Below are 288,358 nucleotides of genomic sequence, written 5' to 3'. Positions count from 1 at the left end.
TATATATAACCCAACTGATTTGGGGTGTTGACTATTTTTTTCTTAGCAGTTGCTCTGATTCACCACAAGATGGTGATGAATTCGTAATTAAGTCTGGAAAAGATAGAAGTATTTATTAATGGTTTCAACTAAAGAGCTTTTTGATATATTTCTCCATTGATGGGAGGACCTCTGTGTTTGTACAATTTAGAACAAATCCTTCCTTTTTTGGAGCAAAAGGGGAGGAAGAAGTTTTTGTAAAGGTATTTCTCCTATTCATTATGGAATCTCTAGGTAGATATAGCTACTCATTTCCTTGATTTCCCAAACACCGATATTGAGAAACAATACTTAGTACATTATCTTATCAGCTAGGTTATGGCAGTTCCTCTGTTCTGTCCCTGATCTCTGATACAGTACTTACTTTAATTATCATATATCGTATATGCATGCAACAGGCAGCAAAATCTGTGGACATTTTTCTTATCATTAACAGATTCCAATTAGTAATTAGTACTGTCACCTGTGAAAAATGAAGGATCTTACCTTATGTTCACAAAATATTAGATCTGGAAACTGGGATGTGCTGGAGCCAGTTTGACCCTGCTCATGAGGGTTGATTGTTAAATTTTTAGTGTCAGCCTTTACACCTCAGAAATCATCAAAGGATATACATCAGGGCTTGATTTATTGTCTTGAGGATGACCTAGTCTTTAAAAAGTAATAGAAAAATGTTAATAATGCAGAATAAATTTAAAGTGCATGTTAAATTACCTTTTTTTTTGGAGAGCCAGTTGCTAAAGATCTAACAGAGCCATTTGCTAAAGATCTAACAAGATTTCTTAGAACAGTTGGAATGAACTCAAGAGCTGGCCTACTTCAAGTTTCTCATTTCAAAGATGAGCAAAGAATATTATGTGGCAAAAATCAGGATTAGACTATAAGTTTTGAAATTGCCAACTTATACTTCTTCCATTCCATTTCTATATTTTCTTCTAGTAGCTTATGATTTATTGGCCCTTGTCTCTTAGATCAATGTTTGCAAGAAAGAAACAGAAATTATGTCCTTTTCTTAATCATCCAACTATGTATTTATAAACAATCTACAATTTGTTGCTAATGTAGAAAGACTCCCACTGTCACTGACAGGTCTGGTCCTAGAGCAAGGTTCTACCTTGTTCCAAGAGAACTTTTATGAGTTATGAATGGTATAGGCTCCAGTTTCTATTCTGGTGATTTTTCCTCTGCAATATAAACCAAAGCTTCTTAAACTGTGTGTTGCAAGACTATATGGGATTGTGTAATTAGATGTGGGGGATCATGAAATTATGATTTATTATCAGTAAATGTTTGACTTGTATAATTATATATCTATATACCTGGGGTCACATAAAAATTCCTTGGATGAAAAGGGGTTGCAAGTGGAAAGTTTAAGAAGTCCTGATATAAGCTACCAATGATTTTTGTTCTAATATCATTTTCAGCCTTTAGAACAAAGGTGGGGAACATCTCACCCATGAGCCATATAAGGCCAGCAAAATCAGTTGGTTCAGCCCTGCCATGGCAACTGCAGGTGGTGATGAGCTGAAAGCTAGACACAACAAATTCCCACTGGAATCCTTAAAAGCTGGAGCTTTTAAGTTGATAATGGTCTATGAATGATGTTACAAATCCAAATGGCCCTTTACAAAAAAAAAAAAATCCTCACCCCTGCTTTAGAAGCTGACAAGGTCTATTTCATCTCCAACACTCATTCACAATAGATAAAAAAGAACAAATAAGAAAAAAAATGAAACAGGAGAGCCACAAATTCACAGGTCATACAGTAACCCAGATCAGGCGAGAAGGGCAACAACCCAGTTGAAGTCTCCCAACATTTGTCTCCAAATAACTTTAAAATTACATCTCAAATCAAATTTGAAGTGGCAAAACCAACAAAACATCAGACTGAGACATTTTTCCCACCTAAGAAAATTTACATACTCTGTTATATATAGAAATCTAAAGACCAATATAGAAATAGGAGCAGAAGAAGATAATATAAAAAGTGAGAGGATCTTATAAAAGGGAAAGCAAATTAAGGGAGCCAGTGGTTAGAAGCAAAATATACTTTTGAGGAGTGGCAGGATAAAAGGAGAAGAGAAGAAAATGGTATGGAGGGAAATACAATCAATAATCATAATGTAATGCTGTAGAAACTGAGGCAAGATAGAGATTAGAGAGTTTTTAATATTTTATTAATTGTAGAATATAAGTGACTGGAAAGACTCTCGTGTCAAAGATGAATGGGAGAATCCCAAGTCTTTATATACCTTTTTTTTCAAACAAAGAAGGGAAAAGAAGCGGGAAATTTCTTTACAGACCCATTTGGTTCTGTCAGGATGGGGGGAGGCTTATAAATTCTTACTAAAAGCCAGAGTCAGGATGTCTGAATAAACAGAAGTAAAGATGTCAATGAGGTATCCCAGATAGTCTTACCTTTTGTAATATTTAGAGGGGTAGGGCCATAAATTCTTGAGGGCAGAAGGAGTTAGGAGTCAGGAAGTCTGATCTCTCCCTTATCGTGAGACTCACATTGACAATTTATAACCTTAGAGCAAATGTTCCTCAGTCTTAATGGACCAGAGTGGGGTTTGACAACTAAGGTGGATTGAGGCAGAACAGTTAAGGAGACTGGCAGAACAATTAAAGAAACTCAGGACAATTAGGGCAGGGAAATTGAGGTAGAACAGTTCAAGGAGACTGTGGCATAACATTAATTGTAAATATGAATGGGTTAAGTTCACTTATCAAACAATAGTGGATAACAGAAGAATTATAAATAAGAATCCAATAATATACTGTTTGTTTACAAGAAGTACACTTGAAAGACTACTGTAATTAAAGGGATATAGCAGAATCTAAAATGCTTCAGATGAATTTTTTAAAAGGCGGTATTAGAAATCAAGCAATCATGATCCCAGACAAAGTAAAAGCAAAAATAGAACTAATTAAATGAGATAATCAGGGAAACTTCATTTTCCTAAACTGTACCATAAACAATGAAGTTAATATCAAAAACTTTCCACAACCAGCTTTTATAAAGGCTCCATTTCTCAAATATAAAGTATAGAACTGATTACCATTTATAAAAATAAGAGACATTTCCCAACTAATAAATGATTCAAGGATATAAACAGGCAGTTTTCAAAAGCAGAAAGCAAAGTTATTTATAAAAATATGAAAAATTGCTCTAAATCATTATTGATTAAAGAAACGCAAATTAAAACAACTCTTGAGGTACCACCTCACACTTCTCAGAAATGACAAATGCTGGAGGGGTTGAAGGGAAAATCAATAACATTTATGAATTGCCTATGGAATAATGAACTGCTCCAAATATTTTGCAGAACAATTCAAAATTAGGCCAAAAGGGTCTAAAATTATGAATATCCTTTGTCTTGGTAATCCTATTACTAGATCTGTACAGAATGTAAGCTCCTTATGGATAAGGACTGGTTTTTGTCTCTTTTGTGACCTCAGAGTTTAACATGGTGCCTGGTATATAGTAGATATTTAATAAGTATTTATTGATTAATTGATTTTACCTCTCTCGGAGTACTGTGATTGCCCATTTTTAGGTTCTCCTCTATCTAGTTCATCTCTCATGACTGCCAAAATAACCTCCCTTAGATAGATTTCTGAATCAGTTATCACCTTGCTTAAAAACTTTCTCTATGATCTATAGGATAAAATGAAAATCCCTTTGCCTAACATTTAAAACCCTCTGAAACTTTACTCCACCTTATGATAATCTGTATCCAATCAGAATGAATTCATGGCCTATTCATCCCACCTACCCTTCACTTAGAAAAAATAAAAAGAACAAAAAAAAAATACCCTGAAAGCATTATCCCAAATAGCTTTCTACTTTTTCTTGACTATAGCAATAGTATGTTATAATATAGAGAGCCTCAGAAAGAATTCTTAAAAACTTGAACCCCTATCGGACTAATATATTTTGAACAACATCTATGAAAAATATTTCAGTAGATATTTTTTAAATGGAAACAATAAAGTGATTGTATCCCAAGCTTCCATTAATTAGTTATATAGTTTCACAAAAGTACTATACTTTCCACTCTTCAGCCCTCTATGTGCAAGAGAGGATGAGAGCAGTAGTGGATATAGATTTAAAGAACCTATTTCAAATCTTACCTTCTCTATTTATACCCTGCATGATTTTAGGCAATTCATTTAAGCTCATTAGACCTCAGTTGTTTTATTTGCAAAATGGGAGATGGAGCAATATGACTTCCCTATTTATGTCTAGTCTCTTCTCTATGGCATTGAAGACATACCTGCTTTTTCTAGATTTGGGGTCTATCTCTTTTTCCCTTTCTCTATCAGGTCGGATTCAGCTTTTAGTAAACAGACCTTTGGAAAGAAACCAGTTCATAGAGAGGTGTGAATGACAGACTCAATTTCAGGAGTATTTGCTTTGCTAATAGGAGGCAAGGCATAAATCCAAAGAAATTAATCTCTAATGGTAGAATTTCAGCTCTGTGACAAAGAATTAAGTAAGAGAAATTAGGTATAGAGAGAATCTTCCCAGAACCACTTCATTCTAGACACTTGCTCAATCTGCCCATAAGAATTTTTCTGCCCAGGGGTAATTTTGGCAAGAACCTACACAGGGAAGGAAAAAGGAGTCTTGAGCCCTAGTTACCTTGAACCAATTATCTGATGCTCTGGCATCCTGAGGCTGTGTCAGTCTTGTCACAAGGTGTTGCTAAAGATAGTAACAGTACTAGGTGGGCAATAAATTCACAGACTTTAATCACTGTTTCCCCTCAAGGGAATTCTCCTGTCTTTTTGCAGTGTCTAGATGTCCTGTTCTCTCTGACGATGTCTGCCAAGATTCTTATCCCTGGTGTAATCACAAACAATATGTTTTGTTCCAGCTTTTTGGATGGAGGCAAAGATGTATGCCAAGTAATCACTCCTCTGTATTTCTATACCTTTCTCACAATAAGACTCTGTCCAAGACAATTTTCAGATGAAGAAATTAAAATGACATTTCTAGTCATATGAGAAGGTGCTCTAAATCACTACTGATCAGAGAAATGCAAATTAAGACAACTCTGTGATATCACTACACACCTCTCAGATTGGCTAAGATGACAAGAAAAGATAATGATGAATGTTAGAGGGGATGTGGGAAAACTGGGACACTGATACATTGTTAGTGGAACTATGGACGGATCCAATCATTCTAGAGAGCGATTTGGAACTATGCCCAAAAGACTATAATATAAAATTGTGCATACCCTTTGACCCAGCAGTGTTTTTACTGGGCTTATATCCCAAAGAGATCTTAAAGGAGGGAAAGGGACCCACATGTGCAAAAATGTTTATGGCAGCCCTCTTTGTAGTGGCCAGAAACTGGAAACTGAGTGGATGCCCATCAACAGGAGAATGGCTGAATAAATTGGGGCATATGAATGTTATGGAATATTATTGTTCTGTGAGAAATGACCAGCAGGATGATTTCAGAGACGCTTGGGGAGATTTACATGAACTGATGCTGAGTGTAATGAGCAGGATCAGGAGATCATTATATTCTTCAACAACAATATCATATGACGATCAATTCTGATGGATGTGGCTACCTTCAACAATGAGTTGATTGATGCCAGTTCCAATGATCTTGTGATGAAGAGAGCCATCTACACCTGTAGAGGACTGTGAGGACTGTGGGGATCACACCATAGCATTCTCACTCTTTTCGTTGTTGTTTGCTTGCATTGTGTTTTCTTACTCATTTACTTTTTTATCTGATTGTGCAGCATAATTATATAAATATGCTTATACATATTGGATTTAACATATATTGTAACATGTATAACGTATATTGGATTGCTTGCCATCTGGGGAAGGGGGTGGGGGGAAGAAGGAGAAAATCCAAAACACAAGGCTATATGCAAGGTCAATGTTGTCAAATTATCCAAACATATGTTTTGACAATAAAAAGCTTTATTAAAAAAATAATAAGACTGTTCACTTGGCAAGAAGATCAAAGATCGGGTTAATGTTCAATAATGAACCAGATGATAAAAGGGCCAGCTGAAGAATACATAGACCCACAATCACTGGTCTGGATGACTTGGCTCAGACTCTACAGAAAAATCACATACTGGCCAGGCAGCTGGCATCAGTCACCATGTGAACCCGGCACAATAGGGCAAGAGCAGAGTTAAACTTAGTCTGAGGGTCATATATAGTATCTACATCTTTTACAGGGCAGTATCAGGCAACACATATTTATTAAGTAACCTTGGTGTGCCAGGCACTAAGGTTCCTGCCTTCAAGGAGAGAAACAACACATAAACAACTATGGAGTAAATGGAAGGTGAACTCAGAAGCGGGACAGCTAGCTGGTACAACAGATACAGCATTGGGCCTGGAATTAAGAAGACTTACTTTGAAATTTAACCTCAGACACTGATAAGGTATATAATCCTGGGCAAGTCCCTTAATCCTTTGCCTCAGTTTCCTCATCTGTAAAATGAGCTGGAGAAGAAAATGGCAAATCACACCATTATCTTTGCCAAGAAAACCCCACATGGGGTCACAGAATCAGACATGACTGAAAAATGACTAAACAACAACAATAATCCCAGAAAGAAGTCATTAACAATGGGGAATCACTATTGACCTTCTGCATAAAGTAGGATTTGATTTGAATCTTGAAAGAAATGAAAGAAAGAGGAAGTCTTTGCCTTTGTAAGGGGGCAGAGCATTTCAGGCATGAAGGTTAGGCAGTACAGAGGGGTGGATGGAGACAGGATATGGACCGTTGCATTTGAGAAATAATTAGGGCAATATAGCTGAATTATAGGCATATAGTAAATAAAAAAATAATATGAAAAAGCTTTTTAAAAAAAGATCAGAACTTGATGGCAAAGAGAGAAATGTATATTTTTGTCCTAAGGATAATAGGGAGTCACTGGAACTTATTGAAGGGGCTTGGGGAAGGTAGGAGTGATATGGTCATACTTGTACTTTATATCAAAGATTTTAAATTGCAGAGCTTTCTTTAGTATGGGAGTGGAAACATCTCAGCCTCCTCTCTTTGTCTTCATCATTGTTACTTGTGTTCCAGTGGTCAGACAAAGGCCCTAATCAAAGAAGTTCTGATATTTTAGAAAAAGCTGATAATTTAGAACTCTTTTGGCTGCTTCAGTTATGTATTTCAAGAAGCTCTGGTCAGAAATTGGAATGATAAGCCTTTGATGAAATGTTCTAATCTGTCCAAATCACCTTCCTTACTCAATAAGTTTGAATGATACTCTCTTTCCTACAGGATAAAATAGAAAATCCTCTCATTGACATTTAAAGTCCTTCATAACCTTTTTACCGTTCTAATTATCTTGCAATTTAGTAATTTTCATACACTCTCTGATTCAGTATACTGACCTACTTTGTGTTCCTCATATGCAACACTCCATTTCCTGACCCCAGGTCTAGAATGCTCTGTCTTCTTACTTTAGCTTCCTAATTTTCTTCAGTTGCTTTAAAATGCAGTTCAAAACTTTGTAGTGAATAGGAGGGATGGTAAGAGAGATGAATGTCTTTGTAAAAAAAGAAAAAAAAAAAAAGAAAGAAAGTTACTCTCCTCCATATAAAACAGTAGGACTTTTCAGCTGGAAAAGATCTTTGAAATCATCTGTTCTAATCCTTTGATTTTATAAATGAGGAAAATAAGGCTCATGAAAATGCCTCATGCCATGAATATGCTTATTACCTGGCTGATGATGGACTAGAATCAGATGAGGGGATTGTGGTGGTGGGAAGGTTCATGTTAATGTGATCTTGATGCCCCGAGAATCCCCCAAAAGAACATTAATCTTTTGAGAAACTATTATAGGCCCTGAGATCATCAGAAACTGGAGGTATCAGGAAATAAATCTAATCACTACTTCTCCTCTTGATAGCAAGATTGTGGTAATCCCATAGTTTGCAATGGGGAACTCCAGGGTGTTGTATCTTAGGGCAATGGCTGTGCCCTGAAGAATTACCCTACAATCTACACCAAGGTTTGCAAATACATAGAATGGATCCATAAGGTCACCAGTGATAACTGAATTACCAGAATCCCCTTTGCTCTTGGAGAACCCAAACCCTCCACTCTTCTCCATCTATATTCTCATCTCTCCCCCATTTCAACTATTATTTTTCCCTAACAATTCCTACCAATTGTCACTAGCACAGGCCAAATCTACTTACTCGGTTTTGCCCTATCTGGAAAGTCTCTCTGAATTTAAAGATTTTTACTCCTTTTATTCCTACATCCCTACATCCTACATCCATAGATCTCCCACACTGCTGGACCATGTCCCAGTTCATGAAGAACTTCAATATAAACTTTGTTGTCATACATTCTCTCTGTGACTGTGACTCTGTATCTGTTAAGAATGTTATCACTTCTCACTTTAACATATTTAACATGTATTGGTCAACCTGCCATCTGGGGGAAGGGATTGGGGGAAGGAGGGGAAAAGTTGGGACAAAAGGATTTGCAACTGTCAATGATGAAAAATTACCCATGCATATATCTTGTAAATAAAAAGCCATAATAATTAAAAAAAAAAGAATGTTACCACTTCTCTTCCATCTCACCCTGGCCCCACTCAAGGAGAATGACCTTTGGGAACCTCAGGGGAAAATGAGGTGGGGAAGTAGAAGAAAAATCTTCTTGGTGGTAAAACTTCTTGGGGAGATGTCATCTCCATCACACAGGTAAATCTCCTGATTTGGAAGCTTTAGTGTGTGTCAGAAAGTCAAGGCAGAGAGGGGAGGTGATTATATATGAAAAAAAAAAACATTGCAAGGTGGGAATATAGTTAGTAATACTAAAGTGGCAATAAGACAAAGGAAAGAACAAAATGGGCTACCTCCAGACAATCAGGCATTTAATTTAATTCAACAAATACTCATTAAGAACCTACTGTGTGCAAGATACTGTGCAGGCACGAGGATTACAAAGATAAAAATTAAACAATCCTCTGTTGAGGATGTTATGCTCTGAATAAATGTTTCATCCTGAATAAAATTTATTTCCTTGTTCTGACAGTCCTGTTTTCTTGTCATCTTTTCTGTCAACTCTTAGATGGATCAGGTTTGCTTCATTTCATTCCAATTTCTGACTCAAACAATTATTAGATCTAAGCTATAACACATGTTTTAGAAATATTATTTTGGTAACTATGTGGAGCAGCTAGAAGTAGGTGTGTCAGTCAGGAAACAGAATAGTTCAGATGAGAGGTTGTGGGTCTGAATGAGGATTATAGCCACATGAGTAGAGAGAAAGACAGATACAAGAAATTTTTCAGAATCTAAAATACCGGGTTTCTGATTAGATATGAAGGGTAAGAGAAAAGAATAAAAAGATTTTAAGATTGTGAACTTAGGTAGAAAGGATGGTGGTACCACCAAGAGAAATCAGGAAGTCTGGAGGGAAAAATGCTTGAAGGAAAATATAATGACCTATTAAAATTTTCTTTGGTCAGTTGGTGATAAAGAATGGGAGGAAACTGAGAGTGGACCACAACATAGCATTCTCACTCTTTCTGTTGTTGTTTGCTTGCATTTTGTTTTCTTTCTCAGTTTTTTTTTTTTCCTTCTTGATCTGATTTTTCTTGTGCAGCAAGATAACTGTATAACTATTTATATGTATATTGGACTTAACATATATATTTAACATATTTAACATGTATTGGGTTACCTGCCATTTAGGGAAGGGGGTGGGGGGGAAGGAGGAGAAAATTTGGAACAGAAGACATTGCAAGGCTCAATGTTGAAAAATTACCCATAAATGTGTTTTGTAAAAAAAAAAAAAAAGCTTTAATTTTAAAAAAAAAGAATGGGAGAGAAAATTTATAACTAGATATATAGATTTATAAATTATATGCACAAAAATAATAATTGCCTCCTTTGGAGCTCATGAGAGGACATGGGGAGGAGGAAAGGACCCAGGCAGAGTTTTGAGGAAGACCAACTTTTAATGAGTAGGAGATAGATAATGATGTAACAAAGGAGACTGAGAAGGGGTAATCAGATAGGTTGAAGGAAATCTAAGACAGAACAGATCAGAGAAGTTAGCATTATAACATCATTAATTTATATCTGGAAGAGATCTTAGAGATCATTAAGCCCAACCTCTTCATTTTACAGATGTGAAAACTGAGGCCTGAAATGATTTATTCATGACTTATCCAAAGTGACACAGTTTATAAGGATCTGAGTTGGCATGCAAATCCAGATCTTTATGATGTCAACATTGAGGCTGGAAAGGGACCCCAAAGTTCATAGACTGGTGTCCTGAGGTGTTTCAGAGGAATTTGCAGGCTTGAACCCATTTCCTAGTCAATGGGTCAAAGTTTATTGTAACTGTAATGTCAATTGAGGCAGTCTAAATGCCAAGAAAATTCAGCAAAGAAACAGAAACAAGGAGCCACATTTATCTAGTTCATGTACAGATATGCTAATTTTATGGTCCAGAGGTAGAACCAAAGAGTGATCTCTGGAATTTGGTTATCTATCTGACAGCAAGGAACTGAGCAGTGGTGATTTGTCGGACTATCCTGAGTCCACAACACTTTAGAAACAGATAGATTGTCAGAACAGAAACTCCCTAAGGTCAGGAGACTTTAAAATCATTGCTGTCTCCCCTAGAAGTTAGACTCTATCACCACCTCCAATGCTCCTTTCACTACATTGAGAAAATATCATTGGATTTAACAGCTAAGATACTGACATTGACCTTAGACAGAACACTTTTTATTGAAAGGTGGATTAACTCTTTCCAACAATGAGATGATGCTAGTTCCAATGATTTTATGATGAAGAGAGCCATCTACACCCAGAGAGAGGATTGTAGGAACTGGATGTGGATCACAACATAACATTCTCACTCTTTTTTGTTGTTGTTCACTCAGATTTTGTTTCTTACTCCTTTGTTTTCTTTTTTGATCTGATTTTTCTTGTGCATCAAGAAAATTGTTTAATTATGTTTACACATATTGGATTTAACATATATTTTAATAACTATAACATATATTGAATTGCTTGCCATCTAGGGGAGAGGGTGGGGGGAAGAAGGGGAAAATCTGAAACATAAGGCTATGCAATGGTCAATATTGAAACATTATCTGTGCATATGTTTTGAAAATAAAAAGCTTTAAAAACAAATTTTTAAAAGTGGGTTAAGAAAGCAGATTGTAAAGGATTGTGAAATATGAATCATAAAGGAGGTAGAAAGTAAAGGAAGGAATGGAGGAAGTGGACATAATTCAATCCATCTAGAAGTTTGGCTGTGAAAAGGAGAAGGATTTGACCTAAAGAAAATGACACAAATGACAGATAACCTGAAGGGGGATATCTGGGATAGAAGATATTAATAGAATCCTGGGACTCTTTACACTAGGATTTAGAAACCTAATGGTATTCCCAGGAAGGTATTTATCTCTAAAAGAGATTGGGGATGGAAGGAATGAAAAATATTACAGGAAGAGAACAGAGTGAGTCAATGTGAGGAAAGTGAAATAACTCTGAGATTGAACTTGGACAATGGATAGGATGGTGGTGCCGCAAGAGGAAAAAAAAAAAAAACTTGGAAGAGGGAGTGTTTAGGGGAAAATATAATGAATTCTATTTGTATATATTGCAAAGACATGCAAGTGGGAAATGGAGAATTACATATGAAGAACAGCAAGTAGACCATTGTAGCTGAAATTATAGTATATAAGGAAAAAAAAGAAAAAGAATACAAGAAGGAACAAAAAAGAAGTGGAAAAGAAAAAGGGACTGCAAAGGAACAAGGAGGAAGAAGAGGGCACACAGGGGACAGAAGATTCTGAGTTACATCATTGTTCTCTACATATCCACAGCTCCTCCTCCCCCTGTATTCATACACCTCCCCCTCTCTACATTTGCTCTTCTCCCTGTGATAATCCTAGCCTCCAAAGGGAGTTGGAGGATCAGGGAGCCTATCTCTCTGTCTTTTTCTCAAGGACTGCCAATCCTTTTCTCCTCTGACTTCCTCCACCTTAATCCCAAACAGAGATTGGGATCAGCATGTCTCCATTTCCTGAACCTCATGTTATCTATCTCTCCTGATAATTCAATTTTTCAAGGTCACTGCTTGCCCAAGGACTGTCTAATTCTAATCTACCTCCTTCTTAAATACTTGATAGGTCTAAGATTGGGACAATAGTCTCTGATTTTGTTGTCCTTTTTTTTTTTTCTCACTCCACATCCAATTCTTTGTGATCCCATTTGGGGTTTTCTTGGCAAAAATACTGGAGTGATTTGATCATTTCCTTCTCCAGATTATTTTTATAGATGAGGAAACTGAGCCAAACAGGGTTACATGACTTACTCAGGATCACACAGCTAGTAAACCTATGAGATCAGATTTGAACTTTGATCGTCCTAACTCTAGATTTCTATCTACTACACCAACTTCCCCAGACTCTAATAACATAATAATTCCAGAGACCAAATCAAAAGGAATTAAATTATTCAATGACACCATTTTTATCATTCTCTTAATAGCATGTCTTAAACAAAGATTTATCAGATTTTATGTATCAGAAAATTTAGAAACAATAATAGCATTTATAATATCATGAATTTAAAGCATGAAACAAGATTCATTATTAATTGGATGACCTTTTGATTTAGTGAAATACATTTTCAAATTATTCCACATTTTAAAAAATTATTCTATCACAAGTGGATTTTAAATTTTCAATATTCATATTTTAGAAATGCATTAGTACAAAACATATTTTATTAAAGACTCCACAGCAAAAGGTAATATATGTATAGGACAAATGAAATATACAGCAAAATTACTAGAAATATATGTGTATATAGGACTTTATCAGTTTAAATTCACCATTATTATTATTAGGTCAAATCAAAATATACTAGATTAAAGAGTAAAAGCTATTATTGTTAAAAATAACTCCTACCATAATTCCAGAGGGAGGGTGGGTAAGACTTAAGAATGTATGCATTTCTCAGATGAAGATATCTTGAAGAGTTTTCTGCCATATCCAAATACATTAAAAACATTATTACTATCTATTGTGCTTCCAAATGAACAGTTTTCAAACATTTATACTTCCCTTTTTAAACAAGTGAATCTATAATTTCAAAAAAATCCAGATTAAAAGAACATATATTTTTCTAACATTTCTAATAGAATAAATTATCAAATCTAAGTTAAGCACTATCTTTATACATTATACAAGTCACAAAGGTAACAAATTTGCTGATCCATGCATTTTCCCAACACTCCGCAGCTCTGCAACAATGCTAAATAATAGAATAGATTCTAAATAAATAGAAAAGAATAAAATAAAATTCTGACATCATAGTTGTCCCAGTAGAAGAATACATACCACTTATAAATGAGACCAGAATAAATGCAATCACCTGCAGTATTATATATACAGAATCACAATTTTTGTTTCATTATTATGTTTCCAAAAGGACCATTTATTCCAAGCATTTCATATTTATAAGGCCTGCTATTTTCAACTAACCCACTGTCAAAAATGTACAAGTGACAGTCTTATTAGGTTCTAATCCACCCCAATCATCCCATTTGGGGAGTACACTTAAAAGTACATTCTGATTTAGTTTGAGGACATGTTTCAATCAAATCTGGATTTTATAATTACTAAAGGCAACATTTAAAATCTCAAAAAGAATTCATTGCTATTGGTTCATCCCTAGCTCCCAAAACTTTTCTCTATTTACTTTTAAATCACTTAAAGAACCTGATCTAACCTTGCCCCCACCCCCTGTAACTTTGCATTCTTCTCTCCCTGCTTTGGAGGCTAGGAATTCAAGCTGAACTTCTTATTACTATAGATCCCAACAAAATCAATATGTAAAGTCTCTCACATCCTTTTTATTTCAACCAAACCAAAACTTCCCTCAAATAATTCTTTCCAACATTCTTAAATGTTCTTCTTTCTTATATATATATATCCTTACCTTTCTCATTTTTTAATATTCTTTTCCTAAACTTTCTTTCCTTACTCAGCCCCAGAATGCCTTTATATTTTAATTGTTTATGTATTTAAATTCCCCTCCCCTTTTCGTTCAGAGCAAGATAATATTTTATTAGTAGGGCAAGAATCTACCAATAAAATGGATATCTAGCTTCCTCAGTTTATACTAATGGCCCAAAATTGAAGATGCAACTCTTTTATAAGCCTAGAATAAAAAGCAGAACAAGATCATATAACTGGTCAGCATCATGGGGTGAGAGACCATGATTGGTTATGTTAAGATACATACATGTGGGATCAGGACCACCCCTAAACTGTCTTAAAGGATGCTTTGTGAATTTTTGGACTCAGCTACATCCCAAAGAAGTAGACCAGAGACTCCCTGGCACTTGGGAATAGGGTAAGACTACTTTTAAATAGGTCTAGGATGGAACATGGCCAACTTAACTCCCAAGGCTAACCCAAAGATGCCATGGCATTTCTCAGGCGCTGGAGAGACAAGAAATAACAAGCAGACAGTGATTTTCAGGTGGTGCTGGGATATCAATTTCTTTAGTTACACTGTTTTTAAGAGTATTGAACCTCCAAACTTAGCTTGGAGTTTTTCTTTCATTTAAAAATGATCCATAGGGGAGTTAGCTTTTGGCTTTCTGAAGCCAAAGACTTCAGAGACTGAGTTTTTAAACTCATGAGCTTCTTCATTCAGAAACAAAGAGGCTGAAGTTATTGTAAAATGAGAGTGAGGTACAAAATAGATTCAATGATAGAATGGAATCAAGTATAAAATATAAAATCAATGCTTGCTTCTTTCATTTCTAACAAAAAAAGTGAACTTGAAAAACTTTTAAATAACTGATGTGAATACACTTTGTAAGACTGTTGGATAAGAGGTTCAAGGTTCTGGGTTCAAATCCCAGCTCTGCTACTTAAATACATCATTTGGGTAAATCACATAACCTCTCTTCTGTAAAATGAGAAAGAAAGAATAAGGCCCTTACCAACACCACATCTATGAAAGAATTGATTGAATAGTCAAAATTTCTGATAGGTACATGATGACCAAATCCCTTAGCTGGAGGAGGTTGGGAGGGAGGAGGCAGTAAAGTTTGGGGGATAAGGGATAGTCAGGGGGTTGACATGTTTCCCACTCCTCTGATCTTAAATTTGTTCTGTCCTCCTTTTTCCCCAGTCCATACACACAAATGTACTGAATGACAGCCCAGCAGCCCTGTCCTGAAAGCTGATTATACTGTAAACCACAGCCCAGGGATTAGCAGGGAAGGATCCATGGGAGATGACAATCAGAGCCTGTCCTCCTCCCCGCAGCTTCTCTTCCTTCTATCGAGTTTATGCTACACTTTGAAACTGGACTCCTAAACTGTTTTTGTGAATTGGCGCTTTCTTCCTTCTTCTTCCTTTTTGCCTCCTTCACCCCACCCAATAGAGAAGCTGCCCGCATCTTAGGGGGAAATGGATTCCACGTATACTGCGATGCCGTGAACACACTCACGAATACCGAAAAGATGCTCCTAACTTGGCCAGAGGGCTGCAAAGCATCATGGCTAGGATGCTGGGGTCCAAATAGGGCAAATGAGGAAGGACCCAGAGATCTAAAAGAAAGGCGTGTTTGTGCATATGTTTGTACCCCCGTGGCTCCTTGCCAACCTCCTCCTCTGGAGTGCAGACCCTTTCTGGTGCCTTGGGTTTAACCCCCAATCTGGGTACTTCTCCTCCTCGGGATTATGTAAACGGCACCTCCCCGAGCCCACAGGATAATCAGATCCCAGGACTACATCCTGTTCCTCCCCTGTGGCACGGTGCCCAAGCATCTCAGACACATATAAGCCAGACCTACCCAGGCAGGGGCTGCCTATTTGCAAGAGAGTTGCCCCGGGCCCCAAAAGGCAATGACTTGTGCCCTGCTCCCCAAGCTACTCCTGCTCTTAACCTTGGCTGCTCCTGCCACAGGAATCCCTCATGGTCCCACCTCCCCCCTTCGCTACTCGAGATTCCTTGGCCCCTCCAACGTCATGTATCTGCGCTGGGACTTTGACATTCAGACCGAGGTCATCACTTTCGATCTGCAGGTCCGGACCACTGGCTGGGTGGGTCTTGGTGTCACTAATCGCTACACCAATGTGGGAGCTGACCTAGTGGTTGGAGGTGTCCTGCCTGATGGAACTGTCTACTTCTCGGTGAGTCTAGGTATAGATTCTCTGCTCTCCTAGGGATGAGAGTAACTTGCTAGAGAGTGACCAGCTCTGGGTCTCCTACAAGATGGAAGGGAGACCTTAAAAACAGCCAGAAACATCACAAGAATATCAGGCTGCTAATCCCCATTGGGCAATGGCCGTCAGTCATTCAGTCACTCAATAAACAGTTATTATGTGCCAGGTCCTATGTATAGTTTTTATTCTGTATCCATAAACACAACCTGGACACAACCTCATCAATCTCAAGGGAGCTTTCCTGAGACCCTTCACTTCCAGTGGCAATGTTTACACCTGGACCTGTCCTAGTGTATCTATGTCAAGAAAGACATACAGAGGATCATAGACCATTAAAAATGGAAGAAACTTCACTATCATTTAGTAACAATCTCTTGGTGAAAAAAATGATATTGAGAGAATTAAAATGTTTGTTTACCCCAGTGGGGACCCGAAGCTACTAAGCAGCAGTACATATAGTCAACCAATGTCCAAAACTATCTATTTATAGCTGAATACAATATATTGGGAAGTGCATTGCTCTGGAAATCAGGAGACATAAATCATTTAATTTCACTATGCCTCTATTTCTTCATCTAGAAAATAGATTTGAAAATCTTTTCTTCTGGTTCTTCTAACTCTAATAGTCAGTGATCTTTGTTCATTTGGAGGCACAGAGATATACAATAGAAGTGACATGCTTTAATAAGAATCACACGATTTGTGTTCAAATTCTATCTCTACCATTTGCTATCTGCTTATCCTTGAACAAATCAAATCTCCATGGCCTCCAGTTTATTCCTGTGTAAAATTAGGGAATTGCACTCTATGACATTCCATTGGCTCCATCCAAACCCAAACGATAAAATGAGAACGTTTGGGTATCATTTCAATGTATTCTCAGTATCCTCTGCCTTTATGAAGGAGAAGAAAAAATACAGGGCATCATTACCACTTAATTCAAAGAATAGAAAATACAGAGAGAGAGAGCTGAAAAGTAATCATTCAATAAATATTTATTAAATGTTTACCACATATAGGGTTTATATTAGCTATGAGTTGTTGTTGTTCAGTCATTTCAATCATGTCTGATTCCTCATGACTCCATTTGTTTTATTGGCAAAGATACTGGAGAGGTTTGGTATTTCCTTCTCCAGCTCATTTTATAAACAGGATTAAACAATTTTGCCTAGAGTCGTTCAGCTAATAAGTGGCATGACATCATCTTCCTGACATCATGGGTTATCTTCAAGAATGAAGTGGAAACTGCTCACTGAGAATGCAATAGAGTTTCTTCCCTCCTTCCTTTCCTTCCTTCCTCCCTCCTTCCTTCCTTCTTTTCTTCCTTCCTCCCTCCTTCCTTCCTTCTTTCTTTTCTTCCTTCCCTCCTTCCTTCCTTCTCATTAATTGCCTCAAAATGAATAAAAATAACAATTGTTGCTATTCTGGCCAGAAATCCTGAAGGTCTTCCCCTCTCAGATCGACTTTTTATTTATATGTTTGTTTGTTTGTTTATCTATTTATTTGGATATTCATTGTTTCATTTCCTACCTAATTTTAATCATTGAATGGGTGTTGCCTCAATCAAACTGAGACCTGGTAAAGACCTTAGCTTAAAAATGCCAAGGTCTTGCATTTCATGGCATCACCTTCAAGACTGAAGGACAAATAACAAGGTCAGATTTGAACTCAGGAGCATTCCTTCCTGACTTCAGGGCTGGCAATCTACTCGCTATGGCACCATCACCTAACAGCCATATTAGCTATAAGTAGAAGAGTCATAATTTCAGGAATCTAGATTTCTTGCATATGGTCCGACAAAGGATGTGTCTTTTACAAAACCTTATAAAAAGGACCTACAATGAAGTAAGCAGAAGCAAGAAAATATTGTGCACAGTAACAGCAAGGATCACTTGTGAATGGCTTAGCTATTCTAAGCAATACAACATCCAAAATAATTCCAAGACTCATGATGAAAAATGTTATTCACCTACAGAGAAAGAACTGATGGAGCCTGAATGCAGATCTTTTCACTTTCTTTACTTTTTTCAAGGACTTTTTTGGGGGTCTGTGTTTTCTTTTACAATATAACTGTTTTGGAAATATGTTTTGCACAATTGTACACATATAATCTATATCAAATTGCTTCCTATCTCAGGGAAGGGAGAAAAGAGAGAAGAAGGAAGAGAATTTGTAACTCAATTTTAAAAATGAATGTTAAAAATTAGCCATGCATGTAACATTTTTATTTTTTTATTTTTTGCATGTAAAATTTTTAAAAGGAATCTATGAGTCATTTCACCAGTCTAAAAGTCAGTTTCCTCATCTGTAAAGTGGGGAAAAGGATGTAGGATTGAAATATTAAGAGCATTTCATCTCTGTTTTTTATTATCTGATTGGTCTTATACAAATAACCAAGCTCTTCTTGACTTCTATTTCTTCATTTATAAAATCAGGGAGCCAGAGTAAATGACATCTGAAGTCCTATGACGTAGTAAACAGGTATACTCAGCTGCTCCAAATCCAATTATTCCATGAGTTCTTGGCTACTTTCTTTGAAATCAAGATTCTAAGTGCAAAATATAGAATACCTGTAGGTATAAGTCATGATTCTCTGCCCTCAAGGAATTTACAATCTACTTTAAGATAAAAACAGGTACCAAGTTTTGGTACCTGTGAAAAATTACCTAATAGTAAAAATCAATTCAGCACTTTAAAAGTATGGTATTAGAAATAATCATTGAGGAGAAATAATGAAAAAGTTGGTGCAAGTGGAAAGAGGTGATTATGAAATCAGAGACTTCAGTTTTCTCATCTGTAATATGAAGGAATTAATTCAATATATATAATTTATATTAATATATAATTTAATATATGTTCCAGCCTTCATGTGCAAATATTCTGAAACTGATGTGTGTGTGTGTGTGTGTGTGTGTGTGTGTGTGTGTGTGTAAGTGAGTGAGTGTTTCTTAGGAAGTGTGTGAATGTAACAGAGTATTTCCTGTAACTAACTTAAGAAGAAAGAGATCTAAACCTTACTCTTAGGGCATTCCCCTTCTGATTCAGAGGCATAATTCTTCTATATATGGCATCTTTTTATTTTCTTTTTCCCACATGGCAGGACCAGCACTTGGTAGATGATGATACTCTGAAGGAGGATGGGAGCCAGGATGCAGAGTTACAATTGCTGAAAGAAGATGCTGTCTACACTACCATGCGCTTCTCCCGACCCTTCCGCACCTGTGACTCCCATGATGGAGACATCACAGTAATAACAGAGGAGGGTAGGGGGTACTGGTGGGTGGGGACCAATTTTCTAAAATTTGAATTCTGAAACATTTTCGTTGAAGTTCTTTCCCCTGAGGGACTTGGAATCACTCCCAAATAAGGTCAGAATCCAAGGCTCTCATTTTTTCTAGGGTTACTTTCCCAATTCCCCTTGTCCTCAGTCAAAGCCTTCCCTCATCCTCTCTATTGAGCCCTTCTACAGGCTGGAGTCCCATATGTGGGAGACAGGTGGTACAATGGAAAGAGAAATAGATTTTGGAGTCGAGGACTTGATTTCAAATCCCATTTCCAACACTTTGTACCTGTGTAAACTTGGGCAAGTTTTCTATATGTATGGGTCTTGGTTTTCTCATCCGTAAAATGAAAGGGTTACACTATATATCCTCTAAGGTCCCTTTCAGCGCTGAAATCTATTTTCCAATTTTCATTCCCTGTCAAACTCTCTCCTTAGAGAAACCTGTACTGAATAGGAGTAGACTCTGAAGAGATTTACCTTTTGATTACATGTATGTACATTAATTTGTATGATGAATAAGGATTATCTCAATGTAGAGCAGCAGCTCTTGGATGAAATCGATAGCTATCATCTGTGATTGGCTTATCTTTGCTAAGAAGAGATCCAAGGGTAGAGTCTTTACCCCACTAAGAGGGTATACTGGTCTTAAAAGCACCATTAAGGCTATACACTCTTTAATCCAGTCTCCAATAGTATTTGGCTTGTCAAGCCATGTTGACAAGAGCTTATGAAGTAAGTGCCAGGAACTGTTATAAGTGCTAGAAATACCCCCCCCCAAAAAAAAAAAAGTCAGAAAAAGCATTCCTGCTATCAAGGAATATACAGTCTAATGGGGTAGTCTGCTACACACAAACAAGCTGTATAGAGGATAAATTGGAATTAATTTTACAGGTAAGGCTCTAGCATTAAGAGGATTAGAAAATCTATTTTACAGAAGGTAGAAATTTAGTTGGATCTTTAAAAAAAAACAGAGAAAACAAAAGGCAGAAATAAAAAGGGAAATGATTCCAGGTATGAGGATCACAAAGTATGTGGAGATAAGGAAACATAAAAAGAGTTATTGGTCCCAAAGGAGTACAAATTGTTACCACCGATGACCATAGGTTTCCTGATACTGATGTCACTGCATTTTGTAAGAGGATGTAGACATGGCTCTAGAATGGATGATCTAAGGTGAAGACCATATTGCTCTCTTATAATAAATGCAATTGCATAATTATGTCCTTCATAATTACAACAAGTGTCTTTGTCCTGGGTGTTGGGAGCCCCAGCCTGCTCTCATTAGAATTCAATACAAATAGTTCTCTGAATGGCTAAAATGCTGGGATTACTGGGGCTCCAAGCTCCAAACTCCAGGAACCAGGTCCCAGTCCTAGCATTCCCAGACCATCATTGCCATCCTTATCCAAATAGAATTATATTTGCCATACCTAAAATATAAGTCTTGTCCAGAGACACAAAATTCAGAACAAAAGTGGCACTAATGAGCACTCTCAAGGGGATTAAGGATTAGTTCTACATTTACTTTGATTAGTTTCGCTCCTTCCCACCAAACACTGATTATATAATAGTTCATCACAATGAATAGTTAGTAAACTCTTTTAAGCAAACAAAGCAGCAAACAAAAATCAGGGACGTGATATAGATTAGAATAAAGCTGAGAAGATCAAGTATGAATGAATTCTTCAGCTGGGATAGTCGTTAAGATCTTAACTCTAATCATGGTACACAATACACAATCTTAACCAAGGAGAAAGAAGTCTTCTTTCCACAGTTTCTAGGAAGGAAAAATGGAGGCATGTTGAGGAGTCAACTACATAGCTACAGCATCTTTCTCCATGGGTTCTTTTCTGAAGAATGTCAATTTTAGGAATCATAACATCTCCTTCTGTATGGAACATACTGCAGAGTTATCTGTCATCCACAACTCTTAGTGGGAGCTAGGTTCAATATATATGGCGGTTATGTTTATCTAAGTATATGATGATTGTTATTGAGAAGACATTCTTCATATCCCTCAACTGATGCTCAGTTTCCTTTCTCAGAGTGACACAATCCGGGTCCTGGCAGCTTATGGACTGGATGACACAGTAAAGCTGGAGAGGGAGCGCACCTTTGTCAAGTCAATCTTTCTGCTGCAGATTATCCATCCTGATGATCTTGATGCCCCTGCAATCTCATACATTCATGACTTGGAGATCACTGATGTGAGAAACATGTCCATTGAAATGCCAAGGCCCTGACTTCCAGTTCCCCATCCCTAATCTTCCCAAGCTTTCTCACACCACCCCTGGACCAGAAAGGAGAGGAGAGGCACATATAGGCAGGGGGAAAAGGGAAATGCAAGACAACTCTTAAGAGATTAGAAATAGTGGTGGGGGAGTAGAAAGGAAGCAGGACATTGAGAATGATGAAAGCGGGAAGGGGACTCTTTTTTATTTTTTCTTATTTATTCCTTATACAAAAACCCTTCAATTTCCAAGAATCAAATCTAGGGTACATAGTCCTTATAGTATTAAGGGAGTTGATATAAATTGAAAATAATTATTTTCAGTTAATGAATGAGTATGCAAAAGCAGTCAGTGAACACTAAAACCTTTTCTCTCATCTCATTATCTCATCTCAGCTATCTAATGAGTAGTATTTTACTGATCTTTCATTAGCTTCTGGATTCTTTCATACAACAGAATCTTCCTCAAGAAGAGACCAAACCAGACCAATCAAGTTTTTTCTATCCCTCTCCCCAAACCACTCCAAATTGTATATACCATATTTCCACATCTCCTTAAGAGTTGACCAAAAATTGAAAGTCTTGGTGAATTGGACCATACATTTCTCCATTCACCTCTAGAAGATCCTGCTAGAAGAGATCTTAGAGACCATCCAATTAAAGGTCCTAATTGTATAGATGAGAAATGGATCCATAGAAAAATTAAATTACTCTTCCAAGTTTACAGCAATAGTATTTAAATACAGACCCTTAGATTCAAATCCTAGGCTCTTATCATGTTTGTTATCCTGTCTTGAGTCTCACTCCTGTTCCCAGCCTCAGATGCATGTCCCTATCTCAGCTAGATGTTTTTGTCTCTCTCCAACCCAGTTTCTCATCCCTGAAGATGACACGACTTATGCCTGCACCTTTCTTCCCCTGCCCATCGTCAAGGAGAAGCATCATATCTATAAGGTAAAGCCAAGGTGGGAAGGGTGAAGGAAAAGCCAAGGGATTGAGGAGAAAGGAGCTACTAGACCAAGGTTATAATGAGAGGGAAGGGAATAGTCTTAGATTAAGAATACTGTAGAGTGAGACCAATCCCTAGATCCATGAATTATAATTTATAGGGGATTGGATACTCCACAGAAACATTCCACGTAACAAGTGATAATAGTTAGGTAAATTCTATGTCATGATTAATCACTGCCAAAGAATGAAGAAGAAAATAAATTTTGATATGCCTTGATCTCAGAACTTGATCCATTACAGAAAGTCCAAAGCCTTCTAAGAGATAAGTAAAACAGCATCCGTGCCCTCAAAGGGTTTACAGTTGAATAGTCCAGGAAGTGAGGAAGCTCCATAGACAAATAATCAGAATGCAAAATAAAATATTATAGTAAATAGAAAGTTGCTAACTCTGGTTAGCTCCAAAGCTAGGAAGGAGGGTTATGGAATCTGTAATGAGGGACAATAAGAAATAAATTTAGTCTTGACCAGACTCTTGCTTCAGGGCAAGGGAAGGAGAACAGACTCCCCCTCATCTCCCTCATAATCCTTTGCCCCAAGTTTGAGCCAAAGCTGATCTACCACAATGAGACGATGGTGCACCACATCCTGGTTTATGCCTGTGGCAATGCCAGTGCCCTCCCGACGGGCATCAGTGACTGCTATGGTGCTGATCCTGCCTTCTCCCTGTGCTCCCAAGTGATCATGGGCTGGGCTGTCGGAGGCACTGTAAGTCCTAATGCTGAGAGAATTATTAGCTTGAAGGAGAGCATGTAGTTGAAAGATCTGGGGGGCTGGACAGATGGAAGAATCGGAGGATGGGTGGGAGCAAGAGAATTTAGGGGCTAAAGTGCTTGGGGGGGCGGATCAGAGCCTGAGATGTCTCTGCTTAGTTCTCACCATTATGTACCCTTCTACCCCAGAGTTACCAGTTTCCAGATGATGTGGGCATTTCCATTGGGACTCCCCTGGACCCCCAGTGGATCCGGCTAGAGATTCACTACAGCAATTTCCACAATCTTCCTGGTGAGAGAGCAGGGGTCGGGTGGCTGGGTAAGGAGCAACTAATGGGGGTGGGCTGATTTCTTAGTGGAGCAGGACAAGTATGGGAGTGGGGGCCCCTGTCAGAGACCTTTAGCTCTTCTCCAGTCCCTGAGCCTCTTCTTCTGACCTCCTTTTCCCCCAACTAAACCTTTCTCTGTCCATTTGGCAACTTCACCCCCACTTTCCAATAAGCATGTTTCCCTTTGGCCAGGCATATATGACTCTTCTGGGATTCGAGTTTACTTCACCCCCATCCTGCGCAAATATGACATGGGAGTCCTCCAGCTTGGATTCTTTACCTTCCCCATCCACTTCATACCACCAGGAGCAGAGTCTTTCACGTCCTATGGGCTCTGTATGACTGAGCAGTTTGATGAGGTGAGGTCAAGAACCTCTCACACTCACTTCTCTCCTTGAGATCCAGAGCTACCCTCTGCCTTCTACATTATCCCTCTCCAGAACCCTACTATCACCTTTGGCCCCAAAACATTAAATAAGATGTGGTTCTGAAAATTAGGTGCTAGGGAATGCCTGGGGAGCAAGAGGAGAATAAGTAAAAAGTACAGGGATAGTAGGGCGTTTTGCAGGAAAAGTAAGAGCCTGGAAAGAACAGGAATGAAGGGAGAATCTGGGAGAGGAAAAGCATCACTGAGAAACCAAGGTTAAATGGGCAAAAGTGTGACCAAAGGCAAATCATTTCCTCAAATAGAGCCTCAGTTTCTTCATTTGTAAAATAAGCTCATGAAAATACAAGCTTATTTTGAGTAGAGTAGATTTTTAAGCCTCAAAGTTCTATGTAAATGTGAGTTGTTATAATTTTACCATAGAATTTTGATAGAGGAACAGCATGGCAAAGTTCATTCAGAGTCCGAATGCCATGGGTTCAAGTCCAGCTTCTGACACATATTAATTATGTGACTTGGGATAAGTCAATTAACTTCTCATTCCAGGTAACTCCCTAAGGATCTAAGCTGTTGGATTTTCTCATTCAGAAAATCTAGACATCAACATCCAGTTATATGTGCCCAGGTCCAGTTCTCTATTCACATAAAATTTTTAAAGCAACCGAGTCCTTATAGATCATACAGTTTAATCCTCTCATTTTATAGATGGGGAAATTAAGGTTAAGAGAAATAATATACTTATTTATAATTATACACAGGAAGTTAGGGTGCAGCCCCTCTGGGTTTGGGTTTGGGGAATCAGATGCCCCTCTCTTTCAATGTCACAGATAAATGGGGTTCCTGTGCCTGACATACAAGTTTATGGTTATCTTCTGCATACTCACCTAGCAGGGAGGTCTTTGCAAGCTGTGCAGTACAGGTAAGGGGAACACATTGCTTTCTGAAGATAGTTGTAGTGGGGGATGGAGATAGGCAGAAGATGGCCTCGGTACTACAGCTGAGTGGGAGGGCTTATATTGGGAATATGAACAGGAAAGGTCTTGGATTGGGACTGAGATTGAGATTCTATTGGTTACTTGTTTTATGGGCAGGAAGTTTCCCTGGAAGTCCACAATACCTCCCTTGCCCTGGTTTCTGGTCTATAGTGTGCTCATTTACTTATTCCATTTCTTCCCCATCCCACTCTCCCTCCCCATAGGAAAGGAAAGCAGGTCGGGATCATCTGCAAGGATGACGCCTATGACTTTAATCTACAAGAGACTCGAGACTTAAAAGAGCGAATAACAATCAAGATGGTGGGAGTCTTGGGAATGGGAAGGGAAGGTGGCAAGTGGTAGAGCTATAGCCCAGGCTATCCATAACTCCCACCTAAAAAAGCCCTAAGACTGCTCTTGGTTTCTTATTGTCCCTTTGTCTGTCTGACTTTCTTCCATGTGTTTCACTCTGGGCAGGGAGATGAATTGTTGGTGGAGTGTCACTACCAGACCCTCGATCGTACCACACTCACCTTTGTAAGTGCCTCCCAGAGCTGTCCCTAGAAATCTGAGCATCTGGGGTGAGCATCGCTAAATGTGCCAGTTAGACAAACTGCTATTGGGGGGGGGGGAATCTTGAAGAGGCAGAGGGGAGGGGGAATTTACAGGATATTCCCTGGGTAGGGGGGGAGATAATGAAACCCTACAGTACTTCAAGGTCACTCTTGAGGATGGGAGCACTTGGTGGGGAAAGAGTTCACCTAGAATGCAGCCACCATGTGATATAATGGAAAAGATCCTGCGAGTCAGAGGACTTGAGGGTGAATTCTGGGTCTGTCATTCTTATCATCCTGTGACTCTGAGCAATCCATTTAACCCTTCTTGTCCTTGGCTTCTTTTTACATTTATATAATGTATATGTATGTGTATTTATACATGTATATATGTATATGTATATATATATCAACATTTATAAAATGTGGGATTTGGACTAGATGTCCCTTTTAGCTCTATGAATCTAGGATTTGATAACTTTTTAATTTAATTAAATATTCTCAATTGTTTCTAACTGTTAAGAGTACTACCAGCCTCTTCCAAATTTCCATACCATAGGACAAAATCCTTGTGACCTTATTCTAGTAACTACATAATGTGTACATGTATGTGTATATGTGTGTACATTTATATATATACAACACATTATATATGTGTGTATGTATTTGTATATGTATGTGTATGCATATATACATATATACAACTAAATAACTCTGATTATTCCCCCAATCCTGCTTTCTACTTCCTTCAATTACCCCTAGTTTAGATTGAGACTAATCATCAGTTATCTTATCTGTAAAATGACGGGGGTTGGACTAAAAGATCTTTGGGGTGCCTTATATAATCCAATAACACTATGATCTTGCCCACTACATCATATGCTTTTTCCCCTGAGGTTTTGCTCCTTAATATATTTAGGGTCAGAAATTGGGAACAGTAAGTCTTGGACTCTGGTCCTATTAACATGGTTCCTAGAAGTCGGAGCCACTGTACAAAGAAACAATCATTGCACTAATATTTGGAGTTAAAATAATAAGGAGTGAGGTGACTCTATCATAGGGAAAGAAGAGAAATTGAACTCTCCTGGAAGTTCCTTACCTCATCCGAGCTCTGTTGTTTTGTGTTTTTGTCTCTTCCTGCCTCTGTCCTCTGTGTTTCTGTCTTTCTTTCTCCTACTCCAGGGTGGCCCAAGTACCATTAATGAGATGTGTCTCATCTTTCTCTTCTACTATCCCCGGAACAACATCTCCAGCTGCATGGGGTACCCAGACATCATCCACGTGGCCCACGAACTTGGAGAAGAAGCATCGGAGTAAGTATGCCTGGAAAAGGAGAAGGAGGAGGAGGAGGAGAAAGAGAAGGAGGAGGAAGATGAAGAGAAGGAAGAGGAAGAGAAGGAAGAGGAAGAGGAAGAAAAGGAGGAGGAGGAGGAAGAAGGGGAGAAGGAGGAAGAGCACAATTAGAGACCTGGAGAACTTCTTTCTGGGCTACTGCTATTCTCCTAACTGCTTTCCCTACCTCTCTTATTCCCAGTATCTTGCAATTCATCACTTGATAAGGATTTTATGTATGGACCTGTCAGCAAGGGTTACTCGGAGAAACAGATTAGAATTATTGGTTCTAGGAACCCTAATTATTATATGTACTTCTACACGAATTATTCATGTCTACATTCTTCTCATATATCATTTTGATTTAATCAAAGTCTTTGTTTTCCTTTAAAAGAGAATTTCCCACCTACCCAATCTCATATCAGTCTGTTTTTATATCTCTTTGTTCTCTCCCCATCAAATTTCCTCTAGGTTTTTCATTGTATTTCAATAGAGGAATTCATGCATAATTTCTACAAATATAAATTGCTAAAAGAATTAGTGAATGGCCATAGTGAAGGAGAATGCTAGTCTTGGAGAAAGAGTATGGATCCCATATCTGATACTTGCTAACTAGCTGTAGTAATCCTCTGGACAAATTAAACCTTTTTGTGCCTCTGATGACTTCCTAGATCTTATACAATGAGTCTTATTGTTCTTCATCCTTCATTCTTGAAGCAGGCCAATGACATCATGAGGGTAATGTGTTGACTTGTGAGTTAATTGAATTCAAGTGAGGCAGAAGTACACAGAAATTCCTCCTCCAGAGTACATGAAAGGAGTTCCCCCAGCCCATACTGGGAGTTTCTCATTATGAGAAGCCACAAATCATGCTGATTGCCCAAAGCATTTCTTGTTGGAGACTGGAATGTTAGGAAGAGAGAGCTCTTACCTTCTTCTTGTTGTTCAATTCATTCAGTTGTCTCTGACTCTTCAAGTTCCCATTTTGGGGTTTCCTTGGTAAAAGTACTAGAGTAATTTGCTGTTTCTTTCTCTAAGTCATTTTACAGATGAGGAAACTGAGGCAAACAGGGAGAAGTGACTTCCCCAGGTTCATACAGCTAGCATGTGTCAGAGACTGGATTTGGACTCATCAGGAAGATGATTTCAACTCTAGTGCTCTATCCACTGTGCTACCTAGCTGTCCCAATTTTTATCTCACCATCTACTAAAAATGTCAGTTACCCCTAAATTAATGTCAGAAACTCGGCTGAATGTAATAATCCCTGTGTTACCTGTCCAGGTTTAATCTTCATGTTAGAATATTCAGCTCAACTTATTGTCTAGTAAATATTATATGCCATAGAGAATAACATTTTAGAGCATTAAAACTGTGTGTCTTTATTAAAATGGTTATTTGTGTCCTTCATGAGTGCCTCTTCATGTGTTCTACTCTCAGTGGCCATCCAGCTTGTCTATCTTGTACTGATCTAATTCCCTTTTCTATTCCTTCCACTTCATGTTTTCTCATATTTTTTTTTATCTCATGTCCATTTTCCTAATGATTCTTATATTTCCCACTTCCCCTTCCCATCCACTCCCTTCTTACAGCTCCATGGAAGGCATGATGGCCATGAATAATGTCGACTGGACCCCAGAAAACATCAAAAAAGCAGAGAAAGCCTGCAAGATGGCTGACCAGGTGGTGATAATAAAGACCATTGATGTGAGTGACCAAGTTGGATTGTCTCTCCTTTAAGATTTGGGGAAAGATGGGAGGCCATGAGGATGAAAAATGAGAGAGGGAAGGAAAGGACTGGAGCGTGGGAGTCTAGAGACTGGAAAAGGTTAAAGAGAGAAAAGGGGATTGAGAAAATAAGGAGGGAGGGCAGCTGAAGAGTAGGATATTGCAGTGATGCTTTGGGAGGATAGGAGGAAAGGGGGAGTAATTCCCTCAATGAGGAGAATGTCATTAGCTAGAGTGTGAGTGATGGTGGAGTTCACCTAATAAAAGGGGAAGGTGCGGACAGAGGAGGAGGCTCTTCCCCCTCCTTCTTCTCCCAGCCTCTACTTCTCTCAAAGTCACTTATCCTTCCTCTTTGTCTTCAGGAGTTGGTGAAGAATCAGACAGGCCACATTCCAGACATAATTCCTACTCCCCGTGGGCCTTGCTTGGAGTCCACAGGGGGCAAAGTAGAACCAGGAGACAAGACCCCTGCAGGATACCGAGCTGCCCCTCTAGTCCAATCTGGCTCCAGTCCTACAGTTCCCTTAACTATTCTCCTACTCCTACAGGGGGTCTTTTCTTGGCTTCTGGATTCCCTCCAAGGTGCAGTCTGAGGCCATCATGAGACTCCCATGCTTAGGGCCATATACATGAGAATTTCCTTCCTGTCCTCACTGACCCTGATTCCTCCTCTATCCCTTCCCCCATAAAAAAAGCCTTCCCTTCATCCCACCCCTGATTCTGACATGGAGTGACAACCCTCTCAAAACTCAATCTCGGCTCTCATCCAATAAAAGTTCTGAAATGATGAAGATTTGTCTAATAAAGCCTGAGGATTCACTAGCTAGGAGCTGGGCGTTTTTTTAATAAATCTCTGAAAAAAGGAGTGAAGTGGAGAAGCTATTTTTGTGATGTGAGGGCATCACAATTTGGGAAAGGAGTTAAACTCTGTCCATATCTCCTCCCCTATTCCCTGATACTTCTTACTGTCTAATCTGGCACTTCCTTGGAGGAGTAAGCAAGGAAAAGAGAAGAAGCTATATCCCTGGGGGTTACCGGTTACATGATCTGAAAAGTAAGAAGATTGGTCAAGGCGTTTTCTTCAAATGGGAAGACTTCTAAAAACACAACAAAACTCTCTTATCCCATATCTCCACCTTCTCTAACTAAAGCTAAAGTGCTGCATGCGCCAAAAGCTATCCAATTGCTTGATAATTCAAAACACATTTAAAGTCATAGATTCCCCCATCAAGAAACTCCCTGGATTTGGGCAACATAAATGCCTTCTCTGTGGCTGATGCTCAAAATATCCCAGACAGGAGCCATATAGGCCCTTATGGTTCAGTCACTCCTGATATAAATGGCTTAAATCCCTCTTATTTCCATCTATCTCCAGGGCACCCAGTTTCACAGTCAGAATTCTGGTGCTCCCTGACTGGACTACATCATTCCTTAAAGAAAGAAACTTTAGCATTAATATTTCTTAATTAGTCATTTGAGTCATATTCCTTGAGTTTGGATGTGGTTATTATATCAGAGATGATGGGACTAAGCATGTGTCTTGGCTCATTCTAATGGGCTGCATACTATGGTTCCTTGTTCAAGGACATTTGGGAAACCAGAGGCTACTGGAGAGTCCTCTGGTAGGTCCTCATAACTGGAAATTGTGTTAAAGAACACGAAAAGCCAAAAGAGAGAAATCCACCATTACCCATCCCCAGGTCCAGTTGAGCACTGTCAGAGCTTGCTTCCAAGAAAAGTACTTAAATTGAGGAAGAGGTAGGCAGGGCTTTCTCCTCTCTTTATGTAGCCTACTGAGTGGCTGACTTTTTCCTAATTCAATCTCCAATCATCCTCAACAAGAGACTGAATCATAAGGATACCTATGGGGACAATCCTAGCTTCCTCTGGTGTCATACACTCTTAAGCAAGGATCCAGAGCAGGCAGACCATTACAAAGATCCAGGGTACATTCTCTATTCCATCACTCTTGTTAACATTAATATTTACATACAGAATGATTATACTGGATATTAAGAAAGTATCTAATTTAATTAAGACTTCATGAGTAATCACAGATGCAAAGAGAATTAAAATACATCCTCTTGTACATAAAGTTCATTAAGTCATGGTCAAAAAAACAGCACTTTACCACAGATTCAAATTGACTAATGCTTTAAGACAAGATCATCAACTATCTTTGCCTAATTCACAGGCAGAACAGAGCTTCTTGGGTCCATTATCTTATTGAGAGACATAGAGGGAAGAAAATACACACATATATGTGTGTATAATACATAATACATGTATGCATGTATATGACAGGAGCATTCTCTGGAGCCTTCTTAGCTCATAGAAATCTTGAAAGTCCATAACAATAGTTGTTAAAATAAGCATCTTTACTTTGAATTCTTAAATGGCACTCATCTTTCTATTCATCTAACCTCCTTGCATCTTTTATTAACACTGAAGAGGTAGAAAGGGTGACTCACCTTTAAAGCACAACCAGAGTTCATTCTAAACACATTGGTTCCAATCCAACAAGTATTTATTAAGCACTTTCTACAGACAGGATATTTGTAGATGAAAAGAAAAATGGACAAAACCACCACCAACCCCTGCCCTCCAGATGTTTACAGTTTTCTGGAGGAATGATATCAGTAGACAAAAGTATATGAGACAATTCATTCAACAGATATTTACTGAGTCTTACAACGAGCAAACTAGCTAGGAACAAAAAGTAACTTGCTCCTTGATATTAGTGGGCTGTGGGGAAAGAAGGTACAACTTGAACCTGGTTTTGTTTTTATGAAATCTGGCATAAAGAGAGTTGAGATTTCTTTTGCAGGATCTGAGGGAAGAAAGGAATTACATGGGTTGCTTAAGTGTAGAACAAACAAATCAGAATTTTTTATAAATCTAACAAAGCTAGGTCTTGGATCACTATAAATTGCTCATCTGTGGTAACTACAATGTGTCACAGAAAATGACATAGTAACCCTAAAAAATGTTACTGATCTCCTCACTACTCCCTGAATTCAGTATCTTCCACCTTCATGTCTTTGCACAGTCTGTCCTCCCCAACTAGAAGGCACTTTGTATCACCTTTGCTTTAAGACTATAAGCTTCCTTCAAGACCTAGCTCGTATCATTTCTTATATGATTTCTTCCCTGATCTCCATAGTGTTAATATTTTCTCCTTCCACAGATTATCATTTATAGTTTTTTGTGGGTTGTTTACTAACAGTAAAGGGGGAAAAAACACAATACTCATTAACATCTCATTTAGTTATTTACATTACATCATATAATTACATCAAGTGGACAGAAAATATTTTTAATCCATTCTATCCCAGGCCATTCCCATACACATTAATTTAAATAAATACACATCTATATGGATCTCCTTTTCTTATTCTCTGAGTTAAAAACATTGTTTCATATGTCACTGAAAAAACTGAGGCCCAATTCCCCCCACAATAAGTCAATGATTCAAATGGTGAGGGGCTCTAAACAACCCCTCATATCTATTTACACTTACATATATATGTATATATATATATATATATACATATATATGTAGCAAAACATGATCTCTTAATTACCAAATCTGATGGCCTTTTCTTAATCCTCATCTTTTATTTCTCTCTGGGATCTTTGACACTCTCAATCACCCTCTTTCCCTTGATACTCATATCTCTCTGGGTTTTTATGACACTATTCCCTCCAAGTTATCCTCCTTCTCAGTGGCTGCTCCTTTTCTTTTGCTGTTCCTGAATCTTTATTCAGGTCCCTTAGATTCTATCCTGGGCCCTCTATTCTTTTTCCTTAGATTTGTGGTTTATCATCAGCACCTATTAATTTATTTATCTTTTCTATGTTGATGATTCTCAGATCTAGTTATCTTGCCCTGATCTCTCTCCTTACCTATAGTCTAGCTTCTCCACTGCCTGTTGGACATCTGAATTATGTGCTTGATAGAATCCTTAAACTTCACATGTCTAAAACTAAATTCATTATTTTCCACCCACCCTAAATCCTCCTTTTCCCCCAACTTTCCTATTATTGTTGAAGGTATTACTATCTTTTCATTCACTCAAGTTCAAAATCTAGGTGTCGAGAATGATACTTCTCCCTTTCTCATATTCATTATTCAATCTACAACTATCAATTCTGTTGGACATTGCTTGTTTCTGCCCTTTTCTGATACTGCCATTACCCTGCTGCAAGCCCTCATCATCTCATTCCTGGATTATTGCAATTTTCTTCTGTCTGGTCTTCCTGCCATAAGTTTCTCCTTTCCAATCCATTCTCCATTAATTGTCAAATTGATCTTTCTAAAACACAGGTCCACCCATGTCACTCTTTTATTTGATAATCTCCAGTGATTCCCTATCACTTTCAATATCAAATATAAAATCCTTTGTCTGACACACACATCCTTCCCTTTCCTACTTTTCCAGTCTTCTTATATCTCGCTCCCCTTTACAAACTCTACATTGCAGGGACACTGGCTTCCTTGTGATTTTTTTAAATTTATTTTTCCCCGAGGCAATGGGGTTAAGTGATTTGCCCAGGTCACACAGCTAGATAGTGTTAAGTATCTGAGGCCAGATTTGAACTCAGGTCCTCCTGACTTCAGGGCTGGCGCTCTATCCACTGCACCACCTAACTGCCCACTCCTTGTGATTCTTAAAACAAGACAACATATTGCCTGATGATGTGTATTTTCACTGGTTGTCTCCCATGTCTGGAATTCTTTCCCTTTTCATTTCTGCTTCCTGGCTTATCAATCTTCAGCTAAAACTCACCTTCCTCAAGAAAACTTTCCAAACTTCCTTTTTCCTAGGGCCTTCTCTCTAAGATTATCTCCAGTTTATCCTATGAATATCTATGTGTATATATATATATATATATATATATATATATATATATATATATTTACATGGTAACTTCTCTATTATTTGACTTCAGTCTCTTGAGAATAGGGTCTGTTTTTGCTCTTGTTTATTTTTGTATTTCTTTGTATTCTGAATACTTAGCATAGTGCCTGGGACTTCTTTCTGGAGAGTTTGAGTGTTGCCCAATTTTCATTATGGGCAACTATCTAGATCTTGTCCTGATATTTATATGCACATACATACACATATACATGTATATTTGTATATGTGTTATATGTATGTGTTGTATATATATGTGCATATGTGTATATATAATACATGCTATGTGTCTGTGTGTATGTGTATATACTGATTGTATTCCTTATCTGTAGCCATGTACCATCATACTCAGTATTGATAGTAGGGGTGTTCAGTCTTTTCAGTCACATTCAACTCCTCATGATTCCATTTGGGTTTTTCTTGGCGAGGATTCTGAAGTGACTGGCCATTTCCTTTTTCAGATAATTTTACACATAAGGAACTGAGGTAAACAAGGTTAAGGGATTTTCCTAGGGTCCCGTTGCTAAATGTCTGAGGTAAGATTTGAACTAGGGAAAATAAGGCTTCCTGACTCCAGGTTTGGCACTCTATCTAGTGCACCACTTAGCTGCCCCATATGTATAATGATTGTATTCCTTATCTGGATTATGTACCATGATACTCAGTATATAAATTTTTTAACTGTTTCAAACTCTCTGGTGAGTAGGTAGACCCTGAAAGATGGAACACAGAAAAGTATGTATCTGGAGTGACTAATCATTATTAGAAAGCAATACTAACAATTTTTTCAGATGGAAGAATACTGGGATGTATAAGGAGTTAGCCTGATGAAATGAGTTTCTAGAGCAACATTAATTTCAAAGACCAAACATTCAAAACTGTGATTCGAAATACCCTAAATCCCCTGGTGCTAAAATAAATTAATGACCATAATCTGTGATAGCTGGAAGAATATTTCTTCTAGAAGGAGGAGGAGATTATACTCATGCTTTATTTCCTTTTAAAATACATTCTAGTTAATCACAGGTTAATCAACATTCCCCTCCAGGGGACAGACGAACAAGACAATTGTTTGTTTGTTATTGTTGAGGCAATTGAGGTTAAGTGAATTGCCCAGGTTCACATAGTTCATACAGGAAGAATTAGGTGTCTGAGGCGAATTTAGAACTCAGATCCTCCAGATTTCAGGGTCAGTACTCTATCCACTGCCCTGTCTAGCTGGTCTGGGGAGAGGGGGGGTGGGAAATATTGCAAGGACACATTCTCAAGGTCTTTTTTAAGAACTTTAGCATTGATTCCACAATGTGGGAGACACTGGCACAGGACCATCCAGTGTAGTGTGCCCTCATCAGAGACAGTGCTGACTGAGCTCTATGAGCAAAGCAGAATTGAATTAGCACAAGGGATGCACAACACAAGATGCACAAAGGTAGAGAATCCACCCCAAATGTTTCTGGGGACTATTTGTGTCTGACATGTGACAGAGCATTCTGAGCTCATATTGGTTTGACCATCCATAGTCAGACACATTGAACTCAATCCTAACATAGTGATGACATCTTGATGCTCTTCAAGAACAAAGGACAACAACCAACCAACCAACCCTAAGACAAATTTTGCACACAGTCTGACCAGTGCAAACTCAGGGTATACAGCAGTAAAAAGGTCTTCTTCCAATTCAGATGCAGAACAAACATCATCACAAATGATTTTTAGACAAATATGAATTCTGGGAAATGCTAGTTTCCATGGTTGTTTATTATTTAAATAAACAGGGTTGTTTAATCTTATTTCAAGACTGGTGAATGAAGTCTGTATAATATATCTATCCATATATGTCTATATCCTTATATATTTCTGATTAAAATTCAATTTTCTGCATAGACCCAGATCTCTAGATACAAAATGAATGGGTTACTTAAGCACAAAAAACCTTCTTCTGATGAGTTTTCATCTTCTAATGAGAGACTTCTCTCTCAGGAATGAGTGTTGTTCATTTCTCATAATGGGAAATATCTAGATCTCCTCCTGGATCTTTTGATTTCTCAATATTTGTTCCCAACAGAGAAGAAAGTAAGTGAATAAGGGGGTCAGAATAAGATTAAAGATTGAGAGGGCCACAAGTCAGATGCAATAAAAACAAATGGGAGAAATATTTAATTCAATTCAATTAATATTTATTAAGTACTTTTATATATAATGCACAATGCTATATTGATGATACAAAGACAAAAATGGATTTTAAGTTTATTTTCTTCTTGGAGTATATAGCATTTATACAGATAAGTACATATAAATCTTGCACAGTTTAATATTAAATAATGTCAAGAAATTGAGAGCATTAAAAAGGATAATGAAGAAAGGCTTTAAATGGCATTCCAACTGTGCTTTAAAAGAAAGGCATCCTAAGGAGGAGAGATAAGAAACAAAATATTACAGACATAGATCACATATTGGTCATCATGGTGAGAAATGAAGGTATGTAGAGAACTGGTAATCTGATTTTATGGAATGGAGAATACCTGAAAGTAAATAATATGAAATGTACCTTCTTTTGAAGGTGGAATTGTAGAATTGTGACAAACCATAATATACTATATATGGTAACAATTATTATTATTATTATTAAACTCAATAGTTTAGAACCGTCTATGGAGAAAAAATTAAATTATTAGTGGATTCACTTAGAAATGTCAACTTCTTTCAAGTATCTCTGCTGAAGAAAAGTTGGAACATTATGAGTCATCCCTTAAAGCCCAAAGCCAAAAGACATAGTGTCTCTCAAATTCCCAAGGTCTTCCCAAACCAGCTTCTCACACAGTTTAGGGCATGAAGTGATCATTCTCTACCAATGTGGATAAAGTTGTACAAATGAGTTTGAGTCTCAGATTTCAGAAATAAGAAAGGTATGTAGGAATCAGACTGTATAGACCTTTAAATGTTAGGCTAAGAAGTTAGTTTTTCTTCTAGAAGGAATAGGGAAGCACTGAAGATTTTTTGAGTAATTTCATGACCATTTATGTGTTTTGGAGATGGGAATTTGGCAAGTATGTGGAAATGGATTAGACAGGGAAAGAATAGAAGTAGAGAGACAACATAAAGACTATTGCTACAGTTCAAGAGAGAGATGATGAGGAATTGCATTTTGTATAATAGATATGTGTTTAGAGAGAAGGGATTGGATATAAAAGAGACTAAAGTTAGAATTAACAAAACTTGGTAACTGGTTATATATGAAGGAGAGAGAAAGAATCAAGAATATCTCCAAGACTAAATACTAGGCAGATGATAACCACTACAACAAAAATAGGGAAATTTGGAAGAAAGATTATAGGAGGAAGGACAGAAGGGGAAAAATAATGATTTTCATTTTGGACATGTGGAATTGTGACAAACCATAATATACTATATAAGATAACAATTATTATTATTATCCAACTCAATAGTTTAGAAATATCTATGGAGAAAAAATTAAATTATCAGTGGATTCACTTAGAAAACAGTATTGCTTTCCTCGGTAAAAGAATATCAGGAATGGTAAAAAAAAAAAAAAAAAAAAAATGCTCAAAAAATTACCTAGCTGAAAGAGTGCCTAGAAGGTTTTACAAAGAGAAATAATGGATCAAGAGCTCAGAAATTAGACATGTTTGGGGATGGCATAAAAGAAAATCACAAGTATAGAGAGGTGGGGGTAGGGTGTGATCCTGAAGCTCATATCTCACCAAGGAAACCACTGAGGATGCCAACCAAAGTTGATGTTACCACAAGTACGGAAGAGAAGAACTGGTGAATGGGGCTGGAAGGACTAGAGTCTGAAGGAATTTTGGAGATACTTCGGAAACTTAAATTGTCCTGGGACTCCACTTTGCCTCCTGAAGATTCCAAACAAGGACCCCGAGGTGGAGATATGATGGTGAGAATCCAGCCAGTTTCATTTCTCACCACTTCCTGTGAACAAAGGGTAGCAAGGGGCTCAGCTTCCCCTTCTTTAATATGCCCACTTTTATTTACTAACCTTGACAATCATCATATATAGCTAGAAAGTAAAATATTAGGGTTAGGAAGACCTAAGTTCAAATTCCACTTCAAACATTTACTAGTTGCATGACCCAAATCCCTTCACTTTAAGCATTGATCTCTTTATCTGGAAAGAGACAAGCATTTTGTAAACCTCAGAAGTCTAAATAATACTCACTGGGGATTTTGAGATTGCAATGTGTTATTTCTATATCTCCCATTCCACCAAAAACCAACCCACTCTCCACCTCCTATCAGCTTATCTTTAAAAAAAGTCACAATCTATGAGTTAGAGGGGCCTACACTATCTATGGACAGTGACAATTCAGTCTCTTCAAAAAGAAAGAAGTTGAACAAAATAAGCCATGTGGCATTTCTGGCCCAAAATTCTCCCATGGATTCCTATGAGACCATTTCCCCACCCTATGTTCCATCCAAGGTTTACCCCAAATCTTAGAGCAGAGAATCATATTCCCAATGTTTAAGGAAAGAAGGATCAAGTTGGATAGAGTGAATATGGTACTTAAGAAAGGCAGGCTAAAGAATGAAAAGATACCCTCTCAAATCCCCTAGAAATCCCAGAGAAACATTACATTTGAGAAATGTTCTGGCTTGTGGTATATGTAAGTATTAGAACCCTATGGCCCTCTTCCATTCTTTCCAAATTTCAATGTGATCAGCCCCCCTCAACCTCCATCCCCACCTTCACACACACACACACACACACACACACATCCTTCTGAGGAGGGATTGCATCTACTTACATTCACACTCTTTATAATCACCACCTGTTCTGAATCTCTTCAGACTTCTTCTGCCTTCTGGATACTCTCATTGTTCCACTCAATATCATTCAACATCACCATTGCTTCCATGTTACTGTAGAAATGAAAAAGGATGGAAAAAGAATCAAAAGAAATAGGAGAGAGGGACAGACAGACACAGACAACAAGACAGAAGAAGAGTGTAGAGGAAAAGGGAAAGAAGGAGGGGAAATATTAAGATAAATGAAAAATAAATTAGTGGAAAAAAAAGTGCAAGGGAAAGAGAAGGGGATCCAGAGAACATAAAAGAAAAGAAATGAACAATTAAAAAGGATCATGCTTTGCATCCCCTTGCTCCCAGCGCCTCCATTTTCCTCTCACTCTCCATTCAACAGATCTGAGGCTGCCCCCAACTCATTCTGCAGGGTCCTGACCCAACTCCCGTACAACATGCATAATATCTGGCATGCCCATGCAGCTGGAAATGTTGTTTCAGGGATAATAGAAAAGGAAGATCAAACACATTTCATTCAAGGTGCTTAGGCCACCCTAGGAAGGAAAAGAGAGCAAGCAATGGGAGAAAGGTCTACAGTTTCCCTGTGAAATAAGGACAGTGGCCAGTCTTCTTCACTCCCCATTGACTCTTAGGATGTCAGGTTCTCAAGGCTACAATAACCATAGAACACTTTAATGACAACTTTGGGTTCATACCTGTATTGAATACAGATTTGGGATCATTTGAGGACTCACTTCAACTTGTGGATGGAAAACAAAGATACATTCAATCCTCAATTATGCATGAGAGAGCTAGAAATAATGGTAAGGATAATCTAAACCCATCATATAATTCAAATACTGTGTCTACAATCTTTTAAAATACATTAAATCCCAAACCTTAAGAAGAAGATTCAGCTTCTGATTTCATTCATTTCACAATGATATTGAAATGACCTTCTAATGGAAGGGGGAGAGGAATAAACATTTATTAAGAACCTATTATTCTATCAGCATTATGCTAAGTACTTTACAAATAGTATATCATTGATTCCCCCAACAACCTGGTTAGGTAAATGCTATTTTTATCTCCATTTTACAAATAAGGAAACTTAAGACAAAACAGAGGTAAAGTGATTTACCTTTACCAGAGTTATCATAGTATATGTCTGAGGCCAAATTTAAACTCATGTTTTCCTGCCCTCGGGCCTTTTTGTTGTTCTTGTGGTTGTTTTCATTGTCTTTGACTATTTTATAGTGTACTGAGTTGAGAGCTATCTGGATTTAACATGGAAGTTGATCTTTTTTTTTCTGGAATGACTATGAACTCCACTAGAGTTCATGTACCAAGTGAAGGGAGGAATAATAGGGAAAAGGAGACAGAACCTAAATACTTACAAAAGTCAGCATGGTACGATCCAGGGTCTGGTAGTCACATTCCACCAGCAGCTCATCTCCCTAACCAAAAGCAAAGCATCAATATCAACTTAAAATCAGGTCAAAAAATCATAGGGCAATAAGGGATTCTGAGAGGTCATCTTGCCCATCATCGACCACTCAAGGACACAGTCACATAAAGCCCTGGAGAAATGAGACTATGAAGAGGTCATGAATTTATCAGAACCTGAACTTGAGACATCATGGATTTGTGTGTGTGTGTGTGTGTGTGTGTGTGTGTACACATAGGTAAGAACAGAGTGATCACCCATCCATGTCCCCTTTGCCTTACCCACATGGGAGGATGGTTCTTCCTGATGCCTAGAATGTCTTACTTCCTCAATGCTGCCTCTTAGAATCTCTACTTTTCTTCAACTCCACTTCAAAACTTAAAACAAGAACCTACCTTCATTATCTCTCTTGATTCATCCCAACTGCAAGTGTTCTCTCCCCCATCACAATGAAAGTAAATGAATGAATACACACACAAATGAGAAAGAGAGAGAGAGAGAGATACACAGACAAATAGATGGATGGAAAGAAAAAGACTGAATCTATAATTTCTTTAATATGGGAATTTCCAGGTTAGAAAATTCTCCTCCTACCAATACAGACAAGTACCTTCTTTATTTCTCTTAAAAATGAAACACTGAAAGGTTAAATATTTTCTCCAGGGTCTCAGAGCTAGATCTCTATCCAGTATGACACAAATTTGATCAATATTTGTAAATACCTAAACATATTGTTACTGTTCATCCATTCATTAGTGTCTGACTCTTTGTGATTCCATGAACCATTCTGTGCATAAGATTTTCTTGGCAAAGATACTGGAGTGGTTTAGCATTTCCTTCTCCAATGAATTAAGGTAAATAGAGTGTAAGTGACTTGCTCAGGGTCATGCAACTAATTAGTGTCTGAGGTCAGATTTCAACTCAGATCTTTCTGATTCTAGCCTCAGTATTCTACCCACTGAACCATCTACTCACCATTTTGTCTCTTTCTCTCCCTTCCTCCATCTCTCTCTCTCTCTCTCTCTCTCTCTCTCTCTCTCTCCCTCTCTCTTTCTCTCTCTCTCTCTCTCTCTCTCTCTCTCTATATATATATATATATATATATATATATGTATATACATATATATATATATAAGATCTGAATATATAACCCAAGTCTCCTAATCTCTAATTCCAGCACTGTCTATACTATGTCATTAATGTTGTTCAACTAAGACAAAATGAGATGGTTATAGATTTAACCAACTGTGAAAGCAGAAGCCTTCCAGTTGGGGTATACCTGACATTCTGTTTGTCTATTCCAAAGAGTGAGAAGAAAAGGTAAGAAGGAATAAAAAACAAACAAACAATAAAAAAAACCTCACTGAAACTTGAGGCAAAGAGTCTCAGGTTGATTTTAACAACTACTAATTATAAGCCATTTCTTCTGTAGGCTTTAGTTTTCTCATCCGTAAAATGAAGATAGAACAAGATAGCCCCAGTGGTCCCTTCGAGTTCCAAAGTAAAAGTTATGACTGTAACTATAGCTATGGTCTATTTCTCCATCCTTCCCTAGATCCACATAAAACCCCTCATCATGACTTTGCTTCTTAAATACATAACCTGTATCCCAATTCATCCAACCCTATCCTCTTACCTGTCAGACCATTGAAATTGCTATAGTGAACCTCTAGCCGGATCCACTGAGGGTCCAAAGCAGTCCCCAAGGAGAAACCCACATCATCAGGGAACTGATATATCTTTAATGTAGGACAATAGTTAGATAAAAAAGAGAAAAAAAAATGTCAAATGATTCTTTGGTTTTGCCTCCAGAGGTGATTGTATTAAACATGGCTGAGCATTTTTAATCCCTCAAAGTTTTGACCTTATCCGGTAGACTAGGGCAAAGATAGGAAGATCCTCTATCCAGTTCTTTAAACCCCAAATAGATATGTAGACACATGGAATAGGCTAGGGAACATCATAAAGGAGTCCTCAGAACTTAATGATTTGACTGGTTATCAAGTCATTTGGTTCCTCAATTCTTTGGGCATCCAATCCCTCCATTCCTCTGTCTACCAATGTGACACCATCACTTGCCCATCCCTAGGTCTTACACCTTTATATCCCAGCCTGTAAACCCTCATGTCCTGTTCTATAGACATTTATCAAGTCATTCCTCCCAATCACGAGGCCTTCAGCTACCAATCTGTTAGCCCATGCCTTTTCCAAAGCTCAGTTTTCTTGCTATTGGCCCTCCAAATCCCAAACTAATAACCTCCCATGACTTGTTTGCTCTATGCCCTGTCTCTGGACTTACATTGCCACCAACAGCCCAGCCTATGATGACCTGGAAGCAGAGGGAGAAGGCAGGGTCACCACCATAGCAATCATTTAGACCCGTGGGAAGGGAACTGGCATTGCCACAAGCGTAAACCAGAATGTGATGCACCATTGTCTCATTGTGGGGGGTTATTTTCCCCTCAAACTAGAACCAGTGAAGAAAGAAGAAATAAAGAAAGAGTTGATGTATGTTAGCTCTTCTCTTTACCACCTTTCCAAACCAAGTCACCAAAAAATAAAATAAAATAAAGGAGCTAGGAGGAAGTATTTTCCCATTCCTCCTCTCAGACCTTTGAAATGAAAAAAGATCCCACCTAATACCCTTATCCCCAAATAATACCATTTCATTGGACATTGCCTCTTTGCATGGGTTAGGGCCCAAACTGCCCCCTCCCTGGCCATAGTTCTGACCCTCAGCCACACCTTGTAGATGTGATGCTTCTTCTTGACAATGGGCAGAAGAAGAAAGGTGCAGATATAGGTTGTGTCATCTTCTGGGATAAGAAAGTGTAAGGAAGGCATAGAGAAGGCAGAGGAGCCTTTTGCTTGATAGCAAATTTGGAAGTCAGTAACAGGAATTAGTGGAGCAAGTCAACTGGGATAAGGTAAAAAAAGAAATGGCATTTGAGGATGGAGGAGAGCCAGTTTCTCCAAGCCGTCTCATCTCTGCCTGAGCCTCTTAAAGACAGAGAGAATCTCTGGAATACAATACCTGACCCTCCTATTCCATATGCTCTCATACCTACTCCACATTTAGGTTTTAGAAAAATGGTCTTGTGAGGTCCAGAGAACCAAGGATAAAGGAGGGCATTATAGTTTTGTAGGGCATTGAGCAAACATCCAGGATAATTTTTTAATTTGGGCATTGGAGGCCCAATGGTAAGAAAGCTGAGGATTAGAAAAAGAAGGGACTATGAGACAAATGGACTGAAAGACCAGTAGCTAAAGACCTAATGGTTGGGAGAAACTAGGTGATAAATAACTAGAAAACAAGAGGGAGAGGGGTCTCACATCACGGATCTCTAAATCATGTATGATGGTACTTCCTGGAGTTGTAAGATCATCAGGGTGAATAATTTGTAGCAGATAGATAGATTTGACAAAGGTCCTATTCCTTTCTAGACGTATTGTGTCATCCAAGCCATAGGCTGCCAGGACCCAATTAGTTTCATCCTAGGAGTAGAGGAGATCAAGAAGGATTAAATTAACTTACTCCCATGTATACATATATTTATATTCACCTTTATACACCTTCAAATACACACACACACACACACACATCATATAAAGTATATATAACCATATCCGACTTCTAGACTCCATTTGGGGTTTTCTTGTCAAAGACCTGAAGTAGTCTTCCATTTCCCTCTCCAGCTTATTTTTATAGATGAAAAATTTGAGTCAAAAAGGGTTGAGTATATTTGCCAGGGTCACACAGGCCAGATTTGAACTTAGTTCTTCCTGACTCCAGGCCTAGCATTCTATCTACTGCATCACTTAGCTACCGCTATACATGTATATATACATACATACATATATACATACATAAGTAGTGTGTGTGTATATATGTGTTATGTATATATGGACACACTCAAACATACTCTCCCCATGTACGTAGAACCTAACTCCAGCCATACAGAATTAAACAGATAAAGTTATGTATCCATCCCAATATACAGACACAGTCACAGTTACTCATGTGCACTTATACAAACACACACAATGTATAAATCTAAAAACACAAGACTCTAAGATGTGCACATATTCACATATACATACTACTGCCCTACATATAAAGGCATAGCTATATTTGCATTCACTTATGCACGTCTACAAGTTGGTGGCATACTAGGTCTCGCACAGAAAGACTCCCCTTTCTGAATTCAAATTTGGCCTCAGACTTGCTGTGTGACCCTGAGCAAGTCACTTAATCCTGTTTGTCTCATTTTCCTCATTTGTAAAATGAGCAGGAGAAGGAAATGGCAAATCCCTCCAGTCTCCTTGCCAAGAAAATGTCAGGTGGAGTTATGAAGAGTTGCAAGAAACTGAAAAATGACTCCACAGATACAAAACAAGCCTATAGACATTCTCACTCAAACACACCCAAAGGAAACTCCAGGCTCAGGAAAACTTCTGAACCCACACTCTCTAGAGGTCTCCCAGTTTGGGAACTGGTAGAGTGTGGAGTAAATGAATTAACTTAATGTGGATTTATCCTTCCCCCACCCCCACCTCCCTCACCATTCTTCCCTTCCTATTCCTCTCCGTTACCAAAATGTCCTGGTCATGAGGGTCACAAGAGCGGAAGGGCCGGGAGAAGCACATGGTGGTGTAGACAGCATCCTGAGTCAGAGAAAGCAGCTTGGCGTCCTGGCTCCCATCTTCCTCCAAGGTGTCATCATCCACAACATGGTGGTCCTACAGTGGGGAGAGCCAGGAAGAGGAAGAAAGGGGGTTCCACTTCAGCTGGGCTCATGACTCTTTCCAGTCCAGGACTTTGTCTCTTATGGTGAGACCAAGAGAAAGTATGGGAGTTGGGATCTTTAAATCAAGGAAGGGAGATGCTATAAGAAGACAACAAAAAAGAAAGTATGAAAAAGGAAGTGAGACAGACAGTGAAAGTGTAAATGTCAAAGGGAGTGGAATTAGGATAGAGAAAAGCAGCTAAAAGGGGAGGAGAGAGGGATGGGATTGAAAGATACATACATATCCATAGAGATGACATACACCGTGAAATGCAAAGAAAAGGAAAGAGGGGTCAGAGGGGAAAGAATTTGTGTGGGATTGTGCAGAGCATTGTATTTAAACTCGGGAGGCCTGAGAACATCTGCATACTCACGGAAAAGTATATGTTGCCTTCAGGTAAGACTCCCCCGACTACTAGATCAGCCCCCACATTGGTGTAGCGGTTAGTGATACCGAGACCCACCCAGCCAGTTGTCTGTACCCGTAACTCAAAAGTGATCATTTCAGCCTTAATGTCAAAGTCCCAGAGTAGGTACATCAGATTGGAAGGATCCAAGAATCTGGAGAAACGCAGAGAGGCTTTAGGGCCAGAGATGACACTGAAAGCTGGGGTAGCCAAGACCAAGAACATTAATAACCTTGAGAAAAAGGCACATCTCATGTCTCCAGAGACTGGAGCATCTGTCATCAGCCTTAGGGGTGAGCAGAGGTTACTTTTTGTAAGGATCAGAGATAAGCATCAAGTCACCAAGAGACAAAAATAGGCAAGAAAAGTGCCGTATCTTTCATCTGAGCAGAGAAGGATAAAGGGATTTAGAAGAGAAAGAACAGTAGAGATAATCTAGTCCAACCCCATCATTTTGCAGATGAGGAATCTGAGATTGAGATCGGGGTGCTTTACCTCCCATTTGACAACCCACAGCTCGCCTGCTTCATTCACTGCCAGGAAGGACAGAAAGGAGACATTAACATCCCCTTTTTTGTACCTGAATTCAGTTCTAGGGAAGCACCCCTAGCTTTTAGTACTTTGATTTTACTCCCAGGAGAAAGTGATTTGTCCAAAGTCCCAAAGGTACCCTCAATAGAATTAAAATCCAAGTTTTTTGACTCTAAGAGCTCAAGTTGTGCTGTCCAAGGGACAATCTTCTTGTCTCCACTCATTCAACCACCTCCCTATTTAATCCTTACAATACACCATGTGATATGAGGCATAATTAAAGAAACTCTAGATATTTACCCTGAAAGAGAGAAGACTTAAAAGATAACATTTGTCATCAAATATTTAAAGGACTGATGTGGGAGAGGATTAGATTCAGATGACCTCTGAAGTCCTTTCAAATTTTCTAAAATATTGTGGAGTGTCAGAAGGCAGCTAAGATTCATGAGTTGGAAGAAGCAGGGAGACAAATTTCAGTTCAGTAGTAGGAAAAACTTCCTGAGTATTCCTTGAAAAATAGTTCCCCATTACTGGAAATGTTTGAACAGAACTAATGCAACCTTTTATCAGACATATCTAAGAGGAGATTAAATTTTCTATACTGAGCATGAACTTGTATTAGATTATTTCTAATGATCCCTTTTAATCCTAAAATTTTTTGATTCTCTCTAGAGAGATAATGTGAAACAGTGGAGAAGGAACCAGCCCCAAAGTCAAGAAGCCTTAACCTTCAAGCATTAGTTAGGTGACCCTGAGCACCTTGTTTAACTTGTCCATGTTCTAGGTAGCTCATTAAAACCCTAAGCTAATATTTTCACCTTTTTGGGGTTAACTTTTTCTTTCTCATGATTCTCCCCTTTTATTTGGATTTTTCTTTCATAACAAGACTAATATAGAGATATGTTTAAAAGGATTGTATATGTATTACCTTCATCAGATTGCGGGGGAGTAAAGAGGAAGGAAGAAAAAAATTTGGAAATTTTTCAATTTCAAATTTCTTTCACATTTCAAAATCTTACAAACATAAATGTTGAAAATGATCTTTACATGTAAATCGAAAAAATAAAATACTATTGAATTAAAAATAAAACTCTAAGTTAAGATTACAATTTTGGCAGGACACCAAAGAATTCCCCATACCATTTAAACCTTGCTTCAGTCCCTAGCCTTTTTCCCAAGCTTTAAACAAGCAGATACTCACAATGGAATAGAAGAGTTTAATATTTTAACAACAGAAAGTGTCTACTATCTAATTCACCAAAGATATGAGATCATGAATCTAAAGCTTCAAAGAACTTCAGGGACTATCTAGTCTCATTTTACAGAAGAATAAACTGAGATCAAGGAGTATGAGTATATTACTTGTTCAATATCACAGAGTAAGCATCAAAGGTTCTTATAGAACATAGGTTAGAAGCAAAAATCTTTTTTGCTGGGCTACATTCTCCTCTGCCATCCTCCTAAGAAGTTTTGGGATTATTCTCCATAATTTCCCTCTCTGCTCAGGTTTCTGCCCAGATCTTTTCTAAGGTTTTCTATGAGACTAATAATAGAGAATAATAATTGTGATCATCCCAGCTTAGTTAAAACTCTAACCAAGACTTGCTCCTCCTTGTTATCTCATAGACAATACTCACATTTGAAGTTGATCCACACCACCAATCACAAAAGAAAGTCCCCATATCTTCTATAAACAGGGATTCAAGTACTTGCCTTAGAACAAGATAGAATTCCAGAAATGCTCTTAGAGGAAATAAAGCCCCCCCCCCCAAAAAAAAAAAAATAGGAGAGATTTAAAAAAAAAAAAAAAAAAGGTTGTATCTAAATAGCTCTTGGTGTTCAACTCATCTTTATTAAAAGAACACTAAATTCTTTCAGCTCCTTTTCAGCAAAATTAGAAATATTTTCACCAGTCATAAATGCTTAGAAATGGATGTTTCTCCATCTGCACTCAGAGAGAGGACTGTGGTGACTGAGTGTAGATCACAACATATTTTCACTTTTTTGTTGTTTGCTTGCATTTTGTTTTCTTATTTTTTCCTTTTTGATCGGATTTTTTCTTGTGCAGCATGATAATTGTGGAAATATGTATAGAAGAATTGTACATGTTTAACATATATTGGATTACTTGCCCTCTAGGGGAGAAGGTGGGAGGGAAATATTAGAATGCAAGGTTTTACAAAAGTGAATGTTGAAAATATCAATGTATATGTTTTGAAAATAAAAAGCCTTAATTTAAAAAAAAAAGAAAGAAAAGAAATGGGTCCCCCAAAGTTCCACATGTTAGAATGGAGAGAATAAATGGATAAATACAGTATAACACATAGGAAAAGGCAAAAGCCTCCAATTGTATTTCACCATTTTCTCTTTTTAATCCTATGTATTTTATGCATTTAAATTCTGAAAAGGGGTTCATAGGTCTTATCAGACTACCAAAGAGTCTACAAGGTAGAAAAAGTTTTAAGAACTTCTCATCTAAAGAGATATTCACTTCTAGAATTGATATCTTATTCTGCGGATTCTCTTTTGGAGCAAGGCACTCAGAGGAGGGAGGAAATTTGGACCCTAACCTATCCTAATTTAGGGGAGTTTCCAATCTAATGAGAAAATCAAAGTCCTGGCCTTTCAGACCCTGACCCCATCAGTCTTGAAAAGAAGGTATTATCTGGATACTATTAAGAATGACCAGGGAAAGAACAGTAGGCTGGGACAGTTGTGACCTTGACAAGCCGTAAAGCAGAGAAGAAAGATAACAGGTATTGAGAGGGGAGGAGAAGCCAGACTAGAAGGCACTGTGATTAAAATCTCTACCTGAGATTAAGAAGGAAACAAAGAAATTCCTCCTTAAATAAAACCCACCCACTTGTTCTCCAAAGCACTCCTCTCTTATGATATTATTTCAATCTCCCTATTCCTCAATAAAAATATTAACCCTCAAGTCCTAAAATATGGCATACAACAATCTAGAACATGATTCCTAAAATGAGGTGTTTGGATTACTACTCTGCCAGACCTCTAGGGTATTCAGATTTATAGATTGTTATTTTTTTCCCAAGGATTCAGATTTATAGGTTGTTATTTTTCTCCCTCTTCCTTCCCTTCCTCCAAAAGAAGTAAATCATTTAGGTTATCTTTCTGTCTCCTCTTAAGCCTATCAGAGCCACTTTGCTAAATGCAGAATAGCATAAGAAAAAAAGTGTTGAGTGATGAGACACTCTTACAGCATTTGGGGGTCCTCAGGTTAGTGTCATAGGTATTGTGAAAGTATTCACAGTCCCAGTCTCCAAATTATATTGGCAAAAAAATGAGTTTATTGACTCTGAGAATTCTTAGCCAGGTAGATTCCTGATTGGAAATAGCAAAGCACTGAAAGACAGAGAACAGCTTTATCCAGTCTTTTATAGACTAAGGCTAAGAAGTCCATGTTGGTTCTATGATCGGAGGCTAAGAAGTAATCTCCAGATGAATTAAGAGTGGTGGGATAGGGAGTAATTTTCAGATGTATTAAGTATGGAAGGTAGTGGGCTAAGAAGTGGTCAGAATCAGTAGAGTTTCCTGAGACAGACTTCAAGCCAGAAAATTTAGGGTTTCCTGAACCAGGCCTGATCCCTAAAAATCAGGAACCAAAGAATTCTATTACATCAAAAGGATGATGTAATGAGAAACACTTTGGAGCTCTAATTGGAGGACTTGGATTCAAATTCTAACTCTCCCTCTGTACTTTGTACTAGTACTATTTTGTACTAGAAAATAATTTCTACGCTGACACAATAAAAGAAGTGAATTCAGATTGATATTAGGCAAAACTTTCTAACAAGCAGAACTATCCAAAGGTTTTCCATAAAACTTGGCAATCTCAAGTACATACTAGAGAACCATTGTTTGGCTATATTGTAGGTGGATAAATGGATGAAATTAGCCTGATGCTAAGGTCTATTTCAACTGTGAAATCCTGAGATTCTACAATCATAAAAATATCTTTTAACTTCAAATTTTAGATTCATCTTGGAACCCACCTATAAAAGGGGGAAAGGGGCAATGATACTTGCCTCATAAGGCTCTTGTGGGGAAAGTGATTGATAATTCCAAAACACTATATAAATCAGTTTTTATTACAATTTTAACATTAACAAATTTCAGTGAACTAATGAGGATAGGCAGGGAAATATGAAAATGGTATTAAAAAAAAAGTAAGATATGAATATGGGGTGAGAAATGAGCTACAGAACATGAGTCCATTCCCTTACTATGTGAATGAATTCTGTTCTTTGTAATTAGACAAGTAGATAAAGAAATGGATAGAGTTTTCACCAGGAGTCAGGAAATCCTGAGTTCAAATTTGGCCTCAAATACCTACCAGCTGTGTGATCCTAGGCAAATAACCCTGTTTGCCTCAATTTCTTTATCTATAAAATGAACTGGGGAAGGAAAAGTTAAACCACTCCAGTATCTTTGCCAAGAAAACCCCAAATGGGGTCAGAAAGACTGAAAATGATGAATAACAAAAAGTGAGTAGGAGTTATGTCTGAGGAGGGACACTATTACCACAGCTATTACAGAACTGTTTCTACAGTAGATCTATCTTGGTAGATAGAAGCTGGTTTAGTGATAGAAGCACTGGGCTTGCGATTAGAACATCTGGACTCAAATCCAAACTCTGTCAAATATCCACCCGTCTGTGTGACGTCCGACAAATCTCTGGGCTTCAGTTTCTTCACTGGCAAAATGAAATTTAGATTAGATGTTTTCTAACACATCTTCCAAGTCTACATCTCTGATCCTATGACCTTTCTCAAGACCAACCAAAATTGTGAAAGAGCTCTAATTTTTCTTTCCATCACTGGGCTGTTTTTCTCTGTATATCTCCATCTCTGTCTCTATTTCTATCTCTGTCTCTTTGTGTCACTACACCTCTGTCTCTGTATTTCTGTCTGTGTGTGTATATGTGTGTCTGTCGTTTCTCCATGTCTGTCTCTGTCTTTGTCTGTCTGTCTCTCTCTCTCTCATACTTCTGTGCACACACACACACACACACACACACATACACACACATGGTAAATAAATATCTACCAAATCCAGGCACATATCATATGTCCCCTATCAAAAACCAATGGCTGAGAAAGTATCTGATACCTGTAATTTACACCTTAGAGTGGATTTAAGACATTGTTTCCCTTCCCCAAGAGGATTTGCATTTCAAGTTTTATCTCTATTTTCAGAATGACTGGGTTTGTCCTCCCTAAAGAGATTTCATGGATCAGTGAGCAGTTAGGAAAGAGAACTAACAAGAGAAACTACAAGGTCTTATTATACACCCCTCCCACAACTATATACAACTCTCTGTCTCTATCTCTCTGTTTCTCTGTCTCTCTTTCTTTGTGACTCTGTGTGTGTCTCTCTGTCTCTTGTCGGTCCCTCTCTTTCAATATCTCCATCTTTGTCTCTGTCTTTATCTCTCTATTTCTCTCCTGTATCTCTTCACCCTATCCTCCTTCCTCCCTCCTTCTCTGTCTCTATCTCCATTTATCTCCATTTTGTCTGCTCTTCCCCCTAAGAGAAATATTGCTTTAGAATTAATAGTCCTATATAGTTAAAGAAAAGAGGAAAGGGGGCAGCTAGGTGGTACAGTGGATAGAGCACCAGCCCTGAAGTCAGGAGGGCCTGAGTTCAAATCTGGTCTCAGATACAAAATACTTCCTAGCGGTGTGACCCTGGGCAAGTCACTTAACCCCAATTGCCTCAGAGAAAGAAAGGAAAGAAGGAAAAAAAGAAAGTGATAGAGAAAATTTTAATAATGCAGATTAAATTTTTGAAAGTATCATTAGTGTTGGAGAATCTCTTGTTAAATACTTAAAAGCACATAGCTGCTTCTGCTCAACCAGGGTCCTTGCCTAAAAATACTACCACAGTCAGTCAATATTCATTTATTAAGCACTTATTATGTACCAAATCAGGGTAGTTAGGTAGTACAATGGACAGAGCACTGCATTTGGAGTCAGAAAGATTTGAATTTACATCAGACTTCAGATATTACTAGGTGTATAACCCTGGGCAAATCACTTAATCTCTATTTGCTTCAGCTCCTCATCTTAAAATGGGAACATACTGAAGAAGGAAATGGCCAACCCATCCAGTATCTTTGCCAAGAAAATCCTATGAACAAATTCTATGGAGTCATATAGAGTCAGATGTGGAATGAATGACAAATGTATGAGGCATTGTGCTAAGTAAGTACTGGGGATAAAAGGAGAGGAAAAAGATAATCTCTATCCTCAAAGAGCTCAGTCTAATAAGGGATATAATAAATAAACAAATGTGTACAGCCAAGCTATAAACAAGATAAATAAGAAATAATTTACAGAGGGAAGATACTAAAATCAAGAGAAATTGAGAAAAGCTTTCTGGAGAAGATGGGATTTTAGCTTAGACTTGAAGGAAGATAGACCACCATTCTGTAGCCAGAGAAGCCATCCCAAAAGTATAGTCCAATTTACGAATAAATAAGAGAACAAAATGAGGTATAAATGCATAATGTTGATTACATTAAATTTAAAAGTTTTGTATAAATAAGACAAAAGATCAGAAGGAAAGCATAAAACTGGGAAGGGAGATATTTATATACAGTTTCTCAAATAAAGGTATTGTACATCAAAAACAAAAAAGAATTTTGTCAAATCTATAGGAATACAAGTCATTCTCCAATTGATAAATGGTTAAAGGATATGAACAGGCAATTTTCTGATAAAAAAATCAAAACAATATGATTGTTACATGAAAAAAAAGTGTTCTAAATAATTATAGATTAGAGAAAATAGCAAATTAAAACAATCTTAAGATATAATTTTACACCTATCAAATTGACTAAGATGATTTAAGGGGAAAATAACAAATGTTAAAGGGATGTGTAACAATTGGGACACTACTTCATTGTTGGTGGATTGTCAACTGATCCAACCAGTTTGAAGAGCAATCTGGAATTTTGCCCAGAGAGATATTAAATTACTTATATCCTTTGACCCAGCAATAGCACAACTAGATCTGTTTCAAAAGATGAGTAGGGGAAAAGAAAAAGAACCTATACATTCTAAAATAATTATAGCAGTTCTCTTTGTGGTGGCAAAGAAGCAGAAATTTCAGGGATGCTTGTAAATTGAGAAATGGGTGAACAAATTGTGTTATATTATTTGATGAAATACTACTGTGCTATAAAAATGATGAGCCTGATGACCTTAGAAAAACAGTCATAGACTTGCATGAAATAATGAAAAGTCAAAATGATAAAGCTCAGATAACATTGTATACAGTAACAGTAATATTGTTTTAAAAGTAAAAGAGAATAAGCAATTTTGACCATTATAAATACCAAAATTAGCTACAAAGTATATATGAAGGAAAACATCTGCATTCAGAGAAAGAACTGATAAATAGAAGCATATAGAGATTGATGCATTCCCTATATACAAAAGATGTATATTTGTGTCTAATGACAGACATCTCTATGACAGGGAAAGGGAGGAGGAAAGAAAAGAAAGAATTTACATGATTTTATTATATATTTAAAAGGAATAGGAAGTTGAACTTAATAGATCTGCAGTCTTTTGTGCAATCTTTTTTCTATTATATTAGGTTATGGAAATGCTTATTTTATTCCATGTTTGGGACAAAAAGACCTACCCAATTTGACTACTCAGAGATCACTCATAGAAAGCAGAATTATTTATTAGAATCTCGAGAAGCGGACCCCATCCTGGTCTGCAAGCCAAATTTCACAGCAGGATAGGGCCAGAGCCTCGAAAATGCTTACAACTTGTATATATTTCAGACAAAGAACCTCCAAAATCCCACCCTCTATATGTTGTGATTGGTCACATAAGTGTACTGTTCCCTAGTTGGTCAGTGGAATGTAGTAGACAAGATGATATACAGCTTCTTCGGCCATGCTGGACAATGGAATGTCGTCTAGGCCTTATCTAAAATCATGTGATGCCGGAGAAGCCAAAACTGAGGCCTATAGCCTTGATCTACTTTAGCTAACAGTCTCTGATCAATATGTGCTTAATCTATAAGTTCTTCATCTTTTCTCACACATTCCATAAATTAAAAATTAAATATTTTTTAAAAGTATAATAGTCCAGGAAATTTCTTCCAATGAACTAAAATAAATGCTTGCTTAGCCCACAAACATCATGGAAATCAAGAATTAGAAACAATCAGCATTGAAAATCTGTTACTACCCCAAATAAACCCTCCATTCAAAACATGACAGTTTCTTTAAAATTCCCACACATGTTGTTTGTCTTTCATTTTTTAAGAACAATGACATCATAGGATCTGATGTCTTGAGTTATGCATGAACTTTATTTAAGTGAGTCAGAGTTGTACAAAGCTGTCAAGCTCACTCTTTCTGAGGCAAAAAAAAAAAAAAAAAAAAAAAAAAAATCCAGTGGTCTTTTGCAGTGGATGATCTTGGCATCTTTAATATTAAACCATGTTTGAAGTTTGAAGACTCCATAGCATCTACTTCTGTCACCTTTATGGCTTTGGGAATAAATGTTTCTCCTCCACACATTCTTATGGGAGAAGTCTTTTTATGTTTTGTGTATATACACCCCTAACTCACTGACAGGTTTGAGACTCTCGGTTACCTTCAAACTAATTTAGCTTATCTGATGAGATAATTTATGGGATTGTGGCTACATGCTACTACTTCTTGGAGCCACTGGGGAGAGCTGGCTGAATCAGATGGACACCAAAAGTGAAAGAAGATCCCTGAAAAGGACTTGGCAAGCTTTCATACCACAGGTGCTATTCTCCTTGAATATCCCATACACCTTTCCCATATACCATATTTGTAATGACTAGGGTATTAGTCTGAGGGATGGGGAAAATACACAGGTAGCAGGTGCTCAAGCTACACTACAGCACCCAGGATAGTGCATTTACACTGAAATGTTCTCTTGAAGGTTTTCTCAAATGATGGCACTAAGACATTATCACACTAGGATACAAACTTCAGAGTGAGAGACTATTCAAGTTCATGCTGAAAGTCAAACAGCTATCCCAAGGTGTCTGGGAGATACAGCTAGGTTCCAATTATTAAGAATAATGAATCCTTTCAAGTAGTATCATTATTTAAACTTCAGACTACATATTTCCATTGGGCTGAAAACTGACCACATTTATATAATTCATACAGTATGAATTGGATACAAGCAACCATTTCAAGAGATTCATTATTCTGCTAATCAGGACCTAGCTGAACTTTCAGATCTAAGTAAACAAGGATCCAAAACCAGAAAGTCATTAAGCATAGAGAGAACCAAGTGTCATTAAGTCTAGGCAAGCAAATGCAAAAGAAATGGAGATCTGGTACAGAAACAAGAATAGAGTGCACCCTGTTAAAAAATAAAAGGAGGGGGTAGAAAGGGGTTGAGATCACTGGTTCTAGGCAGATAGATTTTGCTCTCGGTAATTCTGGCTCACTTGGGATTTATTGAAATCAGAAGTTCAGTAAAGTAGAAATGATACCAGATTCTGATTGAGACTGTGGTTATCTTATATAACTTGTGAAATGTGAGATTTTGCCTAAAGTAGCAGTAAACTCCTTGATGTCCTTGAAGAGCTATCTTTCTTTTTGGTTTCATTTCTATCTCCAATGTTTAACACAATATCTGGAATATAGTAGGTACTTAATACTTTCTTCCATCCTACTTCTTTCATTCCTTCTTTCCTCTTTTTTCTTCTCTATTTCCTTCCTTCCCTCTTTTTTCCCTTACTTCTTCCTTTCTCTCTTTCCTCCTCCCTCTATTTTCTTCCCTCCTTTCCTCCCTCCCTCACCCCATTCCTACATACTTCCTTCATTTTTTATGTTCCTCTCTCCCTCCCTTCCTTCTTTCCTCCTTTCCTTCTTTCCCTTCCTCCCTTCTTCCCTTTTTTCCTTCCTATAGGAGAAAAAACATACCTTGAGTATCTACAATAACTGCTGCCATAGTTAGTAGTCTTAGTTGTGCTATTTACAGGAAAAGGAGTTCCTGTACTTTAAATAGTGGTGGCAATTCAAGTACAATTCTTGGCAGTAACTATAGTTTCAGGAATAAGAATATCTCTAGAACTAAAGGCCATGATTATACTCTTTGCAGTGAGTGGTAATAGTTTTGAAATCTGGAGTAGTAATAGTTGTATTTCTAGCCATTATATTTGTAGCAATAGTATTTATAATAGTAAGACCATAGTATACTATCCACGGTCCCCAGAATAGAAACATTGTAGACTCTTTTTGTATGTGGGGGGAGGAGTGGTTGACTACTGGGATTAAATGATTTACTAAGGATTATACTATTGATAATTATCAGGTGGTATCAAAGGCTGGATTTGAATCTAGTTCCTCCTAACTCCAGGGTTGGTGCTCTATCCACAATGCTACCCAGCCGTGTCTTAGATTCTTCCTGTAGTAATAATAGTAATAGTTGCAGTTGTTATTGTTGCTGTTGCCGTTGGTACAGTAGTAGTGGTAATAGCAAATATGTAGAGTTTTAAAGTTTGCAAAGCACTTTATAGAAATGATTTCATCTTCATTTTATAGAGGAGGAAACTAAAACAGGCAGTGGTTAAGGATTTGTCCAAGTTCACACAATTTATAAGTGTAACTCAGGACTTCCTCTTTCCAGGTCCAGTGCTATATCCACTTTGCCACCCATCTACCTCAGTTATACTTAAGAGTATCCTCAGTGGTATTTTGGATATATGATAGAAATACAGAATGTCCCAAAAGTCTTAGTGTTTGCCTTCTGTGTGAGTCAATTAACTTCCCTGGGCCTCAGTATGCTCATCTGTAAAATGAAGGGGATGAACTAGGTAAGCTCTGAGACCCCATTAGCTCAAGATCTATGACCCTATGTTGCCATGATCCTAAGTAATCATAGTATCTGTGGTGGGAATAGGAACCAAATTTATAGTAGCCATATTTAAAGAGCTTGTGAGTATTTACAATATAAGTTACAAGCACCATCACTCAAGTAGTGCCTATATCTGTTGTTTTTTGTACTTTCAGAAGAGGATATTTTGGAATGATATCTTGATTGTACATGAATTGGACTTAATAGAAGCCAAGTTGTGCAAAGTCATCAGCTTCACTCTTTTCCAGAATCATCAAAGTCCAGTGGCAAGACAAAAGTCAAGATGGATGACCATGGCTGGGATGCAGTAGATGATTTTTGCATCTTCAAAATTTGACCAAGTTTTAGCCACCTTTGTGACCCATTATAACAAATTGCTCTCATCTGCCCATTTTATCTATAGCAGGGATATCTCATTTTATTTTACTTCCCTTTATTGAGCTTTGCAATTTTACATTTTTTATAATTTGAAGGTTTGTGGCAACATTATATCAAACAAGATTATAGGTACCATTTTTCCAACAACATGTGCTCATATCATATCTTTGTAATTCTCACAATATTTCAAATATTTTATTATTATTATATTGGTTATGATGTTCTATGATCAATAATCTTTGATGCTATTCTTAAAATTGTTTTGGGGCTCCACAAGCCATGCCCATGTAATCCAGTAATCCAATGAACTTAATTGATAAATATTATGTGTGTACTGACTGATCATCCAATCAGCCCTTTCCCCATCTCTCTCTCTCTCTTTGAGTCTCTGTATTTCTAAGACACAAAAATAATGAAATTAGATTAATAACTCTACAGTGACCTTTAAGAATTTAAAAGGAAAAAATTCAACTGACATGCTATACATTATTTTCTTATTAAGAAACTGTCACAGCTACCACCCCAAATTTCAGCCATTACCACTCTCATCAGCAACCATCAGTATCAAGGCAAGACCCTCCATCAAGAAAAGATTATGACTCACTAAAGGTTCAGATGACAGTTGTCATTATTAGCAATGAAGTATTAAGTTATGTACATTGGCTTTTGATACATAATACTATTGCACATTTCATAGACTACAGCATAGTATAAACATAACTTTTTATATACCAGGGAGCCAAAAAATTCATATGGCTTGCTTTAAATCAATATTCACTTTATTGTGGTGGTCTGGAACCAAATCCACAAGATTTCCAAGGTATCCCTGTATTTGTAATGGTGATATCTATAGTGTCAAGCTTTCAACAATATTAGTTGTAGTATTTTTTTAAAATTTGGTATTATTTGGAGCAGCTGGATCTATACCTAAAGCTATAACATGAATAGACTTACTGTAGTTGTTTTTAAAGTAGCCACCATATTTGTTGTTATATTTTTTTAGTTATGCCTGTGATTCTAGGAATATCTGTGTAAGAAGAAGTATGTATAAAGTGAGGACTTATGTTTTCTGTAGTAGTATTAGTAATGGAAGTGTATATATTTAGAATATCAAGATTAATATTTGAAATGATCATAGATGGAATACCAATGATAATTCATCTTCACTGTCATCAGTGTCATTAGGAAATGTGGCTGGAGTATAATAAGTAGTATTTTCAGTGGTAAATGAAATATTTTTTAGAAAAGTACATAGAGTAGTAGTATAATTACTAGTACAAGTATTGCCAAAACTACTAATATCACCAGTACTAGAGCAGCACTAGGACTAATGATTGTTAAGTAGGAAGAACAGCACTGGTACTAAAAATAATACTGTTAGGCTTCAGTGTAATGAGTAATTATATAAATAGATTAAGTATTGTTGCAAAGATGCTGAAGGCAATAGCAGTACTAGTGTTAGTAGTAGAAATAGCACTAAGGGGAGGAAAAGCATTGGCACTATTAGTAATAGTGGTTGGAATATTGGCTATACTGAAATAAGTAACATTTTCAGTAGTAGAAACATATTTATTGAAAAGGTATTTAGAATATTAGTATAATATAACTAATACTAGCATTAGTATTACCAATACTAGTAGTACTAGCAGTGCTTATACTAGTATTATTCATAGTAATTGGACTAGGAGGAGGGTCAACACTAGTATTTCTAGTGTTGTTTAGAATTTGTTTAGAATTGTAGTGTTTGGTAGTGTTTAGAGTAGTGTTTAGAATTGTATCTATAGTGTAATGAGTAATTATATCAGTGGGAGATAAAATATTTATTGAAAAGATACTTGGAATAGGAATATTACTGCTACTAGTATTATCCATTAGTATCAACAGTACTAGTATTATTAGTATTAATACTACTATTACTCATGGTAACTGGACTAGCAGGGGGAAAGGCACTAGTACTACTAGTAGTAGTATTTACTAGTGTATCTATAGTGTAATAAGTAATTAAATCAGTGGTGGATGAAATACTTATTGGAAAAGTACTTGGATTAATAGTACCACTAGTACTAGCATCACTAGTTCTATTAGCATCAGTAGTACTAATACTACTATTGCTCATGGTAACTGGACTAGGAGGGGGAACAGCACTAGTACCACTAGTAGTGGTGCTTAGAATTGTGTCTGTAGTGAAATGAGTATTTGCATCAGTGGTGGATGAAATATTCATTGGAAAAGTACTTGGAGCAGTAGTACTATTACTGCTAGTACTACTATTCTCATGGTAACTGGACTAGAGGGGGAACAGCACTAGTACCACTGTAGTGGTGCTTAGAATTGTGTCTGTAGTGAAATGAGTATTTGCATCAGTGGTGGATGAAATATTCATTGGAAAAGTACTTGGAGCAGTAGTACTATTAGTGCTATACATCAGTAGTACTAATACTACTATTGCTCATGGTAACTGGACTAGGAGGGGGAACAGCACTAGTACCACTAGTAGTGGTGCTTAGAATTGTGTCTGTAGTGAAATGAGTATTTGCATCAGTGGTGGATGAAATATTCATTGGAAAAGTACTTGGAGCAGTAGTACTATTAGTGCTAGTACCATTAGTACTAGCAGTACTAATACTACTATTGCTCATGGTAACTGGACTAGGAGGGGGAACAGCACTAGTACCACTGGTAGTGGTGCTTAGAATTGTGTCTGTAGTGAAATGAGTATTTGCATCAGTGGTGGATGAAATATTCATTGGAAAAGTACTTGGAGCAGTAGTACTATTAGTGCTAATACCATTAGTACTAGCAGTACTAATACTACTATTGCTCATGGTGACTGGATTAGGAGGGAGAGCAGCACTAGTTCCACTAGTAGTGGTACTTAGAATTGTGTCTGTAGTGTAATGAGTAATTGCATCAGTGGTGGATGAAACATTTGTTTGAAAGGAACTTGGAGTACTACTAGTAATATCACCAGCAATATCAGTACTAATACTAGTATTGCTCATGGTAACTGGATTAGAAGAAGGGGGAGCAGCACTAGTACCACTAGTAGTGGTACTTAGAATTGTATCTGTAATATTATGAGTAATTGCATCAGTGGGGAATGAAATACTTGTTGGGAAAGTGCTTGGAATTATAGCAGTATTAGTACTAAAAGCAGCAGTAGTAATAGGAGGAGCAGACATAGTACTAATATCCATGGTGTTTGAAGTTATTTCTGTTGGGTAATGAGTGGTAGATGAAATACTTGTCGGGAAAATATCTGGTGCACTAGTAGTAAATACACCAGCAATACTAGTAGCAAGTGAAGTAGTAAATATAGTATGACTTCTGGTAGAAGTAGTCAGAGAAAAATCAGTAGTAGTTGTTGGGATGTCACTTGAAGTAGTAGTCACATGACTATTACCCCTCCAAGTAACTTGAGATAGTTCTTCCAGGCTGATCATCTTGTTAGTCAAGTGAATGGTTAGTATCTGCAAGGAACAGAAAGATGTTGTCAGTGTCTTTTTTTAATAGTTTCTGATATAACAAAGTGAACTCATATATAATTCCTAATTATATCCTGAAAATCACTCATGCAGCTGTCAAACTGAACTGACATGAAATGTCTAACAGATAGTGCATGCTGTGAATATGCACATGAAAGCACACACACATACCTTCAATAAACTCCAATGGCTCCCTATTACCACTAGCAAAGCTTCTTAAACTATAGTTCTCAACTCCATATGGGATCATGTAACTGAATGTGAGAATCACGAAATTAGGATTTATTATCAGTAAATGTTTTATCTGTATACTCATTTTATATATGGGGGTCATGTAAAAATTTATTGGGTGAAAAGGGGTTGTGAGTGGAAAAAGTTTAAGAAGTCTTGATCTATACTATCAAAATCTTTTGAATTTCTTCATTACCTGAAATCTTCTTATCTTTCCAGTCATCTTATTCCTTACTTACTTCCACATATTCTGCTATCTAGTCTTTGCTCTTTCTCATACATGATACTTATCTCCTGACTAAACATTTTCATTGGCTCTTTCTCATACCTAAAATGCTTTGCCTTCTCACTTCTTCTTCCTGGCTTCCTTCAAATCTCGGCTAAAATCTTATTTCCTTATTTGTTCTTCTTCCCAGGTTATTTATACCTTCTAAACCCAATTCTCCCTGAGCAACAAGAAAACTGTTTGGTTCTGCACACATATATTGTATCCAAGATCTACTGTAATCTATTTAACATGTATAGGACTGCTTGCCATCTTGGGGAGAGGGTGGAGGGAGGGAGGGGAAAAATCAGAACAGAAGTGAGTGCAAGGGATAATGTTGTAAAAAATTACCCTGGCATGGGTTCTGCCAATAAAAAGTTATTTAATAAAAAATAAATAAATAAAAAAATAAAATAAAATCTTATTTTCTGTAAAATAAAAATGCCCTCAGAGGTTAATTTCAGTCATTCTGTTTACAACTTATTTGTAGAGTCATTTACAGGTAGTCTGCTTCCATCACAGGATGTTTATTAACCTTTCTATGTATCCTAATCACTTAGCACAATGCCAGCCATATAACAGAAGTTTAAGAAATGCTTGTTAACTAACTGATAAAACAGGTAAGAAGAGAATCAGGAAAGACCAATGTCACAGAAGCCAAGGGAGGAGATTTCATTAAGGAAGAGAAGATGGTCAAAAAAGTCAAAAATTGATATCAGATCCAACTCTCTCAGCTGTGGCCACAATGTAGACTCAATCAATCAACAAGCTTTCCAATAATGTATCTTTTTGATTTAGATGATGACAATTGAAGGTAAATTCAAGAGACACTAATAAGATCATATGGGGATGGGACAGGAATAGTATTAAGTTCTTGTGTAGTGTAGGATGGATTTCAAAAGAAAGAAACACTATATAATGCTGGTGTGTGTGTGTGTATATATATATATATATATTTTTTTTTAAGATACTGTGACGAACATTTGCCAGTAGTCTCTATTTTATTATATTTTCATCTTCAAGCAGATTTTAAAATAATTTTAAAAGTAAATTAAATTTTACTGTTTAAAAAAACATACAACTTTCATAAAATTATAGGATCATTCAGTAAAACAAAAAAAGTATTTATTCTGCCTCTACAAGGCTCCAAAATATACAAGAAAAATGATGGGTTTAATAATTAGCTTCCTTTAGCAATGAGTTCTCAAAATATTATGGTGGGAGATAATAAAGGGAGGTTAATGCTTAGAGGAAAAGAGCTTTTAATATGACAACAGTGATACAGGTCATAATTGAAGTAGGGATCCATTTACAAAGTTATTTATACATTGTCATAAATAGGGAGGCCCCTAGCCACAAAGAGGTTGTGCTCCAAAAGTTTGAGTCAGAATTGGGAATTTAGCATGTTTCTTTTTTTTCCTTTATTAGAAATAATGTCATAAGGTATGGTTACGATCCAATTCCACTCTCATAAAGCTTAATAGCCTTTAATGTATGTGGATACAAAGTTCAATTATTCACACAATTTAACAGGATCAAATTCAATGGACATTTTGAGTATCTACATGTATACTACACAATGCTATTCTATCATTGTTTCAAGTATGATCTTTGTAACTTTTTTCCAGTGGGAAAATGTTTTCTTAATTCCAGCTTGGAATAAAGGAAACATTTGCCCCTAACTAGCAGGAGGAATGGGTATTACCTTTTGTAGAGCATGGCTCCTATAAAGGTGGAATGAGTGGGAAAGCTCCTTGGGAGCAGGTACTGGCTTATGCCTTTTTTTGTATCCTTAGCACTTAGTACAGTGCCTAGAATATAATAAGTGCTTAATAAATGTTATTTACTGATTGAGAGCTCCAGATTATCCAGTCATAAGTATGAGTCATGTGTAAATTGACAATTTTCTCTCCTTCCCAAAAAAAGACCACTGGAAAATGATGAGACCTATTGACAATATATTGAACATTGCAAAATATGATTGCACATATATGAATTGTCTATTCACAACTTTCCAAGAATTGATCTTGAATGCAGAATGGAAAAATAATTCTAAATAACTTTAACAAAAATGAGGCAATAATACAATTATAGAAGGATAATAAAAATCCACTTCTGAAGATACATTTACCTGTTTTGATGGGTCACTGCTAAAGTTAGTTTCCACAGAAGTCCCATTGGAATAGGTAATGTTGACCTGAGTTATAATGTCATAATTTATTCCCCAAATTTCAATCTTTCCAACTTTTAGAGTATTTGTTTCATTCAAGTAAAAGTTGTGACTAATGATGATTTTCAAGACATCCTATTAAATTGAGAGACAGAGAAGTAAATATTCCATCTGTAAATCATTTGACTTTGCTCAATTTTGCTGTGGGACAGACTGTCTTACAACAAACTCATGTCTTTCTTTGTTTTACCTGAGGCAACTAGGAATCTCAGTGAATAATGCACCTAGAGTCAGAAAGACAAGAATTTAAATCTTTTTTCAAACACTTGCTAGTTGTGTAATCTTAGACAAGTCATGAACTTCTGTCAGTTTTAGTTTACTTAACCCTGAAATTGATATAATATTAACAACACCTTGCAGGATCATTGTGAAGATCAAATGAGATATTTGTGATGTATTTAACAGAGTACCTGACACATAGTAAATTTTATATAAATGCTTATTCTTTTCCTTTCCCAAATTCTGTTAAATGAATCAACAAGTACATACTAAATGCCTAGTAAGCATAGAATACAAAGGAAAACTTAGACAAGGAAAAATTTAGACAAAATGCTGTCTCTGCCCTCATGGAGTTTATAATCTAGAAGAGAATTAAAATGTATATATGTGTGTGTGTGTGTGTGTGTGTGTGTGTGTGTGTACATAGATGTATATATGCATGTATAATTTACAGTGTTAATATATTTGCTTTATATAAGTAGGTGTTATAATTATCCCCATGTTTTAATCAAGAAGAGGCAGGTAAGTAGGTAGGTATATATACATAAATATAAACATATAACATCAGATGTCATCAGGAGAATATCTTGCAAGGTGGGGAGGGGCTCTCCTTCACCACTACCCTTTTCATTTCCTGCACTACTTATGTTGAACAAAATGTTTCTGATCTGTGCGCACACATAGTGGAATTTCTAAGGATTTTGCAATGTTTGCTTAAAGAGAAAAGAGGGCATATCTGAGTCTTCTGCCTGACCACTATTCCATCCCTACACCAAAGACTTACTTGCCCTGGGTGAAAAGAGCTAGGATGGTTGGGAGGAGCCAAGATGGCAGAGTAAAGACAGAAATTCCCCTAATTTCTCTTCAACAATTCCAAAGTCCTTTAAATAAAGACTCTAAAAAATTTTAGTGTCATAACTCCCTAAAAGACAGAGTAGAACATTTTTCAGCCGAAGGCAACTTAGACGCTCAGCAGAAAAAGTTTGCACCACCAGTTAGAAGGACAGTGTGCAGTCCCTGTGATGTCAGGACCTCTGAAGCAGTGGCAGTCCGGGTGGCTTCCAGACCTCTCAGCCCAGAGATCCCACAGAGGATGGAAGATCAGCAGAAAAGGTCTGGAGCCCAGCATGCAGTCCCAGCACAGGCTGCACCTGCAGCACATCCCCACTCCTGGCCAAGCTTGGACCCAGTCTGGGTAGAAACTCTGAATCAGCAGCAGTGCTGGAGACTTTAGGGTTTCTCGGCCAGAGAGAAACCAGGGAGGACGAGATGGTCTGTGGCACCAGGGTAGAAGTCCGGAATACAGTCCCAGCACAGGCCACGCCACAGCAGCCCCAGCCCCAGTATCAGCAAAGCAGGACTCTGTCGCTTTAGCACATAGATTTTTTTTTTCTTTTGGCAGAGCAATTGGAGTAAAATGGCTTGCCCAAGGTCATCAGGGTCACCCAGCTAGGGGGTGTTAAGGGTCTGAGACCAGATTTGAACTCAGATCCTCCTGGCTCACGGGCCAATGCTCTATCCACTGTCCCATCTAGCTGCCCCAAGCTACAGTGGGGTTGGGACACCTAACAATTCCAGGGCAGAAAAGAGGGCTTGTAGATATCAAGGTTCCTTCTAGCTACAAATCCATGATTATATTACCTCAATAAGCCTCAAAATTGCAATGGGATAAATCTTTATAGGGAAATCAAGTCATAGGCTTCCTGTTTATACACTCTGTAGTTTCTTTTTTTAATCAATTAAATTTTAATTTTAAAAAATCCAAAATGAATCCTCAAAATAGGAAGAGACAAATAAGAAAAAAAAAGTCCCATAACATCAACAATTTATTGTCACTTTAGAAGGCACAGATTGCCACCCTCAGCCATGTGATGATCAGTGAAAGGACAGAGAAATGAAGTCTGCATCCAGTGTATTTGAGTGTATTTGAGTCAGAATCTGTTTGCACACTCATGTGATTGATTTTGTGATATATGATATTGTGATTATGTGATACTGATTTTTCATCAGTTTTATATTTGTCTATGTAAAGGGCTGAATCTCTGAGCAGATGCATTTGGATAACCCAGCACTTAAATTGCTCGGTTACAATTGGACAATACTCCATTAGCATTTGCTTGTTGGCCTATAGAGATCTGGAGGAGGGAAAAAAGGGTGGAGTAGGACAGCAACGTGACTCCAGGCGGGAGAAGAAAGAGGAGATTCCTGTATCCACAAGCTTTCCTTTCCCTTCGATAAAGAATAAAAATCAAGGACTTTTGCTTATCCTGACTCCGGCTGATTTTAAAGTATCCAGGATGCTAACGCGGTCATCACATGTCTATATTCTTCTCCACATTTGTATTTGTTGTTTTTTGCAGCCATGCCTCAAAAGACTTGACCAATTATGGCAATAAAATCCAGCCTCCAGCAGTTGGGAAAAAAATAATCTGCCTTTTCATTTTCCATCCACTCCCAGCTAGCTGGAAGATTCCCCAGCAGGTAGGAAAGTCCACTATCTCACTTCCATTGATTTTTACGTAGCTTTCTTCATTCTTGAGTTTGTATTTTATAAATTTTCTCTCTTATATTAACCTGAAATTTTCCTGAAACAGAACCCAGGTCCAACATGGGACTCTTTACTGGAGTGGGTTTAAAATGTTAATGTAGGTGAGAAAAAATTCAGTGGCATTAACAGTTAATCAAAGTACTTGGATTGGGCTGGAATTCTAATCAATGATTCCAATGAATCCATGTTCTTCAAACATGGATTGAAAAGTCCTTGAAAAGGACTGTCCTTGAAAGCTGTCCTTGAAAGCTTCTGACTTATATTGACTGTGTGACCCTGGGCAAGGAACTCCTCAATGCTCTGTTGTTGTTTAGTAATGTCCAATTTGGGATTTTCTTGGTAAAAATACTGGGGTGATTTGCCATTTCCTTCTCCAGCTCTTTTTACAGATGAGGAAACTGAGGTAAACAAGTAAGATAACTCACATGGATAGTAAGTGTCTGAGGCTGGATTTGAATCAGATCTTCCTGATTCTAAGTCCAGGATTCTATCCATTGTATTTTCTACATATCACAGTTGCTTTAGAAAGCTCTAGATCTATAAATTGCAAAGAAGCTGTTAACCTTTGTTAGTACAGAGAGTTTTCTCCCTCTAAGGAAATCACAAATCTATTTCCTACAATCTAATAAGTTTTATCATTACCTTCACTCTCCTCAGTAGACCTTAGCTTCAGGCTTACTAAATGGATTGGCTCATGGTTGTAGTAGCCTAGTTCTTTAGTAGGCACTTAATAAATATTTGTTTATGAGTGGATGCCCATCAGTTGGAGAATGGCTGAATAAGCTACAGTATATGTATGTAATGGAATATTATTGTTCTATAAGAAATGATCAGCAGAAAAGCCTGGAGAGACTTACATGAACTGGTGCTAAGTGAAGTGAGTAGAACCAAGAAAACATTGCACACAACAAGAAGATCATGTGATAATCAATTCTAATAGACTTGCTCTTTTCAACAATGAGGTGATTCAACAATTCCAGTAAACTTGTGACGGAGAGAACCATCTGCATCCACAAAGAGGACTAGGGAACTGAATATGGATCACAGCATATTATTTTTACCTTTTTTGTTCTCACTTGCCTGATTTTTTTTCTTTCTCATATTTTTCCTTTTTGATCTTATTGATATTTCTTATTCAGCATGATGAATGTGAAAATATGTATAGAAGAATTGCACAGGTTTAACAAATATTGGATTGTTTGCTGTCTAAGGGAAGGGGTGGGAGGAAAGGGAGGGAAAACAATTTGGAATACAATGTTTTGCAAGGGTGAATACTGAAAACTATCTTTGCATGTACTTTGAAAATAAAAAGCAATTGTAATTAATGAATAAGTAAATATTTGTTGAATGAATGAATTATGAGACTGATAGGAAAAGGAGAAAATCTGCGCAATGAGATAATATTAGTTAAGTGCTTAGCACAGTAGCAAGTACACAATAGACCCTATATAACTGCTATTCCCTTTCCTTTCTCTCCAATGTAAATTAAGTCATGAATAAATAGCATCATGCTCACAAAAATATCTTATCATCCTTAAAATAATGTTATTTTTGTTGTTTTCTGGCCAAAGTCATGCAATGGAAAGAACACTAAATTAGGAACCAGAAGACCTGGATTTGAATCTTAGCTCTGCTACTTATTACCTGCTACACATTAGGCAAGTCATTTAAGATGTTTTGGGCTCAGTTTCTTCGATGGTTAAACTAGATATTTACTAAAGTCACTCTCTAAATCTTATGATTCTATGGTTCTAAGCCCAACAATTTAGTCAAGGAAGTAACAGCTACTTATACCTAGTTGACAGTACTATAGAGCAGAGTCAGAAATGATGGAGACAAGTAGATTAAGACTATGTCACAGAGTACTCAGGAACTCCAAGGCCCACTGAAATAGTCTGTAGTCTTGTAGACAACTAAGAAAAGAATATTTGAAAAATGACATAAGGTGCCTTACCTGAATCACATTAAACTTTGCAAAAAAAAATTGTTCTTTCTCCTTATATTCTGCAAGAGAAAAAAAAAAATATATATATATATATGATATATACATATGCATCTATATATACACACATATCAGAGCAAAATTATATTTATTTATTACGCCTGGAAAAAAAGAATATACTAGATTAAATCAGAAACTTCCAACAACTTTAGGATACTGGCAGCTCTTAATGAAGATAAAAGTTAATAAATATGACACCTAAACCACTACTTGATTCAGCCTGTGGAGGGTGTGGGGGAATTAATTACAGTATTTTGTATCATTTAGATAAAATGATTCATAAGAGTTTTTTACTCTAGGCTAGTTGTTGATATATTAAAGCGTCAGCTTTAGTTTTTGTAAAAAATTTAGGAAAATCTCTCAAGTCTCAAGTTTGACCTGCTTCTCCACTCACACTAAGCAATGTCAGAGTGAAACAATTAAAAACCAACTATAGTACATGCTTCCAAAAGAATCAGGGATGGGAATTACATTTTTCATTTTCATTACAATTCTTAATTTGCTAAAAGTCTTATTCTTTTAAATCTTGTTCAATTTATTCCACTCCACAAACTTTGGACTAACCAATTTTTGTACTTATTTTTTGTACTTAATTTTATGATAGCAAAAATACCTAATTATTATGTAAGACATCATCTTATAGTTCACAAAAATATTTAATAGGAGGATGACAGAATCATACTTATACAAAGCAATATGCACACCAGGTTTATGATTTTATTGGGCCTAAGGACTAGACAAAATTTATAATTGAAGAGACCTTCTGGTTTAATTGCTTGTGCATATACCTTATGTTTCCTATTCAAGGACAAGTATATTCTCTTAAAATTTCTCTGTAAATATCATAAGCCATGCCACAGAGCTTGAATATAATAAGTACTCAGCAAATATAATTTTTGAATAAATGAAATTAAACTGATCTTATCTAGAATTCTGTCATAATCATGAACTATGATAGGTTTACAAGAGAAGTATATGAAATATTACTACTAAATGTGCAAATATATGGTGTAAATTCTCTTTCTTTCAGGTAAAACCAAGGACTATTTTTCATAGCTCACCAACAAAAGGTACTAAGTAGCACTAAAATGTTTTTGTTTTGTTTTGTTTTGTTTTCCTATACTGGACCAATAATTTCATTGAAATAGGTTGGGGAACTCTTAGTGATATGATCTAATAATATAAGTCATCATAGGCTACTCAGGGCTGCTAGGTGGCGGCATAGTGCATAGAGTTCTGGGCCTAGAATCAGGAAGACTCATTTTCCCGAGTTCAAATCTGGCCTCAGACACTTCCTGGCTGTGTGACCCCGAGCAAGTCAATTAACCCTGTTGCCTCAGTTTCTTCATCTATAAAATGAGCTGGAGTATCTTTGCCATAAAAACCCCAAAAGGGGTCACAAAGAATAAATGAAACATCTGAACAATATCTATTCTTCAGAGTATGGCCCCCCAGAGTTCTTAGGTCACTGAAAATTGGGGTGATTTGCCATGGGCCATGGAGTCAGTAAATGTCAGAAGTGAAATTTAAATCTAGGTTCTCCTGACTATGTCACACTGCTTCTAAATGTTCTCTTGGCAAATGGATTGATGTATTTACTAATTAGATAGAAATCTTTTATAACTGGGAATTTAATCTAGTTTTGGCAACAATTGATAATTCTGATGTCTGTCCCTATAATATACCAATACATTTTGCCATATCATAAGATCCATTTAGCAATAGAGTCTTTGGATCTATAAAAATATATCATCAATGAGGATTTGACAGTAAATTATCCCATAGGAGTTTTCTGTGTATTGTAATGCTCCTACCCAAATAATCTATGAATAATTTTGAAGGAAAAGGATCGGAGATGACAACTAAAAAATCAGACATAAATTTACCCATTGTTTCACCATCATCCCAAAACAGCTCTCCCTTTGCTTCTTTTTTGTCATCCAGGGCAATGATGAATCCCAAAGGATTTTTACGACTATAAAAAATAGAAATAATTAGTCTTACAGAAAGATATAGATCAGATTGCTAGAATAAGGATACTAGGCCAGATGCTCCTGAGAATCCCCCTAAGAATGCATTTTAGATGAAAACCATTTTATAGACCAGGAAATTAAGGTTCATGACTGGACTATGATAGAACTTAACGTAACCACTAGATGCCAAGGATGGGCAAGACATGGGTATTAAGTGTCCAGGTCTTCTGACTATTATTCAGTATTAATTCCATTACAAACCATGCTAATAATTAACATGGCAAAATTCTATGTTTAAGTTAAATCCTGGATGTGAATAAATGAGAAAATATAGTTTGAAATGGAGAGAGATTTGGCCTCTTCTGAATGAGGACAAGGATATCACATGCAAATTGACTTTCCCTGGAAAAATGAGGGTGGTGAGTTTTGTAGACAGACATATCTTGGATGAAAAAATTTAAATGTCAGAGATATTAGTATGAGTCTTTCTGTTCCTATCTTCCCATATCCTAAATCCCAGCATGTTCTTCTCCATGATATCTTACTTGACCAACATTCTCTGAAAACAAAACAAATAACAAGATTGAACTCTCAATCTCATAGCATACCTGGCTTCTGTGGTCTCAGCTGGCTCCTGTGTGGGGAAGATGTAGCCCCCTCGAAGGTGTAGTCCTATCTTGTCCCCAGGAAGAAGCATCTCCATCCATTTCTTTCTCTCTGGAATAGCTACATTCTAAGTAAAAAGAAAAAAATAGTTGCTCTTGAAAGCAAGCAAGTTGACTGAGCTACTGGTTAGTAGTAAATGGCTCTTCAGAATCACAGACTCTTAGAACTGGAAATCATTTCAGACATTGTCTGATCTGATTGTATCTCTCTTGATTTAAGTAACAGATCATAGAAACATAAATTTATGGAATGCTGTATCTGAAATAGACATTAGAAGTCGTGCACTTCTGTGTTCCACTTCCCAATTGTGTATTCTAGCTAGATTGGCTACAAAGAATATTTATATGAAAATCATTTCACATTCCAAATGATTTTCAAAATAAAACAGAAATACATTCCTCATAAAAAGAATTACCTAATCAATAAAAGAACAATGATAATGATCAATCAAATTAATTTTTTTTCTTTTTCAGGAAAAAATAATAACTCACACTATCCCAACCCCTTCAGATCCCAGAATGCAAATGCAGTGTACAGCATAGGGATACTCAGGGATCTTCAGCTTCTCCCTCCCTAGATATAGCCCATATAACAGTATGTTTAGCAGTAAGGGAATCTCCTTACTTACTGTCTCATAGTTATACCAGATGGCATCAGGGATGTATGCCTTCACTCGGTCCACACCCTAGGACAATGGGAGAAAAATAACATCTTACATCCACATTGCCTACTTCATGCTGATAGATAGCAGGCACAGAGACATAAGAGAGCATCCTTAGGCATCTGGCTGACATCTCAATGTAACTGAAGCAGTAATACCAAGTAAAATATGACAGTATTATTTAGACTATCATTTGCATTCCAAATATACAGTGGATCATTGGCAGAAAAATTTTCACCCTAGGCTGTATTTCTACATCTGCCCTTATCACTCCTAGGCCCACTCCCTCCCCATTAAGCACAGAGATCATACTCCTGTCTCTTCTCTTGCAAACAATTAGATTCAGTCTCTTTCTCCATTTACTACCAACTTTCCACATTCTCTGCTACAACTCCTTATCATAGTTTTACATCCTAGAATGATAGAATATTAGATATTAGAGCTAAAAATTAGCAAGGAACTTTTCTTTTCCACTGTGGACACAAGAGAATCCATTACTGTCATCACAAAAAGACAGTCAAAGCCACTACTAATATCATATCCATAATAATCAGTATTTACTGAAGTTCATCATGAAGAAATAAATGGGCTGAGGGACAATGTGAGTTCCCTGTCTGTAAAATGTGTGTGACATTTGGTATGTGACCTAATATCACATAGCATGCAAAGAAATTTACTGAATGTAGAACTGGTGTGATGAGCAAGCCAGGACCCCAAAGGAATTGCTGATGTATGCTCCATGTCTCTGCGTCCTGGTAGAACCTGTGGATATGGAAATAAACATGATTTTAGCCTTCAATCAGAATTATCCCATGATATTAACTAGGTCATAGGTTTTTTAAATTGTTATTTGAAAGGCAGTAGTCAGAGAGATGAAGAAATTTACTCATGGACAAGAGGCCGGGCCACAGTGTTTCCTTGGTTATGAGCTTTATAGAAAAGGGTGTACAGGTAAGGCAAAAGTCTGTAGCGGATATTCAAGTAGTATCTGGAAGAATCCAAAAGCATGGAGTTTATTCCAAAAGCAGCAGGATCTTGGTCCTGGAGAGAAGAGAGAAAAAAACATACAAAATAACTGCTTAACCAATTACATTATAGTTAAAGGCCAAATTTGGTCCAAGGACTTTTCCTAGATTAATAAAACTACCTTTTTTTTTTTCCCTGCAAGTAAAATACTTCGTTCATCCACTTCTCCCTCAATGTACTTATATAAATTTGTAAGTCTCTACTTCTCTTGACTTTTTTTTGATCTCATCCTTCTTTTTAGATTGCAAGCTTGTCCAAGGGCAGCAATCCTTTTTTGTTTTGTTTTGTTTTGTTTTACTGTATTTTCTCTCTGCCAAGTACATAAAATATAGAGCATGCACACCTGAGTTAAGACAGTGGAGGTTTCTTTATTTGTTACTTGTACAAGAATAATAACTCTCTGTAGAGAGATATATTGGCTTCCCTAATGTTCCAATTCTAAAATGCTAGCAATTCCTCAGTCAAGGCCGAATGACAACTTTGATCTCTCTTCCTTTCTTGTGAGAGCTATCACTCACTTTTCCCAAAGTCTTGCTCCTTCACTTTGAATTGAGTTAAAGAATAGTACCTTTCCCCTCTTCTCCATTCTCAAAGAATTTACTTCTTCATGTCAACCCTGACTACAAGAGGGTTAGTGGCTAAATACCCCCCACCAAAAAAAAAAGTGTCCATGCCCTGAAAGCCATTATTCTCTCTTCAAGTATTCCTAAAGTCTTTTACCTGGATCTCTCCTTTGCCCCTCTTCTTTGTATCACAGTTATTTGTTTATAGATAATATTTTCCCACTACCACTCTTTCCTTTAATCAAATCATAAACTCTGTGAGGGAAGGACATGTGCTATTCTTCATTTCTGCATTCCTAAGAGTTTAACAAGTGAAATAATGAAGTACTTACTATGTGACAAGCATTATTCTAGGTCCTGGGAATACAAAAACAAATGTGAAAGTCTCTGTCCTCAAAGAGCTTACATTCTGACAGAGGAGATAACATGTAGATCTATAAGGATATCTGAAAAAAATATATATGGAAGGGAGGAAGGAAGGAAGGAAAGGAGAGGCAGGTTGGAAAGAGAGAGAAAGAGAGAAGAGAAAGGGAGGGGGAAAGAAGAAAAGAGAGAGGGGAGAGAGAAAGGGAGAAAAGGAGGGACAGAAGAAAGAGAAGAAAGGAAGGGAGGGAGAGAGAAAAAGAAAGGAAGGAAGGAAGAAAAAAGAGAGAAGGAAGGAAGGAAGGAAGGAAAGAAAGAAAGAAGGGAGGGAGAGAGGGAGGGAGGAGGGAGGAAGGAAGGAAGGAAGGAAGGAAGGAAGGAAGGAAGGAAGGAAAGAAAGAAAGAAAAGAAAGAAAGAAAGAAAGAAAGAAAGAAAGAAAGAAAGAAAGAAAGAAAGGAAGGAAGGAAAGAAAGAGAAAGAAGGCAGGAAGGCAGGAAGGCAGGAAGGAAGGAAGGAAGGAAGGAAGGAAGGAAGGAAGAAGGAAGGAAAGAAGGAAGGAAGGAAAGAAGGAAGGAAGGAAAGAAGGAAAGAAAGAAAGAAAGAAAGAAAGAAAGAAAGAAAGAAAGAAAGAAAGAAAGAAAGAAAGAAAAGGAAGAGAAGGAAGGAAGGAAGGAAGGAAGGAAGGAAGGAAGGAAGGAAGGAAGGAAGGAAGGAAGGAAGGAAGGAAGGAAGGAAGGAGGGGAGGAAAGAGAAAAGGAGGAAGGATGGAAGCAAGGAAGGAAGGAAAGGAAAAAGGAAGGAAAAGAAAACAAAAGAGGGAAGGAAAGAAAGAAGAAAGTAGTGGGAAAGATTAGCAAATATGGTTAGGAAAATAAGGAGAAAGTGGTATGAGCTTTCAGCCGGAGTATTTCCATCAGCTAAGCTTCCCACGAATTCCTGACTTTATTCTTTATGTCTCTATTATCAATGCCCCACGCCTGTAAGTTAACCTCTTTGTTTCACTCAGAGGAGAGAGAGTAGAAACCTTTATTATTTTCTAAGTTTGCGATGCCCGTAAGAGCAGAGCCAGAGCCACTAAGATCAGTGCCCTCAAACTTTGGTTAGTGACTCTTCAGACGCTAGCAGAGGCCCGGGCTGGGCGCCGGCCGGGCGGGCCTGGGCCTGGCGGGCCCGGCTCGGCGGGGCCTGGGCTCGGGGCGGGCCGGCCTCGGGCGGGCCTGGGCTCGGGGCGGCCCGGCTCGGGCGGGCCCGGCTCGGGCGGGGCCTGGGCTCGGGCGGCCCGGCTCGGGCGGGCCGGGCTCGGGCGGGCCTGGCCGGGCGGGCCCGGGCTCGGGCGGGCCCGCCTCGGGCGGGGCGCCAGATGTGCACCCCCTAGCCCGTCCCGCAGTCCATCTGTTTTGAAGTTTGGCGGGGGCCGTGGGAGCCGGGCGCTGGAGAGGGCCCTCAGGTTCGAGACTACCAAAGAGTCGGGAGGAGCTGTGACTCCCCACGCGCCGCGGCAGCCACACGGAAGCCCGGCCCGGCCGCCCCCCACACGCAATGCGCCTCGCGTTAGAGCGCGCGGCTGGAGCAAGGAGCGAGCTTGTCCCAGGGTAGGCCGGGAGTGAGCGGGACCACGGAGCGGGGAGCGGGCTCCACGTGGCGGGGGCAACGCGGCTCCGGCTCACGCTCCTCCTGAAGAGGCCGCACGTGGGCGCGGGACGCCCCCTTCACGCGCCCGCCGGGAGTCTCCTGCCGGCCGGTTGGAGCCCCTGGGTGCTGATCCCGGGGAGGGAGGGGGGACGCGGCGGGGGGAAGGGAGCGCTCGTGCCCCTGCTGCCGCCTCAGCCCCGCCCCGGCACTTCCCATGCGCACGTAGCTCCCGCCCTGCCGCCGCCACCGCCCGATGCCGGCCGGACGCTGAGCGAGCCCGCTGCGGAGGATGGGCGTGGCGCGGCCCCCTCCGGCCCCCGCGTGGCTGAGGCGGAGCGCCTCTTGGGCGGGCCTGGCTGCGCTGCCGCGCCCGTCCTCCCTCGCTGGCCCGACCTACCCCGCAGCGCCGTGTCCGCCTGCACGAGCCCGGCGCTTGGCGTCCCTCTCCCCACCCGCAGAGGACACCTCCCCGTGGGCCGCAAGGTGCAGACTTACCGTGAAACCGGCGCCGTTGTGATTTCTGGAAAACGGATAGAAGGCTCCCAGCTGCATCCAGCGCCTGCACAGCTCCTCCGTGGCGTTGGAGGCGAAGCCACAGATGTTTGCGCCCACCTGGAAAAAAGCGACACCGGCCTTTGGCTGCGCCTCCGATAGGGGGCACTTCCAGGAAGAGATCCTGAGGAACAAGTGGAAAGCTCCCGGGCTGATGAATAGAGACGGGGCTACCTAAGAAGCAGTCAGAACCGGGACTCGTCCTGTGGCGCCATTTACCTAGGGGTCTCCGGGATGAAGTCACCACCTCTACCAAAGCAGGAGGGGGCTTTAGAGTCACCGAGGCTCAGAGGCCTGGGAAGTTAAACCTGAAGCTCTCACACAGTCAACTTAGCTCGAGCCTTCCTGGCTGCGGGACCAGTTTCTGATTCTCCCTTCCACGCCGTGCTGGTATTGAACATTATGTATACATAAGAGAAGTGATGTTGATACAGGACGAAGAGAAGTAATAATGGAATGAAAATCGTCAGTCTTTCAACTTCCGTCCCTAATGCTTTTCTTTCCAAGGCCTTCCTGATGGAGATTTTAAAAATATTTACAGATCTTGCTCCTACAGCCTTTTCCCTTTGCAGAGTTACAAAGAAGAACAAACCGAGGCTCTAGATTTATTATTTTATCTTTGAAAGGGGACTGAGCAGAAGGATGTGATTTTTTTTTCTCCATCAGGACAAATTTGTAATGAAGCCTTTGCTTTTTACGTCCAGAATTGTTAAGCACAATTGTTAAGAGACTGAATCTCCATCTAGGAAGGTATATTTTTTTTATTCGGTTTGGTTTTGTCTGCTTTTTCTATCTTTCTTTTTAGTTTTTTTTTTTTTTTTTCTAGAAGGAAATTGGATCTTACCATGGGGATACCAAAAAGGTTGAACTCAAGAATGCTGGGAATGGACCATTGGAGATCCTTCCAAGTGGCTTCATTATCCCCTAGCCAGTGAGCTGCAAATTTGCCTGACCCAGCAAAGGTTGATCGAGTCAAGATGAAACTTCTTTTATTAGAAAAAATTTTCTTCATGGCACTGGAAAAGAAAGGCATCTGGGTTACCGAATAGCTGTGTATTCAGAATTTTCTTATTGGGTAGGAAGTGTCAGAGAAGCAGCATGTCTTGCACTTTCTAACATCAAGTTCAAAGAAAACTAGATTTCTGAGTCTCCCCAGAATGGGGAAGAATTAGAGGGATGTCTTAATGCTTCCCTAGGATAAGTAAGTAAGGCTATTAGAGTAAATATGTATATATTTATCCTAGTATAAGTATCAGGGGTGAGGCAGCTAAGTTATGCAATCCATCAAGGGTAAGGCCTGACTCTAAATCTGACTTCAGACACTTACTATCTGTGTTACCTGACTCTAGTCACTTCACCCTGTTTGCCTCAGTTTCCTCATCTATAAAATAAGCTGGAGAAAGAAATGGCAAATCATTTCAGTATCTTTGCCAAGAAAATCCCAAATGATCACAGAAGCAAAAACGACTAAAAAGCAAAGTGATATTACCCCAGAAGTGAATGAACTCAGTGAGAAACCCAAAGGCAATTAGAAAGAGGGCCACTAGAAAAGTCAGCGCTAATGCAGTCTAACAAAATAACCTTTCAATATAACCAGAGAAGTGCCAGATATACATGTAACTGTAAGGCTCAGTTTTCTGAGGCGGCAAAAAAGGATGGTTCTCATGAAAAAAGTCTCAGAGTGACTGGAAACCTAAGTGAAAACCATATGAAACTACTGAAAATATTCATGTCAGAATGAATTAATAATTCAAACTGGGATACTCTAGATCGAGAGGCTTCAGAATCCTGACCCATTTCTGGAATTAATGCTGGAAATGTAAACTACAATATTCTCTCTAAGATGTAATATTCTTTTTTGGGGTTTTCTTGAGGTCTCTGGAGGCAGCCTTCGTTTCAATTCCGTAATCACCACACGAATAGCCAGGGGTTAAAGGCCAAATCCTTTATTGTTCCTTTCCAAGTCTTTTCTCCTTTCCTGTAGCCCGGTTAGCTTTCTTAAAGGCCTAACTTTCTCCTTGGTTCTGAGAGTTTAAACTTTTGCCACCAGTCCTTTGTCTTCTGTGCTTCTGCCAGCTTCTTGAGGTCCTTCCTGAATGTGTCTTGGTTTCTGTGGGGGAGGCAGGAGGACTGCCACCACTTCTCTGGTCTTCCCTAGATCTGATTCTGGCTGAGCTTGTCCAAGCTTATATGGTCTCTTATCAAAGGTGTGAATCTCAGTAGAACTATAGTAAGTACTAAGTACATGTACTGAACTAGAGAACTGTTAGGCACCATGCTAAATTTAGATAACTATTGCCTTTATCAATTCCACTGACTTAACACCTTGTTTCAAGTTCTGGCCCATAACTGTAAACAAATTGCAGACAATTGCTAAGCAATATAATAGATTCAGAGATCATTTTTTAAATCCAGTTTAGAAGGAAAGAATAAATGCATAAAACTGCTAGTAGAGTCAAAGAAAAAAAACATTTCCACAAGAAACATACAAATACCTAGGAAAAATAAAGAGATAAAAATAAAATAAAAGTTCTAGAGGGAAGAATTGAGAGAATGAATAGTTTAGAATAGAAGGTGTTAAAATTCATGCAAGAAATAAATAAAATATATTTTTTAAAAGAAGGAAATAAAGATGTCATCCTTCAATTGATGATGCAGGGATGGGAAGGGGAAGGAACATCTTACTTTGCTGTTGCAATTGTCATAGAGTAGCCATATAAACTGTGAACATCATAGTGCAGACCCCAGTAATGCTCTGCATCCATGCAGAGAGTCTGTGCAAACAGTTGTCTATCCAAGATTCCTGTAGGAGAAGATGCCAATAATTTAACTCCCAAGACATATTCTTCCTAAATCAACTCTCTTCCAACATTCACTTTGCTTGTTTTTGACTCCAGTTCACTTTTGGGAAACTCAGCAAGAACAAGGTTAACAATAGTGAGGCCAAATAAAACAAAAAACAAAAAAAAATGAACTAATGTAATTATTTTATCAAAGAGAAAAAAAAACAGGAGGTTCAAAAAGGAAGCACAAACTAGAAAAAACAGATTTTGTAATCTTGTCATAGGCTGCTTCATAAGAGGTGCTGAAAGTAAAGTTTGAATTTTTATATATTCATATATTAAATGCTGTATAAAATGCAGATTCACAATTTTATATTCAGCACAATCATCTTTCTGTGTTCTATTTATATGAAAAACTTTTTTCGTATTTAAATTCAAAATAAAAGTAAAGAAAAAAAAAGGAAAAAATGGTAGTCTCCATTAAGAAAAGAATACAGAAAGAGAAACAAGATATATTCTTCTAGAAGGAGCTGGCTAATAGCCTTCTGAGAAAAGCTTTAGCTTTTAATTAAAATTTTAAATTATTAATTAATTAATTAATTTTAGAGGTTTAGAGGAGATTAAAAATAATTAGAGAGGAGATAGGAGAATGTGTGTGTTCATATACATATATTTATATGTGTATATACTTATGTGTGTATGTGTATATACATATATCTCTATGGACATATTGTGTATACACACACAGACACATTTGTCTTTCTGTATTCTTTTTAAATAATGAACGTTCTTAGAGGCAGAGCCCTTGGGAACATGAGCTAAACAGTTGAGGTAGATAGTTACTGAAATTGAGTTTACATCAGAAGCTTATAGGAGTATAAGTAGGTTTAGCAGTGAAAATAGTAACAGGAGACCTAGTGAAAGGAAGGAGTGCCTAAACTGAGCTATCTTCTGCCACTTAAGGAAAGCCGTAGTCATCAATGAAACATTGTGCTCAAATTCCATCACACTGAACTTTCTAATGGTTTTTCTTTTCTTTTCTTTTCTTTTTTTTTTTTTTTTTTTTTTTTTTTTTTTTTTTTTTTAGCATTTTACATATTCACAGCAATCATATTAGCACTTACCGGGAATAAATTCTGGCTTATTCAAGTAATTATTTTCACATTGTAATTTATCATTTAAAAAGTTGGACACTTCATTCATATCCTTCAGGAATACAAAACAGAAAGGAAGAAGATTTTTAATGGAAATTCAGTGTGGTATAAAGATCATTAACTTAAGAATTTAAACACTTTGTTGAAAGCTTTTTATTTTTAGTTACTACAAAACCCATGTGGCCCCTTTACTACAGAGATCATAAAAAGAGCAGCATGGAAATTGCTTATTAACAAAATGCATTTTTAAAACAAAACTTGAGAAACTTTTTAGGTTGGGCTATCCTGATTTGATGAATAAAGATCTGATATTTCTTCAAAAGGAAAATTATAAGCTATGAGATCAGGTTCCCGATTTCCCCTCCCTTTCCTCACTGGCAAATAATTCCCAGAATATGGGTGTAATATAACAATTCTGAAAGGTATAGAACAGGCTGACTCAGCTTTTATCAGCCCAGCCCATGTATTGAAAACACATATCTCAGGGTTAGTAAAAAATATGTCTTTGTTTAAATATGAATTTTATGTGTTGCTTCCCCATTCTTTGTAGCTTTCGTGCTTAGAATGTAAGGTCATATTCTCAGTCAAAGAAGATGAGCCAGTAGGGAGGGGGTTAATGTTGCATCACGGAACATATATATTACCCATGCCCTATGTTTGGGGCTTCACTTTCGCCCCTTATATGGTGGGAGTGACACCCACTTCTCATGAGAAATGAATATACCTTTCTCCTTACACCTTGAGAGATCTCTGAGATTTACTGGGTGGGTTCCATACCACACATCTATAAACAAGATACATGGCTTTAGACCTGTCATTTAACATTTCTGCACCTCAATTTCACCATCTGCAAAATGTTGGAGTTTAACTAGAATATCCTGAATATCTCTTTATAATCTATTATTTCAAACCTATTTTATTCATGAATTGATTTTTAAATAATATATCTTGAGAAATGCTAAAGATCATATAACTGCATTAGTTTTGCATAGATTAGTTTTAAGAGAGGCAGCTAGGTGGTACAGAGGATAAAGGACTAGGACTAGAGTCAGAAAAAATCATCTTCATTACTTCAAATCTGGCTTCAGACACTTACTAGCATATAATTTTTTTGTCCTCTTTTACTCAGTGACTTCCTTCTAAGGAAGAAAAATTTAAACCATTAGACTCAAAATAATTTGAAAAGATTCTATTTTTCATTTCTCTGGAAGTAGAATAGCCCCTAGGCCAACCCACATGGACATATGTCTTTAAAATTTTTAATTTTCATCTAGGAAGTAGATCATACTCACTACCTTTCTTGGTTTTAGTCATTAACAAAAAATCTTTTCATGCTACTTTAAGTATCACAAGTAATGAGTACAGTAGCTGTGAGTTATAGACTGCTAGAGCTGAAGGGTATATTTCACATCATCCCAGCCCATCCAACATCCTTACTTTTCAGTTAAGGAAACAAAAGGCAAGAGGAGTAAAGTAATACTTTACCCAAGATTACCCAGAGAATTAATCCAGAAATAGCATTTGGATTCAGTTTTGAGTTCAAAAACTGATTGCAGCTAAGCTCAGCTTTAAGTAAATATATGGCTCATCAATCACTGTTGAATGAGAACATCATCATCTCCAAAAAGAAACCTAGATGATTCTCAAAAGATAAAATATTGTTCCTTTCCAAAGAGAGCTCAGACATTGGTAAATTGACTTACAATCCAGACGCCATCAAAATTCAGTTTTTTATGAAACAATTCCAACTCATCAATCCACCACTCAATGCCTTGTGGGTTGGTGTAATCAGGGAAAACAGTAGGTTCTTGCCATACCTAGACAACCAGGAAGAAATAATTATATCAATATGGAAATGAGTTCCTTGATTTATGTCAAGTGCGACCTAATTGGCCCCTTTTCACAGAGATCCAAGTATAGAAGAACAGTGACTTTAAAACAGAGATCCTTAATCTGGGGTCTGTGAAATTATTTTCCTCCTAATATTTTGGTAACTTTTTCAATGTAATTGATATTCTTTATAATCTTATGTATTTTATTTCATGCAATTAAGAGTATTATTTGGAAAAGATTTCATCATAGAGTTCATCACGCTCCCAAAGGGATCCATAACACAAAAAAGTAAAGAATGCTTACTTTAGAGACCATCAATATTTAAACAAAATGGAGGAAAGGGACCTGAATGATCTTTCAAATATGTATAAAACAACAATAGTATGCTTTTCTTTGTTGGGAATATAAAATCTTTCCAAATTGAGTAAACACTCAAACTGTTCAGATCATTTGGGGTAAAAAAAAAAAAAAAAAGTCTAACATACTAACAGTCTAAAAGTGCCACAGTGCTTTTATTCTAATTTTTATCTGTTTGTGTACCATTACAAGTAGTTAATTGAGTACAAGGTGACAAAATATGTTAATAAGGACATAAGTAACCAGAAGAGAACTTGGCCAATAAGTGAAAAAAAGAAAAGGTTACTTCCAAGCAAAATCCCCAAAATGCTTACAGAACAAGAAAGCCTCCATTACATTGGGTACATCATTTGTGGAGGATTCATGGCACAGCATAGATGAGAGTCTCATTTGCTGAGAAAGTATAGACAGATGGTATGACAGGATAGTACTTCTCCTTTCTTCCTTTCTTTCTCTTTCTTCCTTCTTTTCTTCCTTCCTTCCTTCCTTTCTTTTTTCTTTTCTTTTCTTTTCTTTTTTTTTTTTTTTTTTTTTGCTTTCTAAGTGACATCCTTCTTAGGAAGATAAAATTGTAAAATATTGACCTCAATAACTCAGAGAGATCCTTTATTCCATTTTCCTGGAAGCAGAACAGCCCCTAGCAAAGCCACATTGAACCAAAGTATTTACTGATTTTAAAAAATTAAGAATTTTGCATACAAGATCTAGGCTCCTTCCCTCCTCTCTAAAGCCTGAACTCCAAATCAGTATCATGATAATACGCTAATTTTCCATAGCAGTTTGTTACCTCCCCAACGACGGGCCCAGTAGTTCCAGCAACCCAGATGTTCATTTTGCTTCCATTCTCATAGGGACCATACGAAAGGGTTTTGGAGATGCCAGGAATCTAATAAACACAGAAATGCATCTATGACTGAAAGGTCTTTCCAAGCTTTGGAAGGAATAGCAGGAAAAATATTTGTCCATACCAGAATAATGACATATTTCTGCCCCTTTTCATGCAATTCTTTAGTAAAGTTGTCAAGGCCTTTGAAATTATCTTTATCATAAGTAAAGACCTTCTTCTTATCCATGTAGTCTATGTCAGAGTACTGGACATCCTAGAAATACAATAACAACTTCATGAACAATATCATTGAGCCAAGGGGAAACATTGAGTGAGATCATACTGAAGACAATGTATTCAATTGTCTTGCTTTTCTCAGGACTTCAGTTATTCTGTCTCTCAAGCTTCAAGGATCACACAATGATGAAATTAGAGCAAGAAGGGACTTTTGAAATCTATAAATCTAATCTCCCATTTTATAAATGAGGAAACTGAGAAGATAAGTGACCTGCCCAGTATCACACACTAGTAGGTATCTGTAGTGGGCAGCTGGTTTGTATGATAGAGCTCTGAGCTCAGAATCAGGAAGAGCTGAGAGTTCAAATCTGGCCTTAGTCATTTAATCTCTGTGCCTCAGTGCCTCAACTGTAAAATGGGGACACACTTGAGAAGTAAATGGTAAGCCATTCCAGTATTTTTGTCAAGAAAACTCCATGGATTTGGGATCATAAAGAGTTGGACATGACTGAATAACAAGCATACTCTCCTTGATACACATATAGAGAGAGCATTTTCATCAAATACCTACCCTTTAGCTTTCCACTTAGTACCAGGAGCTGGGCCCCAGAAGTATTAAGCTCCAAAAGTAATTAAATGTAATTTAGCCAGCCCAAATAAATGTTAATTTGGAGAGAGCAATACTTAGTAGCTTCCACAAGGACTTGGTTTCCTTATTCACTCAGTAGCTTATTAGTCTGAAATTAAGACTTTCCTCTTATTATACTCACACCTCAGGAAAGAATTTTTCCTCCTAAGTTTCAATCTGTTTTTTTCTAGGATCATAGAGAACTAGAAGAAAAGTACCATGGTATAGTTGAAAGAGGGCCAGAAGACATAGATTCAAACCCAGCCTGTGTCACCAAGCCTGTCATTTCATAACCATGATTAGGTGTCATCATCTGTAAAATGAAGGAGTTCATCCAGAGTGTAACCCAGATGTATATTTTTACTCCCCAAAAGGGGGAAAAACCTTGAATTGCCTTCCCTCATTGTTTCTCAGCTGAGAAAACTGTGATCATATACTAAATGCAAAGTTATCTCCTTTGTTAATGTTTTCCCACTGATTGTAAATAAATATATGTCTGTACATGTCTTGCTTCTTAGACCTTGTCCTTGATTCACTTCCAGAAATCAATTGCTTCTGGTTTTTTGATTTACACCTGGCCATTGGCCATTGTAAATATTAAGCAATACTAGAACATTTCAAGATGAAGTTCACTTGGTTGGACAGAAGCTGACCAGAATCTGGGAAGACCAACTGTAACTAGTCTGTCTTTACATGTCTCAAGTCTTATCAGAAAATCTGAGGAGAACTGGAAGACACTTCAAAAACAAGCTACCTAAGCCATCCTTGAATAAGATCCCTTTCTACCATCCACTTGGCAAATTTTTTTTCTCTTTTTTTAAAAACTTCTGCAAAAAAAGAACTTAGTAGTTCCCCAGAGAATCCAAACCACTCTTAAGTCTCTCTAATTACCAAGAAGGTTTTCCTTAGAATAAACATAAATCTGTCTTTCTATGCAACCTATACTCATTGCTTTATGTTCTGACCTTTGAGATTGAGGGGAAGAAGCAAAATTCACATTGAGCCACATGTCCCTTTATACATGTGAAGACTATCATATTATCACCAAAGTCTTCTTTTTTTCTGGGATAAACATCCCTGTTCTTTCAACTGACCCTCATAAGGTATGATCTCAATGCCTTTTCATATCCCAGTTTGCTCTATTGTTGAACATCCAGCACAATGTTACTAGTACCAATAGAAAAGATGTAAGGATAGATTTCTGATATGAAAATATAACATGGTAATATGTAAAGAGACCTTTCTGATCATAAAGCCAAATGTACTCTGGAATTATTCAGAAGTAAATCCAATGGTTAGGGGCTGAGAAGAACAGAGTTCCCACTTACATAAGGTATCTTAACAGCACGTGTTCTGTTGACAACAGATTTCAGTCCTTCAATGCCTCCATAATCCCTACGACTTAGCTGGAAGCCAAGACTCCAGTAAGGGGGCAAGAAGGGTAATCCAATGAGCTGAAAGAGAAGTAAAAAAGGACTTAGCATTTAGAAAACCAATGTGCAACATCAACTTATCCAATATTGGAAACATTATCTCCATTTCACTAAAAAGAAAAAATTATCAAAGGCTCAATGCCTTTGGGGTTGTAAGGATTTCTGCACAAAATATTGTATTTTCCTTCACCCTTTATCTTGTAGCTATGTAGTCCTTTAATAACATTTATCAAAAAAATATATCAAAAAGTAATGGAAATGTGCAGAAAACACTGAAATAGATCACATATCAATCTCAAGTTCACAGAGCTTGAGAAACAATAATTGCTAATCTTATACACATTTATTAATCACTTACTATTTGTAGAATACCTTGTTAGGTGTGGGAAGGTATGCAAAAATTAGTTAAGGAATTAGTAGTTCTTGCCCCATTGGAACTTGGGCACTATGACACATATAAAAATAATGCATAAATATAATACAAAACAGTGCATGATAAGAGAAACAAATGGTGCTAAGAGAAGTCCAAGATCATTACTGACTATGCAAGGAGGAAATTATTGAAGGCTTCATAAAATTTGAAGCAAGTTTTAAAGAATACTGAGAAATTCAGTAAGTTGTGAGGAGATAGGTGGTGGCAGGATGTTGCATAGGTAGTGAATTCATAAATTAAAGAAAAATATAAGCAACGGCACATCAAGCTTCAGAAAATGCTCATCCTCCCCCCTTTTTTCCCCTGGATTGTAATAGGTCTTTTGAACCTCTTGGTATAAACTAATTGTCCCATTATACCTCCCATTTCCTCTTTTTCCAGTACAGACCTTTCTCCATCCATTAATGTATTTTTCTATGATGTCATCACATCAAAGACTATTACAACCATAATCTCAGTCCATGTGATACTCCCCTCTGTCTGCCCCAGTGACAGATTCAGTCCTTAATAGTTACAGATATTGTTTTACATCTAGGGATGTAAACAGTTTAACCTTTAAATATATATATATATATATATAATATTTATTATATATATTTATTTATTTAAAGGTTAAACTGTTTACATATATATATTACTTTTCCATGTTTCTTTCCAGCATTCTCTCTGACCTCACTTGGGATTTTCTTGGTAAAGACACTGGAGTAGTTTGCCATTTCCTTTTCCAACTTTATTTAAAGATGAGGAACTAAGATAAAGAATTAAGTCACTTGCCCATTGTCATATATCTAATAATGGTCTGACAGTGAATTTGAACTCAGATCCTCCTGACTATGAGTCAGTGCTTCATCCACTGAGTCACCTAGCTACCCCCATAGCTACAATAGCTAACATTATATAGAACTTACTATGATATAGGCATTATACTAAACAATTTATGATTATTACCTCATTTCATCCTTACAACAACTCTGGGAGGCAGGTACTATTAACATAATTCTCTTCTTTTTCTCTTAATTTCTTTAGAGCAAAGTTTTTTAAACTGTGGGTCACAATCCCATATAGGATCCTGTAACTGAATGTGCAGCTCACAAAATTATGATTTTTTAAATCAGTAAATATTTGATTTGTCTACCTATTCTATATACCTATATACCTCTATATACCTGAGGTCACATAAAAATTTCTCAGGTGAAAAGAAGTCACAAATGAAAAATGTTTAAGAAGCCCTGCTTTAAAATATAAGTCTGATAATGATATCACTATGTCAAAGGATATGCACAGTTTAATGATTTTCCAGAATATAGCTCCAAATTGATATCCATAATAGGTAGAATAATTCATCCCATCACCAACAGTACATTAGGATACCTGTTTCCTTAACTCTTCCAAAAATTGTCATTTTCCTATTTTATACCATCTTTTCAAATCTGAAAAATGTGAAGTAGATATTGATTCTATATCCCAAGAGAATCATAAAGAAGAGAAAAGGACCCACATATGCAAAAATGTTTGTAGCAGCTCTTTTTGTGCCCATCTCCTGGGCATCTGGGCATTTCCCATTTTGGGAATGGCTGAATAAGTTGTGGTATATGAAGGTAATGGAATATTATTGTTCTATAAAAATGATGAACAAGCTTTTTTTTTTTTTTTCAGAAAGGCTTGGAAAGATTTACATGAACTGATCTGAAGTGAAATAAGAAGAACCAGGAATATATTGTACACAGTAACAGCAAGAATGTACAATGATCAATTATGAAAGGACTTAGTTCTTCCCGGAGGTTCAGTGATCCAAGGCAATTTCAATAAACTCTGGATAGAAAATGCCATCTGCAATCAGAAAAAGAACTGTGGAGACTGATTGTAAATCAACATATGCTATGTTCACTTCTTTTTTCTGTGTTTTTTTTTTTTTCTTTCCCATGGTTTTTCCTTTTTATTCTGATTTTTCTCTTCTAACATGATTCATAAGAAAATGTGTATTTAAAAAGTTAACATACATATATAACTAGAAAAACAAAAAACAATAAAGGAGGAGAATAAAAGAAATGTGAAGTGGAACCTTGGGGTTGTTTGAATTTTCATTTCTCTTATTATTTGTGATTTGGAGCACTCTTTCATAAGATATTTATAGCGAGGATTTCCTCTGTTGAAAATTGCTTTTTCTTATCCTTTTACCAGTTTTCTATCAGGGAATGATTCTTATTCTTATCTATTTAAATCAGTTCCTTTATGTCTTGGAAATGGATCTTTACCAGAGAAACTTAATACAAAAATTTTTCTCCCACTTATTCATTTTCATTCTAATTTTAACTACATTGATTTTTGTTTTTGCAAAAAAATTTTTCAATTTTATATTATCAAAATTATTCATTTTAGCTTTTGAACTTCCTATATCCCTTGTTTGGTCATGAACTTTTCCCCTCTCTATAGTTTAAAAACTATTTCTTATCTTACTATTCTAATTTATTGATGATATGATTTTGTATATCATGAGATAGAAGAATATAAATGAATGGATGAACAAATGATCTTTACTAAGTTTGTAGTTCCCAGAGTCCTTAAATCTCAAGAACCCTGATATAAGTGAATGATCTAAAACAAATTCTTGGAGGCTTACAAACAAAAAAATATGCATTTTTTGTTTGTTTGCTTTCTTTGTGATAAAAAGCAAATGATTTACCAAATAACAATCACAAATAACCACTATTTGAATGGAGACATACCTTCAAGTATTCCTGAACAACTTGCTCTGGATTATTTCCCAAGAACACGTAGAAGTCAAGAATCCCACCAATTACACGGTAAGTAACTGCAGGGGCAGGCTGAAGGGCAACCTCTGGAAATATCAAAGTGAGACTATAGCATCTTGTAAATTAACAGATCATTTCATCTATTCCTTGTCATTAGCTGAGTAAATACCACAACCCCCCCCCCAGATAAATAACTTCAGTACTATACTAATAGATTCCTAAGGATGCAAATTGCACATATTTCTTTAATAAGAAGAAGAACATTGACATTTATCAAAATGGAACCAAACATAAAAGTCAAAAAAATTAAGATCAAGAAATAGAACTTCTTTTAATTAGCTTGAGCCATCAACTGCAAATTTGAATTTCCTGTGTTTTCCCAAGCTAATATCTAACCTTTTAACTCTTAGCTGATAATTTTACCTAATATTTTACTAAGAAGTGTTAGGAAACTTCAGCTCCCACCCTTTACACCTCCAAACTCATCTCAGAAGATGAAGTGACCCTCCTTTTTGTGATATTGTTAAATTCAGTATGAGCAGTCACACCCCAAAAATCAAGAAAAAAGGTTTGATTTATCATTTATTATCTAAATTTAAGATAATAATGGAGAAAATGTTAATGCAAATTAAATTTTTATCAGCATTAAATTCCTTCACCTTTGTTCCTTTGATCTCATTCTGTCTGTCTCTCTCCCTCTGTCTCTCTCTGTCTCTTTCTCTCTGTTTTTCTCTCTGTGTGTCTATCTCCCTCTGTCTCTCTGTGTATCTCTGTCTTCCTCTCTCTGTCTGTGTGTGTGTCTCTATCTCCCTCTCTCTATCTGCCTTTCTATCTTAATCTCTGTCTCTGTCTCTATCTTTGTCTCTGTTTCTTTCTATCTCCATCTTTCTGGTTTCTCTCTCTACGTATGAATAGGCTAAATTCTTCCTTATCCTAACATACCTGCCCCCACACACACACCATACACACACTACATGCTGTCCTCAACACTACTATACTTTGTACTGCTCTCCTATCTTTGTTTTTACTTCTTTACCTTTGTACCTCTAAGTAAAACCTCTCAACATTTATTTATAAATTGTCCAATTTAATGACCTTTGTTCAGTCTTTATCTTCCTGGACTCTCTACAGATTATACTGTTAATCACCATCTCTCTTTTTATTTTTTAATTAGTGCCTTAACCCTAAATTTCCATGATACTTTATTACTGTCTCTTTTTATTTCTCTATCTCCAAGTTCTCCTTTTGTTCTCCTCTTTAGCATCCAGCTCCCTTAAATGACTGTTTACTCAAAATGTTGTCCTTGCTCTCTATACTATTTCATTTCTCTAATTCTCTTATTTTAATTTAATTATGACTTCACTGAAGATTTCCCATCTTTTTATTTCTTTCTCTAACCTATCTTTGAAACTATAATAACATTTCTACTTACTTACCAGAGACCTGTAATGTCTTTCCTACCCTTAAACTCATCACAACCAAAATAGAATCCATCCTTATTCCCACAAAATCTATTTCTCCTGATGATTTCTCTAATTACACTACCATTTTCTTAGTCACCCATATTCTTACTGTTCTTTTTATATTTGTCCTGACCATAACAAACACCAAAAAGAATGATCATTTAAATGTATAGACATAAAATAAAAAGAATATTGTATGTGAAATTACAGGTCCCTATTATATATAGCTTGCTTTTCAAGTATATAATAAAATTAGTTCATAGTTTTCAAGGCTGTCTTGATTGTCTGGCCTTCTTTCTGTTCTTTATCTCCATTCCTTAAAAAAAAGCTTCAATATCAGTCACTCATACTCTTCTCCCTTATCCTTCACATCAGCTAAGTCACTAAGTCCCATTGGTGACAATGTAATGTCTCTCCTATTGATTTTCCTCTTGGCATTCCTATTCACCACACCCTGATTCAGACCTTTTGTTAAGTCAAAGACAGGGAGACAAGACAAAGATCTCAAGGACCTCAACATTATGGACATAACAGAAGTAAACCTTCCCTTATATAGGTATGAACTCTGAGAAGTGCCATGTGGCAATCTCAGTGCTGTAGAGTAGCAAGTATTGTAGAGTACTTGAGGGTTCATATTGGTTGTAATAGTCACTGATGTTATCTAGATTAACAAATTGACAATGAATTGTAATATTCATCTGGGCTATCATAATAGTCTTCTAATTGGCTTTCTGAAATTTTGATTCTCCTTTCACTAATCTATATTTCTCATAATTGCCAAATAATTTTCCTACATTACCAATCTGACTATGTACCTGGTGAAAACTTTTTAGTAGCTCTTCCACAGCCTGTCTTTAAAGCCTTCCCACATTCTCTGTTAAAGTCTTTACACCTTATTTCATATTATTCCCCTTTACACATTTGATTTTCCAGATAAACTAAGCCACTGGCCATTACCCACACTTAGCACTGTATTTCCTGCCCACATGCATTCACACAGATTCTCCATGCTTGAAATGATCTCCTTGCTCATCTCTGCCTTTCAGAATCTTTATTTTCTCTCAAGACCTAACTAAGCTACTGCTTCCATGAAGACTTCCCTATCTCTCCTAGTGGACTCTTCCCCCAACCAAATGATCTTGTTTTATTTAACACTAAATATGTTTCATTCTCTTCCTGTTGAAGTTGGGAAGGGATCCCAAAAGTTTGGGGTCACAGATTGGTGTTGTGAAGTGTCTCAAAAGAATTTTCAGGATTGAACCCATTTCCTTTCACGGGGCAAAATTTATTGTAATTGTAACACCAATTACAAACGGGCAGAATTCCAAAAGAAATTAGCAGAGAAAAAGAAGCAAGGAGACCCCTTTATCCAGCTTTCTATTACTGACATGCTAATTCAATGGCCAGAGGAATGATCTTGGGAATTTGGAATTTGGTTCTCCTTGACAAGATTATCAGACAGCAAAATGAATTAAGGAGAGGTCTATTTAAAATCAGACAGATTGTCAGAACAATAGCATTCTGTTTCTCTGCTAATTTCTTTTCAGTCTGCTTTGTAATGACAATTACAATAAACTTTGCCCCTTGATAAGGAAATGGGTTCACCCTTACAAATTCTTTTGAGACACCTTCGTGACACTGGTCTATGACCCCAAATTTTGGGGGTCCCTTCCCAACCTCAACATTCCTACTATTCCAGTAGTATGTAATTTCTGTTACAGTAGGGATTGTTTTAGCATTATCTTTGAATTTCCAGTAACTAGAATAGGATCTTCTACAAAGAGGGCTTTTAATAAATATTTGTGGAATTGATTGAATAGCATTCTCTAGTGACAGAGTGAAATGTAATGGAACTTTAAGAGTTGGATGGGGTTTTCAATGTAAGAGAATAAACCTGGCCAAACTAAATAAGTGGATGAATAGGTAGATGAGCATTTATTAAATGTTCATTATGTATCAAGCACTGTGATAAGTGCTGAAGATAGAAATAAACAATCTCTGATCTTAGTGGTTAAATCTCTGATTTAATTGGAATAAACAACACAAAAAGAAAATTCATACTCTTTGATCAGACAAGCATCTCAAATAAGGGGGAAGACAAAGGTGGGGGAAGCTGAAAGGATAGGGCAAAGTAGAAAGATCCAGACTTTCTTTTACTGTGTTGTCATTTGGGATTTGCTCCCTCTGCTCAGAAGATTATCTGGGAGAATGTCTTGTCTATATATGTGTGTGTTTCCTTTTATGTAATCGTTCTATCATTGTGTGATCATCTATCACCATCATCTAACTCTCCGAAGTTTCAAACACTAACATAAAGTAGGATTTTGGCAGAACAAGGAACAATGTGATTCTTCCAAAAGTTAGATGACTAAACAGTGATTTGGGAATGTACCGTATATCTCCTCTTTTATACCAAGGATATAAGAGATTTTAGTCATTAAGTTTCGTTACAAGAGCCTCCAAACTAGTGTTCCTGCCTCTGGTTTCTCTCCTCACCCCCACCTCTTCTCTAATTAATCCTTTGCTTGCTGGTTAGTCTTCCTCATGCAAAACTCTGATCAAGTTTCTTCTCTGCCCCAAGAATTTCAAATGCTTTTCATGGACTCTCCCTCTCAGACTCCAGTGCACAGTTCTACTTTAATCTCCAACAACACTCCTTCAAATAGACAATTTGCACTATTTATCTCCCCCGGACAAATCCCCTGATCTCTTATTTCTCTGAGAAGCCTCCACTACAATTTGCTTTCCACTTTATTCATTCCTATCTTTACCCTCATCTTTTTATACTGAAAAATTCTGCCTTTTTTTCAAGAACCAAATGACAGCTCTTTCTAGAAGTCTTCTGACCTTCCCTATCAAAAATGTTCTTTCTCTGAATTTCTCACAAAACTCTGCAAATGATGGTCAATTTTTATAATTATTTGTGCACTTCTTCCTTCCCTTAATCTCTTAAGCTTTTTAGAGGAAGGACTTAAGCTTTTTAAGAGGAGTGTTCATTTACCTTTGCATTTTTTCCAAGAGTTAACATAGTGAGTTATTTTGTTTTGTTTTGTTTTGTTTTGTTTAATGAATGAGTGATTCTGAGTGTATCCAGCTTTGGAAATGAGTTTCAAGAGCTTGGATTAGTTCCTGTTATTATCAAATTGGAGAGAAAATATTCTGATATGGGTGGATGGATAGCACTTTCAAGTTTGCAGTGTACTTTACATATGTTATGTGATTATATCCTTACAACCTCCAGAGAGGGAAATAATATTATCCTCATTTTATGTACAAAGAAATGGAAATTGAAGGAGATTGTGACTTGCTCAAGACAATACAATTACTAAGGATCTGAGACAAGACTTGAATCCACAGCTTTCTGTCTCCAAGTATTGCTTTATCCACTTGTCACAGTTTTCTTAGTTAGCTGGATAGGTAGGTAGAGAGATGGATAGTCCTTTTATCAGTAAATTTGCAAATTCTTTCCCTCTAATTTGTTAATAAAAGAAAATAATCCAAGTTCTTTTATGGACTGAACAGTCAGTATCATATAGAAATTTTAGGTTCTATATAATAGATTTTACTGTATCATAAATTATCATTAATAGAAAAAGTTAATATCAAATGTAATATTACTGCCACTCCCTTTTATTGATCCTAGTACAGCAGTGTCAGAATTCAAGTTCTTGCATTCCAGCTACTCTCAATTAAGTAGAATTGAGTCCCCATCTTGGGACCTTTCCTTGCAAACAAAGCCAGCCTCAGCCAGACCTAAGCTTCTAAGTAGCTTCTGATGTTGTTATCCCCTTGCATTGGATTTAAAGACATGAAGGGCAAATGAAATGTTTTTTTTTTTTTTTGCTCAGATTATCAAAATCATTTGGCATCTCATAACCAGACCTGTAAGTCTCCTAGTCAGCCATTCCCCATAATGGCAGGTTTATTACCCTATTGTCAAAATTAAAGATGTTTCATTCCTCCATTTATGAGTTTATTTCAGGACTTGACATTAAACATATATATAATAAATATTATATAATATATAACATGACAAATGATATAAACCATATTGAATAGTCTATACCATAAAATATGTGAAATAAAATATATGTGTATTGTATATATGTGTGTGTGGTGCATATGTATGTATGTATGTATGTATGGAGGAGGGGTGATCAAAGAACCCCTGACAAAACGAATCCCTCAACCTACTTGATTGAAATGGTAGGACATCAGAGTGGTTATATTTGCTGGGGATAAGGACATAGGGCTCAAAAAGCCCTTTCAGACTTTTATTGGCCTATTTGAATATGGAAATGTTGGGAAACCAGGATATAGGTCCAGCTGTTGCTGTTTAATAGTATCAGACTATTCATAAACCTATTTGAGCATTTCTTAGAAAAGATATTGGAATAGTTTGCCATTTCCTTTTCTATCTCATTTTACAGATGAAGAGCTGAGGCAAAAAAGAATTAAGTAACTTGGGGTGGGGGAAGGGGTAATCACACAAGTAGTAACTGTCTGAGACCAGATTTGAACTCAGAATGAATTCAGGAAGATGAATCTTCCTGATTTCCAATTGGCAGCCTACCTACTGTGCCATTTAGCTGCCCTCTATGCATCTTGGCATCTTAGTATATTAAATAAAGGGAAATTTCAGAGTACAGGCAGACAAGAATTAAGATAGCTACCATTTACATATGTTGGTTTTGTAACTAATAGAACCATTTTCAGGAAGTAGTCTTTTCAGAAGACCTTCAGATTTAATACATCAACCTTACTCAATCTCATCAAAAAAAAAAAAAAAATCCAAGCAGGATGTCTCCTGCACAGACTCCAAAGACCCTCTTACCCATGGCATTACTGTTCATTAGGAAAACTCCAAATGAAAAACCACTGTTGTCTTCAAGACATAAGAAGAATGTCTGAGCACCATACAAGTTAGTCATGTTCTGTAGAAAAGACACACATAAAATAAAACAAAAGCAACATAAAATTATAATTCCATGCTTTTAAAAAATTTGGTGGAAAGATTGAGATTTAGGAATGTCTAGATCCCTTGCCCACATCCGTTTCAGTAAACATAATCCTGTATTACTTCAGCCATTCCTGAGTATCTTTCAACCAATGTATTTCTCTCTGCTTCAGTCTTTCTACCATGTGTTATATTTTATAGCATCTCATATCTTCTTTAATCTTCAGATAAAATCAATACCTCCCACAAATCACTAGAAAACAATCAAATGAGATGAATTTTCCAACAGCAGATTGTTGGTGAGGAGCTAGGGAGCAGAGGAAGAATAGTAGACCCTAGAGAACATTTTGGCCAAATGTGGAGACAGTGTAGCCTAGTAGACAGAATAATGGATTTGGAATTAGGAAGACTTGCCATTGAATCCTGTCTCTGGAACTCATTAGCTATATGAACAAGGATAAGTAATTAAACTTACCTAATCTGGAAATGGATATAATAATATCTGTAACATTTATTATAGAGTATTGTAAGGCTCAAATAATGTATGGAAAGAATTTTGCAGTTTTTTTAAGGGTTTATAACTCTTTAAAGTAGTATATAAATGTCATTTTCTTATTAATAGTAGATATAAGCAGGTATTGTATCAGGCATAAAATTAACTGACTACAGTGCAATCATGGTGTGTGACCCAAATACTCTGCAATTATTTAATTAGAATATTTTCTTTTCCTTCAAATATGACTCTTAAAAGTTCACTGCATCTTTCAAATTACTCCTTATTTCCAAGTTCTTTACCTCCCTCTAAAGAATTATAGATGATAGAGAGATAGATATAACTTTACATCAAAGTCAATAGAAAGATTAAACACAAATATGCCTAATGAGATATTAGGTATTAGCAAACAAAGTATAGCACAATAAAGTCCTCACAGCATTAGGAATGGCATCCCTAGTGAAGATGGGCCAAGTCTTCCAGTTCATATTATGAAGGTACTGCTGGTGCACATGCTCCCCAAATCCATACACATTGTGACTGGGCAGTCGGACAGAGAGCTGCAGGTACTGCTCAGCATACTGGAGGGGCCCAATGCTTGTGTCGAAGCTGGACACACATGGAAGGAAAAAAGAAAAAGTCAAAGAACAATCTTCTTCCCCTTACTTTCCCAGAAGCTTTATTTGCTCTCCTTTCCCATTCTACTCAACCAGCTGTTTTTCCTATTTCCTAAAGCAATATTTATCAAGATATCCATGTACCAGGGCCTGACTGCCATGTTGGCTAAGCTAGTTCTCTCTAGAATTCAAAGAAAGCTGTCTCCACAACTTGATTGGTCCAAGTCATTTCATTATCAATCCAGCCTTCCATTTGTCATCCTTTGCAAGGTTAACATAACTTCAAATGGGCTTTCATCAAGATAAATGGAAAATAAAGGTTATTTAGAGCAGAGATAGTAAACTCTTTCAGACTTTGTTTTATTCTATTATGAGCATCTTGTTTCTGTATTTCAGCTCTAAGGCTTTGATGGTTATGAAATATTAAGAAATAATGTTTTAACAGTATTACAAAGACAGAAATTCTTGGTTTTACATCCCTGAAAAACCTTTTCAGACTTTCTCTACTAGAAGGAGAACTCCTCTACTAGAGGAGAACAATCAATTTTACTCAAATAAAAGATCTAATCAAAATCATTATATTAATATATCCTATTTGAGTTTAGGGGGAGATCTTGGTTCTTTGAAATGAAGAGAATTAATTTTATTTATAGTGACAAAATTAACAGTGGAATGATAAAGATGATTATTGCCTTTGGCCAGATTCAAAGGGGAACTCTTTATAGAGTAAGTAGTTAAAGAGGAAGCAGCTGGTTTCTGGTTTATATCTTTTCAAAGCAAACCAACTTGATAACCGTCCTACTCCTTTGGAGCAGATCCAAAAAAGTATTCAATGTTGCAACTTTGTTTAATTTTGCTTTGGAATGTTTTCTTTTGTTTCACAATTACTATGAACTGTCTGTGAACATTGTTTGGGTTGGGGATAATTCTAATGATAAGAGGAAACGTTGTCAGTTTGAACCTCTCCTCCAAGCAGAAATTTGTATACATTAATAAGCTGTCTCTGACAGGTATAGACTAAAATGAAGAATATAGAGTTTTTCTTTCTCACTATATTTTGATTTTTCAATTCCTAAAGGCAGCCTAGTTCCTGACTAAAGAAACATTTAACTACATGGCATGTAGTCCTCATTTTCATATGTGCTAGCTTATCTAATACTGAGTTTGCAATCCAAGGACTTGGGTTCTGCAACTCTCTGATCTTGGGAAAGCACTTTAAAAGTGCTAGGATAGTGAAGGATAATTCTACCAGTTTAATTCATGATTTCAGTTCTTTTGGTTTTTCCTCCTTTTTTACTTTTATGGTTGGGCTCTGCTCCTGGAGTAAAGGGAGCACTGACCTAAGTTTCCAGTGCAACTCTGAGCCTTGTCTTTAAGCACAGAGGACCCTTGTGTTTGTAGGAGATAGCTTTGCCTGCTCTTCTCAGGAGATTGGTTTCCCAGAGTTTGCTTTCTGAGCTGGAACTGGAAGCTGCCCCACTGGTCTGCTCCTCTACTGAGCCAGGACTGAGAGATTTAGCTGCTGAGATGCTGTGGTTAAGACCCTCTCATCGGCTTTCCCAGAATCTACCTGAGCTGGGCTGCACATCCCTGTCATCCCAGTGACAGTGATCTTTCCTGAAGTTTTCCCAGTCTATCTTGAGCTGGAGAATGATTTCATTCCATCTGACTGTTCAGAGTAACTCAACTTTTCCTTCCTACCGAAGAACTTATTGTCACAATTTAGGCTTGTCAGTCATGTAGAAGACAATCTTTTTTTTCCTGAAGCAATTGGGGTCAAGGGACTTGCCCAGGATCATATAGATAGAAGACAATTTTAATGAAATTTTTTAGGTCAGAAACTGTGACCAAGATGGCATAACAAGTGCTTTTCTCAAGATACCAAGTTTTAGAGCACTGCCTTAATATTGTTCCCAGATTCACTTCCTACTCTCTTCCCAAATCTCCTCATCAGCAACCAGTACTTCAAGAACACAGATACCTCAAGCCATCCCAGGATAGATTTTATTCCATCTTTCTCCCTAGTGACTAAGTTCCAGGTAAGCTCTCTCCCTACCTCCATTCTTTATGCTGCTAATTTTCTCTGACTCCCTCCTTTGATACACATATAGAAGCACCTGCTTTCAATTCTAAGTTAGTATTTTATTAATGTAGAGGAGAAAGATAATATTCTATACATGCAAACACAATCAATCATCATTATGCTAGTCCTGGTTAAGAACAGATTTTCTAATCCATATAGAAAACAAATAAGCAAGCAAGCAAGAAAAGAAAAATCAAATGAGTTATAAAAGGAAGGAGGGACAGAGGGATGGATCACATTGCTATCAAAGGGTCTTAGCTAAATTCACCCCTGCTGAAAGTTACACATCAATAATAGTATCAGTGTGTCTCTATCTTATAGTCTTTAATCACATCTAACCTTCTAGATACATGATTTTCAATTAAATGGACCAACTAGACTTTGTGGCAAAATATATCTTTTCTAGTATCCAATAGGAATTCCACTTAGAAACTTCTTGTTTCCAAATTTGTTAATTAATTCACTTTAACATAATAAAATTGAATTTCTTCAAATATTTTTTTAAACTTCAAACCTTGTCCCTATTCAGCCCAGGTTTCTCCAATAAGAAATGGTGAGATTTGGCAATATAGTCAATATACAAAGAAATGCTCACAGGACTTTGTTGTTCTCGGTCCTTCTTATTTTGATGCTGAAGGGATTTTCTGTGACTTCTACCTTATAGTTAAAATTGGAGAATGAATCTTGATTTGATGATTGAACATGTTCATGGGGGACTTCAAACCGATTCCTTTTAGGATCAGTGATCTGCCAGGACAGAAACAAAGGACAGAAAAACCAGATTTATGGAATTGGAAAGGTCAGAAGCTACCAATCGAATGGACCTAAAATTGAAAAAAAAAAATCTTTTACAACATCCCCAAGAAGGACTCATATAACTTATGATTAAAGGGAAACTCAGTGCTTATGAAGACAACTTAAAATTCTAGGGGCAGCCCTAATCACTAGGAAAACCTTCCTTAGATTGAGATGAAATCTGCCTCCTTTAAATTCAATATGGAACAAAGGACTAACTCTGAATTTACCCATGAATGGAAGCCTTCATAAAATACCTACATATATACTCTACCCCATCCCATGATAGTATTTTGAGAATTCTCATGATAGTTTCCTTGGTGGTAGATAGGTTCAAGGACACAGGAAAGATCTGTGCTTCCATGTACTCATTCTCATCATTGCTGCTCTAAGATCTAGGATTTCTCCTTAGTTAATAGTATGGAAATTCCAGAGTACTTTGGACATTTATTGGGCCAACTCATATCATCTTGAGATAACTGATTGTTAAATTTTCAGTGTTAAGCATTTATACCTCAGAACCTCTCAAATGCAACATACTGGGACTTGTTTTATTGTCTAGAAATGATGGAGAAAATGTTAATTATGAAAATTAAGCTAGAAGTATTTCATGGGTACATTTTATTTTTTTCGGGGTAGCTGATAAACATTTACCAACAAACTGCTAAAACCCTCTTGTTAGAATGGGAATAATCTAAAGTGACTACAATTTGGTTATGTATTTTTCCTATACCTTATAACTATACCCTATTAGTAGCACATTGAAAACAGCTCCAACCTTGTAAATTCTGTCATGGGAAGTGGGGAGCAATATGTCCCAGTGGCAAACACATGGACTTGAGAGCTAGCATACCTACCCTTTATAACCGGCTTTGTTACTAACTTGCTAGATACCATTGAGGAAGTCAGTTCCTTTTCTGAGCCTTAATTTCACCAACTACAAAATGAGGGGATAAGCTACATTATCTCTAGGATTCTTTCCAATTCTAATACTTAATGATTTTAAATTCTGCCTCAGAAATATTCTACTTAATACCCTAAAGTATTGTGGATATGTTTCTAATCTGCTAAAAATCTCACCTTGTATAAGAACCCCCTTTAAATTCCAGTGCCTTTCTTCTCTTATTTCCCATTTATCTTACATATACTTTGCTTTGTATTTCTTTGTTTGCATGTTGTTTCCTTCATTACAATGTAAACTACTTGAGAGCAGAATCTATCTTTTGCCCCTTTTTTTTGAATCCCCAGTGCTTAGCACAATTCCTGGAACACCATAGGCACTTAAATAAATGTTCATTGATTGTTTGAGGCTATCTACCATATCTCTTCCTTAAGAATAGAAGTAGAAACTATGTTTTCTTATTATGGTGTATACTATGTTTTCTAGCAATAGTGCTTTTTAGTTTATTGAGAAATTTCTACCCAAGTATTATAATCTCCATTTATAAATAAGGAAATTGATGCTTGGGGCTTCACAAGATCTTGGACTTAAATTCAGGTTCTCCTCATACCAAGTCTAGGACTCTTTCCATGGTACCATGCCATGTCTCCATGTTGCTTAAATTTAGGAAATCCTAGTTGGAGAGACAGGAGGAAACTTAGAGGTTATCAAGTTCAGCCCCTCCATTTTTCATATTGAAAAAAAAAGAGGGTCCAAGAATTAAAGTGACTTGCCCAAGGTCATATAAAAAGTGTAAAAGGAAGAATTTTAAGGCGGCCCCTCCTGTGATCTCGACATTCTTCCCACTGTGCAATGATTCCGTGTCCTTCTCCTCCTCCAACTAATATACAGAGAAATCTGTTCAAAACACATTTTTAATAAACATAGCTCCTTAGAACTCCCAAACCAACCTTAAAGTGAAAGCGATTAGGTGTCTGGTATTCTTTTGTGAGGAGAACATCAATGATGTCATTTCCAAATAGAGATGGGGATGGCAATCTTCTCAATTCTGTCAAGTCTGAGAAGGGGAGGCAGAGAGACACAGAGACAGAAACAAAGAGAGAGGAAGAGGGGAAGGGGAAGAGAGAGAGAGGGAGGAAGAGAGCAACAAAGACAGACAGAAACAAAAAGAGAGGAGGAGGAAAAGAGAGAGAGGGAGGGAGAGAGAGAGAGGAAGAGAGAGACAGAGAGAGAAAAAAGAGAGGACAGGAGAAAGATAAAGACAAAGACAGAAAAAGACAGAGACAGAAACAGAAAAAGACACACAGAAAGAGACAGACAGAGACAGAGACACAAAGAGACACATACACAGAGACAGAGAGAGAGAGAGAGATGGAGAGACAGAGACAGAGATACAGAGAAAGACAGAGACACAGAGAGACACATACAAGAGAGAGAGAGAGAGTTGGAGAAAGAGAGAGATTCATTCTATGTTATTGGCTCATCTGTGTCTTATTTATTCTATTGTCTAAATCAGCGCTGAGTAATATTTACTTTTGTCTGTGTTTGTGACTGTGACTTTATAGCCCCCATTCCTGGGGAAGAAGCAGGAGGGGGCCCTGCTGTTTCCTGAAGGGTTCCAGCAACACTGGCGGCGGTGGCAGAGTGCCTGTGAAAAGAGTAAGTAGAGATCACAATCTGGACACATGAAGCACACAGCCCAGACCAAACCCCAGCCTCCTGGGGGGCCCATGTCCACAAGGTTATCTTCATTCTTCCCTCCCACCACCAACTCCCAGCTAAGTGCTACCTATTGACCCTTGATTTTGTCTACTTCCTTTCAGGGGAGGAAGTGACTATTTGGCCATTTTCTCACATATCTTTGGCTCCAGTTCTCTTTGGCAAAAAGATGGTGATAATTTTTAACAAAACAAGATTTTCTTAATAGCTTTTTTGCATCTTCAGTCTCTGATTCTTCCTTTCTCTCTTCCCCCCTCCCCACCCCCAACACTCTGGCCCTATCCTTTGGTCTAAATTGCTTGCTTTCGATTCCATTCTATCTCCATCCTTTCTTTCTACTGTCCTATCTGCTGAAATCTTCCTCCAGCTTGCCAGTCCACCAGGCCCAAGTCCTTTAATTGCCTTGCTTCTTTGTTCTCTACAAGCCCTTATTAATCAATGCTGAAGCCACTGACAATTTATCTCAGGTAGAAACCAAGTTTTGAATGCTATTAGGATGCTCTTATGCGGCAAAGCACCTGGTGCTGATTCTATTCTAGCTAAGATTTACATGATGGAGATCTATTGCTTATACAAAGCTGACTGAAATTTTCAAGATTATATGGCAAGAGGAAGTTATGCCTCAGGAGTTCAAGGACACCTCCATTGTCCACTGCCACTGCCTGTTGCTTCTGCTGCCAATGGACCCATTCTCCTCCCTTCATTCTGTAGTCACAAGGATAATGGGAAAATTGCCTCACACAATCTGTCTCAGTCTGAAAAGGCGCTTTCTTTAATTCTATCTCAGCTATTTGCATAGATTACTTCAGGTGACATAAAATATATTCCCCTTTTCTCATGACACACCCATGTACTTCCCAACCAAGCTAATTTCTATGGATAATATCTTTTTCTACTGCAGTCAAGTAAACAAAAGCCATCTGTGATATGGGATCATCAAAAGCCTCCTTCTATGTCCTCTACATTATAAAGTACTATGATCATTACTCTTTCCTGAAACAATAAAGTGAGTCGAAACCACTTTGGTACAGAATTGATAAAGTCCTTCTTGCATATCTGGATCCTCTTGGTAACCATAATCTATGGCCCCACCTCCCCTGCAGTCAAGTAAGTGATAAAGCTAGAATCTTGGATGCAATTTACTTTAAGAATTTCTGTACTATAGCTAGCAAAACCCCACCTAGTATTCCTGCCTTTTAGAACTGCTAATTCCTTGAATGAAAAACTCACTTTCCCTAATGTCCCTATATCTCTTTCAATACTCAACAGATTCCTATTTCTCCCTATTCAATATCCTTCTGGACCCAGCCCTTTCTGTGTGCTTTTTGCAGCCTTCAGTCTGTTGTGAATAAATTCCCTTCATCAGCACCAACTAAAACCAGTTTTTCCCCTTAAGATGCTATATCCCTTGTTGCCCATAACAAAGGTTGTTTACTTGTGCCCTCTGGTTCATAGTCAGCATACTACACTCTTCACTCCTCTCCCCATTGCCATTTAATAGGCTTTTGCTCTGCTCCTGTCCTTCTAATACCTGTCTTCTTCGTGGTCCAGTTCACATCACTCTCTATATCACAAATAAAGTTGGGAGTGACTTTAGAAAGCATCCCACTTTTATATTTCTCAAATTAGGAAACCAGAACTCTGAGACTAGATGACTGCCATACAGATAGCAAGTTTTTGACTTGAACGCAAACTTTCTGGTCCCTAGTAATCTTTCCACAACATCACACAATCTTGTCTCTGTCATCAACCTCCAAGACATTTTTCCAACCTCAATACCTGGATCACAGTGTTCTTCTTTCTAGATCAAGTTACAATTCTTAATGATAAACACAAACACACAAAGACACACACAGATACACACACACACACACACTCACACACATACACACACCCTTAATCTCAAGGCAAGGCACATTGTATATAAAGCTATCAAGGAGAAAGCTGAGATTGTACATGTTTAGAGACTGACAAGAATTCTACAGTCAAATCTTAATAGGAAAACATCCAGAGCTATTAATATACATGCAATACCACCCTTAATGTATACTTTCAACAGCAAAATAGATAATAATAAATCATCCTATATAATGTTAAAGAAACACAGGACTAATCATACAAATGCAGCTTTATAGAAATTCACACTTCCTCATCAAAAATGAAAAAGGAATGATAAAGACTCTCAGAGAGCAGGATGGACAAGCATTTACATACATATACAAGGCCCCTTCTATGTGTTGGGCATTGTCTTAAACAGTTTTTGTAAACATTATCTCTCCATTATACTAGCTAGTTAATTAATGGAATAGACTTCTCTGAACAAAGAACAAATAAAGAATAAAATAAAGAGCAAATAATAGACATTTGCTACCAGACTGGTGAAATAGATTATTTCTAGGAAGAGTTTATGAAAAACTAAGATCCAAAATGGAATTCAAAAACACCCTATGGATCACACACATATAAATTAACTCATCAATATGTGGACAAAGCTACATCCAAGAAGCTACATCCATGACTAGTAATGAAACTTTATAGAAATAAAGGAATTTGGGACAGTGATTCAGGATTGGGTCAACACCAAAAATTAGAGAAAGGTACTCCTTAAGGAGTCCAGACTTATTAATTTAAGGTTATAGAATTAATTGGTCAATGATATGCAATGCACATATGGCAGAATGAAATAATTTAACATCTACTGGATACTTAGACACAATCAGGTTGTTAGGATTATACAACAGAAGTTTGTTATTCTGAGGAAACTATGAGATTAGGAATCCTTATACTCTAAATATAAATCACCATCAAAATCTTTCTGAACTCAACAGATAAGCTATATTTGAAATTGTGCCTCATTACAGCTAGAACTATTGCCTATACTAGCTGGAACCCAAAATCCATACATAAACATTGAAGAATAATGTTTTTTTTTAATATCATTATACTAAAAATTGATAATATTCAAACTGTATAGAATGAAAAGCCTTCAAAATATAGAAACCTAGTTGAAGACATTCAAATCATTTGAGAGTCGTACAAGGCACATGACATCTCTGTCATCTGCCTGCTATTTGAATAGTCCCAAAGATGCTATCAGTCATTCTACAGGTATACTTACCTTCCAGTGTTCTTTATCAGTTGAAAAAGTCATTTCCTCCACTAAGCAATAGTCTTAGATTATTAAATTTACAAGAATAATAGTAAGACAGTAAGTTATCCTGGGACTGCTTCTACCTGAATTTCATTAAAATAATTTTTACTTTTCTTTATTGCATTGATAGGAGTCTGTGGCCTTTATAATAATTTATTATAGTGAATCCTGACTCAGCTATATTTTTATTTTCACGACTTCAGGTCTGGAATTTGGAGATTTACTGTATGACTTCTTCATTTCTTTATTAAAATGGAAAAGCAAATATTGTCACATCCTTGTCTCCTCCCCCCAATTTTAAACCAACAATTAAATCTTTTAAAAAGATATACTACCATCAACACCATCAAGGACAAGGCTTAATTCAAATTAATAAATCAGTTCTGGGGAAGTTTAGGTAGGTTCTCATAACAGATCCATGGGAAATTATAGAGAAGCTGATTTTTTTATTTAATTATAATGTAATTTCTGATATGGAAAATTTTCATTTAAATAATACCATCTCTCTTCCTGCCATAGGATTAAATTTGACTTGTCTAAAATGAATTCATCTTCTTTCTTAAATTTGCTCTTTCCCTAAGAATGAGTATTAAGAGAAAGAGAAAGGAAGGAAGGGAGTCCAACTAGTCCAACCACTTCATCCTTTAGATGAAACATAAAGTCAATGTTGCCTTCATCCAAGGTAATATAGTTAATAAGAGGTGAAATTTGAACCCAAGGCCTCTGGCTCTTTTTTCTACTCACTACAGTATACCTAAGGGCAGCTAGATTGCACAGTGGAGAAAATGCCAGGCCTAAAATCAAAAAGAGTTCAAATTTAATTTCAGATATTTATTAGCTGTGTGATCTTAGGAAAGTCATTTAACTCTGTTGTTTGTTTCCTCATCTTTAAAATGAGCTGGAGAAGGAAATGGCAAGTATGGTGTTGTTCAGTTGTTTCAATCATGTCCAAACAGCACTATACCCAAAGTAATCTGAATTTTATTATCTAGCTATACATGAATTCAGACCCTGTAGGCAACAGTATTTTTGTCTTTAATCTTAGCTTTTCTCTCACTTTATCATCTAACACTACAACTATTTCTAACTCAGACTCCTAGAGATCCAATGTCTTGGAACCATTTGAATTTCTACCCACAGACCTGCACTAAATGATTCTCACAAGTTAGCACTTTTGGCAGCCCTCACCTACTTCTCCATCCACTTCCCCATACATCTCTGTAAAAAAAAGAAAAAAACAAAACTCTAATAGAATACAATAAGAAAAAATGGCCCCCATGATATATTCCACTCCTCATGTCCCATAACCACCACCAGGCACTACTTTCTACTTAATAAAGTAAAAGGAAACCATTTCTCAAACCTCTGTTGCCAACTTGTCTGGAATACAATTTATCCTTTCTGACAGGTTAGTATCCGGACATTCTGGAGTAAAGGGGACATCTGTGTAGGAAGTTAAAGAACAGAGGTAAAAAATCCCCATGGCTACTGTGCCCCACCCCCAAAATAACAGATGACTTAGAAACAATCTATCATCTCACTCTCTAGGAAAATCATAAGATTATATATGCAAAGAGGAAAACATCTTAAGGTCATCTAGTCTAAACTGAAGCCCAAAAAAGTTGCCCAAGCTCACATAGATAGTGACATATCTTAGATTTGAACTTACTAGATTAAAGACAAATCATTTAAATCCTTTGAGCTGCCCAGTTTTGTGTAACAGCCGTTTTATTTGAAAACTAATCATTACAAATGGCATTACATTTGGAAGGATTTTTAAGGATCTTGTGATCCAATCCCTTCATTTTACAAATAAGGAAACCATGGCCAGATAAAGGTTAAATAATTTAACTAATATCACAAAAATAATGAATCAAGCTGGGATTTGAATCTAGGTTCTTTGACTTCAAATCCAATATTCTTTCCATTGAACTACATTTCTTTTCTTTCTTTTTTATTTCTTCCTTCCTTTCTTTCTTTGTTTTTTCTTACATCTTTCTTCCTTTCTCATTCATTCACTTATTCAGTCTCTCTCTGGCAAGTTCATTGAAATTGTCTTGGATCACAAAATTATAGAGAAGAACTAAGTCTATCAGGATTGATTATCACACAATCTTGCTGCTGCTGTGTACAATGTTTTCTGGTTCTGTTCACTTTCATTGAACTAGAATATTTTCAGTGGAATATTATGTACAAGATGTTATTATATGTATGTTTTCTATATATATATATATATATATAAAACATATATATATAAATGGGGAAGAACCACAATATATAACATATGTATTATATATATATATATATATATATATGTATATATGTTATATATGTATGACATTGAGAGTTTGGTATACATTTCCATGATGTGGCATGGGCTAAGGAGGGCATTCTGGTAGTTCTGCTAGGTAGCTAAGAGGAGAATCACCAGACAGGAATTAGTCCATAAGCAAAATTAAGCAACTGAGAAAATATGCAGGGTAATAAATTGGTCCATTGTAACTGAAACAAATATCTTTAGGCTATCTCTATTATTTAGCTCTTAATTCAATTGAAGGAAAAGTAATTGACAATAAGACTAATAGATCCTCTGGTTCTAATTCCTGATAAAAACCATGTCAGGATGATATGAGAAGAATGGCAGAATCATTGATTAAGTGGTGCTCACACACACCATGCCAAGTAATATATATATATATATATATATATATATATATATATATATATATATATATATATATAAATGTGTGTATGTATATGTATATGTATGTATACATATGTGTATATATATATATATATATTCTTTATGAAAGAATAGACCTAAAGTCTCTAATTATTTAAGTGCCAGGTACTGCTTGAAGCAAGTTAGATACATCAAGGGATATGGCTTAATTAAAACAATGGCCCCATTTGACTAAGTCCTACAAGTGCCAACTTTGGCAATGACAGGGGAGCAAAGTCTATAAATTATCAGTAAAGAAGGAACAAAACTATCCCCATTTGCTAATAAATGGAGAACAATTTCAGCAAAGTAAAAGGACATTTTCCTCAAAGAGTTTTCATTCTACTGGATTTGGCAGTCTTTACTCAAATAGAATAGACAGCAAATTGAAGAGGGAAAAAACACTAGCAATAATAGGGAAAAAAAACTGTTGCAAATAAATTTTAATTATTAGTTAGAAGAATTTAAATACATTTGTGAATGAAGGAACAATGTGATGCAAAGTAAAAAGAATTTCAAGACAAACATTCTTGTGCATCATATTTTTACAATTGAGAGCCATAATCCACACACAGGGACATTAAAAAAAATAAAATCCTTTCCAATTTTGTAAATTCCAAATGTCATACGAATTTTACCTTGTATCAGAAGAACCAGCAAAGCAATGTTAATGCCCAAAACAATTAGGAGGAGGAAGATCAAACAGATTGCCAATTCAGAAATTTTCTTGGCCATCTGGGGAAATACAGACAGCTCAATTAAAATATCCCCCCAAAAGTATATAGTTCTAGAAATATTAACTATAACTATGTTATGGGAACAAAACTTAAGATATAACACTAGACAAAGAAATAAAATTAACATAATTTTAGATTCTTTGTAGATTTAAAAATCCCAATAAATCAATTAAGAAATCAGCCAAAATGATTAAGTCCTTCAATAAAGTAATACATACAAATAAAATCTACAAAATAATCATTTCTATACATTACCCACAAAACCAAAAAGAAACAATAAGAGGAATGTCTCCAGTTGTCTCAAAAACAATTTGTAGACTTAGACTTTCTCCAAATCAAGAGGCAAAGATTTTATTATGCTATTAACAAAGGCTAAATCTATATGCTGTTTTTTTTATCAAGGAAAGGGAGTACAGATAAGTTTTTATGAGGTTAAAAATAACTTCAAAGGTTGGCATCATATCTTGGCTTTCTGATTGGATTCAGTACCTGTGGAGTTATGATGGTTTTATCAGTGCAAAGAATTCAGCCTAAGAGTTCAACCAACAGCTTCCTCTGGTGGTAGGGCTATAATAAAGATCCATCTTAAAGATTAAAGACCAATTCAAATCAAAAGCTCCAGATAATCAGTCTCCTACCTGCTTGCCTCAAGAGTAAACTTGGATTGTAAAATTCAGGCTTTCTCTGAATAGTGCTACTCTTTGTTATCACAGTTAGAGGTTCTGGAGTCTTTTCTTCTCTACCTAGCCATAGGACCCAGATGGCTCTGGAGGAGAAAGTGAGGCAGGTGTTCTTACACAAGTCCCTCCCTCCCTTAAATCCAATTCACTTGCATGTCATGGTATATCTCTCTGATGTCATGGTCCTCTTCCAGAATGAAGGACAACCAATAACAATTCTCATCAAAGGTGTCCAAAGAATAAATTTAAATGTCATTTGTATCTCAATGGAGGGTCAGATTTGAGTCTATATCTTTTTTCTTCCTTGAACAATTAAAAGTTGGTTTGCTGTTGTTTACATATTTGTATCTATATCTATGTCTATCTATATACATCTATATCTATATTTACATATCTATATAATATCTTTATCTCTTTATCTCTATATATCTTTATCTATCAGTCATATGGCAAGCTCTTTTACAGATAATAGCTCATTTAATATTTGAGTCTATTTTACCACATCCAACGCTCTTGATCACTGGACCAATTTAAGGTCAATTCTAGACAGAAAAAAAAGGAAAGACAGTTTTGGGTAAAGCTGACTAGAAAATCACTAGTAATTGGTTAAATTCCTTTGTATCACCTATTGTGGAGCTCTAGCATCAAGTTAAATCACTCTGAGAGTATTATCAAAATAGTCTCACTAAAGCAAAGGATTATTTAAACCTTTTTTCTTATCCTAGAAAAAATTTGCTTATCTGATGAAGCCTATGAAACCCTTCTCAGAATGTTTTTAAGTGAATAAAATCAACTAACTCTGACTATAAAGGTAGCCAATTATATTGAAATACAATGTTCAGATTGTTTTTTTTTTTTTTTTTTAAACATCATAGACTCCAGGTTAAGACCTCCTGCACTAAAATAAAAATAATCATTTTTTTTTTTTTTTTTTTGGACAGTGGAAATTTCTCCCTTTCTCAAATATCAGCTCCTAAAGAAGTGTTGTCTCCATTCTTTCCACTGCATTCTATTCCCTAACTCTTCCATTTTCATTTTTCTTCTCTCCCATTTTTTTCATTTTCTTTGCCTTGGTCTCAGCCATTTGTACAATCACATCTGAAATAACAAACACTGTATGTGACATTTTTAACTGAAAGGATACTACCTATGGTAATATTTAACATATCAACAAGTGGAATTGTTCTTGTACCACATATTTCAAGGATCTATGATTTTGTCATTGGGCATACTTGCTCCACTAATAAATGTTCCCTCCCCTGTCAGCAGAATGCAAGCACCTTGAAGGCTAGTATTTTTACATTTGTCTTTGTATCCCTATGTCTGATACACAGTAGAAGTTCCTTATTGTTTCCTAAGATTAGGTTCTGAGATACTCATTCTCCTAATTAGAGGTTCAGCTATTAGAGACACCCATTTATCATTAGAGCCTATAAATGGTTCCTAAGACCTCCCAATTTTCATTCTAAAATTCTTTTTTACACTGTCTTCATAAAAGGTTATTTCTCCCAGGGCAGGAGTTTTTAATATAGGGTCCATAGGCAGTCAATGGGTCTTGTGAAATTGGACAGAGGTTGGGAAGAGAAATACTTCTTTCCTTAAATATTTTGTTTACTTTAAAAGATTGTGTTAGTTTGTATTTTTCACCTAATAATCAATGATTAGGGGGGGGGAAAGGAGGGATTTTTAGGTACTAAAAATCCATCTATCCAACCTCCATCTCTGAAAATTCTGTATTTTAGAGGCCTTACCTTTTTCCTTGAACTGCAATCGACATTACCTCCAATAATGAATGTTAGCAGCAAACGCCCACAATTATCAGCAGCACCTGTGACTGCCAAAATGATCCCTCACATACATACACAAAAGTTTAGGAACCTCAGTTTAATAAAGATTGTCTCAAATGTTTCAAAACCTTTAAGCTCCAAAGAAATGAGTCTCTAATGGAGGAGCTTTAGAGGATGGGAGTGGTAGGTATTTCATGGTGTCCTTTAAATCAGAAATTCAATATGCCCCTTAACCACAGCACATTTGTATTCCCTGTGTTTAATGTCCACATAGCCTGAACCCCTTGGATGTGACAAATCAGAAAAGGCCTAATCTCCTCCCACCCAAGACATTGATTCTACAGCACTTCAGCTATTTAATGTAGGCAAATCCCTTAACTTTATTCTATGTCTTTGTTTCTATATTCTAAAATGAGAGGTTTAGAATTTCTGACGATACCCGATTTCCATTACTTAAATTGATGATCCTATAACTTAAATCTAAAAATAAATAAGTCTAGTTTCTTCTGGGACTGCTAAACATGCAAATATTTCTTATTTTTTCAGGATCCCCAAACTCCAAGTTCTATTTTGTTTATTCCAAGGACAGTGGAATTAAGACAAGGAAAAGATGTCTGCCCCTTTAAAAGATCAGATAGTTGATGTATCAGAATAGGGAAAGTGTGACATAATTTAAAAAGGGGGGTGGGCAGCAAAATACTTAACGAAAACAAAATTACATACCTCCTATCCCTGTCTGTTTCCTTTCTGGCTTCTCTTTTCCAGCTCCTCAGGAAGTGGTAAGAAAGAATAACAGCTGATGAGGCCCAACCCCAGTACTATCATCACCTTATTGCCCTTGAAAGCTGGTAATTGGAGGAAAGTGCAGAACTCTCCACAAAAGGCTTTGTCTTCCTGCCTTTGTGTACTCTGACCGCAGTGCTTTCAATGACTACTTTCTTCTTTTTGAACCCCTATCTAATTTTCAAACTCAAATTCAAATTCAGATTACTAAAATGGTAATGACGTTAATTTTTACTTTAAATAGAATTCAGGCCCTTTTTTTATTTATATATACACATATACAAATATATATATATATATATATATGTATATATATATATATATGTGTGTGTGTGTGTGTGTGTGTGTATAATTTTATGTAAGTTATATGGGTATATTCTCCTACTAGATTGAAGGCAGGTAAATTTTACACCTGTTCCAGCACCTAGCAAAATGATTCATAGAAAATACCAATGATGGGGTATAGGAGTGCAGCCAGATTCTCCCTATAAAAACCACCAAATGGCAAACAGATGTTCAAAAGTACTGAACCCCAAAATATATTAGGGTTTCAGACTATCCATGGTCTTCAAATGTTGGAGAGAAAGTATTTGGACCTCAAAAGTATGTTGGAGTCTCAGGCTGGTATTGTGAATGTCTCAAAAGAATTTGTGGTCTTAGACTTTCTCTAAATCAAGAGGCAAAGATTTTATTAGTATGCCATTGACTAGCAGAATAAAGGGAGATTAGTAATTAACAAAGAGAAAAAGTGGAGCCAAACTCCCTAACAGAACTTGCCATTTATTAGGGGGAAGACACCATTAGGCAAACTAAGTCCTAATGAATTTGCTGCCATAAGGGGGTTGGTTCCTAATGAACCCTTGATGCCATAAAGAGGGCTAAATTCCTAAAAATGGAGTTTAGTGGAGATTGAGGTACAAGTAGCTTCTTTTATAAGGGAAAAATATCCTCAAAGGTTGACATTATAATTTAGCCTTCTGATTGGATATGGTAACTGTGCAATTTTTCAATGCAAAGAACAAAAGTTCTACTTAAGAATTAAGAGATAATTCTGTCAATGCTCCTCCCTGCTTGCCCCAAGGAGTAGCTTGGTTTCCTGATTGTTTAAAGTAATTCAAGCTCTCTCAGTCAATTCTTAACAAAACATCAAGGAGTCCATCACCATCATCTTATATCTAGAATGGGAAAAAAACCATAGAGGCTCCCTATTTTACTTCCTGTTATAATGAAAACTCCTGGAAGGCAGGTAAATTTCATTCTTGTCTCTGTGCTCCCCTTGCTTAGTATAGGATTTGGCACATAGTAACCTCTAAATAAATGTTCATTGATTGATATGTGAGGAAAATGAGGTACAGAGGGGAAGCAATTTGCCTAAAGACACAAAGATGGAATCAGAAGTAGGATTTTGAATCCAAGTCCTCTCTGACTTCCTCCCTGGCTAAATCAACATGTTCATCTCTATATTATGATGTCTGGGGATCCTTTAACCAGTTGGCATATGCTATAAACTTAAAAATATTTACCATTCTCATTGCTTTTAAGAATTGTTGTATCCATTCCCAAATCCATCAATAATGCTGGTTTTACCAGTGCCTGTTTTACTTTAGTCCTTCTAACATTTCTCACTTTTCTTTATTATTATTGTCAATTTGATGAGTATGAGAAATACCAGTAATGTTTTAATTTGCATTTTTCTAATACTACTTTAGAGTATATTTTTCATATTGCCAGACAGTCTGGGGTTTCTGCTCTTAAGATTACATGTTTATATCCTTAGACCATTTGTGAATTGAGGAATGGTATTTATTATAAGTTTTAATTGGTTCCTAATGTGTCTTGAAAATTAGACCTTATCATCAAGAATTTCAAGGGAACTAATGAAAAAAAAAAATTAAATGAAGGTGGCCTAGCTGTACCTGATCTAAAACGATATTATAAAGCAGCGATCACCAAAACCATTTGGTATTGGCTAAGAAATAGATTAGTTGATCAGTAGAATAGGTTAGGTTCACAGGACAAAATAGCCAATAACTATAGCAATCTAATGTTTGACAAATCCAAAGACCCCAACTTTTGGGATAAGAATTCACTATTTGACAAAAACTGCTGGGAAAACTGGAAATTAGTATGGCAGAAACTAGGCATGGACCCACACTTAACACCATACACCAAGATAAGATCAAAATGGGTTCATGATTTAGGCATAAAGAATGAGATTATAAATAAATTAGAAGAACATAGAATAGTTTACCTCTCAGACTTGTGGAAGAGGAAGGAATTTGTGACCAAAGAAGAACTAGAGACCATTATTAATCACAAAATAGATAATTTTGATTATATTAAGTTAAAAAAAACTTTTGTACAAACAAAATTAATGCAAACAAGATTAGAAGGGAAGCAATAAACTGGGAAAACATTTTTACAGTTAAAGGTTCTGATAAAGACCTCATTTCTAAAATATATAGAGAATTGACTCTAATTTATAAGAAATCAAGCCATTCTCCAACTGATAAATGGTCAAAGGATATGTGTAAAGGACTGAAACTCTTAAAAGTTGTGCTTGAATCATACAACCAAGCACTTAATGCTAATTATCCCTTGGCCAATACTCTATTAGCATATGTTTGAAAAAATGAGCCTTCTCACTATTCCATGCTTGCTCCATCTGTTGGTGTATATAGATAATAGTAGGAGGGATTAGAGGGTGGAGTGAGAGAGGTGAGAGAATTTCACTTGGCCACAGGATTGAGAGGAGAAAAGTGTGGGGATTCTGAATTCTAGATCCTTGGCAAAACTCCTGGCAGTTTTGTCCATCTCCTTCACTCCTCCCCCTAAAGACCAAGGACTTTTGCTTATCCTGACTCTGGCTGATTTTGAGGCCTCCAGGGAGCTAGCTTGGACTTCACATTTCGGTTCTCAACGTATGAACCAAGGACCCTACTTTCACTGAAGAAGTCCCAGGTGTCCAGGAAATAGGGTGAGTATTTTAATAGACAAACAGGGAACTTACTTTATTAAGAGCTAAATAAAAACTCTCATTTTCTAGCTGAAATGGGGCAGATATAGGAAAAGATTCTCCCACACCCCCAACCCCACCCCAAAGGAGATCTACAGGAAGCATACTCAGACTGATAAAGAGACAGGGTTTAATTGTAACTTGGGAGCAGATTGATGGATTTGTGGATACATTAGAATGTAAGTCCCCTTGGTTCTTCAAGGAAGAAGAAATAGAGGCAGATAATTGGAAACTAGCAGGAGATCAACTATGTGAATATTATAATAATAATGGTCCTGATTCAATTTCTAAGGAAGCATTCTATATGTACAACTTAATACAATTGGTCTTAAAGAATCTGGCAAGTTATAGAAAAAAGAAAAGTTTTAAGAACAGCCAGATGAGGAAGTGTGAGAAGAAAGAGGAAGAGAAAGGAGAGATTAGTGGAAATATTGGCAGAGGGCATCAGAAGTTAAATGAACTTGAAGGACCTAGTGATTCTCACTCTCACAGTCCAGTTTTAACCCCATCTATACCCCAGCAGGCTGTTGACCATCCCCTATTAACTTCACCTTCCTGGGTGAAGGAAGGAGGAGTAGTGGGAGGGGCAGTGATACCACCAGCACCTCCCCCCCAGCAATCACCCCCTCCTATGACTCCATTGCAGGACACTTCTTAAAGCCACAGAAGAAGGGCAGAATACAGCTGGTTTGAGAATAAAAATGTATCCTGTGATTCAACAATTTAATTCTTTAGGTCAAGAAAGTAGAAAATATGCTCCTTTTGATCTAGAAATCCTCAAAGACTTGAAAAAGGCTTGCAATCTTTATGAGGCTAGATCATCTTATCTTAAGATGTTATTACAGAATTTGTCTTATGAAGTCTTAACTCCTAGTGACTGGAAATCTATAGCAAGGACATGTTTAGAACCTGGATAAAACTTGTTGTGGCTTTCTCAATATAATGAATTCTGTAGGATACAAGCCCAACAAAATAGTCAAAGTGGAGTTAATCCTCCAATCACCTGTGACCAACCAACAGGTGTAGGTTCTTATGCACACATTCCAGTACAGATTAATTACCCCATAGCAGCATGTGAGCAAATTGTTTCTGCTGCTATCAAAGCATGGGGTTTTATCCCAGATAAATAGGACAAAGGAGAGGCCTTCACAAAAATATCACAAGGGTCAAATGAACCCTTTGCTGATTTCATGAGACGTCCACAGACAGCTGTCATATGAACTATTGGTGAAAACGCAGCAACAGAAATTATGATAAGGTAACTTGCTAAAGAAAATGTGAATGAGGTTTGTAGAAGAATCATACTAGAACTGTGCAAGGATGTTCCTTTAGGGGAGATCATAAGACACTGCACCACAGTGGGCACAAATGCCTTTCATAGCCAGGCTATGATGCAGACTTCCCAAGATCCGCACATGGAAGACAGGATCCCTTTTGGCAAGGGACTTCCAGAGAGACTCGTCAATACTTTCAATGTACTAAAAGTAGGGCATCTAAAAGCTCAATGTTGGCATAGAGACAGAGTGAGAAAACAGGGTGGGAGAACAAGACCCAAAATCTTGTGTCCAAAATGCAACAGAGGCTTCCAATGGGGCTCAGAATATAGACTGATTCAAGGAAATGGGATCAGGGGCCAAAACAAAAAATACTTGGGGCATGATGGCAGCCGATGCTACACCCAGAGAACTTTTAGAGTTCAATACCCAGACATGACCAATCAGCCAAGAAGCCATCTGATGGGAGAAGGGGATTACACAATCAACCAGCCAGGAAGCAACCTGATGGGAGAAAGGGATTACAATTGGGGAGAATAGAGTTGTATGCAGCTGGGAAAACTGAGATACCCCCTGGAGAGGTAAAATCTGTTACTTTCCAGCTTATGGATCCCTTGCCTCTAGGCACAGTAGGCTTGACCATTTCACCTCCTGAGAGTACTTACAAAATAGTGTTCATTCATATACTGATGTGGGAAACTGGGGAATGTGTAGATAATATCCTAGTCACTAATACAGGTAGACAATGTGTGACTTATCAACCAGGAGAAGTAGTAGAATCAAGTTTACTGTTACATACCTCTAATAGGCAACCTGATGATAGTTGCCCAGATTCTGACACCAAGCAACCTATATAAATGGCATACCATTAGAAGGATTGGTAGACACAGGTGCAGATCGTACAGTCATTAGAAGTACCAACTGGCCCAGTCACTGGCCAAAGATTAAGGCAGACACCTATATGTCTGGCATAGGAGGATTAATAGCCTCTGAAGTTAGTGCTGCCCCTTTGAGATGGACTTTTGAAGGCGAAACAGGAGTTTTTACTCCTTTTATAGTTGAAAAAATCCCCATCAATCTGTGGGGAAGAGACATTTTATAACAATTAGGATTACAAATGAGTAGTTTGGATATTTTTTCCTTTTTTTTTAATTTTTAAAAAAATTTCTTTACAACATTATCCCTTGCACTCACTTCTTTTCCGACTTTTCCCTCTTTCCCTCCACCCTCTCCCCCAGATGGCAAGCAGTCCTATACATATTAAATATGTCACAGTATATCCTAGATACAATATATGTGTGCAGAACCAAACAGTTCTCTTGTTGCACAGGAAGAATTGGATTCAGAAGGTAAAAATAACCCGGGAAGAAAAACAAAAATGCAAACAGTTTACATTCATTTCCCAGTGTTCTTTCTTTGGGTGTAGCTGCATCTGTCCATCACTGATCAATTGAAATTGAGTTAGAACTTATCTTTTTCGAAGAAATCCACTTCTATCAGAATACATCCTCATTTAGTACCGTTGTTGAAGTATATAATGATCTCTTGGTTCTGCTCATTTCACTTAGCATCAGTTCATGTAAATCTCTCCAAGCCTCTCTGTATTCATCCTGCTGGTCATTTCTTACAGAACAATAATATTCCACAACATTCATATACCACAATTTACCCAACCATTCTCCAATTGATGGGCATCCATTCATTTTCCAGTTTCTAGCCACTACAAACAGGGCTGTCACAAACATTTTGGCACATACAGGTCCCTTTCCCTTTTTTTTAGTATCTCTTTGGGGTATAAGCCCAGTAGTAGCACTGCTGGATCAAAGGGTATGCACAGTTTGATAACTTTTTGGGCATAATTCCAGATTGCTCTCCAGAATGGTTGCATTCGTTCACGACTCCACCAACAATGCATCAGTGTCCCAGTTTTCCTGTATCCCCTCCAACATTCATTATTATTTTTTCCTGTCATCTTAGCCAATCTGACAGGTGTGTAGTGGTATCTCAGAGTTGTCTTAATTTGCATTTCTCTGATCAATAGTGATTTGGAAAACTCTTTCATATGAGTGGAAATAGTTTCAATTTCATCGTCTGAAAATTGTCTGTTCATATCCTTTGACCATTTATCAATTGGAGAATGGCTTGATTTCTTATAAATTAGAGTCAATCCTCTACATATTTTGGAAATGAGGCTTTTATCAGAACCTTTAACTGTGAAAATGTTTTCCCAGTTTGTTGTTTCCCTTATAATCTTGTTTGCATTAGTTTTGTTTGTACAAAGGCTTTTTAATTTGATATAATCAAAATTTTCTATTTTGTGATCAATGATGATCTCTAGTTCATTTTTGGTCACAAATTTCTAATACAATATTGAATAATAATAGCGATAGTGGGCAACCTTGCTTCACTCCTGATCTTACTGGGAAAGGTTCCAGTTTTTCCCCATTGCATATGATGCTTATGGTTTTAAATATATGTTCCTGATTATTTTAAGGAAAAGTCCATTTATTCCTATCCTTTCAAGTGTTTTAATTAGGAATGGATGTTGCATTTTATCAAATGCTTTTTTCTGCATCTATTGAGATGATCATATGGTTTTTGTTAATTTGGTTATTGATATAGTCAATTATGCTAATAGTTTTCCTAATATTGAACCTGCCCTGCATTCCTGGTATAAATCCTACTTGGTCATAATGTATTATCCTGGGGATGATTTTCTGTAATCTTTTTTCTAATATTTTATTTAAGATTTTAGCATCGATATTCATTAGAGAGATTGGTCTATAATTTTCTTTCTCTGTTTTCAACCTACCTGGTTTAGGTATCAGTACCATATCTGTGTCATAAAAGGAATTTGGTAGGACTCCTTCATTCCCTATTTTTTCAAATAGCTTATATAGTATTGGGGCTAATTGTTCTTTAAATGTTTGGTAGAATTCACATGTAAATCCATCTGGTCCTGGGGATTTTTTCTTAGGGAGCTGATTAATAGCTTGTTCTATTTCTTTTTTCTGAAATGGGACTATTTAAGCAATTTACTTCCTCCTCTGTTAATCTGGGAAGCCTATATTTTTGGAGGTAGTTAACTGTCCATTTCACTTAGGTTATCAAATTTATTGGCATAAAGGTGGGCAAAGTAACTCCTTATTATTGCTCTAATTTCTTCTTCATTGGTGGAAAGTTCTCTCTTTTCATTTTTAAGAGTAACAATTTGATTTTCCTCTTTCCTTTTTCTAATCAGATTTACCAAAGGTTTATCTATTTTATTGATTTTTTTCATAAAACCAACTCTTATTTTTATTTATTAATTCAATAGTTTTTTTTTTACTTTCAACATTATTAATTTCTCCTTTTAATTTTAGAATTTCAAGCTTAGTATTTGATTGGGGATTTTTAATTTGGTCTTTTTCTAGCTTTTTAAGTTACAAGCACAGTTCATTGATCTTCTCTTTCTCTATTTTATTCAAGTAAGCCTCTAAAGATATAAAATTTCTCCTTATTACTGCTTTTGCTACATCCCACAAATTTTGGTATGATGTCTCATCATTGTCATTATCTTGAGTGAAATTATTGTGTCTATAATTTGCTGTTTCACCCAATCATTCTTCCCTAGTATTAAACTTATGGGTCCCACTTGTGTCACACTGCTCTCCCTCTTTAGGATCCCTTCCTCCTCCCTTTGAATCCCTTCCCCTTTCTTGTACCCTTCCCTTATTACTCTTTTTCTTTTTCCCTTTTCCTCTCCCACTTTTTAATGAGGTGAGATAAGATTCTCTGTAGCACAAATATGTCGATTATTTCCTCTTTGAACCAACCCTGATGAAAGTAAGATTCACACAATGTTCTTCCTCCTCTCTAAGTTCTCTCAGATATGATAGGTTTCCTTTGCCGCCTCGTGGGATATAGTTTCCCTCTTTTTATCTCCCCTTTTCCCTTTTCCTGACACTATCCCCTTTCCATTTCTACTTCCCTTTTTTTATTTTGTATCAGTAAAATCAAATTATAAATGTGGTTTTTATATATATCCACAACAGAAACTGTCTCAAGAGTTCCTTTTACCTTTTTCTAATTCTCTTGAGTCCTGTGGTTGGAGATCAAATTTTTTGTTAGAAACAAATGGGATTCCTCTGTTTCATTAAATGTCCATCTTCTTCCATAGAAAGCAATGCTCTGCTTAGCTGGGTAGTTTATTCTTGGCTGCAATCCAAGTTCTTTTGCCTTTCGAAATAACAGATTCCAGGCCCTTTGATCCTTTAATGTTGAGGCAGCCAGACCTTGAGTGACCCTTATTGTGGCACCTCAGTATTTGAATTTTTTTTTCCCTGGCTGCTTGTAATATTTTTTCTTTAGCCTGAAAATTCTGAAATTTGACCACAATATTCCTTGGAGTTTTTATTTTAGGGTCTTTTTCAGAAGGTGTTCTGCCTTCAGGGCCACAAGGTTACCAGCTTCCCCTGCAAAGCAGTGATAGGTGTATGGATGAGTACCTGTCCCACACCAACCAGCTACAAAGAGCAGTTAGGTACGGGAGTGCTTGGGAAAAAGTTCCTCACTGGGAAGTAACTCAGGTCCTCTGCTGTGCAGATTTGTAACTGCCCCCACAAAAGCCCAGTACTGCAGGATGTGGCTGCAGGACTGTTGTTATGGGTCTGCCTGAGTCACTTCCAGTTTTGAGTGTTTATAGCCAGATGTTGTTAGGTTCTGTCATTTTTTAGAGTACCCTCTGTTTTAGGCTTTAATTTTTCTGCCAGTTTACTGCTTTGTAATCAAGGCAGAGCAGTTAGCCTATAGCAGAGTCATCTCTATAACTTCTCTAGCCACAGAGATCACCCCCGCCCCTGGTCTGCTCAGGATGCTAGTCTCTCCCTGCCTGCGCTGGTCTGTTGCTGGGCCCAGTACTTTGGATTTTTAGGCAGGGCTGCTGTTGAAGCCCTGCCTGCACTCTCACCAGTCCTATTCAGTGGAAAACTGATACACCAGTGTGGATAGAACAGTGGCCCCTTAGGTAGCGATAAAATTCAGGCCTTATTAGATATAGTACAGGAGCAACTTGACCAAGGACACTTATAACCTTCTCTAAGTCCTTGGAATTCCTGGAATTTCCTTGGAATTTGTTGTAAGAAAGAAATCTGGGAAATGGAGGATGTTGACTGATTTAATAAAGGTAAATGAACGGATGGAAACTATGGGAACTCTTCAGCCTGGGATTCCATCTCCTACTCAGTTGCCTAGAGAATGTTCTCTTTGGGTTATAGACATTAAAGATTGTTTCTATTCTATCCCTTTAGATAAGGAGAATATGAAAAGATTTGCCTTTTCAGTGCCCAGCGTTAACTTACTTGAGCCTTATAAAAGATATGAATGGACAGTTTTGCCACAAGGAGTGGAAAACAGCCCTACTATGTGTCAAATGTATGTTGCTGCTTCTCTTACTCCAGTAAGCAAAGTATTTCCAAAAGTAATGTTATTGCATTATATGTATGATATATTGGGATATGCACCCGAGGAGCAAATGTTTGAAGCATGTCTACAAAAGACCATAGAAACACAAAGGAACTACAAATTGTACATAGCTCAGAAAAAATTCAAAGACATGCTCCTTTTTAATATTTAGAATATGAAGTATATCCAAAGGTGCTTATGGTACAAAAACAGTCCTTAAGAACAGAGAAGCTAAATACCTTAAATGACTTTTAGAAATTGATAGGAGATATCCAATGGATGCATCCAGTGTTAGGCTTGACTACCTATTACAACCACTATATGACATTTTAAGGGGAGACAGTGCTTTAAACTCACCACACCAGTTTACAAGAGGCTTTGAGAGAAGTTGAACTGGCTTTATCCAATGTGGTTGAGTCACTCAAAAACCCTTGGAAATATCAGTTTTTGCTACACAAGAGGCTCCAATAGCAGTCCTTCATCAAGGAGACAGTGTGATAGAGTGGATGAACCTCCCAACACAACCAGAACAAAGCCTTACTCCTTACCCAGTGCTTGTGGCTAGAATTTTATTAAAGGCCATTAAGCCAGCAGTACAATTATCTGGGATAAGACCTTTTATACCAATGCACAAATTAATGTATGCTGTGAAACCATCCCAGAGTGGCAAATTTTATTGGCCACAGCTCTAAATTTTACACACGGGTCTCCATTAAAGATAACCAGACTATTACATAATTGGCAATGGATTCTTGAAGAAAAGATTTCTAAGGTTCCTCTTAAAGGACCAACTATCTTTACAGATGCATCCAAACATAGTATTTGCACTATAGACTCTCATGACTTAACTATAAAGAGAGTAGTCAGAATTCCTTTTCAGTCCACTCAGCAGAATGAATTATGCTGTGTCAGCAATCATTCTAGTTCTTACTTATTATCCAGGAGCTATAAATATAATATCCGATTCAGCCTATTCAATAGGTGTGGTACAAAGAATTGCCACAACCCAAAGAAAATATGTAGCCTCTAATATATATCAGCTCTTTAAGAAACTTCAAGAACAAGTGAGAAAGCATTCAGGTAAGTTTTATATTTTGCATGTCCACTCTCATAGTGGACTTCCAGGTCCTGTTTTTGATGGCAATTCAAAGGCAGATAGCCATCTAACTATGTTGGCCAATACTGCTTTATTTCAGGAAGCCCAAGAATATCATGCTAAATATCATCAGGCTGCTTGAGCTTTATGTTTGCAATTTGGAATAACAAGAGAGGAAGTTAGGAGCATAGTAAAAGCCTGTACAGTTTGCATTCCTTTCCACGCTCCTACACTGCCTCCAGGTTAGAACCCTTGTGGTTTGAGACCCAATGAAATCTAGCAAATGGATGTGATCCAATATAAATCTTTTGGTTGTCTGTCTTTCATCCACGTTGTGATAGACACCTTTTCGGGATTCACTTTTGCAATACCAGCAGCAAAAGAGACAGCCCGAGTGGTCACTGAATTCCTTATCCAAGTATTTGCAATTATGGGTGTGCCACAAGCAATAAAAATAGACAATGGTCCTGCATAAACTTCTAAACATTTTGCACACTTTTGTGCACAGTATGAGATTTTACACACCACTGGCATACCCTTTAATCCTCAAGGACAGGCAATAGTAAAGAGGAGAAACAGAGACATTAAGATGCTCCTCCAAAAACAAAAGAAAGGGGGAGCCACAGGTAATCCTAGAGAACTTCTAAATCTAGCTCTTTATACTATTAACTTCTTGATTTTTGACAAAGATGCACTGGCTCCAGCAGAGATTTTATAACCCACCGGAAGGTCAGTGTCCAGTGCGAGCAACTCCACTATCTTTAGATAATCGCCAGGTGATGTGGAGAGACCCAGAAAGTGGTGAATGGAAGGGACCAGATAGGTTTACTGCTTGGAGGAGAGTGTTTGCTTCTATCTCTACAGATGGAGAAGGAATCAGATAGGTGCCAACAAGCCATATCCATCAGAGAGAGACGGAGTAGACCCTGGAAACAAAGGAGAAGACCCAAGAAACATCGGGTGGTTATGTCACTGACTGTGCCCACCACTGAAGGAGCATGACAGTTATGGTCTTTAAAAAATTAAATAAATAAAATTTAAAAAAAAATTGGACCTTATCCCAGATTTTTTTCTCAGTTGTCTCCCTATTAATCTTAGTCCTGCTACTACAAAAAAGAGGACCTTCCTTTATATAATAAAAATAGCAATGAAGAAAAGAAATTTGGTTGAAGATGAAGGGTTATATATAAATTTAAAAAAAAAAAGAATCTTGTTGACTACTGGTTGAGTTAAAGAACAAATTATATAAACAATACAAAATTACACTAAAGATAATAGCAGAAATAAAACACTCAAAATTATAAGATGGGGCCAATAAAGAGGCAAACTTTTATTGCTGCATACATATTTACAAGGAGGAAAAAATGTAATTATTTGAGTTGGCAAAAGAAAAATTTAGAAAATGAGAATACAACAAAAAACTAATTGAAAAAGAGAAATTAATGAAATTAAAGGAGAAATAATAGATCTTAACCATGTGAATGTGTAATATGCTTTATAAAGGAGTAATACAGAAGAAAAGGTATATAATTTGATATTTCTAAATACATTGCTGCAAAAATAAATTCAATGTGGCATTCATACTAACTTGCACTACCTATGAACTTGCCCCAACTCCTTTCTTAAGTGTTACATTCCTTTACCAATTACATTTGTCTTCTCCTTTCAGTGAAATTACTTCTACTTTTCTTCTCATCTCTCCATCAGGCCTCAGTTACTCTATAATTTTAACTTCTCTCATCTTTCTCACTAATCTTAAACTAGCACTTAAAAAGCACTTTTACAAAACCAAAGTATTTCACATGTTTTCTCACTTAATCCTTACAACTACTCAACTACTCTGTGAGGTAGTTGCTAATACGATTCCCATTTTACATATGAGGAAACTGAGGCTGGAAGAGGTTACATCACTTGCATAAGGTTACATGACTAATAAGTGTCTTGAGGCAAGATTTGAACTGAGTTTTTCCCAATTCCATCACTTACTCTACTGGCATCTCTCTACTGTCCAGCACTCTACTACCATCACCTAGATGCTTATAAAGGGTATCCCAAAAGCCTTAGTGAAGTTTTAAGCAATAAATCTTAAAACAGCCCTAAGGTTCTTAGGATACAAAGGTACATCTTTAGCCAGTAAGAAGGTATCATTTTTGGCCCTACACAAGTCAACCCAGTGAGATCCTTAGCCACTATGCTGAATGATGGTGATGAGCCTTCTGTTCCTATTCAATCAGAAAGAAAAAAATAATAACCTGCTCTCTCATCAAGGATTCAGAGCATTCAGGGTTGCTGATAAAGCCCAAATTAAATCCCATTAACAACCTTTTTTAAAAATCAGGTATAGCCCAATTAAGTGAAGTCTTAGAATATATAATGGTGATCTGCAAATATATTCCGATAAATGGTTCAACATCTTTCTCCAAAGGGTCATAAAGGATTCCGCCATGTCACCACAAAGGATTTCCCCAAGCTTATATTGTGTGTAGTCAAGTTCATTGAAAGCACCTGCAGGGAATGAAAAAAATAACATGGGTTCTTTCTCCACACAGACTGAGCAAAGACCAGATCTACCTCAAAGGCCTCATTTCTTATAATGACCCTAACACATCTGATGGAGACAGCACAGGAATTATTATTCTTTTAAAACTGATTAGGAAATAGAGGACTGGGAAAATTAATATCACTACTTCAAGGTCACTCATCTAGAAAATGGCAAAAGTCTGGCCATAGGGCCTGGTTTTGTGTCTCAAAGGACAAAAATTTAAAACAGGCATTTCAGGACTTTTCCCAAGTACTATATGACTTCCTATGGGATTTTGTGTCTACTGGACCACAGCCTAATTGCTTTTCTCCTCCTCCCAATTAGATCTTCTTTCTCTTCTCCATCTTCTCTTCATATCTCTACTTTCCAACTCAAGAGGACCAATTCAACAAGAATATCCTGTTTTTCCTTATAACACATCATTCTCTTTAAGCAAATAATCCTGAGGTTGAAAATTACTGACTCTTCATAGCTCCTCTAGAGATTTTCTTGGCAAAGATACTAGAGTAGTTAGCCATTTTCTTCTCTAGCTCATTTTACAGTTGAGGAAACTGAGGTAAACAGGGTTAAATGATTTGCTAAGAGCCACACAACTACTGAGATTTTAATTCAGGAAGATGAGTCTTTCTGACTCTGGGCCCAGCACTCTTTCTACTACACCGTTTAGCTGCCAATTGTTAGCTTATTACAATCTTGTGCCAATTCATGAATCAGTCAGTCAACATACAGTGTGTGTAGTCCTCTATGAGCTTTGAGGAAAAGTTTGGGGAAATTGCTTGCTATGAAAACTGAAATAAATGTATAAACAATAATGAACACTCGAACAAAATACAGAACACCATCTGCAGAGAAATCAGTGTGCTCAGGAAGTAGCAAGAAAGGAAGATAGGGAAGACATTTTAAAATGGACAAACAAGTAGAGGCTTTCAATTTGCAGTGGGGATAGTTACTGCATCAAGTCTAGGGGAGAATAAAGTAAGATACAATTCTTTTAAACTTCAATCCCCTGATATTTGAAGTCCTCAACAACCTAACCACAATCTACCTTTCTTTATGCCTTACTGACTCTCCTTCCCAGATACTGTGATCAGAGTTGGGGTCCATATAAGGCCCACGAAATCATTTGGTCTGACCCTGCCAAAGCAATCATAGGTGATGATGAGCAGAAAGTCAGGAACAATAATCTCTAACTGCTTGAGTTCTGTAAGTTGATAATTTTCTATGTTTCGTGAATGATGTTATAAATATCCAAACGGTCCTTGGCAGGAAAGTTTTCTCAATCCTAGTCTACAGCAAAGCTTCTTAAACTGTGGATAGCAATCCCACATACTGAATGTAAGGGTCATAAAATATCAAAATATTGATCCACTAAAAAATGTTAAAAGATGCCCTACATTCAGCAGTATCAAATATTCATCAAATATTCCATCAAGACTTAATTCTTCATGTAAAAACAAACAAGCACAAGCACGTCTATCACATTAGTAAGCAAATTTGCTTTTGTCTTTAATAAATGGTAAAATTCTTCCTCTGAGAAATCAATCTTCTAGAAACTTGGTTTGTTATTTTTTTTTCCATATGTGACAATCTAATGGATTTAGGATTAAGAGCCTCCATCTCTCCCATAAATCCCATTCTTACTTGAGCATGAGCCAAAGTGGTGGAAGTGATGGGTGGAGGTTTGGGACACTGGTAAGGTAAAAACTTGAAGATAGAGATAAAAGAGCTCAAAGTTAAACATTTCACTCAGACTTCGTTATCACAAACCTGTGTTGCTTGGTCATGATGAAAGCTGTCTAAGGTCAAATTCTGGCTGTTGTAAGTAATATTGACTTGGGTAATAGAGTCAGCGCCTGCTCCCCATATATTAATATAGCCCAGCCACAGTGGTTTTGTAGCTACAATGTACTTATTGTGAATGATGTGGTTCTCCAGTTTGTTCTGTGAAAAGATAAAATCATTGGGGATGGGGAGGAGAGGAATTATAAAACCACTTTATCTCTCTTCATTCCAAATCAATAGGCTACAATTATTCAGAATCAGTTCATTATTCCCTTTCTCAAGAATTATTTTGCTCTTCCTACTGAGACAGAAAAAGTAGGTATTGTATTATCTTTTTCCTGATGGGGAAACCAAGGCACTACTAATTAGATTAAATAATGAAGACAATTTCAAGATCGTTGCCTTTATCCTTATCAGATTATTATTACAGGATAGCCAGGACTGTTTAGGTACCTAGCAATGAATACATCTACATCCCTTGATAGGTATCTTCTGACTCAAAGAACATCGAGGGAGCACCTTTTTTTTTCCTTCAAACTTTACTAGATCCTGTGAGAGACAGAATCACTGATTTCAAATTGTGGAGACTAAAATTATACTTAATGGGTGGGAAAAGAATAATTTTGCACATTCTTCTCAATTTACAAATGAGGAACGTAGGTCCCAAAGAGCAAATTGAATGCTCAAGATAATACAGATTTAGCTCAGGCCTTCCCGGCCAGTGAGGAAAGAGAACATATTTATAAATGGGAAAGAACCACAAGGCAGTATAGGAAGACATAAAAGGCATACTCTCAGGAAACAGCTTGATAAAGCTCGAGTCAGGAAGACTTGAGTCCAAACCAGTCACTTTCTAGCTATATAATCTCAAGCAAGTTATTTAATCACTCTCAGACCGAGTTTTCTGATTTGCAAAATGGAGAAAATAATAGCACCCACTTCATATATTGTAAGGATTAAATGCGATAATAAATATAAAGGGCTATGTAAGTAATAGTTGTTGTTGTTAAGGAGTTGCCTGAGGCACAAACTGGTCACATGACTTGTCCACAGTTACATAGCTAGTATTAAAGATGGGATTTGAAACCATATTTTATATATTCCCAGCCTATGCTTCATCTACTATACTATCTTTGTAAATGGTATAATATAGGCCTTTAATATCATTAATAACACTTACCTGTCCAACAGAAAAGTTTGCCAAGTAATACTTTCCCTCTTTATATGAATCTGCAAATGAAGAGTAAGTTCAAGAGGATCATCACATCTTCCCTGACTAGTTCTCATCACCAATCTTCACCCATCATCTTCCCCCCTCCCACCCACTCCTGGGGTTAGGGGGGACTTCAGAGGTATGTGAAAAAAAATTCCCATTCAAAGTTAAGTGCTGAGTTTAGTGGAGAAGCCTTTTCTTTCAAACACTTTCCACCTCCATTCTATTCTCTCAATTGTTCTTTATATTGTTTCATTCTCTTCATTTTACACCTGTGCTTTTGTTACTGATGAGCCTGTGGCAAGCAGGGCCACTGCCATTGTTAGATTTTTATATAGTCCCAATCTGACATAGAAGTAAGCAAGATTGCCTCCTGAAAAATTAATTTATGATAATTTTTCAACCAACTTGTCAATGTTGGGATGTGTTATGGTTTTTAATAAAAGAGGGAAAGAGTGAGGAACCTAGTTCATGGGAGGAGCCACAGACAATCAGAATGAAATGATTATGAAAGACAAAAGGGAACTTTGGTAGATTTCAAAGTCAAGCTGACCTAAGATGCCATGAGAAAAAGATAACAGGATTTATTGACTCATTAGGTGAATGGGAAGAAAAATGTTCTGGAGATAATGGGCATTTGGACTTTATTTAAATGCTTCAAGGATCCATGATGACTTTTTTTTTTTTTAATTTTCCAATTACATGTAAAAATAATGTAAAGATACACGATGATTTCATCAGCACTGGTACTTGCTCTTCAGAGACAGATCATCATAAATTCCACACCTTACTCTACTGTTTTCTTGGATTGCTGTGGCTGAAATGAATAGACAATCTGTGGACTACTGAACCTAGAGGCTGTTTTGTCCATCCCTGTCATTTTATAAATGAAGGCACCCTCAAGAGATTACCTCACATAGACAGCAAGTATCAGAGGCAGAATTTGAAGGTGTTTTGACTCTTCTCTCAAGCAGATAAATACATAAAGAATCTGAGACCTAACATTGAAGAATCCCTCACTGGTTGGACTCCTAGAGCTTTTGTTTTGCTTTTACAGTTTTTGAAAACCCAGATGATTCTCTCTGCTAACAAGGCAACAGAATACTTTCATGGTGGGGCAATACACATAGACCTGGAAGAATTTTTAATACATTATTAATAGTCTGGTTCTTGGGTTTACCCACAGACCATGCTAATTTCCTATTTTTAATTAGAAGGCTTATGATTATTAAGATGTAGCCTATTTAAAAGCTAAAAATAAAACATGATCTTTGTCACATCAGTATCTAATCACTGCTTAAACTAACAATTAAATATGTTGAGGGAGTGATGGTGGCGCTACTTTGGGTGTATTCTCTCTATACATCGCCATTGGGTGCACAGAAAAGTTAAAATATGTTCTAAGTATTTCAGGAAACCACAATGTTGTATCTAATAACAACAGTTATTTGGGAAAGGAAATAAGCATCTGTCTTTTGACTACAGTTGACGATAAAACCACCACCACAACCACCAAGATATTATCAAATCGGGTAGACATCTTTTGATATTCATCGGACAATGTACACCTCTGTTAGAAAGCTTTTCTAGGATATACTAGGAAATAATTGTTATCAGAGCTACGACTTACATAAGGGGCTTCTTTACCACATGAAAACTATGTCCTAGTAACAAAGAGGGTACTTGAATTGTTTTGTCAGCTCCTTGCCTTTCTTTTTCATTCTCTGTCTCAAAGGATAGCTTGATGGAAAAGGGAAAATGAGATTCGGCAATAAATAAAAGATATTAATTAAAAAAAAAAAAAAAACTTTTCTTAGATGACTTCATTCCTGTGGTTTGGGTATCTGGGTCCTGGAATGGGACTTAGAGCTTATGTATTTAACTGGGTCAAATCCCTAGATAGGTAGACTTTCTATAAAAATAGGATAATAGATGGAAGGGACTTGGAAGACATAGAGTTCAACATCTCATTTGATGGATGGAGAAACTGAGGCAGAAAGATTAAATTATTTGTTAATTACAACTAAACAGGATTTATGCTCAGATTTCCCAGACTGGAAATTTACTACCCTATCTACCACACCTCATTGTGGCTTTGTTTGAGCTTGAAGAAGAAAAGGACAAAACAGATCTATAGTATGTGCAAGACTTTTGATGGAAGCTATTGGACTCTGCCTGGGCAGCCCCTACTCACTGATGCTCTGTCCATCATCCCAGAAGAGCCAACCTTCAGCTTTTCCTTCATCATCCAAGGCAGCTGTGAGACCCATGAAGTTTTGCCGGCTATGTTAGCATGAGGAAAAATAATTAGACCCACAACCAGAATACATTTTAGTTATAATAATAATAAACCTAGCTAGGATTCATATAGCACATTAATGTTCGCAAAGCACAACATACGTTACTTCATTTGATCTTCACAACAGCCCTCCCTCAGGTGTTACTATTTTCTCCAATTTACAAATAAGGAAATTGAGGTGGACAGAGATTAAATGATTGGCTTTTGCCATTAAAGAGGAAATGGCAAATTACTCCAGTATATTTATCAAAAATGCCCATGGACAAAAAAAGTTCTTGGAGTCGCACAGCGTTGGACACAACTGAAATAAATTAACAGTAACACAGCTAGTAAGTATTGTAGGTAAGATTTAAATTCAGGTCTTCCTGACTTCAGGCCCCAAATTCTATCTGCTACTGTACCCCTTAGCTATCTTTTGTCCAGTTATTTCCAACTCTTCAAGGCCCCATGTCAATAATGTCCATGGAGTTTTCTTAGAAAAGATATTGGAATGGTTTGTCATTTCCTTTTTCAGTAGAGTAAAGCAAATTAAGATTAACTGACTTGCCCAAGGTCACACAATTAGTAGTGCCCAAGAATTAGATTCAGCTCTTTCTGAATCCAGGCACAGAGCACCATCCACTGAATCATCCAGCTGCTCAAAAATTCAAATTAAAGTATCAAGAACAGCAATCCTATAAGTGTCCATTTACTCATGTGCCTACTACACCGGCCACTCTTGTCTTTATTATCCAGACATTCTTACAAGTAATTTTGATGTTATACATATATCCTTCTATCCCACCCCTGAATTCAATTCTAGATCCATAACTAAAGCAATCCTACTATATTATAACTGCCACCAGAAAGGCTGTATCATTCCCTTTAGCTTCATTCACCATTGCTATAACTTTACATAAAAAAGTACCCTTCATTGCCCATTTTTCTCCTACATGTGCTTCCTCTTTCTATTTGCAATTTAAGTATCTTGAGGGGAAAGACTATTTTCAGTTTTGTATCTGTATTCCCAAGGTTTAGCACAGGACTTGGATTATGTTTGTTTATCTTAATCATTTTTCAGTCGTGTCTGACCCTTCCTGACCCATTTGAGGTTTTCTTGGCAAAGATACTGAAGTGGTTTGCCATTTCCTCCTGTCGCTCATTTTACAGATGAGTAACTGAGGCAAACAAGGTTAAGAAACTTGCCCAGGGTGATACCAGCTAGTAAGTGAGTCCAGATTTGAAGTTGGATAAATTCATGAAAATGAATCTACCTGACTCCAGACGCAGAACTCTATCCACTGTACCACCTAGCTGCCCCACTTAGCCTATAGTATATACTTAATAATTGGCTTTTCATTCATCTGGTCTAGTACCCAAAGATTAGAAACCAAAACCTAAATAAAGTCCAATGTGAGACCCTGAGCAAGTAACTTAACCTCTGCCTAGTAGAGCTGGGATTCAAACTCAGGTACCAATTGGAAAACCAGCACTTAAGGCACATTGTGCCTTAAGAAATTATAGGATCATATATTTATACCTGAAAGCAGTCAGTTAATTTAATTCTCTCATATTCTAGATGGATTGAGGTCTAGGAAAGGTTAGGTCTTTATAGGTCCTGTGACTCCATATTTGTTCTTTTACTACTACACCATGCTGCTTCTTTGTATTATCTCTTTCCAACCAAAACCTGAGAATGATTTATAATAATCAGTCAAAGAATTTGATGTAAATTGGGTCAAGGAGTTCCCATACTCCAAGAGAAATTAATGTCTCCTAGGAAAGGTAATATAGATAGGGAAAATCTCTGGTTTCTCACTTACCTGTAGTGGGTGTTATTGGCGGGTTCTTGCCATGGAAGAATGTAGCCCCCACGGATATGAAGATTAATGTGGTCAAGAGGAGCTAATAAAGTCTTAAGCTGTCCCTTCACTCCCATGTCTGATCCCTGTGGCAAGAAATAGATGGGGATAATGAGAGATAATATTCGTTTAAAGTACTTCACTTTAGCTGAATAACATGGCAAAATAAAAGTTTCAGCCCTTCCTATTCATTTTACTGGACTTTATTCTAGCTACATACCAGCCATATAGATGTACCGCTACACCTTAAACCAGTATACTTTCATCCAGGAGAGCTGTTATTTAGTACTTACCCTTCCCCAGCCTCAACTTCAACTCTCCCACTGTCCAGTCTCTAGTAAACCTACCTACTACCCTAAATGAATGCACAATCACTTACACTTCACTGAAGTTTAAAAGTAGGCTTGGAGAAGAATAACTATCTAACCAGGACTTCCAGCTTTTTTCAGTTTACCCCAACAAGTTAAACCTCTTTCATCCCTTTCTTATTCCCTCCCTTCCTCTGTCCACATAGGGTATCATACCCTTATCTACAGATGCTCTTAAAATCATTTGTTTTCTCCTTTGCAGCTCTGAATTCTTTAAAGATATCGGGGTTTATTGGCTGGATTTTTTTCTTAAGGATCATGCCTTAAACCAAAACTAATCTGATTCTAATTGGCTAACAATTGGTCTGAGGCCAAGCCCCATTTGGCCATTGTTTGATTTGAACCTGATTTGAAAGTAAATAGGAGTCATTTCAGTTTTGGCCAGAAATAATAAGAGTCTTCCCCTCCTAAATTTGCTCATTTATTTATTTAGATCTTTTTTGGACCAGGTGAAAGAGGAGATTCTTTGCCTTAATTGCCACCTTAGCTTAAAAAGGCCAAGGCCTCCCACTGTATCCAGGGCCATCTTCAGTCGTCCTGATCTCTACCTGGCCACTGGACCCCAATGGCTCTGGAGGGGAATGTGAGGCAGTGACATTGCACAACCCTCCTTCACTTAAATACAATTCACTTGCATGTCATAGCATCACCTCCCTGATGTCAAGGTCCTCTTCAAGAACAAGGACAGCAATTAAGCAAAAAAAAAAGCTGTTTAACATCTCTTTGGAAATGTGGCAGAAGAAAGGAAAGCTTTCATGTTCTCTCTCAATTCTGAGATACTATGATTTAGGTTTTCTTGTTATTGCTTGGAAGGTTATTTCAGTCTTCTGTTATGGAATGGATAAAAATTGGACACAACAATCTTTACTTCTTCTGTTACCTTCTTTCCTTTCTTCTGTTTTCTAAATTGTTTTCCCTTTCTATTGCCTTTTAGGAATTTAGGATAGAATGGGAATACTTTCCAGTTCGTTTCTGTTTCCAGTCTTGATTGTGATGACTCAAGTTATGGCAGAAATGATCACAAGGAAGCTAATTTGGAAACACTCTCTTAGCTCCCAGTTGAAAATGATTATAAAACTACCCTGCCCATTTCTCAAAGTCTGTATTCACTTTATAAATGAATTTTACTTACTCAATTTACCCACTCTTGGAAAGAACAGACTATCCTACACCTCTTTCAATTCTGATAGCTAAAATTGCTTAAAAAGCATTGATAATACATATTTATGGGAGAGTTATTATTAATAATAATTTATGTAAAATTATCTGCATAAGAGATGAGGGAAAAATTTTAGAAATTTGTACCAATCCTGGCTTGATCATAGTATAAATAATTCTTGTTGGCACTAATCTACAACCTGCCTTTTCATACCTTTGAATAAGGGAAATAAAAACTTAATCAACAGCTTCATGATTCTCTCAGGCATTGACTACATTGACTCTGTCTTAGTAGAAACTATTCCACCAAAGCCATTTCTGAAGCCCTGAGCATGAATCTGGCCAAAACTAATTCAGAAGCTGAAGATCCTGTGAGCAAAAGTCGCTCTATCCATTTCATAAAATTGCTTTTTTCTACTAATATCCAAATGATTTATTCAGCTCCTAAAGTCTAATAATCATAGATTCCTTATTTTTGAAATGTGCTTCATAAACAGTTGACTTTAAAAGACTCCTAGTTACCCATGCTTATGGTCTGGAAAAGTGGAAAGACTATCAATGATAAAGTATGACAAGGATAACTATCCAAGGCCAGCATGAAGCAAAGCTTACCCAGGTCCTGATAATATTCCAGGATGAGATATCTTAACTACCTACCATCCCATCTGATACCTAGACCACATACATTATTCAGAACAGAGGGAACATGAGCTTCTGCATACCATCACAGAGACTTACCGTGTAGTAATCATACCAGCGGGCATTGGGGAAGTAAGCAGTCACATTCCAGGCATTCTACAACCAATTAGACAACATAAAAATAAGTAAATAAATAACTGGAGAAATTGCCTAGAATTTCCAAGAGGAATTAACATGAACAATAACCACCACATTTAAGAGTACTCCAAAGTAAATTCCCTATGGATTTATCATTTCCTAATGGTCTTTTGGAAAATAATTGGAAACATCAAGAATGATTTTAAGGTACAAAGCAATTCAAGGACAACATAAAGAACAGACCTTAGGACTCAGAATGCCAATTTCTATCTCAGTTTGCATCTTGTATAGGCTCAGAAGGATCTATACTCACAGGTTCCAGGACAGGACTGATTAAAAGGGCCGGGCCCCACAAGAATTGGTAGGATATGTTCCAGGTTGCTTTGTCTTCCACAAATCTGAGCAGAGAAATATAATGTCCCAATTCAATGGTACAGACAATTGATTTTTCCTTATTTCCAAAGCCCCAGGCTTTCTCCTACTATTATGTAAATATTCAGGAAATGCAAACTAATTTAACCTATTCAGTTACAAAAGAGAAAGGGAAATTTGTTGCTTTAAAAAGAAAAATATGCCTTATCGTATCATTAAATCAGAAATAAAAGACTTTTAAATTATCCAGTGTCTCTACATAATTTTCATGTTCTAAAAGAGTAAGAATTATAATAAAAAACATAAACTGATATAGTGCTTCCAGGTTTGCAAAATTCTTTCCCGACAGCAAATCTATGAAGTGGGAAATGTCATTATTATAGTCCTCACTTTACAAATAAGAAAAAAAGAGCTCATGGTCACAAGCTACTGTTCTAGCTGAGATAAACAGCAATAACAAGAAGCAGATCTTCCAACTCTAAGGCTCATGCTTGCTTCCATATGCTACCTCTATACATGAGAACATACTTCATTTAGAATGGATCAATGAATGAAAAAACTTGTTTAAGTGCTCACCAGATGCAAGACATCAGGGAAACAAATAGAAAGGCAAGACAGATACTCTTCTCAAGGTCCTACCATTGTAAGAGGGGGAAGCAACACATTAAAGAGCTTCCCATTACAATTCTAAATGGAATCCCACACAGGACCCCGAGACACAGAGTGAGCACTTACTCATGAAGAAGGGGCCGGACGACAGTGCTGCCTTCGACATGGGCCTTGTGCATCAGGGTGTAGAGATAAGGCAACAAGGTGTATCTTGTCTGAAGGACTTTTCTTGAAAGATCCTCAAAGGTGGAATTCCAAGCCACAGGGTCTTGTCTCTACAGATATGGGAAGAAATAGTCATACCAAATCCTTCATTTTACTTCACTGGGAAATAGGCCGGATACCTAATGAGCCACTCTCTGCTACACAAAAAATCTGCAGAAGCAGCCAGCGTTTGCTTCATAATTCCCCAGGCTACCATCCCTATGGACCTTGGCTAAGGAAGATAATCTGATTCTTCTTTGCCTGCTTTGCTACATCTTAATGCCCCTAAAAATGGACACAGTCCTGAAACAAAAATATATCATGGACAGCCCAGACCTAACTTTTCTTCTGCAGCAATTTTCCAGTGCAGTGTTAAAGCTAGATCATACTGTGAAACATTAGGGGGTGCCTGGCATTATAATCTCCTGGTAGGACTGTGAAAACTGCCCAGACGTCACTCAGAACAGAAGAGATCTGCTCTTTAAAGTCATTTTTCGGGGGAAGTTTATGGTAGAAGGGCGATGTTCTAGGAAGCTCTACTAGAATGTAGGTTACACAGTCTTGTTAAGTGAAGGACTGGTGACTAATGAGGTGGTTTCCAAGAAAGAGGGGACCCATTCACTTATGGGGAAAGAATTGAAACAGGTATCAGGGCAGGCCTGGGGAACAAGCTGGTATCTTACTCTGGGCCCAATGGTATTGTGGTTCCTAGAGAAAGGGTAAAAGGCTCCCAGTTGCATCCAGCGAGCACACATCTCATATTCAGCCTCTCCATTGAACCCACAGATATCGGCTCCAGTCTGAGAACAAAAAAAGGAAACAGAGAATGAGAATGCTGTGAGTTTCTGAACAATCTTAACAATGATGAAGTGATCTGAGAGATACTTACATAGGATATTCCAAAGAGACTGAATTCCATCATACCTGCAATGAGAACCACAGCAATAATGGATGGAGGCAAGTTGGTAGACTAAACAGGCTCCGATCTACCCTGTTCCTTGTCTTAAATAGCTCAACATGGAGAAAAGTCCCATAATATACACAGAGTGATACAGTGGAATAGTCAGTGACCCAACCCCTCTCTGATTCTCTTCAAGAATCCAAAATAATTATCAGCTTTCTGACCACCTGGGCTAGATTCCTTTCCCCTCCAAGGGAAGCCTTCAGGACAAGTCCTGCACTTACCAATGATGGATTTATGGAGCTGGTCCCATGCTGCAGTGTTGTCCCCCAGCCAATGTCCTGCCCAGCGTCCTGAAGAAGGGAAGGTGGAGCGAGTGACCACAATTCCTCTCTGTCCAGTAGCCTCCTGCACACCTCTGATCAGGGAAGAAAAACAAGAAATCACAACTTAAATGCAGAGGGTCAAGGACCTCTTTCCCAGTCAGGAAGCTCTGAGTAAAGCTCAAGAATTGAGGACCATTTTCAGCCAATGACTATGAAAACAAAGTGGGAAAGCGGGAGCATAACTGCAATCTGTACTTGGTGCAGGAAGGAACCAGCACTAGAAGGCACATTAACTACAAATACTAGTTAAGAAACATGATTTCAATGAGTTTACATAAGTTTGTGGAGGAGAAGAGGAGCATACTCTACTTCAGCTTTTGAAAAGATTTACTGTCCTAATGATGTGTCACTTAAAATAATTCTGATCAATATGTATTTCCTAAATGTAAAAAAGAGATTAAAGGCAGGAACTAAACCTGCAATTTCATTCATTGGGACCTCCAACTCTGTTTACCGACCACCTGCCATGTGGGTCTCAGGAAGAGGGAGACAGGGACTCACTCATATGTTGGCTTTGCCTGGGACCAGCCATAGAGACTGTGTACATCATAGTGCCTCACTGGACTGCCATCAGGCAGGATCTGCTGGCTTTCCATGCACAGGGTCTTGCTGCTCAGGCCTGCATCTCTTGACTGCAGATCTGAGGAAAAAGATGCAATGATGTGAGAGCACTCTCATAATGACAAGTAGTTCACATTAGATGGTGGTGAAGGAGGTGGCTGGAGCTGAGAGGATGACCTAGAACATGTAAAGGCTACAGTGTTCAGTAAAGAAATGAAAAATTGAAAATGATTTCTGAGCAGTGTTCAGACTATTGGATTTAGGATTGTAGAAGCCTTAGAAAATTGGTAAGTCCAGCCCACTTGTGTATGGAAGAAGCTGAGATCCAAAAATATTCAAGGTCAAAAAGCACCATAAATGGCAGAGGTGTGACATTAGTCCAAGTCTTCTAACTCAGAATACATTACTACACCACAAAACCATATAGCCCATAGACACCACAAGAAATTCCTGTGAATACATAGACCAGTGAAATTAGTTAGAAAAGGATCTTATGAACTAAGCACTTAGAGGCTGGACTTGAATGAAACTCTCCAAATTCAAGAATTTTTGCATATGTCTGTGTTAAAGTATTAGAAAGAAAAAGAAAGGAATTGATAAGAAGAGGTTAAAAAGACGGAAAGAGAGCAAAGTACCAGAAAAGTAAAAAGACATAAAGGAAATTAAGGAGGAAAAAGTGAACAATGAACTGATCAATTCCCCACTCCCCAAAAAAACCCAACAATCAATTGATTAATTGCTTCCTGGGCACCAGGAATGATACGTGTTGGGGATACAAGCACAAAGAATGAAACAATCTCTACTGACAAGGAAATTCCATTTAGTGACAAATGTTGCAGAGAATTTTAAAAAATTAATAAGAATTGCATTGAACAAAAATTATGTTGTTTGATAAGAAGTGAAAGAAATATCTGCATTCAGGAAAATCCCAAGTTTCTCTGCCATCCCTTCTTTGACCTTGCTGCAGGGAATGTTATTTATGACCATAGTCAAGAAAATGATGAACCTCCAGATGAACTAAATATCTAAAAGGCCTGGCCCAGAAAACTGATTTACTAATTCCCCCAAGACACACTTTTGAACTGAGTCTTTTAGAAGCTACATTTTTAAGTAACTGCCTATGTTCTTTTTGGAAATAATGAATGGCATTTTATAAAGTTCTTAATAGTCAAGGCAATATGAGAATTGAGGCAGGAATGAGGCGTGCTTACTCCAAGGACATGGATAGTAGGTCAACAGGTCTCAGATGGTAGAAATTCTGTCCACTGAAGCAGCTTAGCTATTTGTCTATAACTAAGACCATATATATTCTTGGAGAATCCATACTCTTCTTTAACACAGTCTTCACACCATGTGAAAAATCATCTTTAGGCACATGACAGTTTATATAACCGCCCTGGTCAAAAAGCTTTGTTGGATTCCTACAACTATAGGGAAAAAATAAGCTACTCTAGGATTTACACCATTTGACTCCAACCTACCTCTGAAGCCTTATTTAAGTCTGTATGCCAGGCACATGCTCAGACAGAATCATTCCCTTGTTTGAAGCCAAAATTCTTATTCCACTTTTGTTGATTTACACAGGGTGCACTCTGTATTTGAATCCTTCCTCATCTTCACTTAACAAAAAAATTACTTTCCTTCTATGTCAGATCCTTTCTAAAGGGAAGTGCTTGCCAAGGGTTCAGCATTTGGCCTATACACACTTAAGTGTAAACCAAGGCAGTTTAGAATGCTGATAGATTTGTCCTTCAAGATAGTGCCCTGCCAATGCTGGGCTGCTGGTAATGAATAAAAAATCCTCATTCCAACTTTCTTTGACAAGATCATCCTGAGTCTAGGTAATAATCACTCAACAAGAAATATACTTACAGGGCATATAAGGAGGATTGTTTAGTGTGTTATTCTTGCAACCTGAAGGAACTGCCCCATCCACAAAATTTGATGGTTCATTCATGTCCTAAAAATGTAAAACAAATATTTGTGTATGTGAATATTAAATTCATACATGAATATCGTGTAATTATCTTCTGCCAGTTGAAATAAACAAAACAAATGAACCATCTGTTGCACTCATCACATGGGGGACTGATTAATCAGAAAGGCAAAGGTTAAGCACTGATGGGGGATCAACTGGAAAGACTGGGCCTTGCTTTTTATCAGGGCATGCAGGAGAGTGAAATAATTTGCTCCAATGAAAAAAAGATAAATTACCTGATGGGTGATACCTTAGGCATCTTCCCTGCAGGAGAAAGTCATGATGGATATCATGCTTAATGCCTAATTTAAAAGTGTCAGCTTCAGGTAAAATTGTGTCCAGAATATATTCATCATGAATCAGATGATTCACTTCACTGGAGACTAATTTTATATATGTGCAGAAATAAACAAACATCAAACCATTATAGGATGTGTGTGCATGTTTTTGTATGAATATTCACCACCACCACCACCACCACTATCACCACCACCCTCATACACACACACAAACACACTTACAATCCATATTCCATCAAACTTCAAGCTATTCTGTGGTTCAATGGGATTGGTGTGGAGTTCTAGCAATTCCCGCTTCCACCATGTGGCTGTTGAATTACGGAAAAAGTCTGGGAAGGCAACATGAGCTCTGTATAACTGTAAAAATGAAACAATCACCAGATAGAATGATCAGGCCACTGGCAAGCAACTTATTATTTTTACTATATATATATAATTATACATGTTAATATATATTAAATAATAAGTAACTTATTATTTTCAGTTCTGCTATTGAAAGTTCAAAACATTTTCCAAAGAATTCTTGGTTTAATAGAAACCACAGGATCACAATTCAATTGAATCCTTACCAAGGTGGAATAATCATCAAAGATAAATCCAAGGCTGTAAATTGACTCTAATTGTAACAAATGGACTCCTGCTTCTATTTGATAGATATTATCTGCTTATAGTGGTATTTGGGGATTCTTTGTTCCTGTGCCTATGTATATAATAATTGTTCAGTCATTTCAATTAAGTCTAACTAATTCTCCATTACTCCATTTGGTATTTTCTTAGCAAAGATATTGGAGTAGTTTACCATTTCCTTTTCCAACTCTTTTTACATATAAGGAAACTAAGACAAACAGGGTTAAGTGACTTGCTCAAGGTCACACAGATAGCAAGTATCTGAGGCCAAAGCTGAAGTTAGGTCTTCTTGATTCCAGGTACAATGTGTTATCCACTGTACTATTTAGCAGATATGCACTAATGCCTTTTGAATGGATACTGAGAACCAATGGAAATGGCCTGCCTGTTAAGGATTGAAAAATAAGGTTTGGTCCTTTGAGAAAGAATGTTTGCAAGCAAGTATAGAAAGAAAACTAGAATTGAGGAGAGCATTAGTCATGACCCATCAATAGCCATATTTGGGGGCAAGACAGGACTTGTGGAAATGAAAAGAGGAATGAAGCAACAATTAACTCTAAATAACAATTAACTGATAAGCCAGCTTCTTTAACAATTCTTTGTTTTTATAATTGTTTAAAGATACATAATCTGCATTTTTAGGAATGCTTTCCCTAGCATTTCTTATTTGCGTGGATCTGAGAGTGTCTCAGTGCAGGTAGTCGGCAGTGTAGAAATTCCCTCCACTGATGCAGCTTAGCTATTTACCTGTAACTAAGACAATAGGTACACTTGGAGAAGCACCAGGAGAGCACTAAGAAGTTAGAAGACTAGCACATAATCACAAACCCACTCCATTGGCCCATGGTTAAGACCAGTAGCAGTCACTCAGACTCCAAGGCTGTTTACATTCCCTATAAAAGGCTGTCTCTTCACATTTGCAATACAGCATCAATACTGTAATTAAAGACTGCTATCAGTGCCTTCCTAAGTAAGAATCAGGACAGTAACATAAGTGAAGTTTCTGCTGCTCCCAAACATTAAAGCCATAATATAGAGTAAGTATCCTCAAAGTTTCTTAGAGAATAGAGAAGCCTGGTAGGTAAGTGTATGTGTGTGTTAGAGATGGGGGAGAGACAGAGACAGAGACACCCAGAGAGAGAAGGAAGGAGGGAGGAAGAGAGAGGAAGATGGAAGGGTGTGCATTGAGGGAGAGGCACACAGAGAATGAATGCGTGTGTGTTAGAGATAGGAGAAACAGACAAACTGACAAAGACACAGAGAGGAAGGAAGGGAGAAAGGAGAGGAGAGGGAGGGAGGGACAGAGAGAAAGAGAAGGGAGGAGGGTATGCGTTGAAAGGGAGAGAGCAAGAGAGAAAGTGAGTGAGAGAGAGAGAGAGAGTGTGTGTGTGTGTGTGTTAGAAACAGGAGAAACAGACCGACAGAGACACCCAGGAAGAAACAGAGACACAGAGAGGAGAGGGTGGGGAGGGAGGAACAGAGAGAGAGAGAGAGAGAGAGAGACACACACACACACACACACAGAGTAAGTGAGTGTGTGTGTGTGTGTGTGTGTGTGTTAGAGACAGGAGAGACACATAGACAGAGACAGAGAATGGTTCAGGCAGAAAGAGAAAACAAAACAGACAGAAAGAGACGGACAAATGCAGAGACAGGGAGAGCTATGAAGAAAGGACATAATATTGGAGTCTTAGAGACCCCATAAAAGGGTCTGTCAGTCTCAACAAGTATATATTAGTTAGTCAAAAGTTAAAGATCATTTATAAAGCATTCATTGTGTCTCAGGCACTGTGCTCAGTGATGAATTAGCAAGAAATAGAACAAGGACTATTGCTTCTCCATGGGACAGTCCTTTAACAAGCTGAAGGATACAAGCTACTTCTCTACTATAAAAGCTTTTACAGCCCGTACCCCCAAAGAATCTTTTACCTTCACTTGAGTATCCCAGTCAAGAGATTCATCAATAGTGATATTGGGCAAATATGGCCAAACCTGTGGAGGAAAGGAGGAGAAAGGGAACATTGACTGGGAATAAATTTTGGATAGGAGATGGGTTACAATTTATGGATTTCATGAGGAGAATCAAAGGAGAATTATTCATTCAAGAAAATATTTGAGGAACAAATTGCCATAATTCACTCATACACAAAAATAGTGGGGTAAAAATGAGTTATTCATGCATAAACATTCTGATATCCCTTCACACTCAGTCATGGAATAGAATCATCATCCTTAATCCCAAACTCTACCTTTCCCCAAACAATGCCGCTGTCATCTGGCCATTTGATGAACACATCATCCTTTAATCCCCTGCTGAATGCAAGATATGACTGAGTCTCATTGCCAGAAATTGCTGGGTCCTGCAATCAATAAGTGATAGTTATTATAGTGAAAGAGATAGAATTACTCAAATACAAAGAGAAGATCTATGGCTAACAAGGAAGAAGACACTACCAACATCTGCAGGTTTCATTTTAGACTTCAGAGCTCTTTTTGAACAGTAAGAAATAGTTTTCTTCTGTTGAGTTTCCTTACCTGGAGCATTGTAATAAACACTATTGTACATGAAAAAGTAAATGAACAGCAGAAACAGAATTACTCAGACAAGAAGGTCAGTGCCTATTAAGCAAGAAGACATAATAACATCTTAACTCAGTGACACACCAGAATAAGGATAATTCTCATCCCACTCTCCTTCATTCGATTGAACAGATTGGGAAGGCCAGCAAATTTGGGGCTGAGAGTGAAGTCCAAATGCCTCTCCATGTAATCAATGTCTGCATATTGTACATCCTTAAAGAAAAAGAAAAGTAGGGAAATATCACTATGATGACAATAGATTCAGAGCAAGTCTCCTCAGTCTGTCTGTACATGGCAAGTCTACTGTATATCATTGTACATATTTTCTTGCAGGATCAAATTATAATTCCAGATTGGAATCTATCACAATCAGTCCTAAACTGCTTCCTCCTACCAGTATCTGGTATGTGATTGGGGTATTTGAGATAATATTATCAACCTGCAAAACATCAAACTGAATCAAATATACTATAAATACAATCTTCCAGGAAAATAACACATTCCAAAAGAAAATCAAAATCCTTTGAAATATTTATGCTCTCATTACTCAAAGTACAGCAGCAGAGTATAGTGGAAATGACAATATTTTAGAGTGAGGATCTGAGTTCAAATGCTAGATCAGGCAATGACTAGCTATGGCATCCTGAGCAAGTCAGTTAACCTAGATGTATCTCAGTTTTCTCATCTTTAAATAAGGGAATTGAACTCCAAACCCTCAAGGATGTCTATTAACTCTAAATCTAGGATCACTTAACTCCTGTGCTTCTGCTTTCAATACTTTAAAATGCAGAGACATGACATAAGTGAAATTAAATGTTTTGACAGAAATATGATGGCATACTACATCCATTTATTGTTAAAACTGTACATCACTTATACTTGCTTAAAATCTAAACTGTCAACCCCATCTAGAACCATTGGAAACCATTTCCATAGTCATACTGTACAAATGGAGATTATCTAGAATCTAAGATTTCTTCTGCTGCAATGGCTGCTTACTGCTTGAACTAAAGTTGCACTGACCTATATAAAGTTTGGAAAATAAATTCTGAAACATCATTTTTTGAGGACATCTAACTAAAATAAAAACTAAAATTGTTTAACAATTTTAAAATATGTTTGAAAGCTTTCCTGTAATTAAACAGAGGAAGAGGAAACCGGAGCCATGAGTACTGAAGGACAATTACATAGGCTGGGATTGGGGGATATAGAAAGAGGTGTGAGTATGCTTAGTAAGGAAAGTCCATACATAGGGAATCTGAGCAGCCACCATGGCATCATAGAGTTCAGCAATTTCAGAATCATTCTTGTATCCATAGCGACACAGCTGGAAGCCTAAAGCCCAGTAAGGAGTCATCACAGGTCGACCTATCAGCTGAAAACAAGGACAAAAAAGTTTTTGTAGATTCCATTCCTTTAGAGTAGGGATAAACTGGTATCAAATATGGAGTCACTAAAACAATTTTCTCTCATCATGTGATAGCCTCATAGCTCAGAAAGCAAATATCATGAAATTAGAGGGGTCTGGAAATCTCTGTCTTTTCAAAAGAGGTAACATGTATAAAGCATTTTAGCAGTCTTTAGATACTATATAAATACAAATTATTATTTTTATTTTGTATCTTCAAGAAATTTGGGATTGTCAGGGGGCACATTAAATAGAGATTGATTACCCCTACTTCTATAAAAACGCAGTAGTAAAGAGTTCTTTCTTAAAATTTCTTTCCTTTTTAATACGAACTGATCTGCTGCAAAGGTGGTGGCTAAGTAAGTTCAACATCAGCAAGTCAAGTAACAGGCATTTGTTAAGTATTTACTATGTACTAGGCCCTAAGGATACAACGACAACAAAATTATCTGCCTTCAAAGAGCTCACAATCTAGAGAAAGACAAACATGAAGTTAACAAGGAATATACAAGCTATACACAGAGTAGAGAAATGAATGACACTTGCAAAGTGTTAAATAAATTAGAATTTCTCAGAAAACACTTGATTATCAACAGAAGGGTTGCATGACTTCCTACCCCTGTGTACTGCTGAGTGACAAGCTCTGGGGTTGGCCCCAAAACCATGTAAAAGTCCAGAATGCCTCCAATGGTACGATATGTCAGTGCAGGGGTGGGCTGGAAAGTCACATCTGGAAAAAAGGGAAGATGTGTTCAGTGCTATGGAATCATAGAATTGAAGGGCTGAAGCAGACTCAAGATAATCCACTCCAACCCAGATAGAAGTAGAAATCCTCTATCACCATAATAGGAAGAAGGTCCTTTAGTTTCCTTCTAAAAACTTCCAGTGATGAGAAATGACAATTTCCCACAAGGATGAGAAATTACTTAAGGAAATTGTCCATCTGTGAATAGCTCTAATTGTTACTACAGTTATTCTTATACAGAATTGAAAGTTGACTACTTCAACATTTAATGAGCAGTTATACTTTCCATATGCATGAACTTTGCCATTAAGTTTTACCAGCTAAATGGAGAGGGTTTCAAAATCCACATCTGCAGCTTTGTATTTAGACCTACTAGAAATTCAACCTATGGAAACCTTCTGACATCTAACAATCAGTACTGATACCACCATTTTCTCAATTACCTAGTCATAAAACCTGAACTCATTCAGTTACTCCCATTTTACACTACAGTCAAAATCCAAAGGCAGCTGAATTTGGAGGAAAAGGACCAGTATTCAAATACTGACTGTCCCATTTCTTACTCATGTGATTAAACATAAGTTAACTCATAAGCTCAGTATGCCTCAAATTTTCTGTAAAATAAGAATTATATTAATGACATCTACTGTCCATTTCAGGCTTAAATAGACAATTCTAAGATATAATATGCAAAACTATTCCACCTCTTTTTGTTCAAATTATTCTCTTTCTCTAAAATGCCCCTTTTTCTCATGCTTCCAAATCATCATCGTTTTCCAATCTTACCCCATCTTTCAGATAACCATTCTGCTTTCCTACTCCTTTCAGTCCCTCATTTCTTGGGGACCACATTTCTCCCTTCTCCAAGTTTTCGAAGCCCCATGTTCATATCTCTCTTCTGCCCTTATAATGACCATTTTTGCATGTTATTTATATACATATCTTCTCTCCCCATTTAAATACAGCATAAGAATACAAACCATATCTTTTTTTCTCTTTATCTTTCTTGATGACAAGTACAGTGATTTGTCCACAGTAGTAACTTAATAAATATGTAATCAATTGTATTTAATAAGAATCCTTTTGGGACCATCCTCAGTTAAGTGGGGTCATTAAAGAAGCCACCATCTTACCCATGGCATTGCTGTTGAGCAGAAGCACTCCGTGGGCATTGCCATCTTCTTCCAGACCCATGTAATAGGGGTGCACACCATAAGAATTCTTCTTATACTAGATCAACATATGAAAAGAGGTTAGTCATAGTTTACCCATAAGGAACAAAAATGAAAATAACTATTAAAGCTGCATTCATAATTTTCCTTGGGGGAGGTTCAAGCTCCCAAGGAAAATGGAGAATAAGAGGGTGATTCAGATTCATAATTATCCTCAACAGAACTGCATGAACTTAGATAAACTAATCCTGAAATGGACAAAAGAAATATTATGTATGAATAAATAACTATAGGCTAGATGATACTCAAGTTTTTCACACTTACCTCTGGGACCTGGTCTCGAGTAAACATTCCCCATGTATGCCAGCTCAAGTTCCTCTGGTATGTTGTATGCTCAGTTTCCCCAAAGCCATAGATGTAGTGGGATGGGAGGCGGGTGGAGATTCGTAGGAACATGTCATTAAAGGTAAAGCCAGGGACCTGGGAATCCCAACTGAAACACAAGAGCAGATCATGACTCTAATTAGAGTGAAAGAATTCCTGTGGTGGGCACCCTTATTACAAGGATCTGTAGAATAACCAAAAATAATATTACTTCACTTATTACACATCAGAATATAGAAAGTTTCTAAAGTGCCTGTTTCTATGGAGTTTAGATATGAGGATAAGGGGGATTGGGAAAGTAAAAGTACCTAGGGTGATACAATTTTTTTTTTTAAAGGAGATGAAATGCTTCCTACCCTCAAGAATCTAACAAAGCTAGATAATGAGATAAAATATTTATAAACCAAACTATTAGTGAACAATAAAAAGAATGGAACTAAATCAATACAATCAAATATTTCTGGTGAATGGTTTTTCATATTTTTGTCATGGGAAACAAGGCATAATGATTTGAGAAAACCAGAATTTGTCTACAAACACTTAAAGGGAATGACCCAAAATATATTTAGGTGTCTCCTTGATAGGTTCTTTGACCTCTATAGGTCATGGATCTAAAAGATGTTACATGTTTTAAGAAATTTATACAGATCCTGGATATGGCAGTCAAAGAGACAATGCAAGATTCCTCCTATAGTAATAGTCCATCATCATGGAATCTATGATTACAGTCATGCAAGATAGAGTCATGTTCTCAATAGAGCAAAAAGGAAGCTTATACATTCTCTATTCCAATTGCCTCATTGTGTGGGTTAGGAAACCAAAGCCAAGGTAGGTCAAGACACTTGTATATTTCCCAGAAGTAGTATGGCTTTGTACTTGTTCAAGTACTGAAGACAAATGCAGTCACTACTTTTTAGTGACTAAACCTAAAGCCCCCTTCCATTATTCCAGATTGTCTGGAATTCTGATTGTCCACTTCCTACTCTATATAGGGAGCAGAAAACTACTTACATCACAGTGCCTGTGCTTTTTCGGCGGATCTCAATTCCAAATGGTTTCTCCTTGATGGTTACCTCATAGAGACGATTTTCTGATTGGCTGATAGGGGAGCTTGGAATATTTAAAGGCACTGGGACTTCGTATCTTTTGTTGTTAGCATCTTCAATCTAGGAAACAGAAAACCGTTGTCTCCATAAATAACTCAAAGCTCATACTTTCATGTTCTTAGAATTAGCTTTTCTCAATTGGATGCTGATCAGATTCCATGGCTTCTGAGGCTCAATCAGCTTTTAGACCTGAAGTCTAAAAAGTCTAAATCATTTGGCAAGACAAGTACTATCATTCAATTTCTGCTTTTCTAAGTATATACTAATGCTTTCATTTTATTGGAAGGCTGTATTACTACTGAGACTGTAACGTTCTTCAGACTAAAATATGTTTCACTTTTATGTATGTAGCTCTAGTGCTTAATATATAGTAATTGCTTTCTAAATAAATATCTTTCCTTTTTTATTCATTCATTCTTGTGTAGTTAGAAATCCTGTAATCCAAACCTCATTGTAGAGATGAAAATCTGTGACTTCCTCTAAGCATTCTCTAATATATTTTCTACTTCTAAATCAATGATCTAGGATATGTATACCCAGCCAAAAAAGATATGAATTTCTCCTTAGGCAGATAATTTCACTAAGGTGTCCATCCAAATCAAATGTTTTACTCTGCTGCCTGCATTAAGAAAAATGACCATTCAACCATTCAAAAAGCCCAATTTACCTAAGAGATTTTATGGTTGGGTAGATGCAAAAGGGGGAGGATTCCAATGGATGTTAATTGGTTTATACAAAAGTAACAGATTATGAGTTTCTTGTTGGAAAATATTTCACTGATGTCTCTTTTAACCCATGCCTACTATGTAATAATGTGTATAGTGGACATTTCATATGTCAAAAGAATTATTATTGAAAAAATTAAAGGTGACGTGATGAGTAACAATAAGGAATAATAATTATGGAACATTTCAGTTTCCAGAGCTCTTTATATACATTCATTATACACACACACACACACACACACACACACACATATATATATATATATATATATATATATAAAATAGCAATCCAAACAGGATTATCAAACTTTTTTACAGATAAAGAAATTGAAATGAAGTAACTTCACAATGCTAATGCTTCTAGTAAATATCAGGAAAGCTATTTAAATGAACATCTTCTTGAGTCCAAGTCTAATGTTCTATCTATTATGGTAAAAACTGCTTCTTAGGTCTCTGAAGCAGAAGTGAAATTTCAGTTGCCTCTTGAAAGATATACCCATTGGGATTTAGGTAGGGAGAGACTAAGAAGGTGGCTGATTTAATAAGTAAAAATGAGGTCTTACATGTGATCTATTTTTGATTGGATATAACATCATGGAATTTGACATGATCTTTTCCCTACCTACTGTAATGCCAGATTAAGATCTTTAGCGATGACAGAAAATACCATGTCCACTATGACAACCCACAAACCAAGAATTTTCTTCTTCTTTCAAACCTCTTATAGCTTTAATAGTCTAAAGTACTCCCATCATATTTACATATATATAAGTCAGTGCCTCATCTTTAATGTTCTTTTCTAGCACTTCCATCCTCAGCACAGCCTGGAAGATACCATTTTGCCCATAGCAGGTACTAAATGAGTTTATTAAAAAGTTGTCTCACCCATTATATTTTAAGTTCCCATATAGTTTAGCGTGCTGCCCACCACATAATACCCATCCAATAAATGCTAGTTGATTTGAGTTGTTGACTGAATAAATATGGATGATTCCTGGAAAGCTCTCTGTTAACAAGAATCCTAAGGAGAGCATACCTTGAACTGCAGCATGTTGTTTGTATGGAAAGTCACCTCCAAGCGAAGTTGATCTATGGGAGGAGAAGGATAGTGACTGGCTCCAGGAATTCGGGAGATAGTTGCTGTCAGGCCTGCTGGACTACTCTGAATATTAGAGGCAGTATAATAATATTTTGTGATATAGCAAAAAGGGACTCCAGGGGAACTGACTGCCTGAAAAAGAAAAGCATTAGAAACTCATCAGAATGACAAAAGTGCAGGAAAAATAAGTCATGTCTAGCCCCATGTTATCTCCTCAATTGGAAAACTAACATTTTGAGGGCAAAGATTTTTTTTAAATCCTTTCTTTTTATCGCTGGTGATTAATATACTTCCTGGAACATATGAAGGATTTAATAAATTATTTTTTAGTACCTGACATACAATGTCTTGTCAGCACATGAGATTACAGATTTTTTCCTGGAAGGTTGTTTTCCCATAGAAACAAAACTAACTACAAAATGTATATATTTCATTAAAGTCTGAAAACTGTTTGCATTCATTAACTGGTTTGATCCTCCTAATTTTTGTGATAAATATAATAGAATTTCTCATCCTTGTTTTACAGATTGGGAAGCTAAGACTGAGGCATTATGAGACTTTTCTCATCTCAGAATGGTAAACTTCAGAGTTGGTATCTGAAAGAAGGCCTTTCCTGATTCCAGGTCCAACAATTATTCAATTACACCACAATGGTTTTTCCCCAAGATCTTCTCTGGACCTCTTTCTTCTCCACTTCCTATCCACTTCTCAGAAGAGTCTATCCCCCCGCCCCCATATTTCTCTTTTTTAAACCAGAAGAATACTAAAGAGAACATAAATAAGAGCCAAAATTCTCCAAAAATCTCTCTAACAAAAGGAAATTTATAATTTATCAGTATTATACATTTTGCCCAATATTCTGATACAGGAATATACCAATTCAGGGATATGATTTACATTTACAAGGAGTCACGGACACAATACAATTTACTCCCTAGTGTGATTCCACAGGGGAGATAATTTAATAAGGTATATGGCTTAGTTTCTTGTGAATTTCAATAGTTCCAGGGGCTTGGGAGGCAGTGAGAAGGGATGCTCCAATTTCACCTTAACGCAAAATTCGTGAGAAATCTGTGATTTTATAGATTCTTCTAGAACTGAGAAACCCTGCCCTTATTTATACCCTTACCTAATTATTTAACTTGAAGAATATATGAACCAAAAACCTTGCCAAGATGCCTATTTACTTTGTAATATCTGCTTGGCTTTGTATTATCAGAGACAAATTTCTCTAAAACTGATAATCAGAGGTACTTTGGGCAGCTTACAGGGAGAGACTGAACTATCTGTGCAATGGTTGTTCCCACTCATGGTTCTCATGAGTTATTTCTCAAGTCTCCCAAACATGCTTTATCTTGCCTAATCTCATTAAAATGGAGAAGGAGGCATCAATATGATGAATTTGAAGTGAAATAAAGATGAGAGGGAAAAGCTGATAATCTTTGTAGAGGTGTGTGTGTTTATGTGTATTTCAAATCTTACCTCCCAGACACAGTCACGTGATCGACAATTTTCTTCATTGACACCATATCCATCAGGGTAGCAGTCAAATTTCTCTGTATCTATTAATTGAGTTGACCATTCTACTGTGTATTCCTTCCCGAGTTCAAGGTGAAGACCTGTGATGTTTCCAACCTGTCACATCAGAAAAGATGTTTTAAGTCAGCAAGAGTCACTATTTATATTCCCCCTTCCCCCCAAAAGAACCGGGTTTTCTTCATCCCAATTCTCATGAAATCTCTTGGTGTTTTTTCCTTCCTTCTTTCTCTCAGCAAACTTTTTGAGAAAAGAGCCGATATCATGTTGAATACTAAATCACTCAGCAAAAACAAGGCATCACTAAATAAAGGATAAAAGGATCACTAAATCCCTTTCTATCTTATAAATTCTGATTCTATGATTCAAATTGTAGATATTAATTCAAAGTTATATGTTTTTTCTATTAGAAGACCTGATACAATGGTGGGAAATAATTAGCAAAATAATTGTGGCCCTTTCATAAAATCCATTCATCAATATTTTATCTTTTGAACTAGACAGTAAAGGCAAGTTTCCATTATTACCCTGCTCCTATTAGATGTAGTTCTAATCATTCTCAAAAGAACTCTAGCTACTCCTGTCTCATATTTTATTTTATCTGGAAAGGTTCTTATTAAAAAGTTAAGAAGTACATTAATAAAATCTTGAATCATTAGTAGATTTTCAAAATTTTACCACTTGAGGTAATCTATGAAGAAAATTTATCATACTGATAAAGGATTTGTAAAGCATTAGCATGAACCATCTCCAAAGAATCTTCCATAAATTCCTATGATGATGAGAAATATTTCTGGTTCAGATATCTTAAAAATACAATGCAATTTACACAAAAGAGTGAAGAAAAAAGTGAAAATGAACATGTAACTTCAGTTGGAGTATTGAAAAATAAGAGCATCTTTAATACTGCTGATACCAAAAGGGACTAATATTAGTGAATAGTGATGAAGAGGGCCTATTGGTGGTTTCTCTTATTTCTGGCGTTTTCACCCTGGAGAAAGGCTATTTTGACCTTTCTCTCAGTAATTAATATAGAATAAAGGCAGTTATGAAAAAAAGGCAAATTAAATAAACCCCAACAATCTGTTTATGGACATTTTTGGAGGGAGAAAATATGCTTGATAATTGAGAGAGACCTTTTTGTTTTACAAAAGGCAACCCTAAAGTTAATTTCCATTCAGCTCTAAATCTGCGACCATCTACATATTCATTTAAATCTAAACTTACACCTATAACATATAAGTATGACTTTGAATAACTGGGAAAAATCTTAAATTATTTATAATATTCTCTGTAAACAAAAGATGTCCAAAGTGAATGTTAGCAATACTCCCATTTAAACATCAGTTAAAATGTAAAGTAAGAAGGCTAGTCAAAGAAATGAAATAAGAAAACCTAGTTATGGAGAAATTTTGATAATTATTGAGGAAATATTTACCTTTGTTACAGGATCATACTTGATCTCAGCATTAGATTGAACTGGAACATTATTTTCTTTTACAATAGCTGTATGAGGTTTGAGGTCCAATCCAAAGATTTTGATCTCTTCAAATGCAAGGCCACTTGGATCACTGTAGTTCATGTGCATAACTTTCACAGCTACGCGATTCTAAAAGACATCCAAAGATATTTCCCATGTAATCCAGCTCTATCTCCAATTCTTTAACAATTATCTTCTCCAACCACTCAAAGAACAAAGATGCTATGAATCATTTTATCTTCTCTGGCAATGGGAGGAAAAGATTGTATTAGTATTAAAATGGAATAATAGTCATAAATAGTCATGAGTAGTTTCTCTTGTTTCAAATCAATTAGCCAAAGCTCTACCGGGTAAATGGCTTAAAACACTGAAATTCCTTGATCTGTTAAAATGGATGCTATCAAGAGTTTTCTCTTCTCCATCTTTGCTAATGAATAAGCTCACTAGCCCAATTGATAAGAAACCAAGTTCCCTTTGGCTTCTCATATTTGATTCTGGTTCCTGGCACATTCTCTAAATTCTCCAGACTTTTATTGACTAGAAATATGAACTTTCAAAGAAATGTGTTCATGTCTGTCTAGTGTCTGCTATTACTGAGCTACTCTCAGTGATACCTGAAAGATCATGGAAAATAGAAGAAGCACCACAAAGTGGGGGGTGGGAGGAATCTAAATTTTCAGCCAAAAAAAAGGGGGGAAGTCCAGTAAGTGAAAATGAATTAGTGTTCAAATATCTGATATCACAGGGTTAGGGAAAGTGAAAACAGGAAGTGGAGGAATTGGGGAGCTAGGTGCTCCCTTCTCCTTCCAGGTCTATTGTATATCATGTCTTCTCCATTAGGATGAAATTAGTAAGAAGTCCTTCCTCAACTCCAATTTCAGTTGCTGATATCCTCTAATAGGCTGCTTTGGAAGTTTTCGTTATATACTTGGGACCAAAGGGTGGCCCTTGGAGAAGCCATGACCCACAGAAGGGTTATCATAATATAGGCATTTCTTCATAGTGTTTTTAATCAGCTTTCAGTGCCCTTGGCAGTGCTAAGGAAATGAACAAGTAATGAAAGGAACCAGTAACACTCACCTTATTGGCAGAGAAGGTTGAGAAATAGTAATTCCCCCTTTCATAAGTATCTGGAAAAAGATAACAATGAATTTTAGCTAGCACATCGTCAGATAGAATGTATTCACCATTGCCTATTTTCTCCCTTTGAGGCCTTTAGCTTTCCTGATTCTTCATTCTTCCACCCTCTGTGTTTTTAAAACACTCACATTCACAAAATACAATGGTACGATACAAAGCAACTCACACATTGTCCCATGAATATTTCTCAGAATTCTAAAATTATTGAAAAGAAGCTTATGACTGTAGAAGACAAACAAGGATTAGTCTAGAGAATAGGCATTGATTTTAAATGAATTATTCATATCAGTAAAATGTTAGCACCATGAAAGCATGAAAACCAATACAACCATTCTTTCCTTTACTTGAATATATCATGGTTCAGAAGGTACCATTGAAAACACTGGAGTCAGTTTTTGAAAAGATATCGTGAAGCCTTCATGTGTATTTTTCACATTTAAGATTTCTAGTTCTTATCATTAGAAATGTTAAGTTAAGAGTTTTCATTAATTTAGATTTCTTGGTTAGGCACTTCCTCTACCAGTGAGAACTTGCACATTATTTGAAACTTACACTCTCTTAAAGTTATTTGAAGGATAGAAAAAGTTGTTGGAAACAAAATACCTGAGTTACTTCCTACCCTGGTGGCATGGCCCTATGAACGTCACTTAATTTCTAAGTATGGCAGGAAAATTCCATAGCACTTCAAATAACTTTAAGATTTGCGACATAATCAAAAGACAGTATGAAAGAGAAGAAAAAAAGAAGGGAGGGGGCAAACAAAGTAGAGTAAGAGATGGAGTGTGAGGGAAGGAGAGAAGAAATAAAGGAAAGAGGAAATAAAAGGAAGTGAAGAAGGAAAGAATAGAAGAGAAGAAAATATATGAAATTGAAAAGGAGAAGAGAAGGGGTAAGTAAAAGTCATAGAAGAAGAAGATATGGGGAGACAAGAAAGAAAGGGGCTGGAAAGGAAAAAAGTAAAAGAGGAGAAAGAGAAAGAAAGAAAAAGAGAAAGTGTGTCAACTGAATTTAAGAAAATCTAACTTACCAATACTCTGTCCATCATCCCAGAAAAATTCTCCTTCAGCTGTCCCATTGTCAGATAAAGCCACAAGAAGTCCCAAGGAATTTTTCCGGCTGTAAACATCAGAATTTATAGTTACTTCTCCTCCTTCCGTTGACAAGTCCTTTGACAATCCTTTATTAGGCAATTATAAACACAGTACTATGTTGTAAAGGGCTGAAACTCTGAATAGATGCACTGCAATCAGGCAACGGAACCCTTAAGGATAAATACCTATTGGACAATACTCTATTAGCATGTGCTTGGAAAAATGGCCCTTCTCACTACTGCATGCTGGCTCCATCTTTTGGTGTATACTGATAATTGTAGGAGGGATTAGAAGGTGGAATGAGACAAAGCCAGAGTCACTTTGCAGGAGGATGAGGTGAAGGGAGGTTGCTGAAGAGCTTGTGGCAATTTTGTCCATCTCCTTTACTTCTCCCACTAAAGACCAAGGACTTTTGCTTATCCTGACTCTGGTTAACCCTGAGGCCTTCAGGGAGCTAACCCGGACTTTACGCTATGTTAGGGGCTAGATGTTCAAAGAATGAAGGGAAAAAAAAAAAAAAAAGATGCGGTTCCTGCATTCAACAAACTAAGATCATGCTGGAGAGAGAGGATTTCAGCATGTTATCATATTGTAGTCTATTCACAGGAAAATGAATGTAAAATAAACAAGGCATTTTCGATTTGATGTGATATTGGAGGATTCAGAAAAGACCTTTTGCCAGAGTTTGAAGTTGAGATGAGCCACGAGGGAAACCAAGAGGTTCCAAGAGGTAAAGATAAAAATGGAGAACATTCCAGGCACGTGAGACAGACTCTACAAAGACCTCAGTTCAAGTGGTGCACAGAGTGTTTGAGGTAAAATCATGTGAATCAGCTTGGAAAGATTAGAGCCATTTGGGTAAAGGACTTTACAAGCAGGTTGGACTTTAAGACAACCATTAAAACTTTGTGAGCAGAAAAATGGCATGGTCTGAAGTATGTTGTAGGACTCTCAACTGGGCAATAAAGTACAGGAAGGAAAAGGGAGAATCCAGATGCAAAGAAGGCCAATTTATAGGGTGCAGTGGTTGTCCTTCGTTCTTGAAGAGGACCAAAATGGCATCATTTTGTTAGACTCGAACTGCAGTGTGTGCAACTGTGGCTGATCAGATCAATGTGAGCTCAGAATGCTCTGTCACACACGTTGGGCACAAATAGTCCATATGAACACTTGGGTAACTTCTGTAATTGGGCACATCTCATGTTTCTTTTGGACTCATTCTATTTGGCTTTGTTCACAGAACACAGCACCTTCTGTGAGGAATGCATGCTGGTCTCTTTGTGTCTCCCATGTCACACAACTGATTCTAACATTTTTAAGAAATTCCTGGAGAGTGTCCTTGTATCATTTTGTTTTTGACCACCTTGTAAATGCTGGCCCTGGGGCACCGTGGTAGTCTGGGAGATTGGTGATAGAGTATGAACTAAAGTAGAGTCCATGTAAATGGAAAGATTATTCCTGATGCCTCTTACAAGGATACGTATGTTTAGAGATTTTTCCCATCATTGCTGAAATACATTAAGTGGAAAAGTATATTAAGCAGAATCATGACTACGTCAAAATGTTTAAGCTGCATTTTCAACATAGGTTCATTTTATTTCCTCTGTCATGGAGTAAATCATGAAGTATTCCCCTGAAATATATCACAATGCACTGGCATTCATATACTACATTATTTAATAGTCAGTGGGTCAACAAACATTAAGTGTTTACTCCGGGTCAGGCATTTGCTCAGTGCTGAAGATGCAAAGAAATTTAAAAAGTCCCTGTTTTCAGGGAGCTTGAAGTCAAATGGAGATTAAAAATAAATGCCAAGAGGTAGAGATGAGGAGGAAGAACATTCCAGCCAGTGAATATGCAAGATTCTCACAAAGCCCCAAAATAACTGACAAAAGTAGTCTGCTCCTTGTGATGTTCTTGGTAATGAGCAACAAAAAAAGAGAACAGCAAAATCTACTGAAGAAATAATACTGACATTGTACAACCCCTTAGTATTTAGAGTGTTTTTGTTACTATCAGCATAATTTTAGTAAAGCTGGATGTTTGAGTCCGGTAACAGAACAGAAGCCCTCAGAGTTGGTGGGATTTTCACAGAGTCCTACAGAGAGAAGTCAACTAAAACCCAAGCCTTTGGGACTCCAAATCCAGGACTTTGTCATCTACTTTTCAAGAAAAGGCCAAAGCAAAGAGTCACCATTATCACTGGAGTCATGTTTCGAAAGGAAAAGGCTGGTAATCCCCTCACTCACCTATAGTGGGTGTTATTGGCAGGTTTTTGCCATGGAAGAATGTAGCCTCCACGGATATGGAGATTGATGTGATCCAAGGGGGCTTGCAGGTTTGTCCACTGTCCCCTCACTCCAACACCTGAGCCCTATAGTTAAACAGAAGAAACCAGGAGAAAAATGAGTCCTTGCACCTCACAAGATGCCTGATTAATTTATAGAATCTACTTATAGGTTAACTTATAGGCCTTCCCCCGCCCACTATGGCCTTTCATTTCCTGACTGCCTTGACTCCATTTATGGATTCCTTTGGGACCACTTTGCATCATTCCTCCCAACTTTTGCCCCATTTTGAATCAAATGTTGATGTTCTTGAAAGGAACCTTTCTAAATTGCACCCATTGTTCAAGGAAGCTCACTTTAGCCTTCAAAAAAGATTTCAGTATTTCAAACATTTTTATCGTTTTTCTTGGTGGGCTGAGTCTATCTCTCTAACTAGAGCTATGAGCTCCCCCAATCAGGGACTCTTCCCTAGCCGTCCACATGGCCAGCCTCAGAAAGCAATGTGGGGCATTGCATACAGTGGGTATTCAATCAATGTAGTAAACTAACTGCCAAGGAGGGACAGAAGATAAACAAGGGATCAAAAATATTGACATTCTTCTTTTGAAAAGGTAACCTTGAAAAAAGCTTGTAAAGACTACATACGTACAATAAGCAAGAGAGTCACTACTTACACTCTTTGCTCACAGAAGTCAGGCTTATCAAGAACACTGAGGGAGTGGAAGTTAGGAAGAATTAATTATTCCTACACTGCCTTAGCCATGGTGCCTTAGTCTTTGGGGAAATTTGATAAACAGTACTAGAGCATTTGTAAACTAATTAAATTAAAGCATTAAAGATACCTTGGGAGTCTCTGAGAATGTTCTCAATATGGGATGACTAAGAAACACCTTAAAAGTCTTTTATTATCATTATTTTATAGATGAGAGAATGAAGCTCAAAACACTCCATGACCATTTATTTAGCATCTACTATATATCAGATATTATGGAATATGTTGAAAGTGATTACATTAAGGAAAGAAGTACTAACCTGACCTAAACTACATCAAGTATTCTAGACCTTCTAAGCAACAAGGGTTCTGACAGTTTCATAGAGCTTCCTTCTCTGCTGGAATATAATCACTGAACTCGCTCCCACGTACTACATGATTTTGCAAAGTGCTTAAAAAAAATGCTGCTTCTGACTGAGTCCCAGCCACCAAAATATAAGATCAGTAGAAATTGAAAGAATACAACGATAAAGCATTAGAGGGTCAACTATGCAAGAGCTGCCTGGGGTAAACATTACCCGACAGTATTCCAGCATGAGATATGCTAACCTCCAAAAGCATTTCCCTTTCCAGGAGTTATAGGCTATTGTGAACAGAGGAAACATAATATCCTATGCCTCATGAAAGATACTTACCGTGTAATAATCATACCAGCTGGTCTTAGGGAAGTAGGCAGTGACATTCCGAGAATTCTACAATAAATTAGAATTTCTGTGTGTGAAATAAATTCATGGACAAATTCATCAAAATTTCCTAGAAGGATTAACAAGATTAATAATTGCTAAATGTACATATACAGTGTTCAAAAGCAAATATCCTATGGATTTGTCATGTCGTGATTGTCTTCCAATGACCCCACCACTTAGCGATAAGTCAGACTATCATTCAATTTACAGGTAAGGAAACTGGAGCACCAAGAATCATTTAAAGCTGCACAACAATTCAGCACCAGGACACTCAGAATGAGAAGCTCAGACCCATCTCTACTACTTAATATTGTTTTTGAGTTTGGAGCTTATACAGGTTCAGGAAAATCTATACTCACAGCGTACAGGACAGGGCTGACTAAGAAGGCTGGACCCCACAAGAATTGAAGGTCTATGTCCCATGTTTCTTTGTCTTCCACAAACCTGAGTGGAAAAACATAGTATCACAATTCGATGGTGTGGACAATGCTCTCTCAGTGCTCAAAGAAACCTTAGAATTCAGTCTTAAGTTCCTGATTGTGAAATATCCAAGGGGCTTAGGAAAAGCCCAATTTCTGTTCCTTTTATATTCTTCCTTCTTCGTCCAGCACTAGTTTAATCAGCACAGGTAAGGATATTAATGGTGCATTTGAATTATCAACTTGACATTCCTTACTCTATAGGCCCTAGGCTTTCTCTTATTATGATGAAGATGTTCACAAAATTAGTTGCAAACTAATGTTAACCCATTCCAGTCATAAAACAGAAAATCAAATAACTGTTTTAAAAATAAAAATATGATTCATTTTATTATTAAAAAAAAAAAAGACTTTTGGAATTCTCCAATACACCTACATAATTTTCACTTTTTTTTTTTTTTAAGAGGAAAAAGTATACTAAAACTATCTCTTCAGCAAACCCATGAGGTGGGAAGTGCCATTATTATTCTTCCCATTTTGCAGATAATAAACCTTAGCCTCAGAAAAAATAAGTGGTTTGTTCATGGTCACAAGCTACTAACACATCTGAAATAAAGAGCAAGAAAACAAACAAATCTTTGGGTCTCCAAAGATCATGTTTGCTTCCATATGCTACTTCTGAAACTTCTAAGAAACATACATTTTAGAATGAGTCAATAAATGAAGAAACATTAAGTCAGTACTCATTAGATCAAGGAGTAAACAATAGACATGATAGAAATAGGCTTCTAAGCTCACCATGTAAAAGGAATACCTTAAGGGACTTTCTACTGAGATTCTAAATGGAATCCCACACAGAACCCCGAGACACAGAGGGGTCACTTACTCATGAAGAAGGGGCCGGACAACAGTGCTGCCTTCGACATGGGCCTTGTGCATCAGGGTGTAGAGATAAGGCAACAAGGTGTATCTTGTCTGAAGGACTTTTCTTGAAAGATCCTCAAAGGTGGAATTCCAAGCCACAGGGTCTTGTCTCTACAGATATGGGAAGAAATATTCATACCAAATCCTTGATTTTACTTCACTGGGAAATAGGCTGGATACCTAATGAGCCACTCTTTGCTACACAAAAAATCTGCAGAAGCAGCCAGGGTTTGCTTCATAATTCCCCAGGCTACCATCCCCATGGACCTTGGCTAAGGAAGATAATCTGATTCTTCTTTGCCTGCTTTGCTACATCTTAATGCGCCTAAAAATAGAGCCCTGAAACAAAAAGATATCATGGATAGCACAAACCTAACATATTTCTTCTGCAGCAATGTTCCAGTGCATAAGGGGCCCTGGCTTTGTAATCTCCTGGTAGGACTGTGAAAACTGCCCAGACGTCACTCAGAACAGAAGAGATCTCTGCTCTCTAAAACCAATTTTTTCTTGAGTTTATGTTTCTAGGAAGTTCTACCAGAATGTAGGTTACAATCTTGTTAAGTAAAGGACTGGGGCCTAATGAGGTGGTTTCTAGGAAAGAGGGGACCCATTCACTTATGGGGAAAGAATTGAAACAGGTACCAGGGCAGGCCTGGGGAACAAGCTGGTATCTTACTCTGGGCCCAATGGTATTGTGGTTCCTAGAGAAAGGGTAAAAGGCTCCCAGTTGCATCCAGCGAGCACACATCTCATATTCAGCATCTCCAAAGAAGCCACAGATATCGGCTCCAGTCTGAGAACAAAAAAAGGAAACCCAGAATGAGAATGCTGTGAATTTCTGAACAATCTTAACAATGATGAAGTGACCTGAGGGAGACTTACATAGGATATTCCAAAGAGGCTGAATTCCATCATACCTGCAATGAGAACCACAGCAATGATGGATGAGGCAAGTTGGTAGACTAAATAGGCTCTGATCTACCCTCGTCCTTGTTTTAAATAGCTCAACAAGTCCCATAATACACACGGAGTGATACAGTGAAATAGTCAGTGACCTGACTCCTCTCTGATTCTCTTCAAGAATCCAAAATAATTATCAGCTTTCTGACCACCTGGGCTAGATTCCTTTCCCCTCCAAGGGAAGCCTTCAGGACAAGCTCTGCACTTACCAATGATGGATTTATGGAGCTGGTCCCATGCTGCAGTGTTGTCCCCCAGCCAATGTCCTGCCCAGCGTCCGGAAGAAGGGAAGGTGGAGCGAGTGACCACAATTCCTCTCTGTCCAGTAGCCTCCTGCACACCTCTGATCACAGAAGAAAAAAACAAGAAATCACAACCTAAATGCAGAGGGTCAAGGACCTCTTTCCCTGTCAGGAAGCTCTCAGTAAAGCACAAGAACTGAGGACCATTCTCAGCCAATGACTATGAGAACACATATAACTGCCATCTGTACTTGGTGCAGAAAGAAACAAAAACTAGATTGTATATTAATTATCTACAAATATAAGGTAATGGACTACTTTCATTGTGTTTATATGAATGTGGGAGAAGAAAAGGATACTTTAACTTCTGAATAGATTTACTGTCCTAATACTGTGTCACTTAGAATAAGTCTGATCAATAATACTGATCATAAAAAGAAAAAATATAAATCAGTCCTGCACTTTCATTTTATGGAAACATTTCTGATGAAGAAATGAGGGGATGATCTTGATACACCAATTCACCTCTATCAGCAATTATTCATTTCACTGTAATTTGATGGGTACCAGTGCTTATCTTAGTCAAATAAACAAATAGGATTAAACTTGAGGTAATTATGCCAATTAATGCTCTTAGAATAACAGTTGTGGTTGATTAATCCACCATCTATTAATGATTACATGAACTGTATTTCTTACTAGCTAGATTCATACCATTAATATAATGAGACTGTAAAAGCTGCAGTGTCTTTCTCCCCACTCCAAGTCTAGCTGTGGATCACTGCTTCTCTCTCTCTAGTCACCTTTGCTTCAAAACCACAGTTTCCTTGGATCTTAAAATAGTAACAGTCTAACACAAGATTATTATGACTTGTGGAAGAGCCCGAGATGTTGTTGACAGCATCTTTTGGCCTTTGGAAAGCACCTGCAGAGATGGCCTGCTGTTAAGAGCCTTTATATGATTATCTGTAGCTAATGACCTTTGAAGTCTTGATGACTAAATTTTGACAGCTGATGGATTTTTCCCTTAATCATAAGATTTCCTTCCTTTTAGAGGTGATTGATCATGGAATTGTACTGCTTCATTCTGGCTTTTGATATTCTCTTAATGTTTATAAAAGCAACTATTCCTCAACCATAAGGGTCCCTAACCCTGAGAAAGATCTTGAACCCAACTAATTTAGAAATACCATAGGTACTCCTAAAATGTGATTTTTGTTATAAATTGTAATTTTGTGGCGCAAAGAATCCACCTCTACAAAAGTAGGGACCTTATCTACAATTTATAGCCTTAGAGAAGTGCCCTGATTAATTAAATGACTTGCACAGGGTCACTTGGCCAGTATGTATCAGAGATTTTAGTGCATTTGAGCTAAATCTCTAGCTACTGGTCACACTGCCCCTTTAAATACACACACTCACACACACACACACACACACACATACACAGACACGAGTTAGCTTTCTTGGTCATTAACAATAGACAGTTTTGGAGTCTTACATATATGTACTTTGCTTTAGTAAATATATATGGTCCTGAATTACTCATTCTTATATAAGCTGGGATCCGAAATTTAAGATTGTATAATTTTAGGGAAAAAAATATATATATATGTATATTTCAGATTATTCATGAACTTATTAATAGTTGATCTCTCTATATATATATACAGAGAGATGATTTGAAGATAAAATAGCAACTTTTTTATCCCTGGGAAGTTCTGTTGGAGAAGGAAGGAAAAAACAGAGTCTTTGTTGAGGATCAGTTGCTTTTAAAGAAATGACAATTCTCCTTCCTCTTAGAAATTCCATTTCTATTTACCCAGGACCTATGGGACTATGGGAGAGTGGGGCAGGGACTTACTCATATGTTGGCTTAGTCTGGGACCAGCCATAAAGATTGTGCACATCGTAGTGTCTCACTGGGCTTCCATCAGGCAGGATCTGCTGACTTTCCATGCACAGGGTCTTGCTGCTCAGGCCTCTGTCTCTTGACTCCAGATCTGAGAAAAGAGATTCAGTGATGTGAGAACACGTCTACAATGACAAATGTTTCACATCTGGTGGTGGTGAAAGAGATGGCTAGAGCTGAGGGGATGAGAGAGGATAGAGAATCAGTTTGAAAGAAAAAAGCAGGTCAGACCTACAAGATGTAAACTCTTGAACACCAGAGCAGGGTATTCAATAGGAAAAACCAGTAGGAAATAGAAAGCTAAACATAAACTACACACAATCCACTGGATTTAGTAATGGAAGGCACATTAGAGAGAATTGATTATGTCCACGTCATTTATGAAGAATATGGAAAAACCATGGCCTAGAGAGATAAAGAAATATCCCCAAGATTAGAAAAAATATTAAGTGGAACAGTTGTGACTTTAGTTTTAGTTTGTCTTCTAACTCAAAACCCACTGTTCTTTGCTCTATACTGTAGGAAATTCCTGAATCATGGAACTCAGAAAGAAAGGGTCCTTAAGTACTCATCACTGGGAGGCAAGAACAAAGCTCTCTAAATTCCAGAGACTTTGCAAAGGTCTGGGTTAAAGTTTTAGAAGAAAAAAAGAAATGGATAGATAAGAAGTAAAGAGATGGGGGGAGGGGATGGAAGTCAAGAAAATAGGATGCCAGAGAAGTAAAAGATATAGAGCAAATTAAGCAGGAAAGCCTGAACAGGAAGGAAATGATCAATCATAAATTAATCAGTTGATTGTCTTCTGAATGCCAGATACTCTAATAGGTACTAGAAATACAAATACAAAGAAAGAAACAATCTCCACTGACAAGGAAGTTTCAATCAATGACAAATGCTGAAGAGCAATTAAGAGAATTAAGAACAAAAATACAATTGCCTTAAACAAAAACAATGTTGCTAGAAAAGAAGTGAAAGAAAAACATCAACATTTTGCAAAGCATGGAAGGTAGCCCCAAATTCATAGGCCATCTCCTCGTTGAGCTTCTTGCAGCAAACGTTCCCATACTTTTGGTCAAGGAATTGGCTTTTAACCATTGATGAACCCTCTGATAAACTAATTACTTGAAAGGCCCAGTCCAGAATACTGAATTACCAATTCCCCAAGACACACAGTCTTGTGAACTGGATCTTTAAAAAAAAAAAAAAATGGAATGGTATCTCATAAACCTTTTAATAGTCAAGGCAATATTGAGGACTAAGGGAAGACAAAGGTTTGCTTGCTCCAGGGATGTGGATGGGAACTCAACTGGTCTCATTGCCTTTCGACACCATTCAAAACTTTTTTCCAATGCCACCATTGCACATTGTCAAAAATCACTTTTAGACATATGATACATGGCTGCCCTGATCAAAAAGATTTGATGATCCCTACTGTCTAAAGGACAAAAAACAAGGTCCTACAAGGCTTGTATAACCTGATCCTAACCTACTTATGCAGTCTTTTTTATTCTATATTCTATTCACAATACTCGGGCCAACTCAACATTATCATCCTACTGCTATCTGTTTTTACAGGGTGGTTTCTGGGCCTAGCTCCCTCCTCATCCTCACATGATAAAACAGCAGTTTCCTTCAATGTAACATCTATTAAGAAAAAACACTAGTAAAAATGCTTGCTCAATGGTGTAATGAAGCATTTTGCCTCTGCTCTATATATACCTATACCCTATGAGGTGAAGTAAGACAGCTTAGAATGCTCATAGATTTGTTCCTCCAGATACTGTCATATCTATGTATGCTAGTAATGAATGAAGGCAAATCCTCATCTCGGGTATCTCTGACAAGGTCATCTTGAGTCTAGGTAAAATCTCCCAATAGGAAATGGACTTACAGGGCATATAGGGAGGATGATTGAATGTGGTGTTCCTGCAGCCTGGGGGAACTGCCCCGTTCACAAAGCTGGCTGGTTCATTCATGTCCTGAAAATGTAAAACAAATCTTTATGTATATGTGTATTACATACATACATGAATAAATTGTAATTATCTTCTGCCAGGCAGATGGCAGTCAACAAATGGTTCCACCTGGCACACACATCACAGATAGGGGATTGACTAATCAGAAGGGAAAAGCTTAGGCACTTGTGGGGGTCATCTGGAAAGACTGGGCCTTGCTTTCTCCCAGGTCATGCTGAAGAGTCAAACACACTTAAGGGAAATATTAAGTTCACTTAAGAATTAAAAAAAAAAAAAAAAAAAAAAAAGATAATCTCCCTGATGTGCAGGTACATTAGGCAATTTTTCTGCAAGAGAAAGTCAAGATGAATGTATGATGGAAATACTGCCTTGTTTAATATCTCATTAGAAAATGGCAACCTCAAGGTATTGTGCCCAGAATGTCATTATTTACTGATATACTCCACTGCAGAACAAGCATGCAAGTGTGAAAATCAAACAAATAATACAATCTTCTAGCACATATGTCTATGTTACTATCTGCACATCGATTCATACATATACAAGCACAAACAAAAACACACACTTACAATCCACATTCCATCGTACTTCAAGCTCTTCTGTGGCTCATGGGGATTGGTGTGGAGTTCTAGCAATTCCCGCTTCCACCATCTGGCTGTTGAATTACGGAAAAAGTCTGGGAAGGCAACATGAGCTCTGTATAACTGTAAAGATGAAACAACCACCAGACAGATCAATCAGGTAACTGGCCAGTAATCCTTTGATACTTATTATTTGCTATTCTGCTACTTCTTGTAGATAACTTCTAGAGAAGTTCAAAGCATTTTCAAAAGAATTCTTAGTTTAATCACAAAGCAAATGAATACTTATCAAAGTGGCATAAAATATCATGTATAAACTCAAAACTATAGATTGATTCTGCCTTTTTAGTAAGAAAAAACTCCAACCTCCACTCAATGTATATAGATGCAGATATAGAAGTGTATTTGTCTGTGGTGGTCTTTGGGGGTACTTTTTGCACACTGTGCACTAATGCCTTTTGGAAGGAAGTTGAGAACCAGTGAAAGTAACCTGCCTAGTAAGAATTCAAAAATAAGTTGTGATCTTTAAGGAAGGATACATCCAAGAAAGTGTGGTAGGAAAACAAGAATTTAAGAGAAGAATTCAGAGACAGAGAAAGAGACAGACAGACAGATAAAGGAGGAGAGACATGAACAGAGGCAGAAAGAGACAGAACTATAAGAAGGGACACAGGATCAGCATCTTGGAGACTTCACAAAGGGACATGATCAATCTTACCAAGAATTGGTTAGTCAAAAATAAATAAAAACTCTTTTATTAAGTACTTATTATGTGCCACATACTGTATTGAGTGATGAATTAGTAAGAAAAAGAAAACTATTGCTTCTCTCTGATTACAGTCTTAACAGTCTAGGGGATACAAAATACTTCTCTACAATCAAAGCTTCCACATGTCATACTATTGAAGAATCTTTTACCTCCACTTGTGTGTCCCAATCAAGAGATCCATTGATGGTGACATTAGGCAAATCTGGCCAAACCTGTGGAAAAAAGGGAGTGGGGATGGGGAAAGGGTTACTTCCAAATCTTGGATATGTGATAGTAAAGAATCTATATAATTCCTGGAATCAGTCTGCTTAAATAAAAGATCCTATGCCCTAATTGCCTTCATTCACACAAACACAGAAACATCAAGATAAAATGAGTCATTCATGCATAAATATCTTGATGATCCTTCACATTCAGTCCTGGAATAGAATTAACTTCTCTAATCCCAAACTCTACCTTTCCCCAAACAATGCCGCTGTCATCTGGCCATTTGATGAACACATCATCCTGTAATCCCCTGCTGAATGCAAGATATGGCTGGGTCTCATTGCCAGAAATGGCTGGGTCCTGCAAGCAATGGATGATACATTAGAGTGTTAGAGACAGAATCACGCAAAGAAAAGGACATCAAGGAAGCCCAACAAGCAAGAAAACATAAAAACTTTTCTCAGTCACATACCAGAATAAGGATGACTCGCATCCCAGCCTCCTTCATTCGGTTGATCAGATTGGGAAAACCTGCAAAATTGGGGCTGAGGGTGAAGTCCATCTGCCTCTCCATGTAATCAATGTCCGAGTACTGCACATCCTGGAAGAAACAGGAAAGTGGGGAAATGTCATTTCGATGACAGTAGATCCAGAGCAAGTCTTTTCAGTAGGCCAATGTAGAAGATCTATTGTACAGATTCTTTTTCAGGATCAGGTTAAAACTCCAGATTGGAATCTCTCACAATCATTCCTAGACTGCTTCTCCTTACCAATAAATATCTACAATGTGATTGAGATACTGGATATATTATCAACCTGCAAAACATCAAGCTGCACCAGTCTAAAAACATATTCTTCCAGCAAAATAATGACACATTTCAAAATGAAATCAAAATCCTTTGAAATAACTATGCACTCATACCTCTGAATAGTAGTAAAATATAATGGAAATGACAGTGTTTGGGCATGAAGAAGACCTAATTTCAAGCGCCAGCTTAGAATTCCTCATAAATCAGTTAACCAAGCTGTGCCCCAGTTTCCTCCTTTTTAAATAAGGGGATTGGATTCCAAGGTCTCAAAGTTGTCTTTTAACTCTAAATCTATGACCATAATTATTATTCTTATCCCTCTGCTCTCAATCAATAATTCCGTATAATATATAAACTATATCAAATTGCTTACCATCTCAGAAAGGGGTGATGAGAGGGAGAGAATTAGGAGCTAAAATTTTTTAAAAGAACTGTTAAAGGTGCTTTTACTTGTAATTTGGAAAAATAAAAAATATTATTTTAAAAATATTTAGTCTAAAGAGATGACACTTAGAAGTGAAACTGCATGTTTTGATAGCAATAAGATGGGATGCTCCATTTGTTATTAATATTCTGATACTCTAATTCAATTATAGATACTTAAAATATAAACTGTCAAACCTATCTAAAGCTGCTTAAAACTATTTCCATACTCACAATATATAAGTGGATACTTAAGTGCCCCTACTTCAGTGCCACTACTACGTCTGTATCCCAAGGATATCATAACGGAAGGAAAAGGACCCACATGTGCAAAAATGTTTGTAGCAGCACTTTTTGTGGTAATAAAAAATTGTAAAATAAATAAATGCCCATCAATTGAGGAATAGTGAATACACTGTGGCATATAAAGGTAATGGAATATTATTGTTCTCTTAAATAAGTGATGAACAAGCTGGTTTTTAAAAAGCTGGGAAAGATTTATACAAATTGATACTGAGTGAAACAAGTAGAACCAGGAATACATTATACACAATAACAGCAAGAATGGACTTAAGTTTCCTCTCAGTGGTTCAGTGATCCAAACCAATCGCAATAGACTTTAAACAGAAAATGCCATCTACATCCAAAAAAAGAACTATGGAGATTGAATATAAATCAATCCAAGCTATGGTCACTTCTTTTTTCTGATTTTTTTTTCCCTCTCCCATGTTTTTCCCTTTTACTATAATGTTTTTCTCTCAAAATGATTTATAAAGCAATGTGTATCAAAAATTTAAAAAACAATTTTAAAAAATATACAATATATGTGTGAGAGCTTTCCATAATTAAGCCAGAGAAAGAGGAATTCAAAGGCATGAGGAGAAATGAACAATTACAGAGGTTGGGTTTGGGGGAATAAAGAGAGAGGTGTGAATGTGCTGGATAGAGAAGGTCCATACATAGGGAATCTGAGCAGCCACCATGGCATCATAGAGTTCAGCAATTTCAGAATCATTCTTGTATCCATAGCGACACAGCTGGAAACCTAAGGCCCAATAAGGAGTCATCACCGGCCGGCCAATCAACTGAAAAAAAGGAAAAATATAGTTTATATAGATTCCACTCCTTTGAGAGAGGGAACATAAACTGGTATCAAATATAGAATCATTAAAACAGTTTTCCCTTAATCTGTGGTAGTTTCAAAATTTAGGTTAATTGCAAGGCCAAACCATATGAAACTGGAAAGGCAGGATTCCTGGGAATCTCTACCATTTCAAGAGAGATCATTTGCGTAAAGCATCCTTCCAGTCTTTAGGCACTACTTAAAAATAAACTCTAAGAGGAATGCACATTTAACCTGTATCAGATTTCTTTCTCTCTTGAAAAGGAAGGAAATAAGAAAGAAAGGAAGGGAAATAAATTTAGAACACAAAGTCTTGCAAAAATGAATATTGAAAATCATCTTTACATGTATTTGGAAAAAAAATACTACGGTGAAAAAAAGACATCTGGGATTTTTATCAGGAACATTAAATAGGAACTGATTGTCCCTAAAAGATCTCTATAACAATGTAATGGTAAAATGTGTTTTCTTTATTGCTTTCTAACATGCTGCTGCAAAGAGGTCATTACCAGTAGATGAATCAACAGGCAATTGTTAAGTATTTACTATTGCCAGGCACTGAGGATACAAAGAAGGCAAAAGTTTTTGTCTTCAAAGAGCTCACATGCATGAAGATAACTAGGTTTATGCAAGTTGACACAGGGTAGAAGAATGAATGTGACTTGTAAAGTGCTAAGGACATTAAAGTTTCTCAGTTAACATTTGATTATCGACAGGGAGGATTTCATGACTTCCTACCTCTGTGTACTGTTGAGTGACAAGCTCTGGAGTTGGCCCCAAAACCATGTAAAAGTCCAGAATGCCTCCAATGGTACGATATGTCAGTGCAGGGGTGGGCTGGAAAGTCACATCTGGAAGAAGAGGGAAAAAAGTTCAGTACCTCTCACCAACACAGGAAGGAGATACTCTACTTTCCTTCTGATGACTTCCAATGAGGAGAAATGACAACTTCCTCAAGTTCATTCCATCTATAGACAGCTCTCATTGTTATTACAGTTATGCTTATTCAGAACTGACAGTTGACTCTCTCAATATCTGAGGGATTAGCATACTTTCTATATGCATGAACTTCTCCATGAAGCTCTACCAGCTAAATGGAAATGTCTTCAAAATCCACATCTGCCACTTGGTGCTTTCCTTTTCTTCTGTCTAGCAAAGATAAGAGACCTTTCCTAGACCTACAATTTCTCTGCCTAATGCAAATTCCACACATGGAAATCTTCTGACATCTGACAATCAGTCCTTCCAAACAAGTCCCTCTCCTTCCCCATCCCATGTTTGGTCCTTATTTTCCTAATTACCATTAAGGATAAGATTACTGCCCCAACCTAATCGTAAAACCTGGGCTCCTCTAGTTACTCCTTCACTTTAAACTGCAAAGAAGGCTGAATTTTGAGTCAGAGAACAAATGTCAAATACTATCTATCCCACTTTTTACTCATGTAATTAAACATAAGTCACTTCATAAACTCAGTGGGTCTTAACTTTTCTTTTCTATAAAATGTGAGGACAGGGTTAATAATGTCTAAAGTTGCTTTCAAGTCTAAATCGATGATTCTATGATATAATATGCTAAACTTTCCCTGCTTTTGTTCAAACTATCCTCTTTGTTTAAAATGCCCTTTTTTCCCCTCAGGCCTCCAAATAATTTCCCTGTTCTATATTTTTAGAGCCCTTTCTTCATTCCTATCTTCTGTCTCTATTTCTACATGTTACTTATATACACATTGTGTCTCCTCTTTTTCAAGACACATTAAGTTTAAAGACAGTTTAAGAGTATGGATCATGGGGGTTTTTTCTCTATCTTTCTTGATATTAGTAATTTGTTCATAGCTGTAGTTTAATAAATCTGAATTGAATTTTATTTAATTGAAATTCTTTTGGGATGGTCCTACTCAGAAACTTCCCAGATCTCTTCAGCTAAGTGGGGTCAGTAAAGAAATTACCATCTTACCCATGGCATTGCTGTTGAGCAGGAGCACTCCGTGGGCATTGCCATCTTCTTCCATACCCATGTAATAGGGGTGTACACCATAGGAATTCTTCTTATACTGGGTCAGCAAGTAAAGAGTTTTGTTTTACCCACAAGGAACACAAATGAAAATGGTATTTAACCTGGATCTATAATTTTCCTTGGGGGAGGTTCAAGGTGCCAAAAAAAAAAAAAAAAGAAAAAAAAGAAAAATGAGAGGGAGATTCAACTCAATAAGAATTTATAGTTGTGTTAGCAGGATGCATAACTATCCTCACTAGAAGAGCCTGACTTACTAATCCTAGAAGAGGGCCAAAGAAAAGAATATGTGTGAATAAACAAATTACAAGTCATATGATATTCCAGTTGCTGACCCTTACCCCTGGGGGCTGGTCTCGAGAAAACATTCCCCACGTGTGCCAGTTGAGGTCCCTCCGGAATTTCCTGTGCTCAGTTTCCCCAAAGCCATAGATGTACTGGGATGGGAGTCGGGTAGATATTCGTAGGAACATGTCATTAAAGGTAAAGCCAGGGACCTGGGAATCCCAACTGAAACACAAGACCAGATCATGACTATATGAATAGAATTCCTGTGCTCCGCTGTGCATACCACAGAATCTCCAGAATAGTCACAATTACTCCAACTTCAATTAGTAGACTTCAGAATAAAGAAAGTTTCTGAAGTGACTGTATCTTTAAAGACCTTGACTTTGTAGGTTTTTACAGCAAATGGGATTTAAGCATAAGAACAAGGGGCTTGGTATGAGAACAGGGATCATACAATTGAAATAAAAGCAGACAAAACAGTTCCTATCCTCAGGAAACTCACAGGCGAGATAAAAATATAAAATATTTATATATAAAACTATTAGATAACAATATATGGAATGGTACTTATTCAATACAATCAAATATGCTTGAGGCAGCTGGGTAATACAGTGGACCAAAGCAGCTAGATGACATAGTATCTATAAAGTGCCTGGCCTAGAGTCAGGAAAACTTGAGTTCAAATCTGGATTTTGACACTAAGTTGCTGTGTGACTATGGGCAAATCATTTAACCACTGTTTATTTCAGTTTTCTCAAGTGTAAAATGGTAATAATAAAAATAGGACCAATGTCCCAGGATTGTTATAAGGATCAAAGGAGACAATAATTACAGTTATTTAACACAGTGAGCTTGGCACATAGTAAGCACTATATCAATGTTAATTGTGAACATTTTTATTATACATGGTTTTGTTAAATATTTTAATCCATTGAAATAAAATCCAAATACATCTGCTCCTTTATACTGTTCCCTTTCTTAGCACTTCTTTCTTTTCCCTAGGCTACCATTCATTACACTTCTCCTGGGTTCAAGAAGCTGTCTCTCAGGGAAACTCAAAATACACACTCACAAGAAGAAGCAAAGTCAAAGCTCCTACATCCAAAGTCTCTAAGTAAAATAAGAACTGGTCTCAGGCCATGGAAGAGTTCAAAAGGGATTTTAAAAATCAAGCAAGAGAGGTAAAGGAAAAATCGATAAGAGAAATGAGAGGGATGTAAAAGGAAATACAAAAAGCTAATGAGGAGAAGAATGCCTTAAAAAGTAAAATTGGGCAAATGGGAAAGAAGGTACAAAAGCTCACTGAGGAAAATAATTCCTTAGAAATTAGAATTGAGCAAATGGAAGCTAATGACTATGAGAAATCAAGAACAATCATATCAAACCAAAATAATGAAAAAATAGAAAACAACACAAATTGTCTCATTGGAAAAACGACTGACCTAGAAAAGAGATCAAGGAGAAATAATTAACAAATTATTGATCAACTTGAAAGCCATGATAAAAAAAAAAAAAAATAGGAGTCTGGACATCATCTTTCAAGAAATTATCAAGGAAAACTATCTTGATATTCCAGAATCAAAGGGCAAAATAGAAATTGAAAAAAAATCCACTGACATCTCCTCAAAGAGATCCTAAGATGAAAACTCCAGGAATATTAAAATCAAATTTTGGAACTCCCAGATCAAGGAGAAAATATTGCAAGCATCCAAAAAGAAACAATTCCAAGTATAGTGGAACCAGTCAGAATAACACAAGATATAGCAGCTTCTACATTAAAGGACTGGAGGGCTTGAAATATGATATTCCCGGAGAACAATGCAACTAGGATTACAACCAAAAATCACATAGCCATCAAACTGAGTATAACCTTCAGAGTCACTCAATGAAATAAAGGACTCTCAAACATTTATGATGAAAATCTCAGAGCTGAACAGAAATTTTTACTTTCAAATAAAGGATTTAGGAGAAAATAAGGGAGTAATCAGGAAAGGAAAATCACAATTGATTAATCTGTTTAATTTTGCTGGAGGATATACAATTTTAAGAACTTTGTATTATTAGGAAAGAAGAAGTATATACAGAAAAAGGGCATAGAAGTGGTTGAATATGAAGGGATAATATCTTTTTAAAAATAAAGTTAAGGTCTAAGAGAAGAATGTACTGGAAGAAAGGGAAAGAGAGAGGAAATAAAAAACGCCAGAAAGAGAATAAAAACTTTTACATTGAAGGAGAAGAGGGGGAAGAGAGGAAGAGTGAGTGAACCTTACTCTCATCAGAACTGGGAAAAATAACATATGCAACCAAGATAAGATCAAAATGGGTCCATGATTTAGACATAAAGAACGAGATTATAAACAAATTGGGAGGAACATAGGAAAGGTTTATCTCCAGATTAAAAAAAATTTGTACTAAAGAAACTAGAGACCATTATTGATCCAAAAATTGAAAATTTTGATTACATCAAATTAAAAAGCTTCTCAAAAAAACAATGAAACAAGATTAGAAGGGAAGCAAAAACTGGGAAAACATCTTCCAAGTTAAAGGTTCTGATAAAGGGCCCTATTTCCAAAAATATAGAGAACTGACCTAATTTATAAGAAACCGCCATTCTCCAATTGATAAATGGTCAAAGGATAGAAAAATTTCAGATGGAATTGAAATTTACCACTCATAGAAAGAGGTCCAAATCATTATTAACGAGAAATGCAAAAAGACAACTCTGAGATAAACACACCTGTCAGATTGGCTAAGATGACAGGAAAAAAATGATGAGGTTGGAGGGGAATGGGAAAACTGGGACACTGATACATTGTTTGGACGTAACCAACCATTCTGGAGAGCAATCTGAATTATGCCTAAAAGTTATCAAATTGTACATACCCTTTGATCCAAAAGGGCATACTGGGCTTATACCCAAAGAAATACTAAAGAAGGAAAGGACCGATTGCCAAAATTTTTGCTGTTTTAGTGGTAAAACTGAAAGAATGGAGCCATTAATTGAGAATGGTTGGGAAATTTGTTATGAATGTTATGGAAATTATTGTTCTGTAAGAAAACCAGCAAGATGAATACAAGAAGCTTAGAAATTAAGAATGATGCTATGAAATGAGAGAACAAGAGATCATTATATAAGCAACAAGATACGTATGAAGATGTAATCTGATGGAAGGGATTTCGACAAAGAGACTAATTCAATTTCAATTGATCAATGATGAAAAGATAACCCAAAGAAAAACACTGGGAAATGAATGTAAACTGTTTGCATTTTGTTTTTCTTCCCAGGTTATTTCTACCATCTAACCAATTTCCCTGGCAACAAGAAAACGTTTGATCTGCACACACATTGTATCTAGGATACATTAGGACATATTCAAATAATAGGACTCCCACTAGGGGAGGGAGTGGAGGGGGAGGAAAAATGGAACAGAAGTGGAAAGGGATAATTTGGAGGACGGGCAGGAATGGGTTGGCTCCAGTTTCCAAAACCCAAGTTGGGGGGTTTGCAGCGAGAAATGCTACAAAAAAGGCCGGGATAAGAAAAGGCACTTTATTAAAGAGAAAAGACACAAGATGTTCTTTAGTGGGACATTTGGAGAATTGCAAGGGAGACATTTTCTGAGTTTATTAATACAGAAACAAAACAATTTGGGTTTTTGATTAAAGGAAACCTTTGGGATGGGTTTGTCCAAAAAAGGTGAGCACTGAAAGGAACATTTTAATGCAGATGTTTCCAGGGGAGGCTATTGTCCTCATCATCTCCCCCCTCAAGCACTAAACACAAATTCTTTTGGAAAAGGGTCGGTGGTCTCTACCCTGGCATGGATTCTGTCAATAAAAAGTTACTACAATAAATAAATAAATAAATAACATATGCACTCAATATACATATAGAAATATATCTTACCCTGTAGGAAAGCAGAAAAGAAATGGAACACTAGAAGGGGAAAGTGTGGCAGAAAGGATGGCATATTTGGGGCAGACAATAGGCAGAAGCAAAACACTTGAGATGTGACAAGTGAAAGAGTAAGAATAGAATAAAGATGTGGAGAAGAATACAATTAGCAATAAATTGTAAAAAAAAATTTGAAAATTTTTCTGATAAAGGCCTCATTTCTCAAATTTATAGGGAATTGAGTTAAATATATATTACAGCCGTTCCCCAATGATAAATGGCCAAAAGATAAGATCGATACTCAAGAGTACTATAAAATCATGCATGCTTTTGCCCTAATAATACTACTAGGCATGTATCAAAAAAGAGATTTTTTTTTTAAAAAAAGGAAAAGTACCTATAGGTACAAAATATTTATAACAGCTCTTTTCTCAGGACACAGAATTGGAAAGTGAAGGAATGGCTGAATAAATTGTGGTATGTGATTATATTATTCTATAAAAAAATGATGAGCAGGATGCTCTCATTAAAACATGGCAAGTGTTCCATGAGTTCATGAACAGTAATAGCAAAGTTGTGGGATGATCAGCAATGAAGGACTTGGCTTTTCTCAGGAATACAATGATCCAAGACTACTCTGAAGGACTTATGATGAAAAATAATATATATATATATACCCAAAGGAACTAATTGTGACTGAGTACAAATTGAAACGTACATTTTTTTTTAATTCCATAGTTCTTGAGGGATTTTTTTCGGAGATGGGGGAATCTATGTATTCTGTTGCAACATGACTTATATGGAAATGTTTTGCATAACTTCACATGGTCTCCACATGGCGGGATTGGGTTGGGGAGAGAGGAAGGGAGAAAAATCTGAAAGTGTTTTAAAAACATGAAAAAAAATGAGGATGATTCTGGGGAAATAATATAGTAGGTTGGTAAATGTCAAGCTCTCCAGATTTCCTCGGATTTTGCTTCAGGGAAAACATGGGCTATTGAAAGAACAAGAGAATAAGAGTTCTCTGATACAACCCAAGACACGTGAAGGAGGATCTCAGGCTAGGTGCCCATGTGAAACGCAAACACCTTCAGGCTGGCTCTACAGAAACTTTAAGTGGGGATTCCTCAGGTGAGTTGGTTGGCTGGAGCCTTAGCAGAAACCACAGAAACTTTTACCCACCTTTCTCCATATCCTCTCCCTCAAATGGGGGACATTGGGGAAAAAAAAATTTAAAAATAGAAACTAAACAAAACAAAAAAAAAAAAAAAAACAAGATGTTGTGGGGGAAAAAAGTTAACCAAGTAGGAAAGGAGATACAGAATCTTAAAGATGAAAATAACTCTTTGAAAATTAGAATTGGAAAAAATAAATAAATAAATAAATAAATAAGAAAATTAGAATTGGGTACAGGAAAGCCAATGTAGCTGTAAGAGATCAAGAAATAAAAAAAAAAAAAAAAAAACAGATTATAAAAAATGAAAAAATAGAACAGAATTTGAGACATCTTGTAAGAAAAAAAAGAGATATGGAGAACAGATAAAGAAGAGAAAATATAAGAATAATTGGACTACCTGAAAACTGTGACCAAAAAAAAAGAAGCTTGACACAATTGTGTAAGAAATAATCCAAGAAAATTGTTCTGAAGTGATAGAACATGAAGGGAGAGTAAAAATGAAAAAAAAAAAAAAATTCACTGATCTTGCCAGCCAGATTCTTTGTGGAAAACACAGGAATATTACTGCCAAACTTCAAAAACCACAGATCAAAGAGAAAATTTTGGAAGAAAGAAGGAAAAGATAATTCAAATATGTTGGAACTATAATAAGAATTGTACAGGATTTATCAGCAGCCACAATAAAAGACCACAGATCCTGGAATCATATCTACCAACAATCAAAAAAACTAGGCTTTTGATCAAAAATATCATGTCCAGAAAAATTATCCATAAAATTGAATAAGAAAAAAATGGACATTCAAGAAAGTTGCAGATTTTCAAGACTTTTTATCAACCAAACCCAACTCAATAGAAAACTACTAGGCATGTATCAAAAAAGAGATTTTTTTTTAAAAAAGGAAAAGGACCTATAGGTACAAAATATTTATAACAGCTCTTTTCTCAGGACACAGAATTGGAAAGTGAAGGAATGGCTGAATAAATTGTGGTATGTGATTATATTATTCTATAAAAAAATGATGATAGAAAAGTTAATATATAAGGGCAATTTCAAGGAACATAACATGATCAAATTGTTATTTTTTTTTTCACATAGAAAACATTTACCATAAGTTTAAGATTGACATTAGCAATAGGGTAGATCAAAAGATTGACATTAGCAATAGGGTAGATCAAAAGGGCAGAGTTAAGGTAAAAATAGTAATTATATTATATACAAATGAGATGCACAGGAAGAACAGCTGCAGAGGCATTTGAGGGAGGAAGAGTATTCATAGTTCTGAAAACCTATTCACATCAGGAATGGGTTAAATTAGCAACACTACATATATACCAAGAAAGATATAGCACCCTCCAAAATCCATAAAAAAATAAAGGGGAAAGGATGAGTGTAGGGAAAGGAAAGGCAGGGGAAGGAAGACAAGGGAGTGATCCATGAGTGGTGCAAGTTAAGGAACAGAATTAAAGGAAAAGCCATCAGGGATAGGAAAAATATATGAGTGTGTGTGGGGGATGTATGTATATGTGTGTGTATGTGTAGAGGGAAGTGAGGAGGGTGGAGTATGCTTGTATATATATGTATTATGTATATATATATATATATATATACATATATATATATATTACATGTATACATAAATATATCATTTCTTAACTATAGCCTGCTTGGAGGAGGTGGGAGGGATGAAAGAATAGAGAAAGAATAAAGTAAAAAAGGTATGCAGCAGAGAACAAAAGAACAACTTACAAGGAAGTTAAAAAAAAAAAAAGACAGACTCATGAATATAATTTCTTCTATTAATATATATACTTTCTTGAATTGGTAATTCATTGTTATATATTTTGAATCCTCCCTGATGTTCTGCTGGGCACATAACAATGTTCTCTTTTGTTTTGTATTTCCTTTCTGCTTATCTTTTTTTCTTATTTTGTTTTTTTTTTTAAATAAAATAAATTTTTAAAGATTGTTCTACCTGTAACTGTAAAAGATAAAATATTTATAAAAATAAAAGTGTTACTATATTAACTAATTTATACAGATTTTGGTTATGGAAGTCGAAGAGACAATGCCAGTTTCCTCCCACAGTAATATTCCATCACCATGTAATCTTTGACTGGAATCATTTAAGACACTGAAAGCAGAAAGGAATCTTCTACATTCTCTGATCCAATTGCCTATTATATAGATTAGGAATCCAAAGCAAGGAATGTCAAGACAATCATATAATTTCTGAGAAGTACAATGTATTTGCATTTGTTCAAGTATTGAAGACTTGAATCCAGATCACTAGTTTTTAGTGAGCAAACCCAGAATCCCATTCCACTATTCCAGAAATCCAGGTAAAGTCAAAATTCTGATTGCCCATTTACTACTATACATAGGAAGCAGAAACTACTTACATCACAGTGCCTGTACTTTTTCGGCGGATCTCAATTCCAAATGGTTTCTCCTTGATGGTTACTTCATAGAGACGATTTTCTGATTGGCTGATGGGGGAGCTTGGAATATTTAAGGGCACTGGGACTTTGTACCTTTTGTTGTTGGCATCATCAATCTAGGCAACAGAAAACCACTGTCTCCATAAGTAATTCAAAGTTCATAAATTCATGGTCTTAAAATAAGATCCTCTCATTTTAGTGCTGATTGATTCCATGAATTCTGAGACTTAACCAGTTTTTAGTCCTGAAATTTAGTCCTGAAATAATACGTGGCAAAAGAAGTACTTTCATTCAATTTCTGCTTTTCAAGTATACATAAATCCTTTTGTTTTAAGGGAAAGCCTGATAAGGACACTATAGTAGTTCTACTATTTAGAATTCCAAGTATAACTAACTATGAGATTGTTAAGGTCCTTGAGGCTAAGAACTATCTCACTTTTGTGTTTGTAGCCCTAATACTCGGCAAATAGTAAATACTTAATAATTATCCTTTCATTCATTTATTCATTCATTCTTGTTTAGTTAGAAATCCTGTAATCCAAATCCATAGAGATGGAACTGAGGCCAAAAGATTTGTGGTATCTCCAGGCAATTTCTGTTTTTCTCACTTCTAAATCTATGATCCTGTGATATATCTAAACAGCAAACAAAGTTATGTGAACTTTATCTTAGATAATTTTAGTAGACATCTCTCCAAATCAGTTATTTTATTTTGCTGCCTGCATTATCAAGATTGACCATTCAAAAGCCCAAATTAGAGATGAAACTTTGTTTGGGGAAGTGAAGGGGTGGGGAAAGGTCCCAAGGTTGTTAATTGGGCCATATAATACTAACAGATAAAGAGCTGCTTTATGAAAATCATGTCACTTATGTTAACATACCACAATGCATACAGCAGAAGAATATTGTTGATGATTCTTTGAAACGTTTCTGTTAATAAGAGTCTAAGCTAAGCATACCTTGAACTGCAGCATGTTGTTTGTATGGAAAGTCACCTCCAAGCGAAGTTGATCTATGGGAGCAGAAGGATAGTGACTGGCTCCAGGAATTCGGGAGATAGTTGCTGTCAGGCCTGCTGGACTACTCTGAATATTAGAGGCAGTATAATAATATTTTGTGATATAGCAAAAAGGGACACCAGGGGAACTGACTTCCTGAAATTAAAAAAAAAATTAGAAATAACATGAGAATGACAAAACAAAAATAAACATCTAGCCCCATCTCTTAGAAATTATTCTTTCTCTCCTATATTCAGTTCTTAGGAAATTCTTCCCAATACGTTTATCTATCCCATTTGATTAGGTTTAAGTCATTTCTGTGTGTTCGTGTTTCTTTAGCTACCTAGAATTCAAAAAGTCCCCATCACATTTTTCAGCCATTCTTTTATTCTTCCAAATTCAATATTGTATTGAATTATACCCCCAATTATTTCTCTCTTCAGACCAGCTATATAGAACATCATATGTCAAGTGAATAATAGGAAGAATTCTTATATCCTTTAGTTGATCCTATTATCCCTCTAGGTAGCGATCTATATTTTTCCCTCCCGCCTCAACTATACTTTATTAGAAAGTCATTCATATTTATTTCCTTACTTCCTATTCTCTCACTCTCCGTTAACCCATTGCAATCTGACTTCCCACTTCAACATCAACTGAAACTGTTCTTTCCAAAGCTACCAATGATCTCTTATGTCAAATTAATAGATTTTTCCAAGTCCTCACTCTTTTTGCCATCTCCATGCCTTTTGACACTATTGATTATCCTCTCTTCCTGGTCTCTTTGATGGGTTTTCATGATAGAATTCTCTCTTGCGTCCCCTTGTCTGTCCAATAGTAATTTGTCTCCTTCGATCTTTTTTCATTCATGTAACATCTATTAACTATCATAGCCCTGAAGGCTCCGTCTGCCTTCTTCTCTTTCACTGTAGACTATCTCACTTTGTGGTTTCCTAAAGCTTCCTTAGGTGCTATTATCATCTTTATGAAAAGTATTCCCATATCTATTTATCTAACCCTAGTATCTACTGAGCTTTCTAGCACTAACAGCTGCCTTGTGGACATTTTAAACTTGATGTCTGACAGGCATTTCAAAGTCAATATGCAAAAAAACTAAGCTCCTCATTTTTCTTTCTAAACCATCCTCTTTTCTTAACTTCCTTATTTCAGAGGAAGACATTACAAACTTTATAGTCCCCCAGAAAAAAACCTTACTATCATCCACTTTCTCTCTCTTAGAACACAAATACAATTAGTTGTTGAGTCCCTTCATGTCTTCCTTCACAATTTTGCTCATATATATTTTCTCCTTTCACACAGCATCTTTCTGACAGATTCTCATTAAATCATATTCAAGGTTTTTTTGGATATTTTTAAAAACAAATTATTTTTCCTTTTTCCCTCACAAAACCATCCCAGATAAGAAATATTTTTTTTTAAATTGAAGGAAGAATGAGGAGGGAAAGATAAAGAGAAAAAGAGAGAAGAATTGAGAAAGAAAAGGAAGAGAGAGAAAAAGAATGGAGAGGAAAAGAAAGAACCTAAGAGAAATTGATGGCGGAAATAAGGAATGGAAGTTAAAAAAAGAAAAGAATGAGGAAAAAAAATTAACAAAAGTGATCAACACATCAAAAAATGTCAGAGAATATTCATAAAGTACAATACTTACGGATCACCTGCCTCTGAAAAATGGATAGGGGGGGAAGGTTTTCTAATATTTCTTCTTTTTGAAATGTTTTCTTGCAGTTCAGTGGTATTTTCTCTTCTTGATCCCTTTTGGGTTTTGTTTTGTTTTTTTTCTTGGCAAATGTATTTAAATAGTTGTTATTTTCTTAGAGATTTTTTTTTACAGATAAGGAAACTGAGGCAAACAGGGTTAAGTGACTTGCTGAGGGTTACATAGAAAGTAAGTATCTGAAGCTGGAATTAAATTCAAGTCTTCCTGATTTGGGGTCTTTGGTCTTTGTGTTCTATCCATTGTACCATCTAGCTGCCCTAAAATATGCTTCTAGTTTGTTTCTCTGCCACAAGCACTTTATATTCAAACATATTCTCCACTTGGGAACCAAAGTACTTTTTCTAAAGCATAACTCTGTCCATATTACCCAATCTCCCACTAAATTCCTGGGGTTTTCTCTTATCTCTAGGATCAAATATAAAATCTTGTTTGGTATCTGAAGGCCTTCTACATCCTAATTCCTTTCTCCATTTCTATTTTATTTATACTTTACTCCTCAGATACTCTATGATCCAACTATAAGGACATGATTCCAATCACTTTAATATCACAATCTACTTCATCCCATCTCCATGCCTTTAAACTGACTGTTTTCCACAGTTGGATTCTCTGTCCCTTCACCAGGCTCCTGAAGAAGGGTTATGCCAGTACCCTACTGTCTCTACCATACTGTTAAAGTATTGTCTGCTTCAGTTGTCTTCTACCTACTCTACATCTATCTTACAGTTACCTAATTATTAACATTGTCTCCTCAGTGGGAATGTGACCAACTTGAAGGCAAAAACTTTTTTTTCCCTTTTTTTGTATTATTTATAATTACCACAGTGCCTAGCACATATTATTTGATAAATTATTTTATAGTGCCACATATGCACTATCCTGTCAGCATATGAGATGTAGAAGTTTGCCTGAAAAAGTATTTTCCCATAGCAACAAAATTAAGTACAAAAATTTATATTTCATTGAAGTTTTCAAATGCATTCATTTATTTGTTTGTTTAATCTTGCCAACTCTTCTGTCAGATAAACAGAATTTCTTTTCCTCATTTTGAAGATTAGGAAACAGACTGAGATACTATGAGAATTTTTCATCAAAAAAAGGTAAACATCAAGGCTAGAATCTGAAAGTAGGTTTTTCCAGATTTCAGCTTCAACCCTCATTGAAATATACCAAAGTGGCTTTCTTCTCAAGATTTTCTCTTGGTTCTTCTTTCTTCTCCACTTCCCACCCCCTTCTTTTCACAAAGGAATATGCCACCCATATTTCTGATTTTGAACCCAGAGACAGACTAAATAAAGTATGAATAAGAATCAAAAAGATTTCCATATATCCCTACTTCTACATCCTTACCTAATTAGATAAACTGAAGTATATACAAATCAAGAACTCTACAAAGATGGCCATGTACTTTGTAATAACTAGTCACCATCTGAGCATTTTCAGAATTAAATATTTCTATAATTAAGACATCAGGGTTACTTTGGCAGCTTACAGGGAAAGACTGGACTACCTTTACCATGGTTGTTCCCATTCATGGTTATCTTTCCAAACATTTGCTTCTCATCTCTGCCTAAGCTGCTTCATACCTCGTCTCATTAAAATTGGGGGGAGGTACAAATATGATTAATTAAGTGAAGCAGAGAAGGAATATTTTTGCAAGTGTGTATTTCTGTCAAATCTTACCTCCCAGACACAGTCACGTAATCGACAGTTTTCTTCATTGACACCTTGTTCATCAGGGTAGCAGTCAAATTTTTCTGTATTTGTGAACTGAGTTGACCATTCTATTGTGTATTCTTTTCCCAGTTCAAGGTGAAGCCCTGTGATGTTAGCAACCTGTCAAGTCAGAAAGGATGTTTCAAGTCAATGAAAGTTACTATGTAAATCTAAAAATTCTTTTGACCTCACACAAAACTGATATCCTTCATCCCACTTTTTATGGTATCACTTTCTTTTTTCTTCCACTATAACTAAGGACCACTACAATCACAAAACTGATATCTTATTTCATGGGGGAAAAGCAGAAAACTTTTTTGGGAAAGACTTTATGTTGAACAAAGCTGAATCATTCACTCAATCACTCCTGCAAAAAAAAGGCACTGGATAAAAGGATCTCTAAATTCCTCTCTACCATACAAACTGTTTTTATGATTCTAATTTTAGTTATTACTTCAAAGATAGCTTTAGAAGGCTTGATAGCACAATGGGAAATAATGAGCGAAATAATCATGGTCCTATCATAGAATCCATTGAATAATATTTTATCTTTTGAAACAGACAGTAAAGGCAGGTTTACATTATTACCTTGTTCCTATTAGGTGGAGTTCTAATTATTCTCAGTGGAAGTCTAGCTATTTCTATTCCAGATTCCACTTTATTTAGAGAAGACTCACTTAAAAAGTTAAGAACTATATAAAAGAAATCTAGGTGAGTCAGAAGTTTTTCAAAATATTGGATCATCACTAAAGAAATTTTTTCACAATAATAAAGCATTTAAATGTAAAGTGTTGTCATGAGCTATCTCCAAAGCTGTATAAATTTGTGTAATAATGAGGGATATTCCTGGTTCAGATATCTTTAAAGTACAATGCAAGTCAGACAAAAGAGTAAATGGAAAATTGAAAAATAGCATGTAACATGTTATCTTTAATATTGTTTACATCAAAAAGATTCAATATTACTGAATATTGAAGAAAAAAGACTCCTGATGCTTCTCATATTTCAGGGTTTTTTAGTCTTTAGAAAGATTATTCTGACCCTTCAATTCCATAATTAAATGCAGCCATGGAAAAGGGAAAAATGGAGAAAAAGCAAGTATAATTTGTTTGTGGACATTTTTGGAGAAAAAAGTAAATCTGATACTTGAAAGAGACTTTTTAATTTTATAAGAAGGCAGTCCTGAAGTTAGTTTCCACTCAGCTCTAATTCTGCTATTATCAACATGTTAATTCCAAAACTATACTTCTATCTAAAGCATATAACAAGGGACCATGCGTCTTCAGGAAAATCTTACATTATTTGTGATATCCTCTATAAAGAAAGGATGTCTAAAATGAATTTTAGGAAGATTACCATTTAAATATCAATTAAAATATAATAAAAAGGTTGATGCTTAAAGGTATGAAATATGAAAACTCAAGTTTTGGAGAAAAACTTGAGTGGCTTCAGTGTCTAAAAAATGAGAATCATTGGGTGTTGTCCTGCTTTCTAGAGCCTCCACACCAGGGTGATTAAGATATACTTTCCAAGTGGAGAAGTGATGAGGTGGGATTCCTGAGGATGGTGGAAAAATGGAGTTTGTTTATTTCAAGGGCTTTCCCCTTTATAAGGTAACAAAAACAACAACGTGCATGTGGGACCACGTAAACAACTTGCTATTGTATGTAGTTTGCCATCTGGTATCAAGAGCCCTTAGGGCAGATGGGAACTGAACCAGACACTGTCAGCAGGTTCCCTCTGGGCTAAAGGGTCTTATACCTCACCCAGAGTTCTCCCACTGACTGTGACCCTCTACAATTGAGCAAACACTTACCTTTGTTGCAGGATCATACTGGATCTCAGCATTAGTTTGTACTGGAACATTATTTTCTTTCACAGTAACAATAAGTGGTTTGAGGTCCAGCCCAAAGATTTTGATCTCTTCAAATGCTAGGCCATTTGGATCACTGTAGTTCTTGTCTATAATCTTCACATCTAGATGATTCTAAAAGACATCCAAAGACACTTTACATGTTGGAGGAATTATATTAGGATAAAGGCAGAATAATAGTAATAACTCACAAGTAGTCTCTCTTGCTAGATTTCTTTTTCTGTTATCTTAGCCAATCTGAATTTGTAGTGGTACCTCACAGTTGTCTTAATTGCATTTCTCCTATCAATAGTAATTTAGAGCATTTTTTCAAATGACTAGAAAAGGCTTTAACTATTTCATCTGAAAATTCTCTTTTCACATCCTTTAACTATTTACTAATTGGGAAATGGCTTGTGTTCTTATAAATTTGATCTTGCTTTAAATCTAACTAGCAGCAGTTATATCAGGTATATGGCTGAAAGAGTGTAATTCCTTGCTATGTTGGAATGAAATGGAGCTTTCTCATCTCCATCTAATAATGAGTTAAGTTCATTAACCTGGTTGATATAAAATAAAGGACTAAGTTCCCTCTGGTGGCTTGAGACAGTAATATTTGATTCTGGTTTCTGGCATACTCTCTAGATTCTCTAGACATATGTTTAGTAGAAGTATGAACTTTGCTTCCAGTTCTGGCCAACTTCTCTCCAACCAACCCAAGAAACTAATAGAATTTTATGTTGTTACAAAAGATAAAATTCTGTGAATTTGTCTAGAACATATGCATACTTTAATTTACTCTAAGAGAGGAGAAAGGAAGGAAAGAAGAAAGTAGAAGTAAACTAGACTTCTGATTTCATTGGTTTACAGAACATCAGTTGTAAAAATTATACCAGGTCAGCAAGTCATGTATGACTTTGAGTCTTAATTAGTTTCCTGGGGCATTTATATAACTTTCCAATGGCTACAAAACTAAAATGTATCATAAACAGGACTAGAATTCAGCTCTTACTAACTTCACAGATGGTCCCTATCCATTATACCATGCAAGTTTTATGCATAAATGATACACGTTTTTAACGTGTCCACACATATTTCTATTCAGAAATGCTACTATAAAAGTAGCAAGAGCAAAAACCACTCTCTAAATAGTTTCATTTAATACATCTCACACATATAAATTTTATATATGTACATGTATATATATATGCATGCATGGATATAGTATGTATTAGTTACTAAATGCAAAACTTTAAAATAAGCAATATCATTGTCTTCATCACACTCTCCTTACTTTGAACTGCAACACAATTTTTGAAAGGGTTTAATGTTCTCTGTTTTTCCATTGGAAGCCTGAGAGTATTCTCAAGAGAACAAAAAAAAATTGTTTAAAGGTAAGTAGATTTTTTTCAAATGAAAGAACATCACAAATTACCTGTAACTAAGGCAGGTAACCCTAGTTGCCTAGCAGTCCTCAAGATGCTGTTACCCAGAACTGCTTTAACTAGAACATCCCTCTAAAGCAGGGGTCCTCAAACTATGGCCCATGGACCAGATGAAGCAGCTGAGGATGTTTATCCCCCTCAACCAGGGCTATGAAGTTACCATAAAGACAATATATGGAAATCTATGCTGAGAATTGATGTCATTTAGGTCCAAATGTGAACATCAGGACTAGGAAATTTCAGCCTTAGTGGGGTTGGTTGTGATGTAAATGCAGTTGAATCAATTATCTCAACATTGACACTGCCAGGAGGGGTCAAAGAAAGCATCTTGTCACAGATGTTTAAGGAAGAAGGGATACTCAAAAGGTGGCTCTTGGATCTAAGTCATGGCTCCCAGAAGGGTTATCATAAAGTAGGACTTTCTTCATATCATTTTTATCAGCTGATTGTGCTGAAGAAATGAACAAGTAATAAAAGGAACCAATAACACTCACCTGACTGGCAGAGAAAGTTGAGAAATAGACATCCCCCTTTTCATAAGTATCTGCAATAAAATAACAAAGTGAATTCTATTAGTTCCTAACTGAGAAACAACAGGGTCACCACTGCCTATTTGCTACCTTTGAGGCCCCCTGGTTTTTAAGACACTGACATTCACACAATACAATGGTACTACACAGCAACTCACATATTGTTCCATAAATGGTTCTGAGGATTCTAAACTATTGAAATGAGGCTTATTATTGTAAGAGAAAAATCTATGAGAGTTCTGGAGAATGGGCCTTGATTTCAAATGAATTGTTCACAATTGTAATGTTTTAAGACAAGGAGACAGGAAAAAACAGTATTATCATTTTTTGCTCTTTTCAAATTTATTGTTGTTCAGAAGATACATTAGAAACTGTGTTATCAGTGTCTTAAAAGAAATCTTTAATCCTTAATTTTCATGTTTAACCTTATTTTCACATTCTTTTTTTCTTCAAGTCATATCATAAAAATCTGAATAAAAAAAGTAGAGTGAACTTGTGATTTTATTAGATTAGGGAGCTCCTGATTCGCTACTTCCTCTACCAGTGAAGGCTGGCACATTCTTTACAACTTCAAGTGCTAGAGAGTTGCCTGCCATATTTAGAGATTAAGTGATCTACTTAGGACGATGCAACCAGTGTATGTCCAAAGTAAGAATTAGCTCAGGTCTTCTTAAATCTCAAGGAAAACTATCTAGTCAAATGCTAGATGAGTTGTTACTTTGTAAATCAAGGTTATTTTCTTTGACTCTTTATTGCTGGCCACTTTTTCTATCCTTCAAATAACTTTAAAATTGCAACATAAATAAGAGACAATAGGAAAGCAGGAGAGGAAGGGAGAATGAACAAGGAAGGGAGAGGCCAAGGGAAGTAAGAATGAGAGATGAACTATGAAGGAAGGGGATAGGAAAGGGAGGATGAAATGAAAGCGGGAGGAGTAAAGAAGTGAAAAGGAAAGAATAGAAAAGGAGAAAATATAGGAAGAAAGAGGAGAAGAGAGAGGAAGGGAGAGTGACAGAGACAGAAAGAAGGTACAGGGGGATAAAAAATAATAAGTGGACAAAGAGGGATGAAACGGAGAGAGAGAAACAGAGACAGAGAGACAGAGAAAGAAAGAGAGAGAGAAAGTAAGTCAATGGAACTTAAGAAAATCTAACTTACTGATATTCTTGTCTATAGTTCCAGAAAAATTAGCCTTCAGCTGTCCCGTTATCAACAAAGTAGGGAGGGGACAAGGGAAGTAGAATGAGAGATAGGATGTGAAGAAAGGAGAAAGAGAGGAATGAAAGAAGGAAAGGGGAAGAAGTAAAGAAGGAAAGGGAGAAAATATAGGAAGAAAGAGGAGAGAGGAAGGAGGAATGAGACAGAAAAGAAAGGTATGGGAAAATAAGGAATAATAAGTAGAGGGATAGAATGAAGGGAAAGAAAAAGACAGAAACAGAGAGACAAACAACTGAACTTAAGAAAATCTAACTTACCAATACTCTGTCCATCATCCCAGAAAAACTCTCCTTCAGCTATCCCGTTGTCAGATAAAGCCACAATAAGTCCCAAGGAATTTTTCCGGCTATAAAAATCAGAAATTACAATCAGTCCTCCTCCTTTCCTTGACAAGTTATTCACAATCCTTTATTAAGCAACTATTATGAAAAGAGAACTGTTAGGGACTAGCTGTTTAAAGGAAGAGTAGGAGAAGAAGAATACAGTTCCTATGTTTCAAAAAATTAAAATGATACTGGAGAGGTAGAATGATAGTATATATTATGTATAGATAGTATATTCACAGATAATTGAATATAAAATAAATGATCCTTTTGGGTTCAATGTGTGGGAAAGGTTGGAACACCAACTATTGGAAGATTCAGGAAAGACCTTATGTTGGAGCTTGCAATTGTTGCAAGTGTGTGAGGAACCAGAGCCACATTATGAAGGGCTTCACATGCTACATAGGAGATTACACTTTAATGAGAGGAGACTAGATGCAAGGCGGCTAATTTGAAAGGCATTGTAGTAGTCTGGGAGACTGGTGATAAAGGTCTGAAATAAAATCCATGTAAGTAGAAAGATTAGCCCTGATACCTTTTACAGGGATCTTATGTTCAGAAATATTTTTCCCTGATTCTTGAAATGCATTGAGTAGAAATATTTAAATTGTATTTTCAACATAGGTTTATTTTATTTCCTCTATGATGAAGAGAGAAAGTCAACTGAACTTTCCCATAAAATATATCACAATTCGAATCTAATTTATAAGAAATCAAGACATTCTCTGTTAGAATCCTTACAAGCTATTAAGTCATTAGTATTGATAGAGACAATAATTATCTAATTTAGGATGGTTGACTTTGATTGATCTGATCTTACAAGGAGATGTTATGGGCCAGAACTTGAAACAAGGTACTAAGTGGAACTGATAGAAACAATGCTTGTGTTCACATCTTTAGAGAGCTCATATAAGCAAGAAGCTCTCAGGGCCAAGAGGCACTCCGGGACAGACACAGGGGCACTCTGGGAGATTAAGAGCCAGAAGCCCTCTCTCGAAGGTAAGACAGATTCATTCCAACTTTCACTTTAGTGCTGGCCGGAGACATTCAGAGTTGAGCTAGAGGCAAAAGCCTAGCAACAAGAGCTCTCAGAACCAAGGAAAGCTGAGGCCTCTAAGAAAGCAACCCAGGCCCATGGAAGGAGAAATTAAACGTTTGGATTTTATCAGCTGGCTGCATTTGGAATGATTATTACTCAGAACTGAAACTAAGGCTGCCTCCAGAAAACCTTCCAAAGAAAACTGCTCCCAGAGAGAACCTATTATATTATAAAGAAGAGAACACCACATTTTGGGGTCCAAATGTGGGGCAAAATCCTGATTCCAGTGGAAAAGCCTGTGATCCTGATCCAGTGAAAAAGACTTCTCAACCAAGAAATTAGGGTGAGTACAACAAAGAAAGTTTGTTAAAAGAGTTAAAGTAGAATTTCAGCTAAGATGGGACAGATGTTTAGAAAAATTCTCCAATTGATAAATGGTCAAAGGATATGAACAGACAATTCTCAGACGAAGAAATTGAAACTATTTCTAGCCACATGAAAAGATGCTCCAAGACATTATTAATCAGAGAAATGCACATTAAGATAACTCTGAGATACCGCTACACACCTGTCAGACTGGCTAGAATGACAGGGAAAGATAATGCAGAATGTTGGAGGGGATGTGGGAAAACAGGGACACTGATACATTGTTGGTGGAATTGTGAATACATCCAACCATTCTGGAGAGCGATTTGGAACTATGCTCAAAAAGTTATCAAACTGCGCATACCCTTTGATCCAGCCGTGTTACTACTGGGCCTATACCCCAAAGAGATACTAAAGGGAAAGGGACCTGTATGTGCCAAAATGTTTGTGGCAGCCCTGTTTTTAGTGGCTAGGAGCTGGAAAATGAATGGATGCCCATCAATTGGAGAATGGTTGGATAAATTGTGGTATATGAATGTTATGGAATATTATTGCTCTGTAAGAAATGACCAGCAGGGGTCATTCTGCCATCTGGGGAAGGGAATGGGGGGAAGGAGGGGAAAAATTGGAACAAGAATTTTAAAAAGAAAAAAAAGAAAAAAAGAAAGAAATGACCAGCAGGATGAATACAGAGAGGCTTGGCGAGATTTACATGAACTGATGCTAAGTGAAATGAGCAGAACCAGGAGATCATTATATACTTCAACAACGATACTATATGAGGATGTATTCTGATATAAGTAGATTTCCTCGACAAAGAGATCTAATTTAGTTTCAATTGATCAAGGATGGACAGAAGCAGCTACACCCAAAGAAAGAACACTGGGAAATGAATGTAAACTGTTTGCATTTTTGTTCTTCTTCCTGGGTTATTTTTACTTTCTGGATCCAATTCTTTCTGTGCAACAAGAGAACTGATCGGTTCTGCACACACATATTGCATCTAGGATATACTGTGACATATTTAACATGTATAGGACTGCTTGCCATCTGGGGGAGAGGGTGGAGAGAGGGAGGGGAAAAATCGGAACAGAAGTGAGTGCAAAGGATAATGTGGTAAAAAAATTACCCAGGCATGGGTTCTGTCAATAAAAAAATTATAATAAAAAAAAAAATATATATATATATATCACAATTCTCTAGCATTCATATGGTGCTCAGGTCAACAAACATTAAATACTCATTATGGTCAGGAATTTGCTCAGTGACGAAGGTGCAAAGAAATTCAAAAGAAAGTCCCCTAATTTCAGGGAGCTCATGGTCAAATAGACACAAAAAATGCCAAAAGGCAGAGATGAGGAGGAAGAACATTCCAGCCAGCAAAAATGCAGGATACTCAAAAAGCCCCCATATAAGCAATAAAGCCTGATCCTTGTGTTGCTCTTAGTAATGAGCAACTGAAAAGAGAAAAGGGAAAAAAAAAACTGAAGAAATGATAGTGACTCACATTATACAACTCTTAAGGATTAGAATGCTTTTGTTATTGTTGGAATAATTTCAATAGTGCCTCTTTTTGACAGGTGATTCAGTCCAGTTTCAATGGTCTTGTGATGAAGAGAGCCATCTACACTCAGAGAAAGGATTGTAGGAACTGAGTGTGGATCACAACATTGTATTTTCACTTTTTTTTGTATTTTGCTTTCTCATTTTTTTCCTTTTTGATCTGATTTTTCTTATGCAGCATGATAATTGTGGAATTATATATAAAAGAATTGCACATATTTAACATATATTGGATTGCTTTACTGTGGGGAGAAGGGAGGGAGGAAAAGATTTGGAGCACAAGGTTTTACAAGTGGAATGTTGAAAGCTATTCATGCATGGGTCTTGAAAATAAAAAGCGTTATTTAAAAAAAAAAAAAAAAAAAAAAAAAGAACCTGAGAGTTAAAGGGGAAAAAAAAGAATAATTCCTGTGAAATATGAAGTTTAAGTGCAAGGAGAAAACAGAAGCCCTCAGAGTTAGTGGGCTGTTCCCAGAGTCACACAGACAGAAGTCAGAACACAAGCCTTTGGGACTTCAACTCCAGGACTTTATCCTCTACTTTTCAAGAAAAGGACAAAGCAGAGAGTCACCATTAGAACTGTAGTCATGTTTGGAAAGGGAAAAGGGTGGTAATCCCCTCACTCACCTATAGTGAGTATTATTGGCAGGTTTTTGCCATGGAAGAATGTAGCCTCCACGGATATGGAGATTGATGTGGTCCAAGGGAGCATGCAGGATCGTCCACTGTCCCCTCACTCCAACACCTGAGCCCTATAGTTAAGCAGAGGAAACCAGGAGAAAAATGAGTCCTTGCACCTCATCTTATCTGACTAACTTACAGGAGAAAGGACAGGTGTTGTTTCTGCCTTTCTTCCTCCATAATGGCCTTTCACTTCCTGACTACCTTGATCATTTGTGGATTCCTCTAGGCTCACTCTGCATCATTCCTCCCACCTTTTGTTCCATTTTGAACCAAATATTGTCTTTCTTGAAAGAAACTTTTCTAAATTGCCCCCATGGTTCAGAGAAGTCCATTTTAGCCTTCAAAAAACTGCAGTACTTCACAAATATTTATTGTCTTTCTTTGTGCAGGTGGGCCTAGTCTATCTCACTATCTCAAACTATGACTACCCTTAAACTATTCCTTAGGGACTCTTTTCCAGACTTCCATGTGGTCAACCTCAGAAAGCATTAGAGGGTTTTACCTACAGAAAATAATTAATTCTCAGGAAGGATAAAAGATACACAGGAGATGAAAGATATTGGAATTCTTCTTTTGATAAAGTAACTTTGAGAAAAGCTTGTAAAGACTACATACCTAGAATAAGCAGGAAAGTCGCTGCTTACTTAACTCTCTTTGCTCACAGAAAAGTCAGGGTTATCAAGTACATTGGGGAAGTGGAAATTAAGAAAAATTAAATTATTCCTCCACTGGCTTGGTTATGGAAACTTAGTCTTCAGGGAAATGTGAAAGAGCATTAGAGAACTTTTAAACTAATTAAATTAAAATAAGATTTAATTTTAAATTAAGGCACTGATGAAGATACTTTTGGAGTCTGATGGTATTCTCAGTATGGGATGACTGAGAGATACTTTAAAATCTCTTTGTTTTCATTTCCTCCTATTATAGATAAGGAATTGAGATAAGCTCAAATAATTCAAAGATCATTTATTAAGCAATAGGTTGAAAGTTGATTACATTCAGGAAAGAAGCACCAATTTAAAACTAACCTAAGACTTCTAGGCTATATAAGCAAAAATGCTCTGACCATTTCATAGAGTTCCTCTTCTCCAGTGGAATATAATCACTGCACTGATTTTTTTTTTAGACATATATATTTTTAAGATAATTTACAAAGTGCTTTAAAAATTGCTGCCGAGTCCCAGCCACCAAAACATAAGATCAGTAAAACTTGAAAGAGTACTAATGATAAAGTATTAGAGGATCAACTATGTAAGAGCAGTATGGGGCAAACATTACACACATCCTGACAATATTCCAGCATGAGATATCTTAGCCTCCAAAATCATTTCCCTTTCTAGAAGTTATATACCAGTTTGAACAGAGGAAACATACTATCCTATGCCCCATGAAAGATACTTACCGTGTAATAATCATACCAGCTGGCTTTAGGGAAGTAGGCAGTGAGATTCCGGGAATTCTATAATAAATTGGATGATTTTTTTTTAGTGGAATAAGTACATGGAAAAATTGATTAAAATCTCCAAGAGGGATTAACATGATTTTTTAATTGCTATATTTAAGAGTATTCAAAATCAAATATCCTATGGATTTATCATTTTGTGATTGCCTTCCAATGACCCCATAACTTAAATATAAATAGTCTAACATTCAATTTAAAAATATGAAAATCGAAGCATTGAGTGATTTAAAGCTGTAGGACAATTCAGAATCAATACAATCAGAACCATTTCTACTATTCAAATATTGATTCTCAGTTTGGAGCTTATATAGGCTCAGGAGGATCCATATACTCACAGGTGTCAGTACAGGACTGACTAGGAAGGCTGGCCCCCACAAGAATTGATGGTATATGTCCCACGTTTCTTTGTCTTCCAGAAATCTGAGCACAGAAGCATAGTGTCACAACTCAATGGTATGAGCAATATTCTCTCAGGACATTGGATCATTGAAGTTAGAGCTCAAAGAAACCTCAGAAATCAACCTAACTGCATGATTCTGACAAATTCCCAGGGGTCGTAAGCTCCACACAAGAAAAGCTGAACTTCTGCTCTCTTTGAGGCCTTCTCCCAGGTCTAGTTCAATCAGGCACAAAAAAGGATATTAATCATAGTCATTTGAAATATCAAGTTGACTTTGCTTTATTTGCCTCATTTCCTAGCTCCTGGGCTTTCTCCTACTATTTATTATGTAGATGTTCAAAAAATGAAAACTAATTTTAGCCCATTCCAGTCATAAAAAGGAAAAACAAATTGCTGCTTTAAAAAGAAAAAAAAAAGATTTCCTAAGTCATGAAACCAAAAAGGAAAGACTTTTGGCTTCTCAAGTCCTCCTAGGTAATTTCCATCTTTTAAAAGAGTAAAAATTATACCCCAAAACAGATACTTATATAGTCTTTAAGATTTACAGAATTTATAGCAAAGCCCACGGTCCTTACTACTTCCCACTTTATAGACGAGAAAACTGAGTCCCAGAGAAAATAAATGGTTTGTTCATGGTCACAAGCTACTGTCAAAGCTGAGATAAACAACAAACAGATATGTCTCCAAGGTTCATGCTTGATTCCATATACTACCTCTAGACATTAGTAACACACTTCATTTTTTGACTGAATGACTGAAAAAAAAAAAAAAAAAACATTAAGTGCTCACTAGATACAAGACAATGGGGAAAGAAATAGAATAACAAGACAGAACCTGTTCTCAAGGTCCTACCATCATAAGAAGGAAAGTAACACATTAAAGAGCTTCCTATTGCAATTCTAAATGGAATCCCACACAGGACCCCAAGACACAGAGTGGACACTTACTCATGAAGAAGGGGCCGGACGACAGTGCTGCCTTCTACATGGGCCTTGTGCATCAGGGTATAGAGATAAGGCAATAGGGTGTATCTTGTCTGAAGGACTTTTCTTGAAAGAGCCTCAAAGGTGGAATTCCAAGCCACAGGGTCTTGTCTCTAAATATAGAATGCAGAAGTACTTATACCAAATGTTTTACCTTACTTCATTGGGAAACAGGCCAGATACCTAGAGAACCACTCTCTACTCCACAGGGAATCTAGAAAGACAATTATACTTTGCTTCATAGCTCCTAAATCCCCATAGACTTTGGCTACAAAAGACCTTCTGATTCTTCTTTCCTTGCTTTGCTACACCTTAGGGACCCTGAAAATAGGCAGAGATCTGATACAAAAATATACCATGGGCAGCACAGATCTATTTGTTTTGCGGCAATCAGCACCCTGACCTCCTGACAGAACTGTGAAAAGTGCCCAGAGGTCAGTCAAAAGAGATCTGCTCTTTAAAGTCATTTTTTTTGGGAAGTTTATGGTAGAAGGGCAATGTTCTAGGAAGCTCTACCAGAATGTAGGTTACACAGTCTTGTAAAGTGAAGGACTGATGACTAATGAGGTGGTTTCCAGAAAAGAGGGGATCCATTCACTTAAGGGGAAAGAATTGCAACAGGTACCAGGGCAGGCCTGGGGAACAAGCTGGTATCTTACTCTGGTCCCAATGGTATTGTGGTTCCTAGAGAAAGGGTAAAAGGCTCCCAGTTGCATCCAGCGAGCACACATCTCATATTCAGCATCTCCAAAGAAGCCACAGATATCGGCTCCAGTCTGAGAACAAAAAAAGGAAACCCAGAATGAGAATGCTGTGAGTTTCTGAACCAATCTTAACAATGATGAAGTGACCTGAGAGAGACTTACATAGGATATTCCAAAGAGGCTGAATTCCATCATACCTGCAATGAGAACCACAGCAATGATGGATGAGGCAAGTTGGTAGACTAAACAGGCCCTGATCTACCCTGTTCCTTGACTTAAATAGCTCAACAAGTCCCATAATACACACAGAGTGATACAGTGAAATAATCAGTGACCTGGCTCCTCTCTGATTCTCTTCAAGAATCCTAAGTAATTATCAGCTTACTGACCACCTGGGCTAGATTCCTTTCCCCTCCAAGGGAAGCCTTCAGGACAAGTCCTGCACTTACCAATGATGGATTTATGGAGCTGGTCCCATGCTGCAGTGTTGTCCCCCAGCCAATGTCCTGCCCAGCGTCCTGAAGAAGGGAAGGTGGAGCGAGTGACCACAATTCCTCTCTGTCCAGTAGCCTCCTGCACACCTCTGATCAGGGAAGAAAAACAAGAAATCACAACCTAAATGCAGAGGGCCAAGGACCTCTTTCCCAGTCAGGAAGCTCTGAGTAAAGCCCAAGAACTGAGGAGGACCATTCTCAGTCAATGACCATGAGAACAAAGTGGGAAAGTGGGAGCATAACTGCAATCTGTACTTGGTGCAGGAAGGAACCAGCACTAGGAGATGAATTAGATAAAAATATTGGGTAAGAAACATGATTTCATTGAGTTTATATGAGAATGTGTGGGAGAAGAGGAGCATATTTTGATTTAACTTTTGAATAGATTCACTGCCCTAATGCTGTGTCACTTGGAACAATTCTAATCAATATGTATATCCTAATCATAAAGAGATAAAAATATGAAAAAGAACTATACTTTCCACTCATATAGACACTTTTCTGATGAAGAAATGTAGGAATAATTTTGACACTCCTACTCAATTCAATCAGCAATTACTCAGTTCATAGCAATTTGATGGGTATCAGTGATAATCTTAGTCAAAGAAACAAAATAAGATTAAACTTGAGGTAATTATGCCAACTAATGCTGTTAGGATAAAAGGTATGATTGATCAATCCACCATCTATTAATGATTATATTAATTGTATTTGTTACTAGCTAGATTCATACAATTAATATAATGAGAATGTAAATGCTGCAGTACCTTTCTCCCCACTCCAAGTCTAGTGCTTGTAATAAAGTTCATGCACTTCTCTGCCCCTGTGGATCACGGCTGCCCTCTCTCTAGTGAACTTTGCTTCAAAACCACAGCTTCCTTGGATTCTAGAATACTAACAGTCTAACACTAGAGTATTATGCCATGTGAAAGAGCCTGAGATGTTGTTGCCAGGGTCTTAAGACCTTTGGAAAACTCTTGCTGAAATGTCCTACACTTAAGAGCCTTTATGTGGGGACCTATGGCTAATGATTTATGAAGTCCTGATGACTAAACTTTGGCAGTTGAAGGCCATTTCCCTTAATCAACCATAAGATTTCCCTGCTTCTAGAATTGATCAGTCATGAAATTGTTGTATTGCTTTATTATTCTGTTTTTGGTACTTCCACAAAGCTTATAAAAGCAGCTATTCCTCAAGCACATGAGTCCCTGACCTGTTGGGGACCACAGGTGTTCCTAAAAATCCTTGATTTCAGATATCCCTGATCATATTCAGAACTCCAAGTAACTTTTGCTATAGATTTTGCTATAGATTGGAATTCTGTGACCTAAAGAATCCATCTCCACTGATACAGGTTGGAATGCTGTCTACAGCTTTTAGCCTTAGAGAGATGCCCTGACTTATTAAGTGACTTGCTCAGATGTATCAGAGAGAGGATTCAGACCTGGATCTTTCTGGTTTTGACCTGTAAATCTAGCTACAAGTCACACTGCCCCTTTAAATAACCACACACACACACAGAGGATTAATTTAAATGATTTATCAAAACCATGAAAAATTAAATTTTGGTTGCAGATAATAGAAAAGTGAAGTACTAGCTTTTTGGGGTATTGAGAACAGACAGTTTCAAGCTCTTACACGTGCATGTATATTAAAAAATATACACAGTCCTGAATCACTCATTCTTATTTAGTCTGGGGAACATAAATTTAAGAATGTATATTTCTAGGGAGAAAAGTGTATAATTCAGATCATTAACTTATTCACTAGTATTGATTTATTTTTATAAACAGATGTTTAGAAAATAAAATAGTAATATATTTATTCCTGGGAAAGTCTGTTGGAAAAGGAAAAAAAGAGCAGAGTCTTTGTTGGGAACTGGTTGTTTTTAAAGGACTAGTCATTCCTCTTTCTCTTGGAAACTTCATTTATGAGAAAGGGAGACAGGGACTCACTCATATGTTGGCTTAGTCTGGGACCAGCCATAGAGATTGTGCACATCATAGTGTCTCACTGGGCTTCCATCAGGCAGGATCTGCTGACTTTCCATGCACAGAGTCTTGCTGCTCAGGCCTCTGTCTCTTGACTCTAGATCTGAGGAAAGATATTCAATGATGTGAGAACATGCAGACAGTGACAAATGTTTTACATCTGGTGGTGCTAAAGGAGGTGGCTGGAGGTGAAGGGATGAGAGAGGATAGAGAATGAGTTGGGGATAGAAAAGCAGGTCAGACCTAGAAGATGTTCTCTTTGTATTACAGATGAAAAAATAAGGCCCATAGAGTTAAATGGTAACTACAAGATTAGAAAAACTATTAAATAGCAGGGCTGGGATTTGAATTCAAGTATTCTCACTCCAAATATAGTATTCTTTCCACTATTACATAGGATGAAATTCTCATACCTGTTAATAGAAAAATTAAGCTGTGGGTGCATGAGATCAATTAAAAGAGACAGTCTAGAGGCAGAGCCATCAATCTATAATCTTTTTTTAATAGACATGGTAAGAAAAAAGTTAGTGACTGAATTGTAGTAGTGGTAGTTGTAATTGTTAGAACAACAATAGATATTTTGGTTTATAGAATGTTCCACACTGAGTAAATCATTCATCAGTTCTCCCTGGGAGACGACTAAAAGCTACAAATATCTCGACAATTTGCATGCAGAAAGAAAGTTTCTGTTGGATTTTCCTTACATTTTATACACAGATACAAACCACTGTGCCTTCTTACCCCTTTCCCTATAATATTACATTCATTTGAATCTCACATCAATCATATGGTATAATAAGTACAAACATGGGGTGCTCAAAAGTTTCAGTTCAGTTTCAAGATATTGGGGATTCTCAGTATGTGATTAGCATTTTAATTAATAAAGAAATGTTAAGGGACAGGTCAGTTCTCCAAGAGCCTCCACAGCTGTGGATCATAATATCTGAAGGAATTGCAAAGCAGTCGTTGCTGACACAGGTGTTGTGGACTGGGAATGAAATAAATTGGAGGCCAAGGGAAGAAGAGGGAGGTCAAACAATGCAACAGCTTCTCAGTCAGAGAGGTCAGAGAACAGCAACAGCCTCTCAGTCTCCTTGTATCATCCTCTCACAAGAGGAGATCCATTCTGGGTTGGATCTCCAGCAGCCACTGGCAGGTGGCTCCCGTGCATTCCAGCAAAGAAACTTTAGAGTCATGGTCATATGGATAAGTAGTGGAACCAGGGATCCAAATCTAGGTTTCTTGACTACAATTTCAGTACTCTAGCCCTATATCAGACAGATTTTAAGATTCCTTCTTATGTAAAGATTCTGAATTCACTATTTAGGAAGAGAATGGATATAATTTAGATATGTGGTACATAAGGAAATAAAAAGTTTAAAGAATGTGTAAATTTGGAAAACACTGACACAGACAGAAAAGTCAGGTATAGCATATAGAGAGACAAAAATAATGAATCTACTTATAGATATAGAGCTTGAGGTACCAGTGGAGCATCTATATGAAAATGTCTGGTAGGCAATTTAGGATTCAAGTATAAAACTCAGGGAGGAAAAGGCAGCACTAAAAATATAAATCTGGAAACTCTTCTTTTAAATATATAAGTTGGAATCAATGGGACTGGATGAGATTTTCAAAGGAAATAGCATGTTATGGTAGAAAGACTCAGTGGTAATGGTAGAAAGGCTTAGTGATTTGAACCTTGATTTGACATACTGTTTTGTTAAGTTAACTTTTGGGCCAAAGATGTAAAGCAAGAAATGGGACTAGAGTAACCCTTAAGTCTCTACTTATTCTGAGATATATATATAGAGAGAAAGGCAAATGGATCACATCCAGACAGAGCCTTTGACGAAGAACATGTTAAGAAAAACACTAAAACAAGAAGAGGAAGATGAGAGAGGAGATCCAAGAGATTTGTACTACAGAAGCCAAAGACAGAATATCAGGAAATAAGAGGTATCAGCAGTGGCAATGCTACAAAGAAGAATAAAGAATGAGGAAAGGCCAGTGCATTAGACCCCAAAAATAGAAATTTGAAATAACAGTTTTGGAAAAGTAATGGGGTTGGAAACCAGACACCAAGTCATTTTCTGTCTTAGCAATCTCCTCTTTCAGCCTTCCTTTTGACTATAAGCCTAGATAATTATCAAGGATTTAACTTTCAATGATTTGACTCATGATAAAACAGATAAATTCACTATATGTGTTAGATAGATTACTAATTATTCTGTTCCTCAGGAACATTTAAACAATGCTCTGTTCTGGACTTTTTTTTTTTTTTATAAGATTCATTATTTTGAAATCTTATTTAGTGTCAACAGTGGATATATAGTTACCAAAAAAATAGTTTGAGATGGAAGATAAGTATTCTCACTTCAAGGTCATTGACACAGACAATTGGTCTCCTTGCTTTCAGTTTCCCTTCCTCTACACCCATACAAATACAAATAAAAAATAATTGAGTTAGATTGAATTTGAAGGTAAAATTAAAATGTCACCCTCACCATCATAAAAGATGGACAAAACTATTTCTAGGGAATTTCCAGTCTGAAATTATTCAAATATATTTCTTTTCGCATCTGAGAAAAACATCAAGCCACTGTGGCCAACAGACTGTATCAGGCTAAAGTTCATTGAGGTTTGAGAGCAAAATTGGACCACTGGGAATCCCTTTCAGGCCTTCACTATACTTTCAAAATTAAATAAAGCTTTTGCTTCAATAAAAATCAAGATCTGCCCAATGGAGCTGAACATTTCTTCCCAAACCCCCTTTTTGTAGACTTGACCTTCAATTATTGACTAAATGTACTTATCCCCACACAAATGATCATGCCTATGACTAGGTTGCTACTGATGAATGAAAGCAGATCATGGTCCTGAGTCTCTTCAGCATTAGTCTAGCTAATTCTTCTTCTAGCTAATCCATTCTTCTAAACAGAAAGTAAAATGTACGTACAGGGCATATAAGGAGGATGATTGAGCGTGGTATTCCTGCAGCCTGGAGGAACTGCTCCATTCACAAAGCTGGATGGTTCATTCATGTCCTAAAAATATAAAACAATATTATGTTTTTATGTATCTATATATTTATGTACACATACACTGGTAACATAATCATAGTTTTATATTACATATATATACAAATATGCAGTATAAGAATAGTATTTATATAGTATTTGAAGTTTTAGAGTTTTAAATGTGATATTTCATGTAATCCTCACAACTCTGTGAAGTAAGTATAATTTTGTCCACTTTACAAATCTGGAAATTAAGGCTGAGAAGACAAGTAGCTTGCCAATTGTTACATAGAGACTAAATATCTAAGGTCAGATGTGAAGTTAAGTCATCCCGACTCCAAGCCTAGCTCTCTGTCCACTATGCTACCTTGCTGCCTCCTTATAAGTGTGTATGTGTTAATCATACCCTGTCACCTCAAGGAATAGTGAAGAAATTGTCATTCTTAACCATTCACCATGTGAGGGCACTAATGATGCAAGAAGGTTAATTAATACGCTAATAGAAATCATTTAGAAGGATTGGGCTATACTTTCTTCCAAGTCATACAGGCCAATCAAATTCAGTCACAGGAATAATTGAGTTTGTTCCAGTAAAAGCAAGACTAAAGCTCTTGGGCCTGTAAGTGCATAAGACAGATTTCAAGCCATAGAATTTAATGGGAGTTATTGATGGGCTATAATTAGAATTATTGCTTGGCAGGATAGTGCAAGACTATAATATTGATATGGCTGATGGATCCATCAAATTCAGAAAATATAAGTTACGATAGAGTTAAAACTGTATGGGTATCTACACTAAATTTGGTCATCCTCCAACACTTTTTCTCCCAGAAGTAGAAGCTGCTTGAGGAGGAATGGACCAACCAGGTCACAAACAACAGGTCAAAATTTCCATTAGAATAATGTCCATGAGATACTGCTGCATTTTCACCCTGGGAAAGATAGGACATCCCCCAAAACCAAAATGATTGATTAAATAAATTCTGTTAATTTTTTTTGAACTTTCCTGTTTCTTTAGTCCCTGTATATCAATTACACACATACATGGTAATGCACAATCACATGCCATCTTACAGTATATGTGTCTATATATATGTGTGTGTGTGTGTGTGTGTGTGTGTGTGTATGCACACTTACTCAGGCACACATACTTACAATCCACATTCCATCAAACTTCAGACTCTTCTGTGGCTCCTGAGGATTGGTGTGGAGTTCTTGTAATTCACGCTTCCACCATATGGTTGTTGAATTACGGAAAAAGTCTGGGAAGGCAACATGAGCTCTGTATAGCTGCAAAGATAAAATGCAACCCCAGGATAGATGTAGTCAAGTCAATGACAAGAATTTATTTTGCAGCAAGAACAGATAACCTCTGTATTTGCAATGTTCTGATTTTAGACCATTTTTCCTTTTTCAGCAAACTGTTATAATCCTTAATTTCATTCAAGCTTCAGCTCAGATGATATTTCTTTTACAGAATCTTTCCAGAGCTTTCATGCTTTCCAGAGCTTGACTTTGCTTCCTTCCACAAAAACATGTGCTTTCCTTCCTCCAAAGAAGTAGTGTTAGTTTGCCATTCCTTCACTCTTTGGAAACTACATTTTATAGACTCTCTTTCCCATCTTCATCAGTGCCAATCCCCATTCTCCATCTCAATATGTCCAAGTTAATTCTCATTCTCTATATAATTATAATTTTATATATTTATTTAATTATATTATATATAATTGTGTATAATATTATATACATATTATATAATTATAACAATAGTATATATATGCATATATATGTTATATATATATGTATAATTATTCTATATCTGTTGAGCCATTTTCCAAACAGCAGTTGACTGACTAGCAAGACAATACCTGATAACAAAGCTCTCTTAGGAAGTTGTATTTGCAATTCCAGATAGATACTGAGGTAAGAATACTATAGCTCCTTTAGAACCTTCTGACTGTTATCATTAATCACTGGGAAAAGGAAAACATAGGATGACCTCTATAATACTATATCTCTCTCAAAAGAATGTTAAGTCCTATGTAAACAGTTATTTCATTTTTTCTTTTTTATCCAGAGCCCTGAACAGTGCTTTACACATGCAAGTAATTTAATGTTTGTTGAATTAAATCTGGTTTAATGAACTATGGACATTTATCTATGATATATGAATGTGTGCTTATATTTTTATGATTCAGAGTACTAATAAATCTACCACTACATAGAAAGTATTTGTATATATGACCTTAAAATGCTCTTATAAAGTAGATACCACTTATTGCCTACATTTTACTGATGAGGAAACCGAGGTTCATCAATGTAAAGTTGTTTTCCAATAATCATATAGCAGGCAAGTGTCAGAGGTAAGATCAGGACTAAGGTCTTTCTGATTCCAAATTCAGGACTTTCTCTACCATGGTCAAGTATGTTAATACAATTTAACTAAATACTATGTGATTAATATTTGTTGATTCAACCTATGCTAGATGGTAGAGATGCAAAAGTAAAAGCAAAAAAAAAAAATAGCCTGTGTCTTTAATGGGCTTACCTTTTATCTGGAGAGATATGTAAAGAAGCAAATTCAAGATAATTTAAGGCATCTCTGAAAAGGCTCAGTAAAAGAAGTGGCATCTGAGCTGAACCTTGAATGAAGCTAAAGATTATTAGAGTTTCCTAGAAAAGGAAAGACATTTAAAGAATGGGGAATAGTCTTTGAGATGATAGGCTGAAGGGAAGTGGAATGTATCTCAAGGTAAGAATACAAAATCAATCAGGAAAGGAAGATAGAAATACAGGGATGAAATACTGGAGTTAGATTATATCTTTCCAAGCCTGTCTGGAAGGAGAAGACTAGACTGAACCCATAAGATATTTTAACTGAGTAGGGAGTCAGTCAATGACTATTTAGAGTTGTAATCTCTCTTCCTTCAAAAGTTTTGCCTTAGTTTTAGTTCTATTTTCTGAACCCTTCTTTTTCTAAAGTTCCTCTTCCTAGAGTTCCCCATAACTACTACATCCCAAAGTAAAAGAAATATTTTACCTCCACTTGGGTGTCCCAATCAAGAGATGCGTTGATAGTAATATTGGGCAAATCTGGCCAGACCTTTAGAAAAAGAAAAAGGAAAGGAAAAAAAAGTGTTAAAAATACCTTAGCCTGGTATTTGTCAAGAAAGAATATATCTTAGGTGTGTGAGTACATAAATGGCACATTTTATGTGAGTGTAGGGTGGAAAAAAGGAAACTATGGACTCAATCTTACTGGAAGAAATTGTCTAATACTGCCCCCCCCCAAAGACACACACACATGCACACGCACACACATGCACACGCACACACATGCACACGCACACACATACATTTTCACCTCTTCTTCACCATCACCTTCCATCTAGCCTATTATGACAGTCTCCTAGCTGGACTACTAGCTTCTAGTTGCCATTTTTTTCTTCTATTCCACCCTGGTACTTCTTGAATAAAAATGTAAATTTCTTTTGGTTTTTAAAACATTTTTAGATTAAAAACATTTAATAATCTTAAACATTTAATGACATTTAATAATCTTGCCCTAGTCTATTTTTCCAGACTTACTGCAAATATCTGCACAATCTATATTCTGCTAAGATTTGCTTAACATTTGCTTCATGCCTGGAGCAAACTCTACCTCCTATCTTGTAACTCAAACTTTGAGAATTCTTAGCTTCTTTGAAACTCAAGTTATATGAAATCTCCTATATGAGGTCTTTCCCGATTCCTTAATAATTATTGCTCTCTCCCCCTTCCTGAAATATTATGTTATGCTAATCCATTTAAACAATCTATTCTCTACCCCAACCCCAAAGAATATAGTTTCTCTGAAGAGAGGGGATATTTTACTTTCATCATTGTATTCCCAACAGCTAGCACAATTACTTATTAGAAGCTTAATTGATGCTTGTTGGATTTGATTATATTTGGCATAAAGATATTAATATTCCTTTATGGTTGCATCTATAGAATCAGAGTGTCTATTCTCAAACTCTACCTTTCCCCAAACAATGTCACTGTCATCTGGCCATTTGATGAACACATTATCCTGAAGTCCACGAGAGAATGCAGGATAAATTGTCTCATTACCAGAAATGGCTGGGTCCTGGAATCAAAAGAGAATGATTACTTGGGGAAATGAAAATAGATAATAGAGACAAAAGTACTCATGGATAAGGATAATAGCAATCTCTCATAAGAGAAAAAAAGAGACATTAACAACATCTGAGAGCTTCACACCAATCTTCAGAGCTGCTATGAATTTTGAGAAATATATTTCTCTTCTGTTCAGTTTCTTAACTACAACATAGTGATAAACATATCACAGCACAATTATCATGACTTCCCCAAACCCAGCCACAAACCAGAATAAGGATGACTCGCATCCCGGCTGCTTTTATTCTATTGATCAGATTGGGAAAGCCAGAAAACTTGGAGCTGAGAGTGAAGTCCAGTTGCCGTTCCATGTAATCAATATCTGCATACTGCACATCCTGAAGGAAATAAAAAGGAAGGAGGCCAAGTGTCACTTTAAAGACATGACATGCTTAATTCTCAATTAGGCCAGATGCATGTTGTATATTCTTATCCATAATGACTTTAATTGCACTCTGGCCTCCCCCAAAATTCCTGCATGGTCTCTCACTGCTATCACTTAGCATACATTCAGATTATTCAAAACAATGTTAATTAATTGGAAGCAAAAACAGTGAGTGAATCAAACTAGCAGAAAAATAACATAACTTTCCAAAATGTAAAAGAAAACATTGAGTCATCTGTGCCATTATTATACTAAGCAAATATTGCAATAAAAAAGACAATAAAAGGAAGAGTCGTACATAAGGGATCTGGGCTGCCACCATAGCATCATAAAGTTCAGCAATTTCAGTATCATTCTGGTAGCCATAGCGACAAAGCTGGAACCCTAAGGCCCAATAAGGTGTCATCACTGGTCGCCCAACCAACTGGAAAAGTAAGAACAGAAGAAAATAGTTCAATCAAATAGTATTTCTTGGGGAGAAGAAATGCATTTGAATCAAACAGAGGACAAACAAAATTTTCTTTCATAGTTTTGTCTGCCTAGTGGCAATATAATCCAGGATCTCTGCAAGACTATAGAATGATAGTTCTGTAGTACTATAAGCGGAAAGTACAATGTAAATCTCTAAAAGGAATTGTTTCATGTGGGCATCTTTTTCAGGATTCCTGGGAAATCACTGCCATCTCTATATTTTCTAGTGCTTTAGGCATATACATTCTCTGTCAATGTCCCTGTCATCTTGCAGAGGCAAGGAATTGCTTCCAAATTTTCTTTATCTCTGACACTATGATCCAAGATTCAAGAAAGATGGAGGCCTCTCAAACAAATGACATAAATCATTGTGCCTTTCACAAAACTAAATTCATACTTGTTTAGTAACTGTAAATAGTTTACATGACTTCCTACCTTGGTGTACTGCTGAGTGACAAGATCTGGGGTTGGTCCCAAAACCATGTAGAAGTCCAGAATGCCCCCAGTGGTGCGGTATGTCAGTGCCGGGGTGGGCTGGAAAGTCACATCTGGAAAGAGAGAAAGAATGAATGTATTCTTCTCCAGGTCCTATCTAAGCAAGTTTCCTATCAATATCACGTGAAGATGGTCATCCAAATTCCACTTTAATATTTCCAGTGGTGGAGATTTCTCTGGCAGCTTGTTCTCCCTTTTGACAATTTTAATAACTAATTTTTTTATGTAAAGCTGAAATCTACCTCTCTAAACATTAGATGCAATATCTTTGCTTTGTATCACTGCTACTCTTTCATCCCCATTTACCTAATTACTCTAACTTTTAACAATACTTTATCTGTCACTAAGGCCTGAAAGCCAGTTTCAGGCTTCAAAATTGCCTAGAAGAACTGCTTCCCCTCAGGCCTCATATGCAGTTAAAAAAAAAAATCTTTCTGATTCCAAGTGTGACATCCTTTATAACTTTACTTAGCACCTTCCCTTCCTTTATAAGTGCTTTTTACCTTGACTGTTGTAATATACTGTTAATTCTGGTTTCATCCCACTTCCAATACAAAATCTGCTTAATTTTGCCAATACACAGTCCTTAAAATGCCACTACCCACTGCCTAACTAAGCATCTCAGTCTGGCATTCAACTTTCACAATCTGACTCTAATATACCTTTTCAAACATACCTCATATTATTCCTCCTCATAAACACTACAATCCACCCAAACTGGATTCTTTGTAATTCTCTGAACATGTTTTAATACTTTCCCACCTTCTTGCCTTTGCTAATTTTATTTCCTATTTCTGCTATTCCCCATTACTTTTTCCTTTTGAAATACTACCTATTCTTCAAAGATTTCAATTCTTTTTTGAATCTACCCTCTGTACTTCCCATCTCTTTATCCCATAAAGATCAAAAGTGATTTCTCCAAATTCTCAAAAGCACTTTGTTCATGCTTCTTTTAGACAGAATCATTCTTTTCTTTGTAAAAGTTATGCATATATAAACATAGTATGTTTTTTCCATATAATTATATATGACTATATAATTACAAAAACAATTGTTTTACTTATGTATTAGCTTATATGCATGTGTGTGTGTATATATATATATATAAAATATGCACATTTTATGTATATATTTGATATGTTTATTTATAAAATCTCCCATAGACTGAAAGCAGTGTGAAGGAAGGGAATATGTCTTTATCTTTGTTGTTGATATTAGTCATTTTCAGTGATATTCAACTTTCATGGCTCCATGGGCTTTCTTACAAAGATACTGTATGGATTTGATATTTCCTTTCCTAGCTCAATTTACAGATGAGGAAACTGAGACAAATAGGGTGAAGTGATTTGTCCAGGGTCACATAGCTTGTAACTATTTACCAAATTTGAACTCACATCTTCCTGACTCTAGGTTCAGTTTCTACCCATTGAATTCACCTCATTGTCTTTAACCTTACATCTCCCTCAAAACTGTACACATAGGAAAAAGCTCAAATAATGTTTTTCAAATTTAATGGAATCGGAAACCTGCTGGGACTTTCCCTTTATGATTTTTCCCAGAACCATATGGCCCAGAAGAGCCAATGGGGAACCTCCCTTCTTACCCATGGCATTGCTGTTGAGCAGGAGCACCCCATGTGCATTGCCATCCTCCTCCAGAGCCATATAATAAGGGTGCACACCATAGGAATTCTTCTTGTACTAGGGCAATAGAAGAAGAAAAAAGATCTTTAAAGACATTTTATCTTTAAAATGAATTCAATGTTGGATCCAGATTCCCTCTTGGAAGTGGTTAAGTGTTAGCACCATAGAATGAAAGAGTTGGTTCCCTCTATGTCAGAGCTGAACTCAACAGGCTTGGGTAAGTTCAGATGAATGAAGCCAGGAGGGCCCCATAAGAACTAATATGAATAGAGATAGACAGAGAGATCTCCAAACTATTCCATCCTTACCCCAGGGGGCTGGTCTCGAGAAAACATGCCCCATGTGTGCCAGGTCAGATTTCTTCGGAAGGTCGTGTGCTCCGTTTCCCCAAAACCATAGATGTAATGGGATGGGAGGCGAGTAGAGATGCGCAGGAACATGTCATTAAAGGTAAAACCAGGGATCTTAGAATCCCAACTGAAACACAAAAGTAGATGTTTATTCTGAGTAAGACATTCTACCATTATTCCCTTCTTTAAAATTCCCTTCTTTAAAATAGAATTGATTTGGTGTGAATGATTTTGTTATTCTCAACAATATAATAATACAAAACAAGGACATATGGTGAAAAATGCTATCCATATCCAGAGAAAGAACTGATTGTGTCTGAATACAGAATGAAGAATATGTTTTTAACTTTCTTTTTTCTCTTGAGATTAATTCTTTTGGGGGGGGAGGGATCTATAATTTCTTTGCACAACCTGATATGGTACTTCTCAATGAGGGAAGGGGAGCAGAGGAGAAAGGGAGAGAATCTGGAATTCAAAATTTTAAAACCAAATGTTTAAAAAACTTTTACATGTAACCAAGGAAAACCAAATATTTTAAAAATAGAATTGACATTTTTTAAATAAAAGGCAATTCTATAACTTAGAAATGCCAATGTTACATATATCATCATCCATTTTTCTCCTAATATTCTCAGACTGACTTAAAGGATGTCCCTAGGGACAGACTTTAAAAGATCTTATGAGAATAGATCCCTCTAAATCTTCTGATACCTCTAATCTCTCTCACACCACATCTGCTCTACTTGGACCATCACTTCCAACTCCTTACCACAAGTAATCTGATGTCCACACTAAAACCCCTCAATTCTGATAAGTGGGCTAATGCCTTACCTTTCTAGCACCATTCCAAGTTACACTCAAGTCCTCTTAACTCCTTCATTTTCCAGTACACCCCTTTATACACTGTCTTCGCTATATTTGTTTTGTTTATATTTGTAGTCCAGTACGTAGCACAGTGTCTAATATATAGTAAACACTTAATAAATACTCTATCTATCTTCAATAATCTGAACCCAGACTATCACATTAGGACAATGTATTCATAATAACTCAATTAAAGAGATCTCTAAATTTTTTCATGAAGAAGGTAAAGCTAGTTATATTTTCCAGCTTAACACTGATGAAACAGAACTTCAGAAAGGCTTCATGACTTTTCTGGGCTAGTAATATCATATATGTAATAAGTACAAGAACTGGCATTCAAGCTCATCTCAGTAAAAATTAATTTTTTTAGGAGGTAGAAATCAACTATCCTTCAATTTCATACCAAACTGGTTCTACTCACATTACTGTGCCAGTGCTCCGGCGTCGGATCTCAATTCCAAAAGGATTGCTCTTTATGAAAACTTCATAGAGCCGATTGTCAGGGGTACTAGAGGGAGATCTAGGGATGTTGAGTGGCACTGGGACCTCATATCTTTTGCTATTAGCATCATAGATCTAGAGACAGAAAACATTGTTCTAACTCAAAGGAAAAACTGTTGATCAAAAGTCATTGAATCCTAAATCCCAGAGTCATGGATCTGATTCACAAAACACGAATAAGAAATTTACCTTAAACTGCAGCATATCATTCTTATGGTAGGTGACATCTAAGCGGAGAGGATTCACAGGAGTAGAAGGCAAATTGGAAGCATACAAAGCTGAATTTAAGAAGATATCAGCAGTAATCCCCATTGGGTTGGATTGAATGTTACTGACTGAATATAGGAAATTGATGATATAGCAGCTAGGAACTCCTGGAGAACTGGGTAACTGAAAATAAGGCCAAGGATAGATAAGGATGAATACTTATACAGAATGAAATTTGGCTGCTTATTCATTTTTCCACAATTATCATCTGACAACAAAGAAAATTTGTGTCTTTCTATTACAAAAAGATTTACTAAGATACTCACAGCCCCAAACCAAATGCAAACTAAGCATAAACTGTAGCAATTTCTTCTTTTTTCTGAGTCCTCATTAATGTCCAGGGACAAGTAGTTAGTAAATCTGACCTTAGGATCATTGTAATATCATTTCATTGAGAATTCTTTGTCATTCATTATTATCATCATCATCATCATCATCATTATTACTATGATGATGATGATGATCATGATGATGTTCATTACCTCCCAGACACAGCCACGAGCTGTGCAGTTTTCTTCAGAGACTGCTTGGTCCTCGGGATAACAGTCTATTTTGTCCACATCTCTGAAACTGAAACTCAATTCCACAGTGTATTCTTCTCCCAAGGAAAGTTCAAGCCCTGAGATAATAGCAACCTATAGAGAAATCAGGACAATGACCAAGAATGTCACCTTAATAATCAATGCCATTGTCAAGGTTTTTTCCTCTTTCATCCCTTTCTGTAATGAGATCCTTCTAAAAGTCCCTCAAAACCCAAAATAGTTACCATAAAAAATAGAATAAAATCTAAAAATTCAATTAGGACCTGACTGTGAAGACTTCATAGGAAGGATTACACAGAAAGATACTTTGTTATCTTTCAACAAATTTAGTTCAAAGTTTATAGCCATGAACTAAGTGAAAGGAAATAATTAGGGATTTATAAATGAGAAAAGGTATCTGTTATCATCAATTTGTAGCAACTCTCAAAGGTGCTCTCCTTCTAGTCACATTCTTCTCAGTTCTAAAATTTCATTGACTTCATGTCAGCATTTAGAGCTAAGTAGTAATAAAGAGTATGGATTAGAATTCAATAGGAAGCACTATTTTGGTTTTATCCTTCTTCAAATTCAAACTTCTCTTTTCAAATGCTACATTCATTGGTCCTTCTTCAATTTCCCTTCAATTCCCTTTAATGTATTCTTTTCATCTTCCTGTTTCTGTGATGCAATTTTTTACTCAAGATTTAGTCCTTAATTTTCTCTTTTTTTATGCTTTCCACATTGGAGAATTAATATATTCTCATTTTTTCAAATATTTCTACACTATTGATATTCAAATAGTTCTGAGCTCTATTTTTCCTTCTAACTTATTCCAAATGTTTCTATGTTAATGAATTTCAAATCTATATTTACACGTCTGAGCTCTATCTTCTCCTCTAACTCGTTTTCAAATATTTCTGCACTAGGGACTTTCAAATCTAAACTTACAATCCTGAGCTATATCTCCTCTTTAAGTTTATTTTATCAACTTACTAACATCATTTTTATGCCTCAAAGTCATCTAAAATTTGATGTATTAAAAACAACTTTTTAAAAAAGGTAAATTAACCTCTTCTTTTCAGAAGAAAGTATCTTCTCTAATTTTTTCATTATAATTTTCATGGTTCCTAAATCAAAAAGTGTCTTCTTTGTCTCCTTACTTTTCTCTGCACTAATCAGTTCCCAGCCAGTAATTCTTTTCCCAAAATTTCTCTTGGAATTATTCCTTACTTCCCATTTTCACTATCCTATTACAAATCCCATTTAATAGTTGATTATAATAACCTATCTCATCTTCTCTAACTACAGATCTCTCATCCCATACTCTATAGAAACCCAGTCTTTCAAAATTATTGTTTTTTATAATATTAAATTCTTGTTTGAAAACTTTTTTATTGATTCCATTGCCTTACTGAATCAACTTCAATCCTAGAATTTAATGTAGACTTCCATATAATTAGTTTTACCTCTCACTTTACAGAAGAGGAAATTGAAGGTCAGAGAGCTTAAATGACTTGCCTATTTATTTTACTTTACCTACTCAATCTTTTTTTCCTCATTCTCTTCAAAAATGTTTCTTATGCAAGGAACATAGAACAAAGTGGACTTGAACTTAATGGACCAGAGATCAAATTCTATTAACTACCTTTGACAAACCACTTAACTTTTATGAGCTTCAGGTTCTTAACTTATAAAATGGTGGTGAGACTAAATGATGTCAAAGCTTAGTTACAAAGCCATCACCTTTCAGTTTAGCCCTTAATGTAATCTTCTCTTCAGACCTTTGATAGTACTTTTCATTTATATTGCAGACCATATTCTTCTGGAAGCTCTGCTACAGGCCCTACAATCACTCCTAAAACTGTACCAATTTGCATGGTCATCCTTAAGGGTAGAGATGAGTTGGAAAAGGAGGAATTAAGCTAACTGTTAATAGACTACATAGGTTGAGAAAGAAACTGGATTTGTGATTTCATTGATATAGGGAACTTCCAGATAAAAACATTCCAATACAATTTGACATCTCTACAATTTATAGTCTAGAGAGCTGTGAATTAAATACTTTAAACTAATATTCCTTCTAATTCTTTAACATTTCTATCTCTTCCTGGTACTAGTTACTGTACTTTTATTCTTTTCCATGATCAAAGCCATCCCTTCCCCAGTTGATTTCAGAGTTCCACATTTGCTTGGCAAACTGAAATATCACCAGTTTGAGCAATTTCAGGAACTGGACCCCAGATCAAAAAATCGGTACTTTACCTGGTATTCTTCAATATAAGTAACATTAGGAGAAGATGCAATGAGGACATTATTCTTCTTCACAATGATATTAATAGGTTCTTTTGTCCCAAGGATTTTAATCTCGTTAAATGTTAAGTTATAAATATCATTGTATGAATTATGCAAAATCTTCACATCTAAACGGTTCTAGAAGAGATCCCCCCCAAAAAGAGAAATTATTATACATGCTGATCCTCAAGTAATTTAATTATACCTCAGAATGGCTTTTCCTTGTTGCCACCCAAAATACATCTACTGTCTCAAAGTATATTCAAGAAATGTCAACTTTCTCAATATTATCCAAAGCAAAGCAAATTCATTTATTCATTCCTTCATCCCATTCCAATCTACTCATTCATCAATCCCTTATTTATTTAATGCCTTTCCTTTTGCTAGGAATTGGAGAAAACACAAAAATAAACAAGATAGGGACCTGCTCTTAAGAAATTTACATTTAGAAGAGTATATCTGGTGTCAACATTTATAATGTATTTTCTAACATTAAAAATTATTTTGGATCAAATACTCCTGAGGTCCATTAATTTTTAAAAAATAATTTGATAACTGTATTTCAATATAATTGGTTTCTTTTGTAATCTTATAAATTTTGTTACGTGTATGTAAAATTATTCTGATAAGCTGATTGATAGACTTCACCAGACTGCCAAAAAAGGCATTGACATACAAAAAAAATTAAGAATCCCTGATCTAATAAATGGTCAAAGAATATGAGCAGATAGAGTTTTGAATTAAGAAATCAAAACTATATAAAGTCATATAAAAATACTCTCTATCATGTTTATCAGACAAATTCAAATTAATATCATCTCACAGCTATCACACTGTCTACAATAGAAGAATGAGGAAATGACAAATGTTGAGGGGAATGTTGAGGGGATATGAAAAATTCAGGGCATTCATGTACTGTTGGTGGAACTGATACAAACATTTTGAAGAGCAATCTGAAATTATGCCCAATGAGTTATAAAATCATGTCTATCCTTTGACCCAGCAATACCACTATAACTGAGCAGTACCCAATATGATCAGAGAATAAGAAAAAGAACTTCAATGTTATAAAATATTTATAGCAACTCTCTTTGTGGTGATAAAGAACTAGAAATTTAAGAGATGCCCATCAATTGGGGAATGGATGAACAAGATGTAGTATGATTGTGATAGAATATTATTTACTGTAAAAAATGATGGGCTGATTGATTTTAGATAAATATGGAAAGACTTGCATGAAATAATGAAAAGGGAGCAAAACCAAAAGAACATTGTATATAGTAACAACAATATTGTTCAAAGAATAATTGTGAACAACCAAATTATTCTGAATACTATAATACTCAAATCGGCTATAAAGGACCTATGAAGGGAGAAGTTATGCACCTCCAGACAAAGAACTGGTACATATAGTATGATTTTATATATATTTATAAATCTGTGCCAAATAATAGCTTTTTCTGGGGTGGGAAATGGGGAAAGGGAAGGGAGACAAAGTTCTGGACCTTAAAATAAAATCAAAAAAAGAAAAGAAAAAATGTTAAGAAAGAAATAGAAAGAATAGAAAGAAAAAAAAGATCCCTGTTCTCTACAGTCTCTTTCCGAATTATATTATTGTATATGTGTACATATTAATAGTAATATGTAATAATGACATATATAATAGATATTTTATATCTGAATGTTGACCATTAGTAAGTACATGTACAACAATATAGGTATAAGAAGACACATGTATCTATGCACACATGCTCATGTACACACACACACACACACACACACACACACACACAGTGTCATGGAACCATTTTTTAAGCCACTCACTTGGGTGTACAAAAACTCATGCAAGATGTAGGCACCACTAGTTATAGTACCTGAAAGGGAAATAAATAATAGTAAGATTCTGAACATAGTAGAAATTTTGAATTATAGACAGAGTTTTATCAATTTATGATGAGACTTAGAAAAACATAGAAGGGAAGGGAAATTTATTGTTCTTAAAACCCCAAGCTCTAGACATTTAAGCTACTAAGTATAGAACTTCGGACCATTGTCATTCTCTCCAAAGATTCCCTGCCCTTACCACCCTCGGTTTAAAAGGTTAAACAAAAAAAGTCCCTCTCAAGTTTCCCCTTTGGAGGTACCCAAAAAGAGTTTAATCTAGAATGAAAATATTTGGTGCATCAATCCCAACACTAAATATTTCAGGGACATATAACGCTATGTTAATTCACTCATATTTATCAAATTATGTGTGCACTCAGCACACATATATATTTTTACTGAACAAAGGTACTCATACTATCAGCAATATTTGGCCATGAACAAGTTTGGGTACATCTTTGGTAAAATTCATGTGGGTACTCCCTCCAATAATACATATTTCAATCCATCCATGCCTACCTACCCTTGAAGTTCTTGTCTATGTTCTCCTATGAGTCTACAACAGGAGGCCTACCCAACATACTGGGGATCTTTCTCATATACTCTTGACAATTCTCTTTCACTCCATGACTAGTCATCTTTTTCTTCCAATCCCTTCACTGGTCAAGCACTCTCTGATAAGATTAAAGGAATTTGGGGGGACTTATCTACTACTAATTTGGGAGGAAATTTTGCAGCTATTTCCACACATTATCTGTGAATTATTGAATGAAAACTATTGGCAAGTGGGAAAATGTGAAAGGGATTGAAGGATTTCCTTTAATCCCTACTGAGAAATTTCTTCTCCATTATAACTTTTGAAATTTAAAGTAAACAGAAAGACAATGTTCTGAGCATGATAAATGTATAAGTTAGACTAACAGTAACCAATAAATAGGTCAATGGCCTCCCTCAATGACCAAAAACCCACAAGGTAGGGTTTACTAACCTTCCTATAGTTTAAATAACTACAAGAAAACAGAGTGGGGTAAGTGGAGGAGGCAATGCAACTTGGTCACAAAGTAGTATCACAGGAATAGAGACAACATGATTGGCTACATCAAGGTACGTGAGTACTCAAGAATTAGTGACCTTTTCCCTTTGTCATTAAGGAGCTCCATTTGATTTATGGGAACCATCTATCTATTAGAAATCTTATTAGTGGATATGAGTTACCAGACTCCTTGGTGTCTAGAAAGGTTTATCAGGGAGGTAATTGTGCAAGGACAGTTCAGGGACAATCTCTTAAAGTTAGCTTCAGGACTTAAAGGATGATACCAGATGTCTTGGTATTTACCCAAGAACCTAATGATATAGAAGATATAATCCTTGTCATTTAATTATAGTGACTTATGATCAGACTGACCTTTACACTAGCTCAGAGAAGAAAGCTAAATTCCTGAACTTAACTAAAGGACATAGATAAGGGACATAAGCAGATATAAATCAATTATAATATAAAATTACACAGTAGAACTAATTTTAATTTTTCACCTTCTTCCCCGAGGAATCCCATTCACACAACATAAACCATTCATTCTTAAATGGTGAATATTAATTTTCTTAAAGAGCTAAGTGCTCTTTAAGATTTTTGATGGAAAAGATCCTCACCCCAGTTTAATAACCATAGGAGGGTAACAGGATTTATAGAACAAGATTGTGTGTTTAGAGTGACACACCTTGGGCTATGGATACATTACAACCCAAGGAAGTGCTTACCTTTAGTTTCTCCATCGTCCCAAAAAAGTTCTCCTTTAGCTTCATTATTGTCATCAAGGGCAATGATGAGACCAAGAGGATTCTTTCGGCTGTTTAAAAAAAAAAAAAAAAAAAACAAGATCAAGTTGAAGGACTAAAGATCATGTTCTAATAAAGTTCGGGATGTTTTCTGGGAACAATTCCATCAGAAATTTTTCTCCACAAGTGAAAAAAGTTGTTTGCATCAGGCAATCTGCTTTCTATTGTAATATGGTGGAAAGAGGATTGGATTTGAAGTCAGAAGTACTTATTTCCAATCCTGGATCTGACACTTGCTGTTTGACTTTACACAAGTCCCTAAACTTCTTTCTGACAGTTCCTCAGCTGCAAAGTAGGAATTGTATTTGTACTACCCACCTTAAAGAACTACTATAAGTAAAACTCAAATCAAAAAGTTCTAAATCTAGGAGGAACCTAATGGGTTACCTAATTCAACCCACTGATTTTATAAATGAGAAAACTGTGGCTCTGAAACATTAAGTGAATTGCAATGATCACCCAAGTAAACAGGATAAGTGAGATTTCAACCTCTATCTTCTTACTCCAAAATTAGTTTTCATACCAGTGTACCTCCTACAGCTATCGAATTGTAACCTTCCTTGACATAGAAAATAGCAAAATCCTCCCACTGCAATTCATCCAGTTACCCAAATTGGTGTTATGAATAAAAATTGATTATCAGGTAATAAAAAATCCATTAGATGTGTGTACATGCATGGTTTATTTTGAAATAAGAAATCAAATTTTATTTTTCCTCTAATTAGGTTGTGATCCCTAAGCCAATATTGGTACATTTAGAATTTCAAAGGGAGAAGAAAAAGTCACAGAGAGGATATGAATGAATATTTTACTAATTTTGATAAAGTTGTAGAAGCCATATTCTGGAATATCCACAAAGATCAGAAAATTTGATGCCCATCCCTTGCTATATTTCAAAAACAATTCTTTGTATTATCTCCTGAACCATTCATTTATTTCCCATATCTTTTTTAATTCTTCCAAGTTATGGTGATTAGACTATATGATGACCAGTTCTGATGGATCAGGCCCTCCTCAGCACCGAGATCAACCAAATCATTTCTAATGGAGCAGTAATGAACTGAACTAGCTATGCCCAGAAAAAGAACTCTGGGAGATGACTAAAAACCATTACATTGAATTCCCAATCCCTATATTTATGCACACCTGCATTTTTGATTTCCTTCACAAGCTAATTGTACAATATTTCAGAGTCTGATTCTTTTTCTACAGCAAAATGACGTTTTGGTCAGTATACACTTATTATAATAAGTATACACTTATTGTGTATCTAATTTATATTTTAATATATTTAACATCTACTAGTCATCCTGCCATCTAGGGGAGGGGGTGGGGGTGGGGTAAGAGGTGAAAAATTGGAACAAGAGGTTTGGCAATTGTTAATGCTGTAAAGTTACCCATGTATATATCCTGTAAATAAAAGGCTATTAAATAAAAAATAAAAAAAAATTTAAAAAAAAGTTATGGTGATTAGTAAATAGAGATAAGAAAACCACTCTCCAAATCCTTCAACTTCTTATCCAAAACAAAGTTTCTTGAAAGATAATCCAAAGTAGTTCTCACTAAGTCGCTCATTTCTATATGTATCAGGATAAATTATATCGATTGTTTAGTGAAGGATTCCAAAGTTTCTTGGCTCTTAGAATTAAACTCAAAAAGAGATTTATCAGATTTGCTTTGTTAAGTTTATATTTATCTTATGCATCCCAGAAACCACTGATATCTCTTTCTTTGTTGAATAGTAACAGGATTTGTCTATTTCTTCTTTTAGGGAATAATAACAGGATTTCTCCTTTTTATTAGTACCTATGGGGCAAACTATGGAGTTCCCTGGATCATGAGAATACTGCTACTCCTTCAGCATGTTGGGAATTAGCCTTTCAAAAAATCTTTATAGGTATAGAGTTCCAAGGCACAAAAATTCTCCTTGGTATTCTTCATTCTCACGTTTTCAATCTACCCACTTCTTAATAATTACTTTTCTCCATAAAATGATTTTCCTTTTGACTTCTTCCCTGAAGAAACCCCCTTTCCCTCCTCCCATCTTCTCAAAGAACCTTTTACCCTCTTCAGTAAGCTAAAATATGTATGGAAAGTTCTTTTTCAAGTGTTCTTTCCTGTTCTAGTCAGAAGACCATTTAAACTCACAACAGATATAAATAGATCAACTCAGTCAGAAGAGTAATATAACAGTCCTTCAATTCTCATTTGTAAGACTTCTTGCTGACTCAGTAGTCGTTCTCAGTTTTCTTAGTAAACCAGACTTTTGTCTTGCCATTGGATTTGATGGCAATGAAGAGGAGAATGAGGGTGACAGCTTTTTAAAGCTCTGCCTTACTTAAATCACTCAGAGAACAAAAGATGCATAACAAATTAAGAAAACAACTCCCCCCCCCCCCAATAACTTCACTGTTCTGTGATGATTCTGGATCATAAATGTGTCTGTAAAGGTTATTCTAAATTAACTGTAAAGCATCCCTCCTCTACTAACTGTTAACCTTACACTTCATGTTAGCAACATGTAAACGACTTTTTTTAAAAGAACACAGAAGCTTCCATGTGATTTATTGAGGTAGTCACATGTAGTATATGTGATATTCTACAAGATTCTTCTGCTCACCTGTTCCCACTATTTCTATATGTTCCTAGATACAGAAAGGTTTTATTTTTAGTCCCAACAGAAGAAAACTGTATTTATAATCTACCATTTATATATATGTAATGATATATACACATATGTGTCTATGAATACATCCCTATTTGTTTATACTGTTATTGTTTAATGTAACCATTTTGCCTATACAGCATTGTGATTTTAAAATCTCAGGCTGTTTCCTAGCTCTTCGTGCAAATTATTCCTTACTATTTCAAGCTTAAGAACATAGATCCCATAAATCTCCACCAAAATATTATTGCTCTGCAGTTTTCGAACCCCTCAGACAGACAATGCAAAAATTGAAAAGCTCATATAATCAATCATATTTGGTAGATATGTTTAACTAAATCATAGCTCTTGGCAGCCATAAATGCTTATCAGCCTGTAATGCCATACTTATCCAAGATAAATAAGCATCTGAGGATCCCACAAACCACAAGAGTGTCATGTGATTGGGGGAAATGGTAGGGATCCCAATCTAGGGCACTAATAGTAATGGAAAACCACAGAGAATTAATAACAAATTCATTTGCTGATATTCTTTAGGAGAAAAAGAAAATAATTCTGTAAAGTAAATAAGTAGACTTGTTAATGTCTATTATAAAAATATTCTTATTCTTTTTTTCAAACTAAAGTTGGAAAGGAAAGTAACTCGTAAAAATAGTTATTTTCCTCATTTTCAAGGTTGGGGGGGACAGGGGGAGAGATGATACCTTCCTGCAGGTTCATCCAACAGAGGAAAAAGTAGTTTCCATGGAGTAATACTTCCACCTTGAGGATTTTCAGGATATTGCCTCTAAAGACTTTTTAAAACATTTATGTAACATGTATTGCATTTCCTCCTTCTGTTCTATGCTGTAGATCACTTCCAGAAGAATCTTCTTTGAGCATGACTTTAACAAGTCATACTTTACCACCAAAAATTTTCAATGATTTCCTACTTCCTTCACATTCAAGTCTAAACTTCATATGTCAGACTTTCAAAACCCTCTTCCATCAAATTCCATACTAACTAACTATACAACCTATCCCCAACTCCTCTCTATCCCCTAGATTAGCTTAAAACAGTCATTCATCTCCTCTCTGTGACTTTTTCTTTTCCCTTTGAAATTCTAAATATACCAATATTGACTACTATTCACTGCTAATTATACTATACAATAACATCTTCTATAAGAGCTGTGGTTAGCAAGATGGAAAAGTAGATAGAGTCAGGAAGACACCTCTTCTTGAGTTCAAATCTGACCTCAAAACTAGCTAAATAACCCTGAGCAAGTCACTTAAACCTGTTTGCCTTAGCTTCCTCATCAGTAAAATAAGTTGAAGAAGGAAATGACAAACTACTCCAATATCTTTGCCAAGAAAACTCCAAACTGGGTCACAAAGAGTAGGACAGAAACAAAAAAAGAACAAACAACAAAAATAGTTATAGTTAGTGATGAGGAAGATCAAAGATGAGAAAGAAAAGATCATAGGTGCATAGGATCATAGAACTTGAAGCATAAATAATGTTGACTTAATTATGAAAGAAAATATAACTATAGCTTTAGATGTAGGGATTTTAGAGATCATCTGGTCAAAATCCATTCACTTTACAGAAGGAAAAACTGAGGTTTATAGGGGTTAACTGACTTGTATACAGTTAGTAAATGACTAACCCACATCAGGTCCTTTGATCCAAAATTAAGCATTCTTTCCACTATGTCTGATAGAGAACTTCAAAAACTTGCTACTGAGTGAAGTATCAAGCCAATAATTTTCTCAGGTAGAACCAAGACTAACTGACAAATCTATTTATTAATTTCCTCCTTATAGCCACTCACTGAACCACTTATTGGGATAAAGGAGATATAGTGTCTTTTTCAAGATGATTTCCACATCTATGCAGGGGAAAAGGCAGGCATGAAAGAACCCTGGAAATGGAACTAGCCTTCAGTATTGTACCTTGCTACTGTGGTGATGGCTGGCTGCTGTGTGGGGAAAATATAGCCTCCTCGAAGATGGAGTCCAATTTTGTCTGGGGGGAGTAACAGCTCAACCTCTTGTTTTCTCCATGATGTCCGATTACCCTAATTGGTACAAAAGCAAGAGTGAATTGCATTAGAAATAGAGTCGCCTCTTAGTTACTTGTTTTGTGAATAGTCTACACTATATCCTTTATCCTTCGTCCATTCATTTAGGTCCCAAGCTTTAGCAGAAAGACTATGCCAGCAACATCTTGTTGTCATATTGGAAAAGTTAAGGTATTGTGGGTTTATACCATACTCAGATGTTAGTATAATCTGAATACAAAAATAATTCCCAAAGTTTATCTAGTAGTCATAATATTTATGCATAAAACATTCTTTCCTTCCAAAACACTGCAAAGATGAATGATAAAGATATGAAACATTGCATATACACTGTCACACTTAGTTGAAATTGAATTTTGGCAAACTGCTCTTTTTCCTCTTTTTTTTTGGTTTTTAAGGAGTGGATCTATGGGGAAAAGATCAAAAAGAGATAAATTTGGAAATATAGATGCTATAGAAACAAAAATATATAAATTTTTCAAAATATTCCTCTTCTTCTACTCTTAGTTTTTTGGTTGAAGTTGAGCTTAATCATCATAAACAAAGCTTAAAGTATATAGTTGCTTGGTTATTAACATCTCTGGAATGTCTGCTCCAAGATCAAAGAGATACCATGCCATCTCTGTCTCCCTAATTTCCCTCACGCAATCTCATTGCAAATATTATAGTGTACATTGTTAGACACAATTGCCCTCCTGTTTTTCTGATGAATAATTTCTTCCCCTTACTCCTTTAGTTATTGTTACAAAATAAGTCTTGTTAGGCAGGTGAGATATGTATTCAGAAATAAAGACGATATTAAACAAAAGAATTCCTTTTTTTTTTTTTTTTAAAGAAAATATAACACTAGGAGATATTTCAAGGGCAGTTGGCTAAATGTCTCTCAGTTACACTTCCCTATTCCTCCCCATGAAGCCCTGTTTGAGAAACTGTGTTCATCAGGCATCAGTGGACGAGATCTACTTACAGTTTCATAGTCATACCAGATAGCATCAGGCATATATGCTGTCACTTTCTCAGCCCCCTGAAAGAAACAAAAAAAGCATTATCCTTCATGTCTCAAACATGAAAAGCCTTCCCTAACATACTTCCCAACTGCACCCCTCCTTCCTTTTTCCCACTCCCTGAAGCAAAAATGTTTTCTCCATTCAGAAACCCAAAACATCATCTCATAAATTCCACACACCTTCCCCCATATTAACCAAAGAAGTAACCTCAGGGAACCAAAGGAAATCCAAAGGATAAGGTTGAGAAAATAAAAATCCCAAACAAATTGAAGATTTGTCATCAGAATGTGGCTAACAGAATCAAATGAGATAAAATTTGGAAAGCACTCAGCACAGTGCCAGATACACAGAGGTGCTTAATAAATGCTTATTGACTGATTTACTAGTTTCCAGAACAGGAAGGGGAGGAGCTGAAAAAAACATTGAGTCCCTATGAAAATAAAATAAAATTTAAAAAAAACTTACTTCCTCCAGAACAGGAGTAATAAGAAGCCCAGGCCCCCACAAAAACTGCCGATACACATCCCAGGTATAATTGTCAGCATAAAACCTAAGAACCAGAGACAAGAGCAGATAATTAGCATCACTTCTATTGCCAATGTTACCAAGGATTCAGGATATTATGTGGCATCACAAGAAAGAAAAATGGAACCAACTCTTAGCAAAACCTCAAAGTATGTCTTTGGTATCCATCACCACCATTTCAGAGCTCCTATGTGATCCCACTCCCTCCCACCCTTACCGCACTAACTATCTAGGGCTACATTTCCTAGGTATTGTCCCAAATTCTAATCTTTCCTTTAGCAGCATCCCCTCCCTAACTACTCACTCTCTTTGCCCCATAAACCCACATTTTCAGTTGGATGTTAGAGCAAATAAATTTCCCTCCAAAATTTTATGAATGTTAAAAATAAATGGATTTTTTAATATGTCAATGACTGAGTCACCTTTTCCAGAGATATCTGAATTTTAATATGGTAGATAGGAAATGGTCCTAGAAATAGCAACATCTTAACTTAAAAGGAATAAATCTCTAAAGATGTTAAATCAAGTTTCCAAATTAGTCTGATGAAGGAGAAATTTTCATGCTAAAGTTCTGTCCTAGACACTTTGTATTAAATTTTCTTCCCATGTGGGAACAGTGAACTTCAGATTAAAAAGTTTTGTTCATGCTTTCTATTGATAAAGTAGTTTATGGAATATATCCATACTGTGAACAGTGTAATAATTTTGCAAACAAGTGCCACCCTCATTTACATTGAATGTTGTTCGTTTTCACTCACATCTGGTTCTTCATGATCCTATGTGGGATTTTCTGGGCAAAGATACTGGAGTGTTTTGTCTTTCTTTTTCCAGAGCATTTTATAGATGAGGAAACTGAGGCAAACAGAGTGAAGTGATTTGCCCAGCTATTAAATATTTGAGGCTGGATTTAAATTCACAAAGATGAGTGTTCCTGACTCCAGGACTAGCATTCTATTCACTTGGTTGTTCCAGGAATTGCTTTCAGTTTTTGCCTAAATATTTGGTATCACACAAAACCAGCTAAGGTTTTAACCAAGTTTTAACATATCAGACATATTTCATATCATAACATATCAGAATTCAGAATGGAGATCAGGAAACTCACTCATGTAGAAGGGGTCGGGCTACAGTGTCCCCTCGAGTGTGAGCTTGGAAAAAGAGGGTATAGAGATAAGGCAGCAGAGTATAGCGGATATTCAGGTAGTGTCTGGAGGTATTTAAAAGAAGAGAATCTTCTCCAAATGCAGCAGGGTCCTGATCCTAGGAGCAAAAGGAACAAGATCTTTGTCATTATAAATCACAAAATGTGAAAATGTCCATTATATCTTCTGTATGAAATAATCAATATTCTAAAACACTGCTCTTGAACAAGCCTAAAACACAAGAGGAATCTACTGATGTTATGACCAATTAATTATACACCAAAAAAAGAAAAGGAAAGGAAAAACATCCAAAAAAGTTAAGTTATTGGCATTGAGTTTAAAAAAAAAAAAAGCTATTTTCTTACATAGCTATTTTTCACACAAAACATTCTATCTCTAAATTCCAGGTATTTTTAATACTGATCCCTACACCCAGAATACTCTCGTTCCCTCCTTGTATCAATCAGACTCCAGGCTTCCTTCAAGTCCCAATCAAAATCCCATCTCATACAAGATGCTTTTCCATCCAGATGCCCCTTCATCCTAGTGCTTTCCTCTCTATCTTGTTCTTCAGCTATTTCAATCATATCTGACTCTTCATGACACCATTTTGGATTTTTTTGGCAAACATAGTGAAGTATTTGACATTCCCTTCTCCACCTCATTTTATCCATGGGAAAACTAAGGCACAGTGGATTAAATGACTTGCTTAAGTCACACAACTAGTAAGTATCAAAAGCCAGATTTTAATTCATGTCCTCCTGACTACAAGCTTAGCACTCCATCCATTGTCCTACCAGCTGCCCTCTTCCTCTACTGGTTATCTCTAATTTATCATGTAAGTAGTTGTTTTCCTATTGTCTCTCCACCTAGGTTTAATCCACCAGGGATTAAAAGCAGGGAATGTTTCCTTCCTTTGTATTCCCAGCACTTGGCACACTGCTTGACACATAGCAGATACTTAATGTTTATTGACCAGCTTTCATTCTTCCTCTGTGATCTCCTTTTTTAAAAACTGTTTCTCCCAATACTTTGTACATTGCTTTTTTTATAGAATTCCAAAAACTTACAGCCGGATAGTACTGTGAAAATTGTCTAGTATAATTCTCTCATTTTATGGATTAGGAACCTAAGGCCTCCAGAGCTGAAGTCCATCCTCTTCCTATCCTTGTGGCTGTCACCAAGAGAATATCCATTTTTTCAAATTCTTCATCAACAGTTGGCTTTTCAGCTTCCTGATACCTAGTTTCTAGTTTCAGTTCTCTCCCCAAACTGCCCTTTCTAAAGGCTCCAAGGACCAAACCAATGACATTTCTCAGTGCCCATTCTCTTCCAGCAATTGTCATTTATACATTAAAGTAGATGCTATGAGGAATGTTATAGGGAGTATTTACGAATGAAGCAAGAGATGGGAGTAGATGACATTTACAATGCCAACTCTGAAATTTTATAGTTGAATTTCTTAATTCCATTAGAAATGGAATTAGGACAATGGCAATGGATATAATGAGATTAATAAAAGAGCCAATTTATACTCTCATGAATTAATAATTATAGCTATGTAATTTTAAATTTTCAAAGTGTTTTATAGATATTATCTGGGGAAATCATTTTGGTGATTGTAGAGTTGAAGATGTGGTGATAAATTTGAGAAAAGGAGACTGGAGATATGTTAAGAACCTAAAGTAAGGTGGTAGCCATGTGAGTAGAAAGAAGATAAATATGAAAGATGATGTAGAGTCAGAAACAAGATTTACTTGGGTATGTAGGGATGAGGGAGTAAAACATATATGTTGCAACATTACAAACATGGGTGACTAGAAGGGTGATAATGTCTTTGATAGACACAGGGAATTTGGAAGAGGGAAGAAAATAGAATAAATGTTTATATAGTATTTACTATGTCAGGCACTGTACTAAGTGCAACATATACTATCTCATTTGAATTCACAACAGCTCTAAGAGATAGGTGCCATTATCCCTGTTTTTCACTTGAGGAAAATGAGGCAGCCCTCTGCAGGTTAAGTGATTTGCCCAGGATCACACAGCTAGGAAGTATTTGAGGCCAGATTTGAATTCAGGCCTTCCTGAATCCAGGTCTCAAGCTCTCTCCACTGAACCATGATAAAGACAGCTCTGAGTCAAGCCTAGATATAACAGACCATAAAGAAATTTCAATGAACAAACACCATAGTGGGTAAACTAGCCCCTCCTAATTTATCTCAAATTGCTCTTGATACCATCTCTTGAGGATTTACCTTGTAGCCTTGACCATTGTGATTCCTGGAAAATGGATAAAATGCACCAAGCTGCATCCACCGCCTGCATAGTTCTTCTGAGACATCATTGGCATAACCACAGATGTCAGGGCCCACCTAGAATCATCACAAATTATGGATGGACATGGGTCTTTTTTATACATAATTTTTTTTGTTTTATTTTTCAAACTTTTCATTTTTTTCCCAGCATTTTCACCATACTTTTATTTGCCTATAAGTGATCCTTGTTACATAAATGTTTCCCTCAATAACATTTCCTTCCTGATTCTCATTATGATCAAAATGATATCTCAGCACTTGAACTTTGCTAGACTGTCTCTAAAAAGCAACTCAAACTAGAAATAAAAGAGGATCCTGAGCAGTATTAATTGGGAAGTGATGTGTTCTCTAAGGTTTATGCCTGGTGGAGAGGTGGAAGTGAGGGCTCACCATAGGGATACCAAACAAGTTGAACTCAAGCACACCAGGTATAGACCAGCGAAGGTCATTCCAAGTGGCTGCATTGTCCCCCAGCCAATGAGCTGCAAATTTGCCTGACCCAGCAAAGGTAGAGCGTGTGACAATAAAGCTTCTTTTATTATTGAAGACAGCTTTTACAGCCCTGCAAAGGAAAAATGGAGAGAGAGGCAGTTGCAGTTTTGTTCACCTTTAGGGATTAATCAAAAACAATACTGATTCTGATTTTATTAATTTCAAAAAAAAAACCTCCACAGACCCACACAGACACAGGTGTAAATTTTGGGTTTTGTCCAGGTCTAGGATTTCATTGTTGTAAAGAATCCTCTGTGAAGAAACTTCTACCATTCAGAGTGGCAATTTATCTATAACTTCTCACTTTAGAAAGCTCTCTGTGGCATCAAATGGTTAAGGGACGTGTTAAGTCATGTTACAGTCATGTCCAATTCTTCATTGACCTCATTATCTTAGCATCCCCATCCCAGACCCAACATTCTAACTCCTGTGCCAACTAATTTCCTCATTTTTTATCCACAAGGCTAACATGTGTAAAGTTGGACTTAAACCCACATCATTCTGACTCTGAAGCAATTTTATTTTGCTGCCTCCAAGAGAGAGAGAGAGACAGAAATAGAAACTAAGTTCAGAGATAGAGTCAGAAGCAAGAATCTTGCATGAAATATTGTTTTAAACAAACAGACTGCTGGCAAATAATTTTTATCAAATAGGAACTTTCCTTATAAAGACATTAGCTATATAAACCACCTAAAATAAACTCTCTAGTCTCCCAATGGCTCTATATAGACGCTAGATTATGTCTAGGGCAAATTCATTAACATTTTCTCCTTTTTTTTTTTTTTAACTAACTCCTCTGCTCCCAAATTGTATTGCAAAAAAAGTAAAAGTCTTCTGTTCTCCATGTAATCTAACTCTCTGGTGTCACACCCAAGAAATGAGGGCACATCAGCAAGCAAATGTAAGCTGAAACCACAGGTGTTTTGATGAATACAATTTGATGAATGCTGCCTTACTCTTCTGTTGCAATTGCCATGGAGTAACCATACAGATTGTGAACATCATAGTGTTTTCCCCAGTACTGAACTGCATCCATGCAAAGGGTTTTGGCAGGTAGAAAGTGATCCAGTATTCCTACAATGGAAAGATGAAGCAATTGATGAAAGCATAGGTCATTATGACATTGGTCAGCCTCTAAAACATAAATCAAAAATTCAAGTCAAGTTCAGGAAAATTAATGCTATATAATAATTTGTTGCAGAAATAACACTGAGTTTAGAATATAAGACGTGGGCTTGTCTGAGTCCTACCTTTTTTATTTAATGATATAAACAATAGGATTACAGATTTTAGAGTTGGAAAAGACTAGAGACGAGCCAATGTAACTCACTAATTTATGGAATGAGAAAACGAGTCCAAAGAGGTTCAATGGTTTGCCCAGAATCACATAGTTTCAGAAAATCATTCAAGACCTTAGCTTAAAAAGGCCAAAGTGTCCCACTGAAACCAGGATCATCTCCAGTTGTCTTGATCTACATCTGACCACTAGATCCAAATAGCTCTGGAGGAAAAAGTGAGGCAGGTGAGCTTGCACAGCCCTTCCTCACTTAAATCCAATTCACTTGCACATTATGGCCATCATCTCCCTGATGTCACGGTCCTCTTTGAGAATGAAGGACAAACAACAAATCACTCAATCTTTCTTGATTCTCAGTACCTTTACTATAAACTAGAGATAATATTGTACTACTTAGCCCACAAAGGGCTTATGAGGATATAATGTATTGAAGGTACACAAAGTTTTTTGTAAACAAAGCAGCATAAAACTTTGAATTGTTAATGGTGTTATTATTCCCTCAATATCAGTAGGATATGCATTTTTGCATATCTCTGCAATAGTAGAAAGTTGCACTAAGATAATCTCACTCTACTGTCTAGTACTTCTATATTTGTTGACTCAGGATTCAAGTTGAAGTTATAGTCTATATTGGAGGTACTAAGCAAAACCAACTAGTCCTTGAATAAAACCCATAATGTGATCAATTGGTTTACTACATAAACTTCTATGACTAGTATCAGAAGGACCTGGGTTCAAATGCAGTCTCAGACATGTATTAAATGTGTGACACTCACTTGTCCTCTGACAGTTTTGTCAACTGTAAAATCATAATAGTACCTATTTCTCTGGGTTTTGTGAGAATTAAATGAGGTAACATTTGTACAGTGCTTAGCACAATAGCAAGTATTTAATTAAGTACTTGCTTTCTTCCTTTCTTTCCTTCCTTCCCCTGATCCTCCCCTGCTTTATTCCTATTACAACCATTCACTCATCAGTGGGATAAGTAGATCAAGAGAGCTAGATAGCTTAGTACCTGGAATCAAGAATATGTGAGTTTAGACCTGGCCTCATTTACTTACTGGCTGTATGAAAGTCACTTAATCTCTGTCTACCTTAATCTTCTGAAAAAGAAAATGGCAACCCCCTTCAGTTTCTTTGTCAAGAAAACATATATTGTATTTAACTTATGCTTTAACATGTTTAACAGGTATTGGTCAACCAGCCATCTGGGGGATGGGGTGGAAGGAAGGAGGGGAAAAATTGGAACAAAGGGTTTTGCAGTTGTCAATGCTGAAAAACTACCCATGCATATATCTTGTAAATAAAAAGCCATAATTAAAAAAAGAAAAAAGAAAACCCCATGAACGATAGGATCCATGGGGACACAAAGAATCAGACACAACTGAAAGACTAAACAACAGTACACTCACAGTCAGATAAATAAAAACTTGGAAAAAGCTTGAATTAACCATTCTTTTAGTGGTTAATATCTATCTGACTAACAGATATTATTATAATTAAAGATAACTTTCTAGGAAAAGTTAACAGAAAGGATATAGCAGGAAATGTAGGTGATGTAAAAATAAAAGCAATTTGAAAAAAAAAAAACTATGTCAGTTATTTAGCACTTTACACATAGTTTCATGTACTGTTATTAGTCTTTCTATATAAGGGTTCTGCCTCCTACAAGGATAGTCACTATATCTTACACCTCTCTTTTTTTTCCTAGGACCCACCATGAGATCTTAAACATAAGTGCTCAATTCAGCACTCTTGAATGATCTTTTAATTGCCAAATCCAATGGCCTTTGCACAATATTCATTCTCCTTTGCCACAACGCTACCTCATTATAAACTCTATACTTGGCTTTTCTGACACTATCTTTTTCTAGGTCTCTTCTAGCTTTTCACTAACTATTTCTGGTATTACCTCTGATTCCATATTCTCCTTCCAGACTTCTAAATACAAACACTGACTAAGGTGTTTTGCCTAAATTATTGCCTATCTCCATTCTTTTTCTTTCAATCCATCCTTTACATCATGAACAGGTTAATTTTCCTAATAATTTAATTTGAACACCACAGTGCAACAAAAATCAATGGTTTCCCATTATCTAAGGAATAAACTCTAGATTGTTTAGTCTGACTCCAAGGCCCTCTCTAATTTTGTTTTGATCATTCTTAGTTTTCCTGATTAATTTCCCACAATTCTCCTGCATGATAGATTCACCTGGAAGGACCCTATCACCTCCTTTTGACTACAAGATAAGATGGTGTAGAAGCAAGAGTACTTAGATTCAGTATCTAGATTTAGTGACAATATCCATTATTCACTAACTTCTTGGGCAAGTCATTCAATCTATCTAAACCTCTCTTTCTTCATCTATAAAATAGGCTCAAAAACACACTCCTACTACCTACCTTTGACAAAAACACTTTATAAATTGTAAACTATTTCAAATATAAGCTAAGACAATGACGATGATATAATCACCATCATTACTTTACAATACAATTCTATGGGTTAGAACTGCCTGCATTTAGCAAAGGGTGAAAAACAGAAAAAGAAAATTTTTTTCCTTTTTTTGTGAACATTTGTGCCTCAATCCATTAACAGAAGGGGTCCTTATCTGTCTTTGTACAATTTAGAATGACAAGTATATGTGATAAGTTAACAGTCAACAACTCATCCAAAGGACCAGTCCCATGACTTACTAGGAGTAAATGGGGGATAGTTCAGGTTACTATGTGAGCATCCCGTAGATGAACCATCATCAAAGTTGGAGGGTTCATTCATATCCTAGAGACAAAAATAGAGAAATATACAGTGTGAGTAGTGAAAAGTCTATTTTGTATTTATTATTAGTTTTGAAATTGGGGGAATTTCCCAGTTAATTATACCTTTTAAAAATAGTGTTGTGGACCTAAATGGATTTCCAACTGCTCTCTCTACCTATCTAGACTGGCTGGCATTGGTGAGTTCTTGCTTGTTTTGGGGAAGGGAAGTGCAAAACAGTTTTCCTTCAAGCTCCCATGCAGATGCATTCTTTTCTCCACTTCCCATTCCATCCCTAACTTCTAACTGGCCTTTTGTGCATTGTCCTCCTCCATCAAAACATAAGGTGTTTGAAGGCAGAAACTATCTTCTTTTTTATTTGGATTACTATTCCCAGTACCTACCAGTAAATGTTTATTGACTGACCACTGCTTATCCATAACATCCAATCTCCCATCTCTGTTTTGTCCATTATGCCAGAAAAGTATTCCCTTCCTCTTCTCTACCTCTGAGAATCCCAAGATTCTTTCAAAGCTCAGTCTCAAATATTTTCTTCTATTTAAGGCTTCCCTAATCTTCTACACCAGGTTCTAGTGCCTCCCCTTAAATACTTTACATCTACTTGTGTATATTCTACATGTACCTGCTTGTGCCTCCATTCTTTCACACAACAGAAAAATAAACTTGATTTTTGTTCCTTTTAATCTCCTGCATCTAGCAGGCACAATGGATAGAGTATCAGGAATCAGGAAGACCTGAATTCAAATATATCCTTAGATATATATAGAGAGAGAGAGATAAATATATATATATATATATATATTCCTTAAGGAAGTCATTTCCCCTTGTTTGCCTCAGTTACCTCAACTGTAAAATGACTTGGAGAAAGAAATGGCAAACCATTCCAGTATTTTGCCAAGAAAACTTCAAAAGGAGTCAGAAGGATTTGGACATGATTGAAAAACAACTAAACTTAAAAACTGTCTAGCACAGGGGCCTAGCAACTCAGGACTTAATAAATATTTACTGATTTTTTGATTCTTGGGGTTCTTCTGATTCCGATTCTGCCTAAGCTATTTATCTTGACATTATTTGAATATTAAGTCACTAAAAGATATGTAATCCACTTTTCTTTTCTACCTATTCTTTCCTCCTCCCATCTCTACCATTTGAGATAAGAATATAAAGGAAAAACTATTTTAACATTCTGAATATTGGTTCCCTCAACAGTCCCCATCCTGATGACTCACAATCCAGATTCCATCAAACTTTAGCTCCTTGTAGAAAAGGCTGAACTCCTCTGCCCACCACTGGGCACACTTTGGATTGGTATAGTCTGGAAAGACCGTCTGGCCCGGCCACACCTGCAGCAGAGAAAGGAAGTCAGTGGCAATGAATGAAAACACATTGGAGTGAAACAGCAGTAATCAAAAGGAGACTATAAGAAATGAAATGTTTGATTATATTCTTGTAAGTATCTAGGGACAGACAAAATCAGTCTTCCTAATTTCAGACTTTTGTGCTATATAGTTGCTCCTAAGAGACACCATGCTAAGCACTATGACTACAAAGATAAAGGACATTAATCACAGTCCTTGACCTCAAAGGGGATGATCTATGCAAGTGAACAATGGTAGAAAAATACAAGATAGAAATGGGAAAGAGTTCAATTTCTCAAATACATGAAAGGAAGTGGGGTAAAATTAGGCTAGAAAGGAAAATCAGAGTCATGGGTATTTAAATACCGATCTAAAGAGACTATACTTTACTGTTTTCCCATTGCCTTTAGGATAATGTTTTACCATCTATGATTTAATAAGGTTTGTACTACTACTTTGGCAACTGTGAATGAAGGATTGGAAAGGAAAGAGTTTTATCCACCATTCAATAAAAACCACTTAAAAAACTGGAAAACAGTCTGGAAGAAAATAAGTTTTAACTAACATCTCATACCATGTACAAAGAAACTCTCATGAAAAGACCTAGATGTAAAAAGTGATATATTATACAAATTAGAGAAGCAAGGAAAGCAATAACTTTTGAATGATGACCAAACAAGGGTCAGAAAAGATCACAGAAGATGAAATGGACAATTTCATAAGTGCTTAGCATAGTGCCAGACACACAGTAGGCACTTAATAAATGCCTAATCTTTTATTCCTTCCTTTCATTTATATATAATTAAAAATATTTTCTTTCATCAATAATATTAATAAAGTTAAAAATTAGAAGAGAGTTAAGTGGGAAGAAATTCCATTTAATTCCGTCTTCAGAAAATTTATTTAGTAAAGTTCTGATACACAAGATAGAAAGTTGAAAGTTATATAAGAATAAGAACCTTTCCCCAATAAATAGTCAAACAAGAGTAACATAAAATTTTGAAAGTAAGAAATCCAAGCTATCATTAGCCATATAAAATGTTCCAATCATTAATAATAAGAGAAATATCTATATATACACACACATAAATATATTAAAATAACTGGAGTTCTTACAGTCATCAGATGGACAAAAAAAATTAAAAAATAAAAGGAAAAATGACAATTGTTAGAAGGATTTTGGTAAGAAAGTAATAGTGGAGCTGTGAATTCCAGAATAACCATCTTGGAAATAAATTGTAACCAAAAAAATCACTGAAAGCTATATATCAAAGAAATAAAAGAAAGAAGAAAAAGATCTATCTGTCCAAAAATACGTATGAAAACTCTACTTGTTTTAGGCAAAGAACAATAAATTGAGGGAATGTTCATCAATTGATTTATGACAGAACAAATTGTGATACATGAATGTAACAGATTATTGCATCATCAACAATCATGAAAAGACCATTTCAGAGAAGCCCAGGAGAACTTCTACAATAAAAATTAAAGTAAACAAAACTAAGGAGAACAATTTATAATGTAACATTTAAAGAAAAAACATTTTGAAAGACTTAAGAACTCTGATCAAGGCAACCACCACCACGCTATAAGATTGAGGGTGAAGCAAGATATCTGATACCTTATGATATAAAGGTGATGGAAGCAAATGCAAAATGCAACAAGAGATTTTTAGACAAGGCCAGCATATGAAATGTTTTGCATAACTATGCTTACTTGTTACAAGGATTTTGTTTCTTTGTTGTCAGTAGGAGGAAAAGAAATTTGAGTTGAAAAACAGGACTAGAGTAAATGTTGGCAAGGAAAAAAAAAAAGTCATTCAAACTCAGACCAGAAGGAAACACAAAAGGATAGGTTTGAAAGTGCCATAGTGAATTTGGCATATACCTTTTTAAAAAATAAAGGAAGCTGTATCATCTAGAAATTCACAGATTTCTATACAATTATTTTTCTCAGTTACTTTATATTTTTTAAATAATAGCTTTTTTATTTTCAAAATATATGCAATATCCTTTGATCCAGCAGTGTTACTACTGGGATTATGTCCCAAAGAGATTATAAAGAAGGGAAAGGGACCTGTATGTGCACAAATGTTTGTGGCAGCCCTTTTTGTAGTGGCTAGAAACTGGAAACTGAATGGATGCCCATCAGTTGAAGAATGGCTGAATAAATTGTGGTATATGAATATTATGGAATAAATATTATTGTTCTGTAAGAAATGACCAACAGGATGATTTCAGAAAGGCCTGGAGAGACTTACACGAACTGATGCTGAGTGAAATGAGCAGGACCAGGAGATCATTATATACTTCAACAACAATACTATATGATGACCAGTCCTGATGGACCTGGCCATCCTCAGCAATGAGATCAACCAAATCATTTCCAATGGAGCAGTAATGAACTGAACTAGCTATGCCCAGAAAAAGAACTCTGGGAGATGACTAAAAACCATTACATTGAATTCCCAATCCCTATATTTATGCCCACCTGCATTTTTTATTTCCTTCACAAGCTAATTGTACAATATTTCAGAGTCTGATTCTTTTTGTACAGCAAAATAACGGTTTGGTCATGTATACTTATTGTGTATCTAATTTATATTTTAATATATTTAACATCTACTGGTCACCCTGCCATCTGGGGGAGAAGGTGGGGGGTAAGAGGTGAAAAATTGGAACAAGAGGTTTGGCAATTGTTAATGCTGTAAAGTTACCCATGCATATAACCTGTAAATAAAAGACTATTAATATATATATATATATATATATATGCAAAAACAGTTTTCAACATTCACTCTTGCAAAATCTTGTGTTCCAAATTTTTCTCCGTCCTTCCTCCCACCGCCTCCCCTAGACAACAAATAATCTAATATATGTTAGATGTGTAATTCTTTTATACATATTTTCACAATTATAGTGCACAAGAAAAATCAGATCAAAAAGAAAAAAATGAGAAAGAAAACAAAAAGCAAGCAAACAACAAAAAAGCTATTCTGTGATCCACATTCAGTCTGGACGATCCTCTTTCTAGACGCAGATGGCTCTCTGCCATATCGTATATCACAATATACAATTATCTTTTTCCCTTCTATTTTGTTATGTGCATGAAAATACTATGGGGTTTTGTTATATGTATTGTGTGCAGAATATTTAAAATTTGAATGAGAGAGCAAGCCTGGAATGAGACCAGTTCAAGGTCAGAATGCATCACTTCAAAATTTCTGGGTAGTTTCATTTATCCTTCCATAAAGTTAGAGTAGGAGCTAGGAAGATATAAATTCAAATCCACTCTCAGATTAAGTTAATACACTTAATCTTTGTCTCTCAGTTTTATCATCTGTAAATGGGGGAAATAAAAGGATACACTTCCAGAAGTTGTTGTGGAAATGAACATTTGTAAAGGATTTTTTAGGGGAAAAAACTTTAAGCAATATTCTCATTATCTTGGAGAACAGTAAAGACAAACCTTGAGAGAAAGCTTTTATAAGACCTTGAATGACAATTTAAGGACTTAGTTTTTTATTCTGTAAACAGTAAGTTTTACACAGAGAAGAGTGATAAAAGGCTTATTAGAGGGCAGAGGAAGAAGACATATACAAAAACTATGTTCTAGGAAATTAATCTGTCGTATTGAATAGAGAAATGAGAGAGAACAGATCAATTAGATAATTGTAATAATCCAGGCATGAGGTGATAAGGACCTAAAATAGAGAATGGTCATAATGATGGAAAATGACAATATGAGAAAGATTTACTTTGAAACCTTGAAAGATCTGTTATTTCATCAATAATAGCTCAGTACTCTACATTTATGCATGGTCAAACATGGTCAAAAAATCATCACTTGGTACCCAACTTCCTGATTATGAACTTTTTAGCAGCCGAGTAGGGTGATCATTGGATGACAGACATACATCAAGGAAGTCAGTCACGCAGTCAATAAACATGTTAAGTGCCTACTATTGCCAGGCTCTGTGGTAAAGCTGGAAGAGTCAATATGTGACCAATTAGAGACGGAGAAAGAAGGAAAAAAAGGAATCAAGAATGATTCCCTCTTCTACAGATCAATCTATAGTTTACTTGTTCACATCAGTACCCATTTCCACCTCTGTACTTTTGCTCCTGCTATCTTTCCTGTTTTCCCAAAATTCTCTCCTTCTTCCTTTTCAATTTATCTATGTCCTACCCTGTCTTCCTTATCCAGACCCAGCCCTACTCTCATCTTCATTAATTACCTCTTCCTTTGAGATCAGCTATACCATTATCTTTACCACTCATTTAGTCCTTGGCATATGCAGCTTGACATTTCTATTCATTTCTTCATAGACAGATCCTTTTGTGTTTCTAGACATACAACAAAATGATACTACAAGTCTCTTGAATTTTTATCTTTATAGATACAGATCCCAGAATTGTACTTGATATTAAGCACTTAATAAGTACCTATTGATTTACTGATTGAAACCCATAAATGAACTTCAAGATTCTCAAATTAAGGATGTATTTTTATTTTGTTCAAGCAAAATTTTATTCTCTTTCCTCATATACCAGGCCACAAGGTCCAATAAATTGTTGGTTCTTCAATCATAAGAGTCAGAGCTAACATTTCCTTTGATTTCTTGGACTGATAGGTTATTTTCCTAGAATGCCTTTGAGCTCATTGGAAGTCATTCACTGTAGTCAATTATAAGGAGTCAAAAACACCCAAATTGTGGGTATGAGTTTTGTTTTGCTTTTTTTTGCTCTCTTACTATAGTTCAACTATGCAAATTAATGCCAGATCAGAGACCTATGATCAGAATGATATCAGGTTGAACATTTTCCTAAAGAATGGAAATAGGGTCCACAGCTCTGGTATGAAATTCAGCCCCATCAGATGAATCATCCCTGAGACCCAGACAGGATCAAAGGGAAATCTATAATCCAGCAAAACAATTTTGTGGGTTAAGAAATTTATTTCATAATCATTATGATTCTTTAATTAATCTATAATTTCATTAGGGTGTGTATTCCCTCTACAGATGCAGAGAACACTACCAATAAATCAAGTAAAACCTAATTCTAATAGTATCTCTATATAAGACTGGGATCCAGTCAACTGTACCTTTCTTAAGCTAGGCAGGATAAATCAGGATTTACAATTTATGATTAAGTTTTGAGAAATATAGGAATATAACCTGATTCTTGAAATAGCAAAGCTGGTATTACAAAATACATTATAATAGGATTTTGCTCTGTAACCAAGGTTCATGCAATTTTAAATCTACAGAAAATGAATCATTGCATCAGTCCTGCCATTGTATCAGTCTCTGGTTCTCTCCAATTGTTACCTTCCCAATAAGTGGTGTCACTCCATCCGATGCATTGACCCATATCTTCATGTTTGAGCCCCGGACATAAGGACCATAGTTGGGAGAGTCACTGGCAATGGCTGGATCCTTTAAGAGAACAAGACATAGAATAGCGTAACCATCCTTGAGTTAAAGGGAAAAAAAGGAGACTTACAGGTGGTGAGGAAAAGGAGAAACATACCATAATAATGACATATTTCTGTCCGTGGTTATGTAAATCCTCAGCAAATTCAGGTAGACCTCCAAATAGTACTTTATCATAAGTGAAATCCTTCTTCTCATCCATATAGTCAATATCAGAGTACTGAACATCCTGTAAGAACAACACAGAAAACACTGTATATAAAACATTGATGAAATCACACAAACTCTTTACAAAAACAAAAGCCAAATATATATATGTATACCTAAACAATACAAAATACCCTCTTTGCTTCACCCCCTTTGACCTGACATTTTTTGTCTTTTTTCTTTTTCTTTTTTGCTTTCCATCCTTAAAGTTTATTTTAATCTTTTAACATATATAAAAAGCACTGGAAAGAAAGCCACTTAGTGAGACTGAGTCTTAACGATAAAGCTTAGGTAATGATCCCAAGGAAACAAAAGATTTTCTCTTCCAAGAAAGACTTTCAGTCTTTGCTCTTTACTTTTTTACATAATCCCTCATACTCACAGTTTAACACTTAAAACTTAATGAGTAAATAGGGCACAGAGAAATCTTTTGGCAAAAACACATACAAAGTAGATGGCTAGGTGGTTTAGAGAGTAGACGGTTTGACCTGAAATTTGGAAAATCCAAGTTCATTTCTGGCCTTAGATATTTACTAGATGTTCGGCCCTAGGCAAATCATTTAACCCTATTTGCCTCACTTTCTTCATCTGTAAAATGAGGATAATAATTACACTTAACTCCTAATATTGCTTTGAGAATAAAAAGATAAAATTTACAAAGTGATTTGCAAATTTTAAAGTGTCACATAAATATTAGCTATTATTAAAGTAGATAAAGCCAACAATTACACTTTCTCTCTATACTTACTTTATCTTTACAGAGTTAAACATTAGACACCACCATTTCTAACTCTTACTTGTGACCTCACCATCCCCTAACCCTTATTTGAAACCCAACACATGTCATTTGATCGCTGAGGAACCAGGATATCTATAGGCAGGATTCCCCAAATCTTAACCTCATTATCATTAAAAAAAAAAAACAAAAAACAAAAAAAAAAAACCCATAGAACAAGCAGTGTCTGACATTTTGAATGGATATATTCCCTTGATCTTCTACTAACAGAAATATCTAGACTCATTTCCTTTTCTTCATTGCCTCTCCTGCACACATTACAAAATCCTTCTTATTGTTTATTTGTGTCCAATTCTTCATAACCCCATTTAGCATTTTCTTGGCAGAAATATTGGAGTGGTTTGCCAATTCCTTTTCCAGCTCATTTTACAGATGAGGAAACTGAGACAAACTGAGGCAGACTTTAACTTCCCCATGGTCACATAGCTGGGTAAGTATCTGAGACCAGATTTCAACTCAGGAAAAGGAGTCTTCCTGACAATGGGCCTGCCACACTATTCTAGCTACCTCTCATTGCAAAATACTTTGCATGAAACAGCTGTTTGATAATTATTTGCTGTAAGAAAAGAATCCCTTTGCCTACCTATGTTATCTTATACTTTCTGAACTTTATTTTTTTTAATAATTTTTTCTTCTCACACCTGCCACTTCCAATTTATTGCTCTGCAGTCACTGACAATAATAACAAACATGCTTTTATAATGCATCAAAGTGCTTTCTTCACTTATAGTCCTATAAGGTAGCTAATTCTGATTTTACTTTGGAGGAAAGTGAAGAGATATTAAGTGACTTGCCCAGTGTTTCATGGAAGAGCTTTCTGCCCCAAGTTCATCATATAATACTTGCCTCTCAGGTTTTGCAAATCTGGCTATTATATGCCAACTGCAAACCCTATTCCTTCAATGGAAAATCATGTTTAAACCTCAATTATATTTCAGTCACTCTCCCAAATCGCTGGCAATTTCTGTTGATTAGCATTCCCTGCATTTTCAGCATGGTATTCCTTCATTCAGCTACATTTGACTCCTCATGGTCTTCTAGACTGCTGTCCATGGAATTTTCTTGGCAAAAGTTCTGCTTCAGTTTTGTAATTGTTCAATCCTGCAAAACCACCCCTTACTCTTTATCGGAATATTTGATAAGGAAAAAAGATCCTATATTTTAGAATATCGGAATGCTTCTCCCCATCCCAAGCTATCAGAATATCAGATACCATCTTATCAAGATGCCTCTCCCCATCTCTGGGGTTCCTCCCCCCATTATGTCATCTCATTTCTGGTGGCTCACCCCACCCTGTCAGAGGCTCATTCTGCTCTCAGCAGACCTGACTCCGCCCCTGCCTCAATCTACCCCTCTGAGTCTGAGCCACGTGTATATAGGTCATTGAGAACTCACTTTGCTGGAATCTTGGAGAGACAATAGTCTCATTCAGCCCTGGGACCAAACCACAGATCCATTTGATCCCAGTAAATCTCTACCGTTGAAATAATTTATTAAATACTTTCTAATCTCTATCTTACCTCAGTTGCTCTAGCATTACAGTTGGAAGAATAAGTATTAAATCAAAGTAATTTTATTTCGGGCAGCTAGATGGCATAGTGGATAACAGTGACCTGGAGACTTGGAAGACCTAATCTTGAGTTCAAATCTGACCTCAGACACTTACTAATTGTTTGACCCTGGGCAAGTAAAATGAGTTGGAAAAGGAAATGGCAAACCACTCCAGTATCTTTGCCAAGAACACCGCAAATGAGGTCATGAAGACTCAGACAAGATGAAACAACAAAAATTTTGTTTTCTCTCTCCATAGAAAAAGGGAAATAGAAAGTTGAGAGACCCTAATTGCTCTGACTCAGCCTGAAAGGTGATGGGGAGAACAGGAGAGTAGGATTATGTAGCCCTCCCTTTGTGAAGCAGCAAATTTAGGAAGTAGGACAGAGAAACAGTACAGTCAGCTTTTTAGCATCTTTATCATTGTTGTGAACTACCAGAGCATCTAAATAACCACTTTCAAGCATAGCTGCAAAACACCTTCCAAAGCTTAATAGCCCCAAACTTTGCATTATAATCATTTTGAATTCCCAAAAGTATACTCCCTTCCAAGGTTAGAAAAATGAGTCTCCAAGCCATATTCTATTATTTCATCTGTGTTGGCGCTGACAGAACAAGACCAACCACTCTTTCCTGCATTTCCCTCCATCTCCCAATGCATAAAAGCTAAAACAATTCTATTTTTTAATCCAGTTTCTTGATTTTCATAGGACCCTGTATCTGTGATTAGCATATATATAAAAACCATATAAAACCCAAAAGAGCCACATAAAAATAATCTGATTTTTAAACTATTTGATTTGTGAACTTTGAATAATTGTGTGAAGAGGCTGTGCAGAAAAGGATTTAATAATCAGAGGGCATGGGTTCAAAGCCCAGCTCTGCCATTTACTGCCTGGGTGATCTTGGGCAAGGTTCTTCAACTCTCTGGGCCTCTGTGAAATGAGATAGTTGGTGTTAATGTCCTCTAAGGTTTTATCCAACTCTGTCAATTGTGCTATCCTCCTTGTTCATTTGTCAAATGAGCATAAACTCATTATCATAGGAAATAATTATACAAAGTTTTCAGAGAACAGAAGACTTTACATCCTACCTTCCTAGGAAGAGTTGATGGTTTAAATTAAATAATAAAAATTATATTCATTAATCTGCTCATTAATTTTAAGAATAATGACATGATTAAAAAAAATACTAGGGTAAAATACTTGAAAAATACAAAAACCATATTTCAAAAATTCAGGAGAATAGATTAATTTTCTAATTATCCATTAGCTATTAATTAGATTAATTGATATTCATATAATTATCTGTATTACCTGTATTATTGTTATAAAGAAAAGAAAGACCAAATTCAATGTTTAAAAGAAAAGCCCCTCTTACACAAGGAAGCTGAGCAGCTCGGTTTCTCTCCACAACTTTCTTCATTCCATCCAAACCTCCATACACCCAGCGACTGAGATGAAATCCAAGAGACCAATAAGATGGCAAGAGTGGCCTTCCAATAAGCTAAAGGTGAGAATTAGAGAAATGAGGCAGAATAAACATTTTGTAACTATTCTAATCAGAGTAGATTCCCCTTCTCAATGCTGTCCTGTAGGGCTTGCTAATTGTTTCCAAAAGGGCTGTCAAGTGTTTGAACACAAAGATGACATCTTTCTCTAGTCTCCTCATGGTACATAATACAGTGCTAGTACACAGTAAACATTTTAAAAATCAGAATCACTTATTTATTATAAATTAACACTACTGTAATTAGCCTTTTACTCAGTGGAATATTTGAGAAAACATAATCTGGCCTGTTTCTTTCAAACTGCATAACTACCAACATAACTTTAAGAGTGTGAGGACTTCCCAACTCATACTATTCCCTCTCCTCCACCAAAAAAAAAAAATCTCTTTTGTCTGGTTTCTACATTTGTCATTTCTATAATGAGGCAAAATACAATAGAAAAGGAAAAGAAGGGAATACATGGCAGGTTAACAATCAATAAAACACTTTTTGCCAATTCATTCTTCCCTTTTAAAAATTGAATGGTATCATTTATTACAATCAATTTGGTGAAACAATTCAATCATACAGTCTCTACCACTGAACACTCTGTTAGACAAACTATTATATCATAATATATATACACATACAGTAATATATACCCATGGAGTATCTCCTCCTACCAAAGTATGCTTTATCTAATGTAGCCAAGTCTCATGGTTTCTCATATTCCTTTCTCATAAATGTGCTTTTTTTAGACAGAAGACCCTGTTCATCATCAGACAAAATAAACAGAGAAGAAATTCAGACTACAAGAGAAACAAAGGGTTCAGAACTTATGCTATGTCTCTTCCTGAGGGTCAAAGATAGCTTGATTTGTCTCAGGTTTTCAGGACGAAAGATCTGACCTTCTAAATTTTAACCTTTCAAACATCCTAGGGAAAATTTGACTAAAAAAAAAAAAATACAGTATGTAAATAGGCAAATGACCTTAACTTTAAGGTAACAATTAACCACAATGATGCTTCATTAAATCTTTCTACATGAATATTTTCCTTTATAGAAAAGATGTTTTTCATATATTGGATTACTTGCTCTAAAGTGCAGTTTTGTATATTAAATTCTATTTTCCTGTTCATTAGCATGTCACAACTAGAAATGTAAATGCATTTCTCTCTTTTTGTTTCAAGTTGGCTGCAAGAAATGTTCCATTTTAAAACTCAGCAGACCCTGAAAATGCCATATTGAAAAGGAAACTTTATGTGTATATGTGTGTGTGTATTTACAATTGGTGCCAAAACTTAAAAGATATTTTTTAAAAGTACAATCTCAACTTCATTGAACACAGCCTTAAAATGAAAAATCTCATCTGTTTCAGTTATACCCTTCCTTACAATTGTTCTGTATGTAACTTGTCTTTTTGTATTTGTTGCCTTCCAAATATGGAACAGGTAGTTTCAAAGAGAGAAATTAAAAGACATAAGATGTTTAAAGTTTCAAAATGCAACAGGAGAAAACAAAAAAGAAAGGGCACATTTACTGGAAGAAACAGTCAGGAGAGTCTGCAAAATTTGTATAGCCAACCTCCTGCTAATAACAAATGATAGCAATAGTTCATGTCTGTGGTGCTTTTCAAACAATAACTTTGTGAAGCAAGTAATGCAAACATTCTTCTTTTATAGATAAGGAAAATAAAACCAAGGTAAGAAAAAATGATTAGACCAAGGTCACCCTGTTAGTAAATGTCAATCTAGGACTCCACCTCTGATTTTATGAGTCAAAATCCAGTTTTCTTTCAAAAAAATTACACCAAGTGATAAATTCTGCACTAGCAAATTTCCATATGCTATATTCCTGAGTAAGATTTACTAACCTGATGTTACTATTTCTTAAGTAAACAGTCACTGTAATCATATCTTTGGGACTTCTACTTATTGCCTGTGACCTCTGGAAAAAATCGTTTCATCTATCCCAACCGCAGTTTCCTCATCCCTAAAATGAATGGCTTGAATTCAGTTATGACTAAAGTCCCTTCTAGTTTTCAATCCAATTAAGCATTTTTCAATATACCTCAAGGTATTCCCGAACAACCTCTTCTGGAGTATTCCCTAAGAAGACATAAAAGTCCAGAATACCCCCGGTGATTCGATAAGTGATTGCTGGGGCAGGTTGAAGGGCAACCTCTAGAAGAAATTAGAATAAAGAAAGTAAGAATTACAATCATACAAATAATGGACAAATTAATGTTGTATTTATACCAGGAAATAACTGAATAGGTCATCATTAGAAACAATGTTCTCCTATCTTTGGTTTGGGATACAACTGAATAAAGAAAAATGTTTATGACTAGGTATGGCACCTGGAATCTCAACCATGATATCAGTAGGAGATATATCAAAGTATCAGTGTTAGGGCCAATGACCACGACCCTTGGAGGATGAATGCGACAATAGTTAGAATGTCTACATAAGGTTGTAAACTTCCTCCTATGGCAATACTCATTTCTCCTACATGTCAGTCTTCAAGATTCCATCAGCTTAGTGAATCTCTCCTGGTCTTACTTACCCAAACTCTACAGGGATAAACACTAAAATTTCTGGGGAAATAAAAGTATCTCCTGGCAGGCCAACCATTTCCCACCAAATAAATAGGTAGATGAAGGATAGATACATATGTAGACAGGTGATAGATAGATGGATAGATGGATAGATAGATAAATGAAAAAAGAGATTAATAAAACAAGGAATGAATGGATAGATAAATGAATGAATAAATGAAGGAATTAAATAAATGTATGGATAGATAAATAGATAAACAGAAATATTCCCCAGATACAATTACTACTCATATGATTTTATTTAATCCAACCAAACTTTCTGAGAGAAAATGTCCTGACCTTACTCATGGAGGACAAAAACTTAGACACTAATTTAGGTGATTTCCTGTCATAGTAATTGTTATAAATGACCAGCATCCCTTGAAAGTAAGCATCTATGGTAGGGCTCATCCAGTAGAGTGAAGTCAAGTTTTAGATTTATTGACTAGGGTTAAAAAACATCAAAAAGCTTCCTTGAAGCAAAAGTTCAAATAAATTCACATCCCCTCTGGTTGACGAATTCAGATTCTGACCTTGTTTCCCTCTAATAGACTGAACTCTCATGACCTTAGATAAACTGATATTGATAACTGCCTAGACTTTTATTATGGCTTCTGATCCTACTGACTGGAGTACAACTCATACTGACCTACTATGCAAACCCAAACTTGTCTAGGAGTTTAGATTCCCTACCACATCTTCATAGAAGATAATGCAGAAACAAGTGGTGACATATCTCATGGAGTCTACCTCTATGGATTTTTAACAACAACAACAACAGAAAAAAAAAAAAAAAAAACTGCATCTGAGAATAGTGGAAAACCTTAAGGCTACTAGTATTTAAATAATTTTTCTGTGTGAAATCATCCTGGGAACTCTCAATTAGACAAAGGTCTTAACTAACCAAAGCTATAGCTTGGCTGGGTCATCAGATCATATTGCAAATGACACAGCCTGGCAGAGTATTTGAAGATTATGCTTCAGGGATTCTTAAAGGCAAGCATCCTCTTTAACTCACTGGGAGAATAAGACTTAAAATGCTTTTCTTTTAAGAATATCCAGTCTTTTACCCATGGCATTGCTGTTCATCAGAAAAACTCCAAAGGATAATCCACTTATATCTTCAAGGCACAAGAAAAATGTCTGCGCTCCATACAAATTAGTCATGCCCTGGGAAAAGAAATGCAAAACAGCAACAAGTCACAATGCACCAGACTACATACTAGAAAGAGTGAGTGTTTGGCTCAATCAGTCTAGAACATTTGCATGACAAACATAGCTGCTGAATGGAGGAGCTAATGCCAAAGGAGACTCATCCTTCAAATGAATTTGATAAATATGTAGGGTCAAAATTAAGGGTTTATTAATATATGAAAGAAGCAGCATAGTAGAGTTGCTGGCAAGTGTACCCTGGAATCAGAAAGAGGCAGCTTCAAATCCTACCCCTGAAATGCAATAATAATAATAACAATAACAACAACATTTATATGATACCTCAAGGTTTACAGAGTAATTTACATCTTAATACATTTGATCTTCACAATAATTCTGCAAGGTAGGTGCTATTATTGTCCCCATTTACTGTTGAGAAAACTGAAGTTTAAAATGAATAATTGAATAACTCACACAACTCATAAGTATTTGAAGCAGAATCCATTTCATTGATCTTCCTGACATTAAGTCCTGTCCTCTATATACTATGTCAGCTATTTGCCTCTATTGTCTGACTCTAAGGAAACTACCTCATCATCTCAGTAGCCCAGGAAGATTTCTAAGGCTATAATTTTCAGATAAATTTAGTTTGATCTGTACCAGTAGAGGGAGTTGTCATATCAGGAGTTTTCTTTGCGGATGAAATGCAAGATGCTGTCCAAAAGAAAAAAAACAAAATTTGTCATCCAAATAATCTCAAATTTTCATTTAGGAATGAGCCAACTACAACAGTAATGGGAAGCAACATATCATAATAGATAGAGAGCTGGCCTGGGCTCACGATTTTCCTTTTACATACATTTGACTATGAGATCCTGGGCAGTCTCTGTTTTCTCATCTGTAAAATGGGGATAATAGTATCACCTCCTTCCTAAGGTTGTTATGAAGATAAAATAAAATAATATTTGTAAAGTGCCTTGTAAACCTTAAATTATATAAATGCTAATTATTATTTTTATTAATCCATACTAGTCTGAACAAGTTCTTCTATATTCTTACTACCATTTCCATCCTTCCCTCTCAGAAAAAGTATACATTTGCAGCCAATGTTTAAGCTAGTAGTCTTTTTAACTGACAGGTTGAATGAGTGGTAATTTCATATAATGTTGGCAATACAATAATATACATAACTGCCACATTCTAAATAGTCCAGCATACCAATATGTTAATCCCATTTTACCTATAATTGACAAAGGCAAAGGAAAGACAAGATAAATACTAAAGGCTGATTCAGGGGTTTGATGGGATAAGACTAACAACTTGTCAAAGAAATGCTAGAAATGAGCCTTAATCACTTATGCTAAACAAGATGAATTCTGAAACTTTGTGATTCTGCAACATTATGACACTGGGTACAGAAAAATGTTTTCTGAAGTCTTACATCATTAGGAGTATTGTCCCGAGAGAAGATGGGCCAAGTCTTCCAAGCCATATCATGACGGTACTCTTGATGAACATGCTCCCCTAGGCCATACACATTAGCACTGGGTAGCTTGATGGAGAGCTGCAGGTATTGTTGAGCAAATAGGAGAGGCCCAATACCAGTGTCGAATCTGGACACAGATGAAGAAGAGAGAAAGAGATTATATTGGACCAAATAATAGTTATTAACTGCCTAATACATCCAAGGATAATATAGAAAGGTAAGGGACAAAGGTAACTTTTGCATGAGAAATCTTTTATACAGACTAAATAATCCTTATTTTGTCATAAATCTTTGCTAAGCTAACTTAATTTTTATCTAGACAATTCCCAGGCCATGGACATTGCTCTTTGCCATTTACCCATGGTCTTTCAGTCCCATTCAATCATTATCACACTTCACACATATGGCTATTTAGCCCCCCAGATATTGTTTCCTATCTCTACTCCAAAGAAATGGTAACATTTTTTCTAAAATATTATTCAGATTGAAGCACCTCTGCTTAAGAAATAGTAGGGATCTATTGCCCATCATTTTGAATTCTCATTTCTTTTCCTAACCTTCACCACCAATTCTCTTCCTCATTCTCTAGTCTCCCATCTCATCAACCATATTTCTCATTACTCTCTGATTACTTTCTTTTTTTTATAGCTTTTTATGGACAGAACATATGCATGGATAATTTTTCAACATTGTCCCTTGTACTCACTTCCATTCCAACTTTTCCCTTTTCTCCCTCCACCCTCCCCCTAGATGGCAGGCAGTCTCATACATGTTAAACATGTTACATATATCTTAAATATAATATATGTGCACAGATCCATACAATTCTCTTGTTGCACACGGATTTAGAAGGTAAAAATAACCTGGGAAGAAAAACAAAAATGCAAGTAGTCCACATTCATTTCCCAGTGTTCCTTCTCTGGGTATAGCCGATTCTGTCCATCATTGTCTGATCACTCATTCTTTAGGATCATTTGGTTTCTGCTTAAGCTTAAATCTTTTCTTCAAATTTCCTTTATCAATTATAAGTTCATTATTTGTAATCAGTAAAAAATGTACTCAATATTTCTGCCTTTCTATCAGGGCAATTTTCATAGAAGTGCCACATGGAAATGAAAATGTGCATACTCCTTATAATTTCCTTTTAGTAATTTCCATAAGTTTAGCATATATAATTTTTCTAATATTCTATTCATATCTTTAACGTTTTTATACATGTGTTTACTTCTGAAGGAAGCATATTGAAATCTCTTATTACTCTCCACATCGCTCCTCTGTTCTTAAAAAGACATTATCTATTTCTCCTTCTCCATTTCTACCTCCATATCACTTGTTTTTTTCCTTGCCTAAAATGTGCTAATCCTATTTGCCCTCCATAAATCCATATTTTCTCTTTCTTTCAAAACCTATCTAATCAGGAGGTCTTTCTGAAGGATGAGACTTATTTCCCTTTGTTTGCTCCCAGAATTTTTTGAAAGTACAAAGTATAGCCAGGACGTTCCATAATGCAGAGACTATCTCTTTCTCCATCTGCATCTGCCTCAAGACCCTAGTATAGTGTTTTACAATATATGTTGTAATGTTGGTAGATGATATGTAAATTAGTTATTATAGTAAGTTAGTATAGGGGAGATATGTTGCACCAATTCAACTCCCCCTCCTGAGAATGTATTCTATCTTCTATCAAGTCATCCCTGAGATATGACAATATAACCCATCTCACATTCAGATTCTTAAAGGGCAAAGAATAACTTATCAGACATTGTTTTTTCAATTCCAAGATCAGTATCTTCTGATCAAAACAAAGGTACAAACTCTACTTAGTAACTAAATGAGAACAAGTATTGGGGAAGAGAAAAAGAAAAGGGAAAAAAAATAACGATAAAAACTAAAAAACCTTATATTCAGGAACCCTGGCTTAATGATGTTATATGCATTCCTAACCTAAAAACTAATCAGATCATGCTCAAATGTTTAGAATCCCTTACTCATATACTCCAATGTCCCAATAATTACACAGGCTTACAGAACTTACAAAACACGATTGTTACTTTTCCGGATAACTTTGATGCTAAATGACTCCTTTTCAATGTTCACATGATAGTTCAAATTATTAGCTGCATTTCCAGTAAATGGCTGGACATGTTCATGAGGGACTTCGTATCTGACATCATTGGGATCTCGGATCTATCCAAAGGAATGAACAAAGAACTAAAATGAAATGCAGTCAGAAAATACAACTCTAGGGGGAGGGCTGTTTTTGTCTTTGATTTTTTTAGAAGCAATTTTAAGTTTATTTCAAATACAAATAACCTAATATTTAAGATATAGAAAATGGAATATGTTGTCTCAAGAAGACTTCATGAGAGATCTTCAAGAGAAGATATGTTAAATGATATATCCCTTTTCAGATAAAATTTGAATCAGATGGTTTCTAAAATTCTATAACTTTTTTTTGTTTGTTCAAAATAAATTTCTCTCATGAAAATGAAAATTATTATTTACAAATCAACACTATGATTCTATAAAGATAGCTTTTTAATTCAATAGATGTAAGAGGCAGTACAGAGCAGTAGTTAGAGAACTAGGTTCAGTAAGGAAGATCACAGCGCTTCTAAGCAACCCTCTAAAACTATCATTTACATAAAAATTGTTGATCAGCATTGGTAGAAACATTTTCCTCATTGAGAGTTCCCTAAACTACTAAAATCACAGGTCTAGACCCCCTATGTGAAAAGCACTATCTGACACTTTTAGAACTCAACTTCCCAGTTGATTTCTCCCTAAAAAACTTCATTTGGCAGAAAGGGCACAGGATTAGTCAATCACATCTCACTTATCAAATATGGAGACATATGAGTATCTCCTGATTGTGGAGTTGTTGACATTATTAACTACAAAAAAAAAAAAAAAAAAAGAATTCCATTATCTTGTTTGTATTTTACAGAATAATAACGTCATGATAGCTAGATTGTGAATCAAGCTGAATCAGAATTCCATCTCTGCTTCTCAATAACTGTGTGAGCTAAAACAAATCATTTAATCTCTGCAGGCCTGTTATCTCATTTCTAAATTGAGGGTTGGGATTAGATGATTTCTAAGGGCTCATCCAGCCTCAAGATCCTATTGATCATATTGCTATAATTAATCCTTAAATCTCCCAGGGACATTTTCACCTTCATTTAGATGAACAACAACAAAAATAAAAAATAAAAAACCTTGAAATGGAAACGATTGGAAGTCTGGTATTCTGCTTCAAGAATGACATTGGCAATATCATTTCCAAACATCGAAGCTGTGGAGAGTCGGCTTAACTGGGCTGTGAATCCTAATGGGGAAAAAAGAGAAAGAGGTGACGTGCCCTGGATGACTATCAAACCTCTCTAACATAAATACTCAAAATGTGAAAGGAAACAACAATGGGGAGGGGGGAAGGGAGGGAGGACTGCTTTTCAAACGAAATGGGAAAGAGATGGATAAATACTGTCATATATGCATACTACTACTACTAAGTCAGAACTTGGAAAATGGTGATAAGTCTTCTGGATCCAATCCATGCTCCTATGTTTTAGTACATGCTTTCTCAGCATTTATAGATTCACTCTGAATATGCTTTGTCACATATTTAAGAGCGGCAGTTTGATGAAGTGGAAAATGAACTGGATTTGGAAACAGAAAACTCCAGTTAGAATTCTGACTCTTTCACATACTACCTATGTAATCTTAGGAAAATTACATCAATTGTAAAATGATGGAGGGAGGAGTAGACTACTTTTTAATGTCCCTTCTATATCTATGATGCAAAGTTTCTAATGTATGTTGGTTTTATTACTGCAACTAGACTACAAGTTAACTTCAAGACTACAACTTCCTGAGAACAGCAATTATACCAAGTATTTTCAGAGATCAGGGTCCATTTGTGTTCCTTCTGTCTCTTCCATCCTGCCTTGCTTTAGAGATAGGTGTGGTTCTGCTTAGTTTTTGCAATTATCAATTATAAAGAAATGACCTTGCATTTCTATAACGCTTCATAGTTCACAAAAGCACATGCTTGATTTGTGTTAGGTTTTTCTTTAAAGTTGAAATCATGCCTCCAATATTATTGTGTCCTCAAGAATCAAAACACTTAGCCATGAGAAGTTCCATCTAATTTTCATGGTAAATATGACAATGCAGGGAGACACAATGCATGCTTGCAGTTCTATCTGCTGGATGATTTTTGAGTCCACCCCAGGATTATTACAGATTCTTCTCTCCTCTATTGGTTTACTTACCTGCACTCGTGTTACTACTACCCTTTATCTGATAGCCATACTTCTTGGAGAAGTAGCACCAGGGAACAGTTACTGGTCCCTGAGGGCTCCAGCAACAACCACGTTGGTGACATGTGGCCTGGAACAAAAAGAATTATGTCAGACTAAGTGTCAATAGTGGACTCTAATATTACTCACCTCCTATTCTAAAGCACTTTTCAAACATAGAATCTTGGATGGATTACAATTATGAGTATTCTTGAGAAATATGGTAGCAATTCAAAGGAGTAATGAAACAAATAACACAAAATGTCAGATCGTCCATCATTTTATAGTTCCCTTTGTCTCACATGATTCTTTGATTTGTCTTTTCTAAGAAAGAAAATTATATTGCTAATGATATCTGGCTCAGGCTGACATTAAAATAAATGGATTTCTCTGACCATATTCTGTAACCAATATTATATGGAAGCAGCCCAGAACTGGGTTAAGAGATTGTACTTGAGAACTGTTTTGTCAGTTCAAAATATCTTTAAAGGTTCAAAATGGAAGAGGAATAAACATGCATTTGTGTGTGTGTGTGTATACATATGTATAAATATGTGTGTACATATACATATGTATTCATATATAGAGACCACACAATAGTTAAAGAAATGAATCTTCAGTATAGTATTACATATATTTAAAATGATAGTGAGTACATGTTTGACTATTTGATTCTAGTTTATATAGAAAATGGGGAAAGAGACCTAGTAAAATTTCTTGTCCAGTCTTTTTCTCTTGCAGATATAGAAGATGAAAAAGTACAAGCACTGAGATATTTTGGAAAGATTAAGCTACAATCTAAATTCAAATCATTATTAGATGAGATGAGTAGAGGTATAAATAGTCTGAATAAACTTAGGTAAAATAGAAATTAAACTTAAGACTAATTTAAGAACATATTTAATACATTTGAGATGGAGAGAAAACATCAATTTAAAACTAAGTGAAAAAAAATTTTAATCTTCTTTCATAAAGAATTTTCAATTAAGTTAATGAGGAATTCTTTTTTAAACTATTGCTTGAATTTAAAAATTATGTTTTTATAGCAAAATAAGTATGGAATTGTTTGTGCAAAATTCTTTAAATTATCAATCAGTAATCAATCATACCAGTGAGAACAGGTTCCCCTCTAGTGGCTGTTTCACATATAGTTTGCATAGTGCTTATGAAGAGTTAGAGGATAAATGTAACTAGCATAAAGAAATTAAATAAGGGGTTAATTATATATTTACTATAGAAGATAACCCACAATATATATTGCAGATAACTAGACAGCATAGTGGAAAAGATAAAATTAATTTTGTTTGTTTAATTTTTTCCCTCAAAAGATATTGAAACCATTCTTAGAACTTGATTGGCTCCAAAGATTAAAGGCTTGGACTATTGGCATCAGTATCTCATTATTTGAATTGACAACTTGAATTAAATGGAGTTCCAGTCTTCTCTGACGCTAAGTTGGCTTACCATATCAAGGAATTCACAGGAAAAGACACTTCACCCAGCTCAATTAACTCATGTCCTTCTTGAATATCCTTCCTCAATATATCTAAGTAAATCTTGTTAAAAGCATTTTTTCTATTTTTAAATTAAATAGTATTTTATTTTCACAAAGATCCTCCTTCTTTCTCTCCTATCTTTACCCTACAACTAAGAACGCAAGAAAAACAAAGCTCTTTTTACAAACATGCATAAACAAGCAAAAAATAAAAATAAATTAAAAAAAAAAAATATATATATATATATACTGCAATGGCCATGTCCAAAAAAACTCTCTCTTTCCATATTCTAGTTCGTCACTTCTCTGTGTGGAAGTAGACAACATATTTCATCCAAAATATTTCATCATGAGCCCTCTGGTCATTCTGTTGATCAGAGTTCTTAAGCCTTTCAACATTTTTTGTCTTTACATTATTTTTGCTATTGTACATATTGTATGTATAAATTGTTCTCTTGGTTCTGCTTACTTCACTTTGTATCATTTTATACAAGTCTTCCCAGGTTTCTCTGAAAACATAACCTTCATCATTTCTTAATTGTTAATGTGGTTTAGTCATTCAATTGTTTTCAACTCTTCATGCCTTATGGACCACACTATGCCAATATTATCCATGGAGTTTTCTTAATAAGAATATTGGAATGGTTTGTCATTTCCTTCTCCATGGATTAAGGCAAACAGAGATTAAATGACTTACCCAGAATCACATAGCTAGTAAGTGTCTAAGACTGCATTTGAAATCAGGTCTTCCTGACTCCAGGTCTACCTCTCTATCCATTCAGCCGCCACATCAGTTCTTAAACAATGATATCCCTTCAGACTCATATAATTTATTTAGCCAATCTTCAGTTGAGATAGGCATCCCCTCTTGTCAATTATTCAATAATCTAAGAATATAGATTTTATATCAATGTGAATCATAAACTACCCGAGGACTGGTACACCAAGTATTCAAAATGACTCCATCAATTAGTGGGAAAAAAAAAACAATCAAATGAAGGTGGCCTAGCTGTACCAGATCTAAAATTGTATTATAAAGCATGTTACCAAAACCATTTGATATTGGCTAAGAAATGGACTAGTTGATCAGTGGAATAGTTGATCAGTGATCAGGACAAAGCAGTCAATAACTTTAATAATCTAGTGTTTGACAAACTCAAAGATGCCAGCTTTTGGGATAAGAACTCACAGTTTGACAAAAATTGCTGGGAAAATTGGAAATTAGCATGGCAGAAACTAGGCATTGACCCACACTTAACATTGTACTCAAAGATAAGTTCAAAATGGGTTCATGACTTAGGCATAAAGAATGAGATTATAAATAAATTAAAAGAACATAGGATAGTTTCCCTCTCAGACCTGTGGAAGAGGAAGGAATTTATGACCAGAGAAGAACTAGAGATCATTAATGATCACAAAATAGAAAAATTTGATTATATCAAATTGAAAAGTTTTTATACAAACAAAACTAATGCAGACAAGATTAGAAGGGAAGCAACAAACTGGGAAAACATTTTCACAATCAAAGGTTCTGATAAAGGCCTCATTTCCAAAATATATAGAGAGCTGAAGAAACCAAGCCATTCTCCAATTGATAAAAGGTCAAAGAATATGAACAGACAATTCTCAGATGAAGAAATTGAAACTATTTCTAGCCATATGAAAAGATTCTCTAAGTCATTATTAATCAGAGAAATGCAAATTAAGACAACTCTAAGATACCACTACACACCTGTCAGATTGGCTAGAATGACAGGGAAAGATAATACAGAATGTTGGAGGGGATGTGGGAAAACAGGGACACTCAAAATGACTCCATCTTTTGTGAAAGAGAGGCTGAATAGTTGCTCTCCATTTCCACAAAATATTAGGAAAGAAATCTCTTTTTCTTGGAAAACTTTAATAGAAAAACAGGTTACTTATCTCTCCTGGATCATGAAACATTCACACAAGACTTGATTTCGTAATCATTTTATAGAGGAGGAAACTAAGGCAAACAGGGTTAGTTGACTTGCTTAGAGTCACACAGCTGTAGTGTCTGAGACCAAATTCAACTCAGGTGTTCCTGACTCCAAGCTAGGCACTCTATCAACTGCATCAACTAACAATCCCCTTTCTATATATTATACTTCTGTATGTCTTTTAAAATGTCTTTTACTTATGTGAGAAAGAGAGACAGAGAGGTGGAGAGAGAGAGAGAGAGAAGAAAGAGAGAGAGAGGGAAAGAGAGAGAGAGAGAGACAGAGACAGAGAGAGAAAAGGAGGGAGAAGAGAAGGGGAGGAAAGAGGGGGGGGAAAGAGAAAGAGGGAGAGAGGGGGTGAAGAGAGAAGGAGGGAATAGAGAGAGGGAGGGGGAAAGAGAGAGGGAGGGAAAAGAGAAAGAGAGAGGGAAGGCGGGAGATGGAGAGACAGAGATATGCCTTAGGAAGAGATTACCAATTGTAAGGCTAAAATGAGGAAGTTGGATCAAATGACTCTAAGATCCTTTCCACATCTAAATCCTTAACCCTCAAGATATAGAAGGAATTCGTATTTCAAATGGAAAACTTCTGTATGAACTCTTTTTTTGGAAGGATATTCCAATTTATAACATTCGGTCTTTCCTTTTGAAAGCAGCACCTAACTACCAATCTATTCAGCCAGCCCTAGCCTAGCATTAAGAGAAATACAAAGGTTTTGCTGTAAGGTGACCCAGCCATCTATTCGGCATCCTTCAGTGCAATTCTCAACCTCCTCTTCCAAATGTAAGGCTCTTACACTGTGTCCTTGTAGGTGGCTGGACTCCTGACATTTTCTGCTATTCTCTCATCATAATCAAAGTCCTCTAATGGTGATGTTCATGTCAAAGGTAATGAGTTTCATACTCTAAGGGAACCATGCATGGGAAGCATGCACGAAAGCCAAAGGTATATACTAATTCATTTGTGGCAAAGCATGATTAAAGAAAGCAAAGTTCATTTAAAGAAAAATAAAAATGATCAAGTATTAACAGAATATTACTTTATTATCCTTATGTGACAGCAATAAAAGAAAAGAAAAAGGAAGTGTTACTAAAGCAATAAGGTTGATATCTGAATTTCAGCAAGTTCTAATGTTGAAACTGGTTGGGGGAGGGATCTTAGACTTCCCAAGAGAAAACTGTGACAGGAAAGACAATTTCTTTTAAAATATATTTAATTGGTGTCTTTTGTCTTTACTTAAGAAATTTTATGGTGGGAGGGAAAGAAATTCTTTTCTGCCCCAATTCATTAAACCTACCTTTTTAACAAAGAATTAAAATTAAGCAACAAATTCTGCCACAAGAATGAACTGCTATCTGATGAAGTATATAACATTATAAACCAATATTCCCTTACCTCTATGCTTAAAGGAGGAAGGCATGCTTTATTATTTGTTAATCATTCTTGGTTTTTCTACCATCCAAGATCCCTTTATAACTTCCTTTGGGCTTATTGGATCAAAGAGTATTTCTTAGGTCAAAAGGTATGCTCTCAAATTTTTTAGGGAGTTTAGGAATTTTCACAACGTTGTTATGAATACTTGGCAAACAGCCATCTTTGTCTTTTAGACTACTACTACCAGCAACAACAAACCCATTTATCATAATAAACAATATTATTGACTTGTTTTACATAATTGTTCTTTTCAGTCTCCAATATCTTTACTTGCCAAAGCAAATGATCTTTTCTTGATGTCCATTCATCTAAAATTCTTCATAGGCCCTGACCTTGGTGATAACCTCTTTTCCTAAATGCTCTTTCCTCTCTGGGTTTGTGTAACAATTTTCTCTCTTGGTCTCCTCTGATTGTTCCTTTTCAATCTGCTTTGCTAGATCATCATCCATGTCACACCCCCTATTTGTACTCCAAGACCCAATCCAGGACCTTCTCTCTCATCTAGACTTTCATTTGCTGATCCATGCGATCACAAAGAGTTAGATAAGACTGATAAACTAAACAACAACCACCTCACAGAGATATATGAAGATCAAATGAATTAATATTTGTAAAGCACTTAGCTCATTATCTGATAGTAAATACTATATAAATACTTACTCTTCTATTCCCATTTCTTCCAAATTTCCCTGTTTTCATCAAGAACATTATCATCTTACCATCTCACACCTCTCAGATTGGCTAAGATTGACAGGAAAAGATAATGATAAATGTTGGAGGGAATGTGGGAAACTAGGACACTAATGCTTTGTTGATGGAATTGTGAAATGATCCAGAGTTCTGGAGAATAATCAGGAATTATGCCCAAATGTCTATAAAATTGTGCATACCCTTTGGTCCAGCAGTACTATTACAGGGTCTGTATCCCAAGGAAATCACAAAGGAGGGAAAAAGGACCTACATGTGCAAAAATGTTTGCAGCAGCTTTTTGTGGTAACAAAGAATTGGAAAAGGAGTGGATGTCCATCAATTGGGGAATGACTGAACAACTATGGTACATGAAGGTAATGGAATATTATTGTTCTATAAAAAATGATGGACAAGCTGATTATAGAAAGGGTCTGGAAAGATGTACATGAACTGATGCTGAGCAAAAGAGCAGAACCAGGAATACATTGTACACAATAACAGCAAGAATGTGTGATGATCAACTATGAAATGCTTGTTTCTTCTAAGTGGTTTAATAATCCAAAGCAATTCCAACAGACAAAATGCTATCTGCATCCAGAAAAAGATCTAAGGAGACTGAATGTAAATCAATACATGATATGTTCACTTCTTTTTTCCATTTTTTCTCTCTCATGGTTTTTCCCTTTTGCTTATGAAAGACTGATGGAAAAAAAGGAACATTATCATCCTTCTAGTTACCCATGTTTACAACTTCAGTGTTATCATAGATTCTTCATCCTTACTGACTCCCTACATAACCAAACAAATCTGATTTCTAACTCCACATTATTTCTAATATTAATCTTCTCTCTATTCAATTGCCCCCACCTTACTTTAGGCTTTTAATGATCTCATCTGGCCTACTAATTGGTCTCCTTTACAAGTATTTATTAAGTGTCTACCATGTGGCAGGCACTGTGCTAAGTGCTTTACAAATATTATCTCATTTGATCCTCACAACAACCCTATGAGGTACGTGCTACTGTTATCCACATTTTACAGTTAAGGAAACTGAGGAAAAAAGGCTAAGTGACTTGGCTAGTGTCACACAATTAGTAAATGTCTAAAGTTAGATTTAATTCATGTCTTCTTAATTCTAGGCCCAGCTGTCTAGTCATAGGCAGCTGCCTAAGAGAAGTGTCTGCATTTTGTCCTAGAGATAATTGGGAGTTCTTGAAGCTTCTTTAACAGAGAAATAAAATAGTCAAACCTGTGCTTTAAGAATATCAATTTGACATAATATGGAAAATGGGATTGGAGAAGGGAGAAGCTGGAAGACAAACCAATTAGAAAGCTATTATAATAGTAAAAACAAGACATAATAAGGACCAGAACTAGGTAGTGATATGAAAGGAACAGGGTTGAGATACATTGTAAGGTAGAATCAAGTCAATTTGACAACTATTTATGGGGAATAGGCAGGAGGGAATGAGGGGAACTAAAGAAGAATAAAGAATTGAATAAGGAACATGGTTCCTTTGACAGATATAAAGACATTAAGGAAGAACAGTAGGTTTGAAGATAGATATACTGAGTTCTGTTTGGGATCTGTAGAGTTTCAGATGTCTATGGGACATGCAGGTAGGGATGCCCACTTGGCAGTTAGCCGAGTTGGAGAAAGAAATAGATGCTGGATATATAGATTAGATTTAGAAGTTATCTGCATGTAGATAATAATGTATGTCAGAATTTGAAATTAATTCTTCTCACCCAGATGGAAGGTTTATTCAGAAAAAGCATTGTGACTATGTTATGGAAAGTATGTTTCATCCACTCAGACTCAGTTTGACTTTAACTGCTGGTCAGCCTCATGAATCAGGGCAAACTCCTTCGCATTCATTTAACCAAAGTGAATCATCCTCAAACTAAAGACAGAAGATTAAGCCATGAGACCAACAACCAGCATTCTAAAAATACAGAAAAACAAAACTGTGCAAATTTAAGGAGAACACTAATGTCTCCCCATTTCTTAGCTTTCAAATCAGAAAAAAAAAAAATTAGAAAAAAAATCAGACCAGATGATCTCTAAGATCCCATCTTGTTTGTAAGGAATTTGTCTAAAAGATAAAACCATATATTAAAACAGACCTGTGTTGGTGTTTGATCAGGGATGCAGTTGATCCTTTCTGACAGGTTTACTGTAGGGCATTCTGGAGTTAAAGTAGTCGAAGAGGTGGATGTGGAAGTCACTGTTGGGGAGGCTGTTGTCGTCCCTGTTGTCTCAGGACTTGAAGTAGTGATAGTTTCTGAACCAACGAGTAAGACAAATGGGGAAAAAAAATACACAAGAAGTCAAAAAAAATTTTCACTCCCACTCTCTTCTTGCTTGCTACTTATTTTTCAGTGGATTAATTCTATGATGACTTGATTTTTACTTTATGATCCTCAGTACTTAAACATTCCATAAATTTAAAATGTCTTAGAATCAACTTTGTGTAGTATATTCAGGAGTGTTGTTTTCACTCTTATTTCTAATTCTCCATGACCCCATTTGGGGTTTTCTTGGCAAAAACACTGGAGTGGTTTTGGCATTTCTTTAATAGATGAGGAAATTGAGGCAAACAGGGTGAAGTGACTTGCCCAGGCTGACACACCTGGTGAGTGTCGGAGGCCCAATTTAAAGCCAGAAAAATAAGTTTTCTTACTTTGGGTCACACACTAGTCACTGGACATCTATCTGCCCAATCAGGAGTCCTGGCTTCCAATCCCAGATCTGGCATGTATCACTTTAATATCTCTAAACTCCTCAACTATGAAATGTGAATAATAAAACCAGTACTACCTTAATCATTGGACTAAGTGCTTTCAAAACCTTAGAGTGCTAAAATAAAATGTGAGGATAGAGGATTGTAGAGTTAGGATTCAAAGGAGCTTTAAAGGCTATTGAGTCCAACTCCCTCATTTTATACATGAGGAAATTGAAGGTAACCAAGATGAAGCTTTCTCAAAAAGTCTATGAGATAGGGTAGATCAGACTAGGCCTAAAGTCATATGATCCCTATTCCCAGAGGTCTGCAGAGCCAGAAGATCAGGCCTTGGACCCCAGGTTGCAGGAAGTCACATTATCTCTAGGCCAAGAGGTCTTTAAAGGTCAGGCCCTAAATCAGCTACAGGAACCCACGGGAAGCAGACAACATTGGGACCATTGGTCAATGATGGTTACTTCCTTTTAGTCTATCCAATGAAAAGATTTGGGTCTTTTGCTGTGTAACCAACTTTACTACTTCCTGCACTGTTGGGTCAAGCACATGTTGGGAGCTGAGATGCTTCTTGGGTGTGTTGGGCCTCTCCCTGCAGGGACTAAATAAATGCTTTCTCTTTATGCCTGAAGAAGTCTCTGATTAGTCAATTGAGGAACAGGGTCTAGCACCCACCCACACAAAGGAATTGAGGTCCTTTAAGTGATTTGCTCAAAGTTCCATTAAGTAGTTGATGTGAATATATGTATGGGGACCAAACGAGATGAGTTGGCAAGAACATCATCATCCTGCATGACCCATCAGCTTTGATACTCTACCTTGTTATCTATCTCTATCCTTCTGGAGGTTGTAGCCATGAACTCCAAAACCTCTAATATGAGAGGGAGATCTTTTCAAAACATCTCATTTCCCACCTGGCTGCAGGACTTTGAAATTTCTCTGATTTCTCTATCAGAAAAGCTCATTACTGGGAAAACTATTCTTAGAAACAATCATTGACAAATTGAATCTAAACAAAAGCAACATGAATTGTGTTTGAAAAGATCCAAAAAGTGTTTCTTCTCAGAGTTAAAAAAAAAAAAACTTTACTTACATTTGTACATGAAGTTTATGTCACCTTAACAATATAATACTCTCATTTAATATTTCAGAAAGAAGGAAAACTTCATCATCCTGAAAAATCCCATCAAATAATGTTTTGTCATCCCCACTTTTGGTCCTTCACCTTATACTTTTCATATTCCCAAATTGTAAACTCTTTTGAGGGCAGAGATAGTCCTTTGTTCTGATTTGTATACCCAGCACTTAGCATAATGCCTATGGGACTGATTTCACTAGTATGTGGAATCCCTTCTACCAATGCAGATCATTACTTCTTCTGCAATTTCTATGTGCCCAGAGTCTCACAGCTAGTAAATGTCTGATGAAGGAGATTACTGAATCTTTTCATTATGTAATTTTCTACAAATTTTCATTTGTAAGCAATAACCTCCATTTGTCTGTTGTCTGTCTCTGTGAGTGGAAAGGTATTATTCCTTTCTAATATCTCTCATTACAAAAGGAGCAAAGAATTTGTCTCCTCCCTTAGACAAAGAGCTACTTGGAACTAACAACTAAGTGAGATTTCTTCCCATTACTTGTCTTGCTCTTTGCCTAAATGATTCTGCTTTCAGGATTGCTCAGTACATGGTATCATTTGACAGTTTCACACTAAGGCTGATGGGATGTTTCAGGATGACAACGTTTTCTTTCTTTCTAAAATATTAAATGAACATATTATATTGTTAAAATGACATAACATTCACGTATGAATGAAAGTAAAATTTTTTTACCAAATTCCCTGAGAAGGAACACTCTTTGGATCTTTTCAAATACAATTCATGTTGTTCTTGTTTAGATTTGATTTGTCAATAATCTGGAAATGGAAGGACCTTAAAGGACATCTTATCTAATTCCTTATTTCACAGACAAGGAAACAGGCCCAGATTTGTTTTGCCTGAGGTCACAGACATATCATTGTCTCAATCTTAATGATACAAATGACTCCACTCTGACATAATGATAAACTCTACATGAGGAAACCAGCTTCCTTGAAAGTAGGTTTGTAGATCTTTCCACTGTGCCACCTAGCTGCCCAAAATAAGAACCCAAACTAAATGAGTTTTAAATATAATATAATTTAAAATTTTCAATTCTTTACTAAAGACGATAACATTCTGCAGAATATTAATAAAAACAATGAAATTTATCAACTTGCTATTAAACTTTTCCCAACTAAAAAGTGTTGGTTTTTTAAAAAATTTGATTTAAACTGCATAATTATAAAGGTTTTCTTCTCAATAATGGTTTCTATATATGACCTTCAACTTCTATTTTTAAACTGATAGAATCTTAGTACTTGAAAAGACCATTTAATTCACATAGCATTTTGTTTTATAAGTCTATAATGTAATTAAAAAGAAGCAGACTGGCATAATGAATACAGCCAATTGGAATCAGGACCACCTGGGTTCCAATCTCATCTCTGTGCTAGACACTCTCCTTCCCCAAATTAACTAATCAGAGACATCTTCAGGAAAAAGAGAAAATATTTATTTTGTCCCTCAGGGAGAGGCCCAAGAACACATGGGAGGCATCTCAACTCCCAACATGTGCTTGACCTGGCAAGCCAGAAATAGTAAAGCTGTTAAATAGCAAAACCCAAGTCTTTTCTTTGGATTGACTAAAAAGGAAATAACCATTATTGGCCAATGGTCACCAGTGTTGTCATCTTCCTGTGGGTCTCATCACTTCCTGAAGTTTACACTTAGGTTTTGATGTCAGAGGCCTCAAGGCCTTGAGATCTTCCTGCAACCTGAACCTAAGGCCCCACTTTTTGGCCCTGCAGACCTCTGGGAATAGGGATCACATAACTTAGGCCTAAGGTCTGACCTATTCCATCTCATAGACTTTTTGAGAAAACTTCACCTGGTCTCATTCAACTCTACTACCTAAAGGCTTAAAATCTCAGTATTCCAGGACATTCTAAGAAAATGAATTGCAGAACCATTGCTATCTATACTGGTGAAGGGAGATTTTTCACTGGGAATTCCCTGCAATCAATGACATTACAGGTCCAGATCCCATCCTACTCCAAAATGCATTTATGTATTTTATGTTATTATAACATTTATTATAACACTGCAGTATTATCTATTATAACTGTTGTTTATTACTGTCTCTTAAAGCACCTAACAAATACAAAGCAGACCCCATTCCCCCACCCTCTATTAGAGGGTCAGATCATTATCTAAGCCTTGAATCTCTGCCATTACCTAGATCAATGATATGTATACAGCAGGTATCTACTAAATGTATCTGATTTTGAATTTTATCTTCTGCCCATTATTGTATTCTATCCACCAACTATACCCTTTCTCCTATTCAACTACTTCACAAATATGTGCCATACATCATAAAAGAACAGTCTGAAAGAATGTGAATAACTTAGCACGATCCAATCTCAGTATTAGACAAGTAATACCTTTTCCTCACATGCATATATCTAAAAGATAATATATTTAGGTAAGGGACACCCCTTCTATTTTGTAAGTGTAAATGTTGATTAAATACATTATTTATGTGATCATTTATTCTTTTTCCTATGAATAGTCTTTATTATTGTCATTAATGCTATCAGTTAAATTCAACAAACATTTAACAAGCCAATAGCCAAAATGTCATAGGAGGATACAAAAGAAATGCGATATGGAACCATTAAGTTTGCAATGTAGCAAGTACTTCACAAATTAATTTGACCAGGGGACACTTTGAGACAGGTAATATTCTACCATACTAAAATGATGCATGGGATAGTTTGGGAACAATAACTCCCCCATGGATAAAAGGAAAAAAATTTTAATGCTAGAAAAAGGAAACTAAGTGTGTTTTCATACCTCCAGAATGTCATATAAAATGTTTTTGACACAGTTTCACATTAATATATCAAAAGAGAAAATATTTCTTAGCAATAATATTTTTACACCTCTCTTATATTCATATTTCATGGGAAGACCAAGATTCTGGAATTAGGGATCACTCCTCTGGAAAATACAAGGAAGATAATTCCTACTCTAGAAAAGATCATCTGTCAATAAAAAGTTATTATAATAAAAAAAAATAAATTAAAATTAAAATTAAAAAAAAAAAAGAAAAGATCGTGCCATAATAGGTGAGTATGGAGCAAAAACACCAAAATTCTTTGTCTTGTTACCTTTCACTCCTGAAGTATTTGTAGCTAAAAGCACAATCAGGGCAATAGAGATGATGAACAATCCCAGTAACAGAACACTAAGGATTATCTCCAATCTGCTAAAAGTCTTCTTCGCCATCTAAACAGGAAGGAGAAAGAAATTAGAGTTTTTGATACTATAAGGATCTGTAACAGATGAAGAATTATGAATCTTTTGTTAAGTACATAGTAGAAAGGATTCTTGCTTAATATATGTGATAGCCACGGAAATTTTAAAGGCCCTTTCCAGTTCTGAGGTTCTGTGATTCTAAGCATCTATATTACAGGTGAGAAATAGCTAATAAAAACTTAACCACTATTTTAAGTGTTTGCTTTTTAAAAGACAATAGACATTATGGTTACATTTTAACTGAAATGGTCAACGTATACATTCTTACATTGAAATATTTCTATTCATGAGCACAGCCTAAAAGCAGTTTTAAAAAACTGCCCAAAGAGCCAACAATTAGAATAATATCTAAGTGACAGAAAAGATATTGAATTATTTGGAACACATGAATTATCAACTTTATGGTCCTCATTGTTTCTAAATTGACTCCAAGCCCAGAGCTTTATCTCCCAGGACACTTACCTGCCCTTATCCCCATATTCTGTCACTGTACTAATCACCACAACCTGAAAATGAGGATCATTGTCACAAGGAACCCTTTTCATTGACCATAGCTCTGAAAATTATGAAACTCTAGACTGCTAAGTGTTAAGGACCACACCCAAGTGTGAAGGGGCACATGGATTCTCCAAGGACCTCCACATCTATGAATCCACTATGCTCGTGGATTGGGAATGAAATAAATTGGAGGCAAGAGGGAAGAGGTCAAAGAATGCAACTGCGTCTTAGTTTCCTTGTAGCATTATCATTCTCTCATATGAAGGGATCTATTCTGCTGGTCAGAATTAGACCACTAGCAGCTACTACCAAGTGGCTTCCATAACAGCTAAGTGTCCCAATGGGGATGGGTCACATAAGGCTTCAATTCAGGGAGACCTAAGTTCAAATCTAAACTTAGACACTATAGTCTGTGTGATAAACTGTTTGATCCTAAATAAGTTACTTAACCCTGTTTATCTCAGTTTCCTCATCTGTAAAACAAGCTGGGTAAGGAAATGACAAACCATTCAGTATCTTTGCCAAGAAAACCCCAAATGGGGCCAAACAGAGTCAAATAGGACTAGGTGATAATAACAAACACTAAGTCACCACCCATCAGCTTATCATAAAGTCCAAGACACACTGACACCAAGTCACTCAAAGACATTTCTCTTTTCCTTCCCAAGATTTGCCCACGTTACCAGAATATTTAATCAATGCTTCCTTCATTTTGATCTTCCTCCTTTGCCCATTTCTTTAAAAATGAAAAAAAAAAAAAAAAGGTATTCTCAAGAAAACATAATCCTAGGCAATGTTTTGACTTGTTTATTAAACATTAGCTTAAAATGTATACTTTGGCCATTGCAGTTAAAATGTAACTATACTTTTTTGGTAATGTTTAATATCTTTTAAAAGGGAACACTTAAAATATGGGGGAAAAAACTCATTATGACTTAGCTACCCTGTGATTAACTTTCACTTCCTTAATCTCATTCTATCTTCCACAAAACTGTGCTCCACTTAACCACAGAGATAAAATGTGATCAAATGAGCTTTCAATCTATGACCTCCCCAAATTCACATAGAAACTTAATAAGAAACTTAGCAACCAAGTTTCTTATCTCCCAGTTATTTAGATACTTAAATGCTTTGTAAAACTATTTTTACTAATCTAATTCCCCCACAAGTCTCCAATTTATAGCATTTCACACACATGCACACAATCAATCAATTAACAAATTAAGCATCCACAATTTACTAGGCACCTTGTATCTCTATCTAGGTTAGAAACACAAGTATAGAAAGAAAAAGAAAGGGAGGGAGGGAGGAAGAGAGGGAGAAAAGAATAGAGGGAAGAAAGGTGGTTTGGTTATAGATAACTGAAATCATACTTTTTTGATGTGTTTAGTTAGTTTTGAGGAAGCTTTATTTTGTTCCCTCTTTTTAATTTTATATTTTATAACATGACAAATACTTGTAAATGTATCTGATACAAAAACAAATATCAATTTATTTTTAAAGGAAAAAAAATCTGACCTCTGGGTTATTATGAACATCAAATTCAATTAATTCATTAAAAACTTTAATAATAAAACACTATAAAATGAATGAATGTGTTCATTACTATATTATCATATATGGTATTTATTACTTAATGACAGCTCTTGAACCAATCCAGAATAAGAGATTGAAAGTGGAGAAATATATTGCTCTAGGTCAGAGATCATAAATTTAGAGAATGAGACCTTAAACGGCATCTAGGCCAGCCTCCTTACTTTACATAACATATGATTTTTACAAATGTTGAAACTATTATAAGGATGAAATGAAAAAATGAAACCTGAGGCTCACAGTGCTTGTTATTGGCTCATGGCCTTTTATTTTTCTTTACCACCTTCTCCAGGAACAAAGCTAAGGAAACCAACTGAAAGAAGTGTCGATAGGTTGTTGTTTGTTCAGTCACTTTCTGACTCTTTGCAACCCCATTTGGGATTTTCTTAGCAGAGATACTGGAGTTTGCTATTTCCTTCTCCAGCTCATTTTATAGATGATGACACTAAAGTAAAGAAAGTCATACAGCTAATAGCTGTATGTGTCTGAGGTGTAAGTGTAATGTGTATGAGCTGTAAGTGTCTGAGGCCAGATTTGAACTAAGGTTTTACCGACTCCAGGCTTAGCACTCAAACTAGCATCATCTAGTTGTCCCTTAATAGAATTATCATTTTAGTATCTTCAAGCCTGAGAACACAAAACCACTCTCTTATCTTTTCTAGTTTATCTGAAAAATATCAGGAATAGAGAGACTTTTATGATTTATTTATCAATTCAAGTGTTGTCAAGTTGGTTTAGTCGTGATCAAAATATATTCCGGGTTCAAAGAAGTATGTCCATTTATTAGTACAGTAAAATCATAGATTTAGCCTACAACCGCATCTTAACGGTCATCCAGGCTAACTTCTCATTTTATAGATGAAGTAGAGAGATTGTGATTTAACCAAGATCTATATGATATCTATATGATATATACTATATACTATATATACTATATATTATACTATATGTATAATATCAGAGCCAGTAATATGACCCATGTCTGCTAATCTAACTAAAGAAAAACTCTTTCCCAATTTACCACAACAAAACAAATGTTACAGTGAAGATACAAATGCCAGGATATGGTCAGTTCTGCAGGACCACAGACTCAAAATAAATTGACCTTAAAGAGCAGTGCCCTCAGCACATATAGCAAGACAGATCTTTGTATATGCTGAGCCAGAGAAGGATGTATATACCATTTGGAACTCAGAACCTATAGGTAGGTGGTGGTGTAGCAGATAGAGCTGGATTTAGAATCAGAAAGACTCCTCTTCCTGAGTTCAAATCTGGTCTGATACACTTACTAGCCATATTGATGCGGGAAAGATTCCAATCTTTGATTCCCAACCCCCCTAGCTAATGTAAATTACCCTTTGACTCACAAATCCTGGTCCTTTTGAATTCCAATAGAAGGTCCGGACCTGTCCCAGCCCCACCCGGATCTGAGCCAACTTTGGGGCTACACCCCAAAGCCCCTCGAGCTAAGTCTCACTGGGAACCCCTCTTTGCAGAGATTCCAAACATGGTCGCCATGTGAGGACCCTCTGCCCACTGGACCCTCTGTCCAGTGCCCTCCTTATCTCTACCTTCACCTATCTCCTACTCCAAAACTCAATAATAAACCTCTTTTATCAATCTAGGTCTCGGGCTAATAAATGCTTTTATTGGGAATTCCGTGCCGCTATTAGACCTCATATACCACCGTATCCTTGCGCCGAATCCAAGGGGGTTGCAGGGGAGCTCTGTTTGACTTCCTGTACCCCAAACCTGCCACTAGACCTTAACTAAACCCTAATTGCACTTAGGTACCCCAAATCTAGACCACATGTGGTCTACACCTCAACATTTGGTTCCTGACCTCAACAATATGACTTTAATTGAGCATTTTTATCACAAGGAAAGTATTTATATAATTTTGGGAGATTGTTCTATTGATAATTGCCTTTTACCATATCATTACATTGCAAATTAATTACTTCCAACTGAAAGTTATGCAGAAATTCCCCCATTGCATGGTTAAATGAATTTTGAACTATGGAGATTTCTTTTGTATTTGCATCCAAGTCTGGAAAACACTGCTGGGACTATAGTCCAAAGAAAATGTATCTGCTGCAAATGTTTATGGGAATAGAGATCTTACTTCTAATTTTAACTCTTTTCAGCACTGGAAGCCTAAAATTGAGATTCAAACTCCAGTAGCTGTCATGGAGTTGACTATTGCAGGATAAGTTTCACACATAAGGACTGTTTTGTCTTCTAACTTTAGATTAAGCTCATTAAGATACATTACTAAGTCTGTAGCAGAATCTAGTTTCAAAAGCCACTCGGTATGCAGTAGGCTATAAGTGATTCTTTTCATTCAGAAAAATTTCTGAATGAAATCCAGGAGCTTGAAAAAATTATAAAACTTTTTCCCTCTTTTCTTGTTTTGACATGATGGGAATGCACTGGTAATAATTTTTTAAGTCCATACATGGTAAAAAGCTGTACATACATGGCACTCAAAACCCAGTCAAGTTATAATTTATCCCTGAGATCTGTAGTGCTTCAAGAACTAAAAGAAACTATGTGAATGTCAGATAAGTTGTTTCAACTCTGCTATTGTATGAAAATATCCATAGATGATATGAAATGAATGAGCATTATGATGTTCTAATAGCATTCTATTTTAAATTATAAAAGCCATTCTTATCTTACAGGTCATATAAAAACGGGCACAAACAAACAAAATTAAACATCCAGTCCTTAAGCCTTTACAACTAAGAAAACTGAGGTATAGAGAGAATTTATATTATCTAAAAGACTAAGTTGTCCAAGGTCATCTGGCTAGCAATTTACAAAGACAGAGCTAGAACACTTGGGGTTCTGACTCCAAGACTAGAATGCTCTCCACAATATTCTACTTTTTTTTAATCTTCTGGAATTGGAAGGGCTATTAGAATCATCTATTTTATTCATTAATAATAAAAATTCAAATAATAATTGAAAATGGGGGGAGCTTTGGATAAAGGTTGGATTCTCAGAAGTTCTAGACGGAATAAAACTACTCCTTTTCCCCCTTACTTACTACACTTCTTTCCCACACATAGGTGGATTAGTGGCCAACTATGCAAGGCAAAAAAGATAAAAATGAAACACTCCCTATGCTCAAATAGCTTACATTCTTCCCTGAAGGATGATGCTTTGTCTTGCAATAAAGGGAGAAAAAAATAGGGATAGAAATGGATCTGCTATTTCATTGCAGTAGGGAACTCCTGTATTTCCTAAAAATACAAGATTATTGTGAAAAAAGAAAAGCTCTCATATAGTAAGAAACTGAGGCAGATTTAAAAGAAGCCAGTTGTCCTTACACATAGATCTAATGTTGGAAGGGACTTCAGAAGCCTTGTAGTCCATCCCTTTTCAGATGACAAAATTCATCTCGGAATAAATGACAATAAATGTAGATCCAGCACTTTTGTCTGTACCAACTACTGGGCTTCCTCTCAGGATGAGCAGACCCCTCAGAACACTTCTTTAAAAGTTACTATGAATGTTATTTAGTACTTAAGTGCTCTATAAAACTCTTTTATCAATATAATTCACCTACAAGTCTTCAATTTATAGCATTTCACACACAGGCACACAATCAATTAACAAATTAAGCATCCACAATTTACTAGGCACCTTTTATCTCTATCTAGGCTAGAGAAAAAAGTATAGAAAGAAAAAGAAAGGGAGGGAGGAAGAGAGGGAGGAAAGAATGGAACTTTTTTTTTATTTGTTTGTTTTCCCTAATAAACTAGTAAAGTACAAAGAAAAACAAATATTTGAAAAACACAACCTCTTGCACCTACCTCAAGACATTCCTTCCCTTTTCTCCTGAAAGCTTTTGGAGTAAAGACAAAAGAATAGCAGAGCTTATAAAACAGCCCTGAACATTGGGGATGCAGCAAAGTGACTGGAAGGTAAACCTTTAATCAGAGAAAATGCAAATTGAAAAAACTGGGATTGCTTTGCTCCAATCAAGGGCAAGATATCTAGGTAATTAGTAATTATTATCCCTGATAGTAACACTCACCTAACTAAATACAACATACACACACACACACACTCATACAAATAAATACACACACACAAATATACACACACACACACTATCTTCCACCCTGAATTTAAGAGCAAAAAGTTTCCTTAGAAATTCCATCCTTTTAGGTGTGAACTGATCCAATAAATCTGGAAAGCAGTTTGGAACTATGCTCAAAGGGCTATAAAACTGTGCATATCCTAGATCGAGCAGTGCCACTATTGGATCTATATCCCAAAGAGATCATAAAAGAAGGAAGTATTTGTGCAAAAATGTATGTAGCAGCTCTTTTCGTAGTGGCAAAGAATTGGAAAAGGAGTGGATGCCCATCAGCCATCAGAAAATGATTGAGTAACTTAAGGTATATAAAAATAATGGAATATTATTGTTCTATAAAAAAATGTTGAGCAATCAGAAAAGTCTAGAAAGTTTTATATGAACTGATACTGAATAAAACAAGCAGAATCAGGAAAATATTGTTCACAAGACCAAGATTATATGATGATCAACTATTTTAAACTTGGTTCTTCTCAGCAATTCAATGACCCAAGGCAATCCCAATAAACTTTGGATGGAAAACACTATCTGCATCCAGAGAGACTGAATGTGAATCAATGCACACTATTTTCACCTCTTTTTTCTTTTTTTTACTTTTGCATGATTTTTCCCTTTTATTCTGATTTTTCTCTCCCAACATGACTTATATGGAAATATGTAAAAAAATGAATGTACCTGTATAACCTGAAAAATTATTAAATTTTAAAAATTCTGTCCTTTTATTTCTTTCACTTGTATGTTTTGATAGTCACAAGTTACTAATACCCATTACTTCTGAATTAAAGAGAAAGTTATCTGTAGTACAAAGATAGAGAATTTATCTGGAAATGTTCCTGGAGACAGAGGTCACAAATTTTTCACATGAATCTCAGCCCACAAATATTAACTCATCTTATCTTCACAACAACCCTGGGAAGTTGGCACTGTGATTATCATTCTCATTTTATAGCTGAGGAAATTTGAGTTTCAGTTCAGTGAGTACAGTTTTCAACTCTTCACCTGGCAATTATCTAAGGAGGCACTGAACTTGGATCTGGATACTAGGTGTCTATTTTTATATCGTCTCCAGAAATAAATTATAATTGTCATCATAATAACACCTTACATTTATATGAGACATTTAATTCTCACAATCCTTTTCAGGGGCTTAAAAATTATCACCTCCATTTTATGACTCCTAAGACACATTAAGGTTTAAAAATCATATAACTGTGTGGTTCAGATACCATTTAATAAAAAAAGCTGGAGAGATCTCTAGAAGTAAAGCAAAGTTTATTATATGTTCACGCGAGAATCAGGCATCCCACCCATCGAGCAGACAATCTAAGAGAAAAGGCACCATAGGGGGCAGGGTCAACATTTTTAATCCCTAACGCAAATACCCCTTTCCACCACTGACTGTCATCCTTAATGGCTGAGAATCTTACATTCTAAACTCGGGAACTACCCAAGAAATAATATAAGTACATAGTTGCCCATATTTAACTGAAATAGGGAGGATAACAAGAAGGGGACTTAAGTATGCCCTCAGGAGGATAGCAGGGAGGGGGCTTAAGTATGCCCTTGACTTAATGCTTAAAGTCCTTCAGGCCTACTCAAACTTTGAAATAAATGAAGCCTTACTCGATTTTCACAACTGTCTTGAAAGATCTCATCTCATCTCGTTCATAACGAACTTCAGAACCTCAGTCTCCAGTCTTCTAATTGATGGACCATTTTTGATTAATCAATTGATCAACCAGCATTTATTAATCAACTACCAGGTTCTAGGGATTGTGGTAAGCACTAAGAACAGAATACTCTTGTAACAAATATGCAATCGTGCAAAACGAATTTCCACTTTGACCTTTTCCAAAAATGTGTCTCTCATTTTCTGCACCTCAAGCCCATCATCTCACTGTCAGGAGGTGGGAACTGAATTTTATCCTTGGCTCTCTGGAATTGTAATTGGTCATTGCATCAATCAGTTCTTTCAAAGTTGTTTTTCTTTACAATATTGCTTTACAATATTTTCTTTACACTATTTATCATATAAATTATTCTCCTGGTCCCATTTACTTCACTTTTCATCATTTCATAAAAGTCATCCAATGTTTGTCTGAAAACCTCTCTTTTATCAGCTCTTTTGGTATAGTATCATCTTCTATAATATTATTCTCTAACATTCATATCCATAATTTTTATGTAACTCTTGTCCTGCCCTTTATTTTTTTTATTATAGCTTTTAATTTTCTTTTTTTTTTTTTTATTTAATAGCCTTTATTTACAGGATATATACATGGGTAACTTTACAGCATTAACAATTGCCAAACCTCTTGTTCCAATTTTTCACCTCTTACCCCCCCACCCCCCTCCCCTAGATGGCAGGATGACCAGTAGATGTTAAATATATTAAAATATAAATTAGATACACAATAAGTATACATGACCAAACCGTTATTTTGCTGTACAAAAAGAATCAGACTCTGAAATATTGTACAATTCGCTTGTGAAGGAAATCAAAAATGCAGGTGTACATAAATATAGGGATTGGGAATTCAATGTAATGGTTTTTAGTCATCTCCCAGAGTTCTTTTTCTGGGCATAGCTGGTTCAGTTCATTACTGCTCCATTGGAAATGATTTGGTTGATCTCGTTGCTGAGGATGGCCAGGTCCATCAGAACTGGTCATCATATAGTATTGTTGTTGAAGTATATAATGATCTCCTGGTCCTGCTCATTTCACTCAGCATCAGTTCGTGTAAGTCTCTCCAGGCCTTTCTGAAATCATCCTGTTGGTCATTTCTTACAGAACAGTAATATTCCATAATATTCATATACCACAATTTATTCAGCCATTCTCCAACTGATGGGCATCCATTCAGTTTCCAGTTTTTAGCCACTACAAAAAGGGCTGCCACAAACATTCGTGCACATACAGGTCCCTTTCCCTTCTTTATAATCTCTTTGGGATATAATCCCAGTAGTAACACTGCTGGATCAAAGGGTATGCACAGTTTGATAACTTTTTGAGCATAGTTCCAAACTACTCTCCAAAATGGTTGGATTCGTTCACAACTCCACCAACAATGCATCAATGTCCCAGTTTTCCCGCATCCCCTCCAACAATCATCATTATTTTTTCCTGTCATCTTAGCCAATCTGACAGGTGTGTAGTGGTATCTTAGAGTTGTCTTAATTTGCATTTCTCTGATTAATATAGCTTTTAATTTTCAAAACATATGCATGGATAATTTTTCATTGCCCCTTGCAAAACCTTGTGTTCCAAATTTTTCCTTTCCTTTCCCTGACTCCCCCCTCTCATGGCAAGTAATCCAATATGTTTTAAACATGTTAAAAAAAAAAGATATATGTTAAATCCAATATATGTATATATATTTATACAATTATAGTACTACACAAGAAAAATCAGATCAAAAAGGGAAAAAAATTAGAAAGAAAACAACATGCAAGCAAACCACAAAAAGAGTGAAAATGCTGTGTTGTGTTCCACATTCAGTTCCCACAGTCCTCTCTCTGGGTGAAGATGGCTCTCTTCATCACAAGATCATTGGAACTGGTCTCAATAATCTCATTGTAGAAAAGAGCCACTTCCATCAGAATTGATCATCATGTTATCTTGTTATTGCCCAGTACAATGAATGACCTCCTGGTTCTGCTCACTTCACTCAGCATCAGTTCATGTAAGTCTCTCCAGGCCTCTCTGGAATCATCCTGCTGATCATTTCTTACAGAACAATAATATTCCATAACATTCCTATACCATAATTTATACAGCCAGTCTCCAACTGATGGGCATCCACTCAGTTTCCACTGCCCCTTCATTTTCAAATGAGAAAAATTACGTCCAGAAAGGTAAAATTACTTGCCCAGTATCACATAGGCATTAAATAGAGATTCAAATTTTCTGATTCCAAATTCAGTGTGCTTTCTATTATATTAATTCATACTGTCTTCTTGCTGTTGTCCATATAGTCTTCATTCTTCAAAATCCATCTTTCCATCTTTTTCAAAAATCTCTATTACTCTAGCCTATAATTTGCCAATTCTCATTTTTCTCTAATTGCTTAAAATATCTTAATTAGCTGCCCAGTAAGATATTAAACTTGCTTGAACTCAAGGACAATGTCTTAAACTTCAAAATTCTCTATTCTTCCTTGTATACTGCTTTGCTGTTGAGTAGTTTCAGTCACATCTGACTATTCATGACCCTATTTGGGATTTTCTTAGCAAAGACATTGGAATGATTTGCCTTTTTTTTTTTCTCTTTCACAGATAAGGAAACTGAGGCAAATAAGGTTAAGTGATTTACCAGGGGTCACACAGCTAGTGTCACCTAGCTGTCTTGTATACTGCTAGGAAGTCAAATCAAATCAAATCACTGGGTCTGCTCTCCTCCCTCTCATGAACTCAAAAGTATTTAAATCACTAATATGAACGTAGAACTGAATGCTCTACTTAATGCAGCAAAGATGGTTTGCTGATCGCTTTAGTTTTGATTAAAAGAGATTCCAATGGTGAAACTGTATTAACTAAGTAGGTAATGAAATGTCCTTTCTTAGGAGTTCCTCCAAATTCTTTTGAGATTGAATGAATTGATTTCTCTTGAAACCACAGACCCGGACTTCTCTTCCTCTGTACTACTTCTTGGCACCTTACTCTCCATCTCATCCAATTAGATTCAGTAACAAGGCTGTCCTGGTCTGCCCCTCCTAGGTTCATTTATATATGTATTTATTTAGATTTTTTTTTGGACTAGGTGAAAGAGAAGATTCTTTGCCTCAGTTTCTGCCTAGATTAACCCCTGAATGGGTGTGATTTACTGGACTCAAACTGAGATCTGTTGAAGACCTAAGCTTTGAAAGGTCAAGGTCTCCCATTTCATTTCACTTCATCCAAGGTAATCTCTGGTAGTCATTGGATCATAAAGAAGGGAATACAAGTACAAGAAGAAACTTGAGTTCTATCAGGGAGGCAAGATAGAGATTAGAGAGTTTTTAATATTTTATCTGAAAGGGAGAGATTGTGCCGGGCGGGGGGGGGGGGGGGGGGGGGGGGGGGGGGTGGACCACGCTGCCCCCAGGGCTGATGGCCAAAGCATCTAACCTTGAATGTCAAATACAAAGATTCTTTTATAGGGTAACAAGAATGATGACATAATGGGGAGAGGCACCTAATATTCCATTTAATTGGGATGGGAAGAGGCACCTGATATTCTAAAATATAAAACCTTTCTCCTATCAAACATTCTGATGATGTCTAAGATAGAAGGTCTTTCTCCTTTCTGGATCATGTGATTAGGAGGAAAGGGTAGTATTGCAGGATTGAACAGAACAATTAGGAACTGAAGCTGAACAATTTAGGGAAACTGTGGCACAACAAGATAACATGTACACATATAAGAACAGACAAAATAAATACAAAGTAAATTCAGGAAGTTGAAGGGAAATACAGATGGTAAGAAATAGAGGTGAAAAAGGGATATATTCCTGGTCCCTGACTCATTATCGCAATTTCTCAATAAAAAGGCCATGAAAGTCCAGCAAACAGCATCATAAATTTAAATTTCAAAATTCAAAACAAAATATTGTCAAGCAAATTCAAATTCAAAATCTCTGGAAATGCCATCACCAAGCATTTTTCATTTCATTTGCACTAAATCCTAAGAAATTAAGCTAGCTTAATTACATCAGCAACAAATCCCAAAAGGAACTGCTTTCTCAGGCAACTGAGAAGTGTTTCAATTTGTTTCTATATCTCTGATATGTTGCATAGAGTAAATCTCTGTGATCATATCTTTTTCTCGCATTAGATTGTGACTTCCTTGAAAACAGGGACAGTTTCATTTTTGCCTTTGTATTCCAAATTATGCATTTAATAAATTTATGATGAGCTAGAATGATTTAATGGATCAAGATAAATCTAAAGAAGGTTCTCTAGCAAACTACTCCTGTCCCTGAAGGACAGGGAGTCTCTTGTTGTGCCACAGTTCCCTTTTGATGTCCAGACCTAGTTTCCCCATTGTCCTATTTAGTTATTCTCCCTCAGGTTATAACATTTCCCTCTTAATGTTTGATGAGATAAAGGTTGTCAGTTGCTCTGCCCCAAAATCCCAGGCTATAATCATTCCCTCTTAAATGGTTGATGAGATAAAGATTTTATATCTTAAGTTATAGACATTCCTTCTTAATGTTTGACAGGATAAAGGTTTATCCATTTTAGATGTCATTAGGCATTAGTAACCTCCTTCCATTGTGTCATCCTAGGTGCCTACTCCCCATTAGGTTATCCCCATCCAGGTACCTCCCCATTATGTCATTGTTCTTGTTATTCTATAAAAAAGTTTGCTCTGTGATACTTAGTGCTGGACTCTTTGAGATGATAGTCTCATCCAGCCCTGGGACCAACATGGATCCATTGGTCCCAGTATTTCTCTCCATTTAATAAACTATTGAATTAGTCTCTAATCTCTGTCTTGCTCAGTTTCTCCCACATTACACTCTATGTTATAGCTCTTCCCTCCACCCCTTCCATACTCCTTAAAATATTTTTACCTCTAACCCAAATTTCCACCGTCTCCACATCAAGCAAACTTTTGTGATTGCTTTTTACCTTGAGTTACCTTTTTTTTTCTTTCTCCTTGCCAGCAATGATCCCTTTATTTACCCCATAGGATGTCCCAGTAGGAAAGAAGACCATGCCAGATCTAGAACTAAAATAATTTTAGGTAACTAAACTGTTCAGTGGTACATAATAGCAGAAGTGGCCCACACTTAACATTACAGTATTTCCTTTTGTTAAGTAATATCCCTCCATTGAATGATTTACAACAAACATATTTCTTCTCCACCCTTCCCCTCATATGCAGATGGGAAATTGTGTGCCCATGAAGTCATATTTTTTAGCCCTCAGATAAGTTAGAGGTCATATGAATAATAGATATTTGAACAGAAATAAATTCACTTTGGGATTTATTGTCTCTGGCAAAGGATTGTATAGCTTCTACTTGACTCCCTTAATTTGAAAATCACTGAAAACTGAAATAGTTCTGAGATAGATACAAAGATATCCCCATGAGATACCTAATATTGTTAGGGATCTCCCTTTATAGCGAGCCAAGACCTCCTTTTTCTGCAACTTTGACCCACTTCCACTTCTATTTTCTGGAGTAAAGAAATGTTTAATCCCATTTCAAATATGTAGGAAATATTTGAAGACCTCTCATGTCTCTTATTAAATCTTTTCTGGTTAAACCTCTACAGTTTCTTAAATTTGGACTTATCTGACATTTTTTCCATTCTTATCCTAACACCATCCTCCTCTGAATGGACAGTAGTTTCTGCTATAATTCAAATTATGTGGTCCTATGTGTTATGTAAAACGAAGCAATAAAATACCCAGGGAAAATGGGATTAAAGACGTTATAATAAAAAGTGTCATCTCTGATGCATTAAAAAAAAAAAAATTGGACCTAACGAAATGGTAGCACAGTTTTATACATGTTAAGTGGTTAAATACATAAATACTAAAATAAATAGTGGCCATGCCCAAAGGCTGTGGGCTGCTGTTCAGTCTGCCCTATGGTTCCCACAGGACCCAGACAGACAGAGGTGAGAAGTTTAAGAAGGGAGGTTAGGACCTCAATGGACTGCAACTCCCAGATAGATCAAGAGGGAGTGAGGGTAGTGGCAGACTGTCCCTCCTCTGACCAGAGCTCCTACCATACCACAAAATATATCATAAATATGGCATTTTTCCTTGAAAAAGATCTAAACTTTGCTTGTGCAGGTGAGTGTCAGATGGGTTTGTTGTGTCAAAGTTCCCTTTAAATGTCATGACCTAGTTTCTCCAGTTGTCCTATTTAGTTATTCTGCCTCAGATTATAACCTTTACCTTTTAATGTTTGATGAGCTAAAGGTCTACCTCAGTTGCTCTGCCCCAAAACCCCAGGCTATAATCATTCCCTCTTAAATTCCCCCTTAAATTCCCTTACAAATGCAGAGATTCAAAGGAAAATAAACTTTTTCTAAGACATGATGAAATGAAAGTTTTATATCTTTAGGTTATAGACATTCCTTCTTAATGTTTGACAGGATAAAGGTTTATCCATTTTAGATGTCATTAGAATATCAGTAACCTCCCTCCATTGTGTCATCCTAGGGGCCTCCCCCACCATTAGGTTATCCCCATCCAGGTACCTCCCCCATTATGTCATTGTTCTTGTTATCCTATAAAAAAGCTTGCTGTCCTAATACTCCAAGATCCATCTGGTCCCAGTATCTCTCTCCATTTAATAAACTAATGAATTGCTTTCTAACCTCTGTCTTGCTCAGTTTTTCCAGCATTACTGGTTACAGTTTGTGAATTATTGGGTTTTGACTTTTCTTGAAGGTTCTCAGTGAAGAAAATTTGTGTTATGCTCAAATTCTTCTCTAAGCATTGAACAAATTTACAAATTTCATGGATATTAAATATTAAAGAACCAGTTTTAATTTTTTTGTGATGCTGGGCAGGATAACTGGGTGTGGTGGCAGAAGGAGAGAGCAGCTGGAAGAGATAATCTGCAATGCTAGAGGCAACACAATAGCCTCCTGGTAAAGACAGAAATGAGCCAGAGTCTTGCAGCCTACAGCATCTCTATCCCCTCAGCAAGTATAGGGAACACAACTGTGAAAGTTCCAGGATGGTTATAAACCCAATAACAAGTAAAGCGTGGAAGCAGCCAGTTCCAGACAATTTTGGACCAGGACATCCCAGATCATCAGGCATCAGAGATGCCAGGAATAGCCCTGAAGATCAATCAATGCGAGCCTTAAAGATTCAGAGAGCCCTTCCCCAAAGGAGAAGGAGATCAGAAAACCAGAGAGACCAAGCCCAAGCAACCACTCCAACTATAGCACAGCACAGGACAGGGCTTGGCCCCAGTAACAAAACTTCAGTTCAGGAACCAAAGATGGAGTCATGAGTAAAACAAATAAGAATGATAACATTATCAAAAATAATTTCAAATCCAGAGATCCTACAGAAGAAGAACTCTATTACAAATGCAAACAGAGGGTCAAAGGAAAATAAAATATTTTTCTACAAGAATTATATGAATATCTAAGAGGAATGAAGCAAGAGATTAAAAAAAAATGAAATTAAATCTCTGGTTAAAGTTAAAGAACTTGGCTCATAAGAAAAAGTGGTAAACATTACCCAAGTAATAAACTTGATGAAATATAGGATAGAGCAAGAAAAAATCAATAACTACACAAGACCCAACATAAAATAAAGATCTTTAAAAGACAAGAAAATGTAAGATATTTAACATAAAAATATAAAGCAATTGACTTTTTAAAAAAAACAGGTCAGAGAGTGTTATGCCACAGTTCTCTTTCACTGTCCTGACTCAGTTTCCCTAATTATCCTGATCCAGTCCTGACTCAGTTTCCCTAATTGTTCTGCTTCAGTTTATAATGTCTGCTCAGTTCTGCAAAACCTCCTCTCCCTCTTTATCAGAATATTTGATAAGGATAAACGATCTTATGTTTTAGAATATCAGAATGCTTCTCCCAATCCCAAGCTATCAGAATGTCAGATACCATCTTATCAAGATGCCTCTCCCCACTCTGGGATGCCTCCCCCCATTAGGTCATCCCATCTCCTCTCTTATCTCCCAGAGGCTCACCCCACCTTGTCAGAGTCCCATTCCCACTCTCAGCACCCTAACTCTACCCCTGCCTCACTCTACTCCCTGAGTCTGAGCCATGTGTATATATGCCATTGAGGACTCACATTGTTTGCTGGATGCTTAGAGACTATCATTTCATTCAGCCCTGGGACCAAACTAAGGATCTATTTGGTCCCAGTAAATCTCTCCCTTTTAAATAAATTATTAAATACTCTCTAATCTCTCTCTTGCCTTAGTTTCTCCCGGCATTACAAGAGAAATATTTTAAGAATCACTGGACTTCCTGAAAACCATGATTTAAAAAAAGTCTAGATATTATAATTTCATAATTGACAATGAAAACTGTCCAAATCTCTTAGCAACCTAAGGAGATGTGAAGAGAGATACAATCTACCTTGCAGACCTTGGTAGAAGTCCCAGGAATATCATAGTAAAAATGAAGAATTCTAATGTCAAAGAAAAACTACTACTGGCAGTATTCAGAAAAAAATCTACTCAAGTACAAAAGAAGCATAGTAAAGATCATACAAAACCTGGTAATTCCTACTAAAATTCTTACTAAAGATCTTGAAATATAATATACAAAAGGTAAAAATACACTATGTTCCAAAAGTCTTAGTGCAATATTAGTATCTAGTAACTTAAAACTGCACTAAGACTTGCGGTATAATACATATAGATATACAATTGTAGATCTATAAATATACAGCTATATAAAAATACATACACATATACATATATATATACATATTAAATATACATACTTATATTACATATACACACACATATATACACAACCAAGAATAGATTGTTGTTCAGTAGCATTTGATTCTCGTGATCTCTTATGGGGCCTTCTTGACAAAGATATTGGAGGGGTTTGCCATTTTCTTCCACAGTTTCTTTTACAAATAAGGAAACTGGGGCAAGCAAGGTTAAATGATCTGCCTAGAATCACACACTATTATGAGGCCAGATCTGAACTCAGGAAGATGAATTTTCCTGATTCCATGCCCAGCATTCTATACACTGGCACCTAGTTGCCCCATAACCAAGAATAACACCCTACAAAGTTGACAATCCTACAGCAGGAAAAAAAGAGATTGAATATTTAGAATACTTTTAAAGAATTTATGATGAAAAAAAAATCAGAACTGAATAGAAACTTCGAAATGCAAATATGAGTCTCTCATATAATCTTTCCCTATTTATTGGCTCCTTTCCTATTGCCTACCACTGCTACCCCATTCTGAAAAAACCCTCAATGGATCCTTCCAGATCCAAAACGATAGTCCTATATCTTGTTAGAATTTTGTAGCTAAATTCCTTGAAAAGAAGGTCTATAGAGGCTTCCACTTTCCTCTACTTAACCACTTACAACCCAGCTTCCAACCTCTCCATTCCACTGAAATTGCTCTCTCCAAAGTTACCAAAGTTCTCTTAGTTGGCAAATTCAATAACCTTTTTTTCAGTCTTCATTCTCTTTAATCTCTCTGCAGTCTTTGACACTGATAATCAAAGTGTACCAGTGGGTCTGCCCACTTCAAATCTCTTCCCATTTCAATCTTCCCATGTGTATCCTCTGATACAATGTCAATATCTGAAGAAAGGATTTGATTTTGTTTTGTTTTTTTCACTTTGTATGCCCAGGAAAATGAAGGCTCATTGAATTGAATTTCAATAAAATATTTTTAAACAAATTATTACAAGTTACCTATGGAACCCAGATGATGGGAAATTTTCTCTCAGTAGGGCTTTAGTTCTGAACTGACATGGACCAGAAGAGAGGTACTAGAAGTTGGTTGATATCTAAAGAAGATAATTAGGCTTCTCCAACACTTTCTTCTTCATAATGACACCATTTTAGTAAAGAACTCCAAGGACAATTTCTTAAACAAAGATTGAGGTAGTCTCATATCTAAAAGTTTTAGGGGATTAAGACACTTCTAGTAAAGCATTCAAGGTATAGAATAGCTTTTTTTCCCCCTTTTACCACAAAAGATATGCTTAGAATAAAATTTTAAAACTAATAAACTCCTTTGTTGTCTAAGTACAAAAATCTTTCAAAAGAGTAGTAATGCAGTGGATAGAGGACTGGAACTGGAGTAAGGAAAATATAAATTCAAATACCATTTCAAACCCTAACTGTGTGAACCTGGACAAATTTATTTTATGCCTCAGTTTATTCAACTGCAAAATAAGAATGTTAGGACCTACCTTCCAAGATTGTTGTGGAGTTTAAATGATATAATGTTTGTAAAAAAAAAAAAAAAAAAGGCGGAGCCAAGATGGCGGAGAAGACACACGCGACTTTCTAAGCTCTTCTCTTACCCTCGTTACCAATTTATATCGAGCCTCAAAATAGTCTTGACTAGCTATCAATCCTGGAAAGATATAAATAGATACAACTTCAACCTACTGTCCACAAGAAAATCTGCAGTCTCGCCAAAAAGGTTAGTTATGCCAGTGGTGGGAATGATCAAGCAGGACGAAGAAAATTAGGTTCCAGGAGGTCTCAAACTGAGGGTGAAAGCACAGTATCTCAGCATCTAAGCACTGCAGCCCCAACCTGCAGATAGTTTCCTTGGGTCAGTTGTGATCCTGCATCGGCAGGATGAGGAGCCTGGTTAGCCCAACTGCACAGTGGGGAGCTGGCTTGGGGCCAAATAGAGCTTTTCCAGGGCGATTGCCAGTTGGGCAGAGACACTGGGGCAGAGTTCAGTGGTCTGCTATTGCGCTCAGCTCATCAATACTACAGTCCTCACAAGAGGCTTCAGGCCTGGGGCAGACAACTTTCACCACTTAGTCTCTCAGCCTAGGGCAATGATAATCCACTCAGCCCATAGCTTGCTGTTTGGATAGCTCGGCCAGTGCTGAATCCACTTCCTGTTGGGGAAGGAAAACTCACCCAGAGCACTCCCATACCTCGGAGCTGGAAATGCTTTCTAAATCTTTCCCTGCTCTGCAGAGGAAGCTGGTAACCTCCTTGCCTAGGAGACTCTACCCAAAGGCTTTAAAACATGAATAAAAAGATGAAAAGAACAATCGACAGTTCTATGCAGAAAAGAGCAGGTCAGCAAACCAAGAGATCCTCAAACAGCAAAATGCATCAGACTGTCCTCCTTACATAATGTCTTATAGAAGAGACCATCTAAAAGTCCTAAAAGAGAGTTGAAGATAAATGGGGAAAGGAAAGAGAAGCCTTCAAGAGAGCAACATACTTCCTGAAATACGAATTGAAAGCTAAAAATTCCTGCAGGAAGCAAATTGGTGAATTGGAAAAATAAAAATCTCAGGAAAGTAAGAACTGTGAATTGAAAAAATAAAGAATTCACTAGAAAGTAGGATCCGAATTGAAAAGACAAAGAACACGCAAGAAAGTAGGATTCCTGTGAATTGAAAAGAAAACATAATTCACTAAAAAAAATTAATGATGGAAAAAATTCCACAGACCTAAAACAATACATTCAAAACTCAATTGGACATATACAGAAAGAAGTAAAAAGCTAATGAAGAAAATAATTCTTTAAAAATTAGAACTGAACTAAATTGAAACCAATGATGCATTGAGACAGCAAGAATCAAGTCAAGCAAAACCAAAAAAATGACAAACTGGAAAACCATGAATTATCTATTCTAAAATGACAGACTTGGAAAATAGATCTAGAGAGATAATCTGAGGATTATTGGACTTCCGAAAACATGATGAAAAAGAGCCTAGATACATTTTACAAGAAATCATCAAAGAGAACTGCCCTAGATGTAATAGAATCAGAAGGTAAAATAGGCATTGAAAGAATTCATCGAATACACCTTCTGAAAGAAACCCTAAAATAAAAAACAAAGGAATATTGTGTAAAATTTCAGAACTACATGATAAAGGAAAAAATTTTACAAAGCAGCCAAAAAACCATTTAAATACCAGAGTGCCAATAAGGATCAACCCAGGATCTGAGACTGCCTCTACATTAAAGGAAAGAAGGCCTGAATAGATATCTGAAAGGCACAAGAACTTGGGATGCAGCCAAGAATAAACTACCAGCTAAGCTGACATTTTCTTCCAGGAAAGAAGATGGACATTTAATGAAACAAAATGAATTCCATTTGTTTCTGAAGAAAAACCAGAATTAAACAAAAAATTTGATCTCCAAGAATAGAACTCAAGAGATGAGAAAAGGTAAATAATCCTTGAAGTGTATTTCTGTGTGGATATACAAAAAAATACATGTAAAATTTGATAGTACTGATATAACATAAAAAAAAAGGGAAGTAGATACTGGAAAAGGGATGATGGCAGAATAAGGTGGAAGGAGGGATAAAAAAGAGGGAAACCACATACCCACAAAGAGGCTAAGGAAACTTATCACAATCTGAGAGAACTTTAGAGGGGAGGAACATTGTGTGAATCTTACTCTCATCAGAGTTGCCTCAAAGGAAAAATAATTGACATTTGCTTTAGAGAAAAATTCTCTCGCCTCATTAAAAACGGGGAGAGGAAAAGGAAAAAAAAGAGTAATAATGGGAAGGAAGGGAAAGACTCAAAGGGGGAGAGGAGGATTAAAAAGAGGATAAGTATCGTGATACAAGAGGGGTACAAAGTTTAAAAGGGGAAAGAGGGTTGGGGAGGCAAGAATAAGTAAAGCACAATCTGGGGTTATTAGGATGGCAGGAAAATACAGATTTAGTAATTCTAACGTAAATGGAATGGGATGAACTCCCATAAAGAGGAGAGATAGCAGACTGATCAAAAGTCAGAACCCTACAATATGTTGTTAAAGAAACACATTTAAAGCAGGGGGATAAAAGAGAAAGGTAAAAGGCTGGACAAAATCTAATTATGCTTCAGGTGAGTCAAAAAAAGGTAGCCATCCTATCTCAGATCAACAAAAGTAAAATTGATCTAATTAAAAGCAGATATAGGAAGGAAACTACATCCTAGCAAAGGGTAGATAAAACAACGAAGCAAAATATCAATATTAACATATATGCACCAATGGTATGGCACTCAGCCTCCTAAAGGAGAAGTTAAGAGAGTTGCAAGAAGATAGACAACAAAACTGTAATAGTAGGAGATCTCAACCTGCACCTCAAGAATTAGACAAATCAAAACACAAAACAAATAAAAAGAAATTAAAGAAGTAAACAGAATATTAGAAAAATTAGGTAATGTTGGATCTTTGAAAAAATTGAATGGAGATAGAAGGAATATACTTTCTTCTCAGCAGTTCATGGAACCTATTCAAAAATTACCATATTTAGGACATAAAGACCTAAATTAAATGCAAGAAAGCAGAAATAGTAAATGCTTTCTTTTCAGATCATGATGCAATAAAACTACATTCAACAAAAAATTAGGGAAAAATAGACCAAAAAGTAATTGAAACTAAACAATCTCATCTTAAAGAATGATTGGTAAGAGCAAATTATAGATACAATTAATAATTTCACAAAGATAATGACAATGATGAGAACATCATACCAAAATTCTAGGATGCAGCCAAAGCGGTAATAAGAGGGAATTTTATATCCTTAGAGGCTTACTTTGAATAAAACAGAGAAAAAGAAAATGATTAATGAATTGCTTCAACTAAAAAAAACTAAAAGACCAAATAAAAACCTCTAATCAAATACTAAATTGAAATTTAAAATTAAAAGGAGAAATTAAAATATTGAAAGTAAAAATCTATTGAACTAATTAATAAAACTAAGAGTTGGTTCTATGAAAAAGCCAATAAAATAGATAAGCCTTGTAAATCTGATTAGAAAAAGGAGGGAGGAAAATGAAATTAGTAGTCTTAAAATGAAAAAGGAGAACTCACACCAAGGAAGAGGAAATTAGAGAAAAATAAGAGTTATTTTGCTCAACTTATGCCAAAATTTGAAACCTAAGTGAAATGGATGACTACCCAAAAATATAGACTTCCAGACTAAACAAGAGGAGAAGAATTTGAATAGTCCCATTTCAGAAAAAAAGAAATAGAACAGCAATTAAAAACTTCCCTAAGAAAAACCTCAGACCAGATGGATTTACATGTGAATTTTACCAAACATTTAAAGAACAATTTCCCAATGCTAATAAAACTATTTGATAAAATAGCGGAAGAAGGACCACCAAATCTCTATGACACAGAACATGGTACTGATACCAAACCAGGTAGCTGAAAACAGAGAAAGAAAATTATAGACCAACTCCCTAAGAATATTGATGCTAAAATCTAAAAATATTACTAAAAGACTACCAGAAAATCATCTCAAGATAATACACCATGATCAAGGATTTATACCAGGAAGCAGGATGGTCTCAATATTGAAAACAAATAATTCCATGTTAATAACCAAATTAACAAAACCATATATCATCTCAATAGATGCAGAAAAAGCATTTAGATAAAATCCAAATCCATTCCTATTAAAAAACACTTTGGAGTATAGGAATAAATGGACCTTTCCTAAAATAATAAGCATCTATTAAACCATCAGTAAGCATCATATGTAATGGAGACAAACCTGCAACCATTCCCAAAAGATCTGAGTGAAACAAGGTGCCCACTATCAACCGTTACTATTTAATATTGATTAGAAACGCTAGCTATAGCAATAAGAGCTGAGAAAAGATTAAAGGAATAAGAATAGCAATGAGGAAGCCAAATTATCACCTTTGCGATGACATGATGGTATACTTAGAGAACCCCAGAGATTCTGCTAAAAAGGTATTAGAAATAATCCACAACTTTAGCAAAGTCTCTGGTTATAAAATAAACCCACATAAGTCATCAGCATTCTTATATATCACTAAAAAATCCAACAGTCAGAGTTACAAAGAGAAATTCCATTTAAAGTAACTAACTGATAATATAAAATATTTAGGAATCATCTGCCAAGGGAAAATCAGAAACTTTATGAGAAAATTACAGACCACTTTTCACACAAAATTAAGTCTGATCTAACCAATTGAAAAATATTAAATGCTCTTGGATAGGGCGACAAATATAATAAAGATGACAATATTACCTAAACAATCTATTTATTTAGCGCTATACCAATCAGATCCAAAAACTATTTTAATGACCTAGAAAAATCAACAAACAAAGTTCATATGGAAAACAAAAGGTCAAGAATTTCAAGGAATTAATGAAAAAAATCAAATGATGGTGGCTTAGCTGTACCAGATCTAAAATTATATTATAGAGCAGCAGTTACCAAAACTATTTGGAATTGGCAAGGAATAGATTAGTTGATCAGTGGAATAGAGAGGTTCAATGATAAAACAGTCAACAAATATAGCAACCTAGTCTTGAAAACCCAAAGATCCCAGCTTTTGGGATAAGAACTTACTGTTTGATAAAAATTGCTGAAAATTGAAACTATATGGCAGAAACTAGGCATTGATCCATACTTAACGCCGTACACCAAGATAAGGTCAAAATGGGTTCATGACCTAGAAAAGAATGAAATCATTAATAAATTAGAGGAACATAGGATAGTTTACATCTCAGACCTTGAAGGGAAGGTCTTTATGACCAAAGCAGAACTAGAGATCATTACTGACCACAAAATAGAAAATTTTGATTATACCAAACTGAAAAGTTTTTGTAAAACAAATCTAATGCAGACAAGATTAGAAGTGAAGCAATAAACTGGGAAAATTTTACAGCCAAAGGTTCTGATAAAGGCCTCATTTCCAAAAATATTATAGAGAATTAACTAATTTATAAAAATCATAGCCATTCTCCAATTGAAAATGGTCAAGGATATGAACAGACAATTCTCAGATGAAGAAATTGAAACTATTTCAGTCATATGAAAAGATGCTCCAAGTCATTATTAATCGAGAAATGCAAATTAAGACAACTCTAAGATACTACTACACACCTGTCAGATTGGCTAAAATGACAGGAAAAATAATGATGATTGTTGAGGGATGGAAAAACTGGGACATTGATTCATTGTTGGTGGAGTTGTGAACGAATCCAACCATTTTGGAGATAGTTTGAACTATGCCAAAAAGTTATCAAACTTGCATACCCTTGATCCAGAGTATTATAACCGATTATATCCCAAAGAGATTATGACAGCGAAAGGGACCTGTATGTGCACGAATGTTTGTGAGCCCTTTTGTAGTGGTAGAAACTGGAAACTGAATGGATGTCCATCGTTGGAGAATGGCTGAATAAATTGTTAATGAAAATTATGGAATATTACTGTTCTGTAAGAAATGACCAACAGGATGATTTCAGAAAGGCCTGGAGAGACTTACACGAACTGATGCTGAGTGAAATGAGCAGGACCAGGAGATCATTATATAATTCAACAACAATACTAGATGATGACCAGTTCTGATGGATCAGGCCATCTCAGCAACAAGATCAACCAAATCATTTCTAATGGAGCAGTAATGAACTGAACAGTATACCCAGAAAAAGAACTCTGGGGATGACTAAAACCATTACATTGAATTCTAATCCCTATATTTATGCACACCTGATTTTGATTTCCTTCAAAGCTAATTGTACAATAATCTTGGAGTCTGATTCTTTTGTACAGCAAACAATGTTTTGGTCATGTATAACTTATTATATCTAAGTTATATTTTAATATATTTAACATCTACTGGTCATCCTGCCATTTAGGGAGGTGGGGTAAGAGGTGACAAATTGGAACAAGAGGTTTGGCAATTGTTAATGGCTGTAAAGTTACGCCATGTATAATATCCGTAAATAAAAGGCTATAAAAAAAAAAAAAAAAAAGAAAGGAAGGAAGGAAGAGAGAGAGAAGAAGAAAGAAAGAAAGAAAGAAAGAAAGAAAGAAAGAAAGAAAGAAAGAAAGAAAGAAAGAAAGACAACTTAGCACATAGGAGATACTTTATAAATAGTACCTTTGCCCTTCTCTTTCCCCTATCCATTTCAGTCTTCAGATTGGTTGAACCAATACAACTGATAGAGACAGATTATTTAAAATATTGATATTTTGGGAAGTCATATTTGATTTTTCATTCTCACTCAAACACACTTCCACATCAATCAAGTTGTCAACTCTCCTGCTTCTGCTACAACAATGTCTCTTGCATCCATTCTCTTCTCCTCACTCTCAAG

General features: G+C 36.3%; 4 protein-coding genes across 5 annotated transcripts; 1 reads left to right on the top strand and 3 right to left on the bottom strand.

Moving 5' to 3' along the window:
- The first annotated feature begins 15,955 nt into the window (after positions 1–15,955).
- Positions 15,956–29,403, top strand: LOC100930724 (putative DBH-like monooxygenase protein 2). Its single transcript, XM_003772436.1, has 13 exons — positions 15,956–16,243; positions 19,377–19,523; positions 21,605–21,766; positions 22,660–22,743; positions 23,338–23,505; positions 23,700–23,802; positions 24,032–24,198; positions 25,052–25,143; positions 25,423–25,519; positions 25,676–25,735; positions 26,935–27,065; positions 28,675–28,789; positions 29,173–29,403. Exons 1-13 carry the CDS (start codon positions 15,956–15,958, stop codon positions 29,401–29,403), a joined length of 1,845 nt encoding a protein of 614 aa, XP_003772484.1.
- Positions 29,404–37,230: 7,827 nt separating this feature from the next.
- On the bottom strand, positions 37,231–45,401 carry LOC100930459 (DBH-like monooxygenase protein 2). The gene is given in 10 exon segments (XM_023505462.2): positions 37,231–37,677; positions 38,511–38,625; positions 38,929–39,059; positions 39,903–39,958; positions 41,589–41,691; positions 42,252–42,419; positions 42,698–42,783; positions 43,288–43,447; positions 44,546–44,692; positions 45,114–45,401. Coding segments are annotated over 10 exon segments (1,491 nt in total). The 3' UTR covers positions 37,231–37,440.
- A 13,871-nt stretch (positions 45,402–59,272) lies between these two features.
- On the bottom strand, positions 59,273–107,440 carry LOC105750789 (maltase-glucoamylase, intestinal). The gene is given in 25 exon segments (XM_031939232.1): positions 59,273–59,343; positions 59,415–60,420; positions 63,063–63,236; positions 67,883–67,932; positions 69,817–69,905; positions 70,512–70,636; positions 71,198–71,254; positions 71,908–71,992; positions 72,117–72,271; positions 75,311–75,427; positions 76,212–76,383; positions 78,053–78,170; positions 79,275–79,356; positions 81,008–81,121; positions 82,282–82,380; positions 82,463–82,594; positions 84,514–84,639; positions 87,778–87,890; positions 94,102–94,201; positions 95,155–95,326; positions 98,013–98,164; positions 100,064–100,170; positions 100,647–100,761; positions 105,347–105,426; positions 107,344–107,440. Coding segments are annotated over 25 exon segments (3,705 nt in total). The 3' UTR covers positions 59,273–59,275.
- A 15,381-nt stretch (positions 107,441–122,821) lies between these two features.
- On the bottom strand, positions 122,822–276,322 carry MGAM (maltase-glucoamylase). 2 transcript variants are annotated; one of them, XM_031939231.1, is made up of 94 exons: positions 276,209–276,322; positions 263,250–263,367; positions 258,387–258,544; positions 250,653–250,770; positions 249,597–249,706; positions 248,414–248,565; positions 246,334–246,505; positions 244,811–244,910; positions 243,215–243,327; positions 241,036–241,161; positions 237,199–237,330; positions 236,997–237,104; positions 231,536–231,649; positions 230,225–230,309; positions 227,187–227,304; positions 226,129–226,300; positions 225,679–225,795; positions 223,384–223,538; positions 222,219–222,303; positions 221,714–221,770; positions 220,619–220,743; positions 215,941–216,029; positions 214,123–214,172; positions 212,269–212,436; positions 209,968–210,120; positions 209,408–209,608; positions 209,139–209,293; positions 207,812–207,980; positions 207,464–207,560; positions 205,801–205,913; positions 205,193–205,318; positions 204,719–204,847; positions 204,352–204,459; positions 203,371–203,433; positions 201,486–201,620; positions 200,270–200,357; positions 197,275–197,413; positions 195,275–195,408; positions 194,988–195,022; positions 194,781–194,897; positions 194,086–194,234; positions 193,074–193,158; positions 192,679–192,735; positions 191,220–191,344; positions 187,559–187,647; positions 186,048–186,097; positions 184,073–184,243; positions 182,224–182,376; positions 178,764–178,958; positions 177,766–177,920; positions 170,347–170,515; positions 169,949–170,045; positions 168,733–168,845; positions 167,831–167,956; positions 166,112–166,240; positions 165,889–165,999; positions 165,582–165,644; positions 164,652–164,786; positions 163,998–164,085; positions 162,059–162,197; positions 160,162–160,295; positions 159,875–159,909; positions 159,669–159,785; positions 158,955–159,103; positions 158,009–158,093; positions 157,599–157,655; positions 156,153–156,277; positions 153,840–153,928; positions 152,753–152,802; positions 151,631–151,801; positions 150,139–150,291; positions 148,594–148,788; positions 146,738–146,892; positions 145,667–145,835; positions 145,304–145,400; positions 144,043–144,155; positions 143,267–143,392; positions 142,102–142,230; positions 141,687–141,797; positions 141,367–141,429; positions 139,033–139,167; positions 138,406–138,493; positions 136,474–136,612; positions 135,871–136,004; positions 135,575–135,609; positions 135,369–135,485; positions 134,608–134,756; positions 133,814–133,898; positions 133,462–133,518; positions 131,159–131,283; positions 129,252–129,340; positions 127,025–127,074; positions 125,830–126,003; positions 122,822–124,025 (listed from the first exon to the last, which is right to left on the bottom strand). In XM_031939231.1, exons 2-94 carry the CDS (start codon positions 263,365–263,367, stop codon positions 123,948–123,950), a joined length of 10,881 nt encoding a protein of 3,626 aa, XP_031795091.1. In that variant the 5' UTR covers positions 276,209–276,322; the 3' UTR covers positions 122,822–123,947. The 2 variants fall into 2 exon arrangements, with proteins under 2 accessions (XP_031795091.1, XP_031795090.1); XM_031939230.1 differs by having other exon boundaries at positions 276,219–276,322.
- Positions 276,323–288,358: the final 12,036 nt, after the last annotated feature.

Source organism: Sarcophilus harrisii, chromosome 5, assembly GCF_902635505.1.
Source record: "Sarcophilus harrisii chromosome 5, mSarHar1.11, whole genome shotgun sequence".
NCBI classification, from domain to species: domain Eukaryota; kingdom Metazoa; phylum Chordata; class Mammalia; order Dasyuromorphia; family Dasyuridae; genus Sarcophilus; species Sarcophilus harrisii.
The sequence above is the reverse complement of the archived record's forward strand: the minus strand, read 5'-3'. Positions and strand labels throughout refer to the sequence as shown.

What these genes read in the sequence shown, in the direction of transcription:
- LOC100930724 (XM_003772436.1), top strand. Translation starts at nt 15,956, where the DNA reads ATGACTTGTGCCCTGCTCCCCAAGCTACTCCTGCTCTTAACCTTGGCT. An exon ending in AGAAGCATCATATCTATAAG is followed by an intron (nt 22,744 to 23,337) that starts GTAAAGCCAAGG and finishes CTTTGCCCCAAG; the next exon opens with TTTGAGCCAAAGCTGATCTA. An exon ending in TGATAATAAAGACCATTGAT is followed by an intron (nt 28,790 to 29,172) that starts GTGAGTGACCAA and finishes CTTTGTCTTCAG; the next exon opens with GAGTTGGTGAAGAATCAGAC.
- MGAM (XM_031939231.1), bottom strand. Translation starts at nt 263,367, where the DNA reads ATGGCGAAGAAGACTTTTAGCAGATTGGAGATAATCCTTAGTGTTCTG. An exon ending in TCACTCAGCAGTACACCAAG is followed by an intron (nt 205,319 to 205,800) that starts GTAGGAAGTCAT and finishes TTACTTTTCCAG; the next exon opens with TTGGTTGGGCGACCAGTGAT. An exon ending in ACAATACCATTGGGCCCAGA is followed by an intron (nt 134,757 to 135,368) that starts GTAAGATACCAG and finishes CCATATCTGTAG; the next exon opens with AGACAAGACCCTGTGGCTTG.